The sequence below is a fragment of the Embiotoca jacksoni genome, unplaced genomic scaffold (assembly GCF_022577435.1).
Source record: "Embiotoca jacksoni isolate LCO1_2020_lvr unplaced genomic scaffold, fEmbJac1.0.p SCAF_30, whole genome shotgun sequence".
Taxonomy (NCBI): Eukaryota; Metazoa; Chordata; class Actinopteri; family Embiotocidae; genus Embiotoca; species Embiotoca jacksoni.
The window spans coordinates 3853597-4133407 of NW_027185382.1; the positions used below are offsets into that span (position 1 = coordinate 3853597).

Sequence of the window (279811 nt, forward strand, 5' to 3'; positions counted from 1 at the left end):
CCTCTCCTGCACCACTGTGACTGTTAGCGCTTGTGTTTTTCACATCCAATCACATTTTTTATTAACCCTGGGGGAATCATCCCCCTCACACACACACACACACACACACACACATACCCACACATACGCAAACACTCATACACACTTTTTGACGATGATAAACATGTTGGAAGTGATTTTTCCATCTGCCTTTCATTCCTTCTGCCATCTGCCATCGCCAGCAACTCAGAGAGCTGCAGCTCTGTTTGTGCTAGAAGAATAGCGCCCTCCTCCTCTTCGTCTTCCTCCTCGTTCTTCTCTGAGCTGAAGAGAAACCTCTTCTTGCGTCCCTTAGAGTCGCGCCAGGTCTCCCCACTGACCCCTCACTGACCTCTCAGTCCTGCTGCTCTCTGTGCAGTGGGGTTGTGATGATCATCAACTGCAACCGTAAAGTTATTAAAAACCCCTGATGAGACAATTCGGCACAAACATTCACTAAGACTCGAGGATGAGCTGATAAGAGATTGTATGGCCAAAGGTCAAAGGTCAAGGTCAACTATTGCTACCAGTCATTGGACACATGTTTTAAACTGGCATATGGTTTTACAGTTTGGTTTCCTTTAGTAATATTGCACCGTGTCAGGATATCAGTATTTGATTTTTCAGTTTGTAATCTTACAAACCAAGTAACATACTCTACAGCTAAAGCCTTGTTTAGCTGTTTGTCTCCGTTTGTCAATCAGCTGAATGCAGCAATGCAAAAGTGTCGTGGACTCGCGGGATGCGATTAAATATAGTCTGTAAAAAAAAAAAAAAAAAAAGCCTTTTATGTGATGTTTTGGTTTTCCTCAGGAGGGATGCCCGTTTGTGTTTGGTTTCTGATTGACAGTGTGGCTTCTTGAAATTTCAAGTCAGTATTTCACCACAAAAAAAAATGGTCTATTAATATTTGATGAGTAAAGAAAAGAGCCTTGCCTCTCTTTCTTAGTCTTTTTGAAGAGAGGTTTTGAGCCTGAACTGAAGTGGGAAAAACTGCGACCCAAGATGAAGAATTCACAGATCCGATTTTGGTCTAAATCGGCACATGTGTTCTAATCCATCTCCTGTCCGAAGATATAATGTGAAATAACACTGTAGGATTGTTCTGGTATAACAGCAAGTGATGTAAAACTGTTCCAAATGAGGCAGCAGAGAAACGCCAGAAAACAGGCCAGAGGCAGTGGTGCTGTTTATTCAGTGCATGAGTGGCGCCATCTACAGTCTAAGATGTAAAACAGCACACACAACCACAGAAAAACAGACTTTCTCTCCCACATAGTCAGGGGAGTGGAAAATGACATTAAAAAGCAGCATAAAATGTGTTTGTGAGATGTTGTTCCAACACAGAGCCTCCAGAAGTTTCTTTTTTCTTTTGCTGGAGGAACATTCAGAAGATGCTGGGACACCTCATGGATCATTAGTTGTGCCTCGGTTCCTCCTGGTGTGACAAGTCTGCAGTGGATCCGGTCTCTATCAGGCAGTGTTGTTTTTTTTTAGTTTTTTAAAAGTCTATTTATGTGCAGTGATGACTTTAATGGCTGCCCAAAGACACATACTGAAGTCTGGAGCTGGAACACCCGGGTTTGTGTAAAGAGGACATTGTTGGAACTGAATGGACTTTTAGCCTCAACGTGGATGTCCTCATCCAGTGGGAGATTATAAAATGTGTTTTTTGAACACTGTGTCACCATGAAGGACTTCCTGTGGCCTTGAAGTACCGTTCAAGTGAGTCAAACTCACCCCTAATCTCTCTCCACCTGCAGCTGTTTTTCATTGTTAAATCACAACACACAATGTGCCTCGTTTGCTTGAATGTGTGTTTGTGTTGCATCAGAGGATCTGGGTTTGTTTGTGGTACATGCAGACAGCCTAAATTAATTACTCACTGAGGATTACTACTATATGTATGGGGACGTTTTGTGCACGAATGGCATGTATTTTGTATTTGAGAATGAATTGATACCAGTTGTGTCTTGTACCAAAGTCGTATGAAAGATTAGACTTTAACATGAATTAAAACAAATTAAAAGAATGAAATAGTAGCTGTCCTTTAATTAAAACTTCTCAAACCTTTTTTTGTTTATATATTATATAGCTACAGTCTATATTTAACAGAATTTTTTAAAGCATTGTGTGCCGGATTCAGAGGAAGTGACACTTGTGTCTTTCCACAGTGTTATTATTCAGATTCGGAGGTCATTGTGTTAATTGCAAGAATATGACTTCTAAATAAAGTCATGATGTTACACACTTCGGTACAGTAGAGGGTGGCATGTACCTTCAACATTGGTTATGAAGAAGAAGGAGAAGAAGAACAAGAAGAAATCAGAAGCTGCTGACCGCACAACTCAATTTGTTTACAAACACGGTGTTTGCACGTAAATATCATAAATTGTGCTGAAGTGTATTGGAGTAACAGCACAAAGATCAAGAAGTGAACGTGCTCTTGCAATACTTCCACAGTACTGAAAGAACTGTCCTCCACTGACTAAAACAAACAACAGGACCAATCAGACCTTTCAGACAGACATCTGCAAGGCTTTTATTGTAAAATAGTTGCAGCAACACCTTGTGGATAAAATCTGAGAATAACACTTTAGGTAATTACTTCCGAACAACTCTGTTTTTACTTTTATATACATTTGTATGGTTTGTAACCAGCTCCTGGCAGTAATGCGTTGCTACGGCCAGAGGTGGCGGTAGTGCTCCTAAAAGCTGTTTGCCAACCACCAATTTACACAACACAAGAAGAAGAAGTCGTTACTCCCAGGTGTGGTGATAAACACCAGAGACTGTATATAAACAATTTCCAAAGACTATTAAATATGTGTGGAGCTCGTTAAAAGAAACACACAACATGGGGTGCAGTGACAACTCCTCCAGGTAAAGTTACCACCATAGACTGTGTATAAAGTATATGAACACGTTATATTATTTGACATATTATCCCATTATAGGGCGTCGTCCTCTGAGGTGAACTGGGGTTGTGTCTCAATGTGTGCTTCCTGTTTATTGTACACAATAAACATACTGTTAGCTTCAATCCGTCAATAGTGTAGTGGTACTCTGTGAAAGATAAACAGTTTATTTTTAGTTTGTGTAAAAACGACATTAATGGAACTGAATGGACTTTCAGCCTCAATGTGGATGACCTCGTCCAGTGGGAGATTATAAGATGTGGTTTTTGAACAGTGTCTAATTCATCCTCTTTGAATGTTTTCCTCGATTTGTCAGCCAGAGTAATGTTGACTTCTACACAAGACAGTTTAAAGTAAAAAGTCATTTTAATGTCCCATGTAATAATTTGAGCTTCTTGTTCCCTAGATGGCACTATTCCCCCACTGATACCTCTGCTCTCCTGCATCTCAATGTTTGGGAACAAAATAGCATTACAGTGTGGTCATGGTTTATTCTTGCAACATCATGACCAAAGTGCAAGAATCCATTTTTGTCACCACCACCAGAGTCCTCCTCTCTCCATCTTGCGTCTGCACATTTGATTGACAGCGTCTTGTCTTGTCTTTTGACTGTGGGAGAAAACGGAGCAACCTCAGGAAATCCACAGGAAGACAACACGCACACCTACTGTATAAAATATATGGTTTGATATGCATGACGTATAAAAGGCTGAAAACAGTTCACTTATTTATTAAATGTGAAAAATTCGCATATGCATGGTCACATTTGATTGTTGTGTATTTTGGCCAAACATTGTATTGTAGCCTATATATGAAATATGAAATCCATCACATTATTCATCGTAGGGATGTTTTTATCCACCCTGAATATGTATTTTGAAGGAGTGACAATTTTTGCAGCTTCAAGTGTGAACCATTTCAGACAATATTTAATTCAATTATACCACAAATAAGGACAGTATGGCACTTTCATTCACCTCCTTTATCAGAGCATCAAAGGATGAGAGGTGAAGAGAGACTGATGGAATTTCAAAGAGGTGGACAGAGGGGAGGGGGAGCACTGACGGAGAAAATGAAAGAGTGAATGAAAAGCTTGTTTAGCTGCACTGCTGAAGTGCACGGGAGAATGTTTGGAGAGAACAAAGTGTAAGAGAGGAAAGAGCGAAAGAAGGGGAGGAGGAGAAGGAGAAGGAGAAGGATTGCATTGCAGCACATCCGTGCGTAAATGTGACCATCCTCGCCGTGATCCTTCCATCCCTCCGTCCTCACCCGTTTGGCCTCCAGCGGCTCCTCTCTCCTCCTCGAAGCCGGGATCACCTGCTTGGTGGTCAGTTTCAGGACCGTGGAGTCCCGGGTGTCTCGGCTCGGCGCCCTCCTCCAGGGTTTAGGAGGAGCGCCGGGGACATCGTCCAGGTTTCTGCCGGGATTCGTGGCCACCCCCGGCGACAGCCATGGCTCGGAGCGCCGGGAGAGACGCGGCTCGACCCGCTCCAGGATGCCGGTGATGCGGGGTCTGATTGCGCCACAGAACACCTTCCTGGATACCATTGCCACGCGTTTCGATGGGACCCGTGAGTACATTGCTTGTCTCCCCATATCCGTTGGATTTTATTGTGCGCAATAGATGTTTCAAGCACTTTATTTACTCTCAGTTGTTTACTCACCCAAATCTGTTTATTTGGCTAATGTCCGGAACAAAATTGAAACTCCAAAATCCAAAGTGCGTAATGAGGATTGGGAATAGGTGAAGACGCAAACAGGCCATGAGCTCACTGATACTTTGACTGCTGAATGAATTATGATGAAGGAAAGCGCAGATTTCTGTTTAACATATTAAGATTTCATGAGGCACCTACTTGAACACATAATTTCAACATGAACAGTCCAGTGGTCCACAGAGTCTGATGCAGAAATACATGACATGATGTTGTCCCTGTATGCACAAAAGATGCTGACTTGGTTAAGGTGCTTATTAGATTTACATTTTTATTTACCCATGGCCAAAACATCCTAACTTACAGTGCAAAAACACTAAAAGCATGGCCGTTATTTTATATTTACATGAAAATAAAAAGCGTAATATTGTTAAGAAAAAGTAGGGTCATCACATTTCCTATGCAGATGTGTGATTTCCTGACTGCATCTTTGGTGCTAATATGTACTGAGTTACTGTATAGTGTTAATTAATGCAATGAGTCGGTGTATTAATAATTCACTGGTATTGCTCTTAGTTGCCAGCTTGCAACAGACGACTGTCAATCAGTTCAGGAATTTGCATTTCAATACGCTGCAGCCTTTACCCTCGATTCAATCATGTCGGAGCGGGAACGCAGCTCTGATCTGCAGCGCGGTGATTTGTTCAAACATGTTATTTTATGATCACAAAACTTGAAGGTCCTGAAATTAGATTTTGACAGAGTTGCCCCTCTTATAGAAACCTTAAGGTCCATAAGTTGTCTCTGAATTACACGGCTGAGTGTTTTCCTAAACAAATTTTCAATCAAATCGGAACAAAGACTTGGACATTGAGGGCACTTAGTGTTCTGGGGTCTTGCAGAAATTAGTCTTCATCGTTTAGCTCTGTGAACAAACCATTTCAAACTGTTACCTCAGCTACTAAAGACAACATAGATCCATTCGTGAAGGAAACGTGGCACCTGGACTCCTTTTAAATGCTTTGATATTCAGGTTTTCTTTTTCACTATCACAAGTAACATACAATTCTTAGAAGAAATAGAGTCAGACAGAGCCGGAGCCTCTTTATGGCGTCCAACACAAGTTGTAACCAAACCTTTAATTATCATTCACATGTTTTCAGTCTGTACATTGAGCCCACGTAAACCCGCAGAGAGATTGCTGTCAGTCAGGATGCAAACTGTAGTTATTATATCTTAAGAGCGTTACATAACACAGCCCTGGAGGCGCAAATTAACAGGCATTACTGAGCATGGATGCACTGTACGAGGAATCAGTGCAGGAGCTGTCTATTTTCTGAAACAGAGCTCTAAATTATAGAAAACTACATAAAATAAATGTAATTTGTGCGGATTAGTCCTGCTGATCGTACTCAGTGGCAGCCGTAGGTATGTGATGTTCCCTGTGTGTCCCCGGGAGACAAAGGTCCATGAGACAACATTGATTCTATTGGAGGTTTTCATTTTGTGTCAACAGCAATCAGTCCTATTCTTATCTGGGAAAGGAGCAGACTGCACTCCTCTGTGTCTGATCACGTCTTGCCTGGTGGCTGCGGTTGCACAGGTCGGCAGGAGGAGATCCATTAGACACAGGATTATGAGAGGAAGCAGGGATTTCACCTGCTTTACCACGACTTGAGTGGTTGTCCACGTGCTTGTCCAAAGATACAGTAAACCTATGAGTAGTCCCCCCAGATTCTACTAAATAACATAGATAACACAAGAAGGTGTACAAAGAAGTTCGTTTAAAGTTATTTCCACAGTAAATACACTGTTTTTGTGGTAATCTCCCTGCTCCAAGAGGAGTCCAATCACAGCAGCTCACACCTGGAGATTATCAACGAGCCCTGATTGCCTCAGATCGGTTCCATGTGTGTCTGCTGCTATAAAATATTCTCACAATCTGAATTAGCTCCACTGAATGAGTGCATAAAGGGATGAATGGTGACTTGTGATAAGCAGCAGCTCCTCAGCCTTGTGTGGGAACCTGAAGTCTGCACTGATGGTCATTCATTAGTTGCTCAGTAATGTCTGGCAGGCCTGTGGTCAAAACACAGAGGGGGGATTTTTAATGAGGGCATCTCCAACCAAAGCTGTCGTTGCAGTGCTGTCAAGACGATGGCTCATAACAACACCAGGAAAGAACAGGTTGAGAAATAGATCATCTAAGGTGCCACTTCAGATCCCACTGTGACCAAGGATTTGTGCTCCAAATACTGTGCTGTATTTATTTGTCACTTCCTACACCCAACAACAGAAAACAGGACCTGTTCTTTGTGAATGATAGAGAGTTGTCACCGATTATTTCCAGCCGAGCGAAACGGTATTTTCAGGTCGGAAGCGGAGATCTTCCATCTTTGCCATGCAACATTAATGCAGCAATATAACTAGGGAGACTCCTGGGAATTTCTTCAGTTTTTTCCCGCTGTGGAGTAGAGAGCATTCGTTAGACCTCTTTTAACTCGGAGATATCTCAATCTGCTACGACCATATTTATAAATACAAGCGGTACAGATTTCTGTGAATTTTTGCAAGCATTTTGTTATTTGTTCATACTCACTAGTGGTCATACAGTAGTTTTGAGTCAGCTTGGACACATCTTGTCGTAAGGAAAAGAAGCAGGCTTAGGCAGAGGAGTTTTGTCAGTTTTGGTCAGGGGAGTTCTGGCAGAAAGCCGTGGGCTCTAAAGTTTTGAAGCTGATGCACACTGAAAAGTGTGTTTTCACTGAAAGTCTAGAAAAGACACCGCAGAGCTGGTTTAACAAATAGGACGACATCATTAAGCTGTCAGCGCTCATGCCTTTATTGTTTGCCAGCTGTCTCTTTCTTTGCTGTTGCAGACTCTCACGTTGTCAATGGTTACTGTTAGAAATGGATGATGGATGACTTCTATTAAATATATACTAATATTTTATCTTAAAAAAGAAATGTAGATTTTCTGCAAAGATGTAGTTGAGATAAAATTCAAAAACTCATTGATAAATTCCCTGATTCATGATTGGCTGAGAGCAAGCTGCACAAAAAAGCTTGTTGCACAATTAACTTAAGACGCACACAATAATTATGAGCGGCACTTTTTGAGCTTCCAGTTATAAATCATGTAACAAAAGAGTAATATTTATATATCTTGCAAAAATGAAAGGGAGTTATGTGCATGTATGTAAACAATGATTATTACAACTATATTAATGAGGGCTCTGTAGGAGTTATAAACCTCCAAGATGAGTGTCAAATGCAGTGTTTGTAAAAAATGCTATGACCAAACTGTGTGTGTGTGTGTGTGTGTGTGTGTGTGTCTTTGGCTTACAATGTGCGTGGTGGTGAATGTATTGTGGCGGGCTGTCACTGTAATCAGTTGCAGGGTTTATCGGGGTTCCCTAAGCTGCTCAGGGGCTGAATCTGAGTGGCTTTGTAGTTCGGCTCACACGTTATTACACCTGGATTGTGCTGCGGATGTGACAGGCCTGCGTAGCGCCGGGGGAGTGTACAGAGACCGAATCCAACAGAGGAAAATATGATCACAGCACAAGGCCAGCAGGGAAATGATGTAGATATTAAGCCGACCATAGTGAGCACTGTTATCGCGTACAGGCTGTAGAGGCAGAAGAGATCACACGGTGCAAGGATGTGATTTAGCCTCTGTAGGACTCTCTTAATGCCCCATTCCTCCTATTTTCTTGATATTAAAAGTGCAAAATGACTCGGGAAGAATTTAGTTTTGTTCAGCCGTCAGATAGTAGTCGCACTATTTAATGTGTAAGCTCGGTATGTGGTGAAGCTGTGCACACACTTATTCTGGTTTGATCTGGTTTTTATGGTTTGGAAAAACCTGTTTTCTTTGGTGTAAAAACCTCCCAGTTAATCAGAGCTTTGATGATGGTGGGCTCCATCTCTACATCCATAAAAGCATAGCAAAGTAAAAAATGTCCACTAAAGCATTGAAAAATCATGGAAGAGGCTGATGCAGGTGGACGCACAGAAATTACCTTGAATTTGACATATAATTTTGTCTGTTTTGAAAAATACTGAAGTTACCCTGTGGAATATTTTGACTACTCGTAGCACTATGGATCAGTGATTTTCTGTGTCCCTTTTTTGTTTGCATGAGCACACACCCGGCTTTCTACCAAGGGCAGCCCACTTTCACATCACTGATTGGTTTGTGAAGAGGCTTGGAAGCTGCCATTTTGGGCATCACTGTCTTGTTTTTTTGGAGCCACAAGTTGATCTGCTCTTTGCAATTTGTACTGCAGCTTGTGATTGTTTGGTCCTCTGATTTACTGGAGCCAAACAAAACAGAAGAACATGCTGAACCGTGAAGCGAAGGAAGCTGGTCATTTTCTGTTCTAACGTGACAAAGATCCCGGACACAAAGCCAGATCTAGACAGAAATGTTTTTTAGATAAATCTTAAGTGATCTGCTTATTGGTCTTTTTTTAATGTAACATTTTTATGAGAAAGATTAAATGTGCTCAATGACTTCTATTTTTGCCACTACCATTGTTGTTTTGCAAAATGGGCTTACAGTTCTGCTCTTAAATATTAATACATTCCTCCATTCTACCAGTTAATCATCTCAAAAGTGCACGGCTATTTTTTTTTTTCTGGGCGAAGTGATTCATCAAATCCCATTATATTCTGTCACACTGTTCAACATCGCCGGCTGCATCAGTCCTGTGTTCAGAATCATGGATGGCCTCCTTCCCCTGCTGCTGCTCTGAGCAGCTTGAACCATCGCATGTTATTACAGCCGTCTCCACATCTACTTGGCACACCTGGTAAAAAGTGACAGCGAGGAGACGACACCGCTGTCGCTCTTGTCAGTACACATCCATCTGATTTTGCACATGTTGCATCTCAACTTCCTTCTGAGGCCTGTTGTTCTGATAGATGTCTTTTTTTTTTTTTTTTTTACAAGCTGAGCAGTAAAAAGTAGCTAAAGGCATGTTGGCCTTTACTGTGAACATATGCTTCAATAGAGCTACAGTGGAACCTCAAATAGCTATTTTTATGCAGTGAAAACAGCCTGTCAGGCCTGTAGCCCCTCTGCAGTCAACGGCACCACATAGTTCCTCAGAAACATCAGGACAAGTCGCGTTTAGTTGTCGCTGAGTAGAGAATCTTAAGACTGCAGGGCAAGTCATTTAAAAGAAATGACTGTATGACTGTATCATTCTCATTCTTTTAGTCAGTGCAGATTGACATGTAAATCTAGCACTTTGCCTTCAGGTTGATTCATTAGTGAGCTCATGTTGGTCATATTTCATGTCCAAAGTTGAACAGGGGGGAATTGGCTGGTCTTGTGCTGTCAATCCACCTATCAGCAAAGCTGTAACTCGTATATCAACACATTATTTTTCCTGTATTAAATCAGTTTTAAAAAACAAGTTGTAAAACAACTCTTCTTGGACCATTTCTTGGGATACACACTTGTTATTATCATATTATTACCCATTTTTATGATCTAAATTTAAAAAAAAAAGGTACATTTCTTAACTCCTTTCATTTAAAAATAAAATGTGTGTTATAAGCTCAACCCCTGTATATAAATGTGAAATGTCTTCTTGAATGAGCAGTGCATGATTTAACCTGAACCACAACATGTTGTTAATTATTCTGATTCACAATTTCTAAAACGCGTGACCTCCCATGAGCCTCCAGCACTGAAGTGTACTTTCATCTGGGTGTCACTTCGATGAGGTTTGGCGAGAGCGTTTACACTGGACATGCTTTATTAATGCATGAATTATTAAATTTCATTGCCCCTAGTTCATCTTAATGCTCTCTGTCTCTCTCACTCCATCTATGCCTCTCATTCAATCATGTGCTCGCCTGCTCTCGATTGCTGCCATTCCTCAAAGTGAGTGCTCAAGTCCTGCAGCTTCATTTATGTATGGACTTTAATGATCTCAGCGGAGTAAATGTTGTGGCTGCGTGAGTCACCTATTATACCTAACTCTGTTTCAGAATGAATTATTCAGGATTGTCCCCAAAGGCTGTCAAACCATCTGTCAGCTTATATTACGTTCTAATAACATATGCTTACATGCATGTTTTCAATTGGATTTGATTGAATGTGTCGCTCAGTTTGTTTCTAACCAACTACCAGATGAGAAACATCTTTTTTTTTTTTATAAAACATTATAAATTCTTTGGCCATTACGACACAAAATGTGTCAAAACAAGTGTTTTTCAGGTGGGTTACAACTTAAGGTCCAGTACTAAAATCCAGGAATGTTCACTGTAATTATTAGGAGGAGAAACTGAAGATGAAAAGGAAAAGTATCGGCCAAACTTTCCGTTTTAACCTTCAAATAAAGTAGTTTAGATAAGGTGGATTTAACGGCCGGCTGATGATGTGATCGTCTGGCTGCTAATGTTTCTTCCACCACCTGAATGTACTTTGTTCTCAGGTTTTAGTAATAACCTTCAGTACAGTGTTATCATAACTGATAGATACTATGGACCAAATACTTCACTCCTAGTGACTGCAGAAAAAAGATGCATAATTAGGCACTGAGTGCTTTAAAGACTCAGAAAAACTGGAAAGATGCTGTAGAAGTGACACTTTACATGAAAAGCTACAGCAGCACACGAGGCAATAAAAAGGCTGCGATAGGGAAGACCCCAAATTCCCAAACTGATAAAAACAACATGCTAGAGCTTTCATTTGTTTCTATTGTACACAGAAGAGATCCGTTGAACTATTTCCCAAGGCTGCGAACATGCAGAAATTACTTTTGCAATCTCAATCTGACGGATCCAGGCTCAACAGAAAAGTGAAGTCAAGTTTATTTGCGTTGCCCAAAATTAAACACAAAAAAAATGATATTGAGGATGAAAATAATATTGAGGGTATGGGAAGAACAAAGATTAAAAAAAAAGATTACTTAAAGAGGACAATAAAAGGAAAAAGGAAGACAATATGAGGCTCATTTGAAAAGCAGCAGGCATGTTAAATTCTCCCAGAGGACGGCGGCTCTTCAAAGGGAGAATTCCTCCGAAGCCCTAAAGAGCACAGAGCCGAACATGTGGAAAAACAAAAGAGTGAGCCATGCAGGAAATTTTAATTACGTGTTAGTATAAATCTTGGTAAAACTGGAGGTCATGACCCCCTGGTTGAATAACGCATGTTGCATGAATGTGATCACATGGATTACAAAACTCATCCTTAAAGGCAGAGCTCACTAATTGATAGTGAATCTTTATTTTGAAGGATTAAACATGCTTGGAGACCCTGGTATCTCTTTAGCTTGTGCTCTCCTGGCTCCTCATCGTCTTTCTATTATCTTTCTCTGTTTTTCCTTCATGTCTCTTGCCTTCCCTTCTTCCCTCCACTCAGACAGTAACTTTGTCCTGGGGAACGCTCAGGTCCAGTCTCTCTACCCCATCGTCTACTGCTCCGATGGCTTCTGCGAACTGACCGGCTTCGCCCGCGGGGAGCTGATGCAGAAGAGCTCCATGTGTCACTTCCTGTACGGCGGCGAGACCAGCGACCGCCTCACCTCGCAGATGCAGAAGGCTCTGGATGAACGTCGGGAGTTCAAGACCGAGATCGTTCTGTACAAGAAGGGCGGTGAGACTGGTTTGCCGGAGGACACGTTTGATCACGTTTAATGTGTAAATCGTCTTTTAGGGATGTTTGACACGTTACTCTACTTTCTTTTCTTTTGAAAAGGCTCCAAGTTCTGGTGTCTGCTGGACATCGTTCCCATCAAGAACGAGAAGAGCGAGGTGGTGCTGTTCCTCGTCTCCCATAAGGACATCACAGAAAATAAGGACCTGGACCATGGCAATGAATCTGACACTGGTGAGAGAAGGCATGAAAAAGCAAAGTGAGGCATCGTCCAGTTCCACCGTAATTAACATGAAATGATCCAATAGAGGCTCTGCAGCTGAGGCACAAATTGAGCTGCCGACATGAGCTCACAGCAGTCACTCAAAAAAAAACTAATATACTTTCTTAGCACCTTTTGTCAGTTCTATTGTGCACAGTAACAGTAAAGACCTGATCAAATTAAATGCAATAAAGGTCAGGTCAAAGACATTTCCATCATCCCACAATACTAATTCCGTTCAAAGACAGAGAATATGGTAATAAAAACATAAAAAAAAGTTCTTGGGTTTACAAATGTAGAGTAGAAGGGAAGGAAATTGATCAAATTCCCAGGAGGTTTAGTAATGGACTGATTTCCCATCAATGTTGGCACTTACATATTTGAACGATGGCCACTTTTCTGCATTTGTCTAACGTGTCCTTGTTTTCAGATGAAGAAACTGGTTTGGAAATCCGGCAGGTCAGCCGCCCTCCGGGCTTCAGCATGGAGCGCCGTCGCAGTCGGGCCGTCCTCTACCAGCTGTCTGGACACCTACAGAAGCAGGACAAGACCAAGAGCAAGCTGAAGATCAACAATGTGAGACACGTTGTGTTGGAGAGTAAAACTGATGCCGATATATTTTTGGATTCAAATTTTGTTGACCGTAGTACGACTCTACGAATAACAACATCATCCACATGTTGTTTGCTCTGTTTGGCACGTCCTGTACTGTGGGGGCAATAAACACTGCAGCCTCTAGGGGGTGCTAGCAAGGCTTTGGACTTTTAGTTTAAAGGGGGACTAGAAGGTGTCGGGAGATTCTTGGCATTTGCTGTTTATTTTCTCAAGCTTTGCTTGCACTTTAACTTGATTTCCATTCTTAGACAATGAGATTAAAATTCATAAATTCAAGCAAGTTGGAGGAGACAAAGCTGTCCTTGCAGTGTAGTCTCAACGATTCACGACCTCGGAGGAGATACATATGCATAAAGGTCTATTCATTTAAATTAATGAGGAAAATACAGCCGATCAGGAGGCACAAAAGGTTTCCTCCTTTTGGGAGCACATTGTATTTCATCATCACTTTGCACATATAGCATTTGTATTATGTCTTTTATGTCTATACTTATTGTGTATGAGGTGAACTACTGAATGGACCAATCAGTGTTGGAGTGAAGCTGCAAACAGCGAGTGTTTTCATTTGTTTCCATCATTTTAAACTAGCCTCTGAAATATGTCTCATTCACACCACCAGTGGAACCATAAATAATACTGCACTACAAGTGCTGCTGATGAAATATTAATGCTGACTAGTGGAGATCCTGACAAGATAAGAGCTCCCTATTTTTAATTGAGCAGATATATAATCCTAATATGATTAATGTGTCTTTACTATTAATGCCTGTGTGTTTCCAGAGTGTTCTGGGAGCCAATGCGAACCCGGTCCCAGAGTACAAGGTGGCCGACATCCAGAAGTCCCGTTTCATCCTCCTTCACTATGGTGCGTTCAAGGCCGGCTGGGATTGGCTGATCTTGCTGGCCACCTTCTACGTAGCCGTCACCGTTCCCTACAACGTGTGCTTCACCGCCGTGGAGATACGAGAGGACGGCGGCTCGGCAGCTCGAAACCCTCCAAGTGTGAGTGATATCCTGGTGGAGATACTTTTCATCATCGGTAAGGCTGCTGTTTTCTTCACGTTGTGTTTTTCTTTTAACTGGCGCTTTACCATTAATGTCAATCAAATCAAAGACTTCATTCCCAATTGTATCTCTTACCTTTATTTTCTTCCTGCTTCCTCCTGATATCCTGTCAGTTTACGAGACAACTCCCTCCTGGTCTACATATTCCAATCAAGTCGGTTTAGAAACTACGACTCCTTCGCTCTTAATTGGCTCATTCAGCTGTGCTGTGCTCCACGTTGCCCTCCAGCTTCTCCTGACACTTCTGAGCTATAGGCCAATTGAATGAGTCTCCACTTTTTCCTCTATCTAAACCTGCAGTCTCCTCTCTGGCAACCAAGTCTACTAATCCCACTTAAGTAGGGCTTATTGAAGAAAATATCTGAACAGAATCTTAACGGGACAAATAAAATGAGCCTGATAACTGTTCCTCCAATTATTCACAGATCTCTGTACCAATAATAAGACCATTCTCTGTATAAAGTACCTGGTGTCCTTAAAAAGGCCCTTCAGTCAAAAGAGGCTAAAAGACTGTCCCTGTGCTCTTTTGTCTGAACAGTTGCACAAAACAGGTAAAGTCCACATCCCATCTGAAAAAGAGTGGAGGCCCGCATGAAGGTTATTTGTCCTCGTACCTGCAGGGAAGTAATCAGGGTCAACCTGGAAGTGGAACATGTCAGAATCAGACTGGTTTAGGAGACACGAGGAGCTCCTATTGGTCACCCATGTTTTGCATTTCGCTAAATTCATGTCATTCATCTGATGTCTTTAATAGGATTTTGTTTTTTTTAAAGATAGTAAAACTTCAATGAGCTTTAAAGGAGCTGGTTGGTGATTTTGTTGCCTTCAGGCAGAACTAAGTTCGGCTGTAAAGAGATCCCAGTTAGACTTTAACAATCTCCACTGACGCTGTCCTCTCCTTGCGTTGCATTTGCGTGCCAGACATCGTGTTGAACTTCCGAACGACGTACGTGAGCACATCCGGTCAGGTGGTGTACGACGCCCGCTCCATCTGCATTCACTACGTCACATCCTGGCTGTTTGTGGATCTGATCGCCGCGTTGCCCTTCGACCTGCTCTACGCCTTCAACATCAGTGTGGTGAGTGTGTCCACAGCTGCAGTACCCAGCTCCACACTGTAGTCAATTACATGCTGTAATGTGCAGACATTTGTTGTCTGTACGAGTGTTGGGGGGGTGTTTGATTATGTTTGTGCTTCGAAGTGTCTTTAGGTGTTATTTATGTGTTTGTGTGAGTGGCATGTACAGATAGAGGCTCTGTGGGCCTTATTGCTGCTAATAGCTGTCATTCTTTTATCAATAGCACCCTCCTGCTGTTCGACTTTCATTCAGCATTGATTTATAATAATAATAATAACTTTATTTATATAGCACCTTTAAAAACAGAGTTTACAAAGTGCTCTACAGAGAAGCAAAACTTAGTCATACATAACGTCAATACCGGTAAACATTTAAGAAAACAGGAGGCAAAAAGGACCATATCATAACGGTAATGAATACAAGAAAACCAAACAAATAACCAAAACGAGCAAATGGAATAGAAAACAAACAAATCAATAAATGAATAAAATAAACAAACAAAAACAGGGGAACAAAAGAACTGCTTAAAAGGACATAAAAGGACGACATCACTTAAAAGCAATTCTCTAAAAATGTGCACGCCTTATCTCCTCAGGTAGGTTGTTCCAAAGTCCATGAAAGAGCCTGAAAGAGCCTGAAAGAGCCTGAAAGAGCCTGCGAATGTGCAGTAAACACCGAAGCAGCAACACACTCACGTATACACACAACATCTGTTATGCTACAAACACACTTGGAAGGAAACAAAGAGCTAACAAAGCTTTGTTTTTATCTGAAGAAGGAAAAACAACGACGGTATTCTAAGTTTTTTTTGTTCCATATTGTTTCCTTCCTCTGCAAAATATTAGCAGGAGCTTCAAGGGAGGAAAAGTGAGAGTGCGAGCTTCACCGAGACACTCATTATTAGGTACCTGCTAATTAAGTTGATAAATGGGTGCGCTGAAGACAAATTACAGTTTGAGACAAGCAGATTAGCCAGATGATGTTGAGTGCAGAACCTGCAAGCTGTTGAAGAAGATGCGTTAGATACGGGATCATGATGGGCCACAAAGATAATTAAATTCTGACCAATGAGGACACTTTTTTCTTTCATGGAGAACCGTGCTTCTTCTCACGTGAAATATTAAATATGTTTAGCTACTTAGGCTCACATAGATCCTGTCAAAGCAACTCTTTAGGTAAAGTGCTCACAACTCACTCTTTGTCCACTCGACAAATGTTGATATCCGTGTAATTTACCAGAAAGCAGAAGTCTACAGTGAATGTGCACAGAAACAGAAACAGTAGGTATCCGAGTCTGTGGTTAAGACAGGGATGAGGCAGAGAAATGGTACATGTGTGTATTCTGTAGTGAATACGAATCATATCCAGAGTTAAATCTGTCCTCAGCGTGGTGTAATTCCTCTCCAGCTGTGTTGAAACCAGAGCTGTTTGAGTTAACAGACCACTTACCAGGCAGTGAAATGAGCGGTGCGTTGCAGAGAAAGAGAAAATCGATAAGAAGACGTTGGATGAGGTCATTTTTACATCAGGACCACAGACATCGAGAGGATGATGATAGCAGTGTTTTTCTCTGGATAGCTTCTCTGATGCACCTGAAACTGAACTCAATCTTTTTTAAATAAAATGTATTTTCATCTTGTGTGTTTATCTCATGGTTTAGGAGGCTCTGACAAAATGACTGATTAAAACTGTGCATGGGTAATTCTAATTACAAACCCTTCCTGACTACAGATGTGAAAAGATTAAGCCTGACAATTACTAATCTCAGTCACAGGAAAGAGTCTACTCCACCCATCCAAGAGCAACTAATCCCATCCTAACGAGCTAAACTTTCCATATTTCATGTTTGAAGCATTGATACCTTCCTTCCTCTCTCTGTCTCCCAGAACTTCGGGGTCCACTTGCTGAAGACGGTGCGCCTCCTGCGGCTCTTGCGCCTCCTGCAGAAGCTGGATCGTTACTCGCAGTACAGCGCAGTGGTCCTCACGCTGCTCATGTCCACGTTCGCCCTGCTGGCCCACTGGATGGCCTGCGTCTGGTACTTCATCGGACGCAGCGAGATTGAAAGTAACAGCCCCTCCTCCTGGGATATAGGTTGGTGTCAGCGTGCGTGCACTACAAATTAATTCAAACATTCAAGCGGATGGAAAAAGCAGAGAAACCTTTTTAACCACTCCTGCAGCATAAATCCTCTTCCTCACCTGTTTCATGAGAGATGCATGACAAATCTATACTGTGCTTTTTCTCACAATGCCTTTCAATCCAATTCATCAAGAATATGTAAAGTCATGTTGCACTGTGTGTGTGCGTGTGTCCTTTTACTGAGAAAACACTTCTAATTATGGTGATCCGTTTCCCCCTCCTACTGTGCTCACACTGTGAGGTGCACGTGTTGCTGGTGTTTGTCGCGTTCGAGTGATTTAAACCTGAACGACACAAGCAGAGAGTAGAGAGCGAGATTGTAGGTTAGAAACGGTCAGAAATGTCCAGAAAAGGTCTCCACTGATGCGTGGATGCATATGGCTGCACACATGGGACGGCTGTGGCTCAGGTGGAGAAGCGGGTCGGCCATTAATCATAGGGTTGGTAATTGAGCAATGGCAAATTGCTTCCAATGAGCAGGGCACTGCTCCACCATTCTTGCTTAATGATTGTGTGTGGATGGCTTTTAACTACTCTCTCAAAGTCAGCTTGAAAAGCTTGGTACAAGTGCTGCATATTTACCATTACACACTACAAGTCAGCTCCAGGGTTGTTGCTCCTTAGATGGAAAGAAAACCGTGACTGCTGCATTAGTAGACACTGAAAATGTTGTCCTGACGGTGACAAGAGAGGAAATCAGGAGTCCCAAAACCAATCATCAGTCATCCAACCAACCAGTCATCCTCTGGACACCATGGATGTGAGTTCAGAAATTTAAAATTTGCCTAAATTTTAGCTGGCTCCAATGTCCTTTACTGTGGGTGCCTGATCTGTAAGGGTTTCACAGTCTACTGAGAAAAAAGTATTTTAAAAAAAAGTGCTGAAACAGGATACTTTGACTTCTCAGATCCAAAACTTCAACCATATCCAGCATTAAACTGTTGCCAAAATATGAGAAAAAAAAGTTGACAAGTTAGTAAATGAGACAAATTATTTGCACGGTGCATAAATGCAAATATAAGCTGACATCATTTGAAATGTTAGCGTGCAGTGTCTGGCCTCCCAAAAACCCAAACACCAAACTGAAGTAATTACTCTGCCCTTCCAGCCTTGTTGCCACTGCTAATGAAACCGTCTGCTAAAGGTCATTTCACAAACATGGATGAATTCTCATTAGTCTGACGAACTGTTGTGGACACTCCTTCTCCCCCCTCTCCCTACCTCCCCCCACCAGGCTGGCTCCACGAACTGGCCAAACGCTTGGGAACGCCATACTTCTTGGCACCGCTGACCTCCCTGCTGGGTGTCTCAGATTTGCCTCAAGGCACCATGACAGCAATGCTGACCAATTACAGCCAGTGGAACGGCTCGGGGTTGGAGCTGCTGAACGGGGCGGGGCTGCTGGGCTCGGGCCAGGGGAATGGCAGCCGGACAAGAGCGAGGACGGCGAGCAGCTCGGGCACGACATTGAGCGGCGGCCCGTCTGTCAGGAGCTCCTACGTCACGTCGCTGTACTTCGCTCTGAGCAGTCTGACCAGCGTGGGCTTCGGCAACGTCTCAGCCAACACGGACTCCGAGAAGATCTTCTCCATCTGCACCATGCTGATCGGAGGTGGGAAGGTCTTGGACAGCAAACCAGAAAAAAGAATTCCTCAATATCATGTCATCATTAGGATTGTATACATACTTGTGAAAAATGTCACCACACCACAAATCGTCAATCTCAACAGTAGCTTCTAGTGAGCATGCCATTTGGCATTTCTTACTTTTAGCCAGACATGGTACTTATCCTTGTAAAGTTGTTTAGAAAAATCCCTCACTGAGAAAGGCTTCTCGCATGTCGTCCTCTCTTTGTCCGTCTCCTCTGTAGCATTAATGCACGCTGTGGTGTTTGGTAACGTGACTGCCATCATCCAGAGGATGTACTCCCGCCGATCGCTCTACCAAACCCGCACCAAGGACCTGAAGGACTTCATCCGTGTGCACCGGCTACCCAAAGTTCTGGAGCAGCGTATGATGGAGTGTTTCCAGACGACCTGGTCTGTCAACAACGGTATCGACGTCAGCGAGGTAGGAGAGACTGGCTGCATGAAGTATGTCTTGTAATTTACATCAACAATGTCAATGTTACTTGAATGGTCTTCGCTTCAGTATCTCTAAAGCAACAACTTCCATCAGCCTCTGAGCATCAATTTTAAGATCTCGAAGAAAATCTAGAATATTTCTGAAAATGTGAGACTGTTCCTTTAACTTTCTGAAATGAGCACATGACATCTGTAGCTTGGATTGACCTTGTCAGTTACAATGGGATGAACTCGATTGACAGTGCAAATCCGGTGACTCGCCCTTCAGGCAGGCTAAAGAAACGGCTCAAAATCGTTGAGAGGATTTGGGTTTTGTTTTGGGTTTCTAGCAGCGATCTTAATTTAATGGATTAATGGCCCTCGGAGACGATCAGCTCACTCTTGGTGTTTTTTACCATGGCTTCACATCTGGATAATCCTTTTTAAAAGAATAACCTGATGGTGGACAGACAGTAATACTTTGAGGTAAAAACCCACAACTTTCCCTGTCAAAGTCTCTCTTTCCATTACAGAAGTAAATAACCCGAATCTGGTTATGAATGTATCAGTTGGTTGTATGTGGGAAGGTGAAAGGTTTTATTCGGCTTGTTACCTTCACCTTCCCACACACTCACATTCAGACACTGACACAGAGAGGAGAGAAGCTTTAAAAAGCCACTGAAGCTAACACGGAGATTAAGCCATAGTTCATCATTGCATTTGTCCTCCTGATTCCCGCTTCAGCTGCTGAAGGACTTCCCGGATGAGCTGAGAGCCGACATCGCTATGCACCTGAACAAAGAGCTGCTGCAGCTGCCGCTTTTTGAGTCGGCCAGCAGGGGGTGTCTGCGCTCGCTCTCCCTCATCATCAGGACCTCCTTCTGCGCTCCAGGGGAGTTCCTCATTCGCCAGGGAGACGCACTCCAGGCTATCTACTTTGTGTGCTCGGGCTCCATGGAAGTCCTGAAGGACAGCACGGTGCTGGCCATTCTGGGTAAAGAAAATACATTCAGCTGACACCCCTATTTTAATGTTCACTTGAGGGTCATCAAAAGCTAATAATTGTTCAATCTTAACGAAGGATTAAAAACTAAAGTGGATAGAACACATACAAAAGATGTTACGTATAATTTTAGAATTTTATCAATATCAATAGTTTAACTTCTGCTGATACATCGCCACTTATGTATATACTAACTTATTGAATAAATTATAAAGTATAATGCAACGCACACAAACACACCACAGGTCATGGAGACAACACCACTGCGCTTCAGCACCATGGACAGCACCTATTCCCACACTTCAATACTATGCGAGGGTTGTTTCCATCCATCTCTCCATCCATTAATCCATCCATTCTTCCCTCTATCCATCCCTCATCCAGCCATCCCTCCCTACCAATTCATTCCCGCTTTTAAGTGTGTTGCCCAGACCCAGATTAAAGCATTAGGTCAGTACATCATTGACCCGGCTCCCAAGGGATGTAAGTCTGTGTCTTTGTGGGTTTGGATCAAGCCTCCTGTCGGGCCTCCAGTCTGAGCGAGTCACATTTCTACCTGAATCCTGAAGGGCTTCTCTGTCTTGGACTCCAAACCATAGAAGCCCTCCTAGATTCCGGCACCAAAGTGACTCAAAATCCAGCGTCTGTGTCCAAAGTGCAAGAGGATGAAGCCGGAGAGGGGCGACCTATGCCGTGATGACTGCTCTTGGAATGAGTAATGTGAGTTCAGCAAGCCGAAGGAAAAAAGAAAAGAGCACTGTCATCATTGTGTTGAGTGCTGGATAGCCCTCCTGGGAGGCTACCATTGGAGCCCAGTCATCAAAACCTCCTTCTACTGCTCAGTCATGGACATAGTGTGGCCTCTGTTTAAGTGCACCCACTGCTATAATCCCCATCCAAGTATTGCTGCTTCTTTTTTAAGTTCAATTCCAGAACAGAAACTTAAGACACACGCACATCTGTTCAAGAATAAATAAGGCACCCATAAGGAAAAATTGGAAATCCATTTAAAGATTTTTAAGAAGAAATAATAATAACCTGCCCGGTAAATTTCTTAAAGGAAGCTCTGCTGCAATCTCCTTGTAGACGTTTTTTGGGGGGGTATATAAGATTAAGTTTGTTTACAGGGGATAAAATTCTCAAAATATGCTGGCGGCAGACCATGCAGTGCTTTTTAAGTCAGACATAAAAACATAAATTCTTAAAAACATGTGGGAAATAAATGAGGAACCAAAGTAAATAAGAGACTGGAGGTTGCCAGATCTGTTCTCTCCGGTCTGTTGCAGCACTGTGAGCAGAAGATAACAAAGAGCAGAGGAAGTTATTAGACATCCAATATTTAATAGCCAGCCACATTGCTTATATTAATAAGAAGAAGATAATGAAGGAGAGTTGCCCCGGTGCTGAAAAAAACTGCTATCATCCCCATATTAACCTGCCCCTGTGGGCCAACAATTCACACCCCATCAGGTGGAAGATGGAGTGCGATGCAGAGATTGATGAGACCGTTTGGGGAGCACCCAGAAGTCCTAAAGGAAACCCACAAACAGCATTAATGCTCAAATTAATGACTTTTTTGTTTCATTTTTCCACTGAGCAGTAGCTGAGCAAGATGTAAACATTTTGACGAATTTACTTTAAATTGATGTTACTCTCCATAAAACCAAAACAAAGAGTTAAAAGAGGCTAAAAAGCTCAGGCAAACTGAAGAGTAAGGAGGCAATTATGTGTAGGTTTGGCACATCGAGCAGCATATTTCAGATTACGCATATTCATTTGATCCACTGCGGAATTTATGTTGCTTCAGGCCAGTAATGAAAAATATGTTTGAGCTGATAAACAAATAAGGAAAATAAACAACAAAGCATCTCAACATGAATTATCTAAGGCAGATAGCGGCAAACGATTACACATTATTGCGAACAAATAACGAGAATCCACCCGTGAAAATAAATGAAAAAGTCCAGAAAACTTCCATCAATCCAGAGCATGAAATCAATATCAACCAAAACCCAGCAGCCCCACGTCACCACCAGCAAAACTGCAGCGAACTTGAAGTTGTGCATTAACAATGCATGTCTCCAATCAGCAGGCTGAGTAAACGGTGAGAACCACAAACCTGCGTCGGTGTTACAGAAAAAGAGCCTCTCCAGAGTCTTGTCCTACAACACCAACGCTGACGCCGCTTCCATTCTGCGTAACACGGATAAAACAGAATATAAAAACACAAACAGACTCACAAACAGCTCTGGAATCGGTTCAGGTCCACATAAAGCGGCGGGAGCAAATTAGCAACACTGGTTTTCATATTAATGAGCTGCCTGCTGTAAATTATGAAATGATTGCTGACTACAGAGGGAAGACACTAAACTCATTAGCATGTTGGACCCGCACACGCATGTGGATCTCAAAGGACACGTGAATAAATGCCTTCTCACACTGCTCCTCTCCCAACAAAAAAACCTACACACACACACACACACACACACACACACACACACACACACACACACACACACACACACACACACACATGCACATATGCACACATATAAACAGTTTTCTCATAAGCCTCCAAACACTCAGTACTTCTCTATGCACGAGAGAGAAAGCAGAGTGCACATGTTTTCTCCAGTTTTCCTGCCTGCTCTCTCTTTCTCTCTCAAACAAACACACACACACACACACACACACACATACACACACACACACACACACACACACACACACACACACACACACACACACACACACACACACACAAATTGTTTTATCATTGCCACTTTGGATTTACAGCTCTGGAGAAGGCAGCGAGGTGGAGAGAGGAAGCAGAAAAAATAAAATACAGATTCTCTATTCCAATTTGCAGCTGTACCACACGGTGTACCGCACGGTGTACCACACGGTGTCTGCTATAAAATATTCAATATTAAAAAAAAAAAAAATAGTCGAACCATCATTACTTTCCTCTTGCCTCTAAAAGTGTGTTATTTCAGGTGAGCTGAGTCATGGTCGCTCACTCCTGCTCAAAGTATTGCATGGTAATATTTTGGGGAATTGTCCACTTAAAATGTGCTTAACATGTCAAAGTAAAACGGAGAGTGGTGGCCTCACATACATTATTCACTCTCACCTTCAACTACCTGTGCTTTCCAGGTCGGGGTGATCTGATTGGCTCTGACTGCCTGACGCAGGAGGAAGTGATAAAGACCAACGCCTGTGTGAAAGCGCTGACTTACTGTGACCTGCAGTACATCAGCCTCAAAGGGCTCCGCGAGGTGCTCTGCCTCTACCCCGACTACGCCCAGAAGTTCATCACTGAGATCCAGCACGACCTGACGTACAACCTGCGAGAGGGACACAGCACCGAGGTACACAGACGGATGAAACTTTACAGAGTCCAGTGAAACTGCGGGGTGGATATCAAGCAGAGGGGCCACTTTACATGGTGGTTTTTATCATTTTAAGGGGCCGCTGCAGTCCTGAGGTTAGTTGTAATTTCTGAAGCAAACCAAGTCTACACGCTTGAAAAATTGTGATTGAAATAATATTTATTTTCCAATAATCTTTAGTAGGTTAGAAGTTAAGGATACATAAAGCCAAATAAGGTGTCATTTGTGGATGCAGCAGTGGGGGAGAAGTGGAAGGAGGCTAAGCAACATCCTCCATCCTGCAGCTCCTTCAGGCGAACACCAACATGTTCCCATCTGGCTGGGAACATGTTGGACATGAAGTCCCTCCAGCATGTTCTGGGTCTGCTCAGGGATCCTTTTCCAGTTGAACATACACTAAAAGATCAGATGCTCTCACAAACTTCAGTTGGCGCCGTGTCTGCATAGAAAATAACGGCTTCACTGTGGAGAACACTGATGTGTCTTCACCAGCACTTTAAATCCTGAAAAGTTCGGTTGCTGCCAATAACAGTCACCCCCTGTAAACTCTTTTTTTTTTTTTTTCCATTTCTTAATGTATTATAATAACTGTCTTTATTGATATTACCATAATCCCAGGCTTTAAAGTGCACTGCACATGAATAATATCATGGCCTGAATGCCTTAAAGGTAGTTTCAGGGTAGTAAGCGCGAAAAAGGGTTGTTGTGTGTTTTCGATAAGTCTCAGCTGTGCGCTGACCCCCCCTCCGCCCAAAATCTTACGCACTGCAAGCCAAAGAGATGCACTTGAAAAAGATTAGCCATCTGGACGGCGAGTGAGGAGGAATCCAGTGCTTCTGCTTGAGATGCAGCCAGCAGATAAAGACATGAGCTAAACACGGGCGATTCAGTTGCCAGGGATTTACAGATGGATCTCGGCTGCGGTGCACACATGAATAACTAGCTTGTACTGGAAATCACTAAGTCACATTTTCTCTGTGAGTAAGCTCGGTAATTAGAACAGAGATCCAAGAGAAAACGTCAAGGGACAAGATGGTATATCAGGAAGGATGAAAGAATATTTACATAAAACTTGACTGACTTGAGTACATTGGTGTCTATGGGACCAAAATATTAATTACTGATTGTTGGAAATCTTGCTTTATTTCTTTTAGAGACATTTAGACATTCTCAAAGAACATTTTCAGCTTCCCATTTCTAGTATTATATTATATTACTATATATAGTAGTAAAGTTTGGGTGCATTTCAGACCATCGATATGCAGCATCGCAACTAAATGAATCTTCTTCACTGCTTTTGTTTTTAAACTCCTGAAGCATACAACCTGCCTTTACATCTTACAAATATAAGAGAAACTACTCTGGAACAGAAAGTTAAAGTCTCCTCCTTTACCATGCAACCTGGAAGTAGGTGAAGTTGTGTCTTACATCCCTGCTGTGTATCTCAAACAATAGAGAAAAAACGATTTACTCAACAAAAAAAAAAGCTTAAAAACCGTACACACACTCCTTGGGAGTATATATGCACGTACAGCGACAGCAGGGCACATCCTCAACTGAACACGGCATGGGACTAAAAATAGAGCTGTCAGATGGGTGGGGGCGAGGTGGAGGGGGGCGGGGCCATCCCTGCCTGGATAAATATAGAGCAACAACCAGATGGAGACGAGACGAGAAAACATCAGGATGAAGGGGAGCTGCAGGGGAAGGAAGAGGAGGGAGCTGATGATATTTGCATTCACGTGCCCACACACACACACACACACACACACACACACACACACACACACACTTGCATCACTTCAGAAGACATTAATGACTTAACATTCCTGCACACTTTACCCCCTAATATGTAAGGATTTACTCCATGTCTGAACGGTCACCACACTGACTGTGGAAACACATTTCTGTCCTCACAACATGAGCAACACCAGCACACTGCAGACACTCACACATTCAGTGTTCCACTCTCACAAACCAACATTACATTTCACAGCATGTTTGTCCTTGCTCAGAGATATAGAGGCGTATTCAGGCCACACACACACACACACACACACACACACACACACACACACACACACACACACACACACACACACACACACACACACACACACACATGTCCACACCATACTGCTGCTGGCCATGTTCCAGCTCATGCATGACAAACATGTACAGTATCCACATCTGAACATGCATCATTTCTTCTTCCACATACCTCCACACATATCTGGCTTGATGACCTCATTGTGACAAGCTGCATATCAAGACAGCACGTGCTGCTCACACACACACAACATAGAAATTCCAAACAGTCCCCTCTCCGCTCACTTCCCTCCAGGCAAACCTCTGCTAAAATTAAACCTCTGTGATCTAAAAATACCAGCCGGGCACGTGAGCCGAAGACTGGATGGAGAAGACAACAAATAGAGGGGAGAGAGAAGGAAGGGGTGGTGGTGGTGGTGGTGACAAGGGAAAAGAGAAAATGGGGTTGCTTGCCAGCGTTTTAATCAGCCTTAAATTGCACCCTAAAGAAATGATAAAAGGAAATGCAACTAACAAGCTTTCATAAAGTCCACATCATCTACCGCTGACAACAGGCTGACTGCAGGAGTTTCATTTTGAAAGGTAAATCATAAACATGGTTAAAAGATAATCCATATTTTTTCATCTGGAGTCAAAGAAGACCCTCAGAGTGAGTGACTGTCAGTGATTTCTATGCTCCCTTGGTTTTGAATAAGAACTCTCTTTCGCAGCGCTGCCGACAACATGAATGGATGTCGGCGCCATTGCAGCTATTGTGAACGACTCAGCAGCTCCCCCATCTGATCCAACAGCAGAGCGACAGCATGCCTGGCCTCGCATGACTTCCTGAGCTGTCTCCCACCTCTATGCCACATCTTATTTCTGAGACAGTTTAAAAAAAAAAAAACAACTTTGTATGACATTGTCTTGCTTTACGCCCCTCAGGCTGACTGCGAGAGTAACGGAGGGATCCTAAAGAAGCTTCCTTCCATCAAGGAAGACGAGGAGGGGTCAGGGTCCGAGGGGGAGCACTCCCCTCTCCCCAAGATGCCGTCCCTCGGCAGGCTGGGCCGAGGTCTGCGATCACCCCTTCGCTCCCCTCTGCGTTCCCCTCTGGTGCCGCCGAGACCCTTCCGGCCGGTCAGCGATCACGCCCGGCCCGCCAGCCTGCAGATCCCCGTAGTGAGCTTCAGCTGCCTGCAGCCGGACCTCAGCCCTCGGTACGGAGCCATTCATTGATTTAATTGAATGGGTTACTTAGGTAAGCGTCGCCTGCAGGAGGTCATCCAGCGGCGAGTAATCCAGGGAGGATTTGACTTGGGTGCCTTGTCACTTGAAGCATTTTTCTACAGGTTCATTTGCAGGGAGTCCCTGGAGAGGTGGCAGCAGACGCTCAGCTTGTGGAGTCAATTTATTCTGGTGCAGCTGTGTGAGGGTGAACACCAGCATAAATTGTGTCACTGTATTCAGCTTAGAGAGCATGGGGTTCGGTAAATTATTCTTAATGTCCTGAGTTGTGGGTTTCCCATAAAGGATGCAACTACAAATCTTTAAATATATGTCATGATTTCATTTATATTGTTTGGTTACAGACATGAACCCTGTCCATCTGTCTGTCCATCCAGCTTCCCACCACTTCATCAGATTCCTGATGAAAAGTTGTGCTGGATTCAGTGAAAGACTGAGTTCTCTTTTTGGTGCTTTGGTGATTTAAACCATGTCCGGTTTGTGTTTATGAATAATGTAACATCACATGGGATATGTGGGATCGTGTATGTTTTCTTAAACAAGGAAAAGCCATTTGTACTCGCCTGGATGTATTTCTGTTGGTGTGCTGAAGTTTACTTAGATATACTTTGCACTACGATGTGGAAATATGTCATGCTTATAGAGTGAAGGGTTTTGCAGTGTAGATGTTTTTAATAGTCTGCTGCCACCATGTGGAACTTTTGTCTCATCATCTCACACTGTGAACCTGCAGGCCTTGATGGGTACTGACTGGGATAGATCTGAGATTTGGAGATCCCTCGGAGATCATCTTTACGGAGTTTATTTCTGAATCATAATTTACTGCATTATCTTTTTGTCTTGTGTGAGGTTCATCCTCTCCCTCCTCCTGTTCGTCTCCAGGTTTGTGGACGGGATCGAGACAGAAAATCTCAGCGGTTCAGCAGCAAAGTTTGATTTTTCCCTCGGTGCCACTCAGAGATTTCTATCCAGTCCTGATGCAGCCACTCCAGGTGAACACACACACACACACACACACACACACACACACACACACACACACACACACACACACACACACACACACACACACAGGTACACCTGAAAACCTTGAATAGATACAGCCTTTTTGTTGCTGTCATATTGTGACGGGTGTTTCTATTATTTTGTCCACTCTACTATATCAATGAGGGATGTCAATATGTGCCTGGACCCCAGAGCACATCTTTAACTGACTCACTGATCTATTGTTAAAGGATGTAACAGTCCTTATTCACTCATCCTGAGTGTGCGTATGTGTATTGTCTCCACAGGAGCCCGCAATGGAGACGACACCATGCAGACTATTGCAAAGCTAAAACACGAGGTAAGCCTCATATCAGGAAGTTCATTCATTAGTCTTGCTGTCTTGGAAATTGTAGATATTTCAGTAGCTGTTCCTAATGGTATGATTGTTCCTAAATTTGGGGAATAAAATGATGTTTTCCACTCGTCCTTTCATCTTCATCTCCAGATGTGTGTCCTCTCTCGTCAAGTAACCGCTGTAAGTCAGGAGCTGCAGGAAATGACACGTCTTCTCAAACCCCTCTTCCACACCCCCTCCGCGTTGCTGATACACAGCGCTGTGACTCTGCCTCCCAGTGCTGTGACTCCGCCTCCCAGCGCTGTGACTCCGCCTCCCAGCGCTGTGACTCCGCCTCCCAGCGTGTCCTCATACAGCTCCTCCCCGGCACCACCCCTTCATACCCAACATGCACTTGCTGGCGGCTCAGAATATCCTAATCCTCCATCCGTCCTGGTGCCCGGACCGTCTTCTCCTCAGTCGTTTCGAGGACAGTTTGATTCACTTCAGTGTGCACCTTCTCGATCCATCACCACCCATAATCCTGCAGTCTCTCATTGCTCAGCTCCTCCTTCACTCAACAGCTCTCCTCATGAGCACACAGTTGTGCCACATCCCTACTCATCCTCCTCCATCCCTTCTCTTTCTTCAGCCATCCCTCCTCTTCTGGTCGACCTATCAGAACCCGGCAGCGAGCCACAAACACAGCCTCAGTCCCGCCCCCCACCCCTGTCCCAGTCCGAATCCCAGCTCCAGTTCATAGTCCAGTCTTACCCTCATTCCCTCTCCCCTCCTCACATCCACCCCAACCCCCTCCTCCAGACCTCCAGCATGGCATCACCGCCCCGAGAGCCCCTCCTCCACCTGCAGGAGGCGGAGTGGGCGGAGCACCCCGCCCAGCTCAGCTTCATCGATGAAGGACAGCCCTCGGTGTGAAGATCTGTACACTGGCACAGGACTGACCGACAAGACCAGCATGCCGCACAACTTACTGCATGACAGACGTTTGCCCGGTTTGGCATGTGAGTTATTATGTAAATAAGTCGATTTTAAACTATTATAAACTATTATCATGAGCACCGCCGAGAAGATCTGATAATAAAAGTATGTTTTACAGTTTCATCTGATTTGTTTACTCTTACGCTGAATTGTCTGAAGAGCCACACGTATGCTTTGCTCACTATAAATTATAAATTGGCATCTTTATGTATTTTTTTACAGTTCAAGCTGATTTGTGACATCCATTAATTTCAGTGCCTGGCAAGGTGGAGTAAACACACAAAAAAACACATGGCTGTACTGTCAAACTCCTCGTGATTCAGTTTTATTGTAGCTCCATTTGCAGCTGCATCTCAATCTATCAATCTGTCAGGGACAGTAGCTACTCGGTCAGCCGTCTGAAGGACTGCACGGTGGGGCACACGGCACCCCAGTCCACAGGCTTGCGGTACTCGCCCTTCTCCAGCAGGTACTGGCGGCCCTTGTAGTTGGGATGCTCGTAGAAAACCCACCAGCCTCCCAGCACCCTGCAGGAGTGCACCTCTCTCCAGTGGAACTTCTCCAGCACAGAGGGACAGTCCTCGCTCGACTCAAACACCTGGCCGGAAAAATTCCCTTTACCGTACAGCTGGATCTTGTAAGGATCTCCAGGAGCCTGACAGGAGAGGACATGAGGAGGAGGAGGAGGAGGGGAGAAAAGAGCACGAAGGATGAGTTTGGACGAGCAGCTGGATGATGTGGTGCAAAATATGAATGTGAAGACGAGGTGTACTGAGAGGGATCCAGAATTTGGCTGTAAAGAGTGAAGAAATGGCAGAAGAATTACACAGCAAGTGGCACAACTGAAAAGTTTCTGGGTAAGTAAGTAAGACTCGTTGGTGGACAAAATGATGCTGCAGTCATGTTTGTAGAAGGATTTTTGGTGGCAATAATAATTTCGGAAATTATTCTCACTCTTGCCTTAAAAATCCCTAAATTTCCCTTTAAATGTATAAAAATGGAGGAACCCAAAGCGGATCGTCACAGCAGCTAAATGTATTTACTAACCACTATCGTGTACATTTGACCTCTGACCTCTACCGATGTTGTGCGTTTGACTGCTTACAAAGTAAATCATCTTGCAGGAGCTGACTCTGTCGTTGAGGCCGACCCAGCTCTGGTAGTCGGGGTACTCGCCACGGGTCAGGACGTACTGGGAACCCAAGTAGTTGGGCCTCTCGTAGATCACCCAGGTGCCGCTCTCCACGCGGGCCGAGTTGCAGCAGCTCAGGTAGGAATGGAAGTCACTGCAGTCGCTGTCGCACTCGTACCTGCGACCCTGGTAGTGCTTGTCCTCGTAGAAGATGATCTGTTGGTGAGTGAAAACACTGGCGTCACTGGAAAAGGTTTCATGCTTGAAAAGATTTAACCTTGTGCAGGGGCTCTTAAAATCTGGTGCATTAGTGATCCGTCCAAAGTGGGAAGATGTATTCAAAGCTGCCATTTTTGCATGTTATATTTTGCCTAATGAATAAGTTTAGAAATACAAAGTTCGGAGCGGTTTCTTGGTTCAGCAGCGAGCTAACACGACACAAAATGCAAACTATGAAAAGACTCAGAAGCCTCTTTAAATTCCTTCTTGTGCTGCTTTTGTGTTGTTGTTTTTATCACAATTGGATCCAGCTGCAAAAATTATTGTGATTACATCACAGGTTTATTTCATTAGACATCAAATTAGCCTTTAATTCATTGTGAACACATGTTGAAAGCTGCTATCCCTGAAGATGAACACAAGAAAGAAACTATCAGTAGCTTTACTCACCCTGCCCATCTTCACACTGGCTCCTCTCCACCGTTTGGTCTCCCTTGAAATATCTGTGTGTTATGGTAAGTAAATACTACGTGTGTGTGCGTGTTTATGTGTGTGTGTGTGTGTGTGTGTGTGTGTGTTTGCGCGCTCATATTGCCCTCTTTTATAGCGGCCGAGCCCTCTATAATCGAGACAATTGCTTTGTCATGAGAATGAGATCCAAAATTTGAGTCAGTGGTTCCATTGCTACTCATGTTTTCCAGAAAGAGGCTGTGGGATTACGCCACATAAAGACCTCAGCCACTGACCAACTCTTTACAGAAAACGGTAAACACTGTTCACAAACCACACACACACGCACGCACAGATATAAATACAAATATAATATGCAAAACTTCTCATGCACTGACGCAGTAAAAAAGCCCCGTCAGCACTCTGTGTGCACCAGCAACCTTTGATCATCAGTAGCAGCACTGAGCTAAACATAAACACACACATAACTGAAATACAGATGTGTGTGACAGAAATAGAAACCAATCAGTGCAGCAGATATTTCCCTTGGAAGGACAGTAAAGCTGCAGTTTAGTTCAGCACCTGAAAACACCTGAGAAACTTCTGAACTGCATCCAAGCAGGAAGATGCTGAACTCGACAGTAGAGACTTTGTTGAAAGTAACATAGAACCTCTCATCTAGTTTGTGTCTTGGTCCAGAAATGAGAGCAGCTTCTTTATACAAATTTATTTACAAGATTGAGATTTTTTTGCTGACACTGTTTTTTGGTGCACGTGTCACTACCACAGTAGCACCACAGTGAGGCAGCATTTCCACAGTGACGAGACAAGAACAAACCTCTCAGCTCCGCAAAGGTTTCCTGTTTTATATGAGAAAGGCATGCAGGCTCTCATTGCTGAGTGGGATGAACTTTGTGTGACTTCACCAGTGACAAATATTGCTTACAACACATAAAAGCTACAACAAATGACAGAATCAATCATTAAGGGTCATTTTCATCCAAAAAAAAAAAAATTGATGGTTTTGATTGTCTCAAATGTCAAAGTTTGCTTAATTTCTTTGTTTTAACATCATAATAAATTGAATATTGGGGGGGGGGGGGGGGGGGGGTTAGATTATTGATCCAACCAAACAAGAAAAACTTGAAGTCTTCATCAAGCAAAGACTGGGATATATAAAAACCCTGAAAATTACACAATAAATACAAATATTACATGAAATAAAACAGCCAATTTAACTGTAATCTACCTCGACACACGGCAGTCCCGATTCTGCTTTAAAACCGGTTTTGGTAATTGGTGTTTTTTATTTTGAAGGCACACACCTCTTCTCAGGAGGCTTTATATAGCTCCACATGGTAGTTTTAGGCCATAAAAGAATGCAGAACATCAATATTTGCTGTTACAGGTAATAGGAGCCGGTTTGTTTTCACTGGAGCGTCGTGAAAGCAGTCTTTAATTGCTACACATACCGACACACACACACACACACACACATACATACACACACACACATACATACACACCTTGTGCTCATGGTGAGCGACTTGCGGTGAGCTGTCAAAGATACTTAGGCTGATGTAGGACAGACAAGTGTTGGCAGACACACACACACACATACACACACACACACACACACACACACACACACATGCACACACACACACACACACACGCACAGAAAAACCACAGAGGAGGAGCGACAGGAAGGCAGACAGGCTGAGTAGTAATGATAGGTGACTATTTCTCCATCCAGAATAAATCAAGGAATGCTGACCACACAGTCAGTGAGAAACTCACACACAAACAAACATGTGAGTGATGGATGGTCATAATATATGAAATAAATTCTCAGGAAAGTCCTGGTTTTTATTGCTTTCTTTAGAAGCAAGGAGATGATATCTTCCATGTCATTAGTCCTGCTCATAAGCACTGTAAAAGCACGGTCGGCTATAATGAAACATCACAATCAAACTGTGCATGAGGATTACTTAAAGGGTCTTCAGTTACCTTTTTGTAAATCAGTCTTTGTTGAATAACAATAAACTAAAAAAGCCAGATTTTTCAGTTTAATCAGAATTCAGTTTATAATTATAAATCAATATTATGAGAGAAAACTTGAATTACTGAGATTAAAAGCGGAACTGTAAATTCTGAAATTATTGAGATTTTTCCGTCATCTTTAAGCAATATAAACAAAGTAAGTGAACAAAAAGCCGTCAGCCAGCAATTACTTTTATTAAGTAAGTTTGCACGAAGTATTTGACTGATTATTGTTTCATCTGTGACCAGTTGTGTTCTCATTGTAGTCCCAGTCCTGTCCCGCTGAGCTGGTCTCGCCAGACTTTCTGCAGACAAGTAAGCGCACCCTATATTGCTGTGAATTTACAGCATAAAGCTTTCAAAAACTACCCTAATATGGCTTCACTTAAGATTTTTTTTTTTTTTTTTCAATCCAAGGAGGAGTATTTGTTCAGGTTTGTTTTGGTTCAGTTTCTGCAGAGCTGTTCAACCTCCTCATGATATTATACCTACCAATGATCAGCTTCTCTTCTCTGTCCTTCTCTGACGATCATTTTCTGTCCATGTGCAACCTTTAAAATGTTCTGTTTTTCTGTGTAGTGCAGCGTCTTTAATTCACAGATCAGATGCATCTCTTTATACAAGAATTCTGACACGGCTGCCGTGATGACATTTTTCTAACCTCACACTGTTTCCACTTTTGTCCTCCTCCTGTTCTCTGATATCACAGCATCTGGGAAATTAATTAACCTTTCTAAATCTGTAATCACATTATTCATTTATATGTATGGCTTTAAAGAATAAAGAGGTGGCTCACTCCATCCACTCACAACTTCTACCAAATACTTCAACAGATATGAAACATTCACTTCACATGAAGATTATTTGAAAGCAGGAATAAATGTACACTGTATGTTTCTATGCATGTGAGTCTGTCTCTGGGTTTCCCTCCCTAACAGCTACCTCCCTCTCTCCCTGTCTCCCTCCCTCTCTCCTCTGCATGTGTCATTTCACTGCTCTTTCCTCAGCCGGCAGCAGCAGTCCGTCCTCATCACTCCTTGTCTTTACATCTCCTTGCTCGGGTTTGGTCAGGACGGGACACGTTGGGAAATTCATTACTCTCTCAGGCTGGATTCACTCGTTTTCACCAATGGATGGAGTTTATTCCCCGGTGACTTCTTGAAAAGTAAGTGAGCATTTTATACTGATAAGTTCTTCACTTCCAGGTATGTGAATAAAACTTAGCGAACTTTAATAAATTGACACGGTAAAGGAGTTATAAAGTAAAACAAAATGATAGATAATGATTAAAACCTCCAGACAGGCCTGAAAGGTGAGCAGTTTATTACACATTAGTGACCGAGAGCTTCTAATGCAGCTTAGACCTACAGTTAGGGGAATAGAAAACTAATGTCATAGGAGACAACATGCATATTTGTGTGTACGATATCATACTTTTCACACAATATATACAAATAATAGTTGAACTTTGGGTGTAAAATCAACAGTTTTATGACAGTAAAGTAAATGAAAACCAGCCCCAAACCTTAACCAAATTCCTCACGATAATTACAAAAATAGAGAGGTTTACAGCTTTTTATATGAACATTTTCATTTCATTAAAAGTTGTAGTATGATGCAGTATCTCGACTCCAGCACCCGAAAGTAAAGTTTTTAAATTGAGATTTATTTAATGCTATTTAATACTTCTGACAGACGCACAAACTGCAGTAAAAACACCACCTTTTCGGCGGAGGTAATAACCCGAGCCACGTTTGATTTACTGTGTAACAGAGCATTAACAATAGAGGCTGTTTTATCAGTGCCGTTTGACTTGTATTAGCGGCTCATTTAGCACACCTGAGTGTACCGGAGCTCATTAATCGGTGACTGTTATTAGCTGCAGCTGCGTCTGTCCTGCTCCGACTCGGCAGGTGCGACGTAAGCGCGGCCTTTAAAGCTGTCAAGGCTGACCCTTGAGATGACGATACAGAAAGTAATTACTTGTTTATGTGTGCTGAATTTACCAGTGTTTCCAGATTTAGCCGGTATTTAAAACATGATGCATTTGCAGGTAACTATTAATAATTAATGAGCATTTAATTGATTTTGGAGGTATGTGATTGAAATGCGTCACAGGGAAGGAGGGCTTCTGTTGGAACAAGTTGGGAAGTAGCTGCCTCAGCATCAGTTTAGCCATTGAGTAAAATATGAAAACAAAGTATAACAACATAAGGATTAAAAAAAACAATTAAATAATAATAACTTCATGTTATGTGATAGTCTTCATGACATGTTTGAAAACTGATAATTGATATAGGCTAAAATGTTGGCTACTTCTCCTACTGTACATAAACAGGGAAAAAAGTATGACACTAAAGACTTTAAGAGGGATTTTATGTTTACCATGTGCAGGGAATTTCACTTGACATTTTGATATTAATTACAAAAGGAAAGAAGGAAAAGGTTTGTCACTTTGAAAGTAAACACTTGGCTGTTGTGGAGTGACACCAACGCTTTAGATTCCCGCCTGAATCAGAAAAATGTGCTTTCGTAAAAGCCTCTCATCCCTTTTTGAAGACAAAATAAAGAGTGCACTCTGAGGCATTACGAGCACAATGTGTTGTTATTTTGTAAGTGAACAACTGATCCTTGTAGTCTTGTTTTTATTTAAGGAAATACATAATTATTGGAGGCTTTTATTTCACACATGAAAGTGTTTTTTTGGTGAGATGTGAAATGAGTTTTCTTTCTATAAAGAATTTAGGATGACATGTACTGATGCTGTTTTCTTTATTTGTGAAATTGTGAGCACAACCTGATTTATTTTAACTCTGAAAACTGAAGTGGTGGTTTTTTTTTATTCTTTTTTTTTTATTATTTAATCAAAACTGAGAGATGTGAATGAGGATACACTCGTGTGTAATATGTTGTATTTACTGCATGATTCTCTAAGCAGAGCAGATCCTGGTGAAACACAAGTTGTTGTTGATATCCTGTAAAAATCTCACGTTTGACATTTTGAGCGAGCTTTGTGCGCTCGTGTTGGATTGCGATGCATCTGTAGTGAAGTGGTTTTCTTGTTTGTTTGTTTTTTCTATTCTTTGGTTAAGAGCTCACCACCTTTTAAATGAGGCAACAGAGTAAAAGCATGGAGTTGCTTTATGGATGATAATCAGGCCGGACGCATAGATTTCATTTGATCAGTTATGTTGTCTGTCTACATGTTTTCTGTGTTGCCCTTGAACGCCTCTTAAAAAGTTTGTGTGTCACCACATCTCCCTCATTTCTGCTGAATTAAATTATAGTAAAACTAGAATTCTTTGGAACTCAAAGACCCAATGAACAACCATCATATTCCACTTCAGTACCTTCTGAAAACTCACTATTCATTTAAACCCTGAAAGTTCATTACAGGCCCCTTTACGTGTTCTTATAGACACAGCAGAGCCTCTAAATTAGACCCTGCCTTAATGAATCCTATTATTTTGCAGCCAGTTTTCTATGCGATTTGTCTATCGGAGGCTACTGAGTGTACATTTGGCCTCCATGTGCGCTAGTAAAGTGCACCGAGTCTGTGCTGGGAGTGTGTGGTCTCTTGGCTGCTCACCCACCGAATGTGCTGCTTGAAGTGGTTTTATGTGTGTGTGAGTGAGTGAGACACTTTTCAAAAACAGAAATGTGTACTGAAGTCTTACTCCTTTTACTGTATTGATATGAAGGTTGTATATTAGTGCAGTAAATCACTATTTCAGTCACAGTTCCTAAAAAAAAAAAAAAAAAGGTGTAAAGTCAAACAAAATGAAGAATCGCCTTGCGTGAAACAGACGGGAATAAAAGCTAAAGTAGATACCAAAATAACTTCAAAATAAGAGCGTGAAGGGAAAGTGCTGAGTGTTTACATCCACGCTGGAGGAAGAGTTTAGGTAATGTTGCTCTTTTGTCCCAACTTTTCAGGGAACAAATGTTTTCAGGAGTTGTTATATTAAATATAGATAACGCAACTTCTCTGGGGGTGCAGCCGTCGTCTTGCTTTCTTGTCTCCGGTCTGGTCTCCGTCAGTGAGACACATGATCACTTGGTTTGAGGTCAGTGGGCTGACTCGGAGCTCTCCACTGTTTGACCCTGAAAGAAACCCGTTCTGGTTTTTCCGTCGCCGTATGGCTAAGATCTTTGTCCTCATATCGGAGCAGTTAAAGGGCTGAAAATCCTTCATCTCAACCTGGACCTCGCAGGAAGTCGTTTTGGACACAGGACTCCAAAATAACTTGAATAAAACAGGAGAAAAAAGTCTCTGTTTGGTTGCCCTGTTTATAACACAAAGTGGATCAACAGAAAATGTATCCGCTGCCATTTTTGATTATTTGTCTCACATTTAAGCTATATTCTGACATTTTATAATTCATTAGTTGATTTAAAAAATACAATATTTGTTAGATATTGATTTATTATTATTTATTTTTTTTTAATTATTTTTTTTTAAGTGTCACAAGCCAAAAAGTGTTGAGGAGCTCCTGTCCTGGTCTCAATATGAATCCAAATCCTCCAGAATACTTTTAATCTGATTCTTTTCACATCCAGTGTGCTTCACCATGATGTCTGTATGTGCACATTGCTAAACACCACAACCATCTACTTTTTTTTCTCCCCCTTCCACATTTTATGTCTCCTCATTAATGACTTAAATATTGCTCTGGTTAGTGGAAAAAATATGAAGGAGGCTGATTATCATCCATCACCCCCAAATATTCCAAAAATTTGTTTATTAAAAGCAGACCAAACACAAATTGAGAGAACGAGAGGAGAGTGCTTCATGTTGAGCAAGTTTACATGCAGTTTTATCAGGATGCACTTTGATTTTTACCACTGATTTATCACAAATTGTTGATTCAGCACTTTGTCAGCTGAATTCGACCAAACCCGACTGTATTTCTTTGTCATTGTGCTCTTGTTTGGTATGTGGTGAAGGGAAATAAAACATTCAGATGTCTTTCTCCCAGAGTGAAAGGAGAAACAACTTTTTCCAGAAAATGTTCAAGATGTGTTTTTGGTCTTCTTGGCCTGGTTGACGCTCAGTTGTCATTAAATCGGTTTTATGATAAAGGATTGATGGGTAAATTAGCGAAAGCAGCGTGGGATGGACAGCTGCACCCAAAGGGACGATGATGGGAGGCTATTAGCAGTGTAATCTACATGGTGGTCCCTTATCTTCTATCTTCTTGCTGCGAAAGACGAAGAGTTGCCTTTTGCTCTCCAACACTGTAGTGCTGCGGACAAATCGACAGCGAAAACACACAGGAAGGCCTCAGTGGAAGAGGAAAGCAGGATAAAGCTTGCGATGATAGTGGTGTCTCACACTTTCCTGCTTGCTTTGCTGTGTGTTTCTGGAAGAAAGGGAACGTGACTGTGTCAACGGGCAAGTACTCAACAAGAAGCAGCGGTTACAAGACCTGCTTCTCCTGCTCGTAGTGTTCGTGTGAACGTTGCTTCATGCAACTCGTTTCACAAGCAGTGCTGCTGTGTGCTCATGTAAATGGACTTGCATGTGTGAAGTTGATGGAGTTCCCCTTTAACAGGACAGTTGTATGACAGCCCTCCATACTTGATGCCTATTGCATCAAATACAGTAGAAAGAGGCAGACTGAGATGCTTATTCTTCCTCTCTTCATTAGCAGGAGCGCCTCGTAGTTTTTTCTTTTTTTTTTCTTGTTTGTGTTGGACGGGCTTTTTTAACAACAGCTATTAATTTTGCATGGGAGTTTTATTATAATCATGTGTCGCTTTTGGGCTCTGCTTCATGTGTCGCTGCCGGCTTTACGGTCATACCACTGGAAACCGCACAGAGCTGAGAGTGGACGGCCTTCCCAAGGACACAGCGCAGCGTGCAGTTTGATGCAGCTATTGACTTTATTTCTCACGTTTGTTTGTTTTTTAAGCTTCATTTAATTATACATTTAAAAGAAATGTTTTAAGCTCTGGCAGTGCAAAGAAACCTTTTTACCTGTATGTTGAAACACCTGTAAACAGGATGTTTCATTTTTCTTCTGTGTGAAGGAAATGCTCGTTACCATACGTGGTAAACAGAACCTCCAAAGCTCAAGTTATGACAGGTTATCTCTTGTTTGTCTTATCTGAAAACATGTAAAAAATGTTGTTTGTATATGAGGGTTGTGTTCTGGGGCCAGTGACAACAGACTCGTCCTTCTGCGTTATGTCATGAACTACTATATGATGTAGTGTCTTGTGACGTCATGCTATGATGCACCACCTCCCCTGTCAGATCTCTTCATTTTGCGTCACATCCTCTTCTGTTATGTCAACTTTTACAGCAAAAAGAAAAAAAAAATCCTACTTTGCAGTCAAAGTCTTCATCTCGCCTTCGAGCATTATTATTCATCATGGTAGCTGAGTGGCAGGAACATACTTACACCGCAGGCTCTCCATATAAATGTGCTGATCTGATTATATATTGGAGCAACTCGCTGCATATATTATCATATTAATGAAGGAACAACTGATTTTCTCCTCTAATATCTTCATGTTATAAGATGCATACTTAATCACATATATCACAAAAAGACCAACATAGAAATAATAGTAAACAAATTCTGCTGCTTTTAATTGTTGTAAGTCGTGATCCCACTGGTATACAATGATGACTAAAGCTTGACAGTTGAAGTTCTTCTTCTTCTTTTCTACCATTTGTACAGAGTACAGTTTTAAATGTATCCTCAGTTTACACAGTGCATTGTCACACTGCTCCATACACGCCTTAAACACCTTTCTTCTTTCATCATGACCTGTTGTGTACTCCCATGTGTCCACGCAGAAGATAATAAACGGGTCTGTATTTAGTCTGCTGTGGTCGTCCACGCCTCTTGGGAACGAACAAAGTCACGGTTGTTGATGGAACAGCCTGTAATGACTATACACTGTCAACAACAGCAAAGAAAGAAAGATGATACACTTGATGCACTGTGCAGATAAACTGGAGGAGCATTTTTATTCTCAGGTTGTTGGTGCTGAAGAAAATGTTTTCATATCTACACTTTGCTGTCCTGATGTCACTAAAACAAGTTCTTGTGTTTCTACCAGCTTCACATACCCTGCTGGGTACTCCTCCCGGACTGTGTGGGGGGATGGAGCAGCGTGGAGGGGCAGGAGGAGGGACGGAGAGCCCCAGTCTCCGGGAAAGTGCCAGCCCAGAGGAGAGAGCTGAGAAAGGGGAAAGCCCGGCCGCCGCCGGCCCCCCACAGTGCAAGCTGAGCCGCATGGAGGTCAACGGCAGCCCGGCAAACCCACGAACCCGACAAAACGGCACACCGCTGAGACCACTAGGAGGTGGGTTGATTTGAATGAGAGACACATGTTAACTTTAATATCAAAGCTATTTATAGTGGTAAAACTGAAGCTGCAGACAGCCAGAGACAGCAAGTCTTTAATAGTTATAATTACTATGTTTGATCTGTAATTTTAGTGGCTCCAACTCTGCATTGTGTTGTTGACTGTTTTTACCTTTAAATTTACTGAGAAAAACACAGTATTTATTGGTCCTCCCTGAATTCTCTCAGTGCCTCTGACACGATGAACAAAGCTCCACATAAGCAGGGTCATATTACATGTTACATGGTCTGAACAATCACTGAGCTCTGCAAGCTACACGGCAGTCCATGAAGTTTAATAAAAAAAAACTCTGACATGTATAAAAATATCACATTTTGTTAAACATGACATACTCAAACTCACAAATGCCCAAAATCTAGTTTTATGCATGCAAGTTCAATATTATTCATTTATTTCTGTCATGTTGGAAAATATAACAATTGTTTTTATACCCTAGAGTCTGAGGTGAGTTTACAAATGTCTTATTTAACTGACAGAAAATCAATTTACAGTGAGATAACCCTTAATTTTAAGAACCCAGAATCAAAGAATCTGGCCTTTTTGTTTGATCAAGTCATTCATTTTCTTTTTAACAATTTTCCAGCTGTAATTTCAGTTTGAATTATAATGATTTGATCTGTATTAGATCATTTAAACCTTTTGGCTTTTAGACTGACACTCAGCAAATTGAGGGAGTTCACCTTGAACTCAGGGAAACTGATGTAAAACTTTACAGTCCAAACGAATAACTACCCAGAAACAAGGCAGATTCATTGATAATGAACTTCAGCTGCAGCTCTGATATCTCTTGCACTCCAAGTTTAGTATAACTTCCTGAAAGGATGTGACCTTCACACCTGCGTCATGCAGCTACTGCCTCAATGAGGCGTGCATTGCCTTTTCCCCTCACCTCCGTGTGTGGCCGTTCTCAACACTTATTAACACTTTTCCCTTCCTTTGTGGTCAGATGATACTCTGTACGGACTATTTTAGGAGCCAATGATCTCCTTCTGTGCAGTAAAGACTTTACAGAGCGCTCTGTTGCCACAAAATGGGCTCTAATGGCAGCTTTTAGTAGCATAAAGACCCGTGATAGATACTAAAGCGTTAGCGCAGGGCACCATCTTACAGTCTGCCAGGGACATGTGGATGACAATGGTGCCTGCCGTCTCTGGGTGAGGTCGCCACACACACACACACACACACACACACACACACACACACACACTCACAACAGTTAATATTACAAAGCAGCATGCACACTCAAAAATACACAGCAAACACTCACGCACAGATGCCCATTATTCTCTCATGCAGTTGAAAACATCATCATGCATCATCACACAAACATTGTAACAGTACACACACACACACACACACACACACACACACACACCCAGACATTCTGCTGCGCCGCCTCCCTCCGCCCTTCCACTGGGTGGTTGGGTTATTGGCCGATAGCGTGCCTGATGCTGCTGCGGTTTGGCTCCGGCTGATCCGTCACTGACTCGTCAGGAGCAGGATTGATAGCTCGTTAATTAGCAGGTCCTGTGGGACCGAGCAGTGGACTGGATGGGTGTGAATAGTTCCAGGCTCCGAGGAGCTCCCAGCACTCGCCCAATAACACTAACACTCCAGACCAATGTAGGAACCAGCTTCACCGCTGGAGTCGTGGCACCGCTCGTGAGTGCGAGATGCAGCACTTTAATGGCGGTTCTGGAAACAAGTCTTATCCCTTGTGGCTTTTAATATGTGGTTCAAACACAAATACAGTTGTTCAATCTTACACTGACTTACATGCACACTGGCAGCTGGCCAGTTTAACCAGAGTCATACTATGAGACCACCAAGCAGCTTTGCTGCTGCAACGCTGACGCACGACGTCCTGAGCACACAGAAATGTGCTGAAACATGTTGCTGTCAGACTTCGTTTCAGGAGGAAGTCCTTTCACTTTTGTTCTGTTTACAGCACCGAAACATGGCTGACAAAAAAGAAGCTCAGAAATCCTCTAAAAGAGTTCTTCTCTGCCAGATTTGTGCACATTATGGATCTCCTCATTGCCAAAAAAAAAAAAAAAAAGACCAGGCACCTTAACAGTTGCTAAAATAGTAAACAGGAATCCCACACGTATTATTTCACCCCCAGATCGGGGGTCACTTATGAGATCTGGATATTCAAAACCTTCAGAAAAGGAGCGGGAAAAACTGGACAACGTGGACATGAGAGAACAATAAGCAGCTTCCAGGTGCTGCTGACTCTGGTATGATCAGAGCTACATGATCTGAACGTGTACGCGAGAGGCTGAAACTGTCTCCCTCTCTGTCTGGTCCTGCCAGGGCTGATGATCCCGGTGTACTGTGTGGTGGAGCACGCAGACGTGGGGAGGGCCGGCGACTTCGAGGGCCGCGGCAACCGCCACGCCGAGTTCGTGTTGGTTCGGAAGGACGTCCTCTTCACACAGCTGGTAGAGACGGCGCTGGCTGCTCTCGGATACTCCCACAGCTCAGCTGTACAGGCGCGTGGTAAGTAGTGAGTGGATGGGACTGTGAAGGTAAACATTTGTTGTGTCAATTCAATGCGAGCGTCTTTAGTACGAACATATATGAGAAATCCCACAGAAGCATGTGATCAAACTGCAGTCCTTTGGTCATCTGGATACACAACTTTTAATACAGCTTCGTCGCGACCTTGAGAATCATTGCTCCTATAAGATGTGTTTTGAGGCACGTTTACTTGGGGTGGTTTCAACTTCCTCCCTTACTCCACCCGGGTTTCCTCCACTTTTACAAAACTTGTGTTTTTTTGGCACCAAATGGGAGCAGGAAGTCCAAGCCTCTGTGATGTCACTTGCTTTTCTAAAGGTCATATGAAACATTTGTTGACGAGAATTTTCTCAGCCTCTTCGCCTCTTCAAATCTCATCTGAAACAAGCAGTTATCTAAACTTTTCCATTCTTACACGCTAATGGAAAACATCTCTTGATTCAGTCTCTCTTACCACTTTGTTTAGTAATTGATGAGTAATTAATGATTTCCAGCAGCAGCTCAATAGAGTATCACTGGTTTCCAGATGGGTGTGGTCTGCCACACGATGAGTGCTCAAAACTTTAGGCAATCTCAGAAAAAGTATTTACCAAGAAGGTATTTTTAAAGATAAATCCGTGTTTTCGCTGACTCATATCTCCTCGTATGATTCAGTCCTCCCGAGTTGGCAGCATGAAGGTTAAACCGAACAATAAGTTCATATCTGAACATCTTAGACCTGCACTCAAGCTTTTCTTCTCATCACTGTGAGATCAAAACAGGAGGGCATATAACATCCAGTCAACCGTGAAACAACAGCCTACACACACACACACACACACACACACACACACACACACACACACACACACACACACACACACCGAGTCGGGCAGTTTGACATTCCTGGTGTGTCCCGTAAACACAGGGCACTCTAACCAAGTGGCCGACGCCCTGCGACCCCCCTCGCCTCTCCCAAATAGCTAGGTTTTGTTCTGGGAAAATAGCCTTTTCTTTTCAAATAAATAATTTTTGGCTGGAGTCATGCATTTTTTTCCCCTCAGTGTGGTCACAACCAAAATTACACAGAGTCTCTTCTATTTTCTTCTGCGATGGAATTGCGTCTTGCATAACTTTGAGTGGATAAGTATTTTTAAACTCTTGACTGAGTGGCACAGAGATTTTTCTTTAACTTGCACATTATGGCTAATTAAAAAGCGGCTATTTCTTATTTTTACTGTCTGGTTACTTGTTTGGTTTTAACATGGGCTTAGGTGAACTGCTGAGCAAAATAATCAAACTAAATGTATTTTTATGCCACTTAAGGTTTTGGAAGCATTCACTGATATTACTGTCTTCAAAATAAGCATTTACTGTTTTGTAAGGCTCGCAAACCTTTAATAGTTTTAAGAACAATTAAGAGGAATTATATTGAAACCAACATTTTTTAAATATACTTCATGAGTTTTTACAGCACCTTCAAATCCCTCACAACTGTTGAAAAAACTTCGCAACTGAGGTCCCATCAGTAGTTGCATGCTTTAGCTTCCTGTAACTCTGACGGGCAGGTTCTTCCAAAGCACGGTAGGAGACAGAGGGAAAAGTTTGTTAGCTGATCTCGGAGAAAAACTTTGTCTTAATACATTTCTGCCATGTTTCTGTGGTGAGTAGCTTCATAATGAGACTGAATTTCCTTTTTGTTTCACCTCATTATTCAGTCTGACATCTTGTTTATGTTTGCTGATTTCTGTTTCATCCATGTTTGTTGTCATTTTCGTTGCTGCCCTTCTTTTGCTGGCGTGGCAATAATGTCAGAGTCTGATCCCTCCCACAAAGCTCTGATTGGTTTGCATGTTTGGGAAGCTGTGATGAGGGAGCACAATGAGAGTGACGTGCAACTGTGAGCGAGTACCTCAAACAATTATTTGGCATTTTTATGCTGCAAAAATCCTATTTAGTGGCCGACATGTCGACAGATGCTAATAGATTATTTTGGCTCTTGGCTGAAGGTTTGTTGGTCAAATGAGCTCAAACAAAAGCCTAAAATAATTCATTTAATTTACCTTATTCAAAAAATTATACCAGTAACCAGCTGATGACATGTAAAAGTATTAACATTAATTTCTAAACCACTTAGTTGCAGGAGGCAGAAGAAGTATTCTGCTGTCAGACAGAAGAATGATGACCTCACCGTGTTTATTCAGTACATCAACATCAAAACACGGCTCGCATTCGCGGCCTGCTTCAGTCTTTAAAGCTGATTTTACATTTCTCCTCTGGTTAATCAACTGCGGAGTCCAAAGAGAACCGCCTTTGTTCTTTTGCCCCTATCACCACCAGCCTCATGCAACCAAGACGCACACACACAACTGAGGCTGGCAGGCCAAGGCTGGATGGGGTCTGTGTTTGATTTAGAAGATCCTAATGTGATTAGGCCTGTTTAGATTTGCACTTCCAGTCACGGTCGTACGAAGGCCTGGGGAATGTTCAGCCCAGGGTGATGGGCAGAGTTTAACAGGTCAAAAAGCACATACAGGTTTATATTGATTAGAAAATATAGGAACATGAGAACAGTACAAAAGTAACCTTTACTTGTGTGTGTGTGTGTGTGTGTGTGTGTGTGTGTGTGTGTGTGTGTGTGTGTGTGTGTGTGTGTGTGTGTGTGTGTGTGTGTGTGTTTTTTCCAGGCATCATTAAAGTGGGCCGGTGGAAGCCGATGCCCATCCATTACCTAACAGATGCTCCCGAGGCAACGGTGGCCGACATGCTGCTGGATGTTTACCACATGGTCACGCTGCGCATCCTGCTGCACAGGTCAGCTGCGTGTCTGTTAGAAATGACTTGAGCTGTTCAGTTAGAAGCCTTCAATAAACTAACTGAAGATCATTTCATAGCTTTGTTTGATGGTGACTCGGTGCTCCTTTTAATTAAAAGTGTGTCTGAATTATTAAAGCAGATTCTTAGTCGGTTGAGATTTTTGCTGTCAGCTGTACTTGTGGAGGAGTATGACAGTGAAAATTGGTGTCGTTTCCTTGTAGCTTTGCCCGACTGGAGGAGCTGCCGTCGGAGCAGTGGACCCACGCCACCGTGAGAAACGCCCTCAAAGAGCTGCTCAGAGAGACCAACCAGAGCGCTCTGGCCAAGGAGTGTCCGCTCTCCCAGGTACCTGCTAAAAACGTAAAATCATTGAGAGATCTTGTCCATGAAGAGAGCAGGTTCATCAGAGGTCATGTGCCTACACGTTTCCACTTGAGGAAGAGGATGATGAAGCTGCCTCACTGAGAGTGCACCTCTTGCTGCAACTCTGAAGTATCTGCTGATTGTTTTGGGGGAATTAAATGCCAAGGGATATGAAAAATGCTAATTAGATATTCCTTTTATTTGATGTTTCTTTTAGTCTTTACAAAACCCCAAAGCGCCACATGAGCTTTTTTAAGACATAATCAGCACATTTTTCCTCCACGTGTCAAAAAAAATCACTCATCAAAATCATTTTTTCAGATAAAGTCTCCTGATGAACTGAATCTGATTTTTATTTGTGCATTTTAAAAGAAAGTGATTTGAAATGTTTTTCTCGGTTTGATTCTGTTTCTGTCACACACACTCATACAAACTCACAGATAGCCGAGATGCTGCTAAGTATTTTCTCTAAACACATGGTTTCATCATCAGCTCACCACACACTTAGCGCAGTGTGTAATCTGACTCGCTCTCACACACACACACACACACACACACACACACACACACACACACACACACACAGAGACAAATATTGATACCATCCCATGGGAAAGGATGCAAACACGCACACCTCAATTATCCTGCTCACACACACCCTGCAGTCATTAGACTCGAGAGTGTGTCATTTTGACTTGTGATTTATACACACGACTTAGTCATGATGTAATTAGTGATTAGGGGAAGTGTGTAGGTGGTGTGCATTTGCAGCCTGACTCATGTGAGTTTTAATCCCCAGCGTTTCCCATGCAGAGCTTTCACTGGAGTCTGTGCATCTCCTGCTCCACACAAGGAGCCACAGTGCATATTAGGAAAGGGTGGGAGCGTGATGAGCTTTAATAAATCAGCGGTGATTTAGTCGGCTGTTGAGATTTCTTCGTTTCTGTAACAGAAACTCATCACTCGGTCTCAAGACGCTGCCACTCCCAGGACAAAGACTTCTGGTCAGATTGTTTGAAAGACAGGTTTCAAGTTTCAGCTAATTTTTTACTCAATTTTTGGTCATGTGGTCCTAATCGTCCTCCAAAGAATATCAATATGAATGATGTAATATGTATTAGTGTTGGTCTTTGCTTTTTTTAATATGTCAAACTGTCTCTCTGTTTGATTAGAGTATGATCTCAGCGATCGTGAACAGTTCCTACTACGCCAACGTCTCCACCTCTAAGTGCCAGGAGTTTGGACGCTGGTACAAGAGGTACAAACGCATCAAAGGTAACTCCCGAACCCTCCACTCACATTATCGAGCAGCACAGTTCAGCTCAGTTATATTCTCAGAACCAGATGTCGGGTGTATTTCACTAATTAAATCAGTTTGGTGTCCAGAACTTTCCGTTGAGGATGGCACTGACACCATAAAGCATTAAAGTGAAGCTGCTCAGTGAGAAACAAGTCAGTATTTTTCTGATTATGAGACAGAGTTGCAGATATTTGCTGGCTGTTGGAGACAGCAGCAGGCAACCTTTAATCAGACCACCGTGTTGGTAATTGGCTGCAGGCTGAGCTCTTACACAAATTATGACGTTGAAAGTCCTGCTTGAGTGACAGTGAGAAGCAGCTCTCACTTTAATCTGATTCATGAGATAATGCCGATAATTTTCGAGCTAAATGAGCTTTAATCATTTTTGGTTAAAGCAGGAAGAAAATTTGTCACCAATTATCTCTTATTAAAGACAGCAAATATTGGTATTGCTGTCGTAAATTCTAATAAATCCCCTAACATTGTGTTTAGTTGGAGCCATGGTTTCAATATTCGTTACAAAAGTATTTGTAATAATAAATATTAAACTATCAAATCACAGGTGAGTCTTATTTACTTTATTAAGTCCATCAAAGACGGATTTGAGAGAGTTTAGAGAAGCGTTAGCTGTTAGATTCTCTGCTTTTCTTACCAAATCAAACTGAGGATGTGAAGCTGACGGGATAAACAGACCTTAAATGACTTTACTGACAGACTGTTGTTAATTGTTGGAACAGACATGTTGTTGATGCTGTCAGTTCCACGTACGTATTTCTTACAAGGACAGCGAAAAAGTCTGCGGAAAACATCAAGAATATAAAGGACTCCTCTAATGCTCAAGATTCACATGAGCAAATCAGAAGAGAAAACAGTGGCTGAAAAGTCATTATTCACAAATGCATTATTTTCCACAGTAATCTGTGAGCATCTTGTGTGGGTTTTTTTTCAGCCTGTGGTGCTCAGTCACCCCCCAGTTAAGTGTCCCTCTCCTGCCTTGTTAAAAACTTTTACAGTTGCTGCGACCGACTCGGCTGCACCTCACCCACCAACCGCTCAGCTGTTTATACTTTATTTGCCTTATGTTGCTGTGAAAACTCATAAAGGTGAAGACTGTCAGACTGACACTCACCTCCGGCTAATACGACTCACCTGCCTCCACCGCGGCGCTTTTTAATGACGCCTTTCCATTCTTCTGTCCACCCCCTGTCTGAGTGTGAGCACGTGTGTCAGCCTTCATGTGTCTAATCTGCTGCATGAGACGTCTGTCACTGACAGCGCTCGGTAGGAAGGAACTGTCACACATGGTTCACATTAATGTCACCCTTAATACACATGACAAAACTAAATGCTCTTAACTCCTAATGGAAAACAGCAGTCACCCCCCCAACACACACACACAAACACACACACAGCAGCAAAACCCGGGAATAAGAGCTCTTCTTACATTTACTCCACACACACACACACAATCACACACACACACACACACACACAATCACACACACACACACACACACACACACACTGGGAAGGTAAAAATCTGATGCCCTGCCAAACCTCACTCCAACTTGTATCCCCTAATAACCGAAAATGTGACTCCCAACCAAACCCAGTAGAAGCATAACAAGAAGCAGATTTCTGCGGAGACGAGCGGAGAGGCCGTTAAAATCTAGGAGAGCAGAAAAGACGGCGTTTCGGTGCCGCGATAAAGAGGAAACATTCCTCACTTCTTTAAAAATCTTATCTGGGGAATGCGGAGACATGAAGTGAAAATGTGACTTCGGTCCCGTGCAAAGAGAGCTGTGGTTTCCTTCTCCTAAAAGATCACAACACGGTGAAGAGTCCTCCATGAAAAGGTCGCCTGGAGCTCCACTCTGAAGCTCCTCTGAAGACCGTCTGGGATTTTTAGGGTACATTTTAATTACTGTAGAAGCTTCAATATTATTCGAGCAATTCGATTTTTACTCACGTCGGATGCTGTGAGATTTGGAAAGTGAAATAATACCTGATTTAAATTAAGGATTAATGGACGAGATATAATACTGTTGAAAGAATATGTATGCACAAAGCAGACGGGTATTTAACTGACAGACTTACTGTTGTTTTCCTTTCAGGTGAATACATTGACAAGATGTGGACATCTCAGGAGAAATCGGATATAAAAGGTATGTTTGTCAGTACGATGATGTACCTTGTGGTGAACATGTTGGAGAATTTGGGTTTCAGTGACCAAATGGATGGAAAATAAATTGGCAATTTGGGTGTTGCTGACAGGAAACTGCTCATTTTTCCACTACAAGTATGACGTCTGCAAAAAAATCTCACAAGACTCTGAGCGGTGGCTTGTAGCTGTTGAATGTTCAAAATGTCACTTAAATTGTGTTTATATGGTGTAATTTTTAAGCAAATCAACTTGTAATGACTGTACGTTCAACTCAACACCGGCAGTTTAAGGAAGTTTGATTGTAATTAATGAAAGATGCTTCTAAATATATTGACCCAAACCTGTGTGTGACAGTGGAGAGGGATTTGGACCTCAGCATCATCACCCATCGCCCTCCCTCCCTCTTACCCTCTCCGACGCATCTGGGCACCCTGGGCGGCCCTGGAGCTCTTCCCATCAAGAGTGGCCTCGGGGAGGCTCCCGCCCAGCCTCACGGTCTGCCTCACTCTGTCGGCCAGAGCCACCCCAGTCCTCCACTGCGTCCACAGGCTCCGCCCCTCCTGGGCCACGGCGGACTCCTGTCTCCCCAGCTCTCCCCTCAGCTCGTACGCCAGCAGCTCGCCATGGCCCACCTCATCAACCAGCAGCTGGCCGTCAACCGCCTACTCGCCCATCAGCACCCGCAGGGAGTCAACCAGCAGTTCCTCAACCATCCCCCCATCTCACGGACCTGTAAGGTCCCCGGGGCCGCGACGGAGCCCGGCCTCAGCTGCTCAGGGGTCGACGTGTCCCCCGACATCTACCAACAAGTCAGGAACGAACTGAAGAGGGCCAGCGTTTCCCAGGCCGTGTTTGCCCGAGTGGCTTTTAACCGCACGCAGGTGAACTGACTCATAATGGACATCTAGAGACTATTAGATAAGATGAATGTCTCGATAAGTAACTTTATGCCCGTGCGTCCTGCAGGGTCTGCTGTCAGAGATCCTTCGTAAGGAGGAGGACCCTCGCTCGGCCTCTCAGTCGCTGCTGGTCAACCTGAAGGCCATGCAAAACTTCCTCAATCTGCCAGAGGGCGAGCGAGACCGCATCTACCAGGAGGAGAGAGAGAGGAGCACCAGTACCAACCACAACCACTCCACCAACCACATCTCCAGCTCCAGCTCCAACACACACAGACACACAGGGGTGCACATGCAGGTACACACACAGGTACACACACAGGTACACACACATTCACAGACTGCACAGACCTTTATGGAAACCTAGAAAGCCTCATTGCGATCTACTTGTGCGTCTCGCTTTGTGCAGACAAAATGCAGCATGTCTGGTCCTGAGCTGCAGCTGAAGCTCGACTCGCTGGTGAACATCACGTCGGGGATGTATGAGGAGATCCAGCAGGAGATGAAGAGGGCGAAGGTCTCCCAGGCTCTGTTCGCTAAGGTGGCTGCCAACAAGAGTCAGGTCAGTCCCGAACTGTCCTCACAGCTCTGTTGATACTGTTGCCTAGACGTCCACCGAGCTGCAAAACAACACTCAAGCCTGAACTTGTATTTAGATGCATGTTTGATATACAAATGTTTTAACATGAGCACAAAAATTCAGAACTGATAACTCATTTGGGTTATCAGTGAAATAACTCAAAACGACTTTTTGAATGACACATTAACCCAATGCTAAACAATCGTTGTACACACTTACACTATTTTTTTAGCTGAGTCGATAATGTTTGAAGGAGCTGAGTAGCGGGGAAGTGTGTGACTGTGTGTGTGTGACTGTGTGACTGTGTGTGTGTGTGTGTGTGTGTGTGTGTGTGTGGCGTGTTGGGTATCTGATTACCCGCTGCGGCATGCCATCGTGGCTCCATCCTACGATAAACAATGCGGGTGATCGAGGGCGAGATCAAAGGGAGAGCGAGGGGGACACGGAGAGAGGGCGAGACGGTTTTAAAGTTAGTCGGTTGCATTGAGTCTGTATAAAGAAGTCAGAAGATGTTGAAACTGTTTCCAGACAGAGTCAGAGAGGAACGTGAGAGAGACACGGAGAGAAAAGTCTGACATAATAAAGGAAAAAGGATGAGGACAGAGAAGACAGACAAGTAGACGGAGGGATGATCACATTATTACCATTAATTTCCAGGCTGAAGGCTGTGTATAAACAACAGCTGGTTGCAGATCCCAGGTCAGCCTAGCAGAGATAATGCAATCTTCACACAGACACACACTCGCAGACACTCACTGCTCTTCTCCCATTTTTCTTGTTTTTTCTTTCACCTCTCAGGGAATAACTTTCACTGTGTTGTGCTCAAAGATAACATATCAATAAATTGTGGGTTTGTTTTAAAAATTAGAGTACAAGACATAGTACACTATATTTCCTGATGTTTTTAATCATTTGCTCAGAAGTCCTCATCAGAAATGTAATAAAATGAAGCCTTAAATCATGAAACGAGTTTCATCTTAAACTCTTTTCTCTTTAAGGAAACTATTAAACCTTCCTGTTTCTATAGCTAACAGTATGTACCTCTATAATGCCGTGCTCACATACATTTACAAGTCTATACCAAAGCTGTATCATCATCTATGCTACCATGCTGTAACACTGGTGGCCAAAACTGTTGCAAACTAATGAAATGAAAGAAGCGAGTGAATTAGCGTGCTTTACTTCCTCCTACATGTAATTTATTGATTTCAGTAGGATGTAGATGCTGGAACTCGGGTAATAAACTGTCTTCGTCCGTGCGTACTCCAGGGCTGGCTGTGTGAGCTGCTGAGGTGGAAGGAGAGCCCGAGCCCGGAGAACCGCACGCTGTGGGAGAACCTGTGCACCATCAGAAGGTTCCTGTCGTTACCTCAGGCCGAGCGGGACCAGATCTACGAAGAAGAGTCGAGGCAGCAGCACAGTGAACGGCTCCACACCGTCCTGCACATCCCGGACCAGCAGGTAACAAACACGCAGCCGGTAACAAACACGCAGCCGGTAACAAACACGCAGCCGGTAGCCAGGGGTACTCGTTTGTTTTGTGGTTCACTACAGCGGTAAAGAATGGATTCATTTTTTTTAAAACACAACCACTCTGAACCACAGTGCAGCCATCTGCACACAAAAGACACAAATCAAAGTGTTTTTACGAGTGAGAAAATGGAAAAAGCAGCATGTGAGTGCAGAAAAGTTTCCTCCGTCTCTCTCCGTCTGTCTGATCCCACCACCTGCTGCTCTCAGCAGCCCTCCTCTTTGTCATGTTTGTGTCCCATAAGTCATTGAAAATAGAAGTGGTAAATGACCAGCCCACACATTTCCTGCTAAACACTCCTCCATCCCACCCTCTCCCCAAAACCAAAATGCTCTCCAGTCTGGCCCTAACCTCAATATTATTCAGAACATAGCCTGTAATTATTGAAGCAGAGAAAAAGGAATTGCCATTATCTTTATTTAGGTCCTTTAATTTTGATGGACCACAGATTTATGGTGTTGGATTCCTGTGTTTGGGTGTGCAGGCCACCCCACCCTGTTAATAAGCTCAAGTCGTGCGGTTGTTTGTGTGATGAATTTGGGAGTTTAGCGTGCATGTCGGCGGCTGATGGAAGCCGGTCAATCACACTTCCGCTTGTAGTACATGTTCTTTGATGACAAGTTAAGGTCCACTTATGAGCAGATCTTTCAGCTTTGAATGGAGGTGGCTCAGTTGAACTGTCTGGAATCTGGCTCGTGTAAACCAGTGTTTGCACTTGGGGGGGGGGTAACCTCAGACACACACCAGCAAAGACCCTGAGATTTGTGTTAAAGGTAGTTGAGCTTGTTTTTTGTTTTTTTTATCTCCTTCCAGGTCTTGAATGAACTTTTACACGCTTTTATAAAATGCTAAAATTATATAAATGTTTTATTTTCTGAACAGACCCTCCACAGACAGCCGCTACCACCTCTGACATCTCCATCCCCGATTCATGAGGATCCCCAGCCCATCACCCTGCCCATGTTGCAGTGTTCAGAGAACGGGCCTCAGCGTGGGATGAGCCCCGGCCTCGGAGGTGGCGGAACAAAGAAGGCCCGATCACGGACTCGGATTTCCCTGGAGGCCCTGGGAATCCTGCAGAGCTTCATTGGGGACGTTGGACTCTACCCCGACCAGGAGGCCATCCACACCCTGTCAGCACAGCTGGACCTGCCCAAACACACCATCGTCAAGTTCTTCCAGAACCAGCGCTACAACGTGAAGCACCACAGCCAGGCCAGAGAGTCCGTCCCCGGGGAGGACGACCGCGAGAGCTTGAGTCCCAGTGAGGGAGGCGTCTGCACAATGGAGAGCAGAGGGGAGGAGGGTCTCTCTGCATCTGAGGAGTCCAGTGAGGACGGGAGAGGATCAGTGGAGGTGTTCAGAACAGAAGGAGGAGACGGAGGAGAAGAGAGAGACGTGGAAATGGAGGTGGAGAAGGAAGAAGGGGATGATGGGAAAGCCTCAGGGCCTGCGACGTCCTCTCTGTCCCCATACAGCAGTGTGGACAGCCCTCACTCTGCAGAGCAACAGAGATAACAGCAGAGGACACCAACAAACTGTGAAGACCACTCACAGACAACCTGTGAATAAACACACACATTTTCATTATTGTCGTCATCACCTTTACCAGAGCTGATGATCAGAGCTCGTTAATATCTGAACATCTGTGGAGAAATATTTATGTGTGGCTTGACTGAAAAAAGATCTGAAGGTTTCACCTCTACCTTCAGATCTAACCAGTATTTGTTTTTGTTTGATTCTGCCTGAAGACAGTATTTGTCACCATATTCAATACCAATTGTAGAAATATCATGTTTCAGACTAAATTGTTCAGTTCTTGACCTTGCTGTGGTTCTGGGGTCGATTCAAAATCATTACAAACTGCATTAGATCACCACAGGACACCAATTCACCAATTCTTTGAGTTGGGTACCTACTTCTTTGAAGTGGGATACGCCCATCAAAATCTAGAAGACACACGAAGCAAAATCTTATTTGCTGTCCAAATGTGCTTTCCTCATTTTAAAATGCAATAATGCAACATGGGAGCTTTTTATTGCTGTAGCTATGCAGTATTCTGACAAAAATGGTGCTTTTACAGTTATTATAAATGCATGTTTCCCCCCCTCCCCCATGTAATCCTCCCATGCCAATCAGAAAGGATATTTCTTGTCAGAGGTGGAAACACTCATTTGCCTTCTTGTTCAGGTGAGATGACGTTATACTCTGGGCCAAGGATAAACAGCACTGACATCATCAGCTCATGAGACATTCACCTTTTAAAATCACAGACATGCAGGAAATAAAACGAGAACGTCTGTCCAAGCTGAAGCCCAGGTTATTTTTCTTTTAATATTTCATTTGTTATCTCGGTGTTCTTCCCATGATGCTTCAGGAGGTCCCTGCAAAGACTGATCTGTATGTGAAATTGTCACTCAACTAAACATTTCCACACGACCTTCCATTCATATTTATTAGCTTTATATTTACTGACATTCTAAGTATCATTGTTGTAATTATACTTTTATTATTATTTTCTTTGCTATGACAACAAATATCTACGTAAATGTGACTAAAAACAGGACGAGAAAAGTTTGAGCAGTGTAAAACACTTTTTAAAGTATGAACTTTTATTTTACTATTTCTAAAAGAGACTAAAAGGACAATGCACATTTAAAACAGTTTTTAGAGGACATTTTATATGTACATTATGATGTAAATGATGACAATCCACCTGCAAAAGGGACTCTGTCTTTATATCCAGGATGCAACCACTGTCACTTAACACTGTGTTGTGTAATTTGTGCCACAAAGGAAGAGGGAATGACAAACAAATCATGTGCATTTATTTCATCTCTCTCCTGGATGGAGCGCACAAACTTTCTAATTTGTTCCACTTTGCCGTTTAATCTTTATTCTTTCTGTTGTGGGCAGGACATGAAAATCTGATAAAAGTTTTCCAAAGTATTCTCTGTGTGGGACGTTTGCCCTCTTTGCCTCGTAAAAACTTCTAAAAGTTGCACAGGTGCACAGTTGCAAAATCCTCTATGTGAAAAGTGGTACTTGGGATATTTGGTTTGGTGCAGGATTTGAAAAGTTTGGGAACCTTTGAGCGAGATAATAGAAAAATTTGCATTTTTAAAAGGAAAATCATGCAAAAGTTGGCAACAAAACAGTTGTCATTCCACTGCTGATCCGAAGCTCTCGCATACCACGACTGGAACCACAAACATTATAAAAAGAACAGCTGTCAAATGCAAATGCAAAATGCACAGTCCTTAACAACCTAACCACAGACATATGAATGTAACAGCAGTGGCTGTAAACGGCAAAATATAAAGTGTACAATGCAATTAGATGGGAGGGGGGCACAGAGTCTCTTTAAATCTCCTTTACAACACGTATTTAAACTCCTGATCACTGTGGAATAAAGTATCAGACACAAAAGAAGAAACGCTGTCTGGGCTGGAAGAAGCAAATGTTTAGTGAAACTATACGAGTGGACGATCCTTCAGAGCTGCTGTTAGGAGGAAGATGAAGCTGATGAAGCACATAATAGCGTAGTTTTGTTTAACTATGTGTAAAATTCAGGATTTGAGAACAGTATTACAATCAATTGTAGTTCTGTGTTTCCAGTTTTTGATAAATATGTAATCAATCAAATTATAACTCGTATCTGTTACACACTACCTATCTGCTGCTAAGTGTGCAGATATCAGTGCAGTTATTGGCTCTGGGAATCATTAGAAACAGATTAATTTATGAGTCCTGCTGACTGTGCAGCTTCACGTCTTCTTTATGTGCCAGAACACCTGATAACAATTTGAATTAATTGAGCCAACGCTGTGTGCGAAAGGTTCTTGTTCATATCTCCATCTGTCAACCTCTCAGCTGTTACATGTTTGGCTTTCAGGGAACTCTTGGTGATGTTCTGTGGAAAAAGAATTGAGATGCAACTCTGCGGTAAGCATCTGTACACTGAAGGCGTGTGTATTAGGTCATTTTTATGTGTAAAATGTCTGCTGTTTTATAGACCAGCTAAATGACTACAAATGACTTCTCCCAGTGGCCCTGTTGTCACACACTTTGGGGATTTTGAGGAAGACCTGTATATTGTAACGAGGAAGAAGCAGGAGGTGTCATGCAAACAAAAAGCTGGTAATCCAATAACAAAGTGAATCCGCTGCGGCTGAATCCAAAAAGAACTAAAAATGCAAAATCCCAGAGAAGACACTAAAGCAATGAATAACTGACAGGAACACAACGTAATTAGCATGAAAAAAACAAAAGAGAAGAAGAGAACCAATACAGGAGGGAGAGGAAGACCACAAGGGACAGCTGAAACTAATCAGGGCGAGTCTGACAACCAAACAAGGGAAGGTAGCAAAGGAGAGCAAGATGCAGCGGGTGAGTGACAACAAGGTAAAAAAAAAGTCAACCCAAATCATAACGTATCTCTTTATTTACCTGTTTGTTTCTCACAGTCCTCGTTTCATTAGAGTAAGAAGCAGACAACTCAGTCATGGAAAAATCTGTGGAAAAGTTTAACAAAAATTGAAGCTAAAGTGTCAAATCTAATTTGGGTACGTGTGTTTTATGGATTTTTTTCCTGTGTTCATTGTTGGTTTGAAGTGCGATGAAAACTAATTGGAGATCACAGTTAACTCGCATTTAATTTTACAACTGCATCAGTGAGTGTCAGCACGGTCCACCGGCTTTCTGCTCACACAGCTGGCTATTAGAGCCGTATGGCAGGCTGATACGGGGCCATTAGAGGTGTGTGAGTGTGTGTCTGTCTGAGTGCTGTGGGACGGGGACGCAGGTGCTCAGTGGGCTGATATTACCCAGGATGCTCGAGGTGGGGGGAGTAGGGGTTATAGAAGGAAGGAGGCTCTCTGTGGAGCTTGCAAACACACCTGTGATCCCCTACTAGCACGCTCACACACACACACACACATACACACACACACACACACACTGTGCCCCCTCAGCCTGCTGCACTGCAGCATGTTAATACACACTCTGATAAACAGGCTAATACTCACAGCGGCCACATTTCACACACCATTGACCGCAACACACGGTAATCAGTGAAGCCAACACGTGGCTCTGTGTGTGTGTGTGTGTGTGTGTGTGTGTGTGTGTGTGTGTGTGTGTGATGATTTGGAGACTTCTGTGGACTTCTGTGTGTTGCATACGTGCAACAAACACAGTGAGCACAGTGAGGCATGAGGCAAAGTTATGTGTGAACAGAAAGGGCAAAGCTAAGCATTTTAAAAATCCTTGAGGACAAATAAGAAATCTGACATGTCTGAAACATTTTACTCGTACAGATAAGTCAATAGATTTGAAATAAACTAAAACCTCGTTGCATACAGCGGGTAACCTTCTGGTTTGACCCCATGATAAGTTGAATGGGGATAATGTCGTTTTTGAACAAGAGAAGAAAAGTCATCAAAACAGATTTTGTTTCTGCTCCTTAAAAAAATTGAAAACTCCACCTGAGAATGTGTCATTGAATGTGTTGGTAGGGTGTCATGCTAAGATGTGTTCAGGGTGTCACGTATCATCTTCAACTATACATGGTATAACTAAACATTTTTGGTTCACGATACACACACACACACACACAGATGGTGAAAACTCCACTAAAACACCCAAAGATGAAACGAGTCAGAATACGACCACATCACATCTCCTTCAAAAACAAACATTTAATTATGGCAGCTCTGCTGCATTAGTGGCGGACCAGCGGGTTTTGATGTGCGCCTCTAAATAGCGTTACATTGAGCCAGTAACATTTTTACGCCCACAAACAGACATTCAAAGCAAATCACTTCAAGAGGAAAATGAAAAACAATTTAAGACTAATAGGGCTTTAACTTCTAAAAGTCTGGAATCTGATAATTTAATGTTCCGTTTCAGTAAAAAGCAACATTTGTTGTAAATACAAAAAAATAAAAACTTGCCAACAAATACGTTGAAAGCTAAATTAGAGTGCTCATTTTGTTTTGGAACAACTTTAAGAATGAGGATCCTATTTTTGGGTTGCTCATTGATGTATGTGGTTTTCTATATTTGTTTCTCTACAGCTGATCAACATTTTGTTGAGCTCGATTTCCAGAGAGAAGCTATCCATCGTATCTGCAGTTTCCCTGGAAATCAAATCCATCGTACTTCTATCTGCCGCGGAGACTATATCGTAAATGTTGAATGACATGACGAAAAGACACTGTTGGCCGCAATCTTCAGAAGCTGACAGTAATGGGTTTGTGCACATCAGCACGGAGCTGGTTTACTACCTATTTAACCCACATATGTCAGAGTTGAGGTTCCAAGTACTTTATCTTTTAACACATGGAGTCCCACAGGGGAAGGTCCCCTATTGCTTCTATTAAGAGTGAATGATGTGGAATCCGCTCGTGACTCATTGAACCATTTAGGTTTCATCGTGCGGAACAAGAAAGGTGAATATGCACTCTGTACATATCAATTTGAGTAAAGGGGCTTTGTGACGCGCCTGCTTCCAGCACATCATCTTGTGTGATGTGGTTTGAATCAGGACAGATAAAACAACATAAAAGAAAAAGAGAAGGGGGACATGTCCTCATTTCAGCTTCTATAGTGATCTCTGATGAGGGACAGAATATACTTTAATCCCAGTATACACAAAACTGTGTTTACTAAATGATAATGTAGTTGTCGTACTCTGGTATAACAGCAATAAGTAAAAGATGCAGCTCAGTGCTGAACCTTTTGTTGCGGTCAGTCTATTGATCAATACGTACAGCAGCATTAGTGCATCCCTGAGCTTTGACCACAGCACCATCCTGAAAGCAAAAGCAATGATCGATTAAGTCATCGTGTAGTTAGGTAAGGCAGCAGTGGCTTAATTCACGCTTTGTAAATAATTGTGTCATTGCACAGTGAGCTCGCTTCACCACCCTGGATTTCACACCATATCCACCTCTTCCAGCTTTGGGGACTTTCAAAACCAAAAAAAAAACAACCAATACTAATCAGCTACTTTCCTCTAGAATAGTTTAAAGGACTCTAAAATTGGAAATGACTTCTTAAAAGATCTGCAGTAACATTGGCTAAATTGCGAGCCAGCAGCATGTAGTGCTGTCGGTTTAATTACGCCAGATATCACAACGCTTTGTTAACGTGAATGTCCAAGAACATGAGGATTCTCAGAGTAGCATGATCGGACAGTAACTTTATTTATACTTTACATAACTGTGATGAGCAGTGCAACACAAGGATTTTTAATTACTGAAACATAATTTCCTGTCAAGAGATTACTTTTGCTTTTATCCTGTTTCCTTTTTAAATATTTATCTTGCGTAAGAGCAGATTCACTTCTTTATAATGTATGTAACTACACTTTTTCTAATTTATCTACCATGCATGAACTGATTCCTTCATTTTGTAAAGGTTGTATGGTGAGTACTTTACTTTATATGGAGGAAATGACCTTGAACTTACTTTTTGCTAAATGGCAAAACTAAATGGTTAATTTAGCAATTTACCAAACTAGCAGTTTTCAGTACTTGATTTACGACTGAAGTCCGCCAAACACATAAAAATCAATAATCATGGAAGAGATCCTTTCTGCAACGTGTATATAGACATGTAAAGTAGAAGGATGCCTTGACTGGACCACAGCTGAGTCCTTTAACCCTTTAAGCAGACAGACATGTATCAGTCTGACCTCAGTGTGAGCCACTGGAGCCGTGGAGGAAGCACAGCTGGCCGGGTGGCTGCGGGCTCTCGACACCAGCTGCAGACTCTTGTGCAGAAAGAGCCACCAGGTGTCTGGGATTTCACGCTCCTTCCTTCCTCCACTGGTTCCCACTGCAGCCTGCTGAACCGTTGTTGGGTTGGATTAGCACCGGCTGTTCCTCCACTGCGCCTCCACGGGCCCACAGCTCAGCACGCTTTGTTGCCCGCCTCCCCTCACACAACACAGAACAAAGTATGTTTGGATTTATGCTCAAGTTTACTGTGAGACGCTGTTTTGTGACCGTTATCTGGTGAAGGCTGAGAGCTGTTTGCAGCTTGTATCCTGTCATCTGACTCAGCAAGAAAGCTAATATGCATATTTCTCAAAAACTACAGCTCTAGCTTTATGTTCTCACAAACAATGTTCCATTCCCCCCATTGTTTAGTGGTGGTGACCCTTCCTTCCTTCCTTCCTTCCTTCCTTCCTGTCCTTCCTTCCTTCCTGTCCTTCCTGTCCTTCTACTTCTCCTTTATCCAATCAGTGTTTGAATCCTAACCGGGAGTTCAACAGAGAAAGGAAGTCGCACACACGAGTGCACGCACACATAGTGTAGGTGTATACCACGTTCAAAGAAACATATAAAACTATATAAATATGCACAAATAGTCCTGAGCATGTTCATATACAGAAATCCACACAGAGTATTCAGACCAGGCAACTAAAACAACTGCTAACAATTACAACAATTAGTGGTTCAGCATTGCCAGCCAGCCACACTGCCTGTTTATACTGCGATGGAGTACAAATGTCATAACAGAGAAGTTTTGAGACAAACAAGATGCAGCATGCATCTATCAGCATGAGGCCTGAAAGTCCATTCTGACCTAAACTGCAGGAAAGAGGGGAAGTCTTAATCTTCTGCATGTCGAGAGAACTCGTATGTGTTTCTTTGTCTCTGTCTCTGTCCTCGGTGTGACGGATACTCGCTCCGGGACTCTAGTTTTCAGTAATTGTAGTATAGCAGCTCCACAGGTTGGAATCTAACCTCCAGATTAAAAAAGTGAGAGTAAAAGGAAATAAAATCACGCAACTAAACCTGATTTCAGATTTCAAACACTCAGATATACTCAAGATTTTGGAAAATACTCTTTATTCCCCCAGCTTGTTAGCTTAGCTCAGCATAAAGACTGAAAACAAAGCCTGGCTCTGTCCACAGGTACCAAAATAACACCTACAGCTCACTAATCAACACGTCACGTCTAATTGGTTTTGATTAATACACAGTAGATTTCATGGAAACTTCACATTGTGGAGCTAAAAAGCACGGTAAAGGCGAGCTCAGCTCACGATGTGGCTGCAGTCTCACTTCAAGTGGATTGAAGGTTTCGGCTGCATCAGGGCGCAGCAGGAGAGCTTTCACGGCAGCTGCTGGATTGAGCAGCTCTAACTGAATTAAGAGGAGGAAGAGAGTTTGAAAGTGACTGAAATAAGGTTAGTGGGCACGGATAGGAGTGTAGGGACATAAATGTGTTTACAGGGTCACATTGTGGGGTCCCAACACCATAAATCATTAAATCTTAGGGTGAAGACATGTTTTGAGGTTCGGGGTAAGCCTCCCAGGGGATAAATACACGTTAAAGTAAGGTGGTCTGAAGTGATGAAAACCTGATTGTGTGTTTCACGACCAGATCTCTGTCACTTTTAATCCTGCAGAACAAACAAAGAGGTCCCGGACCTCCATTGGGACACTTGAATACGATGAAGCCATCGTTAATGTTATTGGTTATCTGCTGTGAAAAAGTCTCTCCTTTTATCAGTATTAGTTGTGTCACATCTTCTGTGTTCAGGTTGCCACTTTTTTTTACAGTTGGTCTCAGGGTTCTTTATTATTGTCATGTAATTTGCGCCGAACGATGTTAAATATTTAATCCAAGAAGTATCAAATTATTAATCCAAGTATACATATTTAATATGCATCTGCATTTGTATAACATGACTTTTTAATTGAATCTAGCAGTCCACGGGGCTTTCCTGTGTTCCTTCTGGTACAACTGTAGTTTGTTGTTCTGCTTTAGTTTTAAAACCTGAAGGTAACACTTGTAGTTTTACAGACTTTCTTCAGGGATACAGTATGACGGGATGAAATGTTCTCATCAATATGTTTTGTTTTTGTTTTTTTTCCAGTGAGGATGGAACATCTGCACGGGTCATTATTTCAACATACCTGCAGAGATCCACACCCCAACAATTCGAAACTGTAATTGTGCCGACTGCACATGGGCCGCACATGTAAACTGCACACTCGTGTTCAACCTCGTTCTGGCTGCCGAGGGGTCACTATCAAGTTTCCTACTGTGCATGCGTACAGTTTGTCTGCATCTCCCTGATTGTTATAGAAATGCAGTGGGTTTGGATTTAACTAATCCATTTGAGGTTGAGTGCTAACGTGCTGCCAGCTGGCTGGTGTGTTAAGGGGATCTCCCTCTCTCCCTCCGGAGGCCTTTGCAGCAGTGAAGTGGCTAGCATTAGGCTAGCACCGCTGTCACCACTGGACCAGATCCCACTTCTGAAAGAGGACAAACTGATGAGATCCTGAATAGTTCAGGAAACCGCCCTGGCCTTGGAGTAGATTGTCAGTGATCCAGCTCCTATCCGTCTCTTTCTGTCTGTCCTCTCGGATCTCTCCAGTCGTCTGTCTTCCTGGCAGGCAGCAGTCTATCCTACGCTGGGACCGAAGCCTCCTCGGCAGACAGCAGCCCCTAATTTCATTAATTATAAACCAATATGCTGCTGGCAGTCCCTCCGGAGAGGACTTTACCCAGCACTGGCATCTGTTCAGCACAAACACAGTGAGGGATGAAGAGATGGAGGGAGGAGAAAACAAGGACATCTCTGACTCCCACCATAGGTGAAGCCTGGTGCTGTGCAGGGGAAGGCATGGAGGGTGAAGGAGGTGGTGGGTGAGGTTTTATAACCATGTTAATATGGCAGCAAAGCCAAGACAGTTTGGTTTGGATGGAGAGATTATGTGGTAGCTGCAGTATTTACTGTGGACAGCTCTTTAATATAGGAATCAGGAATGATCTTAGACAGATCTTAGACAGATCCCAAATTGGGATGTATTACAGGATTAAGTTAACTGGGATTTGCACAGGAACATGCATTGCTCTCTGCTTCTGTTTTTCACAGCTGATTCTCCTGCCTTGAAGGAAATCTTCTACTAACTACTTGTGTTTGTTAAAGAGGAGCAAAACGACTTAGAAAATGGCTGTTAGTGTTTTATGTTAGTTGTCAAAGCGGTGATGTAGAAGTGCTAGAAAGTTCCTGCACACACGTTCGGGACTTCACCTCTGGAGCAAAGCTGAAAGTTCCATTTAAACATCATCTAAATAAACTCGAATGAAACATGAATGAAAATACTGGAAGAATAATGGTGACGCAAACTCAATATATTGTAATTACGGTGACCTCTGACCTTTGCGCTAATAGCATCAACCAACCAACCAAAAAAAGACAAAGACAACAGACAGTTCAAGAAAGATACACAATGCAAATAAACAGGTTGTTAATCCCTTCACACCACAACCTTATACACATGCATTCAAAGTGCAAAAGCATGTTGCCAAAGAGGAAGCTGTTTACGCCCTCATCATTCATAAATTATACATGTAAACACACACACACACGCACACACACGCGCGCTCGCGCAGAATCACCGACAGGAGTGCTACAGTTTTATTTTTATGTTGCGTTGCTGCCAAATATTAGAACAAAAAAGGATTTATTGGTGTTGTGAGAATAAATATTAAGCACCAACTGTAGGATTTGGATGCAGAAAACGGGTATAACAAATACCAAAACAGGAATTATGTAGGCAAGTAAACTAACGTTTGATAGATACAATAATAATAACGTTCTTAATATTAACTGTATGATGGCAGAATAAGGTAGTATGCACATGCTGTGATATTTCTTTGTTGTGTTCAACCGGTTTACTGTGTATTAAAAAGAACCTGACTATTTTCAGCGAGTTAGATAGTTATGTGCTCGGTTCTGTGGATATAAGGAACCCGTGCATTTCATTCCCAAAGAAGTGATGGGAAAAGGTGAGTTACTTCCTGTATCAGAGCAGCTTTAATGTGATTTTCAGCTCTAATTAGAGTTAAGTCACTTAGTGTGTTGTAACGATGTTTGGCTCACAGAGCAGCAGACGCCGTCCATCAGCCAAATGAAATATTAAACTGACCTACCGTGTGTGTGTGTGTGTGTGTGTGTGTGTATGTGTGTGTGTGTGTTCATATTTGTAGTTGTGTCAGGAGACCTCTGTAGCACACTGTGTGTCCATTGCGACTGCATACAGTAAACACACACGCAGGCAAACACACACGCGTACACAAATTTCTGACCTACATTCACGATACACAAACAACGGGGTGTCAAGAGGGGCAGGGCAACGAATACGTGTGTGTGTGTTGGAGGTGAAAATCTGCAGGTGCACTGGGCCGTAAATCTAATGCAAAATTAGTGTTATCTTGCCGCCAAATAATTCATGATTCCGCATCCGAAATGATCGCAGAATGACTCGACTTGTCATCCGCTCCGTCTTTGTCACTCTCCCCCATGAAGGATGTTTTATTCAAAATGTCACATGGAGCAGAAACTAGTAAATAAGTACAGCTTCAATTGGCAATTCTCTGCTTTGATCCCAAATGGCTTTTAGGCCTGATTCGAGCCAGTCAGTAAATGAATGGAATAATTTATAGACACAAAATGGGAACAAAGAATATTCACAGAAAACAGACTGATGATGCACAACTAATCTTGAAAAGTGAACAGTTGTTAAGGATGCACAAGTGTGCTGCAGGCTGTGTCACTACACGGGTATCACTGCTAGGTGGGATAAACAAAGCACACCTTTGACTGCAGCCAGCCACACCCATCAGAGGTGCAACACGTCTGAAACATGGACTTCATCTGCGCCTACGTGCAACTTTCATTCGGAAGCGGACAGCGAGGCACCGTGCCACCCAGAATGACAGTGATTGTGTTTGTGAGTAAATAAGTCTGCTGGACAATAGAGGAGTAACATAACCGAGACAGAACATCTTGATCACTTAGGAGGGGAAGATCGGGCGCCACACCCCTGGAAATAACCAGCCACACTCCCAGATCAAATAATCTGATGAGAATTGGAGCAGTGGGAGCTGAGAGTTACTTTAAAATGCAGCTCGAGTGACTCTCTCGTTGTTTCTTTCCCCAGAATTGTATTTTCTTTCACCTGCAACCTCAAATAAAGCAATTAAGAGAGGGGAAACAGTGAGGAGACTCGGCTTCACTTTTAGTTCACTGGCCGGAGCCCAGTTGACTGTGTTTACTTTATTATAGGTCAGTGTGTGCACACCCACTAACTATAGCCAGGGCCCCAGCATATAAAACCCTAAATAATATGTCTACATTTAGAGAAATCATCGGGTGTTGCTGTGGAATGCAATACCATTGTGGTGAGGCATTTTCACAAAGGAGAAAACAACTGCCGAAGAAAGCCAGAAAAGGGACGATGAATTTGTGTCGATATAATACAATGCGATTGTTTTATAGACGGCCTGGGATGTTTCCACTGTGGGTTCAAATGTTTTAGAAGTCTCTATTTCTTTCTGAGAACTATGAAAGAAACGCGTCATTAATAAAATGACTCATTATGAGGTTATCGGTAACTCGTATGCTTGTTCTGCTGTGATGAGTCAAAATGTCTGCAATGCCTATTATAAGATCACAGCTCTCTTTCCTCTTGTTATTGTGTGCCCTGAAGTCCCTCAGAGACATGAACCCTGGAGCATGTGTGAGCTGTATATCATGAGGCACCGAGCGGGGTTTCCATACATACTGGGGAAACTGCTGAGGTCACAGAAAATGTGCCACCAAAGGAAGCAGAAACTTTTTGTTTAGTTTTTATTCTGAAGATTATAGAATAGACCGTGTCAGGATTCCTGTTCAAACACCGGACGTCGCTGCCTGTGAGTGAACCGCATTTTAGTTGCAGACATGCACACTGGCTTTCAAAAGAGCCCGACAAGTTGTCCTCTGCAACACATTAGCCTCAGATCTCAGTGCATGCTGGGATTTGTAGCCTGGATGACCATAAATGAAGAATCACATGGTTTTATATTAACATTTGTATTCAGTCAGTTTGATAATTCAAGATATCCATAATTACGCAAAAAAAAACTTGCTGATACGCAGATCCAAAGTTTCAAGGAGCGCTATTCCTTTTCCCTGTTGAGCATGGTTTAAATACTGGTGGGAATAAATAACGAGTGGATGTTAAGCAGGCATCATATGATCTTTGTTTTCTCCTGATAAACAAGATTCTGACAAGAAACACAGGCGATAAACTGATAACCTAAACACAAAGACGCACACACACACACACACACACGATTGCCTATATTCAAACACAAAGCCACATGTCTTAGCTGATCATATTTGCCAGGGAAGCTGTATGATTGTAACGTAAACAGAGTGCGGCGCAGAGAGGGAGGTCTGAGCCCGGCAGTCACCTGAGTCTTCGCAGACATGAAGGTGTGTGTTTGTGAGTGTGTGTTTTCGTTTGCCCCGCTCCCCCCCTCACGATGTGAGAAAGTGATTTCATCCTGGTTCATACAAACTCTTTTGTTGAACCATCACATCTTTTGCTGCCGCCCCCCCCCCCCACCCCCACCCCCCCACACACACAGCACCCCACCCCCCACCCCCACGCTTACCCAGCGAACCCACTGCCATTTAGAATAACAGATGAATAAATGGACGAGGGGGAAAAAACAGTAGACTGAAACCACAGTGGAACTCAGCGATGGTCAGCCAGGCCCACCACGCCTCAGCAAATGTTTGTCCAAACCTGTTATTTCTGGCATTGTACTGTCTCAAAGAGATCATTTTATTCTCCGAGAGGAATGCAGTAGCTATAAATAGTCTGTAGATGAAGGAGGGGAAATCAGAGATTTGTAGAGTAATTACAGAGCCAGAGTCAAACCCTTCTGTTATGGCTCATTTTTCATCAACCTCTGTCTCCACGACTGTCTGACTGACTGACCGACTGAGGTAAAATGGACATTTTCTCTTTGGGACATGCGTGTCTGACCTGATATTTGACCTCCATTTCTTCTATAGCTGTTATTTACTCTCTGAGACGGAAAGTATACATGCCTGTTTGTCATAAACCACAGAGTTGAACGGGAGGATGCTGCAGCTTCATTTCATTACAGAGCTTTATATCAGTAAAACAAATGACATATACATCTGTTGGACATTTTCGTGTCTTTATTTCTAGATGTTTTGATGACAAATTTGATATTTTGTCATTTACTTTGGAGGCCATGTTTGCAACGACGACACAGAAGAAGGGGATGAAAAAGGGAAATGATGACAACAAAGAAGAAGAAAAAGGAAATGACAATGACAACAAGGATGAAGAAGAAGAAGCAGGAGATACATTATTCCTGTTAACATTAATATTAATAGAAAACCACAGAGCAAAGGTAAAAAAAAAAGCCAAAGAATAAAAACTTCCCACTCTGCTCTTTTGTTTTCAGTGAACTCCAACAGCCAGCCAAGTTGCCCTGACAGCACTTGTGTCTTTAATGATCTTTGTGGAGTATAAAAGGACTTTTTAGCTGGTAAATTGCTGTAATTATCAAACATGCCCTTCTCATTTTGCACAGTCAGACCTCGTTGGCAAATTCACCCGGCAATTAAGAAAAGCTGGAGATGAGTGACAAGTAACAGTGTGGCCCGCATTACTCAGATGAGGACCAGAGAGAGAGAGAAAAGGTTGTGCTGGTGGGAAATAAAAGAATTACACACAGACAGTGTGAGAAGGTTTTTGTTGAGAGGAATCGGATTAAAAACTATGTTTGTAGTTTGTAGAGTATTCACGGCAGTATAAATGTTTTCTAAAGAACGTTTTAGTCCTTTTCATTGTGTTCTGTGTTGTTCATTAATTTCTGTGGTATTACCAATCTTTTTCTTTCTCTTCTGTGGGCCGTTACTTTGTTGTGGTCTGAGAAACGCGGAGGAGGACGACGAGGTGGGGGACATAAGAGCCAAATGACAGTGCTTCAGAACACTTTGTCGCCAATCATAGATTAATCATAGCTCCGCGGAGCTTTTGCACAGCATCAAAAGTGGCTCCTTAAGGATCAAGAGTGGAAAATTTCCCTCCATTCATTTATTAAAAGCCCTTTCAATTAATCACTAGAGTGAGCATTTCTGAAGGTGGAACGGAAGAGCTCGCAACTGTGAGGAAAAAGAATATTTCTAAAATGAAAATAAGCATAATTTAGTCAAAATATGAGCAAAAGAAAGGTCAGTCGGTCAATGAGAAATTGTAGAAAGGGTTGTAGATCGAATTTTCTTTTAAGAAACTGATGAAAACCAGGTTGGTCATTCTTGAGTTACATTTGGAAGAAAAGTTTTGGGTCTCTGCCTCAGTTTATTCCCAGTGTCACTCCCTCCACCCACCAGAGGTCCCTAGTCTCTCTCCTTATGCCTCGCCTCCTTCCTGCTATGCCCACCTCACCTGCTCAATCTGCAACCACTCTGCCAATCAGCCTACTCAGTACTGAAACTCTGCCAGCACTCTCCTGGAGCTGAAGCCTTATTTTCCCTGGAGCTCTGGTTCCTGGGCCCTGTATTCACCTCTGTATTACAATCTGCTGCCTGGGATGTGTAATTTTGACAGTTCTTTGCAGGTAAAATTTACTGCTTGCTTTCACAACCTGCCTCAGTCTTGAAACTGTGACACTTGACATAATCCGTAGATTATGAGAAGTATTTAAAAAAAGAAGGAAATAAGGCCAACAAAACCCTTTTTTTTTTTCTTAAACTTAATACTTCCAAGCTCTTTATTTTCAGTACTAGTTTGGTTTAAATACAATGGGCAAGCAGCATAAGGTCTGTGCTTGTGCCATTTTTATTTAGAGAAATGGCGCCCCTGTGTGGGCACAATGTGGTACTGCACCAATTTGGCTTGGGCCGTTCGAGATTTGATTTCGCTCTTTTGAGTTTAAAGCATTTTCCTTCCCCTTCAGTGTTGGATTTATTTGTTTTACCTGTTTACCACACTTTAATTTAACATCAAACACCAAAAAAAAAATGGAGCTCCCCCGTCTATTTCAGAAATTGGGACTTCTTGGATAGAAATAGTATTTAAAAAAAAAAGAATAAAATTTGTTTTCACAATTAGAAATAAGATGTATGTTTTAAAGAAAAAATACTTTCGAGGACAAAACCGGGTGAAAACATATCAACGAGCCGTTTTGAACTTCCGGTCGGGTTTCTGTTGGTCCGAACGTCAACGTGATGAGGTCATATGTTTGGTCTGCGGCAGCCGGGACGGTTGGAGGGTAACCAATGAAGCAAAGCAACAACAACAACAACAACAACAACAACATCTGCAAGATCTGAACAGGCCGAGATTTAACCTTGAATTCATAACCTGCAAAAACAACAACTTTTAGCAGCAGAGGTTGACGTCGCGATGGAAGTGGAGACCCCAAACACGGTGAGTCGGCGGCCGTTAGCGGACCGTTCAACCGGCCCGGTGACAAGACGTTTTTAAGGGGCTGAATCCGGCCCGGTGTTGGCGTTACCGAACGTGACGTGCTTCCGTGATGCGTTACGAGCCCGTTTCACTTCCAGCTCCTGCGATCGGTTCACTAAAAACAAACAAACAAACAAACAAACAAAAAAAAACCCTCAAGGCGACGCTAGCATGGCGGCGCTGCGCGGCGGTTTGAAGACGGTTAATGGGGGGAGGGGGGGAGGGGGGGGTCATTTAGTAAATAAAAACTTATAATTCATTTCAGTTTTTGCAGAAGTCCCGTCAGTGCACTTAATATAGAGAAATAGTTTTGTTTTTTTTACAACGTTAAATTCAAGTACAACGTCCTTGTTGGAAATGGTGTTCAACACTTTGTATGTTGTTGTTGTTGTTTACTGTCAGTTTGATTTTCTTTTTCTTTTTTAAAGTTCACTTCCTGTTCGTCCCAGAACGGCAGCAGCTCCTCCTCCTCCACCTCCGGTGTGTCACCTCCGGTAAACCCCGCCGACGGCAGCTCCTCCAACACCGTCATCGCCAACCGGATTTTTGTCGGGGGGATTGACTACAAGGTGAGAGCTGCACGTTTTACATCAACAGAGGAGCTGCACACACACAAAAAGAAAAAGCATGGAGATAAGACCAAGTGAGGTTGTAAGAGAACATAATTCATTAGTAGTATCTCCGGGTGTCTTCAGAAATAACTTCTTAAATCAGAAGTGAAACTATCAACTCTCCCATCACGTTGAGATTCAACCAACTTGCTTCCAGATGTTTCACAGATGCCACCTGGTGGTTGTTGGTGTGCACAACTGCTCCTGACCTGAACCCAGTCAGCAACCTTTTACAGCTGTCAAATATAAATATATATATGTGTGTGTGTGTGTGTGTGTGTGTGTGTTTTAAGGTTAGTGAGGGCGACCTGCGACGCATCTTCTCGCCACACGGTACAATCAGAGAGGTGAAGATTGTGAGGGATCGCTCGGGGGTGGTGAAGGGGTGAGTTAGCCGCACGATTCCTCTCGGATACAGACTTCAAGCTTTTTTATTTTATTTTATTTTATTTTTTTGCAGATTTACTGTTAAAACTGTCTCTTTTGAACAGGTATGGATTTGTTACATTTGACAGCCAGGAAGATGCACTGAAAATCCTTGAAAATGTGAGTACAACACCTCATTAAAGGATCTTGAAACTAAACTTGAAGATACACATCGTAATGCATTTATTTTCCTGAACTTAATTGCAGTATGTGATATGTGTTCTCCTAACCACTGTCCTAAAGGCCAATGAAATCTGTTTGAAAGATAAGAAGCTCAGCATTGGTCAGGCTTTCCGAAGGTATCAAACTCCAGAACAAAGTAAGTCTAAAACTAAATGTGCCTTTGCATATATGTCTTATTTGTTTTAATCCCTCTTTGAGGCTTCAGTATTTCACCCCCTGTACTTTACCAGTTTGTTTACAGATTTCATTAATTGTGATGTTTCAAAAAGGATTTTGCCGCACATTCAAAATACCAAAGTAAAGGCCGAGCTGTTACGAGCCCACGAGGAGTCTCGATGCTTCTGAAATAAGCAGCACACGACCCGGGTTTATTTGTTTTGTTTTGTGGTTCCCCTCTTCTCCCAGCTCAGTATGCCCCGGTGGTCAGCCCTGAACCGGCCCTCCTTCAGCAGGTGTCCTGTGGGACCTCGTACCTGACCACGTCCACAGGCTACCCCTACACCTACCACAACGGAGTGGCCTACTTCCACTGTCCCAACATGAACCCCTCTGTCCACCACTGGCCTGTAAGGACGAACCAATATCAAATAACATTTCACGGAGGATCATTAAACAAATCATTCAAGTAATAATGTGCTGTACAATGAATATGTCATTTGCTCGGCTGTCACACACTGTTGAAAAGGGGCAATGTTCATTTCTGTATCTGTATACGCTTTAATGACTAACGTGAAGTTTGTTAATGATTGCACTAGTTGATCTGAAGTATTCAGATGTTTTTATGGAGCAAGACATATGGTATTCATTTCCAGCGCATCTTTTAAAGTCCGGCATTTCCTTGCAGGCTGCAGCTCCCCTGATGTCCCCTCAGTCCCATCAGCCTCATCAGCCTGTCTACCAGCAACCAGCATATCAGTACCACCAGGTCAGCAGTAGTTTCTCAGCATTTAATCAGTGCAGCAGTGGTTTTTACTTCATTTAACTGTTTGATTTCTTCCTGCCTCCCCAGTGTGTCCCAAACCAGCATCAGTGGAACGCCGTCCAGGTAAATGAAATGAAGTCGTACTTGATTTTTGAATGAATGAGAATTTGCTCAGTCGTTGACAGGTTTTCGTCGTCTCTCTTCCAGCTGCCGACACCCTCCAGTTCTGTTGTGTACTCCCAGCAGTCAGAATATCTGTACCAGCCGGCTGATGGAGGCTCTCTGCAGCTTCCTGTGCCTGTCATGGAGGACACCCCACCAGAGGTACCCACCCACCAGGTAAAAACAAAATGACAATAAAATGTCGTTTGTAGTATTTATATGATTTAAGAGCTAGAAAATATTTCTACTGGCTTTTTGCATTTCGAGTGCAGCATCCTGTTGTTCTGTTACGTTGTGCGTCTGCAACAAACTTTGGCCTTTTCTCCTACTTTTGCAGTTTGTAGATCTGACGATGCAGCATGTTTACCCAGTGTATCCTCAGAGAGCAGAAGCAATGGTTCCCATGGTTCTGCAACACGACATTCGCAAGGTAAACAGGCCTTTTTTTAAATATCCAAACAGCTCACTACGGTGATATACTGTGAAACCAGACCGCAGGAAAGATTCTTTTCCACTGTTAATGAAGCACGTTTTCATGACGACCGTAAACAGTGGAAGTTTCTGATGTTTTATGGTCCACGGTCTCGGTGCTCTGTCTGGTTCGGTGTCTTCATCTTCACTGAACTGTACTGTATTCTCTCCAGAACCTGATGTTTCATCCCTCACGGGTCCATCTGAAGCCAAAGTACCGGCGCTACATCCACCACAAGGACTTCCACCATCTGCCAGACTCGGCAGAACCACCAGACAGCTCAGTGTTTCACACTTTCTAACCTCTGGTAGGATAAACTCAGACAGCTTCTCCAGGGAAACGTAGGGTGAGTCACTTCCTCATCCTCCTCTGTGGCTTTCATTTCATACTTTACATTATAGTTACTGTGGTTGATATCCATTTTTCTACATTAAGTCATAAAATCCTCGCAAATTTTTCCAGAAAATCCAACATTAACTGTAGTGTGATGACACTACAAAACTCAGATTTACAGGTTTCATATTTTAGGAGCAAAATAAATGTCTAAGTTCTTCAGATCAGATCTAACGGTCTGTTATTTTTGATCAAACTTTATTTCGCTCTAAAACTTGGTTGAAAACAAAGTCAGTGCATACATTTAAAAGCTAATATATCATTTCTTATAGTAAAACAAAAACTTGGGTAATAATTTACTTTCAAGTTCAAATTTTACTTGAACGTAACTTTAACTGGTCTCTTGTGCGTCAGTAATATATTTTGATGTTTTGCCTTATTAATGTTGCATTTTTGGAGGAGCACCTACAGACACACACGCGCCACAGTATATTACAGCTGATATTATCATACTTGTTTGCATTTCTTACCATGTCAGCGCTTTCTTTTTATATCACCACACAAAGGAGCAAAGCTGAACATGTTCTGTGGATCAGTGATCACATTTATTTGGAAGGATATGAAAAAAGCTGCACTGTTTATTTAACATTACAGTACAGTTATTGTTTGACAAGTCATTGCTAACAGTATCAGGATGCTTTGAATATGCAGCATCTTGTCAGGTCTCGTCTTCTTGGCTTCATCAGCCGTGGGACCTTTCAGGATCCATTTTGATTGGTTCTGACACTTCATTGTAAAGCAGTGCTTAAAAACATTTTTTTACCATTTTTCAAGATGACGATGAGAAACAATTTGATTGGTTTCATAATAATAATTCAAAACCAGTGATAGGTTGGTGTGTCATTGAAACGGTTTAGACGTAGCGGCTACGTGATAATTTTATATATTTTATATAAAGTAGGCTGATAAGTGTATGCTTAAATGCATATTGAGACGTGAGGTGCACTGGTAGCTCAGCAGATTTGCAGGAATTTCCTGTATTCAAATGTTATGCTTGGAAATAATAAATGTGTCCGTCAGGGCTTTGAGGCATGCAAGCACAAATGTGTAACCACTGGACATGTTTAGATCAAGTGTGCCTTTAGTGGAGTTGTTTTAAAGCAGCTCAACCAGGTTTGGTTTTATTTCTTTTTTCTTTTTTTTTTTATCTTAAATTAAATGACCTGACCTGAAAGTGAACTGCAGTCCTGTTAAGCTGCCTTCTAAGTTACATGAAAGGTGGAAAAGAGAGAAGTAGTTTGTGTAAAAGTCTGATGATCTGAAGAGTGACTTAAGCTTCATTTCTTCACTCAGGTAATACTTGAAGTATGTAGTTGAGTAATTGTATTTTTCTTGTTTTTTTGTTTTATATTTTGCTTGGTGTTAAACTCTGGGTTTTTTCTGCTGTTGAAGCAGAAAGCTAATTGTATACCCCCTGAAAAATGACCTATTCTAAACTGTTTTGTTGATTGTTTACATTTTGTTTGAGAGATGTACTTCATATGTGCAGTACTCTTTAATACTGCACATCACGAATGTCAATAACTTGTTTGGTTTTAACCTTAGTTTTAGTTCAGTGCGTTCATAGTTCTTCAGTGGAAATAAATGTTTCCCTTTAAGTAGTGGCTGTGATTTGAATTCATATGCAGCAATTCTGAATCAGTGACTGATGTCTTTAGTTAGTGAATGAAACTGTACACATTTCTAGTTAAATGATGTGAAGCACTAAACCAACATAACGTATGTGGACATCCTACGGTGGAGCGTGAGTGGGGGTGAATCATGTGCCGGTCGAGGCCAGTGGCGGCGATGAATCAGGGTTTTTATCTGCCTGAATGGGATAAAGACCTCGACAGGGTGGCAAAAGCACCAAATGCTGCTCATTAGAATAACAAAAGGTCGAGTCCCATGACTTTGGATTGAGGTTTATAAAGCTGCCGTGTCGCTCTGTCTGATCTGTGTTTGATGAGCTCTGTACTGTTCATACTTTGTTTCCAAAACCTACTTTACAGAAGAGTTAAACAAAACAAAACAAAAAGTCCTGCAAATGAAAAATACTTACACTCAACATTTGACTTAAAATGGTTCATTAAAACTTTGATTTGCTTTCAATCCAAATCCAACTGACATTAGCAAATACACTGTTTTATATTGTGAACTTCCTGAATACACATATGTGACATTGATTTTGTCAACAGTCATTAATTAAATGAGGAAAGTTGCTACCCACAACTAAAATTGAACAATTAAACTGGTTTAGAGTTTTTGGAAATGATCCATAGATTTTTGTACATTTCTAAATCTCTTGTCAGGAAATAATCCTGTCTAATGTTATGAATGTTAGTATTTCATTTTTCCAAAGCGGCCTCGTCATAACATTTTTAATGGATGCAGTGTGAGGTACATGATGTTCTCCATTATAACTGGGATAAATACGACTGATGAGTTGTTTTTAGTAGTTCTGGTGTCTGAACTCAATGGTTGCGGTTTCCATCCCTCCATTGAAATACGTTTTACCATCTTTAAAGCAAAACGCCAAAGTCCAAACGCTCACAATCGCCGTTCTGATGTTGATGCAGACATATTGTTAATCTCCGTTTACCTTTATTAGTGTATTCATATTTGATATTTAGCAGTAAATACATGTGAGGGTGATGGTAATGTTATAAGATTTGGTCCTAAATTGAAATATTGAACAAACTGAAGTTTGACCTGATGATGGTGCTCCATGAACAACCAGAGAATCGGTGTGTCCGCTAATGTTTGATTGGACCACTGCTATCATGACTGTCGTTGCCAAGATTACAACACATGACTTTTCTCAGTTCACTGTAGAAAATACTGAAAGCAAAAGAACGACCAACCTGGTGTATAAACAATTTTAGTTGTTGCCCCCCTGACCACCGGGGGATATGGAGCTAATATCCCAACAAACAAAACATGGTTTACACACACCCCGAGGTTTGCTAACAGACACAGTTTGGTTTGCGAGTACAAAACCTGATTAATAAACTAATACATTTTGTTTTGAAAATACAAATTTGCATTTAAATGGACTCATAGCGCCACCTGCCACTGTGGAGGGCAAATTAGGATATTTGTGAGAAAAGTTTAAGCCGACTGACGGCCGAGAGATTTTATGATTCTTTTTGTGGTATCATTTTTGTTTGTACGTGAACAGTAAGACATCCTATGTTTTGTTTTATTCTGAAGCATGGGGTATTAAAAATATGTTGTGTATTAATTTGATATATACGTTTTGTAATTGCAGAACGAAGTGCTTTACTTTGTTAATGGTCTTTTGGATTTGTGTTCGTTTGCGACTCGTAGGACATTTTCGGAAACATATTTGTTTTGGCAGGAAATTGGCTCCATACTGTGGTCACTAGATGAGCAAATTACACAAGTTCCATGACATTTCTTTTGTCATATTTGATTAATTCTACGAGTACGTGTCTGAAAAGGACTTGTCTTGGCCTGGCATATAGCGTTCGGGATGTTCTTGAATGAAAAGGAAACAAATAACGGCGGTTGTTTTGCTGCTACTGTAAGCACTGACCTCCAGGTCACGAGCACACACTGCGCTGTTTTGATCAATAGTGATGAACATGTGAAAACTGGACAACAATAACTCATGATCACACTGCGGTGCGTCGCTATACATAACCAGATTTGTTATAAAACCTATTTGGATGACAATACTTTATGCTGTGCCATCACACAGCTACTTTATATAAAAGGACTGCGGCACCGAGAGCGTCTATTGAGTGTCTGTGTGGCCCCCACTAATATAACAATGGGAAAGGTAAGGATACTATGTGTTATACGTGCAAATACTTTATACATTTTTTTTTTTTAACTTTATAGATAATTAAACATAATGGGACTCAATAATGAATCAATGCTGGGACAAATCTTTGTAGATCATATTCTACGAGGACAGAAATTTCCAGGGTCGGCACCATGAGTGCATGAGCGACTGTGCTGACCTGCACACCTACTTCAACCGCTGCAACTCCATCCGGGTGGAGAGCGGCTGTTTCATGGTGTACGAGAGACCTCACTACCTGGGCCACCAGTACTTCCTGCGCAGGGGGGAGTACTCCGACAACCAGCGCATGATCGGCATCAATGACTGCATTCGCTCCTGCCGCATGATCCCCATGGTAAGCATAAAATATGTAATATGATATTAATTAGGGTGACATTATCCATCCATTTTATATAGATACAAATGATCATAACATTTGCATTCAATAAAGTAAAATTGATGTGTGAAACAAAAGTAAAATAAGAGCAAGAAAACAGAATCTGGTCATTTTCATGCTTTGGTGTAGAAAGAGTAACAATCCACAGCTAAAAACATGAATCGTTCCCGTTTGATTTAAAAACTCCACCAAACAAAGTTCATCCGAGCTGTCGAAGATATCGTAGGTTTGTTAAACCCCCTGCATAAACATTCAGTTGAGGAAGATCGTTTTGTTAACGGCTGCTTTTGCAAACCGTTCTGGGTGAAACCTTCAAATAGCATTACCTACATAAGACCGATGCTGACTCCTGTTTGTTGTTCTTTCTGCAGCACCGCGGCTCCTACAAAATAAGACTGTATGAGCGCCCAGACATGAGCGGACAAATGCAGGAGGTGAGCGACGATTGCCCCAACGTCCAGGACCGCCTGCGTATGTCTGACATTAACTCGAGCAACGTGGTCGACGGCCACTGGCTGATGTACGACCAGCCCAACTACAGGGGCAGATCCTACTACCTGAGACCCGGCGAGTACCGCAGGTACAGCGACTGGGGCAGCGCCAGCCCGAAGATCGGCTCGTTCAGGCGAATCACCGACTTCAACTAAGTCGTCTATCTCTTGTCAATAAACATGCTGGGCTTAAACTGTGTGTGTGTGTGTCTGAATCCAAAAGACATGAAGGTCGAATGTTTCCATCATGTTTTTGTTTCCACCTCTTGGTCTCGTCCCTTTGCGTAACATTTGATCCACTCATGGAAGAATATCTGACCCAATCTTTCACCATTGGTCTCAACTCTTGCATTGTGCTTTCTCCACTAGTAATAAGACTCAGTTTGCTTCCAAACATGGTTTAAACTATTTTATAACAATAAATAAATCATAAATTAAAAAAAAAAAAAAAAAAAGCACTTGACCATACAGTGTTGTTGGGATAGATTTATTGACGGTACTTTATCAATAGTACTTCATGTAAATCGTGTCCGGACATCAGGTTTGTCACATAGTGATGCGTTTGATGGAGCCCACCCTGGGACTCGTGCTTCCCCACTCGTTGAACCTCCTGTATTCACCGGGGCGCATCAGGTACTGGCGCCCCCTGTAATGGGGATGCTCGTAGAACATCCAGAATCCGTCCGCCACATTGCAGGAGTTGATGTCGTTCGAATGGAAGCGTTCATGCAGGGAGGGGCAGTCGTCGGTCAGCTCCATCGTTTGGCCTCCGAACTCCGGGCGCTCGTAGATCTTCATTTTGTGAGCGCCTTGGTGCTGCAAAGTAGACGAGTTGATTTACCAAGACTCAAGAGCAGTGAAATATGCAAACTTTAAACCTGTCCGATCGAAGGCTTACCATCGGGATCATACGGCAGGATCGCACGCAGTCGTTGAACCCCATCCAGCGCTGGTAGTCTGGGTAGTCGCCCTTCCTCAGGAAGTACTGGTACCCCACATAGCTGGGTCTCTCGTACACCATCCAGTCTCCGCTGTCCACTCTGATGGAGTTGCAGCGGCTGAAGTGCGAGTGCAGGTCGGAGCACTCGCTGCTGCACTCATAGGAGCGGCCCTGGAAGTTCCTGTCCTCGTAGAAAATGATCTGCAGGAAATATAATCAAAGGGATTTTTCACATTTTTCATAAGCATTGGCCGAGATGCAGAAAGATGTGCCTACTGTACCACATGAAATATCCTTCAGCTTCAAGGGTTTTGGCGGATTAATGTCCGCGGGTATGCAGAAGCACAAAAGAGGCACAGCAATGCCAGCAGCCTTACCTTACCCATTGTGTCGACTAACTTTTTGTCAGGCTGTAGCGGCAGCCTGTGGGCTCCCCGCTGCCTTTATAAACCACCGATGACATGCGGCTTTTGTCATTCCCAACAATGGCTTGGCTCATCAGCATTTTCACACAAACCAATATTTCGGTTTGTTTTGTGCGGTCAACAAAGCATATCGGCTGTTTTCCTTTCGGCTGCAATTCAACCCCTTTGCAGTTTCCAAACAGAGAAATTCAAGTGATGCATGAAATGATGAAGAGACTTATTTCTTAATGCTCATATTTATTTAGAAGTTTATTTTTCAGACATCAATTTACATACATCTTTACCTTCGTAAAACAACACTTATTACATCATGTAAAATTGACTTTATTCACATTAATGCAGATATTTGTTGCTGTACATACAGTATGGCCAAGTCTCAAGCACTTCTACAGAAATACTACAAGATACTACATTTTAAAAACGGGTTTATGATGCAACGTGGTAAAAGCTGCAGTGAGTGTAACTTTCCAGCCGCTCTCTTGCCCGAGTGCACAGCGGCAGCCAGCTTTTTATAAGATGAACAATTCAGAGGCTATTGTTTACCTCACGTCAGCACAACAACTTGTTCTAGATAGCGTCCGGTTGATTTTTATTCTGCCTTTTGTTTGGTTTATACCCCCCGTATTGTAATATTCTATGTACTAAGCTCCAGAGTATCATTTCAATACAGTCTGAGCGTGACAGATTTAATACAGTGGAGAGAACAGTACGGCGTCAAGCACAAACTGCTGATAAACACACTTGTGTGTTTAAATCTGAGTGTGTTATAAGTATTTGAATTGTGTGCATGTTAAATACAGTAAATGGAGCACTTTCAGAAGCCGGTGGAAACATTCAAACACCAATCAGTGTTGTATTTGTTCTGCAGCATTTACAAGCACGCACATGTTGAGTCATCCATGTCTGCTGTACACCTGAACTTTAACTGCCTAATGTTTCATGTGATTTTTTTTTTGTATTCTTTATATCTCATTAATGTTGTGTTGCACAAACATTACATACATATATGGCACAAGATGAAAAAATACAAAAATTGGTCTATTTCTTTCATTTTAGGGGATGGCGTTTAAAATAACATCCACAGTTTGAGTCAGTTTTCTGACATATCTCCAAAAGATTTGTTTTTGAAATGACTGTATTTGATTGGTCTTCTAGGTTTTTGTCACTTATTAGATTTCCTACCTTGTTTCAAAAAAAGAAGCACAATCAAATCAAGCATGTGACTTCACTAAAAGAGGGATTTTATTGCAAGTATCCACTGCTGTGGAAAAGGAAAAGTAGATGGAGGTGTTTTTGTTGTGTAGGTCATAAAAATTGGGAGGTCTGTCACTGGTCTTCCAGTATAAATGTGATATTATTGCGTGCATATAAACTTTTGACTGAATGCAGTAGTCTTATCAGCTTTTACAAAACTTCCAAATAGACTTTTGGCATTTGGCCAGTGATCATTCATTGCCATAGACTACATTTGAGACTGTAAAGACTATATTTTATACACAAAGCAGTGATTTTAGTGGTGTTTAAAATCATAATCTCTCCTTGATGATATGTAATAATTACCATATTTAAAAAAAAATATGCTTTCACCTTAGGTTTTCCGTTGTATTTAGGTTTTAGTCAGGTTTTAAGAAAATACATATCTTTGTAGTATTTTTTTTTTCACATTCAGACATTTGGACTCAACTTCATACAGTTTTGCACCAGTGATTGCAAGTCATTCATCAAAATGTGTAAAAAATATATAATTGAGACAAATACAGTATGCAGCCAGTTTATTTATTGTGTGCATCACACAGTAAAAGAGGTAAATTCACAGTGAGTTGTACAGTAAAACTGGAACTACATGCAGACGATGTACAAATCACAGCTTCAGAATATAAACAAGGCTCCTCCTCTTTGCCTTCCATTTTGACTTGTTAATATCAATAAAAACAAATCATCTGCCAAATCTTTCGCTAAATAAAAGTCACTTGACAGTTAAGATTCTGTGATGCGCCTGATAGAACCGAATCTCGTGTCATTGTTGCTCATATCTTTGAGGTTCCTGTACTCTCCTGGCTTCAGATAAAACATCTTGCCCTCATAATTTGGCTGCTCAAACATCAGCCAGTAGCCCTCCATCACGTTGCAGGACTGCATGTCCGACATGTGGTAGTTTTCCTTGATGGAGTTGCAGTCGTCAGTCAGTTCGTGCATCTGGCCTTCAAAGTTGGCTCTCTCGTAGATCCTCATCTTATAGGATCCCTTGTGCTGTAACAGTGCAGAAGGGAAAGAGTCACGGTGCTGCTTGAAGTTCCAATCAGTAGCTGCTTGGTTATAAAAGGCCTTCCAAGGAAATATACTAGCTAACTAATGAGAAATCTGCTTGGTTGTCATGTCAAAAGTACGAAGTTTACAGTACATCTAGAAAATCTGCAATGCTTGGAAATGTAAAAATAAAAAGGCAGCAGCCGGAGATAATGGTAGTTGGCTTGCTAGCTTACAAGATGTACACATAAGACACCTTTAGGGTTGAACAAAAGGTTATTGTTGGCCTTAATAACTGTAGTTTCACCACAAAGAAATCCACGTTGTTTCTTTCAAGTTATTCAATTTCGCTGTGATTCAAATGTCTCCGTTACGCCCGACCAAACACACGATGGAGCGGTGGAAGTGACCCTCATCTAAAAGGTAAGACATCAGCCGTCAGACTAATCCTCCACATCACTGACTGCTCTTAGTAATCAATTGTATACTTATATTTACCACAGGGACCTTGCGGCAGGACTGAATGCAGTCATTGAAGCCGATGGTGTTCTGAGACTCGGGGTACTCTCCCCTGGTCAGGAGGAACTGCTGGCCCGTGAAGTTGGGCTGATCATAGACCATGAACTTGCCGCTCTCCACCCTGCAGGAGTTGCAGCGGCTCAGGTAAGAGGCGATCTCGGAGCAGTCGCTGCTGCACTCATACGAGCGGCCCTGGAAGTTTCTGTCCTCGTAGAAGATGATCTGGAGAGAAAGACACAGATTTATGTTTGGGTGCAACATTAGAACATTTCCAGAGCTAAAACCTCTCTGATCATCACGAGTCACACAAATCACAGTTTCATGGCAGAAGTTACATGCAATAGTATATTTGGTAAATATACGTTCTACAATTATAATTATTGAGCTTAACACAGTATATGCATCAGTTAGCCTCCTGCACTGGCTGCTGCATAGATCTACCTTTCCGCTCATGGTCACACTACTTGATTCGTCCCACTGGGTCGCTGCCTTTTATGCATCATGTGACATCAAAAGAATCTGCCTCTCAATTGTATGAAATGACTGAGTCAGCTCATCAGCAGGGAAATCCCTACTGTACACTCCGCATCAAAGCTGTGAACACTGCAATCACTCGGGATGTGGTGCAGATTTTCACAACGTTGCACCATCAATTTCATTATAGGACACATTTATGTTTGCAGAGCATATAACAGAAATACAGTTTCAGTTTTAATGTTGAAATATGCATGCTTTAAACAACGACGTGACACAATCCTCCTGCAAATTACAACTTTTCCCCTCATCACGAGGTATTTACTGGTAAATATTTGCAAGTAAATACCTCACTACTGGGCATATTTGTTGCATTATCCTTTAGCCTTTTCCTCGTGTTTTAGCCTTTTCCTCGTGTTTGTTATACTGTTTTGTATCTGTGCTGTTTGTGTCACTGTGTGGACTATGCTGACAGGTCATCATTGTAAATGAGAATTGGTTCTCAATTGATTTTACCTGGTTAAATAAAGGTCAAAAAAAAAAAAAAAAATTAAAAAAAAAAAATTAAAATCTAGCCTTGTTTTCCGACTACACTCAAACATCAATCTTCTCGTTGTCCCATCTGGGATTCTGCAAAACAAACGTTTGTGCCTGTTTGCCTTCTCATTTTGCTCAATACGTTGCCATAAAACAACACAAATGTTTGTGAACCTTTTGTCTTGTGTCGCCATCATGAAGCGTTTAATGTGACCAGAATCTAATGCACACAGCGCTATAGATTATTTTTATGAGCACATTCATTCTCCTCTGAGGATCTTCCCTCTGGACTTTGCACACAAGATGTCTGGTAATTCAACATGAAAAATATTTTGAATTTGCTGAGTGCGTCACGCTCTGATGGAGATCGAAGTCTTTCTTTTCATGCCATCGTCGGGACAAACTTCATGTTCTTTATCTCCACTACAGGTAAGAGTCCAAAAGTAGAAACCTTTATCACTATGTTGTTATTATACTTGCTTGTGCTTACTTGATGTTACCCAACAAAAGGAATTTATGATTTGTTCTTGACTTTTTTTATTTTGGCGATGCTAAAATACAAAACTGTCCAGTCTAATTACATAATGATTAATATGTTGTATTTTATATCACCCCCTGCAAAATTATGTATGCTAAATGACAGTAAGTACTGCGGTCATAGTTAAACTATGAAGAAGCACTGCTGCATCAGAAGGCCATTTAAGGGGGGATGCCAGTACAGGGATAGAGGGATATGTTATGTTAATACCAGTAGCATGAACAGTGAGCTGTAAGGTTATAGATGGGGCTGGCTTAAGTGACCTCCAACCATTCATTAGTTATGTTGTTAAGGCTGCTGAGGGATCTCCCATAATGCACTGAGCACCTGTCACTGCTCACTGTAACTAAGTTCACATCAGCGAGCTACAAGTGAAATATCAATTTGATTAAAAATAAAAAGCTTTTCTTGAAGAAGTTTTATTAATAGTAAATGTTTATTGTATTTTTGTGAATCACTAAGACTGTTTACCACCATATGTAGCATTTATCGAATGCTGGAGCATACTAGGCCAGGTCATATTTGTCTTATGGGAAAATAAATTGTGACTTCTGCTCATTAGACACAAAGAAAGCATAAGAGATACTTTAAAATATGTTGTTTATTTTTGACCCACAGCTTCTTGTGAAACGAACAACAATCAACACATATCCATGATGCGTCTGATGGAGCTGATCTTCATCATGTTGCTCATTCCCATGTCTCGGAGGTTCCTGTACTCTCCTTGTCTGACGTACATCATCCTGCCTCTGAAGTTGGGCTGCTCGAACATCAGCCACTGGCCGTCCATCACGTTGCAGGACTGGCAGTCAGACATAGAATAGCGATCCTGGAGGGACTCGCAGTCGTCCATCAGCTCGTGCATCTGGCCTCCGAAGTTCTCCTTCTCGTAGATCTTCATCCTGAACTGTCCCCTGTGCTGTTGGATGAAGAAAAGACGTGGAATTTAAGGGCTCTGGGGAAAATTGATCTAACAGGCATGTCTTCGAGGATCCCACACAAAACGACAAAAAGCGTTGATAGCGTACCATGGGGATCATGCGACAGGAGCGAATGGTGTCCATCATGGCCATGCCCATCATGCCCGTCATGCTGCCCATGCGCTGGAAATCAGAGTACTCTCCTCTCCTCAAGAAGATCTGGTTGCCCATGAAGTTGGGGTGGTCGTACACCACGAAGCAGCCATTGTCCACCCTGCAGGAGTTGCAACGGTTCAGGTGCATGTGGATGTCGGAGCAGTCACTGCTGCAGTCATAGGAGCGACCCTGGAAGTTCCTCTCCTCGTAGAAAATGATCTGCAACAAACAAAACAGAAATCAGTACAAAAAACAAGACTGCCAGATAATTTATTATTTCGATGGACTTTCTTTTTAATTTCTAAAATATCATATGTATGAAATATTGATTTTTAACCACTTCTATAGCACCAGATTCTTTAGCTTTGTACAAACATATGACGGATATTACCCTGCCCATGATTGACGGTTTAAGTTTTACTAAACGTCGTCCGTCCCGCACCACTTTTATACAGGTGATCAGCCACAGACCACCTTGCACACCTTTGTGTGAAACATCATGACTCATCATGAAGCTCACGTGGAAATGCATTCATTTTTTTCACTGTACACCTGAATAGTTATTATTGTATGTTGAATGTAGATCAATGAGGTCACGGCAGGTTAGAACAGAAGTGAAATATTCCTCTAATAACTAATTATTTACTCCATTTCTTTATTTTCAAATGATACAAGGCCAAAACATTGCTGCTCTATTGAGTCCAGTGTTTCTTTGTTTGTTTAATGCGGTTAGTGTTACCACTTTGTCTTTTTTAGATAGATTTTTACAGAAAGCGATATGAATTAAATTGTTGAAGTTGCTGGAAACTAGACTAAAACCCAATAATGAATGCACAATAACCACTGCAAATTCTGACATACAGTGAAGCAGCCTTCCTATAGTGCTGCTCTGTGCCACAATATAGAATGATGACTCAAAGCTTTCAGCACAAGCCATGTGGAAATTACTACGGCTGTGCCATGTATAAAAAGGGAAAAGGGTCGATGTTGATGGTGTACATCTGAAATTAACCCACAACCATCATGACTATGGGCAGGGTAAGAGAAACTTTCAAAATAAAACTATAAAAAAAGATTTAAAAACTTAATATTTTTAAATATCAAAAGTATTCTTTGAGGTTTAATTCCAATTCTTTTCTGCAGATCATCTTCTATGAGGACCGCAACTTCCAGGGTCGCTCCTATGAGACCGGCAACGACTGTCCGGAGCTCACCTCCTACCTGAGCAGGTGCAACTCCTGCCGGGTGGAGAGCGGCCTGTTCATGGTTTACGAGAAGCCCAACTTCATGGGCCACCAGATGCTGGTGAGAAGGGGCGAGTATCCAGACAACCAGCGCCTGATGGGAATGAGTATGAGCGACTGCATCAGATCCAGTCGCATGATCCCCATGGTAGGTGGACGAGTTTAAGTTTAGGGCCTAGTCACGAGACGTACCTTTACATTGCTGCAATTTGTTAATTGAAATAATTGAATGTTTTAATCTTGGACAGAGCATCTTCTTAAAATTGTCTTACCTTTTAAGAGAAAAAAAAGGCTCCTAAATGAACAGCTGTTCATTTAATGTTAACATTTTTAACAGCACAAATTTGTAAGGGAAATACAAAAAGCTTGAGTGAATTTATGACAAATATGTCAATAGAAAATAAATTGTCACTCGTAACTGTGGAAACACATCTGCAATATTCTCAACGCAATCTCCACTTACTAGAATTCAACCATATTTTCCAGCCTTTCTCAACAAATTTGATCACGTAAACTAAATAGCAAGCTTCACGTGTGTGAAACTGCTGTGCTGGTCACATTTGCTGAGGAAGGCTGGAAGATACAGCTGAAAAACCTTGAAAAACATAGTAAGTTGACCTCGAGTTTAGAATATTTTGTTTTCAGATCCCAATGATGGAGTGAATATTATTCTCAGATAGTATTTGAGCTGGGTTTTTCTTGCCAGTGCTAAATATCAGTGAGAAACATAGTGTAAGATTATTTCTTTGCCACAGCATTTTAGTGATTGGATGCTTAAAGGATAAGATGGGAGTATAAATACGTAGCTGTAATTTCTAAACTTGGTCCGGTATTCCAAAATTAACAGCAACAGCTTTTAAGGTCACTGTGGTTGCAATTATTTTTCTAATCTCAAGGTGTAGTATGATCAACCAATAGTCAACCTTGACCATCTTGTCTTCCATAGACCAGAGGAATATATTGTAAAACTGCAAATATAATTTGTAAATCTAAAAGTGGGGCTACATTTTTATTTTCAGTTCAGAAGTTCGTAGTCATTTTCCGATGTTTTTTCATGCCCAGCACCGTGGACCTTTCCGCACAAAGCTCTACGAGAGAGAGAACTTTGGAGGCCAGATGCACGAGCTGAGCGACGACTGCGACAACATGATGGATCGCCTCCGCATGTCCGACTGCCAGTCCTGCAACGTGGTGGAAGGCCACTGGATGATGTTCGAGCAGCCCAACTTCAGAGGCAAGATGCTGTACCTCAGCCCAGGAGAGCACAGGAACCTCAGGGAGATGGGGATGAACGACATGACGAGGTTCAGCTCCATCAGGCGCATCATGGACTCCTGTTAACTCAAACTCTGAATAAAACAAGCTGAAATGCAATGTTTCTGAGAGTGTTTTGAAGATTCTTCCTTGCTCGTGTTTATGGAAGCTCTGTTTTTGCGAGTGAGGCACAAAAAGCCCACAAGAGAAACAATAAAAAAAAAAACAGGAAGGCTGTGAGAATCAAATCATAGCTCAGTTCTTTTAACAAAAGGTTTAACAGCAGACTCTCGGAGCAAATGAGTTTCCCACAAGCACTTGAACACCAATAAGTTGTCATAAGAGTCAGTGATGGCAAATCCATGACTTATTCTGTGAAGGGAAATCAAATGAAACGCAGCCGCAGGGTTCGGTTCATTGCTTTTAAACCTCTCATGTTCTGGACAGTAGAAAAGACAATTAACGCCAGTCGTTCCAAAACTTCTCAAACCCTCTTTAATTTAATATGTGATCCACAAGCTGTGCGCACTTGTGTTTAAAACAACTGAATCATTTATGGTCGATGGAAAGTGGCAAAGATGTGAAGCAGTCCAAAGATATATTACACAATCCAATACAGCCAAACTATTTGCTCACAACTTCTACTCTTAATTACAATACTGTAATATTTGCATGAGCCTTGTTTGACACCTATGAAGTGCTCATTGTTAGACATTCCAGTGTACTCTTTTTTTTGTGTACTTTCTGAAGTATTTTGGGTTCATTCCTTATATGTGTAGGCGAGAAGAGACAAATGAAGCCTCCAGGGAATGAGATACTTATTTCTGCGCATCTTTCTGCATGTGTTATTCATCTGAAAGCTCCCCACTCACCTACTGCTTTAAAATGGTCATATATACAGTATTAATGTTCACAAAGGACGTGTGTATCAGCTGAATAGTTATGACCGACATGTACATGTAGCATCTCCCATAACATGAGTTCCTTTTCTTGAATTGACCCGCATGAACACAGAAACGATGAAGGAATGAACATAGAAAGACATCTAAAACACAAAAGTCCTGCTTTGGGTAAATTCAGTGTGTTGTCCATTTCTGACCATCATACATGGTCTGTGAACCATGCGTGAACTACCCTCCCTATGCTCGACAATAAAGTCTCTTTTCTTAAATAAAAAAACTGAGATGAATGTTTCTACTTACTAGAAAGTTAATTTACTTTACCAACTATTTTTTTCTGAGTCTAGTTAATAGAAACATTTAAAACTGCAAAAAAAACTCAGATGTAAAGACTTTTACATCATATATTTGCAGCACTAGACCAAAATGCGATAGGTGCATCCAAAGCAGAACAAAGCCTGAAGCTGAATCTCAGTGTTGTATACAAATTACATTTAGAAACAATGAAAGATTAAAAATAATAAAAATGCTTAAATGTTATTTCCGTTGGATAGTTGTTGTTTGAAAATACAGGTGTTATTTTACGGTGCTATTTCTGTCCAACTCTGGTCCTCTGCCTTCACTGTTCCAGCATGTGTTTGATACAGAGTCATCATCAGGCACCAAGCCATTTTGCTGATATGTAAATCGACCTCATTTGGGTATCAAAGACTTGCCCCACTCTGCACATTTTGTTTATCGATAAATACGTTGATGGGGCTGCAGCAAAGAATGAGGACTACAGTGCACCAAAATGGGGAAGGTAAGATGCAACCTATTACAAGCAGTGTGCTGTTAAAGACTCTTCTTCCTTTAAAGATATTCAGTGTTAATTAATCGCTCCCTTGATTTTTCCACAGATCACATTTTTCGAGGAGAAGAAATTCCAGGGTCGCTGCTACAACTGCAGCAGCGACTGCTCCGACCTGCACACATATTTCAGCCGCTGCAACTCCATCCGGGCGGAGAGCGGTGTGTGGGTGATCTACGAGAGACCCAACTACAAGGGATTCCAGTACATCCTTAGCCCTGGAGAGTACGGCGACAACCAGCAATGGATGGCCTTCAGCGACAGCGTCAAATCCTGCCGCGCCATAAAGAATGTAAGATTCCTGAGGTTGGACGTTGAACGCTTCTCGTGGTTGTAGGAAGAGTTTCAGAACATGTGTTTTGGGTCGCAACAGCAGTTCACTACGGCGCCGGACCAAGCTGAGTGCACACTGTAAAGCCAACAGACTGAACAAGCAGACATTTGGCAGCAGCTATTTCCAATAAAAGTTTGCCAACAAATGTGAAAGGGGAATATCCCAGCTCAAAATCATGCCAAAATGGTGGAGCTCGTCATTTCGATCACACATTGTTAGCCAACGCTGTAACGTCAATTTAACATCTTTTAGCGCATTGTTTTGATTTTAGTGCACACGAGTTTATTGTTTCCTTTCAGGGTCACTGGTTTCACCAACGTACAGATTAGCACTGTACATACACGTTAGCCATAAAGCTTTATTATAACTACATGCTTGACTATGTTCTCAAGAATGTGAGGCAGCAGCATCTTCGTGAACTTCCCAACTACAATAATTCTGTAACGAAAAATGTTGTTAAATGAAACACTGCTTGCGCTAGCAGCTGTGACAGCTTTACCAAACCCCTTTTTAAAATATTTGCAGGTCTACGGTAACGCATGGAAGATGAGGCTGTACGAGAGGCCAGAATTCGGAGGCCAGATGGTGGAGTTCTCCGACGACTGCGCCTCGGTGTACGACACCTTCAAGTTTCGCGAGGCATACTCCTGCGTGGTGGCCGACGGCGCCTGGGTGTTCTACGACCTCCCCAACTACAGGGGGCACCAGTACCTCCTGGAGCGAGGCGAATACCGGCAGCACAGCGACTGGGGCGCGTCCTCGCCTGGTGTCGGCTCCTTCCGAAGAATCACAGAGTTTTAATTCTTAATCAGAAAATGATGCTGCAACTATCAATCAATAAATGATCAACAAACTATGACTTGTGTTCTGAAGGGTTTTCTGAAATACGTTTCATGCCAGACTACTGATTTGCACCATAAATATGGAACTCCTCACAATTGTCTTACAATCTAAAAATTGTATTCATTAAAAAAAATTGATTATTAACAACATAATTCCCTTATGTTATTTTGAGGTATATATGCCAACGTTTTATGCAAGTGAATATTGTTCAAAGCACCTTATAAGTGACAAAGCACACCAAGAAACAAGTAAAACACCTCAGATAAAGGTTGACTTTTGTAAATATAATATAGTATGTAAATATAAAATGTAAATAACATATCATTATATTGGAAAGAAAAGGTTTAATAACACCTATTTGAGAGCATTTGATTGAATAAGACAAGAGAAAAAGATAAGTACAAGTATCTAGATATTAAACACCAAGACATTGTATTGGTGTTGCAATCGCACAAAGTTTGAGAACTTGCAAGAGTTGCTCAGTTGCCTTTTTCATTCATCCTTTTAAAAGGTAGTAACTTTTTAAAAGGTAAAGTGTGACATTAAATACACATGATCGTTGGAGAGCACCAGTGACGAGCGTACCACGCTGTTGTCGTTTGGTTCGGTTTATGTTCGGATTCCTGTCTGATCCCAGTGTGTTTTCCTGTTTTACCCCCGATCACCTCTCCTCCTGTGTCCTGTCATCCCCCTGTCTGTTTGTTATGGTCTCTCCTGCAGTACCCTCCTCCGACTTCCGTCATCTGCTACGCCCACCTCCGTAGATCCAGCTGGATCGCATTCCACTAATCACCTCCAGCTGGATTAAATATCCCGGTCTCCCGTCAACCCTCCGTCAGTCCGTCCGCCCGCCTACCCGGCATCACGTCCCGTAAGTCTGTCCATCTCCTTGCCTGAGATTCCGGTTCTGACTCCTGAAAGAAGAAGATTACAGATCGTTCCATGGAGATTATCTGCTGCAATCTTGGCAATCCTGTGTCGAGCTTCGAGCGTCACACAGTCGACCCTGCCTTGCCGTCCAGTGTCGCGCCTCGGGTGTCACCTGCACGAAGAAGCCTTCCAGTTCGTTCCTCGGAGATCAGCTGTCGAAGGTTTGGTCATCCTGTGTAGATCCTCGGGTGTCACGCAGTCGATCCTGCCAATCAGCTGCGCTGGTGGAGAACCGCGGGATACCCCAGCTTTTGGTGTGTTTTCCTGTTTGCTCTCAATACCTGGGTGAAATAAATACCTGGTTCCAAAGAGACTTTTCTGTGTGTCTGCATTTGGGTCCGTTTATCTACACACCCCATAGCAGTTTAGGCACCAAAACTATTTGTTCAGGTTCTGGACAAGATCAGAATCCACATTACATATGTTAGGTTGACTTGTGTACCTTCAATAAGTTGACTTTGACTTGTGGAAGTCCTGTGTGTAATCCATCTAAAGACCCCTGACCTCTGGCCTTTGTGGACTTTGTCCTTCATCACATGACTTCCTGCTTTGCTCCTGCCATAATTACCTCAACCACTAGAGGTCGCATATCAGGCGGGAAAACGTACTTAATGATTTCATTGTTCTTGCAGCCCGGTCTTACCAGTCACTGAATAAAATCTTGAATTTGCCCCTCGAGTGGCTCGAAATGAAAGCGGTCAAAGAAGAAAGGATTTATCGTCTAGGGAGCATAAATGTTCTCTAAACAATGTGTCGATCTGTTTGGTAGATTTGGATATTAATTTCAATTGGAAATCTTGTTTCAAGGATTCGTTGTCTGCGGACAATGAATGGTATATCTCTGGATGATCATTTTCAATGGAAAATTATCAGAAGTTCTCCTCAATCATCACTTCAGTAGACGCTCAAAAATAACATTAGATTTGGTGCAAATGACAGGGTCTTTATTAGGACTATGTTTCCATCCTTTTTTCTGTTTAACAGTTAGTATTTGTTTCTTTTAACCTTGACCAGGATCATTCCCGAAACAGAATCAAAACTTAACTATAGAGGCCATCACAGAAAACCCTCATGTCGTCGTGTGGTTCTCTACGATGGTATTTTCTCGTTTCATTTCAAGGACTTGTTGCTTTTTCTGGAGCGTTCAGCTGCATCTCAGTCTTCACCACTGAGTGGAATCAGCCCAATTTTAACAGCATCTCCATTGGTAAGTGATCTTTAAAACTACCAATTCCAATGTCAAGAATGCAGCTTATTTAATGTGAATAGCCATGCAGTGTGTAAAATCCTGATGCAGTGTCTCCTGTAAAGTCTCTGGTGCCTTCCTACCTTCCTGCTGTGTCACTGACTCAGCTCAAAGCGTTTCATATCAAACTAAATGTCCTGCTGTGCCCTTGTTTTTGTCAGCACGCTCTGCTGCATCCAGTGGCTTTGGGACGCTTTGTATTTGCATTGTTTAGGGAAACAGGATTGACTGCTTCAGAACAATGTGATAAGCCTGGATAAATATTTGAATCGCTGATTGAATAATCCAGTTCACACAAAGCAAACCATGTGCTTAGTTTTATTGTTCTTGTTCTGTATAAAGAGAATATTGGGGGTGGCTGCTTTAATGTTTTATGTCTCACTCCGATCTGATTGACTTAAACCATGGAGAAGGTAGTTTATCTTTCACACAGACACGTATTCAGAGCTGTATGTTTAACATTTAGTAAAACCTACCTCACAGCCGGGATTAATTTTCCAACTTTGCTTTCTGTTTCCAGATCATCTTCTACGAGGACAGAAACTTCCAGGGCCGCCACCACGAGTGCGACAATGACTCCAGCGACCTGCACTCGTACTTCGGCCGCTGCAACTCCATCAAAGTGGAGGGAGGATTCTGGGTCGTCTACGAGAGACCAAACTACATGGGCAACCAGTATGTGCTGTGCCCAGGGGAGTATCCGGACTACCAGCACTGGCTGGGTATCAACGACGCTGTCAGGTCCTGTCGCGTTATCAGGAATGTAAGTTAAGAGATGATGATAATAATCCCAAATCAGACCAGTGTTTAGCCTATTTTCTATAAATCTTCTATACTTTACATTACTGTTTACTAATTTCCAAAGCAGACCACAGGACTTTAATCGATGAAAGTGTCTGAAACTTTGTCCACTTTTTCCAGCTGTCACGAGATGTCAGACCCTCATGTTTAAATTTTCTGTCTCCCTTAAAATAATCTATTTAAACCAACAATACACAATTTGTTTCTTCTACAGCCTGTAGTTGTAGCAGAGTTTCAGTGTCTTTCACATCTTTCTTCTAGGTGGGGACCTCGTGGAGGATGAAGGTTTGGGAGAGGCCAAACTTCGAGGGCCATACGATGGAGGTGGTCGACAACATGCCCGCCTTCCACGAACGCTGGCACAGCCACGATGTCCACTCTTGCAAGGTGTTCGAAGGGGCCTTTGTCTTCTATGAGCAGCCCAACTTCAGGGGGCACCAGTACCTGCTGGAGAGGGGCGAGTACAGACGGTTCTCTGAGTGGGGGGGCATGCAGCCCAGTGTGGGATCCATCCGCCGGGTGAAGGAGGACTAACCGCGTCATTTAAAACAGAAAGTTAAATATGAATCTTGAAAAATAAAGTCAATCAGCAAAGTGAGCCACTGTTGTTTAGTATTTATTTCTCATAATCCTTTTCACTCAGTATTTGTACCGTTTTGATGTAACATCACCTCAGTCTGGTAAAGATTGAAGTCTACACAAGCATTTATTTACACTCAAAAATGGTTCAAAACACGTCAAAATTATAAAATCTATTTCGAATGAATAAATAAAATAACTGACCAATGTAAAAGGGTTGAAAGTGTAAAAAAAAAAACACCGAAATTAGCAGATGAACACTCTAAATTGAAAAAACAAATGAACAATTATTGCATAAGGGATCATTTGATGGTGTATATGTATGTTTAAGTTTCACGGTTCTGTTTATTTGTATCTGCAAGACCAAATTAAACAAAAACTTTGCTGCCGTTGAGGGGAAATATAGTCATTGCATCAGCAAAAGTGTGAGGTAAGACATCATTTATACTGTTGATATAAAACCATTGATTGTGCAGGAAAACTTGTTTATTACTGTGCATATGACTATAAACACCTTGGCTTAATTAAATATGAGGAAAGACATCATTTATACTGTTGCTATAAACGCTGATTGTACAGGAAATATTTGTTTAACTGTGTATATGACAATAAGCACTTTGACCTAATTAAGTATGAGAAAAGAAATACAAATACAAACAGTAAGGGCCACTAATAAAAACGTCATCATGTGCATCTCCATAAAATAAAGAGTAAAAAGAAAAGCTGCCTTAAAGCATGTTATAATAATAAACTTAATTTTTTTTTGTAGAGCACCTTTCATACAAGAAATGCATGCTGTTAAGTAAAGTAACATAATAAAAACACATGTATTAAATAGCAAAAAAACAATAATACAGGATTCTGTTGTATTTCCACTAACGCGTAAGCAATGAAATGGAAGTTATTTTCATCAACAGCTGATAATATTGCTCCGTGCATTTTAACTGAATCCATTTTTAGAATTAAACGGCATCCAGTCCAAATTTCTGCATCAACACGTGAAGGCCACGAGCTGCAAACATTGGAGAATCAATCAGCTAACGTGACAACATTAATGGAGAGCTCATTTGAATAACAATATTTCTACCGGCAATGCATTTCATGAGCCTTCGTATAAAGGTGGAGCGCTGTGGGTGCAGTGTGAATGAGGGGTTTTAATTTGATTGGGTGAGGAGGAACATAAGGTGATTATGGAGCGCACAGGGAAGGTAAGCACTGCAGCTCTACGACATAATCATGCTGTAAATTACCTCATACTGAGTGGGGGATTGATTGTGACTAAAAGTCCCTTCAGAGTTGCTTTAATGTTGGTTAACTGGCAGAAATGTCAGTGAAACCTGACAGAAACCTTAAAGCATACTCGTAGGATTAGTAATACTTGTAGTAGAAGTAGGATTTATTTTCTTTTTTTTTCTACTATACCTCTTTTAATTCTAACTCCTGCTTACAGATCTATTTTTACGAGGACAAGAACTTCCAGGGTCGTTACTATGAATGTAGCAGCGACTGTCCTGACCTCAGCTCCCACTTCAACCGCTGTAACTCCATCCGGGTGGAGGGCGGGGCCTGGGTCATCTACGAGAGAGCTCAGTACATGGGTTACCAGTACATCCTCCTGAGAGGCGAGTACCCCAGCTTCCAGAACTGGAACGGCTTCAATGACACCATCCGCTCCTGTCGCCTCATCAGATATGTAAGTCCTGGAAACATCCACTGAGACAATGAGCGTCCACCCAAGCAGTTATGTGTTTGTCTGTTAAGTATGAAGCCAAATACAGAAATTGGTTTGTTCAAAATCTGCCTACCAGCACCCGTGAAGCTCGTTTTTAATGTGTCTTTACTGTTGAATGTTGAAGCCATCCAGCAGGCACAGGATCCGCATCTACGAACGTCCAGACTTCAGTGGCCAGATGATGGAGTTCAGCGATGACCTGCCCAACCTGCAGGACCGTTGGCGCTACCGGGACGTCCACTCGGCCCACGTCCAGGAGGGCTTCTGGGTCTTCTACGAGCATCCCAACTACAGGGGGCGCCAGTACCTGCTGGAGAAGGGCGAGTACAAGCGTCACTCAGAGTGGGGGGCCCTTCATCCGTCTGTAGGCTCCATGAGACGTGTTGTGGAGTTTTAGACATAACTAAGAGCACATGTTAAACCACATCACTTCCTGTGTCTCACCTTCCTTCTCTCACTCTCCTTCACCGACCTCTCCTGCAAATAAATCCACGACTGCAGCTGCACCTGGGAGTGATTTGATTACTTGTAGTTGCACATCTAAATGAAAAAGTAAAACTACGATCAGATATACATTATTATTCAAGTTTTATTGTGGAAAAATCTTTCTTCGGTTGCAGTGCACTATAGACGGATGGCTGCTGGCTGAGCGTTGGGTGCGAACGTCTGGTGGCTCGTGGTAAAGCCGAGAAACAAAAAGGCTGGAAAAAAAAAAAAGAAGCTCACTGATGATTCAGGAGGATTCGCCAGCAAGGTATGCCAGCAGCCTTTTGTTGTCGGATGGTGGCCTGTGCCTGAGACGGCAGAAAAAAAAATACAGCAGGTTCAACAATATCCACGACCCAGCTGGTGCACAAACACAATAACAACAGAAACCACTGGGCTGGACGAGCTGAGGGAGTCTGCTCATCATTTATATGGATCATTATATAGATCATTTATAAGCCATTAATAGGAACAACTTTAGGGTTGCCAGTTGTTTATCCTCCAGCAGGTCTCTTACAATTGACTCTTTGATTATCAGGAAAAGTGAGACTTTGTACCAAAATCTATTTGTTAACATGTCATAAAAATCCTACAATTGGACTGTTGCTTTAAAAAGGGAAAAAAAAAAAACTTGCATTATTTCGCTGCTAATAATAAATTACAGGAGCAGAAATCTTTGGAGCAAAAGCTTTGGGGAAAATAAGTAAATAAATAAAAGAAAATAATGTTTCCATGAAGTCATTTAGCTCTGAGGATTTAAAGCCTGTGGGCACGAGAGCCGCCTAGTGGTTTGAAAGTTGCATTACAGATGACAGGAAACAAGAGCTTTTATGTAATGATTCAACTCTGTGGGAACATCCGTAAATAAATTAAAAGTTAGGAAGGAAGCCAAAAACATATCACAAAATGTTATCCTGATTTAATACTGAACATCCATCTCTTCCCTTTATGAGTCAAACCATGTACTGGTGTCTATTAATTATGGTATTTAATTTTAATGTACAGTAAAATGTACATTGTTACTCAGCATCACCACTAAACAGTGATTTATTAATATTTAGAACAAATCCAAACATACTTTTTAGATACTCAAAACTATAAGATAATTTATCATGAATCATTATTTCCTCCTCTTAGATATAAAGATAGAGAGATAAAGTTAGTTTAGGAGCAGGACTAACTATCAACACTACCTGCAGTCACATTTGATAAGAAGCTGTAAGATTGCAGTGTCTAATTTCCTGTCACAGGATATGTTCCATTGTATCATGCTCGTTGATCTGCCAGCACGGAAGAATAAAAATATCCCATAATACACAGTGTAGTAGACGTGTGATGGCCGAGTAAACAGGAGATGCTGCCAATCAGTAACAGAGCTGCTGAGCTCAGCTGCTGTTTGAGCTGGAACTTTTTTTTTTTTTTTTTTTTTTTATCACACAGATCCGTTCTGGCATCTCCCGACGCTGATCGAGCAGTTTCTAAGTAGAACACAAACAATGCAGAAAACGGCCACCTGAACAGGTCACTCAGTGTGAAGTCATAAGACAGCACTTCTACTTTGAAAAGTAAGAACTAACAATGCTCATATGTCAACTTTTTAACCTTTTCTGCATCTTATCAGACAGACTTTCCTTCCTGTTTTCCAGCTGCTTTTCTCTTCAATGATCCTGCAAAAATAGATTTAATGCAAAAGACCCCACAGTTACAAAGTCATACATTTAGTGCTTCAGATCGTTGCAGTTTGCGAGGCCAATGTGTCTTTGCAGGGTTGTCTTTAAAAAAAAAAAAAAAAAAGTTGGCAGAAATGTGTATAATTTGGAGTGCAAAGACTTAAATAAATCCGTGTTCCAATTTATAAAACTTTCTCAAACCGGCACACAGAAACAACAACTGCTCTGATTCAGTGATTATATGCTCTAATATTATTTGTCAATAAGGAGGATTGCATTGTGGTTTTTTTTTTTATCAGAGCTGCTGCTGAACTCTAATCCTCTTATGGCCGTTTTGGAGCAAAGCGTTGAAAACTGCAGTGTTTGCATAGCCGTAGATTTCCATCCATAGCGGAGAGCCATCAGTTATGTTGAGGAGGTGCGGTATGAGATTTATCCCATGATCACGTGGAGCGCTTGGTGATCTCCCTGCAGCTGCCGGTAATGAATCGGAAAGAGATCAAAGTGGAATTAAAAGTGAGAACGTGTGGAGCCACCCACTGAGATGAATTGACTTTAAACAGTCATGTGTGACGGAGGATTAAACCTCAAATTTAACAGTTACACAAATGCACAAGAAAAATCCCCCTGCGGGCCCCCCAGGTATCATCAGGTCCAGGGAGTGTGTGAGATTAGAGTAAAACGATCCCACCACAACTTCCCAGAGACATCACTCACGTCTTCATATGTCTTGTTTTGTCCAACTAACAATCTTAAACCTAATGCTTTTTAGGAAGTAAGGAAAAATGTCTTCCATTAATCTGCTCAGTGGTTCAAGTTTTATTTATTATTTTTTTGATCAGGTAACCTACAGCAGGAAAGATGATTACCATTATCAAATGTGTAACCTTTTTGTTAATTGTACTCCGTATATGAGCTAAACTACATTCTCAAACAAATTAATTTAATTAATGTATTAATTATATGATAATTAATTAGCCAAAAACATCTACATGTAGAACTAAGAAGTACATTTGTATTTATTTATGAATCTGTTTACTCATTTAATAATTGACTGGCAGCTCTGGCACTTTAAGAGAGCTGAGGATCCATGAATGAAACGCAGCCATTCATAAAAAACATAAGCCACCGACGTCAGAGCAGTCTCGAAGATGATTGGCTCGCCCTTTGACTGGCTTTGCTTTCTAGCCAATAGCAGAGCAGCACAGTGCCCTGGTCGGATGCAGTTATTAGAGCTCTTCATTGAGAAAAATCCTGAGCCGAGTGTTTATTCGAGGAGCTGCAGGGGATGTAGGCGAGGAAAACTGCGTCGAAGTCGTTTTTCACTCTTGCCAACAAACTTCACTCATCACGTGAGTTTTGCATTATTGTTATTCTATCGTTTCACACGCGCGGGCTCGCGTTGCTTTGATTACATCAACGCTGAACGCATCGGTTTGTTTGCTGGCTGCGAGGAGAGCAGATACGGGCTCGGAGGCGATCGCCATTTTCTGCAAATCAAAGGCAGCGCCGCGTCCATTTCGGTGCCTCCGTCGGCTCCGTGTTCCGGTGTGCATCTCCTGCCTGCTGGCATCGGGAATCTTTCTCTGTTCTCCGGGGCAAATTTATCAATGGTGAGCTGGTGCCCCCTCCACCCCCCACCTCCACCCCCTCCTCCACCCCCCTCCTGAGAGGATCAGGTTTCATTTCATTGAGAAAAACAAGGACGTCCCACGAGCCGTGTTGTTCGCTCCCGTGCGTCACACCAAAGTCCATTCACAAATCTTCCAATTTAAAGTTATGTTTATTTGCAGTAAACACAAAAAAACCCACAAAAAAACATAAAGGAATTCTAACATATTGGTGTTGTAGCAGTAAATAAAGTTAACTTTCGTAACTTCTAGTTGTTTCCTTAAACAAACTGTGGGAGTGAAACGTGTTTACCTCCGGCAGCTCCTCCAAGGACAAAGAGACACTTTATGTAATTGTAACCTTGCTGCGTTATAATTACGACTAAGCTGTAAAAGTGGACCTATATCTTATTAAATGGTTTATTCTTGGTGTAATTTTACTCTCACACTGCAAGAGCTTCAAAATGACCTTTTTACAAATGTGTTTTAATGAATTTTAATAAGAGAGAGTCTTAATAGGTATTTTAATTACAATAATTTATATATGTTAAAAAAAAAAGTAGAATAACAAAAGGAGCAGGACAGTCGTAAAAATATTATAAATAAAAGTCTTGCAGGCAAAATCTGCTTTACGTTAGTGAAAGTACCGTACATAGCTATTAATAGTAAAATTTAATTAAAGTATTAAGGTAAAAATACTGGTTTTGAATCTTCTGACTGATATCTTATAATATATGACATCATTTGATTATTAATAGTGAAGTATTACTGTTGTAGCTGCTGCAGGCGGAGCTGGTTTGAGCTACTTCATATTCAGGGATTTATATACAAGTACAGCAGTTAAATATGAGGAAGGCGTCAAATGGTGACAGATGAAAGAAGTAAAAATACAAACTTTCTTATACACAAATTTGTTTTCAGTTTTGGACTTTTTCTTAAACCATTTTTGGTGGCATAATAAATTTACAACTTTGAAACTAATGTTAATACAAAACACTGGAAAAACTATAGTGTAACATGGAAGTTCATGCTAAAAATACATTATTATAAAGATGATAGTTTATATATTTTAACTGACTACTAAAATGTGTGTTCACTCATAAAGTGTACTCCTTGTGCTCGATGTGTGGTTGCACCAGTTTAAAGATGAATCTCCTCTACAGCCCAGTCATGTTTCTACTAAATAAAGTCTGCAGGCTTTACTCAACTTTTATATTTTAAAGAAGTAGTTAGACTTGTATCTTTCGTTTTTGCGACATTAAAACAAGTATTTCCTCCAAAGACATCAATGATTAGCTTTATCCCACTGATGAAGAGCTCTGGAGTCCATCACGACGCAGCTAAAGGAAAAGACGTCACGTTTAATTGAGCTGTACAGCTGCAGTCTCTTTATGGCCTCGAAAACTGGCATCGTGTACTCTTCTGAAGAGCGGCGACTCCTTCAGCTCGTACTCACGTCACATCTCGCGTACTGGGGATTGCGTAACGCTTTCATTGACAGCAGGGCTTTTACAGCCACTGTAAAGCCTCCAGTGGGGGGTCATGGAGGTTAGAAAAACAATAGCGTGCAGTCACATGAAAGGGATGATGCTTATATGGATGGAGGGGTTGTCTTGGTGGAAAATGGAGACTAATTAGGCCAATGCTTCAGGCTGATGGAGAAATTATTCTACCGCGAGCTTCCAGAGGAGTTTCAAACGATATACAATAATTTCTCCTACTCCTCTTTCTTTATCCCAGAGTGAGGACTCCTACAACATGGACGGCTTTTATGACCAGCAGGTCCCTTTTATGGTCCCTGAGAGTGTGAGTTTAAAACATGGCTTTTACACATCATACATTTATTGTTACTTTGATAATAAACCTGTTCATTTAAAAAAAAAAAAAAAAAATTACAAAAGTCTATTTTCCCCTGTTGTTCTAGAAATGTCACGCAGAGGAAGCAGAGAGATGTCTCAGCGACAGGAAGAGGAAGTTCATGGACACAGAGCTGGCTCAGGACACAGAAGGTACGTAAGCATCAAACTGGATGTGAAACTGTTTATCACGTTGTCAGAAAAGTTACTCGGAGGCTCGGTTCAAAATCAAACACATCGGACATTTATTCTTGCAAGAAGGAACATACATGCACCCTCAAAGAGAGGTGTCCAGAAGAGAAGGGGGCCTTCCCTCCTCCGTAGGGCAGCTTTTGTACAGTGAGACAAACAGTCGACCATCACCCCCGTTCCCTTTGTACCTGCTTTTGTATGGTAATGCAGAGTTGGTTGTAGGTCACAAGATAAGGACACAGGGGAGTCGTCAATTAGATGCGGAAAGAATCACTTGCAAATAAGACAGAAAACAAAGGAAAGTTTTCGGAGCCTGCTTGACAAGAGACTTTCCGGATCCACAATGCAAACAAGAGGAAGAGACAAATCTTTTCTTTCCATCACATGTCAATATGCAGCTGAAAGAAATTTAGGGTTTTTTTTTTTCAAATAATTTTGCTAAATGGGAATTTCTGCAGTTAGGAAATGACATTTTTTGTAACTGGCAGTAGCATGAAGTAACCCATCATATTTAGTTTGAGTCCACACATACACAATAGTTACAGTGACTTAAATTGCTCTTACAGACATATGAGATACTTTGACAAGTAAACATGAATGCATTTTTAAATGACTGATAATGAAAAAGAAAATGCAATAATATTACTGGTAGTAAAATGCTATTTTAGCAAGTTGTTACCTTTCATTTTAACATAATCTTTATGACTGTCTTGCAGATCTTTTTCAGGATCTAATCCAGCTCCAAGAAATATGGATCGCAGAAGGTGAGACTTTTTGCTTCCATGTGACCGAACACGCTTCCTCTTCAGGAGTGTTCAAGAGTAACTAACTACCTGAATTGTAAAATATCGTAGGCTGAATATTTGATGTGAGTTAACTTCCTGCCTTTTCCTCCCACAGCTCAGGTTCCTGACGACGAGCAGTTTGTCCCAGATTTCCAGTCGAATAACTGTGAGTAGCTGCTTCTCCTCTAACGTTTATAGAGAGCTCTCCGACTCGTGCAGCAGGGAGCGAATATTTTGGAGACTAACACACATTATTTATGCATCGATGTCCCGATGACATGGGCGGGGCGGGGTATAAAAACAGACTTTCAGGGACTGCACCTGTACTTTAAAAATATCACCGATAAGATAAGATGTGAGGAAATAGTACATTGAGCACTGCTGTTTTTTATGACTGTTGTAATGATAGCTGCTCCAACAGAAGGAGTCCAGGTTGAGACAATAAAGCTGACGGAGGAAGGAAACATTAGCGATGTCGTCACTGCAGATTCCAGGAAGGCTGAAATCAGATAGGAGGTTTTCTCCCTGGCGTTGTCAAGAGAAAAGATGTTTGCATCATGGGAGCTGTAGGATGAAGGGCTTGACCCACTCCAAGGAGTACTGGATGTTTCAGCTGCTTCACTTTTGACAATTAATTTAATGTCTCCTGTGAGACCTGCTGCACAAACATGCAACCAATAAACCCCACAATGGAAAGGGGCGCTCCAGACTTTCAGTTTTTTAATTCTTTTTGAGACTCAATTTGTTAAAACTTCACCACCATGTTTCTACTTTTGCAACAATATGGAAAATTACGACTTTTGTTATGTGTAGCATCTTCAAATTGCCAGATTTTTCTGCTGTCTGGTGTCACAGTGGCGAGCAGAGATGCACATGACTACAACGTCCCTACGGCATCAGAAAACACTCATTTGTGTGCAGTCTAATTTGAGTTCCTCTTCTGAAGACAATGGTTGTTATTTGTGTGTTTGCAGTGATGTTTCATGGACCGCCTGCCAGCAAAGTGAAGCGAGAGCCCAGTCCGTCCAAAGACTTGTCTCCCTGCAGATCGCCTCAGGCTGACATGTGCCTTTACAGTTACAGGTACCTGATCACAATGACGCTAATATCACACAGATGGAGTAAGCGTTTGTATGAAACCCTGGCTGACTTCAGGGCTGCTTCCTGTCCTCTCCTCAGTGCCTGTGACAACCACAAGCCATCTCTGACTCCAGCCTCCTCGCCTGCGGTGCAGTGTGGCTCCATTCATCCTGCTGGACCTCCACCCTTACAGAGGCAGCTACAGCCATCAAGCCCTCAGCTGACCAATAATTGTTCCCCGAGCCACGTTGCTACCCTCAGCCCCTCCCACCACCACCACCACCACCACCACCACCACAACCTCCCACAGGCCAACCGAAACGGGCAGTTTGCTCTGCCGCGCCCCCCCATCAGCTGCTCCGGTGCTTCTTTCAACACAGAACAAAGGTGAGCTCCTAACTACTACTTTTATACGCTTTAAGCTGGAAACAGAATCCACTCGAATCCCTCAAACCTCCACTTGTGTTCTCCCACACTTCAGGTTTCAGAGGCAGCTGTCGGATCCCTGCTTGTCCTTCCTCCCGCAGGAGAAGACGGCCAACACACCGTACCACCCCTCGAGCCGCGATGGCCGGCCGCTGTACCAACGCAACCTGTCAGAGCCCCTGGTTCCCCTCGGCCCCCGGGCTTTCAAACAGGAACTGGTGGACCCACGGTATCCAGAGCCAGGGCCTCCTGGTTCAGGTCTGGCCCGGTCCCAGACCACTTTCAACCACATCACAATTAAACAAGAACCAAGAGACTTTGGCTTCGACTCAGGTGTGTGTGTGTGTGTGTGTGTGTGTGTGTGTGTGTGTGTGTGTGTGTGTGTGTGTGTGTGTGTGTGTGTGTGTGTGTGTGTGTGTGTGTGTTAGGATTCTGCTTCATCCATCCGTGTCATCCGTCATGTGCTCACATTTATTCTTCTTTACTTTTGTGTCTTCCAGAGGTTCAAACTTGCCAGTCGTCATCATTCGGGAAGTCTTCAGTTTTGTTCCAGAGTAACACTGCTGGTGAGTTTGATTGTCTTGGGTTTAAAATATTGTGTCTGAGCCGCCACAACTTTTCTAAATATTCATGATTTCAACCCGCAGGATTTAGTCACGACAGAGAGCCACGTTTGTACTACGACGACACCTGTGTTGTGCCAGAGAGACTGGAAGGTAAGACACGAGCGTTATCCAGTGTTGGTGTTACTTCTGCTGGGAGGCAACGACCTAAACATGACTGTTCTGTAACCAGGTAAAGTGAAGCAGGAGGGTTTGCCGTACCAGCGCCGCGGCTCCCTGCAGCTCTGGCAGTTCCTGCTCACGCTGCTGGACAACCCGGCAAACGGACACCTGATCGTGTGGACGGGACGCAACATGGAGTTTAAACTGATCGATCCTGAAGAGGTCAGCCGCTGCCAAAACCTCTTGTGGGACTTATTGTGAAAAAAAAAAAGACTGAAAGAGGCTGAAAATGAAATAGAAAATACATATTCTAAATTATTATAATAATAATCAAACCCCCACATAACAGGATGTTTTAATGGAGTCTTTTTTTCTTTTGTTCTGTCCAGGTGGCTCGACTGTGGGGGATGCAGAAGAACCGGCCGGCCATGAACTACGACAAGCTGAGCCGCTCACTGCGGTACTACTACGAGAAGGGCATCATGCAGAAGGTAAAGGCAGGTTTCACTTCTGTCTTCCACTAATCTTATCTGTGGTTACACATTCATCATAAAAGATCAAATATCTTTATATGTGATCAACTTTTGATTGCTTTAATTATTTTGCTGACTTCCCTCTCCTCTGATTGGTTGCTCGTGCAGGTGGCTGGGGAAAGGTATGTTTACAAGTTTGTGTGCAACCCCGAGGCGCTTTTCTCCATGGCTTTCCCCGACAACCAGAGGCCGAGTCTGAAGGCCGACCCGGACGCCATCCTCCCTCCCAGCGAGGAGGACGGCCTCGCCCCGCCCAGCTACGAGGACGAGGGGCCTTACCTGGTGGACGGAGGGGAACAATGCATCCAGGGACTGACTTTCCCCGACAGCTACCCGTATTAGACTCTGGCAGCTGGAGGAGAACGGAGTTATTTTTCAAAAGGTGGAACCTAAAATTACTGAGCAGTGTTCGAGGTTGTCAGTATGTATTCCTACTTTAAAATTTAGTGTCTCTTTTGCCACAAGTTTTATTTGTAAAATTATGATTTAAGCGGAGGCTGAAAAATCACTGAATCCTTGAGACTGTTAAACTTCCCCCTCCGAAAGAATACATCTCCTTGTCCCAAACTTTTGTAGTACTCATCTGGAATAAAGTGTTACGATGCATTCAGGGCCGCTGCTGCAAAAAGACAAAAGATTTCAAGAATAATAGTTTCATATTTTGAGAAAAAAGTAAGAACACTACAAATAGTTCAGAAAATTATGATGAACTTGTCAATATTGAACAGTTATAATTTTATAAAAGAAGGCTATAAAGTCATGATACAGTACAAGTACAAGATTAAAGCTGTAATTTGGCACACAAGCCTCCAGATATTAAATTGTGAAATATTTCAGCTTTTTCTTGCCCAAATATAATAAGACGTTTTTGAGCTTCATGCTCACAACAAAACTTTTTACTCAAAATGTGTCATTTAATCCTTGAATTTTTTTGACAGTCCTGCTAGTCGTTATGTGAGCGGTCATTTTTCAGCATGGCTGTCGCTGTCGTCCTCGCGTATGTCAACTCTGGGATCTGTATTTCAACCAAAAAGTATCTTGAAGCCATGACACTCCTTTACTAATTTACTTCTCAATATTTTTGGTTAGAAACTCGTACTGCTTGAAAGGGACACACTTGTATTTTCCAGACCTTATAATCCTCCTATATTCATGAATAGTGAAATGTCTTTTGTGTACTTTTTCTTGTTTTCAAAGCTAATATTTTTGGCATTATATGAACTTGTAAGTTTTTCCTATAACTGTTTTATGACAAAGGTACTGCTTCTATTTTTGATTCTGTAATACTGCCACTCTGATGCTAATAATCAGCATGGACTTTCTTACAAACGGCTCACCGGTTAATGTACTGAGATAGTTTTCTGCATTTTGTATAGTTGATTTGCTTCGATGTGTAGAGAAAAATGTATAATTATATATGAATATATTTTTGCAAACGGCTGCATTTGCTTGCTAATGTATTGTATGAGCTCTCCGAGGTGGAACGACGAGTCCTGCAGATAGAAATGTAATGGTATATTTTGCTATATGATCACTTGGTTTTATGGGATACTGACACTGGCGTGACTTCTACCCTCAGATTCTGTATGTGTGCCTTCTGTTGATCTATACTGATACAATAAACTATTTTACTCTTTTCTTTAGCCTCACTGTGACTCCACTTTGAAACACAACCTGCCCACTTTTTCAGTGTTCACCCGTATTATGTCATTTCTTCTGTGAAGTAGTACAAACGTAAATGTCTGATTTCCATGTGCAACTGAATTTCCTGCGACTTATATTTCCATATCATGTCATTTTCCCATGTGGGTTTTTTTTTTTAAAGGCAGATTTCTGCATGTTTCTCGGCGGCAGGTGGAGTCCTTGTTGCTGGAGTCCCATCTGTTGCAGCATCAACAGCTAAACTGATGAAACTCTTAATAGTCCAGATTTTGAATAAACAGACTTTGACCTGCACAATTGATGGATTTCCAACTTCAAGGCACCTTTTGATTCTCGTACAACTAAACATCTGGTGATGTTTTAGGACATTAAAGATCTTCTGGCAGCAGGGGGCAGTGTTGTTTTGCATCCCTCGCGGACTTTCTTTGCACGTGGACTTGTTGCTCCTCAGTCAGCTGAGCGGAGCAGCACGGGGAAGAAGCACCTGATACCTGCTGCCTTCATTCTTCTGTTTTCACAGGTTTGTGATGTTTAAAATATGTAGAACTATGTGCAGATGTTGCTTAACATTTAAATGACTTGCTAAATTGATTTTGTAAAAGTGAATATCGCGTTTATATGGTTTTCGGGTGACCTAAAAATGGGCTTTTCATAGAGATTGAATGGTTTTGGCTGCAGTACATTTAATTGTTGGTTAAATACTGTTTTCTTGGCATAAGGGTTTTAAGTTGAAGTCTTTAAGTTTGTCACTTTGAATGAGTTTTAAAAAAGGACATTTCAGGGTTTCCGTGAAAGAACATGTGCTTTGATAAAATCAGAGGCCTCGAGCCTCCACAGAAACAAGAGGAGGACAGATGGCCGTCACTTTCTCTGCATTTTATTGAGAGATTTCCACAGATGTTTGTGTCTTTATTTTATTTCATCACTTCAAAAAGTCTGAAAGAAAGTAAAAGACGGCCGCTGTGCGCCTGCTTCAACTCCGTGATCAGGAACCGAGGGAGGTGTGTGTGTGTGTGTGTGTGTGTGTGTGTGTGTGTGTGTGAGACAAACATCCATCGTTACAAGATCACACACGGACGTGATTTAAGCCTCAAAGCCCCGGCGGTCGTAGACATCTGAGAAAGGAGCCGAGTCTGGGTTGACTCTGCCTGAGGCGTGACCCGGTGACCCTCTGACCCGGTGACCCGGTGACCCTCTGACCCGGTGACCCGTCGGCGCTCCACCTCTCCCCCACTGGACTCAACGTCGCCCGATGACGTCGCAGCGAGAGACTGGGAGAGGACAGATGGCGTCACCTGGAAGTTAAAGAGCACATTTCAACTGCTTGTGAAAAGAATGAACCTCCCGAGTTGGTACGACACGTGTTTGTGTTTTTATTCTGTGAAGTACCAGGATGTGCCGGAGGCGGTTTACCTGCGTTGGCGCCGGTGGAAGCGCAGCACAGACAACCTTTCGTTTCCAGCTCTCGTGGACGCGCGCGACTCTCCCTTCAGGCCGCACCGACCCAGCGAGCTGACGATCTCCTCTGGCGAGAAAGACACGGGTAAACAAACTTCTTCACGCGGGTGATTTCCTCAAACCGGAGATGTCGTTGAAGGGAAGTCGGCAAACGAACCCGGATCGTTCTCGGCGACGGTAACGAGGTAAAACAAGCCTTTGCTGGACAGCAGCTGCGTCACCAGGGGAAGAAACCTGTCGGTCACCGCTCGGCCTCGCTCCCCACCGGCCCAGGCAGCTTCGACGCCTCTGCTGCCCACCTGAGAGAGAAGAACAAACCAGTTGACGACAGGCGGACACGTCCGGACTTCAGAGAGCCCGGGCCGGGCCGGGTCGGGTCGGGCCGGGCCGAGTCACCTCCTCCGGAGGCGTCACGACGTAGGGAGGGTTGAAGAGGAGGACGTCCACTTCGCCGCGCAGCCGAGGCAGGAGACACTCCACCTGAGGGACGAGGGTGGAGAAGGCACCGGATGAGCCGTCATTCACAAAACAATAACACCGGGCTGATGATGATGATGATGATGATGACGTCTCACCAGGTCTGTGATGACCGGCTGCAGGGACACGTTGTTACCGGTAGAGGTCGCTGCGGTGCATCGAGCTGCTGCAGGATTCACGTCAGTGCAGCTGAAACACACACACACACACACACACACACACACACACACACACACACATCTGCATTTAGAAACGTTTAATAGCCTGAAATTTCTGACAAAACATCAGAATAACTCACATATAAAGAGCTGAAGGTCCGACGACGGACGCCAGAAAGGCGGACATCACCCCGGAGCCGCTGCCCACCTCCACGCACACATCCGGGCTGGAAGCAGCGAAGAGGCGCATTTAAATTCAAGAAGACATGACTGAGTTTGGAGGAGCTTCGTCTGTACCTCAGCAGCTGCAGCCGCTCCGCGTCTTTCTCCAGCGCGTCCATCAGAAGGAACGAGTCCTCCGCCGGCTCGTAAACATCCCGGAAGTCTCCCCGTCCCGCGTGGGAGTAAACCGGCGTGGGGTAAGCGGCGCACATGTTCACTTCAAACCCACAACAGTCAACATTTAGCAAAAGAAAGTCACGTCAGAAGCGTGCTCGGGCTTTTTTTTTTTTATTTTTTATTTTTTTTTTAAAGCGATGTTTTGGTTACCCATTTCCTGTGTTACTGTCGCGGTGCTGTGACGTCATTTCCGGTCATATTCAAATTAATTGTTTGACTTCTTTTTTCTTTTTCTTTGTGTGTGACAGGTTGGAAATATTTAAACAGTATTACAGTGATTGTGTTTCAGTGTATAATAGTCAAACAAATTTGAAATATAGCTCCTGAAATGTTTGTGTGTTCTTTGAAATGTTTTTTTTTGTTTTTTTAAAGTTTAACCCTCATATAAAGTACTGAAATGTGTGAAGTCTTTCAGTAGTCCACGATATGTTCCTCTAATCTGTCTCAATGTCATATGTTCTTTATGATATAACTTCCCTGCGTTGCATAAAAATTATAATTTATTGCCACAGGGCAAAGAAATGTCCAGAAAGTCGTCTGCAGAGGAGAAAACACACACATGCTCAACACAGCAATCTCTTCTGGTCCTCAGTTCAGGTGCTGAGTTGTAGAAAAAGTTATGCAGTGAAGTTGACCTCAGTGTGAAAGTCTGCTATGTTTATCTTATCAATTCTCGAGTTATGAGAAAGTGTCTGCGACTCCACCTCAGACTCACCAGAAGAACAAAACCACCGACGTGCGCTCTGAAACCGGACGGCCGGAGAACTTTCCATCAGCACCTCGCTGAGTCAGTGTGATGCATAAAACAAGCTTTTAATGAAGGAACACGCATATAATTATCGATTTCTACAGTTTGGCTGTAATTTCTCACTTTGTACTCGGAGTTCTTTTAAAATGCTGCTTTTTTTTTTAAAGAGTCAGTAACTCTCATAAATGTCGGTTTTCACCTGTTGCTGTTTAACGTCTAGAAGAGGAAGTGACTAGTTCAAGAAGTGGCATGTGGTGCGATGCTGGCTTGTGCCATTGCATGTGAGATTGGGGGAGGGGGGAGGGAGGGGAGAGGGGAGGCGGCGGTTTCATCAGTCCTCTCAGTTTTTCTGTAGCTGCTCTTCAACTTCCTTATTTGCCCCGTCAGTCGCGTTTCCTCTTTCGTTAAGACCCGACATGATTCCTCTTCAGCGCACGGCTTCGGATGCGTCCGCTCTGTTAGTCTGACAAAGAGGACAAACGAAAGAAATCTGCACTTCGTAAAGTAATGGGAAGACGGTCCGTCTCTGTCTCTGGGTCGTGTACAGGTTCGGAGACCGGCGGTGCGGTTCTTGTGCCGAGTCGTGGAGCTTGTGCAAGACTGGTGAGTACAGAAGGATCGGCAGCGGGAGTCGAATCGTTTCACCGACGTGAATGTCCTCTTTAATTTGTGTTGTCCATTGTTGCGTCCAACTGGTTTCGTCTCCAGCTTTGATGTGCACCTCCGTGGACGTGTGGCACGGTCGAGGATGAAGGACGCAACAGAGTGACAACGGAGACGGACATGGACGTGCAGTAGCGTACACGCCTGTGTGTGTGTGTGTGTGTGTGTGTGTGTGTGTGTGTGTGTGTGTGTGTGTGTGTGTGTGTGTGCGTGTGTGTGTGTGCGCGTGTGTGCGTTTGCTGCGCGTGTGATGTCAGGAGACACCAGCACCCTGTCCTGGAGGAGCATGTCTCCCACCAGTCAGTCAGATACCTCGGACACGTCGCCCACGGCAACTGTCGCCAAGGAAAGCATCTTCCCGCTGAAGATCATCAAAGTGTGTTTCCTGAGCAACAGCTCCAACATGGGCAAGAACTTCAAACTGGTCCGCTGCGAGGAGGGGTGGACTGTGAAGGTATACTCTACTGGACTCTACTGGACTCTACTGATATCTACTGGACTCTTCCCCAGTCTCACCACTATTGACTCTACTTTATTCTACTTCTGTCACATCAGCACCTCGCTGACCATATTTCCCGTTTTTTTTCCTTATTTCATAAGTGTCATGTCTTTCTGCCCTGCGTGTTTCTGTCAGTCATTGTTGTCCATCTATCAAGATCTTCTTACTTATTCATACTCTACTCAAATATACTGTACTCTACTGACATATATCAAGCTGTTGTTTCCTGTTGTGTACTGTGTCTGACTATACTCAGCTCTCCTGTGCACGTCTGTAATGTTTTCCATTGTACTTTACTTTACTTGCTCTAGTGTGCAGCTGACTATACTGATCTGTACTTTTCTATACGGTTCTGTTGGGGGTTCCTCTCCAGCTGCACTCTACTATGTTCTACTATGCATGACTGCAGTCTTATTATACTATCAACTATATTCTACTCTACTCTCCAGTGTTGGACTCTACTGTGGTCCACTGCAGTGCCCAGTGTAGCTGAACGTTCTCGACTTTACTTCACTGTTACTTCTATACTCAGGTGTCTTTTCTGATGTTCCTTCTTACACTGCACTTTCTAGGAAAAAATAAATAAATAAGGAAGTGAGATTTTTTTTTTCCTTTTCACAAAGCAGATATGTTAATGCTGATGAGGATAACCCTCATCATTGAGATTGTATCAGCAGGATTTTTGTTCATGTGTTGCTACACACTTGGAAGTGACTGATCACATTTTAAAAGGTCAAAAAAAAAAACAGAGACTCTGCTCTACAATTATTTGTGTCCCAGACGGTCATCAGCACGGTGCTGTCCAGCGGCTGCGTGGGTCCAGAGATAAAACACCACCTCTGCTACGGCCTCCTCCTCAAACACCTCAAGTCCTCAGAGATCCACTGGCTGCACCCGGACCTGACCGTGTCTGAACTCACGCAGCGCTACGAGCAGCAGCACCTCGAGGCTGAGTGGAGGTCAGGAGCTCCATCACATCCGTGTTTTTAATATGAAGATATGTGCAACGATAGTAATAGAATAACATGATGTGTGTTTGGCCAGATATGACCTGAGGATCAGAAACATCCCGTCAGACTTCATGGAGAAGTTCCAAGAAGACAAAACCACAATGCTCTACTTTTACCTGCAGGTCAGTGATGTGTCACTCTGAGAATACTATACAATTAATTATATTATATTATATTATATTATATTATATTATATTATATTATATTATATTATATTATATTATATTCTTTATAGAGTTTCATATGCTTGGAATCTATTTTAGAATCAGGATTAGGTTTATTTAGCTGTAATCAACACAAAGTCTGTTTCTCCTCAGGTACGAAGTGATTATATGCAGCGGTATGCCTCAAAAGTCAGCGATGGCATGTCTCTACAGCTCGGCTGTCTGGAAATTAGGTAACGAACGACTCCTGCATCACAGAGCGTAAAACAGGACATCAGTTTGTACAAGTTTTCAACGGCTGTTTCTGTGCTTGCAGGAGATTCTACAAAGACATGAACCCAAACGGGCTGGAGAAGAAGTCCAACTTTGAACTCCTGGAGTAAGTCGAGTGTTATTGCCGTGTGGTCTCACCCATTTTTTTGTTGTTGCCATACATGGTTTTAGTGGTATTTAATTTCGGAAGAGTAACGCAAACTCTGCAGTTCACACAGTTTTAGTCAGCCGTCTAACCGAAGTGCACCAGTTCCAAGAATACAAATTTCATGTGGTATCTGTGACCTGATATGAAGGTGAAGAGGAACAATAAAATGCCATAGTAGTTCTGTGGTTGGCATTGAAAGAGACGAAGGCGAGCGCTCTCGCGCTTTTGAAGAGAAAATTGAACAACGGAAGTGTTGCTTTGTGTTTGCGTTGTTCTGGTGATCTGAGTCTCCTCCGTTCCTCCATAAGGAAGGACGTTGGACTGGACCTGTTCTTTCCCAGAGAGCTCATCGACAGCATGAAGGTAGCGAGCCAAAAGAAACGCTTTCTAACTAAACCTGCGTAAAAAAAAAAAAAAAAAAAGACATTTATTTTCAGGTGATTACTTTTTCTTTTGTTTTGTCTGTGTTTGTGTGCATCTGTGTGTGTTTCAGCCCAAGCAGTTGCGCCGGCTGATCCAGCAGACGTTTCAGGGCTACTCGACTCTGAACCAGGACCAGTGTATGGTGAAGTTCTTCACCACTCTGGCTCAGTGCTACAGCTACACACACGAGACCTTCGCCTGCCAGCTGGTGGTGAGCTCTGCAGACCCTGATGTGTGCAAAGGTTTTCACAAATCAAATGCATCTCAACTGCACCGTGCTTCCAACTAAATTTGTAAAGTGGAAAATGGGCGTGATGCTGGTTTCACTGCAGAATATCCTGTTTCGTAAAATGTCTCCGCTTACACATCTTATGTAGTTTTACTGTATTTATTTTGTTAATTTGTTCATGTCGTTGGAGCCCTGTGCATATGCACCTGATCCTTTATATGTGTGTTTCCTGTTACTTTAGCACAGCTGGAGTGTGACAATAGACCTGGTCATCAGCTCTGAAGGGATCAGTCAACAAACTGACAACTCAACAGTGAGCTTAAAGTCTCTCTTCACCTTTTCATCAAGTGTCACAGGAAGTCTTTGTCTTGTTTATTCCCTCTTCATGTATATGTCTTTTGTCTCTTTTGCAGCCCGTCTGTCTGGCCAAGTTCTCTCAGGTCCGCAGCATCTCCTGCTCTGCGGAGAGCGACGGCCGGGCTCTGCTCACTGTGCACATAGAAGGAACCAAACAGGTGACACTAGACCTCCTGATAAGACACGTGCTCATTTACTTTCTTACTCAGGGTTTGATGAGAAGATCAACACTTTTTTCTTTTTTATTTGAATTTTATGTGAAAAACACCCCGAAACAAAGTCCGAAATGAAAATATGTGTCCTCGTGAGTGTGGAAAGTATCTGGGGGAAGAGTTGAGTCGAGGACTACTTCCTGACTCTTGTGCAAGATTTGTTTCATCTTGTTTCAGCTTCGCTTTTAACACGCGGTAATCGTGATCTGGATTGTTGAGTTGTACTTTAAGGACGAGTCAAATGAGGTTACTGTATGAAAATGTTTTATCACAAATATGTTCGTATCTTTGCTTCTTCAACCTCAAAAGCCGTTCTCAGTGAACACTTCTTCCCTGGCCGTTGCGGAAAATATGGCTGACCTGATTGATGGCTATTGTCGACTGGAAAGCAGCACCGAGAGGTCGCTAATTATCAGGCCCAGCAAAGGTACAGAAACAATCATCTATTGCTCACCAACCCGGTTTACTTTTGTACATTTGGCTTTCATTAAAAATGGCTTACGATGAACTTAAACACCAAATTCACTGATGCATTCACTTTCTTCTCATCTTAAATAATAGAATTAAACCAAGTCTAAAAACATGAAATGGTCCCTTTTTATTTTTAGGCCTAACTCCAAGTAAAAAAAAAAATATTTTTTTTTAGGGAGAGACCCAAGACTGAAACTCCCTGACATCCCAAACTGGTGAGTGTGATGAGTTGTGTGTTTTTTTTTAAAATGTTGTTAAATGTTTTTTCCACTGTGGTGGTAAACTGGTGGAAGCTGAGGGTAAAAAGTGTGGGTGAAGCGAAATGACTATTTTCTGTTTTCACACCCTGCTCTTCCTTTTTCTGCATTCATTTTCTTCAGATGTTTTTTTTTCTGCTTTACCAAAGTGTCACAGATGTTAAAGCACAGCTGGAAACAGGCTGATTGACTGCTAGCTTTAAAAAATTAAAAATTAAAAAAAAAAAAAAATCCAACTTTCATGTTCTCTGTTTATCTTTCAGTGGTGCTCAAAGAGGTCCTGGTAAAGGTATAAGTACATCTGGTTTCTTTCTGCCTCCTGAATGTTTAATTTTTCACTTTGAACACAATAATTTATCATTTTTCAAGCAGAAGAGCAATTTGCTAAGTAATCCCCTACAAGTTGGACATTTTTCTTGAAATTCAGGTTCTGATATTTATGCTGAAATCCCAGAAGGCAACACAGAGTGTGGTGGTGAGTAGTGTTTAAGATTTTGTTCTAGTTAAATTATTTGGCTTTATAATATATTAGTCACATGCACATCTTTGTTTTCAGGGATACAAATTTAATTTCATGTTGTTGTTTTGCTTGGATAGTCTCGAGATTTATTACATTTCTTTCAGTTTGTTCCTTAATGTTTTTGTGTTCAGAGAAGCACAGGATCTCCAGAGAGGAAGTTGTTGTGGGTCGGATCCTGGGTGAAGGATTCTTTGGAGAGGTTCATGATGGAGTTTATAAAAGCCATGTGAGTTCATCTGTTGCCCACAAAGCATCACTCTAAGTCTCTAAATGAACTGTATTGTTCTCCTTCTGCTGTAAATGTACCACAAACGTCTATTTTTCTGTACAGTAAATTGTTTGTGCTCAAGCTTTTTTGTTTTTCCCCCCCAAACTTGATACCTTACTACAACACGTATGTGTATGTGCAGACAGGGGAGAGGATCCATGTGGCAATCAAAACGTGTAAGGACTGCTCAGGTGATGTAAAGGAGAAGTTCCTCAGTGAAGCTGGTGAGTTTGTGGCCGCTGCACTGATTGTTTCCTTTTTAAGATTTTTTTTTTCGGTGCACGTTCTCTTCCGTTATTAGACATTCTGTTGTAAAACTTGAACTGTCTCAGACGTAAAACAGAAACAAGCATCTTAGTTCAGAATATTTAAAGGTTTCAACAGCCTGAACACTGCTGTAGTCGACTTCCTGTTGCCTGCATGTGGCTTTGTGCAACAGCTTAAGCTGTGGTGGACTGGAAACCACAGTGTTCATCACGTGCAGCAGCGTCAACGAGCGAGACACACATGACAAACTAACACTGATGATTTAGTTTTGAAAGTCAAAATCTGTCCTGAGTTTGGTTTAGGTAAAGCCTCGGGGTGATTCATATTCAAAGATTTTCCTTGAAAAATGTCATTTTCTCTCTCTGCTATGAAATCAGTATAAAATGTGATATTTTAGAGATCCGATGCATATCGCTCTGTCTGTTGCAGGTTTGATGAAAAATCTTGATCATCCTCACATCGTGCGTCTCATCGGAGTCATCGAGGTCGATCCTGTCTGGATTATCATGGAGCTCTACGAACATGGAGAGGTGTGTTTTTGTGTTTGTGCTGCTCGTTATCCGGCTGACGATCCACTGCATTCATTCAGAAATAAACAAAACAAAAAAACAACACTGTCGTCTTGTAAAAAGTAGATGTGTTTATTTCCCTGACAGCTGGGGAACTATCTGGTGGAGCAGCAGTACAGCCTGACAACAGCAACATTAATCCTGTACTGTCTGCAAATCTGCAAAGCCTTGGCTTACCTGGAGGGACTGAATATGGTGCACAGGTAACATAAATATTTATAACACATTTTCTACAAACAGGCAGGATGGAGTGAAAACAAATATCAAGTCTCTCCAATGAGTTACTGAAAAAAAGAAATTTTGACCTGAAGATTTATTTTTGGTGTGAACTGTTCCTTTAATGTTCGTCTTGTCTTTTCTTTGCTGTGTTGTTTCTGCTCTGTGTGTGTGTGTGTGTGTGTGCGTGTGTGTGTGTGTGTGTGTGTGTGTGTGCTGCAGAGATATAGCAGTGAGAAATGTCTTGGTGGCGTCTCCTGAATGCGTTAAGCTCGGAGACTTCGGCCTGTCTCGCTATGTTGAAGATCAAGAGTATTATAAAGGTACACACACACACACACACACACATTTTAAACTGAAGGTAAAAATACACATCAAGTCTCTGTTTCTGTTCTTTTTCTTGTGAAACACCTCTTTTCTTCTGTTTGCAGCTTCAGTCAGTCGGTTACCGATCAAATGGATGGCGCCTGAATCCATCAACTTCCGACGCTTCACCGCAGCCAGTGACGTCTGGATGTTTGGTGAGAAGAACACACCTCTCTGAACACACACATGCAAACTTCTCTGAACACAAATAGAAGCATTTAGTCAACCAGAAAGGTGTCAAATGTCTTTAAATTAGTCTTCCCGCTGTGCAACGTGAGAACTTCACCGAGACAGGAGTTGAATCTCAATTCTTGAGGCTGCAGGTTGTGTTGAGGTTTCTAATATTTTTTGCAGAATTACCACAGACCGAAGAGCTTGCTAGGACTTTTTTTTTTTTTTTTTTTAGTGCTTAGCTTAAATAATGCATTTTAAAAAGCATGTCCAAAGAGATATGTTATTCACACTAACAGAGAGATGATCAAACTTGTTATTTCATGATATTTCTTTTTAAAAGAAAGAATTACAATCTTAAAGGGGAATCTCAACTTTTGTGAGATTTCATTTTTTTTTTTTTTTAAATTTGGAACTGATCGTGTGTGTGTGTGTGTGTGTGTGTGTGTGTGTGTTTGAGCAGCTGTGTGTGTGTGGGAGATCTTCTCGTTGGCCCAGCAGCCGTTCTCCTGGCTGGAGAACGGGCAGGTGATCCACCAGCTGGAGTCGGGAGTTCGACTCCACAAACCGCAGTTCTGCCCGCCCGCCGTCTACGCCCAGCTCACCCGCTGCTGGGCCTACGAGCCGCACGGCCGGCCCACCTTCAGCCAGCTCGTCTGCTCCATCAGGTGCTCCGACGCTCACACACCTGCACACGTTATTACTGCACCTAATTTAATGTGCTGGTTTGTTGTGCGCACACACTCTAAATGACGTCCGTGTGTGTTTGATAGCGAGATCCACAGGATAGAGGTGAAGGAGGAGACCGAGCACAGGCGAGACAGATCACGCTCCATCCCAGCAATATTTGATCCCAACCACACAGAGGCTCCTCCCAAGGTACCTCACACACACACACACACACACACACACACCATGTCAATATGAAGAAGAGCTGAGTTCACAGTGTGTAAACAGTTTGTAGAAGCTGCAGTCAGACAGAGTTCCTGCTCAGTATGCAGAACTTCATGGTGAAATATCAGATTTTTTTTTTGTTGAGTCATAGCACATTTTGAAAGTTTAATACCACGAGGCTCTGACTCAGCAGCTGCATTGCTCATTTTCTTCAGTGACGCTGCGCCTGACAAACTTTAAATAAATTACATGTGCTCTCTTTTTTCTTTGTCTCTCACCAGCCGTCCCGGATACAAGGCTGCACGCTTCCTCGGGCCACACACAGACAGGTGTCCAAACTCACACAGATACACTACACATGTCCACAAATACGGATTGAACTGACCTATTTCAATTGGCCTGCTTCAACTCCCCTCGAAGAAAGAGAGAAAATACTCTATAAATGCTCTAAGTTTGTAAATATTTGAATTGGCAATCCTGGCATGAAATTGCTTTATGTCAGCGTCAGTAGATTGTCGGTAAAAGGCCATTAGGGAACCTCTCAAGTTACGTCACATCACGACAGGGAAGTTTGTCACTGAGTCATGTTCTGTGGTGTCAACTTTGGGACGGCTTTTCAGGCCAGAGTGTAAAAAGCCACAACATGGATGAAAGCAAACTGAACCATGTGACTAAAGGTTTTAGGGGAAATAGGTCAGTTTTAATATGACACTGATGTGAAGTTTCACAACAAGTTCTAATGTTATATACATACATAGACATTTAAAGGTTGTGTGTGTGTGTTTGTGTGTTTGTGTTTGTGTGTAGGCACCAGACAGGGACAGCAGGTCAATGTGGGAGAAAGAGAGAGTGGAGGACACTTTACAAAGACAAAGAAGAGAGATGCAGATGGACAAACAGTGGCTGGAGAAGGAGGAGCGACAACTGGTGAGAGATCGCACACAAACACACACACACACAACACACACACACACACACACACACACACACACACACACACACACACACACACACACACACACACACACACACATGAAACAAAGTTAGCTGTTTGTGTTTTTTTGAGTGTGACGAAATGATATTAGTCAGAGTGTCCAGCAGAAGATCTTTGGAAACCTTAAGTAACTGGATGTCCATGATGCAAACACACCAAATGATCGTCTCCGCACTGAAGCCTGTTTTAAATGTCTTCCACGTTGTGTGTCTGTGTAGGATCCTGTTGTGCGACTGGACTCACAAATCAAGGTACACTGACTATTTCCTCTTTTGCTAATTTTACTGCTATATTTAGCTTTTGTGGTCCAACCATAAATAAGTGGTTTGATTGATCAGCCATGAGGAATTAGGTTAAATGTACTTCCTCTGGGTCCTTCAGCTCCTTCACCTCAGAAAAGACTCTTTTCCCGTCCTTCTACCCGACCAAAGCATTTAAAACTGCTCAAAGCGGTTCAAATAATAGTTTTCTTCCTTCTCTGTTTTTTGCAGCCTCCTGAAAACAGTCCAGAAAATGGTAGGTCCAAGCTGTTTGCCTTCTTAGACCAGCAGCATGGTGCAGAAAAGGACAAAGAAAAAGCATAGAAATAAAAAAAAATACACTGTAATTGACAAGCATATAGAGAATATAAATACACAGCATGAACGGTTTTAAAATGTTCATCACAGCATTTAGGAAACATGTCGAAAAACATCTAAACGTTAGTAATCATACTGTAAAGAGGAAATTATACATATTTTGACAATATTCTGCTAACTATTACGCAAAATGTATCTTTCCTCACATTGTACATATATATATGTACAGAAAATGTGTGTACAAAATGTACTTATGTGCATTACTTGTGTGTTTCAGGTCCTCCAGTGAAACCCCCAGCGCCTCCTGCAGTCTTACAGGTAAAACTCCTCTACAATTATATATATAAAAAAAAAAAAAATACTGTATTTAATTATTCGCATCAGAAAACACCAACAAAGCTGATGTTGATATTAAAAACTAATAAATACGTCCCGTTGCAGTCTCGGCCCACAGCTGAGCTGGACCGATCAGATGATCAGGTTTACACCAACGTCATGGCGATGGTGAAGCAGGTGGTCCAGCTGAAGAACGACGTCAACACCCTGCCCGCCTCCGAGTATCCCAAAGCCGTCAAGGTGGGCTCATTATTGTTTTCTGTATCAGACGTAAAGAGCGTCTGAACAGGAGAGGGCGCCGCTGAGTCACTGCAAGATTTCAGACTCTTTTATCAGCTGATGGAGTAACAATGCGAGTTTCCAGTTTACGTTCTCTATCTCCCACCTTGTCTCCTCCTACCGTCTTCTCCTGTCCTGTCCTGTCCTCCCCGTCTCACCCCTCCACCTCCTCCGTCCACCTTCAGGCAGTGGGCATCACCCTCCGCAGCCTGATTCAGAGCGTCGACGAGATCCTGCCCTCCCTGCACTGCTCCATCACCACAGAGGTCGGTGTGTGACTGTGTGTGCAGGCCGTCGATAGATCGGTTCTGGTGCCGTCGTTTTGTTGAAAATAACCTATTTTACTGGTGATCATTTATTCATCAAGATTTAGGAGCTTGTAGAACATAAAATACGAGAGAAATCAGTTTCAACCAAAGTATTTATTGATGAAAAATAATACCTACGATCCTTATTCGTGCAGTATTTATGCTATAAAACATACTGCAGCGTTAGTGACATCGAGTTCGTGTGACCTTCTCTCCTCTGCGTCTCAGATCGAGGGCACGAAGAAGCTGCTGAACAAGGACTTGGAACATCTGATCAACAAGATGCGACTGGCCCAGCAGAACTCCATAACCTCGCTGAAGGAGGAGTGTCAGCTCCAGATGCTGGCGGCCGCTCACACTCTGGCTCTGGACTCCAAAAACCTGCTGGATGCTGTGGACCAGGCTCGAGTCAGGGCCAACCTGGCCAAGCCCAGACCTCAGTCACAAGATGAAGAAGACGAATGAAGAGGAGAGCCCACTGGTAATCGCATGGACAGTAAATATAGGATGGATGAGGAGGGGGGCAGGGGGGGGGATGGGGGTGGTCTTTCCTGTGTGAACTCGGGGGGGGGGGGGGGGGGGGGGAAGCTGCTGTAACTGCTACTGAAAAATGTTTAAATAAACTAAACAGAATATGGACAAACTACCGCAAAACATTCAAGCAATAATGTTTGTATTTTTTAATCTTTTATTTTTTTATTATTAAAGGCATGATATTCTGCAACATGTTTGGTTTTTTTCTCCTTTTGTACTGCAAAGACATTTTTATGTTAAAACAAATTATGAGTTTTTTTTCCTGCAGGTGGAGGCAGATGAAGAAAAAAATAAGTAAGCCTGATATCGAGTAAGATTTAACCACTATGTAATACTAATGAGATTGTTTTTTTTTTTTTAAAGCTCTTTGATCTCCAGCTGCCTCAGCCTGAATTTGCACAGTAATATGAACCAGGAGCATCAATGTTCGACCCGGTGATGCTCCAGCTTTAAAAGAGAAACTGTGCAGCAGTTGGGAGAAGTAACAGCAAAACATGGTTCTGATTTCTTTGTCCACACATTAAAACCAAAGCAACTAAAGTTAATAAAACCTTTTATTGAAAGTGCTCTGGAATGTACACTTTAAGAAAGAAAAGAAAGAAAAAACAGAAACTTTCCTTTTTTCCTCTTCAATAACCAGGATTTAGTCTTTTTTTTTAAGAAAAAAATCAAAAGAAGCAAACTTCCTCCTCAGAAACAATCCTTTGTGTGTATATTACAATCTGCCACAGTACTTATTTACAAATCATACAAAAGGAGCAACGTCAAAAGATGCGTCTTATCCGTCCCCCTGCTTCTGCTACGAGTCCAAACACATCACTGATTACTGACTTAGGAGCTCGACAAAAGAGCCAAACAGAAAATCAAGTGAGAGCCGAGTGGGAGTGAAGCAGCTCAATCAACCCCGAGTCCCAGGTCACTGAGAGTCAACCAGATGTTGACTGACAGCAGCTGGAAGTGGATTCATTGTCACTTGAATGCGAGTTGAAAAAACACGACTGTCGAGTCGGCCCGGAGCCGGCGAGTGTCCAAAACCGGTTCTACTGGACTCTGTACTTGTAAAACCAGCAGAGACCCTGAGTGAAGTTCCAGCCCAGCGAGACGGAGAGGACGTAGATGAGGCCGATCAGGGCGAACGGGTAGAGCAGCACCACGGTGTTCTTCAGGAAGGGGAGAGCTGTGAGGAGTGAAAGACGAGACGGCGTTACAGATCAATAAGAGTCCAACAGAAATGTGAGCTTTCCTCTTAATTAACCTGAAATCTTCTCACGCGAATCTATTGACTGCAGAGATCTTCAGAGCGGTCGAACGCTGTATTTAGACTCACCGTTGTACCCCAAGAAGGTGATGTAGACATAATAACTAATGGCGATCAGCCACATGCTGTTCCCCACAAAGTATCCCAGGAACCAGTCTGAATTTATCACCACCACATCTTGAAACACACAAAACAGGAGCATCAGTTATTTGTCAAATTAACATGATAATCAGATGTACTGCATTTATTTTACTTATAAAGTGGAAATATGATCAATTATGAATGGCACAAAAAAAAAAAGAGAAAAAGTACAACAAATGTAGTTGAGCTCCAGAAACATTATTCAGACTCGGAAATCAGTTTTTTTAGCCGAATAAAAATACAGATTAAACAGAAGCCTTGAATTTGATGATGTCACTGCAGATACGCTGATGGACTCACGGTTGATGAAGAAAAGCTGCAGGAAGTGCAGGATGACGAGCAGCGGGTAGAAAGCGTTGAGGTGAACGTCAAACGCGTAGCCCCACTCCACGTCGAAGTTCCTGCCGGGTTGTTTGAGCAGGTACTTGTTGGTGATCACCCTGGAAACGACAACGAATCACAACGTCACGTGCAGCGGGAGGCTTTTACGGAGTAGATGTCGGTCATTATATCTTATGAAACCAGCCAAACCGACTACTCGCCACATAAACGTCGATATGAGCAGACCGACTCCGACGCAGTCGACGATGACGACCCACAGCAGCAGTTTCAGAGTCTCCAGGACTCCCATGTCCAACACCAGCCCGAAGCCCATCGTTGACACTGCACAATAATAAAGTGTTCGGTAGTGCAGCAACATCAGGACGGGAAAACAAACATCATCATCACATTTGGTTTTTTGTTTTTTACCGCAAAGCCAGATGCTGAGCAGGACTAGAAAAGCGGGATCGTCCCGGGCCCACTGGTCCTTGGTCTGTTTCCTGTAGTGGAAGTTGCGGTAGACCCTCTGCGGCGACGTGAACAAGTAGAGCATCTGCCACATGGCGAAGTCAAAGTCCATCTGTTTGAAGTAGAGCAGCCGCCGCAGGTACTTGTAGCGCTTGGCGCCCGCCGTGTGGCGCGCGGCGTCCCTGGAGCTCAGCTCGCCGTTACTGTTGGGCGAGGTGGTCGGCAACATGGTGCTGAAAGGAACAACAAAGACACCATGAGACAACAACAACAACAACAACAACAACAAAATAGTCCACTCAAGAAAACCTCACAGGATATATATATTTATATATATATATATATATAATCCACACTGTAGTGTGTATATATAGTAGTATATATAATATATATACATATATATATGTATGTGTATGTACATATGTATATATATATATATATATATATATAATAGTCCACTCAAGAAAACCTCACAAGATATATGTATATATATATATAATCCACACTGTAGTGTGTATATAGTAGTATATATATACTACTATATATACACACTACAGTGTATTTTATATATATATATAGATATATAAAATATATATACATATATATATATAATAGTCCATTCAAGAAAACCTCACAAGATATATCTATAAATATAAATATAATCCACACTCTCCACCAATGAATCAAACCACATAAATACATAAAATATAGAATAAACTAACATGTTTTTAACCAGCTTAACTCCAGATTAGTTATATAGTTATAACATGTTGACAACGTGTGTCCTAATTTAATAATCCACCTTTTAATTTCGTAAGTGATGATTTAAATTTAAAAACACTTGAAGAGGGCAAGAGGCTGATGTCTGATGCTCCTTATTGACATCTAACACCCGGAGAAGCTGCAGTATTTTTGGGGGGGGGAACATGCACCACCAGGTAACCTACTTCACGATATTTATATTACGAATATATAATTAAAATATAGATTTGTGAGTAAACGCTGTGTTTGCTAGCCGATACCAGCTAGCTTGTTGCTAACCGGTTTCCACAGATTCACGTTTTATCTGCTCCGGACGTGACGTCATCGACGAGGTGACAAGTTTATAAATCGGTAACGACTGTGTTGTTTTTAATCGTAAGGAAACATGTACCTGTTTTCGTGGTCCTCCTTCAGAGGAGAGAGCACCAACTCTTGCTCGTTTCAACAGCCGCTCGCTTCCTGAACTGTCGCGAATGTGCACACGTTGTTATTTCCGGTTGCGCGCCCGGTGCATTGTGGGAAACGTAGTCGAAGGTGAAAACCGAGCTGTAGTGCAGTGACGTAGGGTCCGCGTGCGTTCATGTTGGTTTAAAACTAATAACAACAGCATTACATCTGGGTTTTTTGTTTTTGTTTTTGTTTTTGGCTGTTTTGCACGTGACAAATCAAAAAGAAGAAAAAAAACTTGCGCTGCTTTTATTCTGAAATCCGACACTTCCTTTCAAACCGGAAGCTCGACGTCGTGCCATTTCCGCTAACGCTGTTTGGCCGGTAGCGTAACTCAGATCACAGCTGTTCTGGTCCAGAAGGCCAAATAGCGAAAGGTAAGAGCCACGAAATATATAACGCGCTTATGAAAGCACAAAACTCTGCACGTGATGTGATGAAAACCGAAGTATTTGACCGTTTATCTCCAGTTAACCTCTAACGTGACGTCACGCCCGTGTCCTTGAGTGGTGCTCGGAGCTAACGCTGTTAGCCTGCAAGTGCAGCTTTATGCAGAATAAGAATTAAAATTAATTTAATGTGACTTTTGCGCAGTTTATTGAAAGAAAATTCAAGTTAAAGCGCTCCAGATGTGTAAAATGTGATGTTGGTCATTAATACAACTTTAAAACGTGAGAATTCATGTTGTGTGTTTGTAAATAACACAATTAGTGCTTCGGATGTGCAGCATTACACATTAATTGACAACATTTAATTTTATTTTGTGACGTCTTATAGACCAAAAAAAATACATCAATTAATTAATAAAAAAGAAGGGAAAATTAAGTTTTTTTAAAAGTATTTTTTTAATTGCTTTTATGTGGAATTAGATTTCAGTTTTTTGTTTGTTTTTGTTTTGTTTTTTATTTTATGACGTCTTATAGACCAAAAAAAAAAAAAAATCCATCAATTCATCAATAAAAAAGAAGGGAAAATAAAAAAAAAAATTTAAAAGTATTTTTTTAATTGCTTTTATGTGGAATTAGATTTCAATTTTTTTAATTTTTTTTTTATTTTTTTATTTTATGACGTCTTATAGACAAAAAAAAAAAAATCCATCAATTAATCAATAAAAAAGAAGGGAAAATTTAAAAAATTTAAAAGTATTTTTTTATTGCTTTTATATGGAATTGGATTTCAATTATTTATTTATTTATTTATTTATTTATTTTTTTTATGGAAGTTGTTATGTAGGTGAGCTCATGTTTGTTTTCTCTCTCAGAGTCATGTTGCGACTGCCAAACGTTGGCCGAGCTCTCGCCGGAGCCGCCAAGGGCAACCTGGCTTCCTCCACCCCTGGTAAGACCTGAGTGTGTGTGTGTGTGTGTGTGTGTGTGTATAATGACTCAAATCATTATTATTATTTTCCTTTTTGGCAACATTCAGTTGTAAAATGTTAAACATAACAAGACAGGACATTGTCCTTTTTTTTTTTTTAATGTTTGTGGAAAAAAAAGATATTGTAACATTTATTTTATTGGTTGAGTTTGTTTTATTTGAATAAAGTTGTCCTTCTTGTGTAAAGTTTCGGTGCGTACTCCGGTGCGCGCCGCCAGCAACATGGTGGAAGTGTTTATTGACGGGAAACCAGTGGAGGTGGAGCCTGGGACGACTGTGCTGCAGGTAAGACGCGGGTGGATCTGAGCCTGTGTGCTATTTTCAGGGACTTCTCGTGATTTAATTTGAGTTTTTTTGTTGTGATTTCCGACTTTGTGGTCTTGTTTTCTTGCCCCCATCAGGCCTGTGAGAAGGTGGGAGTTCAGATCCCCAGGTTCTGTTACCACGAGCGCCTCTCGGTGGCGGGAAACTGCCGCATGTGTCTGGTGGAGATAGAGAAAGCTCCAAAGGTAAAAAAAAAAAAAAAAAGATCAGCGCTTTAGGACCGATGTGGCTGTTAATTCTTGAATATTAATGTCTGATTTGTGCGTCATCAGCCGGTAGCAGCCTGCGCCATGCCCGTCATGAAGGGTTGGAACATCCTCACCAACTCAGAGAAGACGCGCAAAGCCAGGTACGAACTCCAGCGGTCGCTACGTGGTTGTGTTCAAATACGAGTCACGCTCAAGGCAGCAGGCTTTTTAAAATATCAAGTTAAAACTATAGTTACCAGGATTTTTGAACGTGTGTGTCATCAGAGAGGGAGTGATGGAGTTCCTGTTGGCCAACCACCCGCTGGACTGTCCTATTTGTGATCAGGGAGGAGAGTGTGACCTGCAGGTACGCTGGGGTTAAGATACTCTAATCACGAAGCATAAAAAAAAATCACATAAAAGGCTTCGAGATGCTTTAATCGATGCTGCCACACGAGCGTCACGTGGTTCAATTGAGAAATCTAACAGGAAACTGTGTTCTCAGGATCAGTCCATGCAGTTCGGTTCAGACCGCAGCCGCTTCACAGAAGGAAAGAGAGCAGTGGAGGACAAAAACATCGGTCCTCTGATCAAGACCATCATGACCCGCTGCATCCAGTGCACACGCTGCGTCCGGTGAGCGCAGCACGAACCTCCGTGTTTGTGTCACTTATCAAGAATGTGATCATCTTACTTAATGAGCACATTCATGCCGTGTGTTTTTTTTTTTACAGCTTTGCCAGCGAGATTGCCGGAGTCGAAGACCTGGGAACGACAGGAAGGGGAAACAACCTGCAGATCGGGACGTACGTGGAGAAGATGTTCATGTCGGAGCTGTCGGGCAACGTGATCGACGTGTGTCCCGTCGGAGCGCTCACCTCCAAACCTTACGCTTTCACCGCACGGCCGTGGGAGACCAGGTGGGAATGGGTCGGGTCAGCACGCAGAACCGCAGCCAACGGCGACGGAGCTTTCTGAACTTCATCTAAGTTGTTAGTTTTGTGTTTCTTTAGCTTCGTCCTCTGATGTTTTTGCAGGAAAACTGAGTCGATCGACGTGCTGGACGCCGTCGGCAGCAACATCGTGGTGAGCACGAGGGGAGGGGAGGTGATGAGGGTGATGCCCAGGCTGAACGAAGACGTCAACGAGGAGTGGATCTCTGATAAAACCAGGTCACCCACAAATAAATACATCTGATTTATTTGACTCAGAATTACAATTACTAATTGTTTTACATAAATAGTTTTCTGTGCTGCGACTACAATGTGCAGGTTTGCATATGATGGTCTGAAGAGGCAGAGGTTGACTCAGCCGATGGTGAAGGACGAGTCAGGTCAGCTGACCCCGACCACCTGGGAGGACGCTCTCACTCGTGTTGCTGGAGCAGTAAGCGTGTTATTTATTTTTAATATAGCCTAACGTGTTTATGTCCATTTTGCAGAAGTTATTTAGTCCTGAGGTTAACATAAATCTGTGTGTGTGTGTGTGTAGCTGCAGAGTGTGCAGGGGAATGAGGTGGCAGCCATTGCAGGAGGGATGGCAGACGCCGAAACTCTGGTCGCCCTCAAAGACGTCCTCAACAGACTGAACTCTGAGAACCTCTGCACCGAGGAGCTCTTCCCGATGGCGGGAGCAGGGTGAGGACGGCGACGGGCCTCGCATCGTTCCTCAGGTGTGAAGCGTGTCGTTCCCGTGACTTTATCAGCTGATGTCGTGTCGTTCTCCAGCTCTGACCTGCGCTCCAACTACCTCCTGAACTCCCGCATCGCCGGCATCGAGGAATGCGATGTGCTGCTGCTCGTAGGAACAAACCCGCGCTACGAAGCCCCGCTGTTCAACGCCAGGATCCGCAAGAGGTAAAGCTCAAAACAAAATAGGTTTCATGACGAGATTCAACACGGGACAAAAAAACAAGTTCTGACTGGTGTTTAATGTTTTTCCCAGCTGGCTCCACAATGAGCTGCACGTTGCCGTGGTGGGTCACAATGTTGACCTGAGCTACACCTACGACCACCTGGGAGAGGAGACGGCCGTACTGAAGGAGCTGGCTGATGGCACACACCCCTTCTGCCAGGTGATGGACAATCTCACACACACACACACACACACACACACACACACACACACACACACACACACACACACACACACACACACACACAGAGTCTGAGATGAATTTCTACCATCTGCTCCTTTTCGTAATTCCCTTTCCTTCCCCGGCGTGCAGGTGCTTGCGGCTGCTAAGCGCCCGGTGGTGGTCGTGGGCAGCAGCGCTCTGCAGAGAGAAGACGGAGCTGCTATTCTGAGCGCCGTCTCCACCGTCGCTCAGAACGCCAGAACCAGCAGCGGCGTGGAGGAGGGCTGGAAAGTCCTCAACGTCCTGCACAGGTACAACTCCACGATGCTCTCGACAAATCAGCTGACGTTTTCTGCACCTTTTGAGTTGCCTGTGATCTGCTGTTTTTTTCCTCCCAACACAAATAGAGAGAGTGAGATTTGATACATATTTTTCCTGTGTGTGTGTGTGTGTGTGTGTGTGTGTGTGTGTGTGTGTGTGTGCGCGCGTGTGCGCAGAGTGGCCAGTCAGGTGGCTGCGTTGGATCTGGGCTACAAGGCCGGCGTGGAAGCCATCAGGAACAATCCCCCCAAAGTCCTGCTCCTGCTGGGAGCTGACGCCGGCTGCATCACCAGAGCCGACCTGCCAAAAGAAAGCCTCATCATCTACCAGGGTACACACACACACACACACACACACACACACACACACACACACACACACACACACACACACACACACACGCATATAAAGACACAGGAGCAGCGTGCACACACTCCGTGGATGCCCAGTATTCCTAATTTGTGGAAATGCCATACATTTTTTTCACCCCTCCAGGTCATCATGGAGACGTAGGAGCACCGATGGCCGACATCATCCTCCCCAGTGCTGCGTACACGGAGAAAAATGCCACTTATGTCAACACTGAAGGGCGGAGCCAACACACCAAGGTAGCTGTCACTGCTCCTGGGATGGCCAGAGAGGACTGGAAGATCATCAGAGCCATATCTGAAGTAAGGAGGACGTCACTGACGGCGTGTGCACTGACCTTCACACTGGTACTGAACATTGAGGTCAATGAAAAGTCATGTGTGTATTTGTGTTTGTGTGTGTTTGTGTTTGCAGCTGGCGGGTGTGACGCTGCCCTACGACTCCCTGGAGGAGGTCCGATCCAGACTAGCCGAGGTTTCCCCCAATCTGGTCCGCTACGACGACGTGGAGGGGGCGAACTACTTCAAACAGGCCAACGAGCTCGCTCAGGTACACACACACACACACACACACACACACACGAGTTGCTTCTTGACCAGATTTTCCTGATGATGTCTCTGTGCTCCTCTCAGGTTGTGAACCAGGAGCTCATCGCAGCTCCTCTGATCCCACCTCAACTCACAGCAAAGGACTTCTACATGACCGGTGCGTTCCTTCTTTTTTTACACAGAACAAAAAACAACAACAAAAACCCAACAATATCTAAAAATGGGAAATAATCTGCTAACACCGAGTCCCTCTGTGTTCAGACTCCATCAGCAGGGCTTCCCAGACGATGGCCAAATGCGTCAAGGCCATCACAGAAGGAGCCGACGCCGTGGACGAGCCGTCTATCTGCTGAACGCCGCCGCAGAAAGAACAATAACTCTGAAACAACTCCTCACTTCTCTGAACAAACTCAATGTCACGCCTTTATTTAAAGATGTCCTTCATGCTTGTTGTATGCACTTAAGTCGCTCTCGCTGCCGGGAACGAGCTTTGTTGAATAAAGCAGAAATATAAATAATAATTAATAAAATCTTCCAAATGTCTTTACTTCAGTTTGAAGAGGTTTTCATTTATCGTGTTGTGTTCATATAAGAGCGTTTGTATTTTATAAGCTTGCAAGTGATCCATGATGCAGACCAGAAACGGATATCCAGACTTTTACTTTTCAGATGTCACTTTTTTTGGGGGTGAAAATTGATCTCATCATTTACCAGGTAAAAACCTCTTTCTTCTACTATTTTAACTTCTAACCTAGACGGGCATACCTAATGTTAAAATGTCTGATTTATAAACTTTCCAGGCTGCTTTTTTCAAACCGTCCTGGCGGATGAGATGCAGAAGATTAAAAGAAAGAAGTTGGTCTTTGCAGAGTTCAGAGGTAAAGTCAAGGTCACTGCATGCAGAAATGAGTAAATAAACTCCCGGCTTGAAAGAAAATATTCTTTCGTGTATATTTTCTTTGTTGTCTTCAGAGAGCCGCTTCAGATCAAATCAAGTTTTAAAGCACTTAAACTGCTGCTGTGTTTTTAACTCCAAAAACCTTCAAAGGAATAGAAAAACTCATCATATCCTTCACATTTATTAGGAAAAAGTAGCTGTAACATAATGTAAAATTTCCCCTCGGGGATTAATAAAGTGTATCAAATCAAAAATCAAAAATAAAGACTCAATTACAAGTCAATGTGTTTAAATGCATTTGATGATGGCTCAATATTTACTATATTAATAAACTGCTGATGTAGTATTTTAGATGAGAGGCTGATGTCAGGTATAAAAGCACATTTTATCTGTGACATTAGAGGCTTTGACGTGACTGTAACTCGTGTCCTGAGTGGATGTAAAATGGGATTTGAGTGTAGAGTTGGACATTGTTGCTGCAGACAAATGGCTCTTGTCTTATATTGTTCCCTAAAACAGAGAGAGAGAGAGAGAGAGAGAGAGAGAGAGCTCCTCTAAGCAAACAGAAGAGGAGAGAAGACAGTCCCGTCTCTCCTTTCTCTGTCTGCTCAGTGTCTGGACAGTGAGCTCATTATTTCAATCCTCTCCATATCTGGAGTTTATTTCTACTTTAAGGTCAGTATTATTACAAGCTACGGCGCCGTGTTACTAGTAAGGTTCGTACTCGCTTATAACTCTTTGTTTGGATATAAATTTAGATTCATGAAGCTTTCATTGCTCCTTGTGCTTCTGTCTTGTGACTCGTTGCCGTCCTCCTGTCCTCTTCCCTTCAGGGTGTTCATGAAGGGACACACGCTGCACTAACAGTGGCCCCGGCGGGAAAATGGTTCCAGTTAAACTCCTCGTTCTGGGAGCTCAAAACACTGGAAAAACAGGTAAAGTAGACGATGTGACGGCAGCGTGGGTTGGAGATCCTAACGTGTTCATAAAAGAGATGTGAAGTTTAGGGTCAACCGTTGGTCGCGGTGTAGAAGCTCTTGCTAAAAATGGAAACTTTACACGGGTGGTAAGTTCACCCATCATCATGTCATGTCCAGAAATGTCTCATCATCACATCAGGGGGAGATTTTTGTCCTTTGCTTTTGTTTCCATCGTGCAGTAAGAGCATCTCTGCCTTTATGAGTGAACCTTAAAGATTATATTCACTGATTTATTGTGTCTGAAGTTCATGTGTACATAACTGAGGCTATTCCCCAGAAACACAAGACATGCTTGCTGAACTCCAGTAGTGAAAGATTCAGATTCACGACACTTGAATGAGCAACATTTTAATGTGTCCTAAAATACAGCGAGTCCTTAAAGAGCAGACAGAAGTCAAACACACTCAGAGCTTCCAGGCTTCTTCCACCCAAACACAGAGAAAGCACTTGTTCATTTGATTAAACAAGGCAGGTAAGAAGACTCTAAAAGCAGCGGTGACGCAACACATGACATGAGAGAGAGTGTTCAGTCTCCGCTGACCGTGTCTGTTTTGTGTCTTTCAGCTCTGTGTGTTCGTTTTATAACCAAACGCTTTATTGGCGAATACGACCACAAGAAGGGTAAGACTTTGTTTTGGAAAAATGATCTTCCCACTCGGCTGCATCGCTCCCCAGCCCGGATTCAAGAAGAGGGACGTGTGTTTATTTTTTTCTGCAGAGGTGACCTACAGGTGCAGCCGGCTGGTGGAGCAGGATGCCGTCGATCTGGAGATTTTGGACGTAGCTTGTAAGGTAAAACACAAAGTAAACTGTATGTCATCGGCGTTAATATATTCAACAGTGAAGAATCACAACTGTTCCTGTTTTTAATATTTCTAATTACATTAATATGAAAGCATAAAATGAAATCTTAAAAAGTAATGTGAAATTATCTAATATTCACATCCTGTGTGGACGTACATTTTATTTTGAAGGACAGTTTGTCTTGACTTCTTGACAAAGGCCGTAGCGTATTAAAGTCTTAACATTTGATAATCATTGATAACTATGAAGCCACAGGAAGCTGTGATTGACAGTCAGCTTTGTGTAAAGACTAGAAAAAGGAGGAAGTAGCTCAGCTTCAAGGCTCCAAAATACGTCCACAATCACGTCTAAATCTGACTAATAAACACATAAACAGGCAAATCTTCTAACTATGACATTGTTTTGATAATCCACATATCACTTTATTTTTAATTTTGTTTTACATTTGCTCTTCCAGGAGAGCTCTGCGGCTTCCCTGGAGTCCTCCATCCGCTGGGCTGACGGCTTCCTGCTGCTCTACTCCATCACACAGCGCCTCAGCTTCCTGGAGGTCCCGCGACTCAAAAAGCTCATCGACCAAACCAAACAGAGTCTGGGTACTTTTTATATGAGGAAAACCTCATTTTTTATTACCAGCAGCAGCTTTAAAAAGCACAAGTTATCTCAGGTTTCCTACGTGTCAAGTTTGCTTAGAGAATATAAGGACGTTATCAGCTGGAGAAATACACAAGCTGCTGAACTACTGGACCTGCACGTCTGCGCATTTCTGTTCTCACTTGACATCTGTCTATTGTCACACACTCACACACACACACACACACACACACACACACACACACACACACACACACACACGCTTGTAGTTTATTCTGCCACCTACACTGCACAGGACGCTCTACCAAACATGGAGTGTATGTCCACTGAATCTTGTGTGTGTGTGTGTGTGTGTGTGTGTGTGTGTGTGTGTGTGTGTGTGTGTGTGTGTGTGTGTGTGTGTGTGTGTGTGTGTGTGTGTGTGTGTCAGTTGTTCCCACAGTGCTCGTAGCCAATAAGGCAGATTTGGAGATCGGCAGGGAGGTGACAACAGAGGAGGGCCAGAGACTCGCCAAGGATTTAAGGTCTGTGTGCTCATGTTTGTAGTCTTTAGTTTGAACTAATCTTCTTTTCTTTACTATATTTAACTTCATAATCTATATTTTCTTCCTGTTTATTTTATTATTTTTTTATTATTTTGAATATGGATTTAGATGTCTCTCTATTGCTTCCAAGTATCTTCACAACACTGACTATTCACATGAATTAAACAGTGTTATTATTATATATTATTATTATATTGTTACTGTTATTCTGATGAAAATGATACGAGAAAAAGCAGAAATTATCCTCTGCTCAGTCTAGAGTCTTTTACATATGCTATATAAGAAGTTTGTGTGTTTGCATGTTGGCTAATTAACTGAAACATTCAGTGTGTGTGTGTGTGTGTGTGTGCGTGTGCGTGTATGCAGGTGTGGTTTCAGGGAGTTGTCCGTGGCCGAAGCAGTTTTAGCCGTGGAAGCCGCCATGTTTCAGCTCATCAGGTGTGCATCCGACACACAACACGTGACACAGGCTGCATGCTGACACCGAGCACACGACGTAAACTCACTCAAAGCATGGAAATGGAAACTGGAAATGCAACACTTATTTTGTGTAGTCAGAGCAGTGCTGGTGTTGTTGAGGGACACTGTTCTCCCATAATAAAGAAATAAAGGAACATCTCACAGCTGGAAAGAATTACGGTAAATCCTGAGGAACAAGCAAACCAAACAAAATCGGAATAAAACATTTTGTCCTTGTAAAGCTGAATTGGCAAATTTAAAGTCGTGTTCGATTGATGTCTAAAGCTTGGATGGATCACTAAACAAAGGGGGCCCCTCCACCCCTCCTACTGAGCAGTGAGACTCCCAGACACTAAACAACCACAAATCCTGGAGCTGTGTCGTTTGTTGTAATTTTGTGTCTCCAACTGTGTATCTCCCAGATGTTTTCAATCTCTTTGTGTCTTATTTCGATCTCGTTCTGTTCTTAAATTGTCTCTGCAGTCATTCTGCATTGTCAGCACTTTTTTTTTTTCCATCTCAGCCATTCAGTATCTATTTGTGGGCATTTTGAGTCTTAATTTTGTCCATTATATGACTCTTTGTGGCGTTTTTACATCTTGTTTTGGTTGTTTTGTGTCTTTTCTGAGACATTTTGCAGGAGAAAACCATCCAGGGTTTAAAAGAACATGTATTGTATGATTTCTTGTTCTTTGATTGACAGCTGGTGTTTGGTTTCATGTGTGTTTTAAAGGCTGGTGCTGGATCAGCAGCGCCCGCTGCCCGACCGCCGCTCCTACATGCTGACGGTCCGCCACGCTCTGACCCGAAAACTGACCCGATCGAAGACCATGCAGTGGTGACGGCAGCAACCAAGCAGCTCAAGTCAGGTGTAACTGCGTCTTTTGTTGGTTTTTACGACCTTTTAATCAGGAAGTGCCTTTGAAATATTAAGACCAACATATACGGAGAAAAATAGATAAAAGAAAATAGTCGAAAAATAAAAATATGTTGCATATATTAATCGGTAGTTTAATTTCATGATTGAACAGCAGCACTTGATTGCATGGATTTATTGTGCTGAACATCCTCAGGCGTTTGTGTCCTGGTTTGTTATGTGATCCGTCCTCCAGTAGGGGGCGGTACAGTCATCTGATTTGGCCACAGTCTTGCAAATGCACCGTTTGGCCAGATGAGTATGGACAACCTTGTTCACCTTAAGTGTGGAAGGAGTTGAGAGACCTGCACAAAGGCCAGTGAGATGCAAAACCTTTCTCAGAAGAGAGAGGAGGTGTTACAGCCGAAGGTTAATGCCACAGTTTTGGAAAGAGATGATCAAGAAGTACACATGTTCGGGTGTCCACATCCTTTTTCTCAGGCTGTCAACTCGATTATCTTTAGACAAGTTCATGTGTAACAGCGGACTGAATCTGGTCAGGAGAGCAGCCACTGAGGTTCATCAGTCTGAGTAAAGCAGTTGGACGTGCCCTTGTAGTTGGAGTGTGTAGATGATGTAACAGCGTGTAAAGAATGAGGCTGGCTTTCATTACGGTGTTGGCGTTACTCGACCGTGTTCCTTGCCGCGCATCTCCTCTTTTCTCTGAACTTCTGAACTCCCAACGAGAGACAGACTGTAACAGGGAGGGAAAACATCACGGCAGCTTTGGCGTCTTCATATTCTGTAAGCAAATATGAAAAAATAGGAGCTATTATGTTGCAGCAGTTTAAATTCACAGCTCTGCAGCTATTTGCGAAGACATTACGGAAAATTGGATGCACGCTCCCTCTCCATCCCTCCACTGCGTCCACCCCCATGACCATTTATTACACATCCACTACTCCACCCAGCTGCCACCAACCAACCAACCACAGAACCCCACGGCCTGTATATTTAAACACAGAGAATTACAGATTTTGGCTTTAAAGTTACAATTAGATTTTTTTTTTTTTTATATAAAAACCTAAATTTGACGTTAGAGCAACAGCCAGACAGATAATTATGATTCTGTGATTACCTGGCTATCATGTTGTTTTTTTTGTTGCTGGTAGAGTCTGGCTTTGCTGCACAGAGCAGACAAAAGCTATTGTTGGGCATTCAGGGGACAAAGTGAAGTGTTTTTTGTTTTCAAAACGGAATAAGACGAGTCCTGTTGGGCTGCACTGTAAAATGACTTGTTTTTCCTTTTCTGTTGCATTTCTGCATCTCAAGCATGAGAGATCACTCATTCCTGAGACAGTAAATCAAAGCAGAGATTTATATGCGCACCTCTGTTGTTGGGGCACTAACTTGTCTTGTTTGTGGTCGTTGAGGGAGGTTCGGCTGGTCCTGATTAATGTTAAAAGATGTCTCAGAAGTCATTAGTATAGATTTATATTCCCCAGCATGAGCAGGTGCTACAGTGAATCCCCTCAGGCCTGTTAGCAGGGTCAGCACAGGCAGTGAGGAAGAGCGATGACGTGAGGACTAATAGTAATTGTCTGGCAGCGGCAGCGTGGTGGAAACTGAACCCATCATCGACATAAAAAACTGCGTGTCCTCCACCTTCGATGTTCCCGCTCCTCTCGCCCGTGATGCCAAACAAACCTGCAGTGAGCGAGGCAGACAGAAAGAGGAGGATGGGGGGGGGGGGGGGGAGTGTTGACATCACAGCGGTCACCAAGGAGATGAAAGGTCAGGAACCCCATGTCAAACTCCACGGCTCAGAATAGAAGATGAGTCATACCTGCATCATTGCAGCAGCAGCCAATCAGAGACGGCCTGTCACAACATGCATCAACAGATGAGCAGCTAATCATGAAGCTATTACATTTAAAGAGGCAAAAACTTTGGTTTCATTTGTTGCTCTAAGAATTAATCATAAAAATCCCCTTCATGATAACCCTTTTCATTTCAAAAGAAAACATTTTTTATTCACGATTAAAAATGTCTCGGGGTGCAACCAGAAATCTCTTTCAAAGAATTTTATGAAAAACTTTAATATCTGAAATAATCACCAGTTTATTGTCTTTTTCTCCTACTTCTCCTCCAACTGTCGATACGCAGTCAAAGTGTAAAGTTTGAATTAGCATGTGAGGTTCAGGACTCACTGCAGCCAATGAAATGTCACCACAGTTATACAACACTGATGGTGTGTGAGAGAAAAACAGAGCCACCTTGTCCCCTGGGGAGGGACACCTCCGTAAACTGATCTGTGGAGGGAGAAAGAAGACACAGAGGAAGACAAGGCGCATATGATGGATAAGGAAAAGACAAATACAAACCAGGAAAAAGAATAAGTAGTCAGGTGGAAAAAGCCAGAAAAGAGTAAGAGGAGATCATTACATAACAAGCTATTGTTTGAGTCAGAACATAAAACATAAGAAACAAAAACCTGATGATAATCACTGTTGTGGTCCGTCTCCTAACCTCCACCACACCCTCTGCACTGACCTTAATACGAACAATGCAGTCAGGAGCTGCAGATCAGACAATGTGTGAGCCTCAAAACACTGATACAGTCCTGCTGCCGCTCACTCTGGAGTCATTACGAGTTTTTTTGTGTTGCTGAGTGGAAATTAAATGTTCTCATTCAGCTTTTCTCCTTCAGTTAATGTTTAGCAAGTAGAATATTTACCATGTTTCCTATCTCCGTTTAGCATGTTAACCTCTCCTAATGAGCCCTAGACACAACAGGAACACCTTTTATTTTAGTATTTTTTTTCATAAACCCCCAAAACAAAACAAAAACCAGTTCATATTGAGGGAAGACACGGCGGGTGTTCATAAAGCCAGAGCATCGTCAAAAGTCATAGGCCTCATCCTCTGGGGGCCATGAACGACAGCGCAAAAATGTTGTTAGTGATATTAAAGTCCTGAATGATCATCCTTAAATTTGTCTCCAAAGTGTCTCAAATCAAACAATGGCGTATGCAACAAATGCACTTCTGATAGTTGCAATACAGAGAACAGGGTTTCTCTCGCCCTGCTGTATTTCAATCTGTCTCCGAGGAGGAACAATCTGGGACACCAAGAAAGAAAGAAATATCTGTTTCATTCCAGCTTCGCCATGTGTAGCTGCAGGCCATAACTTGTGGTGCCAAAACAGTCTTCATCGTCCCTTGTCTTTTTCTTTCTTTCACACACACATGAACAGAGACACAGATGCTCAGACTACATTTCTAGTGGTTTATAAGTCAAACTCCACACGCTGTTTAAAAATCTTACAGTAATTGAAGTAGTCATGACTTCCGCTGATACGACAACAACCGCTGCCTTCTTTTTGACATTTATTTGGACATGTCACACAAAGGGAAGTCCTGGTGGAACTAATAACCTTTACAAGGGCTCGGTTACATTTGCATCACAGCAGCGATCCCCCAAATAAAAACCGTGAAAAAGGTTTACCGCGCAAATTAACCGAACACGACCCCTGAAGACTCCGCACAGGCCCGCAGGAGATTTCGCTTATATTGGCTGATTAGACTTCTGCTCACGTTGAAGTTTAGCAATTACACAAGTTCACAGAAGTCTTTTGTACAGAGACGCTAACAGGTGCAACCCAGCGTACAGGAGAGCGAGCGAGAACGCCAATCCACCAACCCCTACTGCAGCGCAACACACTCCTGACAGGGCAAGAAATCAGCCGTAATAATTAATATCGATTGTGCGGATGTATCACGGGTGTGAAAGGGATTAAATACAAGAATAATCCACTACTATCATAAAAGTATTCACACTGTAAAAAAAAAAAAATTACATTAAAAATAAGCAAATATTGATTCATTATGATGAGCTGAGGTTTTTATGATTTATTGTTTTATGTATATTTTTCTGTATTTTGTCAGATACCTTATTTCCATAGCAACGTGCAGTGGTGAAAGAAGTGCTCAGATCTGTTATTGAAGTAAAAGTAAAACCGTGTCAATATGCTCTTGTCTCTGTTTACTTAAGTAAAAGTGCTTTTAAGGAAATGTAGCTACTTTTGACATTATTGGCATTAATCATAAAGATGCATTAACATGACTTCCCTGATTTTGTGTGTGTGGGGGGGTAATCAAGGCCATGGGGCGGGGCTACACTAAATGTTATTTAGCATGTTAGAATTTAATGAAAGACCTCACCATAACTCAAAACTTTACTTGAAGCCACCCTATGTAAATATATTTTCTACCTCTGATCTTTTATAGTTGTATTTTGTTGCACAGACATGGTTTGACGGAAATATTGAATGTTTTGTGGGCGTGGTCAATATTTGATGAACGGGGCGGGGCTTCGCTGAATATTCATCAGCGCATGGCTGAGACAGCGCACGCCGGGAGAGAGCTGGATGGACAGCAGTGTCTCCGCCACAGGGAGCAGAGCAGGATGAGACATTTCGACATTTTTCAAGTTTGTCAGTGACGGAAAGCAGCAGCTGGACTCGGCTCGTCTCTCCGGCTTCACGCAGCCGCCTGAAAACAAACCGCCTCCTTTTAATGAGTTGTTTTACCTTCACGTCCAGTCCACAGAGCTACTGTCCATCCGTCCAGTGAGCTGGAGACCCACACAGACATCATGATGGACTCTATCTTAGACAGTTTAACAGCAGAGAAACTCTATCCGTCCGGAGGGACCAACCTGTTGGACCTGGAGGAACTCAGCGACGGAGATTTCCTCACTAATGTGGTGAGTCCTCCGTCCTCACATTTCCACATTTCCATATTTTCACGAGTAAAAAACTGTTCAGGTCGAGATGGTGTTTTATTTCTGCTTCAAGTCAGCTGTTTGCCTTTTAATCAAACGCACCTCCAGCGCCTGTTCCGCCTGGAGCCGGACCTCAGGAGGGCGGTGTAGTTATTAGATCCTGACAGACATCCGGGGCTCATACCCTGTGTGTGTGTGTGTGTGTGTGTGTGTGTGTGTGTGTGTGTGTGTGTGTGTGTGATTGTGTAAACTAAAATGTGAGACTGGGAACGCCAACACAGGCTGGCGAGTTACTATTTAACTTTGTGTGTGTGTGTGTGTGTGTGTGTGTGTGTGTGCATCACAGTATTAATTGGCTCTAACCTCCCAAACATGTTCTCAAGTTTTCCTAAATTAAAAAAAATATATCCCTTAATTAAGGCACGTTTTCCAATTCACTCCCAATCAGTATGTACTATTTGACATACTGTGATGTCTTCAACTCCAGCTGTATTTTTAATTTACTGCACTTAACTTCCTGCTGCAAAAATAATCTGAAAATCTTTGGTGCAAATCATCCCGGAGGGCCCTCAGAAACCACCTGTTTTCACCTGAGACGTCTCTTGAAGTTCAGTGCTCTGACTGTCACCGACCAACAGGACGTGATGGTGCAGCATCGTCAGAGAGGTGGTGCCACAGCCACAGGAAACGAGTACCTCTTAACCAAAAGTACAAACTACTCCATAAATAGTGAAAAGTCATCGTCACTTCCCCATAAAAAGAAACGAAGCTGTTGTTTCACGTGCAGTTTTAGGCAGCAGCGTGGATTACCGCCCCGTCCCGTTTCCAGGTCTGCTGGAGGTGTGCCGAGCTCCTCCGGCCTCAAAATCAATTAATTCACAAAAACAATCTGGACAAACTGAGAGCCGTTTCCCTGCTGCTGCACACCGAGGGGTTAAAACCACGGTATCCTGAACTGTGTCGGCAGGATCCTCTCTCTCTTTTTTTTTTTTTCCACTTTGTGTCATCCCCCCCTTCTCTTTTTTTTTTTTTTTTGGTGTGTTTTTTTTTTTTATTTTGTTTGACCGGCGCAGGTTTTTTGGGCAGACGTCTATTCTAGTCCGTGAGTCAGCCCAGTCTGCTTGTGGTTTGACTCCCCCTGTCTCTGTTCTAAATAAAGTAGTCCACTCTGCTGTGAAGCCACGAGGCTGGGCAGCACCACTGAGGACATGGGAAAGATGGCTGATGGCAGCATGGCGTGCTTCTAGTGATGAGAATCAAGCAATCTTTGTATTCTCCGTTCAGTGCTCCACAGATGTCATTGATGGACATAAAGGAGTTAACCTGTCAATTATTTGTGTTGTGGTTCGCCGCCTCTGTAACGGACATTTGCTCATGAATTAATTTGACTATTTGACAGGAGATTAAGTATTGAAATTAGTCTGCAGCTTTAATGTTGCGGCTAGAGTAGAATAGAAAACATGTCGGTGTGCATCTGGCTCCTTCAGCCTCTTTTGATAAAAGTCTTTTGTTGTGTCTTTGTGGTTAAAAAGTTGGAGGAGCCATTGATCGAACACAGAGAGACATCAGCTCAGAGCTCTTTAATCACGCGAACACACACTTCCTGCTCTGTATTTTGTTTACAGTACAGTGTGTGCCCCCTTGATCAACCAGGGGGAAGAAGAAAGACGTGACATCAGAGTTCATGATCACCTCTCTTCACACTAGAAACACGTTTTTCACCAGATAAAAGAAAACCGGATGAGGACCCGTATTAATCACAGCATCTCTTCATCTCACTCAGGAATCCGACTAAAACAAGTAAACTAAGACAATGAGTCCAGTGTCGGGACGGAGAGGACGTCCCACATGAGAGTGAATCACAATGTCAACACTAGGAACCATTTTAATGTCTGCGCATTACAGTTCCTATTAAGCGGCTTGCTTTGAATCCGATTCAGCGATGATTAGAAGCGCCGCTGACCTGTCGTACGTGGACGACGCAGCTCACCTGCAGCTCACCTGCAGCCTCACCTACAGCTCACCTGCAGCCTCACCTGCAGCCTCACCTGCAGCCTCACCTACAGCTCACCTGCAGCCTCACCTGCAGCTCACCTGCAGCCTCACCTGCAGCTCACCTGCAGCCTCACCTGCAGCTCACCTGCAGCCTCACCTGCAGCCTCACCTGCAGCCTCACCTGCAGCTCACCTACAGCCTCACCTACAGCTCACCTGCAGCCTCACCTGCAGCCTCACCTGCAGCCTCACCTGCAGCCTCACCTGCAGCCTCACCTGCAGCCTCACCTGCAGCCTCACCTGCAGCCTCACCTGCAGCCTCACCTGCAGCTCCATTAAACCCCGGAGGAAGTACGAGCAGGCCCGCAACCAACCATTTTCTCCGTGGTTGATTAATACGACGTTCATTTTGCTAACTGCTCAATTGATCTGCATGGCAGTGTCTCGTAGACCAGGGTGACGTGTGCGGGGGACGAAGCCCGTCGTAACCACGGTAACAGCGATGCCTCTTTTCTAACCGGTGCGTCTGAGGGGCAATTTTAGAGTATGAATGGAGCAGCGTACACAAACGTACAAATATTGTGACGTAGAACAACAGAATAATTTATTTATTGAAATAGTTTTATTCTAACGGCAAATAATTAAGTGTTTTTAAAAAAAATATATATTTTTTTTTTTATTTTTTTTTTTTATCAATATCGTTAAACTAATAGATTAATTGACAAATCACTGCAGCTCTCATTCCTTATGTATTTTTTTTAAATCGGTAAATGCACACATGTAAACACGCATGCACAAAGGCAGGTCAAGTGAGGACAGTGCAGGTTATTCACACTGAAGTTGTCATTGTGTTCTATTTGATTCTATTCTAGACTTTCTACTGATACACGCTTTCCTTTTCATCCCCTCATTTCACCTCCTCCTCTTCCTCCTCTCTTCTTTTACCCTCTTATTCTCCATCCACACTCTATTCTCTTCTATTTTATTCTTTTCTACTCCATTCAGACCCTGTACTCCAGCTTTAACTAGACGCACCCATCTCATTTGCATGCTCGTCGCCGATTGGCTAGTCAGCTGCGCGAAAGGAATGTTTGCAGGCATGCAGCAGTGTGTGTGTGTGTGTGTGTGTGTGTGTGTGTGTGTGTGTGTGTGTGTGTGTGTATATGTGTGTGTGTGTGTGTGTGTGAGAGAGAGAGAGAGAGTGTGAGAAGGAAAAATACTCTTCCACTGTTTTATTGGGAACTATAGCTCAGTTCATTTTTGTCTCATTGCACGCACACACACACACACACACACACACACACACACACACACACACACACACACACACACACACAGCTGCCTGCCCTCTCAAATGAAGTTCAAGTGAAGGCGAATGCAGCCAACCCACTGCAGCCACACACACACACCACATGCAGCCAGATAGAGTAGAGAGCATTGCCATTTTTTTTTTTTATGTGGCAGTCAGGATTACAGAATAATCAATGACATGATGTTTACAGGTCTCTCAGAATCACAATTTTATTTTACACTCCAAATAATCTCAACCAGTTCTGCAGTGTTTCATTTAATTTTTTTTTAAACCAAGTTTTAATATTTAATTTAGTACCTGAGGAAAAGTCTGCCTCGTGCAACGGAGGGAGATTATTTCACCTGTTTGTGATTTAATATGAAGAATGTTCCAGAATTAAAAGATTATGCTGGTGTTTTCATCACTTATATAATCAGGGGGGATTCATTTGAAGCTGATGTAATTGGACCTACATTGCCTGGCCTGCAAGTGTGCACTGTATGTATACTGCAACACCGATGAGATGGCAAAAATAGAGCGAAAATTGTGGCTAAAATCAACCGTGATGCAGCAGGATGTAATCACTGAGAAAACAGCTTCATGCAGAGCGGAAGTAGAAGGCGACGCCGTGTTTCCTGCAGCCTGGCGTCTTTAACTTCAGCTTTTGATGGGAAAGATCACAATTTATTTGTTCACGGCATCATAAACCTGCTTTCAACAGTCTTTTCATCAAATGGAAATGATTGTCGTCGAGGGTCTTGAAGTGCAAGACAACATTACTTAATTAAAGTTTTTTTTGTTCTTTCTTTTGGCCTTTACACGATGTTCTGCAGATTTTTTTACAATACTTTCCACTGCACAGTTTCCAGCCTGGTTCTCAGTAATCCGGTTTATCTCCGTGCTGTCCGGCATCACCGTGTCAGACAAAGTAAATATTCTCCCCAAACCTGGTGTAGGCGGCGGCTCCTCTTGGCCATGAGCGTCTCCCACTGACAAGAAGTTTGACTCCAACTCTGACCTGAACCAGTGAGGCAGCCAAATGAAAGGATAAGAGAGCGATGTGTTGAGACTCGACACTCCTCATTACAGCCATAACAGCGTTGCACTCTGCATTTATAATGACTCCCTGCATGTGTGTTTCCCAGCTCCCTTTGTGTGGTTTACATCTCAGCTCCGTCCCCCTAATGACACGCCAGCGACTGAAATAAGCTGTAAAAACTGTCAACTGCTTTTTAACGTGGTTTTCCTCCCTCGTGTGTCTCTTTTCCCAGCAGAGAGGGAAATGTTTCAGGTAATGACAGGTCCAGACCTAAACTCCTCTCCTCACAGCTGTTGCAGCATCAACTATCTCTCAGACATTCTGGGTCCATTAAACTTTCTGTCCTAATAACACCAGCCTTCTACTACGTCTCTGTTTATCTCTGTGATTCAGAGCACAAATGAGGCCAATAGTGAAATGCTAGAAGTCCTCCTGTGAATGTGAGGTAGTGCAGGTGTGATGCAGATTAGCATCAGCGCTGCATTCAGCAGGGAAATCAGCTGAATGTTGACCTTTTGTCTGAACAATGCCATGTTGGGACACGATTATCTTATGTTATCTGCATACATAATTTGGTATCTGCCAGGTGAATTAACCCTGCAGCTGCCACGGCAACGATTCGATTTTTATGCCTATATTTGGCAACAGCTCGCCTGCTGTTACCATTGCGACGAGTGTCGGGAGCTTCTGATCAATTTAATGATTACTTTTTGGCTGCAGTGTGGATTTATTTATTTATTTTTTTGGTTTCCCACAACGCAAGACATTGATCAGACACACTCCATCATCCACCCGTGTCCTTGCGGCTTGTTCAGGAGCCTTCATGTGAAACCCTCCTCCAGGTTTTGTGGCTTTAGGGCTCAGCCGCAGGGAGGAAACTGAGCGGAGTTTGTCCTCTCCAGCCCGGAGAGGCGAAAGGAAGCGCCGAGAATACCTGGCAGGTGACGGAGGAGGCAAAAAGTCGCCTTCGACGGGGTTGAGCCAAAAAGAGTCACAGCTGCAAATGTAGTGAAATATAAAGTGACAGGATCACTGCTGGAGCAGTAAAGTCCTGAACACTATAATAGAATAAGTAGAGCCACACGTGGTGGACTAATGCAGCTAATTTGAAGTCAAACATAATCATTTCTATTATGGACGTTTGTCTGCTTTCTCTCTCTCTCTCTGCATCTTTCCTATTATTACACCAATGAGGAAACGTCCCTCTGTTTATGTTCCAGCAGGGCAGTTTCATCGTGACCTATATTCTCCTGATGGGGCCGAGTTAAAGGGGGCACAGTCGAGGTTATTGAAATTGTTTTGACATTTAGTGCAGCAGGAGAACAAGGCTGCTCTGTCGGGATGAATGTGGGTGCGTTTGTTTATGAATGAGTGAGCGGTGGCTCGTGTGTGAAGGAGCAGGAGACTGCAGGAGGGCGTTCACACACATCATGTTGTCTCCTGCGGTGGAACTTGCAGATATCGATGTGGTTATTTGACTTGAATTGACTCATTTGCATCTCTCAGGATAGAAATGCAGAAAATAAGAAGTCGCAGTTGTGCACCTCCGGTAAATGTAGCGTATAGAGATGTCCGTTGAGCCTCCAAATCCCAAATCCTCCTCTCAACACAGTTTGCAGTCCAGTTTCAAAACATGTATTGTGCTTCTGTTTTTTTTTATTTTTTTTGCGCAGCATCTGTGTTCATTCCCTCAGTGTGCGTGTGTTTGTGTGTTCGTATGTGTGTGATCTTGCTCCACATGTTTTCATTCAGCAGCTGCATGCATCCCAGAGTTTCACAGCAGACACGCTTGACCTCTCACCCTCGCACACACACACACACGCACACACACACTCTGAGATAACTGCATGTGTGAAGTTGTGAACATGAAGTTGACATGTCTGAACAGTGTGTAAAGAATATTGCAGAACTTGATGCATTTAAAGACAAATGGTCTTTAAAAATCTTTCATATTTATTATTTTACACTTTCCACCACACGCCTTGAAGCTTTGATGTACGCATACATTAAAAAAAATAAAAATCATATACATGTAAATTCAGAGTTATATATGTAAGCTGTGTTGCTGGGTAGGTTGTGTGCTGTGGGTTTATCTGATGAGAGCAGAGGTTGTGAGATGGAAATCCAAAACAGCGAGCTAAAAGAGGCTAAAACTCCACAGAGCTTGAAGGGAACTGGAGAGTTTGGTTCTCTGTCATTGCAAGCTGCACATTTGATCTCCTGTTGCTATTGAAAATATTGAAGTTAGCCCTGCGTTTATTATCCCAGTCATGCTTTTTATTGTTGCTACTGGACTGATTTTATCTGCTGCGACATTTCTGCCAGATTTCAGAGAACAGCTTTAAGCTAATTTCCAAGAATAAAACATGTAAATCAAATTTTGTGTTTGTTGCTAATTAAATCACTCTTTGTCAGAGACATCCAACCAGATTGTGTGTGTGTGTGTGTGTGTGTGCGCGCACTTTTGTTCATCTTTTTTCATGTTTGCTCAAGACCAGGGTGACTCATATTGTGTGTGTGTGTAAAAAGCAGTGAAATCACAGCACCGTGCTGTCCCAGGCTTCCAGAACACCGACTCTCAGCTCGGTGACTCATTCATCCAGACTGAGACTTAATCTATCGATGCTGTTTCCCATCGACTGACTCGTCGTTTCATCAACACGGTCCTCGGCCGTCTCTTTTCTGACACGGAGCGATCGTCTGTAGCAGAACTGTAGGTCGAATGTTCGCTCGGTCAATCCACAGAAAACTGTTCCAGCTTTTCCAGTGTGAAGATTTGCTGCTTTTCTCTGTTTTATATCCGTATAAGCTGAATATCTTCCGGTTTTTGACAGTTGGTTCGAAAAAAATTTTTTATTTGAAGACAATATCTTGAATTTGGAAGCTGTATTTGGCCATTTACTCCCAAAACTACTCATCAATGACTTCTCAGTAGATTTATCAATATTGATATTAATAATCAATAATGTTCGCATTAATATTGTTTAAAGGTTGTATAAGACTTGATATATTCGTTGAATAACTCTTTGTCTCCTTGTTTCTATTCATGTGTTGCAGCCTTTCTCGGGTGACCAGATGGACGACTTCAGCAGTGAATTATTCAACAGTTTCTTTGATGACCATCTATTAGAGCGCCCCCTACTGGCAGACAGACCTTCACTCCTGCACCTTGACATGGACAGCAGCCCAGGTCAGCTCCGCTTTTATTATGAAAGGACAAAAATAGACACACCAAGCTCCCAGCAGCATTAAAATAATAGAACATGAATGGAAATATCACATGCAGGAAAGTTTAAATGCACTCAGGGTCATATCACAGGTTGTTCCTTCATTTAATATCCTGCTCTGAAATAATTTCAGGCCCAAGAAACTTCCAGAATATTCGCTCTGTACATCTCACAGTCCCATTTAGATGACCTTCTTGTTCCCTTGGAGAACCACCAGCAGCGCAGCAGCCAGTTGCTCCAACACAGAGCCAAGTTTTTGGGGTAGAAAAGACCCAAATCTCATTTCTTGGTTTGATTTGAAAGCCGTCTCGGTGACATCAACGTTGGCTGCTTTCCCCCCAGAGAGGTCACACATCGGGATACGAGAGCCCGTTTCTTTTGCCAAAGTTTGTGACTTCTGCAAAATCTCCAAAACACACCAGACCGACTTGTTTCTGGATCCTGGTGCTCGGAGTTAGTCCACCGCAGACTCTCTCTGTCGTCATCCCGCTGCACTGCTCGGCGAGCTCATCGCTGGAGACAAATCTGCATCCCGATCAGGCGTTGCCATGGTCACGGAGGCAACAAAAAGATCAGCAGAACGAATGAAAATAAATCGGCCCGTTATTATTATTATTATTATTATGTCTCAATAAGCGTCTGAGTCACTTTTACGCAAAAGTCTCGACAGCACTCTCGCGTCCAAATATTTCTGTAACAATGTCACGGCAGATTTGAAATGTAATACGAAGGCTGCAGCCACCAAGGCCGAATACGCACAGACAGAATTTATATGTGCATCTTTTTAACCTTGCCGACGCATTTATTTTCCGGCTGCATGGACGAACGCATGAAAAACACTTTACATACAGCGTGTTAGCCGCTGTGAGATGAGTCATTCTACGCGTGTACACTGTTAGACTTCACAAAATACGCAAGGACATTTATGAAGAGTCCTTGCTGACATGGGCGTCATTGAATAAAGCATCAATGGCAAAATATAACTTAATATGCATCGCTAATGAAGCCTGAAATAGAACTGAAAATGCTTCCTCCTTGCTCATTTCCCTGAAGGAGGATGGGGCGGTTTAAGGAGCTCAAACCCGGGTTGGGTCGGGTTATATGGATTGTGCACCTGCGTGAATATGATTGACTGTTCCCAGTGATTATATTGAGCAACCTAACGCCCAGCTTGGTCTGGATCTTCATCACTATTAGACAGGTGAACTCCATTTCCCATCCTTCTCAGAAAGCCTTTATAATCCCACAGATATCCAAGCAGAGCACAGCTACTCTTTGAGCGAAGACTCCGCCCCCCAGAGCCCGGCCCTGTCGATCAAAATGGACCAAGAGTCTGGTAACGTTCATGTTTTCATAGTTAATGCTTCCAGCTGAAACTCTGCTGCTGATGTTTCGTCTCTGTCACTCGAGCTGTCCCGGCTTATCTGCTCCGCTCAGTTTTCTGTCTCATAGCATGCAGCCTGACCCTTGTCTGTCAAATATGATCCACTGCGACTGGCTGCATCCACTGCCTGTCACGCGTACCGTGTGAGGGTCTAGTATATCGTAAGCGGCGCCTGTAGGAGCACGTCTCTACTCCCTTTCCGACTCCTCATTATCTCCTCCCGTCCTCCTCTCTGTCTCTGTCTGTACCTGTCTGTCTTCCTGTATGTCTGTCTGTCTGTCTGCGCTCCGTTTGTCCCGGGGATCCTGCTGTCTTAGCAGCAGGATCCCTTTCTGAGGCAGTTTTCCTCCAGCTAAGCCCTGCCCACCTAACACACACACACACACACACACACACACACATACACACACAGACCCACACAACACTATGACAAGCATATGGTTTTAAGTCTGCAGCGTTAGCCGAAGCCAGCGGAAACTCTCTCTCTCTCTTCGGTCAGGTTATCTCTCTCTCCTGTTTTCTATTTCTCTGCCTCTCTGTCTCTTAATCCAATTAAATCCCCTTTATTAGTATGACTATCAGATGACCAGCATTTCCAAAAGACCACATTTAACTCGCTCAAATAAAATAAAAAAAATATGTGTTCAAGTTTTCAGTACAATAGAATATTTATTTGGATTGTATTTTGCTCTTCAGAGAGATTAAAATAATGTCAGACTGTTGTGTTAGAATCACTTCAGTGAATCCAGATCCAATATAAAGTTTGGTTTTAATTCATGATGCCAAAGCAAACAGGAAGTTATAAAACGCAAAGTAACATTTTAAAGCAACTTCAACCTTATATGCTTTTGGGCAGCTTTGATTTGGAGGTCGTTTATGTTCTATAGTTTTTCTGGTTCAGTCTGCAGTTATATAACTGTCAGCTCACATATGGTACACACAAACACAAACACGCATCATATGGATTTGATATTAGATGCTTTATTGTTGTCCTATGACCTGCTTCTACATGAAGCATAAACTGTGGTATTTACAGGCACTTCCTCCGGTTTGTTTTGGTTGGTCCTTGCATAAAAGGACCATTCCTCTCTATAGTTGCAAGAACATAATGTTTATGAGCTATATTTATTTAACTTCTGAGGCAGATGATTTTAGCACGATATCACTGTTTGGATTCTAGCAGCATTGTTTTTGAATGCCTTTTCTATTCAGAGACCTGCATACAAAACAGACCCTCTAAGACGATATGAATATTTTTGTGTTTTTCTTTTCTTGTAACAACTTCTCGCTCTATTTTGCTGTTTACGTGAAGAGGTTTTAAGTTTCTAAAAGGTCTCCATTAGGGTTGGATTATTTTCCTTGACTTTTCCCAGGATTCTTAGCCAACGAATTAAATTGCATTTAAACCCAGAACTGATAATTAATCATAAAATGGTTTGATTCCCTGTTTTCCACCACATCTTTTTAACCGTGACATGGTTAGTCTGGAGAGGGAGGCCAAAGTGTTTTACTGTGTGCAGCTGCAGCATGGATAAATAAGCATGCATACATCCACTTTTGACTTGTTATGTCAGCGGTTTCATGACAGAAGCATTATTCCTGGCCGGTAGTTGGAAGATTTGGGTGTTGAAAGCAGCTCTGCGATCTGATTTGGGGATGAAGACCGGGATGCTGCCATCTTGGCATCAACAGCGTTTTGATGAGACTGCTGCAGCTGAAACAGCATCACTGTAATAAGGACATTTCAGGGTTGTACTTATGCATGCAGTTCCATACGCTTCGAGAAGGAGACTCTGTTTCAGTACAGCTACAAGAAGCACAAGCTAAAAATCCTGGAAACTTGCAGGCATTTTTCCTGAAACCGCAGAAGTATCTGGCGGGTTTTGTCCATAAATACTCGTATATCAGTTCCCAGTATTGAGCTCTAATCTCCGGTGAAGCTCCGTGCAGACTTCAGAAGAGCACTTTTGCCAAGGATCCTCGAGTACGCCGGCTTTTCCCCAAACCTTTTTAGCATCCAGTGCCGGTCAGAGCAGCTGCTCATCTGTCAGGACGAGTCAGGTTAATAAGGCACCGAGGGATGTTAGAAGGTTCTGACCTTTCAGAAGCCCAGCAGGCTCTGAATCGGAGAATTTGTGGGTGTTTTGTTGGATAACAATACTGTCAGCAACTTAGAATTACAGGTTGTGTAGAACAGTAGATGCTCCGATCGTTTATCAGATATCCACTCCATTGCGTATTTTGAATTTGAATACCAACACTCCTGCCGTGGTTCATATAGCTTATAAAAATGAACTCAAACATGAGTTTGTTGTTATGGCTTGTTTAGGGGCTTAGTTTGCCTCCATGTACTCATAATATACAAAAAACACAGCTCAATATGTTTTATATAGAAACCTGGCAGCTCGGCTTATAGTAGTTTGATCAAATATAGTTTTATTTTGGAAAGTGCACCATATAAGATCAATATAAACAAAAATAGTGAATGTGTTAGAAGTAAAAAGGGCCGCAATATTATGATAATAACATAACAATACAGTAAGTTAATAATAATAAACTTTATTTGTATAGTGCCTTCTACAAAACAGTTTGACATTAAAGCAGATATAAAGGAACATAAATACATGTCAAAATGTTATTGAAAAATAGAAAAAAAATGCATAAGAACAAATAAAAAGACATTAATAGAATACGATATATAGTTATAATATAGAATCAAGGAAGGAAGCAAGCAAGTAACCATATAAGACCCAGAGAGCCTCATATCTTCTCAATTCTCAACAAATTTGGATTAAAATGTCCAAAGATCTACGGCCACATGCAGTGGTCGTGGTGTTTGTGGCCCCCGGAGGAGTTACCTGCTTTATTGTTACTGCTGGCCTCATTCTTTATTTAGTGATGTGCCACCTCCATAGTGCTGACAGGACAACAACACAAAACGATCTCACCGTGGTCATTTTAAACACATCACATACTGTACTATCGACGCTTGCAGTGAGTTTTCGGCGTTTCTTCCCCCCTCTCAGCCTGTGGTCTGAGCTGCTCTCGTTCACTCAAAAGAGAAGCTGTGTGTTTTACTGCAGCTCCCACCGCGCTGATCCATCTCGTGTTTTTAATACTTCTGCAGCCCCACTGAGATCAAACGCAGCTGCCACCTCTCCTGCATTAACCCCCCGGGACGAGTGCCCGGATCCTCTGGTCATTAACACTCAGGATTTCTTACCTGGGCTTCCAGCAGTTTACCAACACAGCCAGGGAGACTTCGTTTTATTAACAACAGCCAGAGAAATTCAATAAAGGGGGACAGAGAGGATCAAATCAGACTTTTTATTTCTTACATTCACAGCATCTTTTATAGTTTATACGCAGTGGACAGAAATACAGAAAGGATGTCCGTTTAATAATGCAGCTATTGCAAGTAATATATTTAATTTTGAACTGTGTGGTATGTGAACTCTGTTCATTAACTCTTTGTTGTTTAGAAAATGTCCTCTTGTTGGTAAGGACAGTTCAGTATAAAGAAAATTTAAATTCTGTCATGTATATACTCGCTAATGTGCACTTTAATAGCAAATTTGACTTGCAATTATTTCTGTCCATAAAATGCTGAATGATCCTTGACTGCATGTAGCTGATACCTTTTTATTTTGAGCACCAAATGGAGTAACATTTTTGTATACATTACTGTCTTTAGAAGTACCAGACTGGCCGCACATGGACGGGACAGTTTTCCGATACGTCCGCTAACAGCTCACAGCTTCTGGTATTCATTAAATTTTGGTGTTAGAGGGCTTCCAGTCTGGCCCCGGCTTAACGAGGGCGGGAGCCTTAACGAGAATCAGGCAGCAGCGGGACCGGCCTCATTAAGAGAGGCTTCTGAGGCTCCTTCTGATAGAGACCATGCTGGGAAATAATGGAGCCACCCCAAAAAACAACATTTTTAAACTGAATCTATCTTTTCTGCACTCGCTGACTCCCCTGAGAGGTTTCAGGCTCGCCGTGCTCATCGGTGACCTTAGCGACAAGTGAGTGTGACATCAAGGCGAAGCGGGTGGAAAGATTTGAACCAAAACAAAATAGATCTGGAGTCAATGCAGCTGATGATAATTTCTGATATTGACACCGCACCTGTCGACTGGAGGTTTTCCTCAGACAGGAGCCTCAGGGATTGTCTTTCAGGACGGCCTGTGTCTGTGTCCTCCTCTGTGTCTGTCCTGATCCCTTCTGCAGTGATGGACAGGATAACGAGACAGGCGACCGGCGCGCGCACACACACACACACACACACACACACACACACACACACACACACACACACACACACACACCACTCCCCTCCGCTTCCACCCAACACACACAGCTTGTAAACTTCAGAGCGTTTTACCAGCAGCACGTTGCTAGGTAACCAGGAGGTGATTAACGTGACGTTCACAACTGACACACACACACACACACACACACACACACACATTGCAACTGCTCTCTCCCCAAGCACCATGGGAGCCTTTTGGTTGTGTTGTTGTGTGTTTGTGTGTTTGTGTTGTGACAAACATCAAAGTGTCTCATATCCATATCTTCATGCTGACTTGATGAAACTCCTCTCCCTCCTTTTACTTGCTGTTTAACCCTTTTAAATCTCATGTCATCGTTTCACTTTTAAACTCTTTTAATGTCTGACTTTTGCCTAATGAGTTTCCTTTTGAGCAGCTCACCTTTCAAAAGGGGCCTTAATTCAAAGCATATGCAGTTAACCAGCAACTCTGCTCGACCCACTGGTCCAAATAAACGGGACGTTTTGCTGTGCAGCCACAAATACATGACAGACAAAATATGAACAAAAGATGCTCTTTTATGAATTAAAAAGTCTCTCCCAGACTTATTACAGCTGTTGAAGACATTGTCCTGTATGTTTGTATTCACAGGCTGAGTAATACCTTGCATGGCAACTAAACTGGTGGAAATTCTCCTTTTTAAAGCCACCTGTGGAAAGATTGAAGTGGAGCTGCAGGGGAAAGGCCACCAAAACATTTAAATTTGAGATTATGGAAGACTATTGATTGCAGCATCTGGACGCTTAAAGGGTAAGCTGGACCGTGTTGTCGAGGAAAACCTGGAAACAACCAAATCTGGAGCATTGGGCTGATAAACAGCTGCTGCAGGTCGTACCCTGTGCAGCTCTCCAGCTAACTTTAGTAATCCAGGAGGCATGACGCCGCCCTGCCAGTGGGTTTTCCTCAGGCCTCCTTTGAGGAGCAGATTCATATCCTGTAAAGTTCCCAGTATTCAAAAATGATGGAAAAGCCCGCAGAACAGCGTCTAAATACTGAGAGTGAATGAATGGGATGAAAAGCGTCGTCCGGTTCTTTCAGCTCACTGGAGTTCCTTCTCGACTCTTCCGTGGTCCTCGTCGATTCTCGTTAGCCGGAGAGAAGTTGACGTTAGATCCACAACAAACATCCGTCCCGGCGAGCTTTGGACGTCAGAGGTCGTCTCAGGAGGTTGGCTGACTCCAGGAGTGCCCGTCTGTAGCTTCTCTGCAGCTCCGCAGTGGCACTTAAGTCCCTGAAAATACTTTCTACGGCTGGCAGTAGACTAAACAATGACGGACCTGTGAGATGCTCTCAGAAATACAGTAAATCCACTTTGTGTTTTGGTGACCCTCCTTTTGAAATTGCACTCTGAGGTGCACTCGATTATGCATATTTTCTCCCGTGTTTAAAGGCGGTGACTCTTTCTTTGCTCGGGAGGGATTTTGAAGACGAGCTGCTGGTTCAGCCCATTTTTTATTTCAGGGTTTACTGTACACACTCACTGGAGACAAATTATGCACCACAGTTGCCAGAGCAACGTTGTCCAGCAGCCTGTAATCACCAGCCTTGTCAGGAAGTGTTCAAATATTTTTGGGAAGCCCTCTTAAAGTGTGATTTGTAAGCTGCCAGTCGTTTCCCATTGGAAGACCTACAGCAGAGCTTCCCCGAAAAGAAATCCGGTTGTGGAAATCGGCTTCACTTTAGTTCTTTATAGTTTCTGTAAAGGACAGGAAGCTGTTCTCGGCTGGAATTTAGGTTTGATTATTACCATGAACGTGGTCATTTATTAAATGATATTTGTTATGAACTTGGAAATTTGACAAATAAATTACCGCTCAGTTGCAATCAAGTAGCTTTTCAGCTCTATTAGAGGATCTTGTATGCAGAAATTCCCAATTCCTATTGAATAAAAAGTGGACAAACTGTTGAGCAGAATTAACTGAAGTAACTTGACTTTATGAAATCATTTTTTTTTTTCTTTAGAGTTCGAGTGGAGCTTCAGTCAGGACCTGTCGGCCATCTTGGTGAAACAGGAGGAGCCTGATGTGGGTCAAAGGTTAGATCCTCAGCCTCTGGAAGGCCCGCCTCTAATATTAGGCCCAGCCCCTTCACACAGTGGATCACCATGGAAACACTCGGTTGGCATCCATCTGGCCTGTTTCTCAACATCCAAAAACGCTACGAATGACGTTGTCGTCGATTGTTTACGTGTTTGTTGTTGTTGTTGTTGCTGCTGCTGCAGGAGCGGAGTCCAGATGATGTGAAGCCAGTCGCCATAAAAGATGAACCCAGAGAGATTGGACAGTACCTCAGCCTGCCCAGCGGTACACACACACACACACACACACACACACACACACACACACACACACGTGTTAGCAGGGTGTCACAGTTCGGCTCAAACTAACACAAATGTATGAAATAATCAGATCAAACCTTAAGATAAAGGGGGAGCTCGTTCCCTGAACTTGTCTTGTAAGGCAGAGCTTACTCTCAGGCTGCAAAAGACTTTAAATAATGTTTTTGAGATGTCAGGATCCATCAGTCCGACCTGTTTTCATAGTTTCATGCAACAGTTTAAAGGAGAATTAACGTCTTTCCTTTTTTTTTTTTTTTTTTCTTTAAGATGACGCTCTCCAGCTCCCGCCCACCCCTCCCAGCAGTAACCACGGCGACAGTGACGGCTCTCTGCCGCCCTCCTCCCCGCACCTCCCTCTGCCACCGTCCTCGCCTCAACCACAACAGAGGCCAGGAGGTCGCGCCTCTTCCTCCTCCTCTTCCTCCACAGCCATCTCCTCCTCACCTCTCCTCACTGCACCACATGTGAGTCAAAGAGCATCTTTCTGACGATGCTGATTCTACAATACATGTGACCGATTCAATTTTCTACCAAAAGTTTTAGGTTTTATAAAATCAGAAATGAAGAAAACTGTGTCTGCAGGCAAGAAATCGTTTAAAATTAGGCTTTTTAGGCTGAAGGTTAAATTTTATAAACAAAGATCACTAAACCAAACACCATTTTATTTTTCCATAGGCGAAAATAAATTCACATATTTACTCTAAGCTGGTAAGTCATCTAATAATTTACATTTAGGCTGCATACTAGTTCTTGTTCTGTTGAAATCTAAAAGTCAAATCCATAAATCAGACACTTAATGGTAGGGTGGAAGATTTGTGCATTATATTATACATAAGAACTGATGATCGGTTAAATATAATAGTTACAGAATATGTCCTTTGGTCGTATAATTTGCTGACCAAATGGGTCAGACTCAATGAAAGTCAGAGAATTCCTCGTCTGTCTGATTCAGCAGCTCCTTGTCTGAACAAATGATTCACATTCGTGCTCGGAGCATAATTTAATTTCTTATGACCAGATGTTTGTACAGAACTGCTCGATGTCAGCAAAATGTTTAATTTGGTAATGACACAACTGGACAGCCGTCAAATCACAGCAGGAACCTGAGAGTATTGTTTTTGTACCAGGATGTAACATGACCCTGTTTTGACATCATCAATAAATGAAGGTATGACGAAGTTTGAGAATTCACCAGTATTTCCACCGTGATCTCTTCTCCCAGATGAGTGTTGTGGTTAAGATGCTTTATGATTCACTGATGGTGCTTGATTGTGCAGAAGCTGCAGGGTTCAGGACCCCTGATGCTGACAGAAGAAGAGAAGAGGACCCTGGTTGCCGAGGGTTACCCGGTACCTCACAAACTCCCTCTCACGAAGAGCGAAGAGAAGGCACTGAAGAGAGTCCGACGGAAGATCAAAAACAAGGTAAACACTCACAAACATCAGCTCTTTACACCGTCAGAGACAGAAACACGATCGTTTTTCCTCCTCTTGTATTTTGGTTCCTGACTCAGAAAGATCAAAATGTTTGTGTGTTTGTCGACTCAAGATTTCAGCTCAGGAGAGTCGGAGGAAGAAGAAAGAATATGTGGAATGTCTGGAGAAAAAGTAAGACTTGGAAACAAGCTTTGTCTTTATTTTTCCACTGCTTCTGTTTGTCTCTGTCACTTTATAATCTCCAAACCATTAAAGTTCCTTTTGATTATATTACTAGTATATCAGCAGTCATTATTGTTTAGCAGAGTCCGATAAACGGCTAAATACTAAGAGTCGGTGCTGAAAATGCTTCTACAGCTGGCGACATGCTGCATCTTCATCCATGAAATGAATGAATGACTTTTCTTCCTCTTCTCTGAGCTAGCGATGTATTTAAGGGCGTTTTGGCTTCGCTCCAGAAGGCCGCCATGTCGGCCACTGAGGTGACTCTGACCACAGGCATTTTATGCACAAACCTGTTTGACCTTAACGTGCATTGTCAGTACAGGAAAAAAAACAACCCAAAGAGATAAAAGATTGAGCTTTGTAATGCTGAAGTGAGCTTGGCAGTTGCAGTTTAGTTGAGAGCCAGAGTGTTTTTCTTTTTTTATTTAGAGGTTTTTCCAACAGACACACAGGCTGTGCAGGGGATTAAAAGTGGAGGCATGTCTTTGTGGGGTCAGGTACAAATGCCCGACGGACGTATAATACCTCCAGGATGTATTTCATAAGCATTTGGATTCATTAAAGACCAGCAAAAGTTGACAGAAACTTCTTCTCCTCTCTTTCCTGTGTTATTCTGGCCGTTCCTTGCTGTGGCAGGACTCCAATAACCTGCTGAACACATGGGCCAAACTCACTGACTCCCCTGACGGGGACAGTGAAAGTGAAAATATCTGATTCACTGCTTCCATCGTCCCGAGTTATGAGAATAGAGGTTACGAAATAGGCCATTATTAATCCCATTAGAGAAGGGGTGAGAGTTGTGTCTGAGCGCAGCGTCTTTTAACGAACTAAGGAGGTGTGTGAAAACAGAAATCCATCTTTCTATATCCTCTTTGTATTTTTTTTTTTTTTTTCAATCATGGACATAAAGACGGGATTATTGAACGATCCCCGAGAGAGAAAACAGCAGGACGACTCTCTGAAAGGAACGCAGACCATTGAGCCGCATTCAAACCAAACATACAAGCAGATCAGGAAGATTATGACGAAAAGAGGACGAGATTAGCAAGATGTTAAATTCACAATGGGGATCAACAGGATTAGAGGGAGATGACAGAGGGAGGAAGAGAGAAAGAGAGCCAAGCATCGCTCATTTTCCCTCTTCTATCATCCATCATCTTTTTTTTTCTTCTCTCTCTTCCAACTGTGGATCCATCTGGATATATCTTCTCTAAAATTTGATCTGTAGTGGATCTAAATTTCAAGTTAACCGTTTTAATTTGCTCGTAGGCGTGCAGTTAACCCCCTAAAGGTTTTGGGGTCCTTAGAGGCGCTGCCATGATCCTCCAGCGTCTTTGTTTCTGATGAGAGTAACAGTAAATAAACGTATTGTGTGTGTGCAGAAATGAGACCAAAATCTATATCTGTGTTTGCATCAGGGTGGAGAGTTACACATCAGAAAACAGTGACCTGTGGAGGAAAGTAGAAAACCTGGAGACTGCCAACAGGTGAGGTTTACACACACACACACACACACACACACACACACACACACACACACACTACTATTAGTCCCGATGTTTGGATGATCATCACTGAAAGCAGTCAGCAAAAAAAGAAAAAAATGCAGCCTGATAAACCAAAAGCTGAAAATGTGTGTTGCATCAGAGTTGGAGGAACTGGGTCTTATTTTTTTTTCTCCACTCTGTCCTGGAGAAAAAAGGATTATTATAACTAAAAGCTGCAAAACTGTGACCAAGCTGAAGTTGTGTAGTCTTAAAAAGCCACATAGGTTATGACTGCAGGTTACACACATTATACTCCGTGTTTAAAACCTCTCAGAGTGTCAGACTGAGAGAATTATAGGAGCCTAAATTTGATCTGCTCCATGAGCAACGTGAGGGCTCACCAAGCTGCCTTTGTCTCCTCTGTTATTATAACAATATGAAACCAATCTGCTATTATCCTGGGGTGGGTGGTTAGATGGGTGGGTGGGTGTGGAGGGCCTAAAGAGGGAGGGTGGGTGGGTAAAGAGGGGAGGGAGGGGGCTGTCTCTGTCTGTCTGTGGCAGCTTCAGCCTGTCATTAAAGTGGCAAGTTAACAGTAGCTTTCATCATGGAAGGCAGCCCCCTCCCTACCCGCAGCACACACACACACACACACACACACACACACACACACACACACACACACACACACACACACACACACACACACACACACACACACACACACACAGCGATGAATATGTTAAACCACCACATGAAGGAACAATGAGTTGGCACCAAGCGGGGAACATGAGTCAGCACTCAGCACGTTCACTCTCGTAAAGTTCAGAGATTATATACGGGTCAAAAAAAGGTTTAAAAGAATGGACTAAATTTAAACTCCTGGTTTCTAAAAATTACCCAAATGCAGTTATTAGTGGTCATTTTCTTCTGCGTGCAGAGTTTTTTCTTCATATCTGGGTTTAGCGCTACGAGTTTATTAGTGCTACAAGAATAACTCTTGTATAATGTAAAAGGTTTGAGTTGTATTTTTTTTTTTAAAAAGTCTCAAATATGGCTCAGGATATGTTTAGTTTAGCACAAAGACTGGAAGCAGAGGGAAACGCTTAGACTCCCTTTGGCAAAAGTAAATACCTCTCAATTTCATGTTTTCTTTTGATGCAATGATTGAAATTCTCCATCGTGGTGAATATTTACAAACAAATACACACACATTCAGGGACATTTTGTAAATTCTGTGTATTTTAAGCAGCAATAACTTCAGCTGTAAGTCATTGTGGTTTCCCTTCAAAGAGCCGCTGAGTGATGCTGGTCAGTATCATCCCATAAGAGTTTATTACAGCTGGCAAGTTACAATTTCTGTGCCACATTCTGGGTCATGTCGCCGACTCCGGCACGTAAATATAAAACATTACATGTGGCAACAGGCCGACTGACAGGTTTAGTATCTGACTGACAGGTTGAAAAGCTCATTGTCCGCTTGACTTTCAAACTTTTGAAAGTCTTCACTGACGTTCTCGGGGCTGTTTCACGGCGCGTTGGTCAGACTCTGGTTCTTTGTCTCCACTTAGTGGTCGCAGTCTGTCCTCACAGCCGCCGACAGCTCATACCATCATCACCCTGCTCCCCAGATCCCACCGATCCACCGTTTTCTAGTGGTTTCACTGGTGCGCTGCGTCCAACTCTGCAGCACTCTTTACTTTCTTTGGCCGGCCGACAAAACAACCGTGAGTCGGGTGGTCGAAATTCACTTTGACGCACAATAAAACCAATAAGTGGAACCGCGTTCTGGTGGGACACGGTCCATCTTCGGTGAAATGAAATACGTCTGAGTGTGTGTGTGTGTGTGTGTGCGAGTTAAGCTGTGTGTTTGAACTGTGGGCACAAACGCCCCGAGGTTTCTCTTCCACTAATAATCACACGTTAAGCTCCAAAACCATCTTTAACTTCACCGTCCGTGAGATTATATTGAAATACAGGAATTTAACCGGTTGCTCTCACGACCAAAAATAACACTGAATTGTACTCGTCATCCTCTTCTCTCCACCTGTGAGACGACTCTCTGCCCTTCATCCCCTTTAATGTGTCTTTAATGTCCCCGTTTCTGTCTCCAGGTCTCTCCTACAGCAGCTCCAGAAGCTGCAGTCGCTGATTTCAGGGAAGGTCGTCCCTCGTTCATGTAAAATGGCCTCAACTCAAACAGGAACATGCCTCATGGTGAAATATTACTCTTGTTGTTCAGCATACATGTGAATATTGTTGTTGTTATTACAGAGGACTGTATTTACCTCTGGCCAGCGTTTCACCACATTCTCCAATGTCTTATTAAAATGAGTGTTTGGTTGCTCCCTGTGTGCAGATGATGGCCGTGTGTTTCGTCCTGGTGTTGGGCTCCTTCTCGCCCTGCCTCTCTCCCCTCTCCTTGCTCAGCCACACCTCCTCTTCCTCTCACTCCTCCCCTTCCTCTCATCCTTCTCCGTCAGCGGACCTCTACACCACCAGTCAGGGTAGGTCCACAGGAATGTTCAGTACGCGGCAACTTCTTCAGCGGCATTTCTCCTTATCGTTAGTTATCGCATTTACTATTTATAATTACGTAAATAATGTATTAATTCATAGTTAAAGCGCTCATGCGTCCCGTTACATCGGCCTTCAAAATAAAAGTACACGATGAGTGCATTTTGCCAGCTCGTAGCTCATCTCAAAGTTATTCCTGGACTTAAAGTTTTGACTTTCATTCCTCGCTGCATTCCGCTTCCCTATAAATTCATTCCTTTAACCGCTCACCCCTGGGAAACCCGGGCCCAAACCAGAGGTTAGGCTAAGTACCACTCCCTCCTGCCAGCAACCATCCTCTGAGCAGTGAGGGGAGAGCTTTGATAGACTGCAACCATCTAAAATTGACTGTATTGCCCTGCAACTGTCTGGGGAGGAAAAAGCAAGAGTAGAAGTTGTTATCGTTTAAAGCTCAACTGGTGGCGCCAACAGGCTACAGTGCTTATTACTACCAACAGTAACAAAGGCTAAATGAGGCACACACACAAAAAAAAAGGCTGATATTCATGATTTTTCATGTCTAAAAGTGAATTATAATGAGTGTATTACAAATATTCAATGTATCGGGCCATAAAATATCACCTTTGCAGGTGATATTTTAGATTTTAATTTTGAAAGCTCTTTATCGTGACAGAAAAGGATGATCGCTGATAAGAGGTCGGGAAACGTTATCATTCGGACTAACAGTCCTAAATACAGAGTATAACAATATGAAACAAAGAATAATAGAAAATCCTGACGGCAAAGAAGCTTGAAATGGAAAATAATTGTGAATTAGGTCTGACAGGAAAGGCACACGCCTACTCTTACATTTCTAGAAAACATTACGCGTTCAGCACAGTGAATATTACAATTTACACGAGAATGAGAACCTGTGTGTTTGTGTTGTAGTCCGTTCCCGCAGCCTGCTCTTCTACAATGAAGGGTCTCCTCTGGAGGACAGCTTAGTGCCGTCAGAGGGGGAGAGGCTACAGGCAGAAGGCCGATCCCACATCCAGCCGGGCCGATACGCGGCTGACGCCAACAGCAACCAGACGACCGGGCCCGAGTTAGACCGGAGGTACGGACAAACCGGTGCTGCGATGTTCACACGCTGCGTGTCACGCGTTGATTAACCGGCTGCCTCTCTCCTCTCCTCTCCTCAGAGAAACAAAGCCAGACGGAGGTGCTGAGTTTTTCTGACACAGCCTGACTCCCCCTCACATGACTTCTCACCTCGGACCCCTGAAAAAAAACAAAAACGCTCCAGATCGCTGAAATCAAGTCATACCAGCATCCAGCTGGACTCGAACCTGCCTGTGTGTACGCCACTCTTGTTGTCGTCATCGTCATCATCATCATCATCATCATGCTCTTCATCACCCTCCACAGCTGCTATCCTGCCTGTACGTACTGCTTCACCCCTCTGCTTTAAAACACTCTCTTATACTTGAATATTCTTGGTTTTAAATGGACCTTCTTGGTGGACTTTCCATTCTTCTGCACTAAAAATTTAAGTTTGATTTAGAATCTGTTCATATTCAGATCAAACAAACTGGATGGGCATTTAGTTTAAAGTTTCCCTGCAAACACATGGTAGCGCTAATGAAACCTAAATTAAAAGAAGCTCCTGAAGACTTACGGATTCGACAGACATATGAGCCACTAAAGTTGTGATTAGAGACAAAGCATATTGTCTCATCGTGTTATGACGGACCTTAAACGGATATTAGCGAACACAAATGCTTCTGTTTTCAGAATCATCTTCTTTTTGTCCCCACAAGTGCAGTGTAGTGTTGTTGTTGAGAGGGAAAACAGTGTAACTTAAGAGCATTATGGGTAATGTAGTTCAAAGAATAAGACACCTTTTACCTTTTGAGAACAGAAATACATATTTATGAAACCTTATAGACCTCCACTGTGCAAATCTAGTTTTTGTATTTTACTTACAAGACACTTTCGATGCACCACATCGGATCAATCACATATATGAATAATAAAGGGCTGCAACCAACCTATCTTGGTTATCAATATATTTATCATTTGTTATTTTTTTGGTTGATCGATTAATCACAAAGCCTGGAAAAGGCTTCAAATATTAAAAATTATCCAACATTTAGATAAAGATAATCAATTTGAATGATCATAAAAATGTTTTTATAAAATACCTTAACGAATCTGGACCCTGAAAGAATTTGGCATTTTCATAACTGACTTGCATGCTGGAGTTTAAAAGTTAACACAAGCTGTGCCATTTTAAAAGTGCCTTTGAACATGACGCCTAATGCCCACGGATGTTAACATTAGTCTCACCAGATTACAGTTTGTTTAACTTCTCCGGGTTTTTAAGTGATATTCTATCATCGTAAAAACAGATTAATGGACAAGATTTATTTGGGCGAAACCTTTCCTTTCACATGTTATTGCCGTGTTGTGGCACAGCAGTAAAAGTTTTGCTGCAAAGTTGTCGATGCCTGACGAAGATCAAAACGTTGCAGATAAATGAAATTATCTCGTAGCTGTCGGTGCAGTATGCAGATTTCTGTCTGACTTCCACAACAACACATGTAACGCCAGCTGTTTTTCAAAAACAAATTTAATTCTGACCAAAATTCTGCTTCGTTTTCACATTTTCATACCAAGGGACCATAAAGAGGTTGGGAAACGTGACATAAAAGTATTTTTATGGAGTTATAAATTGTATATGTAATATATTTGCAGCATCAAAAAAAAGAGCATATTTAATTTATGCACAAAAAAAAAAAATACCGAATTTGTTTTTAAAGTAAGTTTTATCTTACGGTCTGTTTTTTTTTTTTTTTTTTTTAAATAATGTTAAAAAAAATATACAAAAATACAACTTATAATATATTCTGAGCATCAAAAAAGAGCATATTTATTTTATGCAAAAAAAAAAAAAGAATTGTGTGTTGTGTTTTGGCATTTAGGATGATGTGGAGTTTTACATGACAGCTTACATGCTGATTGGTGGAGTGTAAAGCTTTGACATGATCTGTTTATGTGTCTTTTAACTGTAATACAGTGTTTATGTTTCACTGCTGTCGCATGAAAGTCTCTGAGGGTCTTATTCTGCTCCAACGTGGTTTTAACATCATGAAACCGTAAAAAAACAAACTATTTTTTTTTACCGCAAAGTCTCAAGACCTAAAAACCCAAATAAATTGATTTTAAATAAAACAAAAAAGTTAAATGTTTTCTGTAATGAATCCAGAATGTAACTTAGCAACCTGATACTAAATGTGCTCATGCGACAGCAGTGTGTGTGTTGTATTTATTCCTGTTTGTAGAAAGTGTGTATATATTGATGAAGCCAATCAGGGGACTAATTACATTCCAGGAAGTAAAATACCACTAATTTTGATTACTCTATAATTTGATTGAACACTATGAAATGTTTTTTTTTTTTCACGTTTTTATGTCACCACTTTTCTGACATGAGAAAAACAATAATTGTCCCTCAGAAACAACAACAACAACAACAACAACAACAACAATTAAATACCATGGTATTCCTTCAAAATAAAAGCAGATGTTTCAGTGTTCCACTCCAAAAGCCTTTAAGGAAGAGTTCAGGCTTATAAAACACAGCAATTTGATGTGCAAAGCTTTACAGTTAATCACAGGTTTTCTGCTTTTTCTTACTCATGTCCGTTTCATTTCGTCATGCCAAGTGTGCACAAAAACTTCATGTGACTGCAGCCACACACCCCGTCATCCTCACCCGTAAGTCTTAATGCACCAGTGTACATAAATAATGACAACTTCATGTGCAGTTGTTGTAAATAAGGGCCTTGTTTTTGTATTGTGACATAGTCCAAGATTTTAACCTGTGGAGATCTAATAGAGAAGAAGGGGGGGGAAATCAGTGGATCTTTTTTTTTTTTTTTTTTTTTTGAGGGGGGGGGGGGATTTTTCCATTTGTAAAGAAACCTGGACGACGCAGCAGCTGCACACAGTTCAAACTGCAGTAAAACACCAGGAGGTGCTTGATTATTCCAACCTCTCCATGAATATTTGGAAAATATTTGAATGTCCCGGGGGAATAATCCAGCGCCTCACAGGGAGTTATTTTGAAATGTGTTTGGATCCATCGTTGTTTTGGTTTGTTGTATAGCGCCTTGCATGTTCCTCCATATATACCGATGTTATCTTAGTATAGTCAGTAGAGTAGAAACAAGCAAAATATTAAAAAACTGCATCAGCAACACGCGTGTCAGTGGACTTTTTTTGTTTTGCCTTGAATGCGTGTTTTGATTTCTCAGTCCTTGACCTCGATTATGAAGTTGCTTTAGCTGAAGTGTTTGAGTATGAGCTGTTTCCGGAGGTCCTCTGCCTGGGTGTCCCGGTCCTCCGGTCTCTGTTTGAGGCCCCCGGGCTGCTCCAGAGGCTCCGTCCTCTCCAGAGTCCAGGCGTCGAGTCCGGACTGCAGCGAGGCGTTGTGGAGGACGCAGCAGGCCAACAGGATGGACGAGCTCCTCTCTGGAGAATACTGCACACGGGAGACGACGGACAACGTCAGCGAGCCTGCAGCTGTTCAGTTTACGTTTCTGAATTCTTGATTTGACAAACAAAAACGGTCAAATTTCGAGTAGACTGGAATACCTGTAAGTATCCTTTGGTGCCATCCAAACACCTGAATCTGGTCTGGATGGCTCTGAAGGTTCGGTCCACAATCTCGTGCGTCTCCGTGTGGGCCAGATTGTATCGAAACTCCGCGGGGGATTCGGGGCAGTCCACCGGGGTCATCAACCACTTCCTTATAGGGTAACGACCGTCGCCTAGGAAACGGAAACCCCTTTTTTAACATCGGCCCTCCAAAAACCACGAGCAAAACGGGCCAACTCTGAAATGCCATCATCTCACCGAGCAGCCAGCCGTCCTCGGTGTCCTGCAGCTGCTTGCGGAGACCGGACCTCTCCAGGACGACCGTGTCCCGGAGTCCGCCGGGCCAGTGCGTCTCCGCGCTGAGCAACAACCCTCGGGCGTCGCACACCAGCTGACAGGCCACCGAGTGAAAGCCCTTCTTGTTCACGTACGACGAGTCTTCACTGTTCGGAGCTTTGATGGCGACCTGGAGGAGAAGAAAAAGAGGGATCAGGTTCCTTCCTCCCGAAGAAGAAGACGTACTGAGGACGCGGTCATGCAAAAGAACCTGAACGCAGTCCAGCACCCCCAGGACTCCTGGAAACCCGGCAACCCTCTGAAACTCCTGGAAGGACTGCTCCCGACTGGACGGATCTCTGCTGGGAAAAACGGCAATAACGCTCTGATGACACACTGACAGTGGAGGTGTTGGTCGTAGCCGCAGAGCATGCTGGGAACTTCCCAAACGCACTTGTTGAAGGTGATAAACTGGGCGGCTTTCTCCACCAGGGCTCTGGTCACATTGGACACGCATCTGGACATGGACGCCTGGCTGATCCCGATCGTGTCCCCCATGGAGGTCTGGAAGGAGCCGGACGTGTAGAAACCCAACGCGGCCAGCACCTGGACCTCGGGGCTGATGGCTCTGGACCGCTGAGTCCGTCTGCACAGAGCCTGGTGCACACACACACACACACACACACACACACACACAGTAAATAACAAAGACATGAAACCGAGTCATTCACTGGATTTGAGTCTGAGGATCAGGACACCTCTCTGAGTAACTCCACCAGGTACAAGATGAAGTCTCTGGGGAAGCCGAACTGCGTGAGGAGGAAGTTGTCTGGTACCGAGTCCAGGTCGAAGCGGTCCAGGGTCTTGTGTCCTCGGCCGTGCAGGAGAAGATCACAGTCCAAGATGGCTATAGAGATGGCCATGCTGCGGGACAGACGACATTCATATCTAACTATCAGCTCTGCTTTCCTTCCTTCTGCACAACAATGCAGATGCGTGAAGCTGCAAATCAAACTGCACGAACGACTCGTTTCTTTTACATAATAAAAGACTCCACTCTTACCTTCCTGCAGCATTTGTTCACGACAACAAGCCGCCGGAAGGTCTCGCGTTAACCCGCAGCTTATATCCGCAGATTCGACAGAGCGAATTTTGTATTATGTATGAAAATAAAAACAATATATGCTGTTTTCTTTTCTTCTTTCTTTTAAACATTTGTGAGTATTTACGTGTTCATGTGTTTTCTGGTCTCTTTCTTTTTTTTTTTAAACAGATCTTTACAAACACGGCGAAAGTGCCGTTGTGAAAGTGCTGCTACCCAAACACGTCGACATGGAGAAGATAAACAGAAAAGCAGCTCAGACGTTGTGGACATCTCGATCGGGCTTTTAAACACGACGCCGGAAGCCATCTTCATTAAACCGATTTAAATGTCACCGAAGCTCACTTCTTAAGTGAACATCTAATGTAAGTTGTGCGTTTTTTTTATTATTTATTATTTGTTTGTGCGGCGAAGTTCAAAGTGCGCGTTATTTAGCCAGCTGGCTAATATTAGCTGCACGCTAACGCTGGTTTGGCCGGTGAGTAACGTGGAGTAACGTGGGAGTAACGTGGGAGTAACTACCGAAGAAAACACGGTGTCCTATCTTGTTTGAAAGGCTTTAATGAACCCTTTGACGTGGCTGTCACTACCCTGATATTTAAAAAGCATCTCCAGGTCTTAATTTCATGTCAACGTGGAGGCCCAACCTGCTGCAACATGGAGGCTCGTTAACAGCTGTGATAAACACACCGAGTTCATCTTCATGCTCGAGAAATTATTCTTATTATATTGTCTATTACCTCCTTTTAGAAACTGGTGCATTGCCACGTAGCAGAGCTCCATACATGATCAAAAACTGGCTTTGTTTTGGAGCATGCTTTCTTAGTACTGTTGTACACATTGGAGTAAATTTAGATGATATTTGGATGATATTTGGAGGACATCAGTTATATATTTGATTATTCACTGTGTACGGGTTGTGTTTGTGTGACTACAGGGTCCTGACAACATGGACGGTGACCTGAGTCCCCAGGATAAAAAAGACTTGGACAAGTTCATCAAGTTTTTTGCCTTGAAGGTAAGAAACTACTGTAATGCTCTTTTTTTTTTAATTTATTTTTTATGTAAGTGATGTTGCAGCATGTTTTTAAAGATGTGGTATCTGTTGTTGATACGTTTAACTTTGTGCCGCTCAAAGCGTCGGAACAAACTATTTTACTGTGAATCTGGATAATCGTGTCGGTGGTTTTCACGTGGATTGTTTCTATGTCTTAATTGTCTTTGTTGTTGTTTTTTTTGGGCCTGTTTGTATATTTGTAGACTGTCCAGGTAATAGTCCAAGCTCGCCTTGGAGAGAAGATCTGCACCCGCTCGTCCTCGTCGCCGACCGGCTCCGACTGGGTAAAATAAATTGCTCGTTCTTCTGGTCCGAATTGTTGGTCGTCTTCTGTAAAACGTGATTGTTAATATTCCTTCTAGTTTAATTTGGCCATCAAAGACATCCCAGAAGTTACTCATGAAGCCAAGAAGGCACTGGCTGGCCAACTTCCAGGCATCGGACGCTCCATGTGTGTCGAGATCTCCTTGAAGACATCAGAGGTACAAACCAATCAACAGGGAAACCAGAGATCACACACTGATGTCCTTTTTCTCTGCATTGATCTTCCTTCCTCTGTCTTCCTCCTTCAGGGGGACTCGATGGAGTTAGAGACGTGGTGCCTGGAGATGAATGAAAAGTGAGTGGATAAATAGTTCAATAAAATAAGAAGTTTTGTCAGTGTGTCTGTGAAGCTGTAGAGGAGAAGTCTGGAGAATCACACATCTTTTTATCTGCTAAACGAACGAGTTGCGTCATTATATGATGACGAAGGCTTCATCATGTGCAGCACTTATGATCGCAGCTTCTCTCTGCCAATACTGGGCTGTCTGCCACGTGATGTTGTTTGATCATGAGCGTGTCCACATCCTGTTACAACCAACAGATCCACGCCTTGAATCCGGGTCAGTACACGTAACATTATTAAACTACAGTGCTGTTAATGGAGCCACAGATCTACTGCAAGTTTGACTCAGGTTTTTCTTCCATAAAATATGAGTGATGGTTTTAATTTCCTCAAAGCTGACCTCCTTTACAGCCACCATGTCCATAAAATGTACTAAACTGCAGTTATATTTTTGGTATTTAACTGGCCTTCTGTTTGAAGTCCCACCAATCTCCTTCTCCGTCTCTGCTGCAGGTGCGATAAGGACATCAAGGTGTCGTACACGGTCTATAATCGTCTGTCTGTCCTTCTGAAGTCTCTGCTGGCCATCACCAGAGTGACGCCTGCCTATAAACTGTCCAGGAAACAGGGACACGACTATGTCATATTATACAGGTGAGCGATGCCCCGAAGGCAACGCCTCTCGTATATCTCCATGTCATCTGAACCCAAATTTTTGTTCTGTTTCTGCCTCTCTTCTGTCCAGGATCTACTTTGGGGAAGTCCAGCTGAGTGGATTAGGAGAAGGTGACTGAAACTCTGCCCTCTGACCGACATGTCTTAAATCACTGATGGTTCACAGGCACACACAGTTACCACATAAGGGCTTTAAAATAAGTACTTTAGATGTTGTTGTTGTTGTTTCTTTTGCCGTCTTGTACCTGCCACATCAAACTTTTCTGAGATAGATCGGAAGTAAATAAACAATGAATTACCGTGTCTAAAAAGAAGTTTTAGAATCAGTCAAACCGAAATTAAAGCATCAAAGTTGTAGTTGATTGTAACGAAAGACCGAAAACAGTATTTGTGAAAAAATCTTCTTGTCAACTGAAGCGTGTTGTGTTTTTTTTTTTTAAGGTTTCCAGACCGTGCGTGTCGGTGTCGTCGGCACGCCCGTCGGCACCGTCACGCTCTCATGTGCCTACCGCACCAACCTGGCGTTCATGTCCAACAGGTAACCAACGCGCTTCATCCAGACCAAAAACAAAACGTCTCACAAAGGGAGTTAGTATGTAAACGCTGTTATTTACTTCTGTATTTGAAGACGTGAACATTTTGCTTCAGTGCTGATCAGCTGTTGAAATGTCATCATCCTCTACAGGCAGTTTGAGAGGTCAGCGCCCATCATGGGAATCATTGTGGATCACTTTGTGGATCCTCCCTGCAGCAGCCAGCGTCCAGCCACCATGGGACATCCCTGCAACTACAGGTCGCTGTTTTAGGCCCAATAATCATCTGTTGGAGGTCACACATCGGCTCCTGCTCATTTATGTCTGTGAGGTCACTTCCTGCCTCCAACCCTAGGATGGAGTTTTATGAGTGTAATTGTCTCGCGTGCAGAGCTCCAGATGAGGAGGACGGAGGACCGTTCGCAGGAGTTCAGGACTCACAGGAGGTCTGCACCACCTCCTTCTCCACCTCCCCTCCCTCGCAGGTAAGAGCTCGCTCCTTCGCTCTCCCGCCTCTTTCTTGATCCTGTGACTTCTTCTCTCCATTTTCACACCTGTTTTTCATTTCACTTTCTCTTTTCTCTCTTTGTCTTTTGTCTTATTTCTTGTATGTTTATCTCTGCGTGTGTGTGTGTGCGCACGGACTCAGTGTGTGTGCACACTGAGTCCGTCTCCCTCTAAACTGTCCAAGCCCCTCCCCCTGGACAGTCTGCAGCTTCCATTGGCTCCTGGACTTGTCACTCACACTGTGAGTTTCTGCTGACCACTGAGCGAGTGTGACTGTGAGACACCCTGAAGCCCCGTTGGTCCCTCACACCTAACATTTGTCTTGTGTCTTCATCCGCTTTGTTTCCCGTTAACGTTTGTAGTTCAGTGCAGAGCTTCACGTGCTGTAGCTTCAGTGTGCCACTGATCACTCGACCTGTTTCGGTGTTTGATCATCGCCATCACACGAGCCACCGTAGTAAACCCTGTTCATGTTTGACCCATCTAAAGAACACACACACACGGCACAGTGTGTGATTACGCCTGAAATCCTCCACGTTTTGTGATGAAGATCTCTTCCTGTGTCTCTCCGGCTCTTCAGCTGTACGCCTCCAGGTTATCCTACCAGCCTGCGGCTCTAATAGGAGCTGCAGAGCTTTGTCACGCAGCTGCCAACACAAACCAGGTGATCCACACAGTTAAAATGCCGGATGGCTTTTACTGTCGATCGATTAGTGGATGAATTGACTGTTTCAGCTGTAACCCTCCGTTGTTCTTCGTCTTCAGGTGCTGCATGCTGGGAAAGAAGGCGGGGTCGTGTTGATTCCTGCTCAGCCCCCTCACGGAGCTGAGGCCCACCTGACGGTAGACCACGCCCCCAACACACCGAGCAGCAGGTGGTTCTCCCCCGACGTGACTTCAGCTCGGCGTCTCCACATCCGGCAAAATCTGAGCTGGTGTTTTTTCCTTCGCTGACTTCCCGTAACTGTCTCGTGATCTCTCACCTCAGCGGCGACGATGACGGCCTGTCGCAGAGCGGAGAAGGACGCAGGGATGAAGGGCGGAGGAGCGTTTCTCCATCTGACCCGGTGGAGTTTCTCAGTGCGTTCACGAGGAAGGTCGGAGCCTTCGTTAATAAACCCAGCACGCAGGTAGAGAACGGGACTCAGGAGCCGGTGGCGCCTTTTATCACCTTTTTGTTATTTACCCAGTACACTGAATCCAGGTGTGTGTGTGTGTGTGTGTGTGTGTGTGTGTGTGTGTGTGTGTGTGTGTGTGTGTGTGTGTGTAGATAACAGCAGCCAGTCTGGATCTGCCATTCGCTGCATTTGCTCCTCGAGGCCTGGACTTAGAGGAGAATGATCCCATGGTAACGGATGAAACGAGTGGACAGATACAGCCGAGTCGTACTCTTACTTTTCTGCAGAGGAGGTCATTTTCCGTGTGTGTGTGTGTGTGTGTGTGTGTTCAGGTGCAGCCTCCAGACTCTCCCCCCTGCCCGTCCCCCCTGCAGGCCAGCCTTCACTCTCAGGGCTCGGAGGGATCTGGGCAGCAGGACGACTTCGTCATGGTCGACTTTGTACGTCCTCACGCTTTGTGTTCAGACCGCTGGCGAATCAGATTTTTGTTTCTCAAATCAGATCTTTGGGCCTCCGAGTCCTGACTCGTGCGTAAATACTTCTTCTCTGCGCGCAGCGTCCGGCCTTCTCTAAAGACGACCTGCTGCCGATGGATCTGGGGACCTTCTACAGGGAGTTTCAGAACCCTCCACAGCTCGCCAGCCTCTCGCTTCACATCAGCTCTCAGTCGATGGCCGACGACTTGGTAGACACTTTTAAAAAAATGTTTTATTCTCTTGATAAAACTTCTCAGTCCCGTAGAGTTTTGTTGGAACAGTGAATGAACGCTATTGATACCAGTGATTTGTGTTGCCCTCCCTCTTCCTCCCACCTCCTCCTCCTCCTACCTCCTCCAGGACTCACTGCCAGAGAAGCTGCGCGTCTACGAGAAAAACATAGACGAGTTTGACGCCTTCGTGGACATGCTTCAGTAGACAGGAGGACAAGAGTAGAGACGGACTACCTGTGAGACAACACAACAAGTGGAAGAAAAAAAAAAAAAAGAACGAAAGGAAGAAGGAAGAAGCAGACCAGAGGCTCTCTGGCTGTTTATCCCGTGAGATGAACTCAGACTGAATCACCGTGCTTTAGCGTGAAGCTCCTCGTGTCCTCCCCGTTCACCTGACTGCACAGCTCGTCCTCCACGATGTAAATACTGACATCTGACACCGGCACACACACACACACACACACACACACACACACACACACACACACACACACACAACCTCCGGTCTGCTCGCGTTCAGGTTTTTCTTTTTTCTGTGTAGCACAAACCTGCTGCGTGTAATCAGATGATCGTTGGGGTCTTCTGTCACTTTCAGGCAGCCGTGTAAACCCAAGGACGAGACCGTTTCAACCGTAGCTCCCCGTTATCTCTCCACCCTCTCTCTCCCTCCCAGATCGGTGACGGCGCTACTGAAGTTACACCAATGTGATTTGGGACATCCTTTTAAAATTGAAATCTTATGAAGCTGGTCTTGGCAAAGAAATTGGCTCACTTCCGTGTTGTAGTTCAGAAAAGTCTTTCTGGTGCAGCAGCAGTAAAGAGCCTCTCAACACCGTCCCAGCTGGTCTGGGAATCTAAACTTCAATGTTAGCAAATGGCCCCCAGAGGAATTCAAAGTGAATTAACTGCAGTCCTTTATAATGTACAGAAACCTCACACGTCCACACTGCACTCCGTTGTCTGCTCATGAAGCCCACCTTGCTTAAACTAATACAACATCCCGACAATAAAACAGGCCTTGACGCTAGTTGTGTTTCAGTTTTTGTTGACACTGTAATTTGTCCTTTATAAACTACACAGACAATAACAATAAAATGTAACCCCAGCACAAATTGCAGCCTCAGAAACAACCACGACTAAAACATCTGGGTTGGATTTATTGCATTGCAGGACTTCAGGTGTGATGGCTGAGGATGCTCACTGTGTGCTCCTCATCATGCTTGTGTGTATTTGGGGATTTTGTAAAAGTGGGTTGAACATTTCCATCAGAAAAATAATAATCCTCGACTGTTCTTCAAGTTTGGTTGAAAGCTTTAATTCTTCTGTTGGTGTACATGTCCTAATAAAAAAGCATGGCTGCTCTGTTCAAACATCTGATTTCTGACAATGGATCCCGACATCACGTACAGCTCCCGTTTACTTCCGGGTGTGACGCGGATCTGTTTGTCTCGTGCACCGGCAGCACCACGGACAGACCTGCTGCAGTGAAGCAGATAAATAATGATGTTAAACTTTACTGAAAGTTTGGAAGGCTTTACAAAAGCTTGAGGAAGGAGTCGCTGTCCACGCACGTGCTGCAAAGTTGAAGGAAAGACGACGTGTTTTGGTGAGTAAAATTTAACGTTTTGAGTAACAGTTCTGCAAAGAAAATACGCTTTTTTAAAAAATTTGTATTTAATCGCTTTGCATAGACGAGGCAAAACCAATGTGCTAAAGTCTCTATTTTATTTGTCAAAGCAGACATTTTGACCACAGGTTGATTGAAAAGCTCGTGACGCTCGTCAACGAGCGTTTCCTTTTAAAACCGTCACGCTTATTTCCTTTAGCTCTATAACTTACAATGAAAAAGTCATTTGTCAGAATTCTCAAATGTAGTTTTATTGTTGGTAGTTTCTGGAATTCCATCACATACCTGCAAGGACTGCAAAGGGTCAAAATAATAAAGTTGACAGTAAGGTAGCACTCCTTTAACAAATACTCTACAAGTCATTTTCCTCCAACTCGTCAAAACGCTTTTCTGGCCGTTGACCAAACTACATATTATTGCGCAACATTTCCAGGGAGCCCCTTGTCGTTACGTTGCTACCTAAAGAGGCCGTGAACAGTTCAAGCAAACACGTCATTTCCTGTGAACAGCTGTCTGGAAGGCTATGAAGGATAGACAGCGATGATGGAAATTCCCTAACTATATTTTTTTTTCTCTAGGGTTAGCCACTTAACAAACATGCCGTTACTTGTTGAAACGTACCCTCTGAGCTGTGGCAGACAAGACAGAGGCCGTCCTCCCCCCCCCCCACCCCCTCCCAGGTACCACTGGGAACACCGAACAAAAATAAAATTTTAAAAAATGAACAAAATAAAAAATACAAAAAAAATAATAACAAATTCACAGGAGACAGGCAGTGATCGCCCAGTGTGCATTTCCACTTCGTTCAATTGCTCAGTCCACTCGAATGTCCTGTCCCCACGTCCCCCCCCCCTCCCACTGCAGCCCCTCTTGAGCCTGACTGTCCAATGAGTCGGAGTTGGGCGACTTGGTAAATGAGTCTCTGCGGGCACAGCGGGAAACAAAATGTCCAGATAGAAGACAGGTAAAGGGCGAGAAGAGGGGAGGTGGGACAGCGAGGGGGGAGGAGGGGTGACTGTTGGACACTTAGACTCTTATTCCCACTTCCTTGGATACAGGGTGAAAGTCTGAGGTGGATGGCCAATGTCCTCCATTGTCATTAATATCCAACCTGCTCCCCCAGGCGGCTGAATGTAGGTGGAGTTATATTATAGAAGGGTGGAGGTGGTGGTGGTGGTGATCGGGGAGGGGGTGAAGCCGGCGTCCATACACACACACACACACACACACACTACATATCAGAGCAGGAGGAAGAAGAGGGAGTGTATGGAGGAGATCCAGGAGCTCAACTTTTCTTCGTGGGCTTTTATTTTATTTTTTTTTAAGAGCGGGGAAGGTGGCCGAGGGTTCAGGCGGTGTTCAGGAGGTCCTGTATGGCTTTCTGCTGCGTCTCGTTCAGGGTTGATACACACTGTGTCCATAATCCTGCAGATACCTGGAGGACAACACAAACACACAATTGACTTTAAGGGCCGCAACTAAATCGATCGTTCCTTTCTTAACGCGACCGTTTGACCTCGATGTCTCACCTGCACTTGACGGATGACGTTCGCGAGCCGTTTGCTGCACGCGTCTTCGCTCTTGACCGATTCGTTCGCCACCCCGTCGGCGATGATGAGGAAAATTTTAGGAAGGCTGGAGTTGTCCGGCCCGAGGACGATGGGGTTGTTGCTGCGGAGAGGAGACGGTCAGGAGACGGGTTTTTTTCTCTCTTTCTTCTAAATATCACAGGGACACGCCCACATCAACAATCAAAGCAGTTTGTAGATCAGACGTCGGGCGTCCTACCTCTCTATGAGGTCGCACAGGAAGTCGAACGTGTGGACGGCCTCCTCCTTGTCCTCGTTGAGCGGTAGCCAGCTGAGCCAGTGAGGCAGGATCTCGTTGACGTTGACGCACTCCGGCCGGAACCTCATGACCTTCCCGACGGCGGAGATGCAGTTCTCCGTCGCGTTGACGTTCTCCTTCGAGCGCGAGTCGGCCGCCTGGATGACTCTGACCAGCAGGGGGAGGGCCTCTGCAACGACGACGCAGACACAGGACATCGTGTCGCCTTCAAAACACAAACACCGATAAACCGCTGACTAGTAAAAAGGCGGAGCGGGCCGTACCTGTGCAGAACGGGCGGTAGCTCTCGCCTCCGAACTGAGCCATGACGCCGACGCCGTAGGCGGCCGCCTGCCGAACCTCGGGGCTCGTGTCACACAGTGACTGCACCATGGGCCGCAGGAAGTACTCTGCGTATTTAAAGGAGGCGGGGCTGCAGTGCTCCACCACGTCGTCGAAGATGCACAGACCCCACTGTCTGTCCGCCCACGGCCGGTTGGGACACTGAAGACGAGCAGGACGGCGTCGTTACAGTCGAGACTCACTCACAGGATACGGCTGGTCCGAAAACGAGGAAGTACTTACGATAAGCTGCACGATGAGCTGCAGCAGCTGCTCGAACCAAGGCAGCACCTTCTCCTTGTAGCTGCTGAACACCGAGTGCAGGATGTCGGACACTTTGGTCAGGATGTACACGTCGTTCTCATCCTGAGCAAAACAAAGAAGGAGGAACACGATGAAGGCCGGTTCGGTCCCGTCGTCGTTTTGCCACCACGATCATCTCCTTCACCTGAAGGTATTTACCTCGTCTTGTAATGTCTCCTCCACCTGCTCATCATAGTCTTCATCCTGTCTCTTGGCTGGAAGCACAGGGAAGTGTTTGTTAGGATTATGTCACGTCACATAAGCACTGAGAAATCATGTGAGGAGTTAGAGATGTGGACGTGTTGACGCCTCACCCTGTCTGAGCTCCTGGTTCTTAAAATGCTCCTCCAGCTTCCCTTTAAGGATGCCGCCCAGCTCCTCGAAGTGCTCGTTGTTCAGGCAGCCGTCTCCCATCAACTCGATGCACTGAAACAGAAACGCACTTCAGTCGCGGCACAAATCCAACCGAGTTCCCAAAAGCTGCATTAAGTTTTCGACCACTTATAATCAAAACGCTGTTTTTTTCCCCCCGAATTCTGTCGCAGGGAAGCTGAATTTATTCACCTTGGCAAAAGAATGCATGATTTCCGACAGGACGTCCGAGTCGGGCTCCGTGCCGATGGCCTTGATGAGGGCGTCGCACATGAAGTGCCACATCTGGGTGAGGTACTCGGGTCCTCGAACCCGAGCGCACTCCAGCAGCAGCGGCATCGACTCGGCAGCCGCCACCCGCACACGTCGCACAGTCAAGGTAAAAAAAACAACTCGGATTTTTCACATAATCATTTGACATATTTAGCTGCTTTATTTTCATAGTCGTCAGTTTTGCTGCAGGTTAAAAGTCACAACTAAAAAAAAAAAAAAGGATATCATCGTGGAAGTAGAACTTGAGCAGAGGAACCATCAGCTTCACCACCTGCTCCGTGTATTCAACAAAACCCTCCTTCAGCTCTTTGGCATAACACACCTGGGAGAAAATACACAGGACACGGGATGTCTCGGCTCAGAGCACCAACGACATGTAGATTTTATTCAAATGTACCATTTACATGTCTCGGGACTTTTCTACTCACCAGCATCTGGCAGGCGGTGGCCTTCTCCTCGAGTCCAGCCGTCTTGATGCCGAAACTCTGCTGGTCTCCCAGGTTGACAAACTCCCAGCCGTCGTCCTCCGATATGTTCTCCATGTCCTGGGCTGCAGGAGAGACATTTTCAATCCTCTCTCTTTTAAAGATTTGGAGCACGGCAGCGCGTTTAAACTACGTGCAGACGGGTGTTACTTACTGTCCAGGAGGGCCACCTCAGGCTTGATGGAGGCGGTCTTCATCAGCGGACCCATCACCACAGGCAGGTACTGCTGGAACTCCTTCCCCAGGATCTTACACATCCTGGCCCAGGCCGAGATCATGTACGAGATCTAAAGCACACAAAACACCAGCGGTTAACCGAGAACATCGTGTCGTGAAGCGGACGGTTCGAAGTCGTGTTCAAGTCTTCCCACCTGAGGATCGTCGTCCTCCAGGTCATTGAAGTCCGTCTGGGTCTTGAGGAGCAGCTGCATGACGGCAGAGGCGTCGGGCATGAACTGTTGACGAGAGGGAAAGACGCGCGTGAGTACGTGAAGTGAAACATCTTCCCAGCTTCATTTAAGACCTCAGTGAAAAGTTGAACGGCATCACCTTGTCCTTTCCGACAGCCAGGCCGATGAGGCTGATGCACTCGATGGTCTTCCCCCGGAGCAGCCGCAGCTCCTTCTGCACGGCGTTTTCCACGATGTGTTTGAGCGAGGGCATGAACAGGTCGTAATATGGCACAAACTTCTCCTCGGCGGTGTCGGCCACGGAGGCGATGGACGTCACCACCTGCTCCAGGACCAGCTTGGTGCCCTTCTGGATCAGCTGGGTAACAACGAAGGGAAACTCGACTTAAAAAGACTCCTCGCAGCGGCATACGGTGGAAAGCCAGTTCAGTCTGCGTGAACTTTTATTTGTACCTCCTGCAGCTTGGCAACCATGATGACGTGAAGGTGCTGCACCAAGCTGTCCAGATACGGGATGAGCAGCGACTTGGGACAGTCCTCTGTGAAGTTGATGAGGGCGGCGGCGGCATGCGCCTGCACCCGAGGGTTACTCTGGTCCTCCATGGTCTGAAGCAGGGCTGAGATCACCTGATGGAAATAACGCACGGTCAGCACTAAACCATTACTTTCCATCACGTTTCCTTTTTGATCTACTGACACATTATTAGATACCTTATCGTGGAATTTCTTTTGAAAGGTCGGCGCGAAGTCTGTGGCCATCTGTCCAATAGCGTTGCAGGCAGCGTAGCGCACCCTCGGGTGCTGAGGAGGGAAAACATCAGAGACAACATCAGTGACCAAACACAGAAATACGACGATATCAATCATCCGTCCCCGACATGATTATTTCTGATGTCATCGTTAGTGTAACAAGATAAAAGTTATCAGTTTATCACGTGCTGCATATTTCTATAACAGCTGTTTGGTTTCTTACAGGGTCGGAGCAGAACAGGAGGACAAAGCTGACGATCTCTTGAAGGATGGCCTCCATCTGCTGGTGGCAGCCCTCGCCGATGGCAGACAGCGCCATCAGCCCGGCGTGACGGTACTTCCAGTCAGCTATCACACACACACACACACACACACACACACACACACACACACACACACATTTGAGTGCTTGATAACTCAAACAGCCAGAGAAGCTATTTTTAAATCGAATATAAAAAAGGTAGACATAATATTCACAAGTATATGGAGAGCATCCCCCCCCCCCCCCAAAACACAACTGGAGTTATGAGTAGGTTAACTTACGGTTCTGCAGCATCGTCATGATGTGCTGTTTGATCATGGGCAAAATGATCTTCCCTCCCAGACCGCAGGCGATTCTGTCCAGAGCGCTCTCCCCGGCCACAGCGTTACTGGTGAGGCACAAGAAACGCAACTCAAACAAGGGAATGAACATGTCCTTTATTGAAACTCCTGCAGTGCAGCATTACAGCCAAGCGGCCCCATGTCTTCATACTAACCATCATCAGCTGGTTTTACGGAAACTTTAAAAAAATATTTTTTTTTAACAAAGAACTGAATCATTTTTGGTGGGAATGAAATCCTGCGTCTTCCTAACTGGACATTTCTGCAGCGATGGATCTTTTGACTTTGAAATGAAAAGGTGGTGAAGGACCAGGCCGTACCTGTCGAAGTCGTCGTCCTCCAGCTCGTCAGCCATGGCCCACTCGTCATCGTCCTCCAGGTCCACCATCATAGCGAGCATCTGGGGCACTGAGAAACACCACACAGAACACCGATGTCTCAACTGTTCGAGGGGCCGAGAACAAGATGATGATGATGATGATGATGATCCTCACCACTCTGAGCTACAATAGCCGTGTGTTTCCTCAGCATGGCGGCTGCCGTCTCCGATAAGGTGACAATGACTTCCAAAGCCAACTGCCTCTGCATGTTCGTCAGGTTGGTGTCGGCACACAGCTGAAGAAAAAGGAGCGTTATGGGTTTTACACTCAACAAGCACACGTCATGAAGACTTCAGGCATCATTTAGTGCTCAATATCAAAAGAATACCTTCAGACAGAGCTGCAGCGTTGCCTCCAGGTTGGGTCTCAGGTATTTGGGGGCCGTGTCTGCAATTTCCACTAAAGACTTGAGCACAGAGTCGTCTGCCTGGTAACACGACTCATTCACCGCCTGATCAAAAGCACACGAGTTACAGCTGCGAGTTAACACCACGGCAACAACCGGATCTCCTCTTCCACCTTCACAAAGCAAACACCAAAACATTGCTCACACTGTTGCAACAGAAGATTCGGGAGGTCAAAGAGTCGTCTAGAGTGATGTCTCGCTATCAAGTGAGAAACACGTTCACACTTTTCCGTTTTCGGTGCGAAGACTGTCATCACTACGGAGCCTTCAGAGGAAGGATGACGCATACCGTGCCTCTCCGAGAAGAAAAATAAACTGCAAGTCAGCGCCAGAGCTTTTATTCTGAGGCGCCATCCTCCACCTGCACATTTACTTTTCGATTGGGTTCATGAGGGGGAAATCTAGGCCAACGCAGAGGAGTTCTGCAAGTCCAAGGAACTCAGCAGGAAGTGATTTTCACCTGGACTCATGACTGTACGAGCATTAACCGACACATCTGAAATGCAACATTAAACGTGCATTAATGGGACTCAAATGACTCCTGGAGAAACTTTCAACGACTGCTGGAAAGCCGTTACTGGTGCCAAGAAAGTGGTGGGAATCAGTCGATCCCAACAACGTCAACTAATGTACCAGATGACTTGATGTTCAGAGCCAGTTCATATGATTTAGACGAAGACACGACGGTGCTGGTGTGTTACCTGCAGGATGCCTGGCAGCAGGTCAGAGAAGTGCTTCAGCAGAGCTGTGTTGCTTTCGTTGGACAGAACAAAGGATGCCGCAGCCCGAGCTGCCAGGGTGCGAATCTGGAAGAACGAAAAAACCCATTTCAGGTGTAGCTGGGAAGAAAAGCAGGGGACCCAACCCGGATCAAAACCGTCCCCATCCTGAAGTCCTACCTGTGGGTTTGCCTGGTCCTGCATGCACTGAACAAGCATGCGCTTGATAACCTCCATGTAATGCTGCTGCTGGTTGCCAAAGATTCCCGGGAAGTTCCTAGAAAACAGACCCACAGTCGGCCGTCAGTACGTCTGCCAGAGTACGAGTAGTTTCTCCTCGACGGTGTAACTGCAGCTCACCAGAATATGTGCAGGGCGGCTTCTCGCAGACCGACATTGTCCGAGTTCACCGAGTCAAACAGAAACTTCAGCAATTCTGGCCACTGGTTATTCCCATCGTCATCTAGAAGACAAGACATTAACAAACAGCTTTGAGCGTCACTAAATTACCATATACATTATTTTAAACTCCTAAAAGCGTTGAGAGGTTGCGAAGAACCTGAGGAGGATCGTTACCGATGAGGTTGCGGGAGAGTTCAGCCGCGATGTCGCACACCTTCTTGCGGATGTTTGGCGAGGTCTCGTGTTGGATGCTGGTCAGCAGCTCTGTCTTGATGACCGTCTGCATCTCCAGGGTCAGACCCGGATAGATCTCCTCGAAGGACGATGACAGCAGCCGCCGCAGCAGCACCGCCGCCATCTGTTTGACCTGAGGGGACGAAAGCGCCTCAGTTCAGCGAGACGTCACGTTTCTCACCGCGGCCTTAACGTCAATATCCACGACTCGGCAAAACAACTGTTCATTTCTCGTTTGGTCAGCCAAGAAGGTCTTTCAGCTGTTTTGATTGGATGCAGCCATTACTGGAACTTTTATCGTGAATCTTTTTTTGACATTTTACAATCTACGTGGGGGGAAAAAAAACCAAATCATGTACGGGACATTTGACCTGTCGACGGTCACTCTGAAACCAAAACCACAAACAGAACCGGCAGCATCTCAGGACAGCGGAGTCACTCTCTCTGGGCCGAGCACCTCTCTGCCTGCTCCCATTTCAAGACTCTAAAAATATCGGCCTTGAGGTAAAGAAAAGGAGAGGAAGCATGAGGGACCCGGCAGCTGGTGGATTCAGAGTTAACATACATAACTCCCCAAATGCCAAAAGTATGACTCACAGCAAAGCACTTTTCTGTCATGCCGTGGTGAGCGGCTCACGTGTGATTTTTTTTAAATCACATAACCTCTGCTTGACTTTTGACCCGAGATGCCCTTCCTTTCTGGTCCTACGACGCTTTAGGATGTTTCTGATTGGCTGGTTCGAGCTGTGGATGGAGACTTTCTTTTTTTTTTTGTGTGTGTGTTCAGTACAGCTGATCAGATGTCTGACACGGTCTCTAAATTGACAGAGTCGTGAGGGTTTTCCTCTGCTGCAGACTGACAGAATTAAACGCGCCACTCCACAGATATGTCAGCGTTCGGTTCACGAACCTCCTCAGCAGCAGACGCATCTCTGACGGCCTGCAGCAAGAATGTGATCTTCGTCTGGCCCGGTATCGTATCATAGGTCTCCTGCAAAGAAAGAAACATGAATGCACAGTGGTCCGAGGGCGAGACACGCCGTTGACAGTGTCACGTTCCTTTTATTGCACTCGAAAGAAATGGCATTTTAAAACATTTTCTGTTCTGATGTTTAAGGATTTTTCTGTCGAATAAGTCAAACAAGAAATGCACACAGACTTTTGCACAACAAAAAACAAGACGGGGACGAGTATCACTTTGGTAACAACATGATGGGCAGAAACCAGATTATCAACCAAGTTAAATAGGATTAGGGCGGCCGACTGTTACGACTAAGCAACTATTGCAGTGTATGTAAACAACACCTGATTTCTTTCTCAACATCAAGTAATCAATCTGGATGCCGTCCTCGGCTTTAAAACTCAACTACGTGTCCACTGAACTTCGGCACGAGTTCACTCACCGTCACTTAACAGACTAGAGATCAGTAGTCTGTCGCTGTTAAATTTGGGTTTAGGTCCCAAACCCAGATGGATCAGTTCCTATTATGTGCGCAAGACGGAAAGGGAGAGTTTCTATAAAAGGATGGATTCCTATGAGCTTAGCATCGAGGCAGACAGTCTGTGTTTTATAAAAGAGAACCGCTGACTGCTAGTGAGAGGGAGGGAGGGGAGTGTGATAAGATTCAACCACCTCATCCAAAAGAGGGAGACCGTGATAACAATGCTCTGCCGCCACAAGAGGCTGATCACAGTGAATAGCCCAACTAGATGCAGCACAAACAAAATCCTGTGTGAGAAACTAATCCAGTCAGAGGGCGGATGACCTGAGACCTGAGTGACGTGTCTGGAACAGATAACATTTCACCCAAACTGTTTAAAATGACTTAAGATTTGTTGTTGTTGTTTCCAGGGGAAACTCCCATAACTTGCAGGGCCCACCTTTATTTGATAGGACAATCATGAGACACAGTGTGTGTATATATATATATATATATATATATATTTATTTATGTTTTATATGTCTATTTATATGTCTGTCTCGTTTTTGTTTTGTTTTTGAAGCTACAACCGGAGTCAGATCACTTGTCCGTGTAAACACACCTGGCCAATAAAAGCCGATTCAGATCCTGAACCCGGTTCAAACGGCGTGTGCGCAGTAGCTCACTGCGCAGCATTCAGTGGCTGGGCTCTGAACTTTGTGTCCGGATCGATGCACGTGATCATGAGTGAATCACAGATCACAGGCTTTGATCTTTTAATGTGTGTGAATGGTGATCTTGTCACGATAACGTAAAGATTTTTTTTAAAAACACGTGCGTGTGGTGGCAGGTACGCCAGGTAACCCCGGCACGTGCGTGTTCCGTTTCTGTGTTAAGCGCTAGCGACACCAGCTAACGAAACTAGCGCCACTTAGCCCCGTTGCTACTTCCTGTCCCCCGGGGAGACGAGCTCCACAGTCAGCTGGAGCTCCCGGTCCCCCCCCCCCCCCCGACAAACCGAAATCCGTTCACTTCCACTAAAAGGCGACCCGCGGTCACGTGTGTGTGTGTGGGGGGGGGGGGGGTGGTGGTGTCAACACGCGCGCGCTATCTGGTAACGGCTACATTATGTCCACGTAACTACGCAACACGGGTCGGTTAGCGTTAGCCGACTGGTACTCGCACGTGGGCTGCGGAGCGCTTGTGACGTGACAGCTTCCCGTCTCCGCGCGCGGCCAAGGCTGGACAGCTAAGCGGCTAACGGCTCGGTGCTAACCCCGATCGCTCAGTTGGGTACGTCAGCCACGGAGGAGGAGGAGGAGGAGGAGGAGAGGAGGAAGAGGAGGAAGAGGAGGAGGAGGAGGGGGAGAGAAGCGAAGCGGCGGCGTCCTCCCGGTCTCTTACCTCCGCTTGTTTCCTGACGCTGTTGTCGGGGCTCATCAGGTTGCCCAGCAAGAGGTAGAACTGCTGCTGTTCCGCCATTGCAGTGAGATCCAAAAAGACCAGCCGGGTGGAGGAGCGGCGAAATGAACCCGGCAGACCCTGCTTCGGTCACACAAAGATACCGACGCGCTATTGGTCCGTTATCTCAAGTGTGCTCGTCGGCCATTGGCCCGCGAGCCCGCAGCGGGCACCGGCGATTGGCTGACGTGTATCCTCGGCGCCTATTGGATGACAACGGCGCACCGAGGTGAACGCGTCACTCCCATTAGTTCATAGTGAATTACTAAAGCGCGGGAGTTTATTACACGGTTGCGAAGAAAATACATATCCGGATTATTTTAGGTGTGTGATGGATGAAGGAAGAAATACTCAAATCCAGATGAAAAGCCCAAAGTTATACATGAATATTAAAATATTAAATAGACAGAAAAGGTCATATAATATAATATGAAGTACACCAGACTGAGTTGGGACTTTTTTTCTGCAGCAGGATGTTGAAGGATGTTTTCCCACTAGATGGCAGCCAAAGATTGTCCAATGATTTTCTTGAATTTATTATTTTTTTTTAATCAACGAAACTTAAAGAAGAGTGTTTGCAGGTCAGAAATACCAGAAGCAGCTGAAGATTTGTGATTTAACAAGTGGCCTTTTATTTATGAATGTATTTCCTTATTGTCCCTACAGTCAGTTCAGACAACATCCGTCTCCCACTTAATTGCATTGATTGTAGTATTGGAGAAATAAACAACATAAATAGGACAGAACTTAATTAAATACATTTAAAAAAAATAAAAATAAAAGCGTATTTATTATTCATGCACAGAGACTCATGTCAAATCCTGGACTGTTCATTATGACTCACACAGGTGTCACTTCGTCACAAAAGCTATTTATTACCAGAGTTTATTACACATGTGGTCCTCTGTGTGTTGACAGCACCCCTACCGGTCTGAGTCCACCGTGCTCCGGTTCACGGGGGCTGCAGAAGAGTCCACAGCTGTGGGGAGCGGGCTGCTGCGCGTCGGATCCAGCTGCTCCGCACAACTTGCATCTGCGGAGATGTCCTGAAGTAAAGAAAGGTAGGCTCGAGGTCCACTTTCAGCTTCCTCACGACAGATGTATTAACTTTATTTCATGGGCGAGCTAATGAGATTAATTTGCACACTCATCGGGGGTTTCTTCCATTTAGCCGCGGCGCTGAAAGAATTATTTGCGCCGAACTCCGTTCAAAAATTTAAGTTATTGTTGGTGAGCTTTTTAGAAAACACATTTCGACTTAAAACGTTCAAGAACCTTTTATTTAGGGTTCATCCTCTAATTCGGCGCTGCAGTTGTATTATAGTAAACATGTATTTGTTGAAAATCTAATGCTTGAAGCAAGACAGACTAATTATTTAAGCTGACGGTATATTAAAATAAAACGCATTGTTATAATTGTTTTTAAAAAGGCTGAGCTGCTCTTTTACTAAAAGAATTGCACTTTAAACCGGCACGTTGGTCAGGAGCACCTTTTCATATCCTATAACACTGACATTTTTTTGTGTGTGTCCAACAGAGTATAGGTTTTATGGCTGATGCTCATTAATCTTTCTATCCTCCTATTGTGTGGTCAGGTGTTAAAGATTTTATTATTTTAACTTGAGAGCTTTAACTGTCGGACACGGGATGTCTTATATTTTACTGTGAAGTCCACTGTCAGTGTTTGTGCACTGGAAGCTTCCAGTTTCCTCATCACTCTTGTACAAGTTGATTATTGGACCATCTTCCAGACTAGTTGTGACATCACAAATCATGCTCTTTAGGCCTCCCGCTTAAATTCAGCTATTCGGTGAGCTGTGAGAAAGTTTTGCTTTCAGCATATGATTGTGAAAACGGCCTTCTAACGGCAAAAGACGCGCAGGAGTCGGTCGGGAACTTTGACCTGCCCGTAGACGTGATGGAGAGTGAATGGTTGCCTGTGTAAGCGTTTGGCCTTCGACACATGGGTGCTGGTCTGGGGTGCAACCTGCCTCGCACCCAGTGTGAACCGAGAAACCCCCAACAACAGCTGAACGTGTTTCCACCATCATTATTACCAGTGGTATCATTATAGGGTGAATTCATCACATGGATTTTTGTCAGTTCTGTCAGAGGCAGGATATTTAGCAAATAACAGAAGTTGTTGTTTTGTTTTCTACCAACTTTTAAACGGGCAGCTTAAAATCCACCTCAGAGCCAAATGGTAACAGAGCTGCCTCGAGCCCCTCACTGCACATCAACGCTGCTGCTGCTAATGTATAACTCCCCTTAAATGGAAGTGGCATTAAATCATTAAACTGGATGCCTGAACGTGTTACCCACAGACCTCCACAGTCTCACGAGGTCAGGCTGAAGTGGAAAAGAAGAAAAAGAGCGAGTTTAGTGTCGAGGCTCTGATGGACAGGCAGCTGAAACAGACCGGGACTCAGAGGAGACTCTGTGAGTGAGCTTAACCTTTATTTATTCAGGGAAATTTCTTCATACTTTACTTTTTTTTTTTTCCTCCGTAGAGCTGTTTAGAAAAAACACGGTGTTCCAGTCTCGACACTTGCATGCAGGACCATCGTTTGTGGGGATGAGCAGAGCGGAAAACACATTTTAAGAAACAATTTCTGAGCACGTTCAGGGAGGTAAACCTGCAACCTTTCAACCGTAGAAGTGCAGAGACGCTAAATGAGATGAAGAAGAAACAGCTCGGGGCTACCAACTCCTCAAACCACAATCTCTCAGTTTTACATTTCTATTTCTGCACAAGTAAATAAACAAGTTATGAAGAGTAAATAAGACATTTTGGAGCTGTCAGACGCAGAATTCACTTTTTTTTCTTTCTATTTGGAGCAAAACCAGCTTCACGCGAAGGTAGATTGACTATGTGTGATTGATTTCTCATTTTAGCATATTTTTTTTAATTACTTTTCATATCAAAATCCCAGAATGTGATGAAATTTAGTTTAAATGATTCTCCATTGGTGTCCCTGGGCTGCTTCTCTACCTCTTAACTGCACCAACCTCCTCCCCCCCGCCCCACACCATCCACCGCCTGTTCCTACTTGTGTGTGTGTGTGTGTGTGTGTGTGTGTGTGTGTGTGTGTGTGTGTGTGTGTGTGTGTGTGTGTGTGTGTGAGAGAGTCCTGGAAGCAGGGTTTTATTGCTCCAGTAGGAAGGTGAACCTCGGTGACTGCAGGGTTTTTCAGAAAATCCACACAGTCTGTCTTTAAAAGCGGAGCAAGTCGAATGTTTGAAGTATTAAAAGTCAATATTTCTTTGTGACACAGTGGAGCTCTATGCGCTGCATAAGGCATCCATTGAGGGTGGTGGGGTGGGGTGGGGTGGGGAGGTGCTGGTTTTGGGAGGTTAATAGTTGTTGGGTTACCACTGTAGGCCTCCTGGTCATGGATTAATGGAAACCACTGAAGATGAACTGATGACATGTTTAACTCAACAGCAGATATTCCTCATTACATTTTTTTTTTAGCTTAAAATCGGTTAAGAGGAAATTAACTTCAGACTCTTTCAAAATATATAACAAAAGGCAGTCAGACATGTTTAATACAGCGGGTGCAAAACAATTCCCAAAGAGCTTGTTGATTTGAACTTGACGTGCTCAGAAATGAACACACTAAAAATAAAAGACTCTTTCAACACCGAGAGGAACTCACAGGTGACTGAAAGAGTTTGAAACCAGATCCATTTCCAGAATCACAAGGTGATATAGAAGTTACTATCATATTCACTTGTTTGGATGACAGCTTGTTGGCCGTCTTTGAGCCCCCCTGAAGTCCTCCGCCCTCTGTAGCGTTCGCTCTGTGGCCATTTTTCACTGGTCCTGGTTCGCTCTTGCTCCCGCTCCCCTCTGCGTCTGCACTGTGCCGTCTAATCTTTCAGCCTCAGCGGTGACGGGAGGGCTGTAAAAACAGAGCCGGAGGAGGTCATACCCAAGTTTGCACAGGAGCGAGCCATTCATCCTCTCGGAGGGGTTTTGGTAGTGTGCTGTGGTGAGAGCGAGGCCGAGAAAGATAAATCTCCTGTTCTGTAAAAGTTGGGGATGAGGCCGGGAAGTGTTATTTGTCTCTTATTGTCTGCCGGGAAGCTGAACGAGCCTGTCGTTTTTCTGTTTATGATTTATTGGTGCCATTAATGTCTGAATAAGAGGTCACCCATTCGCCTTATCACATTAGCAGCCACTTCTACAGCCGTCAACAGGGAGAGGACCTGTCGTATTTCCTGCTCGTTGACACCCACAGGAAGTGGCTTGATAGAGTACGTCCACAAAAAGGAGGGAAACACTGTTTATGTGCAAAAAAAAAAGGTCTTTTTAATCTCAATGTCAAACAGCCAACTGGTGGAGGTCATCATTACCAAAAGCTGAATTCTGATCTTGATAACACGCTCTGTATATATACGATAAAATACTTCAAGGTTTACTCACAACTTGAGTGAAGACAGTGAATTCAGGCTTTACCTTTTAAGATGCAACTTAAATTCTAGGATGTCGTACATCTTGAAAAGCCAGTATTTTTTACTCCATTTGTTTCAGCCATCCTAGAAATCACCAGTACTCGGTATCCACAGTGTTCAGAGACGATCAGCGTGTCAGCAGTTGTGTTGACTCGCCAAAGCAAATATCACAAATGTATGAAAACCTTTCAGGAATGAGGGAGAGAACGCGTTCGTGCAATCGTGCAGTAGAATTTTAATAAAACTAAGTCAACACGTTGAGCAGGAGAGTGCAAAAATCACAAAAATATAAAATGCCAACTAAAACTAGTTTTATTCAGGGAAAAAACAACGGCAGCATCCGGAGTAATTTGAAAGGTGCTGTAATCACGTAAACCTCTTCAAACAGTGGCTTGATTGAGCTTTACTGTTTGTAGTATTTTGTTGAAAATCTGGTTGCAGTTGCTTTCAGGATTTTATTATTTCCGTGTGTTTACTTGTACAAATTGTCACCGATGAGTCGCAGTCAGTCAAACCTATCGGCGAATGATCTGACCTTCTTCTTTTTTGCCTGCCAGCTGTCGCAGGTGTCTCCGGAGGAAAGTCTGGATTTATTAGTTCAGACAAACAGTTTGTTTGTCTGAACTAATGGAGTTTGCTATTGACTCTGTCCCCTGATTCATTTACACGCTGATGATACTGCAGCTGTGTTCAACCAACAACCAGCCTCATTTTGTATCCAAATCATTTAAAATCAACCGGGGGACACTTCCCGTCTCATCTGACTTTATCTCCATTGATTGAAATGCCGAGAGTCAGTTTGGAGAAGTTAACCAACAATCCTCTGCAGCTCAGCAAACCGCCACTTTCTACGCTTGACTTTTACAAAGAAAACAGTGTGCTTTATACTTCATAGGATACGAGGAACATACAAATCCTAATTCAACCTAAATGTGAAAATATCTGCATATAAATATCTGTTGTTTTCATCCATTATTTATCTATAGATTACTTTTCCAATTGATTAATTCATTGTTTTGGTTTATAACTTGTAGAAAACACATTTTTATATCAAAGAATCTAAAGCACCAAATACACTGATAAATATAAAGATTTAATAATTATGCGTCACGTCAAATGAGGGCAGTAAATCCCACGCTAACTCTTCTTATGTATGAAAATATACAGATAGAAACTGATTATATGTTGTTTTGTATACACAAGAAAATGTTGCAAGTGGCCTTCAGTAAAATGAATGAAAAAAAGTAATTCGTCATTTAAGAGTACTGTTACCGTTACCGTTGGTTACTGATGGAAACCATTTCAAATACCCACAAACAACACGACACCAACACATTTCCAGCCTTGTTGAATTCAGGGAAAATGTTTCATCAGCGTTTTTTCCCTTTTTGCATCCTGTCTGCGTTATCCACCAAAACACGTCCTTGAAGTCTCATAAATGTGCTGAGTGCATTTCCGTCCTTCGCAAAGTGGATTTTTTTAAAAACGCATTTAAAGCCGTTTCTTCACTTCTACACTCGACAGCCACCGGTCTTCTTCTTCCTCGCTTCGGCTGGTGTACATTACTTTGCATGTTCCTGCTCACACCTGTTGGTCAGCGGGTTAAACCTACTGCAGGAATGTGCCTCGTGTGCAGGAGACAAACGATCTCGTGCTCTACTTGGAAACTCAGCGGGGCACCTTTAAGTAGCGTCGGCGTGGGGAGGACGTGTGCGTGCGTTCACCAGGCGGTAGCAGTGTGCAGTTCATTTGCTTGGCGATCAGCTGACCGCTCTCGATCGGTGCATCCGTCCGAAAGTTGTAACAGGAAGTTGGTAAGTGATTGATAGTAAGTGCAATAATGAGCCTGTAATCAAATATGAAGACAAAACGCAACTAATTCAAACCCTTGAGCTGATTACATCTTTAATGTGACCTCGTTTTGAACAAACTTAACCCCTCTCTCTTCGAGGAGATTTAACAGTTTGCTCTGCACAAACAGAAATGCCCCCCCCCCTTCCTCCCACCATCTCAGACACACACACACACACACACACACACACACACACACACACACACACACACACACACACACTCTCCCCCCACCTCCCTGCACTCTCTCTGGTCAGCGTGCTCCTGTGTGTCGATGTGCAACAACTTCTCTCTCGTCCGTGTTTCACACCTCTCTCTCTCTCTCTTCCACCATGTGAAGGATCCCGTTTGTCTACGAGTCCGTTTGGCGGCGATGCTGAAGCAGTAAGTTCATTTTGTGTGTGTGTGTGTGTGTGTGTGTGTGTGTGCGTGTGCGTGTGCACGTATCCCCCTGCAGAGGTCGGCTGTTTCAGTGCAATTACTTCTTCTTTAGTTGCCGTCCTTTCTGTCTCCGTGTCGACTTTTTGCGTCAGGCGGCCCGTGTCTTCTCTGCCCGCCTCATTTCTTCCTCTAATCATCTCTAAAACGACCCTTCACCTCTCCCTCCTCCCCCTCATCCTCAGCACCAGATCACTCTTGTCTCTGACTTCAGAGACTACATGTAGCGTTGGAAAGCTCTCGGCTGATGTCTGGTGGATTTTCTCTTTGTTCTGTCTGCGGCACAAGTGCTGAAACTGGCATGAGAGTGGTGCAGAGGCGAGACGGGAGGACTCCCGACCCCGGATCAATAGTTTCAGTCTGGGTTGTGTAATTACGTCTGAATGTGTGTGTCTTTTATTTTTATTTTTTTGCCTGACCGTTTAATTGATGAACCTTTTTTCAAGCTTTCAGCCACACGTTGCATGTTTAAAATTCCCTTTTGCACCGAGAGTTTGTGGGATGTTCATTTTCCGTGACCATAAAGAGCAGATACCTGAAAATTTGGATGTAAAAAGTCTCTTTTTACGCCCCAAATAATTGCTGCCACTCTCCGTCTCCACTTTTAATTCATTACAGGACTAATAGTTGATTTTATGGTGTTTTCATGAAATTTATGAGCATCATTAATAGAAATTATGCTTTGGTCAGCATTAAGGACCAAATTTGATATGACAGCAGCCTCAGTGGATTAGAAATGTTGAGACCGTTAGTCACAAAAGAGGTTTAAAGCCAATAAAATGCTCAGACAATAAGTCTCGAGGACTTATCCTTGTCCTTGTGCAGTAGATCCGTGTTCACTTAAATATCCATTTAATAACAGTAGCGAGCGCTGCTTTGGTTCACAAGCGGAAACAAACTATTTAAAATGCTGAAATGCTTAAATCTTTAATCATCCTGAAACACAAATGCTGACTGAGCAAGTCTATTCATTCCTGACCTCGAGATCAATTTCACACTGGTTGCTGGTTTTGTCCGCGGCTTTCAATTGCAACTCGTGGTCTTCCTCGATGGATGGAGTTTGCCGAGTTGTCATAGAGACAGTTCAGTCGTCATCACGTGACCTAAACAGAGAAAACCAGCCGTGTGATGGCAGGTCGTTTGATAGTATTCGGCTATAAGTTGTCTCAGTTGAATTTGTCTACAGCTGTCCCTCCACTTCAAGAGGGTTTGTTGCCTCTGCTTCCTTATTTATTGATTATCGCTTTTGAAAGTGTCTTTAAAAATGTTGGATGAATACAAACATCAGACTGGAGCTTTGTCTTTGTACAGTTTGCTTACACACACACACAGAAAAACACAGGCATTCAGTTGGAGGTGTGTTTCTGGCCTCCTGATGGATGCAGGAAGTCCACGATTCCCTTTTCTTCTTGTTCTCTTTTGGTCCACCAACTTTCGTCCGGCTCTTTGGCTGTTAAATGCTCTTGTCATGTCGACCGGCTTGTCGGTAACTTTGTCTGTGCTGGAAAAGTAGACGATTAAAGATGCTGAAGTCCTCCGTAGAGAGGAGACGGCCTGTAGGGTTGACGTTATATCATAAAACAAGGGAGTGGCCGTCCTTGGGATGGCTTCATCACCACCTTATCGTTCACATTATGCATATATAACCCATCACTTTAATCAGTTAGCTACTTTGCTGAATGGGTGAAAGAAATCTGCTAAAGTCAAGATAATGATCTGAAATGTTCAGACAAGACAGGAAGTCTTTGTTTTTGTGTTAGCTGCCGCGTTCCTCCCTCTTTTCCATCACCTTTCCTTTGCATTGATATTGTTTCGAAAGGACCAGCAGGCCAATAACCTTCAATCACACCCCACTGACGAGAGACGTCAGGTGTGACAGCGGTGTCGAGAGAACCTGCAGCTGAGTGGTTATTCTCCCAGAAAGCAGGAGAAACGGAGTCGGTGATGCGAGGGCGGAGGGAGACGGAGAGGAGTGATGGGAAGAGAGGGATCAGTGCAGCTGTGTGCCTCTTTAGGATTCCTGCTCTCTACCTCCTCTCGCCGGGGCCAAACCGGCATCATTAGGTTTGGCAAATTACCCGAGCGGCCATTGTGGCGCAGCCATGGCACGTTAGTGTGTCTTTTTAACTGTGGCTAAACTCAGTCTATTCACTTGTAAAAGAGAGCAGCCATTGGCAGATAGTTGGCAGGTCGCACAGAGAGGCCATTCACCCCGGTAGGAAGGAGCTGAGAACACTGCCTCGGAAATGGTCCTCCCTGAATATTTTGACGGAGAGACGTTGGGTGCCCTCTCAGTCAGTGTCCATTTGCTCCGACTAACAAATCTCCATGAACTGACTTCATTTGTAAATAATATGACTGCTCTGTCTTTAGGGCTTGGTCGCTGTGAAGTAGTCCGAGAGAGAGTTCTTAAGGATCTGCTTTCGTTGTTGTTTTGTGAGACTTTTTTTTTTTCTTTTTTTTTTTCTTCTTACTTAAGGAGGAATTTGGAGTTTGGAATCGCAGGTTTTTGGGGTGGAGGGAAGAGGAGGGGATCCACTGTTCCTTTTCATGGTATTTGGATGCAGTCCAAGCACTCGGGTGGAGAGAGTTTAGGCAAGAGGCTGATATACACGGGGTCAGATGCTGTACTGATTTCTTTTATTCCTGATGCCACTGAGGAAAAAATTACAGGCCTCCCGCGTGAAGAAATAATTACTTGTAATTAATTTCCCCGTCATATATCGCCTCGGTGAAGAGGATTTGTCTGGATTTTAATGAAGCACACTTAACATGTGCACCTGATGTCCCAGCATGCTTATTTGTTAGCCTGTGGTGGAAAACGCTCTGAAGCATTTTCAAGGCCTTCTGCGGTGCAGTTTTTGTAGTCGGGTCACGATATATATAATTACCTATAATAGCTGTTTCTGCAAGCAACGAGGGGAGATGTTTTATTCGTGGTGATGGAAGAAGAAATAGCACCCTCACAGTGTCACTGTGGCTCCCCAGCTGATGTATTCAAGCTGAGTAACCTGCTTGTCATTTGGGCACAAAGGAGGTTCATCCTTGCATTACTCTCCCTCTACATATACAAGCGGCGGACTGAAGGTATCCAAGTGAAACACACCATGGGAGGGCCGTCCGTTTGGCTTCTGAAAAGACTCAAATGCTTTCGTTTTTTTTTTTTCTTGGAGACAAAGCCAAGAGTGCTTGAATAGAAAGTTCTTGAAATAAAGAGGAGTGGGTTCTCTGAAAACACACAACTTCCATGTTTCTTAAATATTGTATGAACGCTCTAAAACACTGAGATTTACAGAAAAGATTCCCGTTTTTAAGGTTTAAGCTGTAACAATCTGCTTCCGCTATACTCAATATGCAAATTGGTTTGATTCATTGGTCAAAAAAATATATAGGATCTTTAAGAAAGCGGCAAACAGAGCATCCAGGATGTTAAATCTGTTCCTCTTAAACTTCAGAGTCCAGCAACTTGCTGTCTCCTGAAGGAATAAATCTCGTGCGCTGTGTAAAGTTTTTGCAAATGTGACTAAGTGCTGCAGAGGCACTAATACTCTGTCCAAACTCTTGTTAATGTGTCACAACATTTCCACTGAAACGTTGAGAACAACTCTGCAGGCTGGAGCTAGTTCGTCTGGTTGTCGTAGAGTTTGTGTGAAATGATTAACAAGGTAGGGGAGCAAAATAAGGTTTATTTTTTCCACTATTTTTTAAATCTCTACAGGATAATTTGACTTCATCTGCCTCCTAAGTAGTGTGTCAAAGAAACAGCCTGAGAGAAGACAAACTGTCCTCTATGTGTAACTGTAAGTCTCTATGAAATTATGCATGAATTATTTCTGCAGAATAATTCATTTCCTCAAAAATGTCATTGCTTACAGGTTTAACTCTAAAATAACACATTGTTGTAACAATTACTTAATGACCTTATTAAATGTGAAATAAAGAATATATCCTTATTAGATTAGAAAAACGCAAATAGGGAATAGTTTAACCTTTTACCTTTTTTAGCTTAAGAAACTTCAATAAATCAAGAGTGGCAGTAATACATGTCTAAATAAAATGAAATGGCAGGTATATGTCCATATATGGGCATAGGATTTAAAGAAGAAGTGAGCAGAGAGCTGTTTCTGTTGCAGAGTTAGTTTACATCTCAGGAGGTGATGGGCAACAGACCCTTCTCCCACAGTAGTGATACTTTCTCATGACTTAAAGGCCTCTTAAAATGATCAGCAGGACTTATTTTCAGAAAAAGGCAGTGTTTGGCTTTCATCTTCATACCGCTAACTAGATTCATCTATTTATCCTGTAAACATCCAACAGATAAATGTGTTTAATTCAGCCATGTTGCAGTGTTTTGGTGTCTAATCTTGCAAACGTCTACAAAGAAAGTCTACGTAAATTTAGTTTAAGTACTTTTAGTGACGTCCCGTTTGGAAGCTCATATGTGGGAATTAGGCCACTATCTGTCACCATGCAACAAGAAATCTATCTAGAAAATTAAAAACAAGCAGAAAAAAAATATCAAGACACCACTGTAGACTTCAAATATGCCTTTTAAACGCTGCTACTACATAATCCATACTTTAGCACGATACAACCTCTTACATGTGAACCTCTGTGCTCCATGTTGAGAAATGAGGAAAATGAAGTGATCAACGTCTTTGTGAGCGCTGAATCTCTGACTGCCCTTCAGCAGACACAGTAGTGATGCAGAGTCTGTGTTTTCTCAGCTTCACAGGCGCAGAGGGAGAGAGACGTGTCCAGAGAGAAAAACACCCGGCGAGCAGAGCTGTAATTCATCTTAAAAGATAGCCATACTTTGGCGTGTCAATACAGCGAGGCCAGGTTTAAATTGTATGCGCCGCACAGCGACACAGGTCCTGCAGGTCACATGTTCACTTGCTGTTCCTGCGGTTTTTCTCCCGCAGTCCAAACACATGCAGGTCACATGAATCGGAGACTCTGTATTTCTTATCTCCCCGCAGGTTATTCAGGCTTTATGGTGTTTTTCCAACACAAGCAGCCACATGAATGAAGGAATGAATGTTCTGACACGCTCACAGCTGCAGGCTTCAATGTTCGCTGCTTTTTTACTTCCTACTTTTCACACGACGCTGGTTTCCAACCAAATCTTTAAGCAGCTCAGGTTCAGTTTACACTTGGCAGAAAAAAATGTGTTGCGGCACATTTAAATGCACACAATAAGTACGTCTGAGCTCTCAAGCCGCATTAGAAGCACTGAAGGATCATTGTTTCAGAGAATTCAGAGTTTTACTGATTTATTTTTCATTTATAGTTTGAAAAATTCAAATTGAAAACGAGTCTGCAGCCATGTTTGCAGCTTTGTGAGGTCGTACTTGTGGACCGTGGCGCTTGGAGTGAGCTCTCATTGTCACATTAACATGAACCGTCCTGCACCGGGCGGCTGTTAAAAGCCCAGTGGAAGCTGTACAGGAGGAGGTCAGGGTGGATGTTTGGGCACACAGTGTGCCTCGTTTTCCATCACTAAACTTTATCAAACGGAGGTGGCCGACCTGAAAATACTATTCTGTCACGTCGGCATGCCATCATTGTCTTTAGCTAATCACAGAGGGAGAGTCTGCGTCCTTACATTTCCCCTGAAGAATCTGACTGACGTCTGCTGCTGCTCCCCCCCCCCCCCCCGGTCGCACTGAATAGACCGATCCCAGAACATTAGGCCTCTCACTGGCCGGCCTTTGCACGGCGAGAGGAGCGCTGCCCCGCAACAAAAGCGAGGGCCAGCGGTGGAGGCTCTGCTCCTGTCGCTTCATTAAGCAGCAATGTGAGACCCAGCAGGTTGAAAAACCTCTGCCATCCTCACACATTCAGCCCTCGCGGTGAGCAGCAGACAGACAGACATTCATTCTTTACAGCGAGCAGCAGCTGCAGGGAAACCGGTGGAAGGGTTAAAGGAGCAGACGGTCAGAGTAGAAGAGGCCACTTTGAGATAGTAACAAGACTGAGGACCTTTTAAACCAGTTTATCCTTCAAGTTCAGACAATTTTATAATCTAACGTATCCTCTAGTCTCCCGTACTCTTTTCTCTACGGACCTCAGGTGACTGTGTTTCCTTTCAGCCCTGATAAAACTTAAATTTCATAAGCTGGTTTCAAGTCTTTTATGTAAACTGACACTTTCACAGCTTCAAAGGATGTTTGAAATGTTGCTTCCAGGTTGATTTTCTCCTGTTTTCAAGCAACATAAAAACTCGAGACTTATTCTGACTTCCAGCTCCTGTCATCAGTCCAAGAAGAACATTGTCTTATTTATGTCTTATGTCCATGTAAACTTTGTCTAAGGGCCTTTGCTGTGACCCTTGTGCCCAAAGTCATCATCAGATCATCATCTGTGAGCAGATTTGATGTCTGTAACTGGATTTTGACGCTGACACAAAGACCCCTCATCTGGCTCCCAGTTCAAAGTTCACGCCCCGTGTTTTTGGCCCCGGGCCCGGGCTGGTCTCTGAATGGGCCTCCTCAGTCAGAAAGACCTCCATTGATGGCACCCTCGGTTGGAGAGTCGGCATTAGAGGGATCGGCGGCTCTGGCCTTTTGAGGTGAATTAGCCATGACTGAGTCCTGCTGACAGTGAGGGGCCGGACACCCGGAGCAGACAGACCGAGGCGGCGGAGGGACCAGTGGGGTGGTGGACCGGCAAAACTAATCGAGATGGACAGAGAGAAGGGAGGGTGTGTGCTAGTGTGAGCTACTGTTCAATAGATATTTTCAAAGTCTAACCGATATATGCGGCATTAAAGATGGATGACGTACAATTTTCTCCTACTAATTCTGTACGAGCAGAAGTTTATAATTACGAGCGAAAAGACTTGACTTGTTTTTTTAATGAGCCTGACCGATTTCTCTTGTGCTCCGACAGGTGATTCCCGAGGACCCGATAGAGGACTGGATGCGGTTGTAGCTATGGTTACGTGGGCCCTCTCCCCCTGTGGCCTTGTGCTGGTCATCTGCTCGTCTCTTTGTGTGTCCCAGCAGCCGCACATCAAACCTGCAGAGTGCAGCAGAAAGGAGCATCCCGTCGCCTCCTACCAAGGTGAGAGCTTCAGTGTTCTTTAGTGTTCGCTAAAATGCAGGTACTTGGTGGTGACGCGCTGCAGATGTCAACATCAACAACCGATGGTACACACAGGAAGTAAAGCATCTGAAATATGAAGTTAATGAAACACTTATGTCATGTGTTTCCTGTACGAAAGCAATTTTTTTGTGGACTCTCTTCACGTGTTTGCATATCTGTGTTTGTTCCCAAAATCGGAGTCTCGATTTGTAATTCCTGCGTAGTTAACTTGAGAGGTCAAAGTATTATTACAAGACGGCTGCTGGAAGTGGTTTCTCCTTCGGAGCGGTGGGATTAGTGTTTTGAACGTGAGCGTGTGCACGGGCCGTCTGCGTCGCCGCAGGTCATTATGTACACAGGCAAGTGCACAAAAGCAATTTGGATTCAACAGCTCTCTGAAAATCATTGCTTTTGCAGCGATGGTTGGTATTCAGGTTGTATTGTTGGCTTCTTTCACAGCGACTCAAAGTGGAACTGAGAGCAGGCGACAGCGATGTTCAGCTTTGTTCCTAAAAGGCATCTTGACACAGCGGTTGCACAAAAAAACCTCCCAAACCTGTTGATGCACATTTTACGGGCGATTAATAAAGAATAGCTGTTATAAAGCACCAGGCTTGAGGTTAATATAAGATGATGAAAGTCTGGCAGAGTTCAGAGCTCTCAGGTGGCATTAATCTGAATTAATGAGGATTTGCTGGAGTTGTTTTTATCTTGTGCATCAAGGCTTGCGATGGGACACATTAAAAGTGTGTGTTAACGCTGTGGAATTATTCGCTAGTACACCGGGATGTAAGAATTTATATGAAATTAATAAGTGTTTTGATGTTGTGTCTGCGGCGCGGCCTCATTAAATGTTCTTCTTCTGTGAAAGGGCCTTTGATGGTCTTATTTTGACAGGACGTCAGTTTACATTCGGCTCAAAGGGCTCGCCTGGCAAACCATGCTGTTATTGTTTTGGATACATTCGCAGCAGCAGTAATTTGCTCTCAAACACTGTGGGAAAGATTAATTTATTGCACGTCTGTATGTGGTGTGTTCACCCTGCCCAGAGCTCATGTAAAACAGGATTTTAATCAAAACCGTGTAATGTAATCCCTAATAAACTTCATTTGTACTGCACCTCTCACAAAGAAAGTAATTTATAAAGTAAAAGATTCAATATTTTAGCAGAAGAATTAGATTTATGCAAATAGAAGCACAGCGAACAAAATCAAAGAGCAAAGTAAGATGAACGAGTCAAACTAAGAACACTGGAATTTTCTTTTTGTCTCCCCCGACTCATTTCATTATGGATTTAGCATGAAATCTAAATGAAATCTCTCCACAGTACCACGACCTGTGAGAGAGCAGTGTGAGGTGATGGTGTGGGTTAGCCAGCAGCTTCAAATCCTAAATGTACATTAAGTTCAAGATCAATCATCAGAAATATTTTACAGCAAGACAAAAGAGAGGGTTTGGATATGAACTCTTTTAGAAATGTTTTTTAAACATATATTGGAGGATTATAACTTGTATTCTTACTGCAGACTGCTTTACTCTATTTATGTCCTGCCCCTCAGTTTTAGAAACTAAATCTAGATCTCTGTTTCGTCCCTGGACTGAGCCTCCACTCTGGCGTCAGGTTCAGAGGTCACTGGGAGGTTGTTAAGCTGTCAGACTGTGGGATCAGGTGGTCAGCTGAGTTACTGGAGAAAAATGTGACACAGCAGTTAAAACACTCGGGTGGAGCTGCGAGCCAGGTACCATTTGGTAGAAAACGCTTCCCAGGAATCATGTTTTTTCTCTTCATTCTCTCCTCCATCTATTTCTGAACTCCTCCTCCTCATCCCTCCTTCTTTATTTCCCTCCTCATCCTTTTGTTTCCCTCGTTCAGCTCTGAGGTCTTGGGTGTGGGAGTTCTCCCATCCCGGAGTGAAGGATTTCTCCCAGCTCGCGATGGACCTGAGCAGAAACCAGCTCCTTGTCGGAGCAAGGTGACAAATAGCAGCACAGAAAGCAGACAACACTCAAACAGCATCCAGTCAGCACAAAGCGTGGTGCCAGTATACAATGTTGTAAAGTAAACGTATGCAATCAAAATGTTAAGGGGAGAAAGTGGAAAAAATATACAGGAAAATAGAGACAAAACAACATCACATTTACATGGAAGATGATTAACATATAAAATGTCTTTTACAGAAACTTCCTCTTCAGACTGAGTTTGAGTAACGCCTCCCTCATTCAGGTAAGATTTGTCAAATTGCATGTTGAGTTGAGCATAAGTCCTCTAAATCCTTGTTCTGTTAATATTCATGAAACAAACCAAATTCTTTCTTTCTTTTTATTTTTTTTCTTCAGGCGACAGAATGGGCACCCGATGAAGACACGAAGCGTTCATGTCAGAGCAAAGGCAAATCTGAGGTAGTGTGTTGAGTCACTCTACTCAGAAACGTATTGCATGAAACGGTCAAACTGAAGCTGTGGTGGATTTTGTCTGCAGGACGAATGTCAAAACTACATCCGGGTCCTGTTGATAAGCGGCAGGACGCTGTTCACGTGCGGGACCAACGCTTTCACCCCCGTCTGCATAACCAGGCAGGTTGGTACAGCGTTAGTATTTTCATCTTAAATTAATGCTCCAAATATTTTTAATACCAATGCCATGTAGTTGTTTTCATGTAAAGCAAAGGAAAGCTACAGATTCTCACATAAACAAAACAAAAAAAAGAGAGAGAACCAAAAAAGCTGATGTATTGTTCTCTGGAAGAATAATTCATATTGCACAGATTAACTGACTAAAAAGGAAAAGAGTTTTCTGACCAAATAATTGATGAACTGCCTTATCATTTCAGCCCTGATAAAGAATAAATAATTTTGGTGGCTTTATTTTCCACAAGAGTCCTAAGTGGTTTTGTGCATTTGGGAGGTGGTAGCCCGAGATTGCATCACTCTGTCCTGTAGTTAATTAAAAGTTTTAAAATAAAATGAATGAGAGGAGAGAAATATAATTTTTCCACCCACTAACACAGTTTCCCTCCTTTCTGTCAGGTTGCTAACATCAGTCAGGTGCTGGACACGGTGAACGGCGTCGCCCGATGCCCCTACGACCCGCGGCACAACTCCACCGCCATGGTAACGGAGAAGGGCGAGCTGTACGCTGCCACGGTGATTGACTTCTCGGGACGTGACCCGGTCATCTACAGGAGCCTGGGGAACATGCCGCCGCTGCGCACCGCCCAGTACAACTCCAAATGGCTCAACGGTGAACAAAGCAACGATCTGTTTTCTTCTGCCTCGTGTTCCCCTTTGTCTCTGACCGACATGTTTTATTTTCTTCTCGCCGCCTTCAGAGCCTCACTTTGTGTCCGTTTACGAGATCGGTCGGTTCGCCTACTTCTTCCTGCGAGAAACCGCCGTTGAAAACGACTGCGGGAAGATGGTGTTCTCTCGAGTGGCTCGGGTCTGCAAGAACGACATGGGAGGACGTTTTCTTCTGGAGGACACCTGGACCACCTTCATGAAGGCCCGCCTCAACTGCTCACGCTCAGGAGAAATCCCTTTCTACTACAACGAGCTGCAGAGCACCTTCTACCTACCAGAGCAGGACCTCATTTACGGCATCTTTACCACTAATGTGTGCGTGTCGTTCATTTAAGGAGCTTTTCGACTCATCCTCTGTTAAATCTGCGATCTCACCATGATGACGTCCTCCCTTCCTGCAGGAACAGCATCTCAGCCTCGGCTGTCTGCGCCTTCAACCTGAGCTCCGTCACCCAGGCCTTCAACGGACCCTTTCGCTACCAGGAGAACCCCCGCACCGCTTGGCTCTCCACCCCAAACCCCATCCCCAATTTTCAGGTAACTCACAATATATCATTTCAAACTGGATCCACGATGCTCACGACACAGCAGACAGCTTTATCCCACCACAATTGTCGAGCAATTCCTCAGAGGCTTGTAAATACGTTTTTTCCAGAAGACATCCATTTAATTTCTGTATGGTGAGCACACGTATCTACTTGCAGAGAATTGTTGTCCAATGTGGTCACAATAAGAACCGAAAACATCTTTGAAATGCTGTCCCAACGCCAGCTGCAGGGACATTGTAGTGTTTGTATTTCACATGCATTACTTTGCATTCACCCTGCTGCAACTCATACCGATCTCAGTCAGTAACCTAGCATGCATAAAAAGTCTCTTTTGAGTTCATCTTTCCAGTTTGAAGGCATATTAATCAGTAAAATTACCTCTCGGGGGATAAAGAAAACAAACTCGGAGAGTCTGAGTCTTCAACCTGAACACCCGACTGCTTCCTTCTTCCTGCCTGCTCAGTGTGGCACGTTAGAGGAGGGCGGCCCCGGGGGGAACCTGACGGAGCGCAGCCTCCAGGACGCCCAGCGGCTCTTCCTCATGAACGACGTGGTGCAGCCGCTCACCGTCAACCCGCTGCTCACCCAGGACAACCTGCGCTTCTCCAAGCTGGCGGTGGACATCGTGCAGGGCCGAGACACTCTCTACCACGTCATGTACATCGGCACCGGTAAGCAAGACCCGACGGAGCAATTTCATTTTTGTCTCTGGCTAAACATAAAAAAAACATTCCTGGATAAAATGTGCTTCTTTCCTGTTTGTCTTGTCCAATCAGAATACGGCACCATCCTGAAGGCCCTCGCCACGACCAATAAAAGCCTTCATGGCTGCTACCTGGAGGAGCTCAGGATCCTCCCCGAAGGGAAGACGGGACCAATAAAGAGTCTGCAGATCCTCCACAACGACAGGTCACTGTTTGTGGGCCTCGAGGACCGACTGGTGAAGATCCCATTGGAGCGCTGCTCCAACTATCCAACAGAACGGTACGATCCTTCAGTCCTATACACTCCCCATCTTTGAGTGAATATGATTCAGTATATATATTTAGTATAAAGCAAACTCAAAAAGTGGGGTTTCTGCTGCTTTAAACTACTTTGACTGATTTATTTACTTTAACCAGACAAACACGTGTGAGTGATCGAGTCAGAAAGGCAACAAACGCTGACAAAGATGATTATGTTAAGAGCTCAGTTTGTTTTCCCTGTAAAGAGGCTGCTTTTGAAATGTCAGTCTATATTTTGGCAAGACTCACAGCAGACATTACATAAGCAGGCTATTAATGAATTTGTTGACAACCTTTCAGAAATATCGCACGATGTACTGTACATTAGTTTCTCAGCGTTATCCCCTCAGGCAGACAAAAACACAATGCTGTCTTGTAGACACTCCTGTGTAAAGACTGTTAGACGAACAAAGCTGCGTCACAGAAAGACCGTCACCGACTACCTGAACTTACAGTTACTGCATGGACGCCCGCGACCCTTACTGTGGCTGGGACCGCAAACAGAAGCGCTGCACCACCATCGAGGAGAGCACCAACATGAACCAGTGGACCCAAAATGTCACTGAATGCCCAGTAAGACACAGTTTGATAGTCATCAGTCTTTCACAAGTGATTCAATTTGTTTTTTGTTTTTTGTTTTTTTAATCACATTAAGGAGAAAAACATCTATTTTAGTCATATTTTGCTGATAGAGCAGTTTCCAGGACGTGGAGCTGCATCGTTTAAACTAATATTTAATATAACATGTAAATCCTCTCTGGAGATGAGGAACCTGACGCAGGATGGCGGTTTTGGTCCCTGGGCACCGTGGCAACCCTGTAACCACGACGGCGGCGAGGGCTCCGTCAGCAGCTGCACGTGTCGGTCCCGCTCGTGCGACGGGCCGACAGCCAGATGCGGAGGGTTCGAATGCAAGGGCCCGACCATCCAGGTGGCAAACTGTTCCAGGTGTGTTTGTTTTTCCTGCAGACATTCAGGATGTCAGTCCGAACACTTTAAAATCAACCAACTGAACTGAATTATGAATTATCTCTCTGGCTGAATATGTGCTGTGAAAACAACAATCCTCATTCCTTCAGAGATCAATTACACTATCTCGTTATGTCTCAGGAATGGCGGCTGGACTCCCTGGTCGTCATGGGGCCAGTGCAGCAGCAGTTGTGGTATCGGATTTGAGGTGAGGCAGCGGTCCTGCAACAACCCCGCCCCCCGCCACGGCGGTCGAATCTGTGTCGGCCAGGGTCGAGAGGAGAGGTGAGGAGGAAACGTAGTTGTCGTCGAGGACAGAAACATCCTCACCATCGCTACAAATATCATGACCGCAGTCTTTCTGTGTGTTTGTGCCTCCAGGTTGTGCAATGAGAAAAAGCCGTGTCCCCTGCCAGTGGTGTGGACCCCGTGGGGCCCCTGGGCTCACTGCAGTGCTGAATGTGGAGGAGGTGTCCACTCCAGGACCAGAACCTGTGAGAATGGAAACAGCTGTCCTGGATGTGCAACGGTACTGCAGTGTTTAAAAAAAAAAAGAAATAAAAAAAGAGTTTAACTCAGGTCATTTTTCAGCTTATTTTAAATATTTAGAAGTGAGGAAATCTCCAAAACAGAAAGAGTTTGTGTCTTCACTGTAACCAGAAAATCTTTAATTAGTCCCACAAAACGCAGTTAATGGATGCATCATAATCCCCTCTCGAAAAACAGTTGTCTGTGTTGTCTGTGTTGTCTGGTTGCAGTCTGCGTCTCTCTCTGCAAGCTGTTCATGATGAATGTGGAAGATGGAGCAGCAGTAGAAGAGACAACAGCCTGTGACGTCATTAGTTTCCATAATCGTTCCTCTGTCCTGTTTTAAAGGAATATAAAGCCTGTAATCTGGAGGCTTGCCCTGAAGTCCGCCGCAACACCCCATGGACCCCTTGGATGCCAGTCAACGTCAGTCAGGACGGGTCCCGCCAGGAGCAGCGGTTCAGGTACACCTGCCGGGCGCTGCTGCCCGACGCCCAGCAGCTCCAGCTGGGCAAGAAGAAGCTGGAGACGCGCTTCTGCCCCAACGACGGGTCCGGATCCTGCCAGACCGACTGTGAGTACCGGGCAAACCACTCTGCAGCGTTGTTTGCGAAATTACAAATGAAGCCGCCCTCTCTCTGTTTGTCGGTTGCCAGCAGGTGTCCTTGATTGTAACCATGGAAACACAGCAGGTGTGGTGATTACCTGCGAGAGTGCAGGTGTATCCAGATTCCACTTTGACTGCAGGAGGGCTGTACATTTTTAGGTTTAAATCTGTCAGTCATTTTTATAAAGCTGCTTAACTTGTCCCAACTCTAAAGACCAGTGTACTACAGTGTGTCTGTGCAGGCTGCTGATGGCAGAGCTCCCAGTCCGCCACAATAAACACAGCTGGCTTCACGTCTGTGGACATCAAGCAGCACTTTGATTAAACATCATTGAGCCGTTGTGGGGAAGCAGGTGTCCACTTCTTCTATCCCTTTAGACACATCCCGCCTTTTATTTTTCTCTTTGTGGAATCCAGATTGTATGACTGAAAATATAAATAGGATTTTTGATTTAGAAATCCTGTATTTACTCCAAGATAAGTAAAGCTTACAGGGTGAGAATGTCGTCTTATTGTTCGTCTTTAATTACGCTCTCATCTACAGAGGAGAGGATCTGAATGAAATCTATCTGCTGACCTCATTTGAAGGCCTCAGGAAGCGCTCCTAATTCATATTTAAATAATTAGTGTTTGTGTGTGCCGATGTGTGTGTGGGCGACATACAGGGAAATCTAGTTTGCTTCGACCCACATTGCACTTCACTAATTAATGTTTCATAACAGGCTGCTTGCTGAGTTTGGTAAAAAGAAGATGCATTTCTGTGGCTCGTATTTGAACTCACAGAGCATTCAGAGTTCCTGAGCAGAGTTCACTCATTCGGCAGGATGTTTTCACTTCTTCTGTTCGGTGCTCATCATATGAAGAAAGACAATGCTTGCTTTGTTTATGGCGCTTTAGGATTTTCACTTTTCTCGTGTGTTTCCAGCTCTGGTTGAAGACTTGGTGAAGACGAGTGGCCGAACTCTGGCCCCGCCTCAAGGTGCCCGATGGGGATCCTGGGAAACGTGGTCCGGCTGTTCCCAGCAGTGCTCCAGAGGCTTCCGAACCCGTAAACGTAGCTGCTCCACGGCAGAAGGCAGAACCAACCCCGGCGCCTGTGTAGGATCCCCGGTGGAGTATCAGGACTGCAACACTCAACCCTGCCCAGGTAACAGGCAGCCTCTGACTGTCGGTGCAGCTGCAATACAGAATACATTACATGAATCGTTTGTGTGTGCGTTGCAGTCAGCGGAGCCTGGTCCTGCTGGTCCTCCTGGTCCCAGTGCTCATCCAGCTGTGGAGGCGGGCACTACCAGCGGACTCGGACGTGCAGCAGCCCGCCTCCTGCCAACGGAGGAGACATCTGCATCGGCCTGCATACTGAAGAGGCCCTCTGTAATACACATGGGTGTGAAGGTATGGAAGCTGATGGAAAGCATATATATATATATATATATATATATAGATAATCAGTCAGTCTTTCTGGCTGTTTTCATTTTCTTTGACTTTTCTGTGATAAATAGTCCTTTAGATTCAGCTGTGATATAATTAATGAAGTAATAATTTTGTGATAACAACAGCTGGCTGCCACCGCTGTATTTTTTGCAAGTGTGGGACGCCAAGCTCCATTTTTCATGGAGTTACTTATTTGATATATGATGACGCAGAATGTTCATCTGCTCTTTCTTGTAAATTACCTTCTTCTTTTTTTAATTTTTTTTTTTTATACTTAATCACATCATTTTACATGAAGATTTTTTAAAACAGTTTTTTTGTTGTTGTCATATGCGCCAAAACTTTACCTCAAAAGTGCTCGACTTCCAGACTATAATCAAAGCAAAGAAAACTGCATCTGTTAGCGACAGTCTGCTGGAGCTGAACTATTTCTTTCCTCATCTATCATAACTGTTGCATCATAAACACCCTCCATGGATTCACCCTGTCTACCCAGATTAAATAATGGGGCTTACACGGACAGTGACGGGAAATCTCCTTCACACAGCTAGTGACGAATCAATATTTGTGTTGAGAAGGCAAACAGCGTGGCTGTCGGAGACTAATCCCACATGCAGTAGCTGAAAGTCAGAAACTAAATAAAATAAATGATGATAAAAAAAAGCATCAAATGTTACAACTGATCTGCATTCAGATTGAAGAAACTCTTTTGTGCTTTTACTTTCACATAAAAGCAGAGACACGAAGAAGGAAATTGCTGTAATCATCTCCTGATCTATTTTCTGCTTTTGTGCAGTGAACAAAGTAGCAGGAAAACAAGGAGGCTGCTGACTGATGATAATGACCACGGTCTCTCCACGGTTTCTCTCCGCACTCACACAGGGGGTGAAAATAATTGTTTGATGGCTCTTTAAATGCACAGGAAGAAGAATGACATTTTTAATATATCTTATCACAGGAGAAATAAGTAGTTAATTCCTTTTTGGAGCAGCCAACCATCGACCACTTTTTTTGGAAGTTCAAAGAACAACCCACTCGATTGGGTCCGGTTACATAAACCAATTAAAACATATGCCTTTTTATGTTTTATTTCTGGGGGATTTCTTTTGAAGTGGGGGTATTTAATGTTGCTGTGAGGGAAGTGCTGACGCTGCACCTTTAACACAGAAATAAAACAAGGAGATAAGCACACTGGAGCAGATGTCAACTTCTCTACCTCTGCCAAAAAGGTGGTGGTTTTTTTCTGTTTTTGCACACTAAAAAAAAACATTAAAGCAGGAGGATGGCAGCATTTATTGACTCTGAATCAAATTTGTGTCCACGGTTTCAGTGAAGGAGAAAAAAATACACGGATGAAGAATCAGCACATAAAAAAACACTGTTTTTTTTTGTTGTTTTTTTTAAACCGTCTCCATCTGCTCTCTCCTCCGTCAGCGGGTTGGGGGGATTGGACCGAGTGGGGGGATTGTGATGAGGAGGGTCTACAGCATCGCACCCGTCGCTGCGGTGACGACCAGGAGGCCGAGGTCAGTCTCTGCCAGGGCAACGTCACCCAGTCCAGGCCGTGCCAGCCTCACGAGGTGCCAGGTACGCACGCGCTTCCACCGGCAAATTGCCGGAACAGCTTTGCTCCGTGTTGTAATTTTTTTTGCAGCCTGCTGCTGATATAAGCTGGAAAAAGAATTCACACAAAAGTTGAATCAAACACAATAAATGCTGACTTGTTCACTCTGCATCCGTAGAAATTAAAAAAGATGAATTAACGGAGACGTCAGCAGTGTCCCTGCCTTCGAGAACAGAACAGAACCTTTGAGAGAAATTAACAGCTCTTGTCGTTTTTGTTGTTTGATGTTTTGGAGCCGTGGTAATTTTCCTTCACGACATTGATGTTTTTCTTCTTCTTTTATTTCTGTCTGTCTGTCTGTCTGTCTGTCTGTCTGTCTGTCTGTCTGTCTGTCTCCAGTCATTCTACCCGGACAGGAGGACCAGAGCTGTGGAAGTGAGTGAAAACAAATGATGTCTTTTAATTTGTTCTGCCCCAAATATTTCCAGCTCACACACACACACACACACACACACACACACACACACACACACACACACACACACACACACACACACACACACATCACCTGATTTTCTTCAATTCCCACCAGAAAATCTGCAGAGTTTTATGTCCTCCCTATCATGCTACATCCAAACCAAGCCTCGGTGTGATTGCCGTCTCTGAACGCAGCACCTTGTTATTGTTGCCAGGTTACAGAGTTATTGGCTTTTTCCCCTCTCCTGATGTGCGCCACACAGCTGGTACCACATTGACTTTCATTTGTGGCCGGGGTCCCCGTGTGGCGCGAGATTGTCCAAAATGTGGAATCGATATTGGTCCTTTTGATAAAGTTTGATTGCAGCCAGATAGTGACATCAACTTTCATTTTGATGGAAGTTGCTTCTGTGCTGCTCCTCTCGCAGCAGAGTTTCAGGATGGCGGTAACAGTCAGCGACCTTGGATCCCTTCACGAATTGTTTTCCAGTTCCATCATGACAAATTGCTGTGAAATTAATTGTGAATATTCACGGTGCTCAGAGGATGGACTCTGTTCTCCTTTTGCACCACCTTTAAAGCAAAGCTTGCCCTTGCACACAACGTGTGATATATCTAATCTTTGCCATTTGGCTTTCCACGCATTTTGTTTTTCTATTTGTAAAACAGCAGCCAATCAGAGTACCACCTGTTTGGATCAATGAAAAAAATCAAAAGTTTTGGCCTTGATTCAGAGGTCTGGGACCAGGCCAGGTAATCCTATTAAAGTTGCTGATTGCCCGATTTGTGAAGGGTAGTTTCTGTGTGTTTGTCGGGTGTAATGAACATTGCATTACTGGCCTCTAAAGCCCTCTCTGGAGACATCAGACCTGCCTCATTACCGCTCCAAGTTTCACACCGGCTGCCTGATCAGACTCCTTTCTTCCTCAGGGTTACGCAACATCCTTTAATTTCCCTAACTGCAAATGTTTATCGTCTCAGTTAATCATGACCCTGACAAACAACATTTAGCCTACATCTCTCAGTCTCACTGGTTCATAATGCCTCTCTTTCCGCCTCCTCGTCTTCTCTGTTTTTAGCCTTCACCTTGTTCCAGTTGGTCGTTGTGGGCTTGGCCAGTTTCTTTGCTGCAGCCCTCCTCTCAGCTCTGGCCTACACCTACTGCCACCACCTGAACCGAGCATCGGCGGAGTCGGCGGTCATCCACCCCAGCACGCCCAACCACCTCACCTACAACAAGCAGGGCAACGCCACGCCAAAGAATGAGAAGTACATCCCCATGGAGTTCAAGGTGGGCTGGACTTTCACTGCGACTCTCAACTTTGTTAGTCAGTTTAAGAAGACTAACACGAGAGTAAAACCTTTTCTATTTCTCCGTCCCGCAGACGCTCAACAAGAACAACTTCCACGTGAACGACGAGACGTGCAACCACTTCCCCTCCCCGCTGCCCTCCAGCAACATGTTCACCACCACCTACTACCCTCCCAGTCTGAGCAAGTACGACTTCCACCAGGACTCGCCCTGCAGGAGCTACATGCACAGCTGAGAGGCAGCCGGGCCCCGACAACCAACCAGCCCTCTTTGACACCTCGGTGAAGGGTTCGCTCGTTCCAAAAAAGTCTAAAAAAGGATTGAAAAATCTAAAAGTAATCACCAAAATCATTCTCGTGCTCAGATTTTAAATGCTCAGTTCACATAAATGACGTCTTCTATCTGGTGTTTGTTTATGTTGCCTACAAAAACTAAAATGTACATTTAAAAAAAAAAAATGTCAGCAATAGACCTCACTATAAACAGTTTAAAAGAGTCTACTTCTTCAGTAGAAAGTTGTTCCAGTAGCAACTCCAAGCATAATTATTGGCTCGTACTTACAATATTTGTATTTTATCTAAGATTGAGTTGCTGCATTATACAAACAAGTTCAAGTTTTGTAGTCTGCAGCCCTGGCATGTGAAACTGCTGTCAAAATTTGCAGCCATCGTTGCAGTCTGACGTTTAATCTGGTGCTGAGGAGAAAGGGTTTGTTCTTCAAATCCCCCTATTCACTAAACTCAGACTGTACAGAGCAAATTCTACAACAATGTGATAAAACATAGTGTAAATGTACAGCTTTTTATTTGAGGCAGAAAAAGAAGAAGAAGAAGTGACCGGTTCGCCGGTTGCAGACGATGAGCCAATCATCAACGAGGATCTGCGCGTCTTCAGGTCGACCGCTGTCCTCGCTGTTTTAGACTGTGCGAGGCACGATGGCGCGATTACAGAGGCTCACACGGACCAACACAAGAGTGCAGGAGGAAGACTCCTTTGTTTTTCCTCTAAATGAAAGCACTAACTCTGACTTCACGCAGCCTGAGGTGCTCCGCAGTGTGAAATCAATCTTGAAGTAGACTGCAGACATTGTACGTACCTGGATCCACTGGACCAAGAAGAGACTCGTCCGCTGGTGAAAAGGACTTCAGAGGCCAGTAGAGCTCAGAGGACTCGGAGACTGTTCTTACGTGAGGACTGATATCTCTGATTACAACCCCACAAATGAAGTAACAGTGCATGGAGTAACAGAGACTTGCAGATTTCTGGCTTATTTGCTTTAATTTTCATGCTTAGCAGAGTCCACAATGAAAAAAACCAACACTGGAGATCATTTTTGACACACCTCACTATGTACTGTACATTTTTAAAGTTTATATGACTTCTTTTAGGCGTGTTCACAGATGTCACTGTCTTGATATCTCTATCTCTAGAAGTGTGGAAACACCATCCATATTTTCAGATGTTAATGCTTCAAGGTTATTGTTCTAAAATCACCAAATATGACGCAGCTATAACTGAATATTTCAACACAACGTGAACGGTCCGTTATGAATCCGCAACACAAAAGTAACTCGACTTTAAACCGGAGTTCAAATATTTACCGTCTTGTTTATTTTCCAGGACGGTGTTCTTCATATTTAAGTTAGTCTGTGCACTCAAATGTAAATGTCATATCACGTGTTTTTAAATTGTAAATACCAGGAAATTAATTCAGGTGTGTCTGCATTTTTCTCTAGCATGAAAACAAACTGCCCCGACACCACTACACCGTATGTGTGTTTACGTCTGGGGGGACTGCACGCTGTCACGAATATACACTCCGTGTTTGTGTAAACTGTACAAATGTGTTTGTATGTGTGCGGCCAGGAGAATGGAAGTATTCACTCGGATGTGTTTTGCATTTAAAGGCATCACATACACTTACAGTTTGATGGAGGATCCTTGAATCAATTTGTTTTGCTCTTAAAAAAAAAAAAAAAAAAGCTCCTCTGCTAAATATGATTGATGTGAATTTGACTTATCACTGCCTTTTTGGACACTGTGAACTTTTGGTACTCTATATTTTTGTATAATGTACACTGTAAAAAAAAAAAAAAGAAAAAAAAGAAATCCAGATAATAAATCAATTTTGGTTTATCCATCCTAAATGCTTAAAAATATCACTGTTTTTTTGTTTTTCACAAATTTCACTTCTATTTTGATTTATGTTTTGGCATTTTTATTCCCTAATATTTGAATTCTCAAAAAACACTGGACACCTGCACAACAGATTGTTGTATTTTGATATTTGTATGACTATTTATCATGTGTAAAATGAACAAATGCTAAAAACTGTCGCTGATTCACTTTCTGTTTCTGTTTCAGCTCCAATTGATCCATCAGTTCATCCTTTCAGTTTACTTTGAGAGCTCAGCAGCAACTCATCGTCGTCATCCTCCTCCCCTCGGGTGCGCCGCATCAGTTTCACATAATAAGTCCGATGCTGTCCACTTACATCTTCTGTCACACTGAACAAAAGTTATTGATGAATCTGAAGTGCTGCAGTCGAGGCTCGAGGCCAAAAGCGGAGAAAGTGTAGCCAGACGGTTGTGTTATTGCTCTGTGTAGCACTTCCTCTGTATTTTTGGCAGAATATCAGTGTGTTGTTGCTGCACTCATCTTGCTGACACATTACGCCTAAATAGAGGCACACAGTCTGTTTGTTTTGTTTTTTCCTGAGAGAATAGAGATGCATTCCTGCACAATTAGAGCGATCGGTAGCTGATGAGGAAACAAAAGTCCATTCAACAGCTCCAGTAAAAGCTGTTGCAGCAGCAGCAAATCATAAAATCGAACAAACCAGAACTGACATAAAGACGGTGCCATTTACTGCAAAGATTGCTGAAGGTCTTTTATTCTGAAAGGACTCCAGACAAACATGACAAAACTATCCAGCTCCTGAAAATACACACCGAACAACACAATGAGCACAAATGTTATTTAATGTGTCTTTATTTCTTTTAAGAGGTTTGACTGATGCGGGAGGAGGAAGACGAGGGTCACACGATGCTCTTCTTCCAGTGACTTCGCTCCCTCCTCTTCCTCCATGTCTTTAATAATTGACTGGGGAGAATGTGGGTATGCAGGTAAGTGATCAAGACTGGTGATTAAGTTTCTATTTTTTGTGTCTGTAGGTCAAGAGAGTGTCGCCGATGAATAATAGAAGCACCTTGTGAACGAAAAGAATATTTCGCAGATGAAATGTAACCTGAAAAACATGTTTCCAGAGTTTGACGATAAGGACTTTTAACTTTTGCCAGATTCATGATGGGCAGTCAAATCCAAGTGATCCTTCAGAGCTTCACTCAGGTCTGCTGCCTGTCCACTGTTGATTTACTGCACTCTCTTATAGCCCGGGGGATTATTGCCTGCGTGTGATAAAAGGCGCCGCTATAGGCCGAGTTCTTGGAAATCCTGTTTCCCGTGGTCGAAGCTGTAATCCTATTTGTGTTTCCCACTGACGCCGAGTTGAGCAGTGCAGCAACAGCCAGTCCCTGCTGGGAGAGCCACACCTCACTGCCCACAGTGTACACAACACCTACTGCTATGATTAAAAGTATAAAACACACGGATGACGTGTCCAGGATGTGTTTCTGCGTTGGGCACAACGCAGGCTGGAATCGACTCCAATCTTTTAAGACAAGAATCGGCACATAAATCAACTCGATGGATTGTTTTTAATAACGTATTTTAATAGAGATTTTGAGGAAGTTAGACTGCACTGCACAGATTACGTCCTGTTTTAATAAAAAAAAATACATTGTCATCTTGTCCCAAATCCCAAATGTTTTATCTCACATCACTGCCCTGAACAGACGGCACCGCAGTGTTTATTGTTCACAGCCCAGCAAGCAGCGCTGCTCTGCTGTCTGAGGGTTTAATCTGCTGGTAAAAACCGCCGGGTCACCAAAATAGACGACCCTCGTGCACCATATTAAGTTATTTATTCATGCGAGTTTCCCTTTTTTTTTTTCTTCCATTTAGGAACTGGAACACTGAAGCATATAGTCCATAAATTTTAGAGGATGCACTACATTCAGGAAGGTGGGTTCATTCATTGTCTGCCTGCACACTTCCTTATTCTCTGCCTTATTTCATGCTCTTTAATATTTTAATCCATAAGAAACTCTCTGCCCTCTTTTGCTTTGACTTCATGGGGAGTTTGTTGAGGTACTCTTCTAAAGCTTTCACAACACATATTTAAAGGTCAGATTCAGGGCTAGAAAATCAGTTTTTGATGGGGTTTTTTAACCCGAGATAACGATTCCTGACCTCTAAACGCACCACGGCACTAAAACACATAACCATCTCGTTAAAACTAATTATAAATAATACTTTATCCTCTTTGATTGCACTAAATCAGGTCAGTAGATTGTCCTTTTTTCTTCTTATCAGACTGTTAACATCTCACAATCTCACTGACCAGTCCAACTCAGAGCAAACACATCTTAATCCTCCCACTTTAAAGTTGGTTAATCCGCCACATTGGCCTGTTAGAAGATTTCTCTGATCAAAGTGTGTCCAAACATGTGAAGACATAAGTCTGTGCAGCAAAGTGGGTTCTGTTAATGTGTTCGGTGGATGATAAAAGTGCTCAACACACAGGGAGCCATTACTGTGACATCGGTTGCCTCTGGGATGCCGTACATCACATGCTTCCTCCGCACGGTCCAAAAATAAAGTTTTGGCACCACCGTGCCATGTGTACGTTTTCATCCATGAGGTGTTCTTAATGGACTGATGTCAAAGTGGTTTGTATGTTTCTTCTTGTGCGCAGGTTCAACTGATTGCATGAAGGAGGAGAGTGCTATTTAAAGCGGGGAGATATTTTGAGGCCTCCCAAAGTGTTATTGGCCAGGTGAGCGTGGAGACACTCAGGTACTCTGCAGGAAAAGAAATCCCACATCAGGAGCACTCTCAGACGTCTGACTGATGGAGGAGCTTGTGATCATCTAAATGTTCTGTTATTTTTATCCATCAGAAGAAAAGCCACCATGGCTACAAGTTGTCCCAGTTATTACCGAAGCTTTGAAAGTGGGCACACTTAAAACCAGACTGTCAGAAAATAGAGATAAACGATCATCACATGACAGAGTTGTTTTAATTAAAATTCATGGATGGTATGAACAAAACCTGAGAGAGATGCTTAATAACAGCTGAAAACAATCATGTTTGACACTTTTACTTGAAGATCGCCAGTGATCAGGCATTATAATAGTGGATAATTATCTTTCTGAGATTATTGATTATGTTAATTATTGCAGCTCCACTCAGAGATTCTACTGAGCAACATTTCCAGATTACATCAGCCACAGCAGCTGCAGTGGTACAAACTCACATAAAAGCACATGATGTCTGATCGTAAACATTTTATGTCTCCGAGGGGCATCATAGACACACTGCTGACAAGAGAAAGGTTTTCAACGTTATGACACATGATACTTAAAAAAATCAAGAAGAGCGCTCCTTTAATCAAACATGCACAGGATGTGGTGTTTCATGTATGTGTAGTACAGTGGAAGGTACATATGCAGCAGTGTATAATCCCAATACGTCCATGAAATCCTGTTTCCTGAAATCCTTGCTGCTTTTATTTTGATAACACACCACCATCTGCTGGGCAAACGGAGAGGCGACATGGAGACTAAAATCGAAATAATGATAATCATTTCCTCTAAAAAATGCATAGAAGTGCATTGCTGTGAGATTTTGGTAAACAAAACCTGCAAAACTAAAAGACCATAAAGAAGACAGACTTTGTTAGAGGACGGATCCAAATTCTATTCAACGATGTCTCCGATCATAAAGACAGCTACTTACATTTTTAAGGAAAAAGTGTCTGAAATACTCCCAGTTTGGTTTTGCAGAAACAATCCAGAGAAATAGAAACTTTACCTGTGAGCTCAGCACAAAATAAAAATGTCACAACGCTCACAGTAAAAAGGCCTGGAGCTTGTTGGAAGTGTTGTGGACAGATGAAACAACACAGGAGTCTTTGGCTAGTCTGGGGTGGAAATGGGATTTAAAAAGGCTTCTAAATAAAAGAACCTCTTGGCAGCCATGAAGCATCGGGTGGATCTGCGGTGTTATGCTTTACATGTGCAGCCAATGGCACAGGAAGAAGCGTGCAGGTAAACAGGAATGGCATCTGATGAATATCCTGCTGAGGGTAAAACAGCAGGTTCTTGACCAACATCCAAATGTAAAAGTCAGTCATGGATTACATAAAGACATGAAAAAAAAAAGTGGGATTTGTCCCATCTTTTGCTAAAAGTTTTACCAGGTGTGACCTACTTCTGCATTCAGAGCAGAAGAGACACATGATGCAATGCCATGAAGAAACTCTGCAGGTTTTCCCAACATCATGTCACTAATTAACTAACTAACTGGTTTTTTTTTTTGGGGGGGGGGGGGGGGGGGCGTATTTCCTGGTGGACTTCTGCAGTGTCTCTGTAATGTTCTGTTAAATTCGACACTTGTTTCCTGCAGGAGTTATATTTGTACTTGGACTTGTAGCTCCCAACCTGAATGCCATGGCCCGCCAAGGGGCAGCAGGACAAGAGGGCCGCAGACACAACTTGTAGATATGCAGCCAATCTTTGTTTTTCTGTTTATTCTGCATTAGTTTTACTTGTCAGTACTGCACATTTAGCTACAGGACCTCTCTTCTCTTTCTCTATGATTGTTCTTTTTGTACATATTCCCTGATAAATAAATGTAATAAACTAAACGTGTTAAGATTGATTGTCTCCAACGCTACCCTTGTGGACATGGTGGACATCATTTGCCTCATCATGTTGTGACCTTGGTCATTGTGGCATTCATTTCTTTCTGACGCTGCTTTGAGGCTTGAAATAGCTCCTTGTCGTGTTTAAATGAGTCTCTGAAGGTAACACCCCCCTCCTCTGTTTCCAAAATAGTTCCGTCCATCACTCGGACGCAGATGGCTGAGTGGCTCGAGCTGCAGCAGTGTCTGACGTACCTCCCGGCGCGCGCAGCAGGACGGAGCGGACACACCTGTGCGTCTGGCGCACACTTGAGAAAAGCAGCGGCTCGTGAGCGCCCATGTTCACCTGCGTGGCGTGAAGCTGGAGCACGCATCCCGGAACCCGCCGCCCCTCCGCTGGGCTGGACCGGAGCAGCCAGCCATCTGGACCGATGTTCTGGCCGAAATGTCCCGACACATCTACATACGGAACAAGATTGGCGAGGGCATCCAAGCGCCCATTTTTCAAGTGAGTTTTGTTTTGGAGATATGATGCGCAGCAGATGCACCCGAGAACATGACTTTCTGCAACATTTAAAAGGGCAGTGGGGCCGTTTGGCACATTTGAATTACCAGGAACACCAAGTCTGTTGTTGAAACCTTTTTGAAATGCCTGTAGACTCCATTTACTGCAAAGTTACTCCTCATTATAAAGACGCAACAACTCTGCAAGTTGCTCTGACTATGTGTATGTGTGGATTTATCTATGGACAGGTGGGGAAGACTTGGTTTGTTTCTTTATTTGTACTTTACCTTTGGACACTTTTTAGTATAGTGTGAAAGTTGACATGCACATCAGCGGTGATACTGTTCCATTCATGTTTAGAGGTGTAAATATGATCTTATAAAGCAGTGATAGTAACTTAACATGGTCTGTATCACAATGACTTCAGTCTCCTCTGATCTGCTAATTCCAGGTAATTTTATTTACATCAACATTTATTCACTTTTTATGGAGTTTATTTAAGTACAATTAATGGTCTCGATGTATAAAGTTACTATAAATTATTTTATTGTCTCTTTTACGCAATGAATCCCTTCAAATTTGGATCGTTTTGACCCTCTAACGCTTGAGAGAAGAGAGTCCAAAGTATGTCATCATATTGGAGGCTATAATGCTTGTTAATTCAATACGTGGTATCGTGTTATTGATTAAATGAAAGGAAATGCTCAGATTGAACATCGAAGATATTGCTTGAAATATAACATTATTTCCACTTGATGTTTTAAAAGTAAAGTAATCCTCATGATTTTTTCTGCTGATTATCTTTAATTATATCTCATTTCATCTAAATGAGGAGTATATAAGACTCTTCACCTCCTCGAGTCAACCAGCCTTTATGTTACATGTATGTTAAATTCAGTAGATTTTTAATGGATGTTCTGTATCTAAAGTGAAGTGAATTTATCAAGTGCTGACAACTTATTTCTCTTCTGCTCGATTGATCACTCCTCGTGACTATAAATAGCGGGATATTCATAGACTTCGTTATCTTCATCCTTCTCATCACTTCTTGGCTTTTGGCTGCTGGCTCGAATTGAGAGGCAGAAGAAGAGCGATGGTGACCCAGATTAATGTCCCTGTTTTATGAATTCAGGGAAGTAGGTTCTGACTTTTTAACGGTGACATTGTCATTAACTCTGGAGATTTGAACAGAAATGGGGCAAATCACTGGCAGATAATTAATTTAGTTCCCTGGAGATGGACTCTGCTGGTATATTTGGATTTTGTGGAAGAGAGAAAAGAAAGAAAGTCCGCAGGGCAGGAGAAAAGTAAGTGGGAAAGACAAACATGTAATGCAGAAACAAACAGGAGAAGTTATATTTGTGTCATGTGGGTGCTGATACTTCCACGTGAAGTTGACCTTATTATTTTTGCTCTGGAAAAAAGCAGCCGTCTGAACCGGATGTGCACAGATGGCACCTGGCACCATGTATTCGCCTGATGTGGCCAGAAAACTGAATGTAGATGCTGGATAAGATTTTGTTTTTTCGTACAGGTGAACCGAGGGACTTATTCCAGGAGGAGCCGCCTCAAGAGGTCCGATGGCAGCACCACCTCCACCAGCTTCATCCTCAGACAGGTACTGAGCTGCAGGGGAGGGCCCGGGATGGAAAATAGGAAACACTGGTTGGGGATTTTATGTTTTTTTTATGTGGCCTAAATGTGTTCCAGTAATCACTCCCTGTGGCCTTTATCTGCCTGAAATAGTTACCTGATGTCTCTCATGGATTCACTTCAGCATTATTATGTTACTAAAACAGCAAAGAGGTTCTTCAGGCTTTAAGACAAAAGTCCCTTACGACTTTTCTTGAACAGGAGGCACCTCGTGGAGCTCGTTTCTACTCCCGGTGATATAGTTTGGATTTAATGTCCAAGGTTTGCGGTTGTTTTGTGCCACATTGTCCGCCAGCACATCGCTGATTCTCGGAGCTGTCGACTGCAGGGGGCAGCAGTTTGCTGCATGTAGAGGGTTGCAGTGCACCAATAACAAAGTAAAGGAAACACAGCGTGACTAATGCCCTAAAAAGTAAGCTTCACTCTGCAATAGTGGAGAATATGTATTTAGTACATTACTTTTTCTAATTTGTTAAATACAAACTGTATGTTGCATTAGGAGACGTATACTCCTTGAAACACTGTGGATTTGGCCTGAGAAAACTAACAGTGATGCAGCTGTCAGAGGGACAGTTGTGGCCTTTTATTATTTCCTTTTCATATTCAAATACAGAAGATACTTTAGCTGTCATCATGTGTATGACTTTAGACTGAGTTGTGCCGTGCTTGTGCAGTTTTTAAATCTTTATTGGTCTGAGTAGTTTATTTTAGACTCTGCCCTCATCGCTCCGCAGGCAGACGCCGCTCACTGGTAAAGTGAAGGGTGTAAATAGTTTCATTAGGTTTGTACTTGTTTTGCAGCAGGTTGTATTTGGTCTGTGAAAGTGAAGCTCTGTGATGGATGCTGTTTTTTTGACCTGTGATTTTGAAGACACTTGAAAGTGGCTTTAACAGACGGTGTCAGGTTTGAACAGATGTGAGTGGTGATTGTGACTGCCTGTTTGATGTTGCTCTATATTGACACACACAATTATCCATTAATTGGAAAGTAAAATTTGTGATATTATGGCGCTAAAGGGAAAGTAGCCACCAGTCATGCACAAGTTAAGTTGTGTTCATCACTATGAGGAAATTCGTCCTCCATATTTCAGATGTGACCAACTTCATATTTGAGATCGCAAGCAACATTAGTCCTGATAATATGTAAACTAAAACCAGACAATGTTGAGTTTTGCTTTAAAATGTGACTCAAACAACCAAACAGTTCTAAATAAAGTGGCTGATTAATTCCTTTCAATAATTGAACCACCAGATTTGATTTAAATTTTAAAAGCATAGATATTTTTCTCTCAGTTAGATTCTAAAGAGGAAATAAAATGCCATTCTTTTAAATACTTGGATCAAATACACATTAATTCGACCTCTATTTGTTATTTAATAAACAATGTAATGTATTTTTCTGCTTTCTCTGGAGAGTAAATAAGCAGCATGAGGATGAGAGGTGACGGGGAAATGGAGGATGCTGCTCCCCTCTTTTACTCCTCCATCCCCCTCCCCCCATCTCTGCTACCTCCTCGCACTGAAAAAAAGAAAAGAAAAAAAAAGAAAATCAAGGAGAGCGCTCATCCAAGCTGAGTGGACAGCCAGCCAGCCAATCAGCTCCGTGCACATTGGCTCTGTCATCAGGCTTGGATATTGCTCTGCTGCTGCTGCTGCTGCTGCCTCTGCTGCTCTCTCGCCTTGTATATGTATATGTGTGTGTCTGTGTGTGCGCGTGGAAGCCTGATGAAATGAAATGCCAGGATTGGGCTACCTCCAGGGAGAGCCTCTCCATCCTATAATGTGAGCCAGCCAGCAGCACTCTGGGATCAGGGAGAAGCTGCATCCATCAAGCGACGGGCCTCTGGAGGACCAGGCGTGATCCAACGGGAGGGGAGATATTTAAAGAAAAAATTATTCTTCTCTGCTGTGGAGAGAAGGGATTGTCGTCATCCCCCCATCCATCCTTTTTTTTTTCTCTGGTGCCCCCTCCTTCCTCCTCCGCCTCCACTCTCATTTTTTCCCCCTCGTTCTTCTAGACGCGCTCGTTGGAATATCAAACCTCCATGTATGACAATTTGTACCTGCATGGATTTGAAGACTCGGAGGCGGTGAGTGTTTGGATGTGTGTGTGTGTGTGTGTGTGTGTGTGTGTGTGTGTGTGTGTGTGTGTGTGTGTGAATCTTCTTTTGTGTGTTTATTGATGGAGGTATCTCAGTGCACACACACACACACACACACACACACACACATATAGGAGGCCTTTGATGGGTTAGCCAGCGGTACAGTGCAGCGTGATCGTGGGCTCTGCTTGGCTGGAAGGGGGTTGGGTGGGTGTCGGTGTTCGAACGGGGGTGCACATTAGGCAGATGGCCTCCGACGTGTGACAGTCACGCCGTTCGGTATGATGTTTGTCCGTGCGTGCGTGCGACGGGTGGCTGCCGTCCATCTGCGAGGCTGTAAGGACGGACGTCAGGAGACCACCAGAGCCAGGAGGAGCCATTCAGCCCGATTCAAAGAGGAAGATGGAAAGATGTTCATTTCCCTTTCACCGCACCCCCCTCCTCCACTCCCCCGCCTCCCCTCCTCCACCACCCCCCCCCACCTCCCCTAAAGCAACACGCTGACATGATAAATCCTCACATGTCACATTTCTCCTTTTATCCCTTTCCTTAAAAATGTCTTCTGTGACCCTGCGATGTACGGGCTCTGACGAGGTTCGCAGAAAACATGCATCGTGATGTCATTTAGTGGATTCTGATGTTGATGAGTCACATGCTGAAGCTACTCCATTGGATAATAGCTCGGATGCTACGGTGCACCTTCAAATCGTCCGCACAGATTCATGAGATGAGGGTGGATCGAAGGATTTGGGGAAATGGAGAAAAATACATTGACCAGGATACACTATTAATGCTTCCGTATCAGTAGTAAAGACAAAGCTGGGATATTTGTGTGGACGTGTGAAAGAGAGATTATGAGACAAATGGTCAAAGACTTCGTGACTTTGTATGGTAAAATCTCTAAAACACTGAATCCTCACGATGCAATTCGTCTTTCATCAGACCCTCCCCATCTGTGTCTTTTAAACTCTCAATTTAAAGCTTCCTGCTCTTACGCAAACCGAGATAACGCTGATGACATCATTATGACATCAATATGACATCAATGCAGCTCCGTCACTTATATATAGATATACAAGTGTTCTCAGTGGCTGAGTTGTGTTCATGATGAGTCAAATTGGCAGACTAGCCCTTTAAAGGAGCTGAAGGAATCAGCAGGACCATTTTCTGTTCTTCTTGATGGAGCGAGGTATTTGATTCTGTTAATTCTTAGAAAGCCCACAAAGATCCAGTGAGTGTTTGGGATGCGGTGCACACGCTGAAGACGGTCAGTGTGCTGAAGTCAGGCCTTGCTACTGCTGGCTTGTAGAAAGAAAAAAAAAAGTGCTTAGCTGTGATGACGAACTTGATTGATCCTCTCGGGACTTAATGGTCTCCCTTAATTGAATCATCATTAGAGGCTGATTGTTTTAGATTAACACAGCAGAAGAAAGCTCCGGGTCCAGTTGTGGATTCCTTACCGGGTGGCGGGATGAGCTGCTGCAAGCAGAGCATGACAAAAAAAACACCTGACAAAACAACAAATAAACAAAACACGAGACCGGTAAACGTCTGTTAGTGAAAGGAAATGCAAACAAACCCTTCAGTGTTTTAATATAAAGGAGATGGAGGAAGTTTCGATTAATTGCAAAGTTATGATCAAATATGCCGATTAAACATCTTCAGTCGATACCAGATGTCTGGCATGTAAAATGTTTTATCTCAGAAGACAAACACAAAATAAGTGAACAGATTACCCGCTATGTCTTTTACCGTCTCATAACTTTGACTCACTGTTTTTATACGTTTGACTTGCTGTCTTATAATTCTGATTCAGCATCCTCTAATTTGGACTTTTTTTTAACACCTTAATTTGCTTTTTCTGTTTTAGCATTATAAACCAGGACCTCCCACACACTTTAATCTGTGATCATGTTCGGGGTAATTTCTAGTGGCGTACACAGACGGTTAATGTTTCATGACCGTCTGCTTTAAACGAGCCGCAAGAAAAATGAAAGCCGAAGCAGCAGAAATCCATCTTCCTCTTTCTGGGAACCGAGATCATATTTGTCGCCATTCAGCCCGGTTATTGAACGTGGACGGTTGGACGAACTGCTGACACCACAGGAATGGAAATTTCACTTTGTCTGAGACGCTGCTGGCAGTCTGCTCTTTTCTGTATCATCCATTTCACCTGTTCTGCATTCAGAGTGCCAAACCGCCACTCTGGACTTGGCTCCCCGTTTGCTGTAAAACCCAAAAACCTCAGTAAGCGATCCCATAAAGAATCTTTTAACCTTATTACGCTCAGCAGTTGGAAAGCTTCGGGTTAAAGCTGCAGCACGTCCTTGTTTTAAGTCAGTGTGACTGTACGAACCTCAGAGCCTTTGTGCTTTTTTGTCTTTCCAGAGAGACAATGTAGGCCATCCGTCCTCCCTCTTTTCTAACTTCCTCTAACTTTTTTTTGCCCTTGATATCGGGACAGTGTGTCGGTGTGTGGAGAGTTTTTTTGTTTAGAGGTCTTGAGCGCTCTCTTTTCCCTTTAAGCGGTTTTTAAACAGCAAATCGAGCCTATTAGGAGCAGAGTGCTAATGTTCATCTGCATTAGCCATGTCTTTACAGCACTGTGGCTCTTTCCTGTTTGTCTAAATGGCGCTTTGACTACTTGAGTGGCTCGGCAGGAAAAAAAATGTACAACAAATCTGGCTTAAATGAGAGCTAAGGCTATTTTAAGTTTTCTTATAAAGGGCTTTTCCCATTGTCTCCCAACACGTCTCCAGATTGAGTAACCTATGGTGTGACCTCTGTTTGCAGGGCTCAGCTGATTCGTACACTAGCAGACCATCAGACTCAGATGTCTCTCTGGAGGAGGAGCGGGAGGTGCAGGCCCAGGTCCAGAGCCAGAGCCAGAGCCCCAGCCAGAGCCAAGGACCGGGACAGAGCCGTCAGGAGAGGGAGCAGCAGGCCACCACTCAACTGGAAAGAGCCAAGGTAGCCCATCAGTGGCGCTGCTTACATATATTCATCTACACATGTGCTTAAGTACACAGAAGAAGCTTACAGTGTCTGTTCTGCAGGGCAATAAAAAGTCTGTAATAGCAGGAAGAACTTGCCAAAAAATATTCTCAATGCTCATGTTGTTTGTGTGCTTTTATTTTGTTGCGTTTCCATCTTTCAGACTAAACCTGTGGCATTTGCTGTGAGGACCAACGTCAGCTACTGTGGTGCATTGGATGAGGATGTTCCAGTACCGGCCACAGCCATCTCCTTTGACGGCAAGGACTTCCTCCACATAAAAGAGGTACATGTGTCCAATGAACATGTAACACAAAATTCAGCCTCATTTGTATTTTTTTTTTTTTAGTCGATTACTCATATTAGTGTTTGTGTTTGCATCCCCAGAAGTTCAACAATGACTGGTGGATCGGTCGGTTAGTGAAGGAGGGCTGTGAGATCGGCTTCATCCCCAGCCCTCTGAAGCTCGAGAACATCCGGCTCCAGCAGGAGCAAAAGAGAGGACGAGTCCAAGGGTAAGTCAACAAATGAATACTAGGGGCACTTATAGATTATTAATATGTGCTGACTAACATCATATGAACAACAAATCAGTGAAAGAAAGGATATTTACTGTATCTACTATAATATAGTTATATTTCAGCTTTACATTTTTGCCGTGAACAGAGGGTTGTAGTTGGTGAAAAAGGTCATAATCAATCCTTTCATTGCCTTTATTTCCATCCTCCTGCTTTTCACTGCAGCTTTTCAGAAACGAACTTCAAACACCACTTCATGTCTTTACTTTTAGTTATAAGGAATTTCTTTCAGACCCAATAAAATGATTCCTTTTTCCAGCTTCACATTTTGACAAAAAACTGTATGGAGATACAGCTCCTGACAATAAAATGATCATATCTGATAGGTCTATTCTGTCCATTAACTCCTCCATTAAAGGTTTAGGATCTCCTCGGTTATGTCAGCGCTTTATTTTGAAGTCTACTCTGACCCAGGTCTGCCTGTGACTCATATTTACTCCATCCCTTCTACTCACGCTGCCTGCACCAGTCAAACGGTCTCAATGGCTGTAATTAGCACACCTATCAGCCCTCCCGTTTCCCCGTGTGTGTGTAATGTGTCTTGAATGTTCTGTCATCCAGAGTTTGTACAGTAACTCGCATGCACTTTCTCAAGCCTTGCTGCTGAGTTTAATACTAATCTCACTAGACTGGAGGGTTCCAGCGCTTCACTTACTGGGGTGGCTCTTTGTCACCGAGCCTCGCAGACAGGGAGAGACACGTGAAGCCCATTAACCGCTGTAAGTGGAAAACGGCAGCGCGATGAGAGACATGCTGACCACCAAAGATGCTGAGAAGTCCGAAATTCAAAGGAGATCATAATAATATTTTACTCTCTTTGAATATTTCCATTTTGTTCTCTACTTTTCTTTCTGTGTAAAATGATCCTGTATTGTTTTATGACTATAAATGTCAGTTGAAAACATAAAATAAGTCTAAAAATATTAATTCTACTTATATTTCTGAGTGAAGATGATTAAAGTGCAGCTGAAAAGACTTTTAAATACAATATTTAGGTTTTAAGAGCATTTTAATCACAACACAATTGACTGCATGTTGGCAAATAGCCATTAAATGCTTTTTCAACTACCAATCAACAAAACTACCACTAGGTTGAGATTACAATCACAGGTCTATAAATAAAAATATGTCTCATATGTTTGATCTACATTTTCGTCCTCTGATGCCACCACTTTGTCTGTCAGTTTGCAGCTCAGTAAAAATATTTAAATATAAGTATATATGTAAGTATGAACACGTAAGACGGCTAAATAATAAAGTCCAATAGCGTGAACTCTTTTCTCCGGTCCAACTCTTTCACTGCTGCTGCTGTGCTTTTTAAAGAAAAATGTGCATTGTGACAGATTAAAATGGAGGCTCTACTCTTTATTTCCCCCCGTTGTCATGGTGAATCATAGTATCAGAGCTCCACGGATGACTTTTCTTTTCATTGCCTGAGTCAACTCATCTCAGAGTTCAGGGTTAGTTCAGTCTGCTCTCTGTGATGGTTACGTCGATCAAGAGTCTTCAAATATGCGATGTGGGATGCAAAAATATTTTTGCTTTGCGTCAATAAAATCACAACGAGCTCAGAAAGGAATGACTATGAATGCCCTCATATAATATGTTATCTGTAATTATGACTGAAAATCTGTACTTATTTGGACATAGACTTGTGACGTCACTAGATCAGCCGCCCGTGTGCAATTTTTAATGTCGAGTAAAAGATATAATCGCAAAAAAAAAATAACAATTAAAATGAGTTACACGTTTTGATTTTAAAGTCAATAGCTCATCTTTATTGAATGCACCATAAGTTTTTCAGCTTCTTGTGATCCTTTCAAAACAACATGTTGTTCCTCTGCAGTCTGAGTCTGTTTTTCTGCATTAATACCACGCTGTTTTTCTGTCTTTCTTTATCCCCTCTTGTCTTTTCCAGTAAGTCTGGAGGGAACTCTTCTTCCAGTGTAGAGGATGAGGTATCAGCCTCTATCCGCCCGCTCATATCCTCGGCAGGTGAGAACATCAGACAGGGGGAGAGGGCCGTTACTAGCCAGCCGCCAGCTTAGAGCTGAGCCTCCTGAGCTACAACAACATAGAGAGAATAAAACTCTAAAGCCTTCCCATGTCTCTGCATAGAGCATAAGTTCACTGCGTAGAGTTGTTGGTACATTTTCCCATGATCCTCCTCTTCCTCCAGTTGAGGACTGCAGGCGCTCTGAGACTGGGGCTTACCACAGTGTGAACCCAACGACAAGGCTATGACCCCCCCTCTGAACTGCACTCATGTGACTTTGTGAATATAACCTTAGGACAATAGAGATGCTTTCTATGTGTTTTTATATCGTGCTACTTATCCTTGATAGGTTTCATTTCTTGTAAAATTACGATGACAAGTTTCTTCACGTGAAGCGTGTTTGAGTTGTGAATTGCGGCGACGCCTCCCGTCGCAGCAGCTACTGACGGCGCTGTCACTGTCTTCTCTCCCCTCCTACAGGAAAGCAGAAACAGAAAGTGGTAAGTTTGGTGACGGTAAAATAAACCCACTCATTTACCCCATCCACTCGACAGGAGCCTGTAGCGCTGAAGTTACACTCTCATGCCATACAATACTTCAGCCCTACTGAAGTATACAGCGCCAGATCATCACTGTTCCTGTGATGCCAAAGTACTGCACACACCATAGTTTTGAGACCGTTTCAGGGATTGTACACGTGATTTTATACATTTATTTCATTAAATGAATTAAAGTGCACATTTCGTTACCTGTCGCTATTCTTTGAGCCAGAAACTGGGCTAAAAATGTGTTCAGATCGAGGCGTGAGAAGAAAAGCTCAAAGAAAGGTTCAAATCTCAACTATTTAAACTTTATGGGCGGGAGAACAATTCACTTCTATGAAATTACAGTATATTAATTTCAAAATGTGCAGTTTTAAGACCTATATGAATGCAAAAACAAAATTCACCTGTCAAATGTCAAAAACATGTAACGTAATGTCGTCATGACAATCAGGATTTCAGGAAATCAAGCGTTTGTGCAGCTGGAATATATAGATATATATTTTCCAGAGCTTTAAGCTGTATCTCACAGTCTTCCTCGGTCTTGGTTGACAGGATCTATGTGCAGTAGAGATCTCATATCCATCCATCTGTGCAGCAAATGATAAAATGTTAGTTGGTCAAAATGCAATGAATGGAAGTCACTCGTCAAAAGACGTGTTAACTGTTCAAGACAGTTGTAATGTGTAATTATGTTTTAGGGAAGGTGAAACAATCTCAGTCAAAATTGTCTTCTTCTTACATTTTGACAAATGAACTTATCGTTTGCTACGTGCTTCAACATGGCAAAACACCAACCTCCCATTTAACACATCTGATCGTGAGTTCAGCGGACTGTCCGGTCCACTACGGCTGTCAGCTCCGTTTTATGTTGAACTGTGATGTTATTTGGTTTCTGTTTCCTTGTTTGTGATGAGTCTGCTGCTGCTGCTTTGTGTCAACAGATGGAGCACATCCCCCCGTATGATGTGGTTCCCTCCATGAGGCCCGTCGTGCTGGTGGGACCCTCGCTCAAGGGTTACGAGGTGAATCGAGACATTTCCACTCTTATCTTCTCGCGTTCGTCAGTATGTGAATTTGAGCAGTGCAAAAGGATTACAGAAAGGAGAAGAGTCCTGTACGTCTTTCCCCGAGCCCCCCAAAATAGCTCTCGGTTAATTATGAGTGTGTCATCGCCCACGTAACATCCAGATTGCAGCCAAACTAATGAGGAGACGAAGAGGTCAGATGAAAATATGTTGAATAATTGGCAGACTTTCCTGTAAAGAGCCCTGATTGTTCCCATCGCTGTCTATAAATGAACTGTGGACAAGGAGGATTGTCTGGAAGTACGCAGGAATCTTCTTGAAACACATCTTCTCACAGGAGATACATGGGAAAAAAAAGAGTCATCAAAAATGCATGGACAACAGTAAATGTCATCACCACAGCCGGTCACATGGGAACGATCTGAGTTGATGATGTCATATCCATCCTGCTCATTCAGACGAGGCAGCAGGCATCATTATGGTTTTTTTAGCAGCAGAAGAAAAACCATCTGTCTTGTTTTCCTGGATTTGCCTGATGGATGGTGGCTTATTTATATTGACTATCCTGATGGTGGGGTGTGTGGGGGGGAGGGGGGGGGGCCTTTCCCAGCATGCACTGGGCAGGAGGCAGGGAAAACACTGTGGGCAGATTATTATTACAGTCCAAACACATGTACACACCATCATTCCCTCCTATTCTGATTATGAACCTTCAATCCAACGTCTTTTCTTTTTCACGCAGGTCACAGACATGATGCAGAAAGCTCTATTCGACTTCCTCAAGCACAGATTTGATGGCAGGTAAGACAAAAATGGCAGTTCATTAAACCAGTGTCATCTCACCACTGCTTTTTCAGTATGTTTGTTACCCAGTAAAGTGTTAGTTGTCATCTTGGATTAGAAAATTCCCCAAATCATGGTTTTAATTAAGAAAAACGTGCAAATTGATTTTACAATAGGACAGGACATGAAAATTATGCAGACATTTTATTTTTATTTTACTCCAATTATTTCAATAAATGTAAAGAAATAGTCACGTGCTTGCGTTGCTGCTTTTTCATATCAAGGATAAAATAACACTCTGCACCAAAGTGGACCTTTTTCTGTCTTCTTTTTTTCAGGATATCTATTACACGAGTCACAGCAGATATTTCACTGGCCAAGAGGTCTGTTCTCAACAACCCCAGTAAGAGGGCCATAATAGAAAGATCCAACACTCGCTCCAGTTTAGGTGAGAAAACCTGCGGCCCATATTTCACATGTGGATCAAACCAACTGCTGTCAACCAACAGAATATATGAAGAAATATGCATCGTACTGGACCTGTGTTTTGTCCCATCAGCTGAGGTGCAAAGCGAGATCGAGAGGATCTTCGAGCTGGCCCGCTCCCTGCAGCTGGTGGTGCTGGACGCCGACACCATCAACCACCCGGCCCAGCTGCTCAAGACCTCGCTGGCTCCCATTATAGTCCACGTTAAAGTCTCCTCGCCAAAGGTACTCGCAACATAAAGTCACGGCAGTAAGATCGGGTTGAACTCTCTGTTGTGGGTTTACATGGACTAATGAGCCGAATCATCAATGGACAAAACGGCAAAAGAAAACACAATATATAATTTAACATGATCTCCACAGCTACTGTCCAACAGAGTCATTCAGTTGGGGACAAACATCAAGACATTTTAAAGGTAATTAAAAGGTAACAGACTGTGTGTCAGGTTGATATTTTCCCTCCACGGGTGTAGCAGTTCTTCACAAGCACAATGTTCCCTTAAAACCGGCATGAAATACTGAACTTTAAAGAGTCTTTAAAGGCTTTGTGGAGTCAAATCTGCACAAAGTCATCTGCACCGCGGCACCTTTGCATGCAGGAGTACGTCTGCTGCACTTCTTCCCTCAGCACTCGGGCGACAACTCAGATCAGTTGTCTGTGCCTGGGAGGGTTAATGAAATCTTCCAGAGCATCCACAGTTTAGTCTTCAGTTCCCTCTTTTAATAATGGTCACACGCTACTCGGGTGGGATTTGCACGTGTTTTATACACCCAACCTGCTGGCATGCGAAATGATTGATTTTCTGCAGCTGACCTTAAACAAATGAGGACGCATAAATATCAGGATATTAGAAATACTACAGATTTGTATTTTATTCATTAAGCTGTTTATTGTTTGTGGTTATTTCTATTCCGTAGCATATTGATCATTAAAGACCAAAACAAAACCACTGAGCATTTTGTTTTCTTGTTTTATTCTGAAAATCTTTTAAAAAATCACAAAAGGGAAGCTTTTTTTTTATTATTATTATTTTTATTTCCTCTCAAAAGCAATATGAACTTTCACCACGTCTGTAATATAAGTAGACAATCACGACTAGGAAGTAAATCTCTGCATACTTAAGCAGAGTCACCCAAACATCTCTCCTTCTCAGGTTCTGCAGAGGCTCGTGAAGTCCAGAGGGAAGTCCCAGAGCAAACACCTGAATGTCCAGCTTGTGGCCGCCGACAAATTGGCCCAGTGTCCACCGGTAAGAGGCCGTCCTCACGCACCTGTCAAACAGTTAAAAATAAATCTTATATTTACTGGGTTTTTTTGTTTTTTTTTAGCCTTTCTGTGTTGATATCATGTATTTATGTACACAACAGAGTGGATATAGTTCACGTTTCATCACGTTTCCATCACGAGCTTCTTATTTCCATTCCTCCCTCCGACCATCTGCTGCTCACAGGAAATGTTTGACATCATCCTGGACGAGAACCAGCTGGAGGACGCCTGCGAGCATCTCGCCGAATACCTCGAGGCCTACTGGAAAGCGACCCACACCTCGATGGCGACGCCCCTGAACCCCCTGTTGGGACGCAACCTGGGCCCCACCACGCTCACCCCCTACCCCACCAGCATCTCTGGACTGCAGGTACACCAGAGCTCCTGTATGGGTTGATTTACTGTTTATTTGTGGAGCTGTCTGCATACTATGTTGAGAGATAAAAAAAATTAAAAAAGGCAGGAGGAAAATGTTCCTGTTCACGTGTTCCTGAAGGAACACCTCAAATTGTCAAAAAGTCAGTCTCTGTGTTTCAATCGCTTCGTGCACAGCAAAGTTGCAAAGTTTCTTAAATCAATGAAGTTTGAATGTCTGGTCACTTTGGCAAATATTCACTTCTTCTCTCAGCCAGAGGGTAAACAAGCGTGTTTCTCAGGATGTGCAACTATTCCTTTAACGCTAAAGTCCTGCGAGTCCGGTTGTGATTTTATTCTGACTGTCATTGTCACAGTAATCCTTCCTCTTCTTCCTGCATCTTCAGCAACGCAGCTTAATCCCACCGCAAGACAGAAGATAAATCTCAGTCCCATGCTGCATATTCAGCATTGTCTTTTTTCACATGGATAATTCTCTGTTAGATTTTGTGTGTTGCATTATTAGACAGTTCCTGGCTTTGTTTTAATGTTGGCAAATAAATGTGACTCTGTTGCTGCTGTTAAAATTTTTCACCCTGAAAATACAATAATGTATTCTGGGCAAATATAATAGATTTCCTGGATACCTCGGTTAGCGCTGTGTACTGATGTCCTGTCGTCCACTGCTCTGTTCGTGTGATCAGCAGAGCCAAAGAATGCGACAGAGCAACCACACGGGAGACCACTCCACCCCCAACGAACGCCGCAACCTGATGACATCGGACGAAAATTACCACAACGAGCGGGCGCACAAGGGACGCAACCGCATGTCTTCTGGCTCGCAGCACAGCCGAGAGCAGCAGGACCCCTACCAGGACTACCAGGACCCCTATCAGGATGCATACAAGCCACATCGCAATCGCAGTTCACCGGGCAGCTACAGCCATGACTCCCGGCACCGGCTCTGAGCCCACTCCCGTCTCCACCCGGGCCCTAACGGCCCAGATTCCACCCGAGATAAACGCTGCAATAGAGCCAAGACGGTCCCAAATTGTACCTTTTTTAATTTATTTTTTTTGGCTTTTGTTCTCTCTACCTGGCTATTTTTCTCTTTCAAAGTCAAAAGCGAGTTCAGGTATTTTGTTTTTAAATCGATCTGTCAGGGCGACCCCGTCAATCAGTGAGCAGTCAGGAGGTTTCAGGATGCCAACATTAACTAATACTGTAAATTTATGTTCCTGGGACCTTTTGGGATTGTACTAACGCAAAGCTCAGCAGATGTGCAGCGCAGATTGTGCTCGTTGCCCGTGTCAACGGGCTAATTAGTGGTCGGAGGGTGACGATGTGATGATGTACGGGCTTCTGGGCGCCTGGAGCATCGCACCAGGTCGGAGGGACGTCCCCCTGCACACAGACTGCTGAAGGCTGCTGCCCCCCCCTATCCCGGGCCGTGTATAAATCTTCTCACCATTTAGCTTATTGCATGCTGATAGATGATCCACTTCACTGATATTTTGTACTTAGCATTCTGGATTCCTCCCAGGTGTAGATACGGAGGTCCAATTTTGTAAACCACCTAGTTGCGGAGAAGGCGGGCGGTTGTTGGTTCGCGGCTCGGCGCAGACGATCTCTGGCTGCTGGTTTTTGAAAAAACTGGTGCTTCACATTCCCAAACTATTTTGCTATTCGAGAGTCACTATGAGCAAGGCCAGCTTTTTCCGTAGCATAGCTTTAGGATTTCATTTGGGTGAAGACCCTCACCGTCGTAAGCGGAGCAGATTCGGATGGCGCTGGGGTCGGATCTCAGTGACGACAATACCGCTTCTGTTGTGAACAGCGAGCACTTAGAGAGTTAGAGAAGGCAATAGCTGTGACAGTCTGTCTGATAGTGTAGTGAAATACGATAGCAAAATACTACTCGAGATGCATTTGATGTTGTTGAGATGTGGCATAAAGACCAATGTTGCGAGAACCTACTGAGCAGGTTGGGACGTTCTGTGTGGTATTTCTGCCCCGGCCAGGGTGCATGATGGGATTGCTTGTTTGTTTTTGTTTTTTCCTTGTTTGTTTTTTTTCTCGATAGACCTAAAAGAGCTGCTACTGAAGCTACAGGTTGTTTTGCATTTATTAGCATTGAAATCAAAAGTCGTAAAAGAAAAAAAAAGAAAAACAAACAGTCGTGTCATCGGTTAATCACTCTCAAAGTTCCTTTAGTTGGTTTTAGGGGATTGAAACGGTAGAAACGTGACACGGCGGGATCGGTTGCATCATGTTCATTCTCTGTGTAGCTGGCATGTTGTCCTGACTGCAGAGCATGTTCCCTCCAAACGTAAAATAGAACCCTGCTGTAATCAACTTGATGTTTGTAGAAGTACGGGGGCACCGTTCTCCCCCTCCCACCCCACCCAAAAAAAAAAAAAGAAGTAAAAAAAAAAGAAAAGAAAAAGAAAACGATGTCCCAAATTACAGATCTTGAGGTTTCAACCAACACAATGAAAAATATTCAAGTTTCAGTGGATTGCATGATATAAAAGTGGAGCCATCCTAACGATGAAGAGTTTCTATTCATTCAGAATATTATTGTAGTGTGGTCAGTGCACTGAAACAGCTGATACAGCCGGAGCCCTCACATAAAGGGTCTGTTTATCTAACCTACATGGTGCTTTGTGTGGAAACTGACAGCCTTGTTGTCATACTTTACTGTACATATCTCATCCTTTAACGATATGGATTTATCATCTTGTGATTATGACTTAATTATCTTATCATCTCCAGATAACAAACCCGAGCAGAGACCCAATTCAAGGCCTGAAAAGGTAAAAAATGTTAAAGTAATTCAGCAAAGTAGAACATTAAATAGATATATATCTATAATAATATATATATACATTATAGTTTGTCTGATGGAGTCCTTCCTCTGACTTTAGAGAGATGGAGGCGACAGGAAAAAGTAAGCTGTCTTGTTATCTTGGAATAAGGAGATAAGTAAGTCGTTATATTTGCGAGACAAAAATGTAGTAAATACGACAACTGCTCCTTTATTATCTGAAGTCTTCAATCATTTTGACTGCTCTTGGCTTCCTTAGGTTTGACGGTACGAAGGTAACCGAGACGTGTCTGATTCTTCAGTTTGTCCTCGCTATGTGTTGGTATGCTGCGAATGAACTTTACCAGTGAATGACAGGTTAACATAAAGCCTCACAACTTCCTGTATGACATGATACACGATACAGTACAATTACAAACAGGGTTCCCTCTCCGTCCAGGCAGTGAGTTTGTTTGATTTGATGTGGCTGTTACAAACCACAAAGACTATTTTCTGTTGGGGGACCAAACCTGACATTTACATGACAACAAAATGACCTAATTTTTGATTGATGAATAAATTAAGATGAACCTCATTTGAAAATCCATCGATTAAATGCACAAATTGGGAAATAACGATGCACTATAAACATGCTACATCCACAATTTTTTTTTTTGACCTTGTATTTTCAACTCATTTGAACATTTATTAATTCGCTTAAACGATCAATTTATTTTCTAGTGAGGCAAGTTTGGTCCTTCCACTCACGGCGGTAATCTAAAAAGACACACAGCAGGATAAATATCACATATAAGGGGGGAAAAAACGAGCAGATGTTTTCCTGATGTGCTCTGATATGAAACAGAATGTTTGTCAAACACAGTTTTTCTTTGGCATGTTTAGAGAAATGTTAAAGCTACTCCGAACATTTAGACTTCTTCCCTTCTGACAGGAATGATGTACACTAGTTTCTGCTGCAGCACCAGATTAGCTTGGTGCCTCACAAATAGTGAATTACTGATTTTTATTTCCTCCGAGATCTATACAGGGTGTTATCTAATTAGCTTGAAAAGATCTGAATGAAAAAAGCAAAAACAATAAATTGAGAGCTGCTGCTTTTAGAGCAATCTGATTTTTATTTTTTTTTATTTAATTGAACTGTTGAAACAAAGCAAAATGTTGTCTTTAGGTTTGTGACAGGTGCAAAATCTTCCAGTCTGAATGTAAGTCAGGTTGATCACAAGGCTTCCGATCGTGACAAGTAGTGAGGAGGATCTTTTATTATCACTCCGAGTCACAAAGACTTCACTTGAATCTGCAGAAAGTAGGCATGAACTCTGTCCTATATAAGAGACGTCTGTCTGACACAGTTTTGAGACGTCTTGCTAATTTTAAAGGCCTAATTAGAGAAACTTTGAAAGGAGAACATGGCCGAATGCCCCACTCCTGACAAGCCTGACCTGACACTAAATACTGTAGTTTTCATTGGTTTAAAGCAGCTCTCGGTTTATTTAAATACAGAATAGATTATCTCTTTGTATAGAACTGGATAAAAGTGGAAAAAAAAAAAGAAAAAAAAAGACAAATATAGCACAAAAGAGTAAAGCAAAAAACTACGGTGTTTTCTGAGTAATTATTCCTACAATGTGAATCTGGTAAAAGGGCACAGATTATTGCTCATTTCCTGTTTCTTTCCATGTTGTTCACTATTTGTTAATGGAAGGAAACTCCAAGACTCTAAATGAAAGTAGAAAATGCATACTGTTTACAAGCAGCTTTTCTGTCTCACTATGCCCCACAGCATCAAAAATCCCATTGGTTGATTGAACAGGGAGCCATTTTCCATTCAAAATCCCACCAACCAATGTTGAGCTGGGCTGCTTGAGACAATCAGAAGGGATTTCCAGACCAGCGTGCCACCATCCCTCTTTTTGTGAACGCCCTAAATAATGAGAAATGTTTGCCTGTTTGGAGTCATGGAATTAGACCGGAGCAAAGTAACGCATCATTCACTCACTCACAGCTAAAAAAAAAAAAAAACCCGAAAAAAAACCTGTCTGTATTTGCTTTCTTTTACTTTTATTTTAGCTTTACCTGTGTGGCCAAAATTTTGTCTCAAAACGAAGCTTATTACTACTTTTATTTTTATTTAAGTCTAAAGGTGACCACAAAATACAGAACTTATAGGGAGGATTTTCTTTGGTAAAATGTAAAAAAAAAAGAAAAAAAAAAAGATCAAAAGAATCAAAAGAACAAACATTTATTCCAGTAGAAAAATAATAGATGAATATTTGCTGGCGATTATTTTTATAACAAATAAATGTACATAATGTCTTTGAGAGATGCTATTTGCTGTATACATGTGCTGAAAATGAGACGACGACGATCCATGCGGGACACTCGGGACGACAGCAAGGTCCAGTATACAAAGTTTTCAGTAATGTGCAATACAAAACGGCATGCTGTTTTAAAATGAGGAACTTCATGTACTGTACTATGCAACCGCAAACTGTGTACATCGCTTCATGCTGTGGCTTCTCCAACCATCCTTTTCCAAGCAGCTTCATCTGGACGTTTAAGGGATTTTTGTGTTGATCTTTTTATTTTTCTGTGGAAGATGAAACCCTAAGCAGCTAATGCGGTATTGCATGCATAATATACCATTCTAATTTATAAAAAGGAATTAAAGAAAATGACATGAAATTGGAGGTGATTGTGTTTCAGGCAAAGCTACAAGTGACTTAAAAAAGTTCTTTTTCAAAATAAAAGAGTCGTTCTAAAGTTGTCTTACCGTATTTTTTTTTTTATTTTTTTTTTAAACTGTCATGTTTAAAGCGAGATTTTAAAGGTTTTCTTTCATATTCCAGATTGGTTGTGAGTTTGTTTTTGTTTTTTTGAAACGCTGTGGTTCTCCCTGGTGTCACCTGACATCTAGTGTTCATAAGGAGGAACTTCTACCTGAGTCGGTGAGAGAGCAGCAGACTCCAACTTGGTCCTTGCTGTTTTTTAAGCCTCCGTTTGTTGACATTTTGTCAAACTATCACCATTGATTGCAGGCGGAATGATGTATGAGCAGTTCTTGTTTACACTGCATCCATAGATGTGCAGGGAATTACTTTAATACTGAAGAAAACACGTGCAGCTTCTACGGGTTGGCCACGAGGGGGCGTCTTTTTTTCTGTTGCACTTGAAAGCGGATTGTGGAAGGTTTGTCTGCGATGGACAATGTGGACAATGATGTCCTCGGACAGGCTGAGTGTGTATCATGTCTGTGCGTTAACATTTGACTGATTTCGACTCAGGCAGGTGTTCTCCGAGGCAGGTGTCGATGTTGTTTCCTATGAAGGTATGTTTGTTTTTATTATGCATGCAAATCAGAGCAAATTCCTCACACTGCAATCAAAAATCAAGTTTGTAAGTAAAAAGATGTATACTGAGAATAAATTATTGGCATTGCAAACACAGCAGTGTAGTATCGGTGTAAACTTTCGTGTTTTCCACTAATGTGATCCTGTCTTTTTGTTTACAGCTTTCTCGGTGATTCAACTTTTGCTCTCGTGCCCAGCTTCCTGTTTGTGCTTTACTTTGGACGTTTTGTTGTTTTGTTTTGTCAAGTGTGAAGGAAGGCAAGTTCGCTTTCATCGTGCACGACTCCTAAACCTGACTGTTCACTATTGGACTTAATGTAAGTGCAGGCTTGAGCAACAATTCAAGAAACAAAGAGGCCTTTTACAGATGCAAAGACATGCAGAATAGTCCAAGTTAATTAATAATAATAATAATAATAATAATAATAATAATAATATGATGATGAAGCCAAGTAAATTACCTTTATTTTACAATTATAGTGAAGTTTATTGAATTAAATGTGTGTTTCTGGATGTTATTTTGGCATACGGTTATTTTTAAATTAAAAAATAACTTGGGTATCTGCAAAACCAAGAACCTAACCAGTCCAACAGGGGGTGATAGAGTCTCGTTTAACACACTGGCTGGTGATAAAAGGTTTTTCCTGTCAATGAATGAATAATGTTTTGGCCCCTGTATCACAGAAAGGAATCGACTTCACACGGAGTTACAGTTCACTGAATAAAGTCGTACATGAGCAGAAGTGAGATCCATTTTCTGAACAATAAAATATATATCTATTTTTAGTCCTTTACCGTGTAGATAAATTTGCCGTATGTTTTAAATGTGCAGATTTGTGACAGAATATCTGTCCAATATTGTTTGAAATGGGATCGGCGCTGTTTAATTAGCCTGTCAGCCTGTCGGACGGTCCTGCGACGGTCAGCGATCAAAGTCATCGAAAACAACGGAAGTAAAGTGGCTTTGCCTTCAGAGTAAAAGTGCAAAATTACTGACGTTACTTTCAGTATGATAACGCTTAAGCGTAATACTGTATTTGCAGAGTCGTGTCAGTTGGTTATATATTTTATTTTATTCAAATTGAGTTTGATTTGATGTAACATTCCTTTTTTTTTTTTTTGTCAATAAACTCGCCTCAGTCATGCTTTTACTTTGAAGGGTCACAGGAAGTTGTGTCTTACAGCACCTGTCTTGACGCACGAGCAAAGGTGATGCCAGAGAGAGGGAGAGAGAGAGAGAGAGAGAGAGAGGGAGAACAGTGCGGGACAATGCAAAGCTGTTAAAGGAAGGAACAAGCTTATGTCCCACTTCCACCTTTATTTATTTGTTGTATGTCCGTCAGGAGGATCCAGCCAGCGCGCGGTGATTGTTGAAATAAGGCGGGGCTGTGCGTCTCTGGCTCACCTCCCCAAGTGGGACAGCGCAGAGAGAGAGTGCTGCTGCTGCTGCTGCTGCTGCTGCTTCATGACATCTGAGACACAAACATGAATTCGGCCGAGCAGACGGTAACGTGGCTCATAACGCTGGGGGTCCTGGACTCTCCCAAGAAAAGCATCTCGGATCCAGAGGCTTTCCTCCAGACGTCCCTGCAGGATGGAGCCGTGCTGTGCCGGCTGCTGGAACGACTCCGACCCGGGACGGTGGACAAAGTAAGTGGACGCAGAGGACAGAGGACGCAGGCAGCAGCAACAACCACAATAGTGAATATGTCACAACGTGGAGGATCTCACAAAATACAAATCATTTAGAAATGTTCTTCGGATTTTATGCTTCTTGCATAAAAAGTCAGATTTGTCTCATTGATCTAAATGAATATATCCGAACTGCTAATTTGGAGATTTACGCTCACTTTGGCATTAAAGTGTCTTTTTCTGTTGATTTGTCGAAAATCTGCAATCAAAAAGGTTCTTTGTAGGTACTTATTTAGTATTAATGGAAACAGACAACTGGAGTCTGCTCAGATTGAATGATGTACATTGATTTTTCCATTTTCCTTTATTATTTTCATGTTATCCAATTAAAAAACAGCATATTTATTTATTTTTATTTGTGAAGAGGAGGGGGGGCGGCGGGGGGGGCGGGGGGGGGGGTCTAAATAGGAGGAAAAACGTTAATTTGGTCCACTAGTCACCAGAAGCAGTACTAGTGCAAGTGTTTGTTTTTTACATGCCATTAATTTGAATTTTTAAAATTTTAATATGACACTGTGTGCACACACGCGCGCGCACACACACACACACACACACACACACACACACACACACACACACACACACACACACACACACACACACACAATGGACCATGAACTTGACGACGTCATATCCTCCTTGGGCTTATCCAGCCTCCCGGGGAGATTGTCGACCTGTTTCAAAGTAGCTTCTGTCAAAACAACACAACACAAGTCCTCCTTTCAAAATAATGGCACAAACACGTCACCAGGTGTGGATCACCTCCTTTATTATTTATTTAAAATTCTCTTGGAGCAGATATGCCACAACTAGTTAACTTTTAAGGCTTTCGATTTCTTTACACGTTGTGTAATCTGTGTTTTTATCCAGTTTCTCGTAATGTGCTTGAGATATTGTGAAAACTAACACAGGCTTGGAGGACAATATAAAAACTCCAACAAGTAGCCATCAAATAAAGATCGACTGTTCTACAACAATTACATCCTCAACGACTTACTGCAGTAAAATGATGGTAAAAGTTGTTTTTCAACAAAAGTCCAAATTTAAACACATGCAAAGAAAAACACGTCAGTTCAAACTTTAGTTTGAAAGTTGTAACCGGAAGTTGCGCTGCTGACCAGCTCGGTCCTGGAAAGCAGCGAGTAACAAGTGCACCGGCAACAGCTGAGATGAATCACCTGAAACAAGCACATGCACACTTTGTTTACACTTGGAGTGAAGGTTTGGGGCTAACGTGGGGATTTCTGTTTGTGTAGTTTTTGCAGGAACCGAGAGGTGAAAGCGAGTTTCAGAGGAACATCTCCGAGTTCATTAAAGGCTGCGGGGCTTTCGGTGTGGAGGTGAGCTCACAAACAAACAAACAAATCAACAGTGTTTATCCTCAGCCTTTAAATCAGGCTGCCTCACAACTCCACAAACACATCTATCGATTCAACGTCTTCACTCCTGTTTGTTAGAGCCACAATCAAAAGTAAATAAGAAAGAAATTCACCAGCAAGCTCCTGAAGTCTGCGGCCACGACATGAAATGACATTTTTGATTTTGTGTGAGTTGATTAAAAGAATCAATAAACAGCTGTTTGGCACAGATATGGGCAAATATGAAGTTGGAAATAATTGATATGTTGTTGGCCTGTTGTCGACATGACGAGGGTGCGTGCACATGGTCACGCCAGGTTATATCCTGAGTGAATAAAGGGCACATATATAAGGGCATATACATATATATATATATATATATGTGTATGTGTATATATATATATATGTGTGTGTATGTGTATATATATACACATATATATGTAATAGTCTTAGATAAGACGTGGACAAAAAAAAACCACGGAGTCATAAAGGAAAAGAGCAGATTATTCAACAGGAGCTGCAGATGTGAAATGAGGAGAAGAGTGGGCTGATGCTGATGCAATGCAGCTCGCTGGGCAGCCAGTGGGTTTTTCCAATCAGGTTGATTAGAGGCATGTCAGCCATGTTGCTGGAAGCCAAGGTCTCCATTACCAGCAGTCTCAGTGACATCAGCGTAGTAATTCTTTTAGACATTCGTCAGGACAAACAGATCGAGGAGGATTAGAGAGCGCAGCGGCAGCATGAGTGTGGACCAACTCTGATTAACAGGAGCTGCACAATTCAGACCTTTTTTTTTTTGCTCATGCCGTTAATTAAACTTATATTTTGGCTCGGTGCAACGTTCAATCAAGCGCTCCCTGCATATGTGCTCTCTGCTTTACACAGCTGCAGGCGAGAGTGTTATAAAAAAAAAAGAAAAGAAAAAGGATTTGATAGATTTTTAAAGAAATTTTGATGCCAATTTAAAAATAAACATTTTGGGATATGTGGATATTATGATAAAAAAAAAAATATTCGTCAGCCCCTGTAATTGAAATTCATGGAGTGCACTTGAAACATGTCCTCTGTGTTACAGCATCTGTTTTGGCTTCATACATACTTCAACCATATCAATCATGTGAAATTTGGGGGATCAATAAACCGTCATGTTATTTTAATATCAAACGCAGTTGTGCTCATTAGTAAGAAATAAGATCTTTGTGCAAGTGCTTCTTCTTTGTTGCTGATGTGGTTCATAGTGTCAGATTCCACTATTGATCAAGTGCATTGACTCGTTGTTGTTCTGTGGAACCTAAAAGGAGCTCCGGCTACAGGAAATGCCCAAAACGTGTGTATCTGGTGCCTCATGTTGTCTCTTGGGCCGGCGCCAGTCGGAGAGGCGAAAGTGTGTATTAACGGCCGGCTCCATACTTTCTCTGACTACCGATCATTTATGCTCGTGTGCATAAATCAAACCTTAAATCTTAAAAGAACGACGACGTAAAAAAGAGCAGAGAGTCGAATCTCAGATTCTAGGCTGGAAATATTTCATTTGAAATGTTTATTATTTAGTAAATCTGACTTCAAGTCGCTCCACCTGCACGCCTTGGGAATGCAGAAGTCAGTCCGTGTGTGTGGTACACACAAGATTAGAAGCTTCAGACGTATTTTCATTGTGTGTGTGTGTGTGTGTGTGTGTGTGTGTGTGTGTGTGTGTGTGTGAGATGGTGAGATTACAGGGGGGAGCTCAGACTTTGAGTAATCCTGATCCAGTTGGAGCAGAGATGCAAACCCCCACTAAACTTCTTCATTTTCAGGCTGATGTATGTCTAATGTAAATGAGTGGTTACTTCAGCTATAAACTCATTTCAAATAGTTGTATTTGTTTTTTTGTGTGTTTTTTTTAAGTACGAAAATGATTTCATATTCCTTATTTGTTTTTGTCTCCTTTTAAGCCTTTTGAGGTCAACGACCTGCTGCAGGGACTGAACTTCTCCAAGGTGTTAAACTCCTTGGTTGCCCTGAACAAAGCTACTGAAGGTAAGATTCTTCCGTGGGTCTTTTTTATTTTGCACTTTCCAGTTGGTGTTAGTTTCTCAGTAAATATTTAGTGGGATTTCTAATGAGTTTTTTTTTTTTTAATTGTTTCACAATTATTAACTGAAGCATTGTTTACTTTCAGATTTGGGTGTTCCCGGAGACGGTGTGCGCGAGCCGCACTCCTCAACTTTGAGGATCAAGTCATTTGACTCTCTGAACACCCAAAGTCACTCCTCCAAACTGCAGCCTCAGTACCGCAGCCTGGTGAGTTACCATGACAACAGCACGAGTAACGACAGCAGCGTCTGAAAAGGCCGGATATCGATCCTCCGTCCATCTGCGTGTTTTTCGTGTTGTCTTCGTACCCAGGACATGTCAGAGGGCAGCGGGTGTGGCCACATCCTAGTCAAGGCGCGCTTCGCCTTCCAGCAGACCAACGAGGACGAACTCTCCTTCTCCAAGGGCGACATCATCGGCGTGAGCAGGCAGGAGGACGGGGGCTGGTGGGAAGGCTCGCTGAACGGCAAGAGCGGGTGGTTTCCCAGTAACTACGTGCGGGAGCTGAAAGGAAGCGGTGGGTGGCAGCTCCTTCACGTGTTGTGCGTCCTTCAGGATATTTTTGTTTTTGGCGTTGTGCGCGTGCTCTTTATTGTTTTGGTCCCGGTTTATGGTTCGGTACTTTTTCACGTGTTCACATCTGTAACTTTGAGAACAGCGTTTCTATCACATATTTGTCATACGCGTCCACCAGGTCTACAAGATACGAATATAATATAGCAGTTTTACTTTCAAAATGCAGCACACTTGACATTTTAGTGAAGAATAACAGACGATAATAACAGACTGTCCCATTTAAAGTGATCTTTTCTCCAGGCAGGGAAAGAAATTGATCCTACACAGAGATGCACACAAACAAACAGACTTCCTGCATGCCTGTTCTTACAGATAATAAGTTCCCGACCTCCTTTAGATGCGGTACGATTTGTTTCAGACTGGACGAGTTATCCTTGAAATGTCCCGGGAGGGACCGAGTGCTAATTTGTGTGTATCTTTTATTTTGGTTTGTTTATTGAGATCCTAAATCTCCCTTGTTTACAACTTTGTTTCCGTTGTAAATGTGAGGTAATTGGCTTGTTTGAACTGTAGTAACATATTTAGTGGACCTGCAGGGTGTTTGTCTGAGCGGGTTTTCCATAAATATATGATTTCTGAACTGGAACTGAAACATGTAGGTATCTGGAGGCTGTCAGCTGCTGTCAGCTGCTGCCCACTCTGAGAGAGAGAGAGAGAGAGAGCCACATCCTCACGAATCATCTGATTGTGTCGGTCGGTTGCGTTGCTTTCGGAGGAGGAAAGGCAGGAGAGGAAATCTTCACTAGCGCACAAACAAAGACAGGAAGTTCCAGAGCCGCTGTATAAAAAAGGAGCTTCCTGACTGAAAGCTCACAGCAGAAAACAACGACCACGATAACAGCGCTCTGAGACACGGCAGTAAATTCATACGGTTTGATAGCCGTGCTTGTAAACAGCAATGAATTGGAGGTGCGGTGTGTCTGTTATCTCTCTTCCTGACATAAAGTGTTGTGATTAAGATTGGGCCTTTCTTTGTGTCATGAAGAAGAACTGAAGGTCAAACATAGGTCCACGTTTTATTGCTCTCCACATGAAGCTCTCCATGATCGAGACTCGGTACTCTTTTGACTTTACATTCCCATGTCCACAAACAAGGCCAACGGTGACCTGAAGGATGTGGCTATTATTGGCCATACAGTTAACAATAACCAGGACAGGACACTGAAATGAGTCAGTGATACTGTACCATTACAGTATCACTGACTCATTTCACAACCTTTCCCTGATGTTTCTTGCATAAAATGGCATTTTTGTGTCCTTTTGATGCGACTCCGTTCCTTTATAGTAGATGATAATAACGCAACTGTCCCTGTTTCTCTGTTTTCAGACAAAACATTAGAGAAGTCTGGGACGTTGAAAAGTCCGCCGAGAGGTTTTGACACCGCGATCATCAGCAAGACGTATTACAACGTGGTGAGCGTCGATCTTAAAAAATACTCTGGGTTGTGTGTGTGTGCAAAATATGTTGAAACTTAGTTTAGTTTAGTGTTTCGTTGAAATAATCAAATTTAAATACGCCGTTAGCCAACTGTCACCTTTATATATCGGTCAGTGCAGCTTTAACTGTTTGACTGAGTTCATGTGACATGTCTCTGCTTTTGTTTGCTGTCACAATCAATTATGTTTCTAATGAATGATTGTGTAGCTGTGTGTGTGTGGTATCATTTGTGTAGCCTGCATTGCACCCCTACATGTGTCATCTGCGCGTGAGAGAGTGCAGCGAGTGTAATGTAGGTTATCTCTTCCGTCCCAGTGGTTTCTGGGGCAGCCGTGCCCCAGGGTTGGCTCCCACCGCCGTGTGTGTGTGTGTGTGTGTGTTTAATAATACAACAAGCTCCAGACAGCCCATCTTTGGTTGGACTACCTGACACACACACACACACACACACACACACACACACACACACACACACACACACCCTGCCTGAAGTGAGTGCTGTTCCCACTGAGAAATACAAAAGCAGAACGAAGATACAGATAAAAGTTGTTCTTCTTGTAAGTGCCCCCCGGAGCGTCAGGACGAAGCTTGTATAAAGTAGAAGAGGCTTCGGGGACAATTCATTACTACAAACCTCGTCTGGTGTTGTAGATTTACCAATTCGCCCGTGGAGTCAGAAAGCCAGTTGCCCGTCTTCCAGCTTTCTCCATCAGGTCATTAACAAATACACGTCCCACCGAAAAGCCAAGTCCTTAAAGACTCGTTTCAACCTGTTACGATGTTTGATCAGTGATCCTTGCTCTGGGAATAGGATCTTATGGGCAAAAAGCATGTAGCACTGCGGCGTTAAGACCGCTCACTTATCTTTTCCCATTGCTTCATAATGATATCGCTCACTGTGAATAATAGAGAAGCGCGTGTCTCTGTCAGGTCCTGCAGAACATCCTGGAAGCAGAGAGCGAATATTCGAGGGAGCTGCAGAGTCTGTTGGGTTCATATCTTCGCTCGCTTCACCCCACAGACAGGTGGAGTTATTTTTACACGTTCTTTCATTCAACCGAGTCAGATTTTAGAGGAGGTGGAACACATCTGTTGCACTGACAACCTGTCACATTTCCACTCAATATGTAAATATAAACGGTATTATACGGCCTATCCTACCAGCTATGACAAAATACACTCCTCTCCTCTCCTTTGCAGACTCACCAGCGTTGACATCAGTCACATTCAGGGAAACCTTGAGGAGATTTCAACCTTTCAGCAGATGTTGGTTCAGTCCTTGGAGGATCATACCAAGTCAGTATATGATGACGATGCTTCTTCATCACTGGCTAAAATAAGGCTTTTTCTTAATGCATGGCATTCACGTAGGCCGTTATTAGACCAGCAGAGACATCTAGCGGTCAGGCGAAGTAACACGGCCGATATCAAAATATTCAAATCAGATGAAGAAAACAAAGCAATTGACTCAATGTGGTTTGGTTTGTATATCTGTAGATATATCCTAAAGGATCACTTTTTCAGAAGTGGAACCTTTTACGGTCTTAAAATCTGTGTCGTAGTTGTAGCTACAACACAATTGTATTAATTATTAATTATTAATTAATCCACAATTTGTGGACTGTGCTGACAGGTCATCATTGTAAATGAGAATTGGTTCTCAATTGATTTTACCTGGTTAAATAAAGGTCATATATTAAATGTTTCTTCTGTATGAAATGTGTAATCTCAGTCTGTTTTTATCCAGTCTGATATTGTCATGTCATTTGTGTGTGCGTAGACTCACGGAGAGCCAGCAGAGGATCGGGGGCTTCTTCCTGAGCCTCATACCCCAGCTGAAGATCATCTACGTGGCCTACTGCTCCAATCACCCGTCCGCTGTCAATGTCCTCACACAACACAGGTACAGTCTGACAAATACTGCGTTGTACTGTCGCTAAGGAGAAAGCGAGCAGCTCATGTCCCGTGTGTGGTTTGGCGTCTGACAGCGAGGAGTTGGGGGAGTACATGGAGTCAAAAGGGGCATCCATTCCTGGGATCTTAACCCTGACCACTAGTCTGAGTAAACCCTTCACTAGACTGGAGAGATACCCGACGCTGCTCAAAGAACTGGACCGACACATGGAGGTACGTCTTCGTATCTCTAACGAACTGCACAGCAACGAGCTCTTTTTCTCGCGTTCTCACGTTTTGATATTTTCAAACAGGACCAACACCCGGACAGAGCCGACCTCCACGCTTCCATGGCGGCCTTTAAAAACCTCGGAGTAAGACATCTGTCAGATTCATCTTGTTATTCACATTTAGGTTTAAATAGTCTTTATTGAAACTTAAAGCAAGTCATTGGGAGGAGGGCACTTATCAAACTTCAGAGCGTACTCTTAAAACAGCCCAAAACCAGAAATATTGCCGGTATCAACTAACGTTGTCTTGAAATTAGGGATATAAAGTGTATTAAACAGCTCAATGACTGTCAGATAGTGACTTTCTCTATCATTTTTTGATTGAATGAGTTTTGTGATTTTGGACTGTGTCTGTGCTTCGTGCGTGTCCAGGCTCAGTGTCAGGAGGTGAGGAAGAAGAAGGACCTGGAGCTGCAGATTCTAACGGAGCCAATCAGAAACTGGGAGGGAGATGACATCAGAACCCTCGGCCCGGTTCTCCACATGTCGCAGGCCACAGTTCACACGGAGAACTGTCAGGTACTCATCAAAACCCGCAAGCTGAAACGTCATATTGATGTCGGGTGTCTTTTGAAAGAGCGTTATGTCTTTTTAGGAGTCAAATGAGCGCTACCTCGTCCTCTTCCCTCACACTCTGCTCGTGCTCTCTGCCAGCCTGAGGATGAGCGGATTCATCTACCAGGTGTGTTTACGGTCTGTGTGATTAAACCGATGTCTGTGCATCACGCGTTATTCGAGCTATTACTCTCCAGATTTTCTGTTTGTAGGGGAGGATGCCGTTATCAGGAATGCTCATCTCCAGAATAGAAGATGGAGAGAACTTGAAGAATGCTTTTGAAATATCCGGTCAGCCCTGTTTCCTATTTAACTAGACGCCTCCATGATTTTAGGCTCTTTGCATACACTGAGATCAGTAAATTGGCATAAATATTATTTAAACATTAATCATTCAAAGATTTGTTTTTACGAAAATTGAAGAAAAAAAAAGTCAGAAATTGTGTGAAATCTGGGAAATAATCATTATGAAATCACTTCAACCCCAGTTTAAGGTGTTTTTGTCCACTTGTGTTGTTGTGTGTTGTCGTGCAGGTGGTCAGTGTGACCGGATGCAGGTGGCGTGTAACAGTCAGCACGATCTACAAGACTGGCTGGACCTCCTCACCAAACACACACTCTCACACAAGCCTCAGTCCGTCTGTCACACAGTAAGTCTCCGTGTTTTCGGAAATCTATTTAATCAGCCAGTCGGCGAGTCGACGTTCGTCCCTTTGACCGTGTCCCCTCGTCCCCTCCCAGCTGCCCTCTCGCCCCGTCACTCCCTCCAGACACTCGGAGTCTCGCGGCGGGAGCACCGGCAGTATTTACCACACCCTTCCTCATCCCTCCTCGTTCGGGACGGGCCACAGTAGCTGCCCCACGCGGGGACCCCCGGAGCCACCGAGCACCCCTCAACCCTGGAGCCTGAGCTGCCTTCGCCCCGCGCCTCCTCTCCGGCCTTCTGTCGCTATCTGCTGCAAGGAGGTGCAGTTCTCCACCTCCGAACTGTGGAGCTCATATTTAAAGTTAATGGTGTACTACAGTATGTGTGTAGATCAGAGAGAGATCAGTTCAGTTTTATTGTGCTCTTTGTTTAAAGGACATGAGTAAGAGTCCAAAGAACGTGAAGAAGCTGCTGCCGAAGAGGAAGCCGGAGAGGAAACCTTCAGAGGAGGACTTCGCTGTCAGAAAGAGTAAGGACATCACGGCAACTGATATACAACCACCGTCACGACCCTTTTCCACGTCCTCCGCTCAGTGTCCCGTCCCGTCCCGGTCTTTCAGGTACAGCGGCTCTGGAGGAGGACGCTCAGATACTGAAAGTCATCGAGGCCTATTGTACCAGCGCCAAGACGCGACAGACTCTGAACTCGAGTGAGTGTACACAGATCGTTCATACACGAACACGCATAGCTACCGTACGTCTTATTGCTAACCATCGTTTGTTCTCTTTGGCTCTAACAATATTTTTCTCTCTCTCCTCTTTTTTTTTTTCTATGTCTTACCTCGATTCCTTTGCTTTCCTCATCCTTCAATTATTGTTTTATTCATTAACCGCTTCGTTCTTGTGGTCTTGTTTGCTTTTATCACCGTTATCCCTCTTTTTCCACTTGTTTCTTTGAATGTGTTGATTTCTTCCACGTATATTTATTTTGTTTTTATTTTTGGTTGCCTTCGGGTCGTATGCCATGTTTTTTTTGTTTGATGACCGCCCAAACCTGACCGCGGTTTCTCCTACACCCTCATCCTTTATTCAATACGGTTTGTACTCATCCTCCCTTCGTGGTTCTGTAAAGCCTGGCAAGGAACTGACCTCATGCACAACCACGTGCTCGCTGACTCCAGCCTCACCGTGGCCGGTTTCCCTGGCAACCTGCCATGTTCTGACCAATCGGAGGACTCGGATTACGACAGTATCTGGACCGCCCATAGTCACAGGACAGCCTCATTTTCTCGTAAGATATCGGTGTTGCAAACCGCCGGAGAACCGGCTAGTTTATTATTAGATGTATTAGACGTACGTGTCGCTATATCGACCCCGACCTTTCCCTCGGTGCGTGTGTGTCTATATTTTGCATACTTAGTAGTTGTCTCAGTAAGCATACGTCCCATAGCGCAGTACTTTTAATGGCTGACTGAATGCATGCAAACAAAACAAGTAAGTGGACAGGATGCTTCCCAAAATGTCACATTCAAAGTATCATCTGGTGTTTGCGCGGTTCTCATATGTTGTGTTTTGTACTGTTGTCGTTATTCGATCAGGCTCCAGTAGGAAGGATGTCCAAATGTTGTTCCCAGAAGAGGAGAAGATTATTGTGGAGGAAACCCGGAGCAACGGACAAACTGTAGTGGAGGAGAGGTGAGAGATGAAAATGCATCCACATATATAATAAAATATAATTGCGGTTTGTCACATGTCAAATGAAAAGGTGTTAAAGTTGTGCTGTTTTGTCCCTGCAGGAGTCTGGTGGACACCGTGTACAGTCTCAAAGACGAGGTCCACGAACTCAAACAGGCGAGTCGTCGATTTCAGGGATCAAAATTAATGTGTATTTTAGGGGATGTCACAGGTTGCGGAGTACTCACAGTTGCAGCAGTTAATTGCACTCATTTTTTTCTGTTGTCCTTCCTCTTCCTCTTCCTCCAGGACAACAAGAGGATGAAGAGGACGCTGGAGGAGGAACAGCGAGCGAGGAAAGAGCTGGAGAGGGTCGTCAGGAGAGTTCTGAAGAACACGAACGACCCGACCCGGGACGAGACGAACCTCTGAGATCAGATCCGGACATCAAGAGACCAGTTTCTTATTTTTCTTATTTATTGTCAATGACCAAATGACCAGAAGTGTCGTCCAACCTGCCAAATACTTCACACTCGTCTCCATTTCCACTCGCTTTGACCTTCACGGTGACCTGCGTGCCAAACTGCGGACCGAGAGGAAACGCCTACCGGCCATCGGCGAAGCCACGACAACATCTCTTTCTGTCACGCGTCTTTATTTTCTTTGGACAAAAGACTCCCATTTACTCGCTCATTCAGTACGAAACGTCACCTTTGCCAGGTCCATATATTTCAGAGATATGGAAGCAGCGCCTGAGTGAAATGACTCAGTGAAAAGCTTTGGGTTTTTTTTTCCCACCGTCAGAAATTTTGTCATCTCTTTTTCAAATGTTAAATCATCACAAAACGTGGGATCATTTGTTACGTCAAACAACCTCATGAGTTTTACAGGATCAGGTTAAAGGTGTCGGTGCCGTGTGAGAAAATGTTGCACTGTTGTTTAGTTAGTTGTAATTTAAGTATTCTATTTTATTTCTTTCCTGTATCTATAGATGCCGCTGTAGCGGGAAACAAATTCCCCGAGGGGATTAATAAAGTAATAATAGCCACCAAGGAAGTGTCTTTGTCGCCCTGAAGTGATGTAGCTTTGCTGCAATATTGGACCTTGTGAAGTGTTGTGTCCATGTTTATTATGAATGAAATGACACGAGCACAAAAGTCAGTTCGCAGCTTTGATGTTTATATATAGATCTAGAGAGGAGGGGGAGAGGAGGGGAGAGGAGGGGGAGAGAGGAGGGGAGAGAGGAGGGGGAGAGGAGGAGAGAGGAGGGGAGAGGAGGGGGAGAGGAGGGGAGAGGAGGGGGAGAGGAGGGAGAGAGGAGGGGGAGAGGAGGGGAGAGGAGAGAGAGAGGAGGGGGGAGAGGAGGGGAGAGGAGGGAGAGAGGAGGAGAGAGGAGGGAGAGAGGAGGGGGAGAGGAGGGGAGAGGAGGGAGAGAGGAGGGGGAGAGGAGGGAGAGAGGAGGGAGAGAGGAGGGGGAGAGGAGGGGAGAGGAGGAGAGAGGAGGGGGAGAGGAGGGAGAGAGGAGGGGGAGAGGAGGGGGAGAGGAGGGGAGAGAGCAGCACAAAGAAACAAACGCGTCTGTTAAAATGACCAGTAGGGGGCAGTAGTAAAAATTCGCTGCAACAAGTCGGCTCCGGTTTATTTTGATTTAGTTCAATATTAAGAAACTCTTGAACGAACGGAAATATGCAGAAAGAACTCGTGCGAAACCGTAATTGTCATCGAGGGACCGGAAATGTGGAGTTTTGGAAGAAGACGTTTCCCCGGAGATGAGGACTCCCGGTTGTCTCCCGGTGAACGTGTCCCAAATGTTTGCTCCGCGTGCCGACGGAGACCGACCGACCTGCGGAACTCAGTCCTCCGGTGAGTCAAAACAACTCCAATTTATTGACCTTAGATTAAAAAAATAAAAAAAAATAAAAAAACAGGGAAATGGGGTCTTGTAAGAAATGCACTTTATAATTTGAAGTTGTATAAAAACCCATATTTAATTAAATACAAATATAATAATGCAAAAATCCCATATTATTATATTATTGCAGCATATTATTATATTATTGCAGCATATTATGATATTATTGCAGCATATTATTATATTATTGCAGCATATTATGATATTATTGCAGCAGCAACCTTCGTCCAGGCTGATTTGTATTAAAAATACAGGAACGTGCAGTTTTTAGGGAGCTGGACTGAAAACAAGCTGAATTTATGACAACAAACCAGGAAGCAATAAATGAAAGTTTCACTGTAGTTTTTTAAAACGAGACGCAAAAAATAAAGTATTACAGGAGGAGAAAAAAAAATGTGGCTTTACTTTGAGGTTGTTGGGATTAAATATAATAAAAGATAAAAGATTACAGGACATTCAGGGAGGAAGTACAATGCAGCTAAATTGTCTTTATTGTGTGTTTCTGTCTTATAACAAATATTAGTGGTAAAATGTTTGAGACACGTCGCATCATCCATTTTGTCTCGTCTCTCAGGAAAGCGGGACGCCGGCCGAGACGGACACAGCAGCAGCAGAGGAGGACGGGACGGTTTTGAATAACGGACCGGTGCAGTGGGTCGGTCCTCTTCTTGTGGACAAATGACCACAATCACACAGAATCTGCAACACCGAGACAACACAGACAATCAATCACTGTCAAACCTATTTCCAAAGACACAACTCACCTCAAGTACACCTTCTCCAGCAAACGACCCGTCCGTTAACAGTCACTCCTGATTCCTTTGTATCTGCTTCCGTACAGTAAACCTGATTAGATGTGGAGGTCACAAGATCCTTTGTGTCAGGGGAGTCGTCCATTAGATGTAGAAAGTCAAATATATATATATATATATTAGTGATGGTGAGATGAAGCCTCATGAGGCATCGAGGTTCATTTCTCGGAGCTTCATGTGAACACGAAACCACCTGCTGGCCAAGTGTATAATGACAGGCAGCTGTATCTGAACCACATGTGATGCATTGAATGTTTGTGTCTGTTATGGCTGTTGGGAATGACTATGAATTACAAAAATGTATGACCAAATAATTTCTGTACATAAATGATCACATATGTGCATAATAAAATATTTTTTGAATGTATTCTGTGTGTGTAAATTTTCCCAAAATGGTCGTATCATGTGATATGACAGGTTGTGTAATCATGTTTTTCTGTCACTTTAGGAAAATGGCATGGGCTTAAGCAGGCAGAGGACAGTGAAAGTGCTTGTGTAACTTGGACAATGATGTACAGGACAGGGGACATTTTATTCATTTTTATTCAGAAATAACAGTTTCTCAACAGTTTTTGGTTTTGTGGATGTCCACATGTCAGAAGTAAGGCTAACAGCAGCCACCTTTTCCACTTTAGCCTTCTCCTTCTCCTTAGCTGACTCATACTTGGCCTCCACCATGGCCTTCAGAGCCTTAAGGAAAAAATACATAGTGCTGAACTGTGAGACACAATAAAGTACTCATTTGTTTCATGCATGCACCCATACATACCTGCCTTGTAGGGAGGACATAATTAGGATCCAGTTTGGACACAAATGCCCTGAATCCAACATTATCCACAATACTGAAGGGCTGTGTGTCCTTCACTATCATGGAGACGAGGGCTTCATCCAGCTCTTGTTTTCTGGTGGCTGGTTGAAAGAGAATAAATACAGTGTCTGTTACCTGTCTTTATTTGCACAATAAACAAAAGTGAACAGGGAAAAATAGTGATGGTGCATTTGTAATATTGTAATGACTTACCTTGGCTGGGTGAAGCTCCAGTTTCCTCCTTATTCTCATGCAAGGCACGGTAACACCTCAGCATGGATGAGGTGTTGTTATTGTACCCCAACTCACCTTTGAATAAAATAAGAAACTGTGAAAAATACAGTTCTTGATAAGCAAACCTAATGTGTCTGAAATAGAGTTAGATTTAGCTTATTAGGAGTTATCAAATCAAAGTGTTCCCACACAGGGGAAATCCTCCTCTTCCCAGCTGGCTCCATCTTATCACCTCCTTCTCTCCTACATCTCCAAACTCTCCAAACTCTCCACCAACAACCCACATTTTGAATGGAGCCTGAGGGGTTTATATTGCTGTCAAACCTCCAGGGAAAATCTCGTGAGTCGGCACATCTCGTGACATCACTAATATATATATATATATATATATAAATATATATAAACAGGAGCAGCAGGAGCAGCACAAGTCTTTTGTAGACGATAGAAACACAGTACAGTATATATATATATATATATATATAATTTTTTTAAACTGTTTTTACTCACGTAAGTTCACAATAACTCATGTTTATCAGGGTTTTTTATTGGACTAATTTCTAACTTAGACTAAGCAGAATCACTATGAAAGTCTGACATCTGAGTTTTGCTTTTTCAAGAAAAATATGTCTTTAAATAATTGTCTTTATTATGTAAACTAGTTAATTCTGGAGATATAGTGGGCCTCTAGTTTGTAAATGTTAATTGTTGGAGCACTCCGAAGGATAGGAACCAAAATCGTCGATGCTTCGTTTCAGGGTGGAATTATTTTCATTCATTCGTCCATCCTCTGTTTCCTGGAGACGCTTTTCGGCGGGTTCTGTTGAAACACAAGAGTGAAGGTTACCATAGTAATAACAACCTTTTCCGGTTCAGGCCTTCAGAATAAAAGTCTTACGTTTTCGAAGCGCAGAATAAAACTGACTGAAGCTTGCTTTGTTGGGTTTGTTTTTAGTCCACATTTATCTTCAACCGTTTTTCTTTGTGATTTAGTTAATCTCAGTTCGTCTATTGTGACAGTGCCTCTTGTTCAGCTTGTAAAAACTTCATTTTTACGTGATAAATTCGGTGCTCGTATTTTGAATGGACGACGTTTCCGGTTGTCGTTCCTCCTTCGTCCTGCCAGCTTGACTCAGCGTGTCAAAATGGCGTCGATCGAAGTGGGAGACTGGAGTTAGTTGATATTATTCGGTCGCATTTCATCATTTCCCGGGAAATACACGAAACGTTAGCCGCGGACAGCATGGCCACTCTGGATCAGAAATCACCCAACGTCCTTCTCCAAAGCCTCTGCTGCAGAATAACCGGGAAAAGCGAAGGTACGCCGGTTGAACGCCAGCTCATACGGTCCTCTCGTCAAAGCTAAGCTCGCTCACGGATTACACTCGTTCTCGTCGACGAAACGTTTCACACACGACGTGAAGACATCGGCTGGATCTTCGACGTGTCCCGGAAAATTCGGCTCACATATTAAACACCGGACAGACGTGATTTCATAAATAAGAGCGGTTTCCGACACCGTGCGCCGACTCGCCCCGGTGTGTTTGAGTGACGGGATGTCGGAGAAAACGCTTGAAGTCTCACTGGAAGTCTTTCGGATATTCACCGACCTGAATTACAACATAATTCATGTCTTAACGGCTTTTCTAGTTAAATATCAGATTTAACGCTTTCTATTAAAGCCGATTTATTTCTGCGTAGACGCTGCTCATCCCGGTACCTCCGGTTGGCACCGGGATGCACCGTTATCTTCCGTCTGATGACGTGTTCTGCTGTATTTCCATGCTGTTATTTTGATTTGTTTGAACATGGCTATTGGATGCACTCGTGTATTGCTGGCAGCAGACCTGCTTAGATGCGAGGCGTCTTTGATGGAAGACAGCAGCAAAGCTCTCCACAAATATCGCATGATTACGAGTCATTGACGTGATTTACTCTTCGGGCTTTGTTGACAGACAAGTTTTGCTCCACCTGTTAATTCACAATCCTTTTATTAAACACCAGCATCCTGCGAAGTTAAAAGTGTCACACTTTGCTTTCACAACTGTTTGAAAACATCAGGAAAATGTTCATTATTGTTGGTTTGCATGGCATGATGACCTTTATTTGATGTTTGTTTTCCCAGCTGAAGTTGCCCACCAGTTCCAGTATGCTGTGCGAGTCATTGGCAGCAACTATGCTCCCACTATTGAACGAGACGAGTTCCTGGTGTCGGAAAAGATCAAGAAAGAATGTAAGTCGACTAAAGCTGCACAGAGAGTTGATCACTAACGAGTTTAATAATCAATTCATCATCTTGAGTCCTTTTTTTAATTAAAATAATGCAAAAAACCCGTCAGATTCCATCTTGTAAAATGTTAATAATTTCTGGTTCCTTAAGTCCTCCGGGATAATAAACTAAATATCGTCTGGTTCTGGACTCTTTGATCGGGACAGAACAAAACATTTCTGGGTCCTTTGTCTGTGGTTGATCCACCCGGTAAATGCGATCGCCTCGGTTGCTGTCAGATGTTTTTTTTTTTTATGTATCCCTATCGGCATTTGCTGTTTAATGCTGGAGTCCCAATTTACTTTTATAGCAGCCAAGGTTGCACCATTAGTGGGAAAACAATTGATCCAAGCTTCGATGCTGAAAATAGCACACTTACTGTATTCTGTATTTTGTGGGGTTGTGTGAAAAATGTGAAAGCGATGTCTGGATTTCTGTTGTTAACGTGATAAAGTCAGAACAAGTTTAACTTGAATCACAGGATTTCAAGCAATGTAGAGTAGGTTTCATGTAGTTCTTAAAATAAGTTAACACATTCAAGTTATGAAGTTCAATACTGTAGAAGTACAGAAAGATATTATGCTTTCCTGTTTTTTTTTTTTTTTTTTTTCCACTCTGCAGATTTTAATCCCAAATACATAATAATGTTTGTGGAGAGGTTTCTTTTCATTATTCAGTCTGAGAACTTTTCCAGCTTTGATGTTTGCTTGTATGTAAACGAGTCAGGAGTGCCGGAGACACTCGGCTAACCTCCTTCATGCTGTTTCAGTGCTGAAGCAAAGGAGAGAAGCGGACGCTGCTCTGTTCTCAGAGTTGCATAGAAAACTTCAGACACAGGTTGGTGTTTGTGTTTCTTTCAGATCTGAACTGTTAACTTCTGAACCAGAAGTAAAACTGATGAAACAGTTTTCCACTTGACTCAGGACAGAGCATATTTATATGATACATATGCCTCAATTATACTTAGATCAAGCATTTTAATAGTTATATTTAATTACACAGGAATAGTGAATTTGTTCATATATTAATTGACTATATTTGTCTTCAGTGTAAGTTTCCATACGGATGATAATCGTGTTTCTTTGCTCTTATTTTAACGGTTTGCCAGGGTGTTCTCAAGCATCGCTGGTCCGTCCTCTACCTGCTGCTCAGCCTCTCTGAAGACCCCCGCAAACCATCCAGCAGGGTGAGGGACACACACACACACACACACACACACACACACACACACACACACACACACACACACACACACACACACACACACACACACACACACAGAATCTTAAAATATTTTTTAGATTACATATTTAAGAAATTGTTGAACTACCTGTCTGTCCCTCTCAGGTTGGAAACTATGGGGCACTGTTTGCTCAAGCCCTCCCCAGGGACGCCCACTCCACCCCGTTCTACTGCACCCGTCCCCAGAGCCTGGCCTTGGGCTACGGCGACAGGAGCGCGGGCCTGTCAGCCAGCCTTGGAACCAGCGGGATCGCCAGTCTCGGAGTCTACACGCTGAACGGACCCACTCCGACACCACAGTCGCTGCTGGCTGGGTGAGCATTTTCATAGGAACTTGTATAAATTTCTACTCCGTTGGGATTTTGTCGGTCACGATATAATCCTCGCACGTTGCAGGCAGTTTTAATGGCTCCTAATGGATAAACTTCATTAAGTGCACTCAGGGAAACTCTGCTGTGAACTTCAGCCGAACCGACACTAAATGAATCAACATCTGTAATAATGTAATAACATCTGACGGTCTGAAGATTTTCCATCTTCATACCTGATCCTCACTTTTCAGCTTGTGTTTAAGCCGGTTCAATCGAAAGGCTCAGGGGAATGCAGGGATACTATTATGGGATGTTCATCCAGAGACAAGAAGCATCAATTAGCACCAGAAAACGAACTCGCCTCTCAGTCAGACCTCTTGTAACAGTTTTTATGAGGCATCATTAATAATGGAGGAGTCCTTCACTTACGAATGAGCAGTGAGCTGTCTGGCCTCACCTTTGGGTCGTAAAAGGGCAGGTACTCACTTCAAGACATCAAAAAAGCTCCCATTGCTTTGCATACTGTGTGGGTGAAGTCACTTTGAAATGCCACACATTCTTGGTAGCATTTCATCTGATTGAGATGCTTTTATTTTGTACATTGGCCCCTCCACGTTTTCTTTGAATAATAACATATCACATGTGACCAGCAGCCATACAAATGAACAAAGACGAGACAAAAACAAGTAGTCAGACCCTCATGAGAACAATGAATGTGTGTGTTTCAGTCAACCTCCTCAATCTGCAGCTGGAGGCGGTCAGTCTCTGGGCTCTCGGTTAGCCTGGACTCTTCCTGTAAGCTCCTCCCCTTCCTCAGTTCTGGCCCCGCCCACTACCCGGCTACCCTTCGGGCCTCCACTTCCCTCCACAAGAGTTGTCCGTCCTCGCCGAGACGGCGACCCAGCCGGTGAGTGACAGTGCCGGCACGTAGTGCATCACATTGGACAAGTTGTGTGTATATATTTTGATTGAGGTCCCCAATCAGTTTCCATTGTGTTGACTTCTTAATCTCTTCTGTCCAGTTGTCTTAAAAAGCTTATTTAATTTATATGTTTGTCCCAGAAATGCAGAGAGCATGAAATCATGAAGTTTATGTGACTCTTAGTTACCTCAAACTAATAACACAATCTGTGTCTGCTCTACACACTGAATTCTCCGTCCTCTCGTCCTCTGCTGGTGCAGGAGAGGTGAGCGAGGCGGCGCTGGTGCGGGACATCCTCTACGTCTTCCAGGGAATCGATGGCAAGTTCATCAAGATGAACGCCCAGGATAGCTGCTACAAAATAGACTGCAAGGTACATGCACCTGCATCGAGCCTGCATCCTCTCATGACTTCAAGGACAAACACAAGATGAAGAGACGGACGTTTTCAGGAGGACCTTTAACCACTCAAAGATCACTCAAAGATCACTTTTTCTTATTAGGCAGATTTGAAGTAATATCCAGAGTAGATGATATGATATGAAGGCAATTGTCGCTGATTGGATGTTAAAAGAAAGATCCAACAGATCAATATGAAGCTCTTTGGCTCTCAGCCACTTCGACCTCGGCTTTCTATTCTTTTGTCTGTCCGGTCAATTTCTTGTATTCCCCCACTCCTCCACTTTGTCATATTATCAATAGGAAGGCCAGAGATGGAACTAGTCCCATAGTCCCGTATTCACTGTTGTACTAAACATAGATTGGTGGTCAATCTGCTGCAGACACCGTCCTGATGGAGAAGGAGCCACTCCGATAAATTAGCCAAGGACGGAGATATTTTTATTTTTGCTTTGGCCACTTAACCTTTCTGTAAAGCTCCCTGGGCAAAAGGTTTCGTTAGGCGGTTGAAGATTGAATCCATCATTAAATGAAAACTCTTCCCAGCCTGTTGCTGCGAGAAAGCCATTCCAGTTAGAGTCGGCGAATTACGTGACCTCCGGTAATCTCTCTGACTTAACTCTGTCGTGGCTTTCGGGAGGAAATTTGTGATGCGTGATACTTGCTAAAAGAGTGGTTCAGATTTTTATATAACTATAATCATGCCTCCAAAATCTGTGGAAGATGACTTACTGAAAACATAAAACATCCCTGTGGGTCTATGTGTTGTAATGTTTGCTGTTCCCCAACAGGTGGTGCTGTGCAAGTCCCTCAGGGACACCAGCAGTAGACTGGCTGAACTCGGCTGGCTCCACAACAAAGTCAGGAAGTACACCGACGCCAGGAGTCTGGACCGGGCCTTTGGACTGGTTGGACAGGTGTGTCTCCGTTTGTATTAACTGTGTTTTTGTACCTGAACCTCCACTAACGCTCCGTCCTCTCTCCTCAGAGCTTCTGTGCCTCGCTCCACCAGGAGCTGAAGGAGTACTACAGGCTCCTCTCTGTCCTCCACTCACAGGTACACGGGTCAGATTCATGTGGTTTAATTCCCCCCTCTGCTTCTGATCACTGGTTCTTGAACTGTGTGCGTGCTGTAGTTGCAGGTGGAGGATGATCAGGGTGTGACCGTGTTCACGGAGAGCAGTTTGACTCTCAGGAGGCTGCTGGTGTGGATGTACGACCCCAAACTCAGACTCAAAATGCTGGCTGCCCTCGTCGACTTCTGCCAAGGTGTGTGTGTGTGTGTGTGTGTGTGTGTTCCATTTAAGAGGTGGGTTCAACAGACTAAATGGAGTTATCAGGTGAACGAGATTGTACCTGCTCTTGTGTGTCATGCAGGTCGTAAAGGAGGCGAGCTGGCTTCAGCCGTCCACGCCTACGGGAAAACGGGGGACCCTCAGATGAGAGCGCTGGTTCAGCACATCCTCAGCCTGGTGTCTCACCCCATCCTCAACTTCCTGTACAGGTGGATATATGACGGAGAGCTGGAGGACACCTACCACGAGGTACACACTCCTCTCTTTTCTCACACACTATAATCACCTGCACACTGAAAAACTGGCGTTGTAATCAGCCCAAATGGAGTTGAACGCTGGCCTCTCTGAGGTCCTTTCACAGAGCAGCCAAGAATTTAATGCTCATTTCTGGAACATTGTTCTCTTCAACTGCTCTGACGTTTGACCCCAATGAGAAGGAACATTACTGAGAGGAGGAGGAGGAATAAAGGAAGAGAGGAGAGGCAGGACAGGCTCTTAAATGAGAACTGATGAGAGGAGTGTAATGGAGACCACGGTGATGGATGTGTCTCCTTTATCTTCTCCCTGCCCTTTCTCTCTTTCTGTTTCTCTTTCCTTCACATTATTTATGTGTCCAGCATTAGCCATTACTTAGCAGTGGACTTTGGCTTTAAGTGCTGTGTTTAGGTGAAGTTACTGGACCGTCCAGGAGCGAAATGAACCAGGAGATCGCACCCAAAAACAGTATGTTAAAACACACGTAATAAACAACAGCTGTATCTATGACTAAAAAAAACTAAAAACCCACGTAGTCCAGCAGAGATCTGATAAAACGTCCCATTTGTGTATTAATTTGAAACAGACATTTAAAACACATCCTTGAGATAGTGAAATCCCTCGTGAACTCTTATTTGAGCTAATTAGTCTGCTTCATGGAGATGGCTAGAAAGTGACCCTGACAGTTGGAAGCAGCACTCGCAAAGAGCACCGAGCCTTCGGCACTCCCGCCAGTTGAAGCTACTGCACCCTGTGAAGTAAATCCACAATATAAGTGAACGTGACAATGATGAAAACCTCTATCGTTACTGTACAGTGTGTCCTCGGACCTTATTTGTTCAGCGTTTGACCCGTTTAACTTTATTCTTCAACAAGTTACATTTGATTTTATACACAATTTAAGGCTCTCTATTATGTATTAATCTCTGAGTGTGTGTGCGTGTGCGTGTGTGTGTGTGTGTGCTTAGTTCTTTGTAGCGTCGGATCCCAACGTGAAGACGGATCGTCTGTGGCATGACAAGTACTCTCTCAGGAAGTCAATGATCCCCACGTTCATCACCATGGATCAGGCCCGCAAGGTCCACCCACACTCATCATTACGGATGTCTTTATTCATCGCCGTGGACACAGCCAAGATAAAACTAAAACATCTCCCTGTTATCTTCTCCCCGTGTCCCTCCAGGTGCTGCTGATCGGTAAATCCATTAACTTCCTGCATCAGGTTTGTCACGATAGAACGTCGCCGGGCAAAATCACGTCGGCGTCCAAGTCTGCAGACACTCCGAAAGATGGTAAAGATCCCCGTTTGTGTCTCGTATTATCTCACACACTTATTAATCACTGGGAAACCATTTAACTGCACCTTCAAATCTGCATTTAATGTCACAACACCTCATTATAGATAAGTAGGAAGAACATCAAGAAGAGAAGGACATTACTGGCTTTTTTTACTGATGACATCATTGACCGATAAGACGCCTCTTTTTTGTGTGTTTCGTCCTCGTTGTATTGATATTATTATATTGACATATGCTGGTGGACTGGTGGTGATCGATGCTCTTACCGCTCACCGGCCTTGTCCTTCTCTGAAGAGCAGAGAGGTATACTTAGCCATATTCTATTGATTCAGGTTGCAGGACTTCATCTGACCACTTTGATTTGTAGCTTTTACTGTTGGAGCTGAAGGGCGTCACGCTCTCTTCTGTCTCCACGTCCAGCAGGACAGGTTGAGTTGACCCTGAGTTCAGCCAAATATTAAGTGCTTTCTTGCTGCTTAAATATGAAATACATAAATGTACTTGTTTAGTTTTTGAACTAAGAAAAACTAAAGGGAAAGAAAGACAAACACGTAATTACTTGAATGTAGAAAGAAAATAATCATGACAGTTTTACATTAGAATTACAATCATCAACAGACTTTTATCAGTTTTACATTGATGTCTTCATTCGTCTCCACGCTGTCGTAGCTGCAGAGCTGCTGTCGGACCTGGAGGGGGCGTTCCAGGAGAAGATTGACGCGGCCTACTTCGAGACCAGCAAATACCTGCTGGACGTTCTCAACCGCAACTACCTGCTGCTGGAGCACCTGCAGGCCATGAGGAGATACCTGCTGCTGGGACAGGGGGACTTCATCAGACACCTCATGGACCTGCTGAAGTGAGACACACACACGCTGGATCTTTGCCTTTAGAGCCTGTCTGAGTGTCGTGGATCGCTGTGCACATTAACACCAAGCTGTACACTTTCATGTGATTGTTTCCTAATTGTTTTGCCCCAGACCGGAGCTGGCCCGTCCTGCCACCACTTTATACCAACACAACCTGACGGGCATCTTGGAGACGGCAGTCAGAGCCACCAACGCCCAGTTTGACAATGCAGAGATCCTCAAGAGGCTGGACGTGCGTCTGCTCGAGGTAATGTCAAAGCATAATTGTTTTACTGTTTAAATTGTAATGAGCTTGAAGTCTGGAGTCTGTGAGCTGACCTACATATCTCTGGCTTGTCTCGTGTTGCCGGCAGGTGTCTCCTGGTGACACCGGCTGGGATGTTTTCAGTCTGGACTACCACGTTGAAGGACCCATTGCAACAGTAACACACTTTCCAATATATTGTGTTTGTGTTTGGCCCCGCATAACCTTTATGTGCATATGGAAATGCCCATTCATCACTGTTATGTGTGTGTTTTTGTGTGCGTGTCAGGTGTTTACACGAGAGTGTATGGGCCACTACCTCCGTGTGTTTAATTTCCTGTGGAGGGCCAAGAGGATGGAGTACACCCTGACTGACATCTGGAAGGGACAGATGTGCAACGCCAAGCTGCTCAAAACCATGCCTGGTACATAAACACACTCACACGGCCAACTTTTGGAAAGGTTTCCTAAACATCTGTAATCTGCAGTCCTGTAGTGATGTCGGCCGTCTCTGTGCGTCTCACCCTCCAGAGTTGTCCGGCGTGCTGCATCAGTGTCACATCCTGGCCTCCGAGATGGTCCACTTCATCCACCAAATGCAGTACTACATCACCTTTGAGGTGAGTCCGTTAGCAGCGCTGCTCCCATCACCGGCTGTAAAAGTCCAGTAAAGAGTTGCAATTATAGAAGGAGGGCGACATGCTGCGTCTGTTTAATTTAACACTGCAGGACTGCATGGTTTATGACATCATCAAATATCTTAAAGTTAGTGAGATTAACTCTGTTTTAGGAGGTTGTAAAACAATGCAGTGCAGTTTTTATTACCAGTTTTAGGTCGTTCAGTGTTCCAAACAAAGTGAGACAGTTCTTACAAGAAAAACATTCACCGTGGACAAAAAGGCGCCACTATTATGTCTGAAGTGGACAACGCTGACTGTATAATATCTGATTTTTAATTAAAGAGCATAATCATAAACCCATAAACTCCTGCTGAACTGTGTGTAGGTGCTGGAGTGCTCCTGGGACGAGCTGTGGAACAAAGTGCAGCAGGCTCAGGACCTCGATCACATCATTGCTGCCCACGACGTCTTCCTGGACAGCATCATCTCCAGATGCCTGCTGGACAATAACAGCAGGGTAACACACACGGGATTGGATTCGTTTTGCAAGTGACTTCACTGTCACACACACACGCACTTCATAAACTTCTGTCTGTCCAGTCTCTTTTGAACCAGCTGAGGGCCATATTTGACCAGATTATCGAGTTCCAGAGCGCCCAGGACTCCCTCTACCGCTCAGCGCTGGAGGAACTCACCCTGCGGCTGCAGTACGAAGAGAAGAAGCAGCAGAGAGAGGAGGAGGTGAGAAGTTGGTCGAGCTAAACCGAGAGAGAAAAAACAAAGAACGATGTGAAATGTCTGAGTACGTGTCTTTGTGGTGTTTTAGGGTCAGTGGGGAGTGACGGCCGAGCAGGAAGCCGAGGAGAAGAAGAGGATTCAGGAGTTCCAGGAAACCATACCAAAGATGCGCTCCCAGTTCCGCATCCTCACCCACTTCTACCAGGTACCGGCCCGAGACACCTCTCGGAGCACACGTCAATCATTCTGTGCATCCTGTAGTGAAATCAGCTGTCACAGAGTTTCCTCTTCATCTGTCTTCCCTCTCTGTCCCTCAGAGCATCGTCCAGCAGTTCCTGGTGTTGCTGATGACCAGTACAGATGAGAGTTTGCGCTTCCTCAGCTTCAGACTGGACTTCAATGAGCACTACAGGTTTGCCTTTCAAAATTTCAAAACCAAAACATCCTAAAAAGTCTCTCGGTACCAGTAGATCCGACCAGGTTAGCTTCTTTTAGCTCAAGAGGAACTGCTGACACAGTTATGATTCTCAACGTCACGTTGTAACTGACTCCTGCAGGGCCAGAGAGCCGAGACTGCGAGCCTCACTCGGCACCACCAGAGGGCGACGACTGTCTAATATCTGACGTGGCGACTGACACAACAATGCTTCCCACATTGGAGCATGCGGGTGTGATACAGCGGGCGATTGTGGCATCACAGATGAGGCCGAGCAGCAGACATTTAAGCGCTTAATGTCAAGAGGATGTCATGCCTTGGAGGAGCGATCCAGCGCTGTTCTGGTCTCGCAGCAGCAGCAACAGCGGTGGTCGCCAAGAGATGACATCACAGCCCACAGCTCCGGGGAAGAGTCACGGAGGGCCGGTAAATCGAGCTCGGCATGACATGCAGCTCGACATTCAGCGAGAATTCTGCACAATAGGAAAACATTTTGGGAAAAACAATCCATCCGAAGGGGGTGAGGAGACGACGGACGCTGCTGTCAGACGGAGCTCCCCGAGTCACACCGGGCCACCGAACATGGCATGCCTTATGAAGGAGAAAAAAAAAAACTTCTTTTTTTTTCTCAGTGTGGTTGCCAAATCTCCTCCCAACACACATAATGTATGTACATAAGGTTTATGCAAAAATGTATGTATGTATGTGCATATGCATCTTTACACAACAACACCTGTGGCTTTTCCATCCTCTCACTAGGGTTCGACCGATATGAGCTGATACTGATATTTTTTCAATTTTGTATTTGTAGCCGGTATTAAAATGTAATAATTTTCAGTATGGTTATTCAATAAGTGTTTCTGCTGGAGGTTTGTTCTCACTAAAGTGGGAGGAAACATAATTTGAGCACTAAATCTGTGCAGAGAAATGAAAGTCTTCAGTGTATTGAATATTTAATATTTATGATCAGTATTGGTTGAACGGTATATCAGTCTAACCCTAGTTCTCCTCTTTCTCCCTCTTAAAATCCAGGTTTTTTTTCATGTGTCAGGTCGCCTTGATCACAATCACACAGAGGATGTGGAGTCAGACACGGCAGATAAAAAGCCTTCATTAACACCCAGTATTCATCATTTTGACCAAATGGTTTGATAACTGCTGGAAGGAAATCTGACACCAGACGAACTCCCTCACAGAATCAACCGATGTGAAGAATGTTATTAAGGGTTAACGTAGTTTTATTTCCCTAATTAGTTTACAATTTTATGTCTGAATGAAAATCATGTTTAAGAATACAATCCTCACAACAACCACGACAACCTCACTTCTTCTCACTGCATAAGACACAGGAACTTTAAATGCTCAGATGAAAAAAAGTGTAAATATTTCTAAATGAAAGTCCATGTTTTAATATTTATTTGTTATAAATGTTAACTTGGGCGGTTTATTTTCTGAAACGACTCTAGTCCTGACATTGTAAAGAAGAAAGGTGTTAATGGTGTATTTAAGGGAACTCTGCAACATGTGCATACGAGATATTCAAGGTGACTTTGTTCAGAATTGTAGCATCATTTCAGGATGGAAATATAACCTTCATTAGTTTTAAAAGCTCAGACAGCAAAGTTTTCTTCTTCTGTTTATGTTTAAGACTGTTTTTACCTTTGAGTTTGTTCATAAATTGTGAGGAGTCAGTAAAAACAGATTAAAACATGTCAAAATGACTCGAATCTCCTCAGTGAAAGCATCAAATATTTTAAGACACAGAACATTAACATTAAATTAGCATCTTTGAATCTAGTTATGATCCAAACCTGAGCAGTGAGTCAGGGAGCAGATTTCCATTATTACTTGTGCCATTTTAAAAGTAACATTTAGTAGATTCACCGGCTAAAGATAAAGCCGTTAAACGGCAACCAAATCTAATGAAGACTTTCAGAGTCTATTAAAAAACACCAAATTCCCATTAACTACCATTAACAATGTAAAAGTAAATTCTAGGAGTAAAGTTTTGTGAGATTCTTTTTGAATTACAGGTTGAGTTTGACATTTCTGAAGCAGTTGCTGTTGACAAATGGTTCATGGGAAATATGTTTGCTTCTGCAGATTAACAAGCTGTTTCAGTCTCGATTACTTTTCCTCCAACAGCAGCCCTGGAGTCTCTGCGCAGACTGACTCCACGTAAACGCTCCAGGTTTGACTTTTATTTTATTGTAAAGAAATCGGTGCTGCTTCTGGTCTGTAGACCTCTACTGCTTTCTGACAATGAACTCCTTCATATACACGTGGGATGAATTGAATCTGAGTGAAATGTAACTGAACCTGGGTGTGTTTCTCTCTGTCCTCTCCATTGTATACTACATAATGTATAGAAAATGGGGATTGAAATCTTCTTTAATAAAATGTTTTTCTTTCTTTTTTATGTGTTCGAGTTGTTTGACCTTTTACTTCCGTCCGCTGTGTGTTGTGCAGCTCAGCTGGACTGACTTCAATTTGCTTGAACTCACTGCCACCTCGTGGCAAAGACTCACAGACAATGAGGTAAACTTTCCAGAAGAATTTCTCCTTGATGAAATTGTTGTGACATACTTTTTTTTTTAATCTAAGGGAAATAAATGATTTTGTGTAAAGTTCCAAAGGAAAACAGCTAAAAGACGTGCACGTGTGCACGTAAGGTCAATTTTGACTGCATAAAAGCATGTCAACAAAATAATCAGCACTACAGAGTCCGCTTAGTGTTTGGAGCTTTTTAATGTATCCCATGTTATTGTCCAGCAAATGGAGCTGGCTCACAGGACATGACAAACAGTTACTCCTTTTCTATTTTGCAGTTGAACTAAAGAGTATAACAAATTTCCAGGATATGTAAGATATCTCTACCATATGCATGACCTTGTGTGAGCACGTGTTGTGTCTGGTTCAGTTCAGCACCACGGACAGCACCACGGTGCTGCTGCATATATAACTACACGTCTGCTCATTTCTGCTCAAGCAAATGCAATGAAAAGGATTTTGGCTGTTGCAGCAATATAATCAGCTTATTTGATGTATTTCAGACTGAACTGTGCAAAAGGTGAACCACTAGAGGGGGGAGCAGCTCCTCTTTTCCAGCATCCACTCTCCACCATCAGACTTCCTCTCTCCTCATCCCGGCTCTGTATGTAGAACCTACAAGTGAATCGAACCTTATAATTTCAGTGCTCTTTGTACTGACATGATGTGGGACTCTGTAGTTCAGATGAATAACTCCTTGTCGACACTCACAGTATCCACATGGCCTCTTTGTAGCGGAGGTATTACATCTGTCTGCTCTCATTTCTCTCTCAGAAAGCCGTCCTATCAACGAGTCACTCAGACAATCGCTGGATTCTCTTCTGTTTGTGCAAATGTGCAAATGTCTGTGCGTAAATACTTGTTTACTTGTCCAGAGAGCCGCCTCTCCAGGCCTATATGAAACAACCTCTCATCTTTTCGGATAACACTTTGAGAAAATTGTCAATTTGGGAAGGCGGAGTAGCGAGAGGCTGAGAGGCTTGACTGCTGAGCTGGAACAGACAGACGGCCTGGATCTTCATTTTCCTTTCTGTCTCTTCCTTTTATCTATCGTCTTTTCTTCCTATATGTCTCTGATATATCTGAGTGTATAGAGGTGTTTGTCAGTACGTTGGTCTTTGACATCAAAATGGTTTTGGATCGCTCAAGACATTTCTCACAGTAATCCCAACGCCCCTCATGTCAGTTTTCTCTCAGTAGAAATAGCTTTGCACTGCTGACCTTTATATTGAGCAAGACCTCCCCGACTAACTGACCCAGTATCAGTTCATTCTGAGTGTCAGTGGGCTTTTTGACAGCCGTGGACATGTTCGCGTGCCGTTACTGCCGGCTCCACCAGCAGCAAAATGATTTCTCTTTTTGATCTAGCAGAACGAATGACTCTGATCCTGTCATTATTTTACTGATCAGTGCTGCCTTAAATCTGTTCAACCTGCTGGGATATGACTTTCTATTACTGCTTAAATTAAATAGATAGTCCAAAAACAGTCACAATTCATTTCTTTTTTTTTTTACGTCTTTGCATGTTCTCCTCTGTGCCTGTGTGGCCAAACACATGCATGGTCGGTGAATTAGTCCAGGGTGTCCCCCCACCTTTCGCCCAATATTTGTCCCTGTATAAGACAAAGCAGGTAGAGATGATGGACGGATGGATGGATTTCAAGCGTGTGTGGCACCACTGCCCTCCGTCTCAGAGCCCTGCAGTGTGGTGAACCCTGTCTGATACCTGGCAAACGGATGCAGCTGCCCACGAACAACCACATGTGCACTTTGACTAGCCACGGGGCTCGCGGTCACTCAGAGGTGACGGAGAGATCTTCCTGCCAGGGTGGAGCAGTTGCTTTGGAAATGCTGGGATTTTAGTATGCTTATTGAACATTGTAATGTGCATGTATTTTTTTTTTTTATTAATACATTTCTCCACAATGCAAAGCAGCTGCAGTTTGCATTGTTCTAAAATGTTATGTTCAGCTTTTTTAACTGCTAATTATTGATATATTTAAAGGACATTTTCCGCCTCACCACCCTGTTGTTTCCTTATTGTGAGCCGTATCAATCTTCCGATCTAATGTTAAAGATGTTACCAAATGCACTCTGAAATTATCATCACAGTTGTTAAGTACAAGCAGGACAGCTGGTTGAATATGAAGTCTAGTTTTCACACAACAACAGACCCAACATCCAGCAGCAGCCTTTACACATCCCTGTTTGACCCACTGAGACAAAGCAACAACACCAACTGTCACATTGTCATATCCCATCATGCATCAGCCTTCCCTCAAATGCATGAATGCAAGCAGGAGAATAGGCCCCCGTCCTTTCTGTCATCTCTCTGTTCCCCCATTATATTCTCTGTGAATGCCACTGAAGGACAGGTTCATTTCCCTGCGACTAACTCAGGCCCTGATCTGCTGTTTTTCGACCTCCTAATGTTGCTTTAAGGTGTGTGTGTGTGTGTGTGTGTGTGTGTGTGTGTGTGTGTGTGTGTGTGTGTGTGTGTGTGTGTGTGTGTGTGTGTGTGTGTGTGTTGTCAAGCCAGCAACAGACAGCTGACATTTAGTGGTATTTCCGGGCAGCAGGTGTATTGAAGAGAATCTTATCAAAAAGAGGAAATTCTCCTCACTCCTTTTCATCCCTGTCGTCTCTGATGACTGCCAGCTGGACCCACAGTTCAGCGTAAGTCCATCGCCATGCAGGAAGCTCCGAGAAACACTTCAGAGCAGCGAAGCAGCTCCACCTTTCTGCACCTCGTAAGGCCACAGTTTGAAAAATCCTCTCATTGTGTCCGAGACATCCACCTCCATTGTTCACATCTTGCTTTAACAAGAGTCTTGAGGATAGACGTGCAGAATTTAATTGGACATTTGCATTTATTCGGGTTTTAATGAGGCTAATTAGGCCATAAGATCATACTTAAAGTCTTGGTAGTTTTTCCTGGATACAGAACAAGGTGTGAGACCTACTCGCAGCTGTGGATTCAGTAATTGTCCCCTCAAATTTTCACCTTTTGAAGTGGGTTTCTCAGGTTGGAATTTCACTAATTGCGGCCTCATAATTAACCGTGAGATGAATATTTGTGTTACCATTGTTCCTCTGATTATGTCTCGTTTCCTGTTACAAAATTAGACCAAGTAAGATGTACAAAGCAGATCGCTGTGGCCATTATTTGTAAGATTTGAAGATATCACACACGCGTCATTCAAGTCCATTGATCCGAGGTTTAAAGTGGATCGCCAACAATTGTGATGGTAATTATCCACAGTTCCAGATCGATGTCAGATTGCAGCAACGGCTGCAATATGCAGAGTCATATAAGTATACAGCTATTCCCTCTTTTTCTCCCAGCTCACTAGAAGTATGCACACAATCCTCAAGTTCTTCTGAAGCCACACAAAATGCCGAGCATTATGACAGCCAGCACTAGAAAGGGAGACATTTCATCTCCATAAACTCTTTCAGTTGTTGACAACTAGATATGAAGCATATCCGAGAACACACGGAGATTCAAAAACAAAATATGAAAGGCTGACACGAGAAAACAAAAATACAGGCTGGAGAGATAACGCCTAACGAAGGCCCCCCACCGGCACACGTTAATCTATGTTTGCTCCTTATTCTGTGTTCCTGCCTTCACAAACCTGGGCAGGTGAGCTCACTTCAGCTCAGCTGGATTTCTTGACATTACAGCAGGGTTACTTTATTTTCTGGCTCGTCTCCGCTCACTCTCTCTCTCTCTCTCTCTCTCTCTCTCCCTCGCATTACCTGACTCCTCCGCACATCTGCTCCTTGACAGCTTTGCTCTGTAGTTCCCTATTTTGAATTTTAAGCAGGTCTCCCACCCCGACCATCCACTCGGCACTCCCGGCTTCTTCGTCTCTCGGCTGTCTCAGCCACTTCTCTGTCACCCGGCTGAAGCAGTCAAACCTCGTTTGCTTCTTGATGTACTTCCCTGAAATGTGCTCATTTGGATTTGGTAGATTTGGGTGAAGAGCTGAAGAGCAGAAAAGAGGAAAATCTGATGTTTTCTACCTCTAAAATTCAAACCACAGCATCATCTTCCGCATATCACAGCAAGAACCCTTTAGAGATTTCATTTTTGATGGCGTCTGCTTCGTCAAATTCTGTGTTATGTTACTTGGGAGAGGATCAGGCCGTCGCTGTAGGCAGCCAGCCATGCAGACAGAGGGGGGAGCATTCAACACGTGGGACAGACAACATGTCGACAGTTCCAGCTGAGTTGCCATCACTCTCTGATCAAATGGTTTTCAGTTGCGGATGATGCTGCAGCTCCTCAGCGTCCTCAGGACAGCAGAGCTGCCCGTCAACACGCTGCAGAGAGACATGACGGTGCAGTCTTGGCTGGATGCTGTCGAGTTGTGTTGGTGGTGTACTGTATCTGTGAGGTGAGTTCGGGGCCTTACAGTCAAAAGGAGTTACACTGTGAGCACGTGGCTGTATTTAAAGGCTGGTTTTTGAGCATGAGATATCTTCCTCCGGGTGGGTGCGTGTAATGAACCCCACATTGTGACATCACAGGTTCAGATCTGACCCGAGTTATTTGTCAAATCCGAGTTATTTCTTATCTTTTCTCTGATTAAAACGAGCTACAATATCAAAAACATGTTTTGTTGTGCTGTGCAGAGCTTTGACAGATTCCTCTCACTGTCCCACTGATGAAAGCACTCTTTAAAGCCGCACTTGTTAAAGGCTTCTGTCGTCCTTCTGTTCCTGTTAAGAAGCAAAGATACAACGAATATGAAAACAAGATGCAGGATATCAACATGTTGCTGTCGGTTTGCGTCTGACTTCAGGACGTTTATAGATTCACCTTTCATGTTTCAAGTCTTTGTCTGGCATTTAAATGTGCCATATAAACAAGATTGATTTGGCAAGGTCAGTTATGGGGTCATAATAATGTTTAATTGTTACTATAAATCAATGAATTAATGAAATACTAGTTGCATACATGGCAAATATATAAAAAAAAAGAAAGAGGTTTAGCGAATCTTATTGCGTGAGTGTACACTCCAAACCAGCAGGTGGCGGTGTCACCTATAAGGCAGAAGAAGTTGGTAGACAAAGAGAAGAAGACACGCCCACGCCCCGCCCCCCTCATCCGGGTTTTGAATCTTGGCGGGGACGTCATCAAACATTTCACCCACAAGTTCCCCAATAATAATAACAGCTATTTTTTTATTGTGTTTTCAGCGGGCGGCTCGTCTTTATGACGTAACGTTGTTTACTTCTATCAGCACAAAATTATAAAAAAAAAAAAAAAAGTTTCATATTTAAGTGCTGTGTCGAGCTGCAGTGCGCACGCAGTGAAGCTATTTCCCGTTGCCATGGTGAGTTATTGATTTTGCCGGTTGCGTAACTTCTGTGAGCCCAAAGAGCTGCTGTATGACCTCATTTCATGTTTAGGTGGAATACTACAGGATGTAATAATATACAAATAAGAGACAATATTAATGTAAATTGACTTAAGTAATTAAAGAAATGGGAACTAAATGTTTCTACAGAGAACAAGTTAACTTGAGCAGCGACATGATGCACACAACGAAAAGTACAAGGACATTTAATGACTTATTTGCAAACATGATAACTTTTATTTTGTAATTTAAAGGGTAAGCAATATATTTAATCAACCAATTTGTGAAAGTTGTTCAGATTGATATATTTATTATTAAAAAAAAAAAAAAAAAAAAAAAAAGCTAGAATTATTTGCCACACAACATGTTTTGAAAAATGTTCCGGTGAATGTGAGTTATTGTTCTCCAGTCCTCTTCCATCACTGTACTTGTGCTATTGAATCCTATAGAAGGAGAGCTATGTGACATTTTCACTGCCGTTTCCTGCCTCCTGGTTTATCTGTAATTGGCTGTATCTGTACCAATGTTCATGACATCTAGCAAAATGTTTTTTTTTATTTTATTTTTTATTTATTGCGGTGGACTAAAGTGTTGGATGAGCAAACGGCTGGTCGACATCACCGCCCGTAGACACGCCGGTAAGCCGTGGTGATTTCAGTTATTGAGTGTGACATTTGTGCAGCACAAGCTGTGGCTGCTTTAAAGATATTTATTCAGCTTAGACGGTCAAATGGATTGATGGACACATTAAAGGACGAGCAAAGAATCCTTTATTAGCGCACTCGTATTCATAAGCATGCGCGAGAGTCCCACCGTCAGTCATGAGGCCTGATGGGAGAAGCTGTCTGCAGACTGGAAATGCCAAAGTTTCCGCTATTGACAGACAGCAAAAACAGAGGGAGAGCCGGATGGACGGACGGAGAGGGATGTGGGAGGAAACGGGAGGCTCTGTTTGTTTGTGTTGTTCAAGTTTGATGGAAGTAGTGCAGAATCTTCATATTTTAAGTGATGAAACAGAGACAGTTTGTCATCATAGTCTGTATATAGATGATACATTTTTAGGTCATTTTAAGAAATAAGCAGCATGGCATTCAGGGAATAAACTCATGAATTAATTTGGTTTCTGATTAGTTCCCTGAGAAAGATATTTAACCTGCGTATAGTTTTGTACAGCAGCTGCTAATTATCATAAAGTAGAAAAATGAAGGACAACGTTATTCTGTAGAGACAATAAATTAAAGCGTTCGTCTCCTTTGCAAACACATTGTTGTCTGAGCTTTCAGTCAAACAGACCGTGGTTAGATTAGAGATGTAAAACAGTCGCCTGCAAGGAGGTGATGGGGCTGGCTTTGGTTTATTACCAAACACACATACATCATCAAATTTTGACCTGAGTGACCTGAGAAATGTTGTTTATTTTCAACAGGGTTGCAGCTTGAAACTCATCATAAGGGCATCAGAGGGCTTGTTAAGAGTCCAGCGTATTAACTCCAGGGAGGACATTACATTGTGAAATTAATTACGTGGACTCGTCTGTTTTCCCCAGAGCGATATGATTACAGTAGTACGTCACATAACAACACAACCCAGCTCATATTCCTTCAAAATCGGACCCGGCTGCTCAAACTGTGACAGTAAAGAGCAGTTCACTGTTAACGAGCCGGAGATTTATCGACTGCTGGCAGTTTAAAGACAGAAGGTGATAAATACACTTGTGAATATATTACCTCCTATTTGGTAGTAGACTGACACACACTGAAGCCCTGAAGCATCGTAACGAAGTTTATTTATTTATTAGAATTTTTTTCCTTTTACAATTTAGAGTAATTACCGTAACAGCTGCCGACACACACACACCTGAACAATTACCTGCCACGAATGGCTGAGTGGCGGCTGCACCCACGGGTGAAATTGCTGGAAGGCCAGACGTGTCTTACACTATGATCAACTGACAAAACTGTCTGACTCATCAGGCTAAAAAGCTTTTCCTAACAAAAATGTAAAAAAAAACAAAAAACAAAAAAAACTCTTATTGTGTGAATGAAGCACAAAGCAGCTTTTATTTTTGAAAAAAAAACAATCCCATCTTTTCTAGATGTGCACCTGTAAGTAAAGAATGTATTGATTTTCCATTTGAACATCTTGACCTCCCCTGCTTGTGACACATGCACACACACCCCGATCAAATGTTCTGCTCCATTGCCAGTTGCCAAGGTCACCAAACCTGCAAAGAAAAACACCTTATTTTTCCTTGTTGTTTGTGCTGCAGTCGGGCATTGATCTCTCCGTCTGGCTCAGTCTCTCTTCTCTCTCCGCTCTAGTCCATTTTTTTTCCCCCCCCTTCCCGCACCCGCAAAAAGGTAGACAGAAATAAAGCGGCCTCTTCTCAGAAATCTCCAAAGGAAGTGCTCGCTCTCTCTTTCCCTCGCTATCAAACCACAGAGCTGAGACTTCAAAGCCACTCTCTAAAAATGGGGGCGGGGGGATAAAAAGTGCTCGATATGGCTCCTACCCGCCACGGCGGACTTGTTTTGTGAATGAACCAACATGCTGAGTTACCTGTTGGTTCTTTTGACCCAGCTCTATCTTGTTCCCCTATTTTCCATTCACACGCTGAATGGTCCTCTATTTAAAGAGTTTCCAGATGTTTCTCTGGTCATTTCAACTCTTCAAAACAGAGGGCAACAGGGAGATTTCTTTTCTTCTGTTATTTCAGCCTTCAGAAACTTGCTGTGCTCATTAAGCAGCTGTAGTTGTGACAGCACTGTTAAAAGTGCTCTGAATTTCAGTGGACCACGGTGCTAATTTATGTCTGTGTCTCCTTCTGCAGTGGGTTCTTCAAACCGGGCAGATTACACAGACAGATAATAGAATTCATTTTATGTAAATTAAACAGCTAAAAATTCAAACAGTTTTAACTCCACAGCTTCAAAGCCTCCAAATTTCACACTTTACGTGTGTTTTATTTGTAACTGTAAGAAAATAATAATTTTAGTACCAAAAACCATCTCAATATAGTTTTACATCTCTCTTGTTCTTACAGTACTTATTGTTCGCTAAATGATTATGAACATAAGCTGTTGCGGTTCTGTTAGCTCTCCCTGATTGGAAAACACCATCTGCCCACAGATACAGTCAATACATTTCCCTCTTAAATTAATTAAAAGAGATAAATAAACAACAATTACCTTAAAAAAAAAAAAAAAAAGCAGAACTGTTGGTGTTTCCACCACGCTGGTGACATTTAACTGGCGAAGGTCTCGAACTTGTGGAAAATGATGATTGTTAAAAACAGAAATATTAAATGAGGACATTTAATTTTCACCACGCTTATCTGGGCACGTAGAGGGAACCTGCTGTTGGCTGTATATTTTTTGTAATTTACATTATTATAGATGTCAGTTATGGGTTATAATGAGGTTTTCTGACTTTGCTCTGTTTTCCCTTCAGCTTTCTATCGCTGCATTACAGTACTGAGAATTCATTTGGCTGTATAATATGTTGGAATATTCATAGACTCCAGGAAAGACATGCTAATGTAAGCAGTGCATCACTTATAAGCATGAATATACACGTTTCAGAAATGCAGAAGCTGTAAGCAGAAACACAGAAGACTTTACAAACATGCAGCACTTCGACTAGAATCTGTTTGAGCTTCTTGTTAGTGAGTTAGGAGATGATGAGGCAGCTCAATAATGGAAGATCTGAATATCCCAAATTATAATAGGCTATCGGTGCGTGTTTGTCAAATGAGAGCCAGCTGGGGAAATCACATTCAGATGAAATGCAGTATTTATGAATGAAGGCTTCTTTCTGACTTCAATATTAAAGCTGCTGAGGTGCCCTTCAAAACCTTATAATAATCTCACTCCTCCTTTTCTCTGTTCTCCCCATCTGTCTGTCTAATGATATTAGACGGGCAGACACAAAGCTGCTGCATGCATTTAGTATTTCCTCCGTTTTTGGACTGTTGATCTGTTGTTGTGGCACATGCCAGGCAGACTGTTGGATAGACGCCATCAGTAGGTTTATTGTGTGCGGCAGATATGTTGGCAGGTGATAATTTTCAATAAGTAGTGGACGGCAGTGTGCAGTTTGTAACACTACGTCGATGTGCAACTCCATGCCGTGGCTACTGGTCCTCTTGTAGTGTTAGAACCTGAGATTTGGTTCGATTCAGGCACAAAAAGCAGCTCGAAGGAAGATTTTGTAGACATTTGAACAAATGTGAGTCCGACACAGGCTTTCTTGCTAATCCAAAAGGTTTACGGAAACACTTCTGAAATGTTAACCCAGGTTTAATCCTGTGAGAACTCTTCCCGTTTTTGCTGTAGTACTCGATAATCCCTCAAATTTCCACCTGGCTTTGTAGTTGATGCTTTGAACGTTTGCACATTTCACTAGTAAGCTGATCCCGATTAAGAACTGGGTGAATAATACCAAAGCTAAAAACATCCTCTGCTGTGTGAAAGGTAGTTTTGCCGAAGTCTCGTCAGCTTAAAAAAAACTAAACAAGAAAAAAAAAAAACAGTTGAGGGCATTTAGAGGTTTGAGATTTTCTGTGTATTATTAGCTGGTGACTCCAATTGTACAGTAGGTTAGTCTAAATCTGCCTTTATAAATCTGTGCGGCGGTCAAGCCGAACACGACGCAGCTCAACAGAGAAGATAAGTGACGCAACAGCTTGAAGTGGACGTGATTGCTGTGAAAACCTCCCCGTGACTCATTGCTTTGTGAGCGTGTGTTGGTGCCAGCGACAGCACGGTTGGAGTGTGTGGAGGAATCTGAATCTCGGGGATTGGGTTGGTAAATACAACTTGTTTGTGCGCTGACAAGAAGCAGTTCTGTGCTATAATACACTCTGCATGTGCAAAATGCTGCTTGTTAATGAAGAGAAAAAATGTCCCGTTTTTAATTCCCTGCAGAAGTGTCATGTAAAATAGCATCATAGTGGAGGGTACACTGTCGATGCATGTTACCCAATTCAGAATTACCTTTTCAAAGTTGATATTTAAATGTGCACAAAGAGACTCTCCTTGCTCTTGGCTCCATATGGAATAATAATTTCCATTGACTATCTCTTTCCGTTCTGCCCGTTTCTCTGTGTTTTCCTCAGTCCGCTGCTCCTCATTTGCATGACAGTTGAGAACAATATTGCCGAAGCAGCGAGACAAAGGCGCTCTGTCTTTTAATTTTGTTCTCTTTTCTCTCTTTCAGAGCCTCTCAGATAATGAAATGTGTCACAGTCAGTGTTTCACAACCTCTGTCCAGAATAAATCCAGCAACAGGTTTGATCACATGCACTAAGCAACACAGGGCAGTGATGTCATGTGAAAATATACATCTTAATTAAAAGTTGTATTAATCAAATTTTCCTTTATTAAAATCGTGATCACCCAGCTGTGCAGCTCTGATAAGAATCATGTTAACTTATTTTAGCTCATTTGGTTGTTTTGGCTTAGAGCACATTTGCTGCACAGCTAGTGAATATTGGACATTCATATTGCCACCCTCTAAAGTTATAATAACAAACTGCGAAGACATTTCCATAGCAACCAAAGTTTAGATTTAGTTCTGTGATTTTCCTCTCTCAAGTCTTGAGGAGAGATTTTTTTTCTTCTTCCTCCTCTCAGACCAACATCAGTAAAGAGGCTCTTCCTCCTTCTCCTTTCGGCTATGATGCTTTCTTGGTTGCCATGGCAGCCAACGAGTATCTCTGGTGCCGGGCAGAAATGGGCTCTGATTGGTTAATCAGTATTCAGACTGCGCGCTTGCTCGGCTGGATGCTACTCTGCCCTACTCTCCTTCTCTCTCTCTTTTTTTTCTGTGTGTATGTATGTGTGTGTGTGTGTGTGTGTGTGTGTGTGTGTGTGTGTGTGTGTGTGTGTGTGTGTGTGTGTGTGTGTGTCCGTCCATCAAATGTCAGTTATCACCTGAGAGGAAAATTATTCCTTCCTCTCCTCCTGCCAGCATGTTTCACTTCCTTTCCTCGCCAGCCTTTCCCTTCTTGGCTTGAGGAAGAAACGATGAATGAATGACGGAGGAGGAGGAGAAAAATGGGAGGAGACGGGGAGAAGAAAAGGAAAACAATCTGAGGAGAGGGGTTTAAACGGGAAGAGACCAAAAGAATGAGTGACAGCAGCTTTACCGTGACGACTCTGACCTCTGACCTTCATCTATATTTTTTTAAGTCAGAGGAGGTTTAGTTTGTCAATTGGAGCCTAATTATGATTCATCAGGATAGAATCCATCAATAATGATGTATTCCATCGTCCTGGGCTTCAGTGGGGACTTTTTGTGTCCCGTGATAATCTGGATATTGTTTCAGAGCCTGTGAGGAAAAAAGAAAAATCCCCTTTTATTTTCATTGTCAGTCAAAAGGCGATAAAAAGAAAGAGTCGGGGGTTTGATCTTAACCTTTCAGCATGACTGACAGCAGCCTGGTTGCCATGGGGATATAAAATTAAAAGAAACCCGCTGTCAGGCTACCTTATATAACGCTTTTGTCTGGTGAGAACCTCACAGTGTTGCTAATTAAGTTTCCGCCACATGTGAGGCCATTGGAAAACATCTGGATAGGCGGAAATGACACCGGGAGGTCAAAGCTGCGAGCTGCTCTTCTTCTTCTTCTTCCTTTCTGCTCTGGAGATACGAGGTTTCTCACGTGGCAGCAGCTGCGAGGGATATTGCGGCTTGAAGTGTCCGCGATTACTATGAAAACCATCTCTGGTGTGTGTGTGTGTGTGTGTGTGTGTGTGTGTGTGTGTGTGTGTGTGTGTGTGTGTGTGTGTGTGTGTGTGTGTGCGCCAGCGCCTGTTGTCTTTGATGATAATGAGGCAGACAGAAACAGTCTCTCAAGTGAGCTCTCAATGCCGCCTCAAACACATTGCTTCAGCATGGGCATACTGTGTGTGTGTGTGTGTGTGTGTGTGTGTGTGTGTGTGTGTGTGTGCATTTGTGGCAGATAAGACACCGAAAATCCCTACTCGATACTGTTTTAATGAAATTAATCAAACAGACGGGAAATCGAAACATTTTGTGCTGCGTGATAACCGAATGCCGTTTTTTTTCCTTTCTGTCTATAATTGGCTGCTTTTTAATAAGAGATTACTGTTCAGCCATTTTGCTTTGAGAATAATGGAGTTTTCATTTAGCTGCCGGCCACGGGGATCTCGTGGGTTCAGTGAAGTTACACTTAGGTGAAGCTAAGATCACAAAACGGTGAGTACATTTTGCAGAATTCAGTTTTAATATGGTTCCAAATCTCTTTTCTTCGCTGTGAGTGAGGTCATGCTAAACCTCTCCGTTTGTCTTCTGCTGAAATTAAATGAGACTTTATGTGAAGTCATCTGTAGAACTGTCACAGACCAGAAGTATTGAAAATTGCCTTTGGGGTAATAATTTGTATGTAGAATATAACGTGCAAGAAGCTCCGTACAATTTATAGTAAGATACATGAACATGAACATTGCAGAAAAACAAACGAGCCGCTGAATCTATTCTTAACGTCACTTTGCTCGTATTCGGTCGGTCTAATTGAATTTACCTGCAGAGCGATGAATCACACGCAGCGGTACGATGACAAAGTACGGAGGTTAAAAATCGAGATTTATGCAGGAGGCTTCTGATCTCGCCATGAAAGATGTCGAGATGTCGCTGTGCGCATGATAACGTGAGAAATGGTGAAACACCATCATAAAGAGTCGCAGGGGAAATAAGTAAGGAGGGATGAAAGAGCTCCAGTTTCTCACCGGCTATAGTTCCAGTTCTATATAACCTGCCTCCTCGCTCATTAAACACTGCTGCTCTTCAGAGTGCACTTCATTTACATTAAATCTACATATGCTAATTTGTTAATTACATCCACCTCATTACTGTATTTGCTGGTTCATCTGTCTCTCCAGCCGTTTAATAGTTCTTCCATCAAACTCTGTCTCTTTCTCGATTAACTATAGATTTTGATAGATGTCCTTTTCTCTATTCTTTTGCCTCTTGCACAGCAGAGATGTGATTTCATGTGAAAGGAAGAAAAAAGAAGAAGAATCGAGTTGTTTCTTCAGCTATTTTGCAGGCGGTGGTGACTATTTTGATCCGTCAAATCCGTTTCAGTTTTCATGAAATTTCAAGATCAAGGATCAAACTCGCGGAATCGAGGCGATAGCAGGTGTTTGGCGGCGAATATGAGTCACCGTCACAGACTGACGTCTAGACCGGCTCCACACCTCGGAGTCGCTGCCCACATTTCTAACATGTCCAACAATTCGCATCAACAAGTCCTCAAATTAAATGATAAAATGTTTGTCTGCTGTTTTTTTGAAGCACCTTGTGATCTGATTTGCTGACACCGATGCTCTCTGTATTCTTGGGAGAACGTTGTCCATCAATTTGACGAGTGAATAAAGTCCCAATCAGGCTCAGCTGAGTATTTAAAGGCAACAGGATACAAACCGTACACAACAGACTGGGAATGTGGGGGTCAGTTTAGGCCCACAGCT

General features: G+C 43.2%; 25 protein-coding genes and 1 pseudogene across 39 annotated transcripts; 18 read left to right on the plus strand and 8 right to left on the minus strand.

The window, feature by feature from the left end:
• The first annotated feature begins 4010 nt into the window (after positions 1-4010).
• On the plus strand, positions 4011-29544 carry LOC138206917 (voltage-gated delayed rectifier potassium channel KCNH8-like). Its single transcript, XM_069163774.1, has 15 exons — positions 4011-4507; positions 11973-12206; positions 12309-12440; positions 12899-13044; positions 13864-14122; positions 15070-15227; positions 17114-17321; positions 18604-18981; positions 19240-19439; positions 20177-20426; positions 23592-23806; positions 26801-27075; positions 27986-28095; positions 28396-28448; positions 28596-29544. Exons 1-15 carry the CDS (start codon positions 4432-4434, stop codon positions 29358-29360), a joined length of 3459 nt encoding a protein of 1152 aa, XP_069019875.1. The 5' UTR covers positions 4011-4431; the 3' UTR covers positions 29361-29544.
• Positions 29545-29805: 261 nt separating this feature from the next.
• On the minus strand, positions 29806-31233 carry LOC138206898 (gamma-crystallin S-like). The gene is made up of 3 exons (XM_069163737.1): positions 31225-31233; positions 30529-30771; positions 29806-30078 (listed from the first exon to the last, which is right to left on the minus strand). Exons 1-3 carry the CDS (start codon positions 31231-31233, stop codon positions 29806-29808), a joined length of 525 nt encoding a protein of 174 aa, XP_069019838.1.
• A 9152-nt stretch (positions 31234-40385) lies between these two features.
• On the plus strand, positions 40386-55749 carry LOC138206921 (DNA-binding protein SATB2-like; annotated as a pseudogene).
• A 14739-nt stretch (positions 55750-70488) lies between these two features.
• Positions 70489-78115, plus strand: LOC138206920 (gamma-crystallin M2-like). Of its 3 annotated transcripts, none has more exons than XM_069163776.1 (3): positions 70489-70509; positions 77184-77426; positions 77840-78115. In XM_069163776.1, exons 1-3 carry the CDS (start codon positions 70489-70491, stop codon positions 78113-78115), a joined length of 540 nt encoding a protein of 179 aa, XP_069019877.1. The 3 variants fall into 3 exon arrangements, with proteins under 3 accessions (XP_069019877.1, XP_069019878.1, XP_069019879.1); XM_069163777.1 differs by lacking the exon at positions 70489-70509 and adding an exon at positions 76767-76787; XM_069163778.1 differs by lacking the exon at positions 70489-70509 and adding an exon at positions 77042-77065.
• On the plus strand, positions 70550-73189 carry LOC138207083 (protein boule-like; the record flags this gene model as incomplete). Its single annotated transcript, XM_069164098.1, has 11 exons — positions 70550-70681; positions 71017-71108; positions 71215-71269; positions 71393-71468; positions 71738-71957; positions 72018-72024; positions 72177-72257; positions 72342-72377; positions 72462-72593; positions 72754-72846; positions 73061-73189. Coding segments are annotated over 11 exons (1053 nt in total), but the record flags the coding sequence as incomplete, so codon positions are not given.
• Positions 78116-78505: 390 nt separating the features above from the next.
• Positions 78506-79285, minus strand: LOC138206919 (gamma-crystallin M2-like). The gene is made up of 3 exons (XM_069163775.1): positions 79277-79285; positions 78858-79100; positions 78506-78775 (listed from the first exon to the last, which is right to left on the minus strand). Exons 1-3 carry the CDS (start codon positions 79283-79285, stop codon positions 78506-78508), a joined length of 522 nt encoding a protein of 173 aa, XP_069019876.1.
• A 2016-nt stretch (positions 79286-81301) lies between these two features.
• Positions 81302-82543, minus strand: LOC138207094 (gamma-crystallin M3-like). Its single transcript, XM_069164115.1, has 3 exons — positions 82532-82543; positions 82070-82312; positions 81302-81574 (listed from the first exon to the last, which is right to left on the minus strand). The coding sequence occupies exons 1-3, from the start codon at positions 82541-82543 to the stop codon at positions 81302-81304; spliced, it is 528 nt and encodes a 175-aa protein (XP_069020216.1).
• A 1736-nt stretch (positions 82544-84279) lies between these two features.
• Positions 84280-85115, minus strand: LOC138207093 (gamma-crystallin M3-like). Its single transcript, XM_069164114.1, has 3 exons — positions 85107-85115; positions 84668-84934; positions 84280-84558 (listed from the first exon to the last, which is right to left on the minus strand). The coding sequence occupies exons 1-3, from the start codon at positions 85113-85115 to the stop codon at positions 84280-84282; spliced, it is 555 nt and encodes a 184-aa protein (XP_069020215.1).
• Positions 85116-85738: 623 nt separating this feature from the next.
• Positions 85739-87300, plus strand: LOC138207133 (gamma-crystallin M3-like). Its single transcript, XM_069164168.1, has 3 exons — positions 85739-85753; positions 85859-86107; positions 87022-87300. Exons 1-3 carry the CDS (start codon positions 85739-85741, stop codon positions 87298-87300), a joined length of 543 nt encoding a protein of 180 aa, XP_069020269.1.
• A 1605-nt stretch (positions 87301-88905) lies between these two features.
• Positions 88906-90097, plus strand: LOC138207134 (gamma-crystallin M2-like). Its single transcript, XM_069164169.1, has 3 exons — positions 88906-88914; positions 89012-89254; positions 89822-90097. The coding sequence occupies exons 1-3, from the start codon at positions 88906-88908 to the stop codon at positions 90095-90097; spliced, it is 528 nt and encodes a 175-aa protein (XP_069020270.1).
• Positions 90098-92719: 2622 nt separating this feature from the next.
• On the plus strand, positions 92720-93690 carry LOC138206983 (gamma-crystallin S-1-like). Its single transcript, XM_069163935.1, has 3 exons — positions 92720-92728; positions 92836-93078; positions 93378-93690. Exons 1-3 carry the CDS (start codon positions 92720-92722, stop codon positions 93648-93650), a joined length of 525 nt encoding a protein of 174 aa, XP_069020036.1. The 3' UTR covers positions 93651-93690.
• Positions 93691-94885: 1195 nt separating this feature from the next.
• Positions 94886-95824, plus strand: LOC138206984 (gamma-crystallin M2-like). The gene is made up of 3 exons (XM_069163936.1): positions 94886-94903; positions 95146-95388; positions 95552-95824. The coding sequence occupies exons 1-3, from the start codon at positions 94886-94888 to the stop codon at positions 95822-95824; spliced, it is 534 nt and encodes a 177-aa protein (XP_069020037.1).
• Positions 95825-98852: 3028 nt separating this feature from the next.
• LOC138207225 (ETS translocation variant 5-like) lies at positions 98853-106428 on the plus strand. 2 transcript variants are annotated; one of them, XM_069164319.1, is made up of 13 exons: positions 98853-98935; positions 100934-100999; positions 101118-101202; positions 101958-102005; positions 102142-102192; positions 103001-103109; positions 103206-103493; positions 103588-103865; positions 104033-104098; positions 104180-104248; positions 104328-104479; positions 104647-104748; positions 104899-106428. In XM_069164319.1, exons 2-13 carry the CDS (start codon positions 100952-100954, stop codon positions 105130-105132), a joined length of 1530 nt encoding a protein of 509 aa, XP_069020420.1. In that variant the 5' UTR covers positions 98853-98935; positions 100934-100951; the 3' UTR covers positions 105133-106428. The 2 variants fall into 2 exon arrangements, with proteins under 2 accessions (XP_069020420.1, XP_069020421.1); XM_069164320.1 differs by having other exon boundaries at positions 98855-98935; positions 104647-104754.
• Positions 106429-107115: 687 nt separating this feature from the next.
• On the minus strand, positions 107116-109109 carry n6amt1 (N-6 adenine-specific DNA methyltransferase 1). Its single transcript, XM_069164323.1, has 7 exons — positions 108843-109109; positions 108686-108772; positions 108486-108576; positions 108307-108390; positions 108068-108209; positions 107866-107977; positions 107116-107747 (listed from the first exon to the last, which is right to left on the minus strand). The coding sequence occupies exons 1-7, from the start codon at positions 108977-108979 to the stop codon at positions 107744-107746; spliced, it is 657 nt and encodes a 218-aa protein (XP_069020424.1). The 5' UTR covers positions 108980-109109; the 3' UTR covers positions 107116-107743.
• On the plus strand, positions 108876-120683 carry LOC138207224 (protein-tyrosine kinase 2-beta-like). The gene is made up of 31 exons (XM_069164317.1): positions 108876-108964; positions 110240-110295; positions 110401-110809; positions 111635-111813; positions 111899-111986; positions 112182-112261; positions 112345-112407; positions 112758-112812; positions 112943-113083; positions 113343-113414; positions 113515-113616; positions 113980-114097; positions 114317-114356; positions 114662-114687; positions 114826-114873; positions 115050-115144; positions 115329-115410; positions 115883-115983; positions 116110-116225; positions 116461-116561; positions 116670-116759; positions 117239-117443; positions 117549-117654; positions 117951-117998; positions 118477-118596; positions 118882-118914; positions 119155-119179; positions 119519-119559; positions 119683-119817; positions 120042-120122; positions 120393-120683. The coding sequence occupies exons 3-31, from the start codon at positions 110606-110608 to the stop codon at positions 120627-120629; spliced, it is 2832 nt and encodes a 943-aa protein (XP_069020418.1). The 5' UTR covers positions 108876-108964; positions 110240-110295; positions 110401-110605; the 3' UTR covers positions 120630-120683.
• Positions 120684-121234: 551 nt separating this feature from the next.
• unc50 (unc-50 homolog (C. elegans)) lies at positions 121235-124128 on the minus strand. Of its 2 annotated transcripts, XM_069164322.1 has the most exons (6): positions 124040-124128; positions 122848-123119; positions 122640-122760; positions 122398-122537; positions 122026-122133; positions 121235-121875 (listed from the first exon to the last, which is right to left on the minus strand). In XM_069164322.1, exons 2-6 carry the CDS (start codon positions 123113-123115, stop codon positions 121739-121741), a joined length of 774 nt encoding a protein of 257 aa, XP_069020423.1. In that variant the 5' UTR covers positions 123116-123119; positions 124040-124128; the 3' UTR covers positions 121235-121738. The 2 variants fall into 2 exon arrangements, with proteins under 2 accessions (XP_069020423.1, XP_069020422.1); XM_069164321.1 differs by having other exon boundaries at positions 122640-123119.
• A 255-nt stretch (positions 124129-124383) lies between these two features.
• LOC138207077 (NADH-ubiquinone oxidoreductase 75 kDa subunit, mitochondrial-like) lies at positions 124384-129846 on the plus strand. Its single transcript, XM_069164093.1, has 19 exons — positions 124384-124472; positions 125357-125433; positions 125660-125757; positions 125874-125981; positions 126069-126145; positions 126270-126351; positions 126490-126620; positions 126719-126904; positions 127022-127156; positions 127256-127370; positions 127476-127621; positions 127712-127840; positions 127929-128058; positions 128212-128372; positions 128559-128713; positions 128878-129053; positions 129166-129300; positions 129384-129456; positions 129561-129846. The coding sequence occupies exons 2-19, from the start codon at positions 125361-125363 to the stop codon at positions 129650-129652; spliced, it is 2202 nt and encodes a 733-aa protein (XP_069020194.1). The 5' UTR covers positions 124384-124472; positions 125357-125360; the 3' UTR covers positions 129653-129846.
• Positions 129847-130790: 944 nt separating this feature from the next.
• Positions 130791-138555, plus strand: LOC138206954 (ras-related and estrogen-regulated growth inhibitor). 2 transcript variants are annotated; one of them, XM_069163865.1, is made up of 8 exons: positions 130791-130872; positions 131031-131132; positions 131742-131798; positions 131896-131969; positions 132439-132577; positions 133006-133099; positions 133487-133558; positions 134313-138555. In XM_069163865.1, the coding sequence occupies exons 2-8, from the start codon at positions 131081-131083 to the stop codon at positions 134419-134421; spliced, it is 597 nt and encodes a 198-aa protein (XP_069019966.1). In that variant the 5' UTR covers positions 130791-130872; positions 131031-131080; the 3' UTR covers positions 134422-138555. The 2 variants fall into 2 exon arrangements, with proteins under 2 accessions (XP_069019966.1, XP_069019964.1); XM_069163863.1 differs by having other exon boundaries at positions 130819-130913.
• A 310-nt stretch (positions 138556-138865) lies between these two features.
• On the plus strand, positions 138866-164733 carry creb3l1 (cAMP responsive element binding protein 3-like 1). 2 transcript variants are annotated; one of them, XM_069163856.1, is made up of 13 exons: positions 138866-139202; positions 146602-146734; positions 148021-148107; positions 154449-154603; positions 154708-154789; positions 155092-155288; positions 156102-156248; positions 156373-156431; positions 157904-157972; positions 160087-160189; positions 160332-160479; positions 161420-161588; positions 161674-164733. In XM_069163856.1, exons 1-13 carry the CDS (start codon positions 139092-139094, stop codon positions 161708-161710), a joined length of 1497 nt encoding a protein of 498 aa, XP_069019957.1. In that variant the 5' UTR covers positions 138866-139091; the 3' UTR covers positions 161711-164733. The 2 variants fall into 2 exon arrangements, with proteins under 2 accessions (XP_069019957.1, XP_069019958.1); XM_069163857.1 differs by lacking the exon at positions 138866-139202 and adding an exon at positions 146181-146257.
• harbi1 (harbinger transposase derived 1) lies at positions 163086-166531 on the minus strand. Of its 5 annotated transcripts, none has more exons than XM_069163862.1 (7): positions 166473-166531; positions 166168-166333; positions 165864-166066; positions 165681-165768; positions 165392-165599; positions 165131-165306; positions 163086-165017 (listed from the first exon to the last, which is right to left on the minus strand). In XM_069163862.1, the coding sequence occupies exons 2-7, from the start codon at positions 166330-166332 to the stop codon at positions 164817-164819; spliced, it is 1041 nt and encodes a 346-aa protein (XP_069019963.1). In that variant the 5' UTR covers position 166333; positions 166473-166531; the 3' UTR covers positions 163086-164816. The 5 variants fall into 5 exon arrangements, with proteins under 5 accessions (XP_069019963.1, XP_069019962.1, XP_069019961.1 ...); XM_069163861.1 differs by having other exon boundaries at positions 165681-165771; XM_069163860.1 differs by having other exon boundaries at positions 165392-165768.
• Positions 166532-166730: 199 nt separating this feature from the next.
• On the plus strand, positions 166731-172788 carry atg13 (ATG13 autophagy related 13 homolog (S. cerevisiae)). Of its 2 annotated transcripts, XM_069163868.1 has the most exons (18): positions 166731-166876; positions 167449-167529; positions 167772-167852; positions 167931-168050; positions 168141-168187; positions 168689-168829; positions 168921-168961; positions 169292-169388; positions 169536-169643; positions 169775-169868; positions 170033-170131; positions 170471-170554; positions 170656-170765; positions 170879-171020; positions 171161-171238; positions 171341-171448; positions 171565-171693; positions 171845-172788. In XM_069163868.1, exons 2-18 carry the CDS (start codon positions 167461-167463, stop codon positions 171920-171922), a joined length of 1626 nt encoding a protein of 541 aa, XP_069019969.1. In that variant the 5' UTR covers positions 166731-166876; positions 167449-167460; the 3' UTR covers positions 171923-172788. The 2 variants fall into 2 exon arrangements, with proteins under 2 accessions (XP_069019969.1, XP_069019971.1); XM_069163870.1 differs by lacking the exon at positions 170033-170131.
• A 791-nt stretch (positions 172789-173579) lies between these two features.
• kpnb3 (karyopherin (importin) beta 3) lies at positions 173580-183761 on the minus strand. The gene is made up of 26 exons (XM_069163867.1): positions 183676-183761; positions 181761-181841; positions 180791-180983; positions 180575-180677; positions 180395-180491; positions 180197-180301; positions 179418-179540; positions 179204-179324; positions 179030-179117; positions 178650-178756; positions 178330-178454; positions 178068-178157; positions 177810-177983; positions 177496-177714; positions 177318-177401; positions 177101-177233; positions 176890-177011; positions 176687-176783; positions 176381-176553; positions 176131-176242; positions 175976-176031; positions 175757-175879; positions 175456-175675; positions 175133-175361; positions 174874-175015; positions 173580-174779 (listed from the first exon to the last, which is right to left on the minus strand). The coding sequence occupies exons 1-26, from the start codon at positions 183751-183753 to the stop codon at positions 174693-174695; spliced, it is 3282 nt and encodes a 1093-aa protein (XP_069019968.1). The 5' UTR covers positions 183754-183761; the 3' UTR covers positions 173580-174692.
• A 36-nt stretch (positions 183762-183797) lies between these two features.
• LOC138206955 (semaphorin-5B-like) lies at positions 183798-211658 on the plus strand. The gene is made up of 23 exons (XM_069163866.1): positions 183798-183961; positions 184651-184793; positions 197374-197547; positions 199442-199541; positions 199747-199792; positions 199906-199968; positions 200048-200146; positions 200596-200809; positions 200898-201183; positions 201270-201405; positions 201880-202087; positions 202193-202400; positions 202876-202993; positions 203184-203368; positions 203531-203674; positions 203771-203918; positions 204266-204491; positions 205450-205671; positions 205749-205919; positions 207393-207545; positions 207922-207957; positions 209079-209290; positions 209385-211658. Exons 1-23 carry the CDS (start codon positions 183798-183800, stop codon positions 209544-209546), a joined length of 3618 nt encoding a protein of 1205 aa, XP_069019967.1. The 3' UTR covers positions 209547-211658.
• Positions 211659-216333: 4675 nt separating this feature from the next.
• Positions 216334-235952, plus strand: LOC138207164 (voltage-dependent L-type calcium channel subunit beta-4-like). 2 transcript variants are annotated; one of them, XM_069164208.1, is made up of 14 exons: positions 216334-216585; positions 218117-218200; positions 223131-223307; positions 223495-223617; positions 223719-223846; positions 225828-225904; positions 226386-226405; positions 227392-227472; positions 228218-228276; positions 228597-228706; positions 228818-228969; positions 229899-229994; positions 230196-230381; positions 231070-235952. In XM_069164208.1, the coding sequence occupies exons 1-14, from the start codon at positions 216523-216525 to the stop codon at positions 231331-231333; spliced, it is 1620 nt and encodes a 539-aa protein (XP_069020309.1). In that variant the 5' UTR covers positions 216334-216522; the 3' UTR covers positions 231334-235952. The 2 variants fall into 2 exon arrangements, with proteins under 2 accessions (XP_069020309.1, XP_069020310.1); XM_069164209.1 differs by lacking the exons at positions 216334-216585; positions 218117-218200 and adding an exon at positions 219867-220325.
• Positions 235953-237783: 1831 nt separating this feature from the next.
• arhgef7b (Rho guanine nucleotide exchange factor (GEF) 7b) lies at positions 237784-249807 on the plus strand. 2 transcript variants are annotated; one of them, XM_069164210.1, is made up of 22 exons: positions 237784-238189; positions 239488-239571; positions 241524-241608; positions 241751-241872; positions 241978-242182; positions 243569-243654; positions 244610-244704; positions 244880-244975; positions 245460-245582; positions 245668-245806; positions 245887-245946; positions 246235-246381; positions 246458-246544; positions 246630-246708; positions 246952-247067; positions 247159-247383; positions 247499-247592; positions 247684-247773; positions 248196-248354; positions 248662-248758; positions 248860-248914; positions 249047-249807. In XM_069164210.1, exons 1-22 carry the CDS (start codon positions 238025-238027, stop codon positions 249167-249169), a joined length of 2532 nt encoding a protein of 843 aa, XP_069020311.1. In that variant the 5' UTR covers positions 237784-238024; the 3' UTR covers positions 249170-249807. The 2 variants fall into 2 exon arrangements, with proteins under 2 accessions (XP_069020311.1, XP_069020312.1); XM_069164211.1 differs by lacking the exon at positions 248196-248354.
• A 3830-nt stretch (positions 249808-253637) lies between these two features.
• On the plus strand, positions 253638-265816 carry LOC138207055 (gamma-tubulin complex component 3 homolog). Of its 2 annotated transcripts, none has more exons than XM_069164051.1 (23): positions 253638-253819; positions 254626-254733; positions 255539-255606; positions 255878-255955; positions 256117-256325; positions 257051-257229; positions 257505-257617; positions 258434-258559; positions 258631-258699; positions 258779-258911; positions 259020-259186; positions 260161-260271; positions 260376-260484; positions 261160-261349; positions 261471-261606; positions 261713-261781; positions 261893-262028; positions 262135-262223; positions 262609-262740; positions 262824-262964; positions 263050-263166; positions 263279-263373; positions 263519-265816. In XM_069164051.1, the coding sequence occupies exons 1-23, from the start codon at positions 253744-253746 to the stop codon at positions 263583-263585; spliced, it is 2718 nt and encodes a 905-aa protein (XP_069020152.1). In that variant the 5' UTR covers positions 253638-253743; the 3' UTR covers positions 263586-265816. The 2 variants fall into 2 exon arrangements, with proteins under 2 accessions (XP_069020152.1, XP_069020151.1); XM_069164050.1 differs by having other exon boundaries at positions 253648-253819; positions 258785-258911.
• Positions 265817-279811: the final 13995 nt, after the last annotated feature.

What these genes read in the sequence shown, in the direction of transcription:
- atg13 (XM_069163868.1), top strand. Translation starts at nt 167,461, where the DNA reads ATGGACGGTGACCTGAGTCCCCAGGATAAAAAAGACTTGGACAAGTTC. An exon ending in CCCAACACACCGAGCAGCAG is followed by an intron (nt 170,766 to 170,878) that starts GTGGTTCTCCCC and finishes CTCTCACCTCAG; the next exon opens with CGGCGACGATGACGGCCTGT. An exon ending in ACTTCGTCATGGTCGACTTT is followed by an intron (nt 171,449 to 171,564) that starts GTACGTCCTCAC and finishes CTCTGCGCGCAG; the next exon opens with CGTCCGGCCTTCTCTAAAGA.
- LOC138206920 (XM_069163776.1), top strand. Translation starts at nt 70,489, where the DNA reads ATGTTGTTGTTGTTGTTTACT. An exon ending in TGTTGTTGTTGTTGTTTACT is followed by an intron (nt 70,510 to 77,183) that starts GTCAGTTTGATT and finishes AAATCTTTGTAG; the next exon opens with ATCATATTCTACGAGGACAG. An exon ending in CCTGCCGCATGATCCCCATG is followed by an intron (nt 77,427 to 77,839) that starts GTAAGCATAAAA and finishes TTCTTTCTGCAG; the next exon opens with CACCGCGGCTCCTACAAAAT.
- LOC138207225 (XM_069164320.1), top strand. Translation starts at nt 100,952, where the DNA reads ATGGACGGCTTTTATGACCAGCAGGTCCCTTTTATGGTCCCTGAGAGT. An exon ending in AGATTTCCAGTCGAATAACT is followed by an intron (nt 102,193 to 103,000) that starts GTGAGTAGCTGC and finishes GTGTGTTTGCAG; the next exon opens with TGATGTTTCATGGACCGCCT. An exon ending in AGACTTTGGCTTCGACTCAG is followed by an intron (nt 103,866 to 104,032) that starts GTGTGTGTGTGT and finishes TGTGTCTTCCAG; the next exon opens with AGGTTCAAACTTGCCAGTCG.
- LOC138207133 (XM_069164168.1), top strand. An exon ending in CCAGTCGCATGATCCCCATG is followed by an intron (nt 86,108 to 87,021) that starts GTAGGTGGACGA and finishes TTTCATGCCCAG; the next exon opens with CACCGTGGACCTTTCCGCAC.
- harbi1 (XM_069163858.1), bottom strand. Translation starts at nt 166,332, where the DNA reads ATGGCCATCTCTATAGCCATCTTGGACTGTGATCTTCTCCTGCACGGC. An exon ending in TGGTGGAGTTACTCAGAGAG is followed by an intron (nt 166,067 to 166,167) that starts GTGTCCTGATCC and finishes TGTGTGCACCAG; the next exon opens with GCTCTGTGCAGACGGACTCA. An exon ending in GCACCAAAGGATACTTACAG is followed by an intron (nt 165,018 to 165,130) that starts GTATTCCAGTCT and finishes TCCCGTGTGCAG; the next exon opens with TATTCTCCAGAGAGGAGCTC.
- LOC138207077 (XM_069164093.1), top strand. Translation starts at nt 125,361, where the DNA reads ATGTTGCGACTGCCAAACGTTGGCCGAGCTCTCGCCGGAGCCGCCAAG. An exon ending in GAGGAGAGTGTGACCTGCAG is followed by an intron (nt 126,352 to 126,489) that starts GTACGCTGGGGT and finishes CTGTGTTCTCAG; the next exon opens with GATCAGTCCATGCAGTTCGG. An exon ending in CAGTGCACACGCTGCGTCCG is followed by an intron (nt 126,621 to 126,718) that starts GTGAGCGCAGCA and finishes TTTTTTTTACAG; the next exon opens with CTTTGCCAGCGAGATTGCCG.
- kpnb3 (XM_069163867.1), bottom strand. Translation starts at nt 183,753, where the DNA reads ATGGCGGAACAGCAGCAGTTCTACCTCTTGCTGGGCAACCTGATGAGC. An exon ending in ACTCTCCCGCAACCTCATCG is followed by an intron (nt 180,678 to 180,790) that starts GTAACGATCCTC and finishes CTTGTCTTCTAG; the next exon opens with ATGACGATGGGAATAACCAG. An exon ending in TGCTGCCAGGCATCCTGCAG is followed by an intron (nt 179,541 to 180,196) that starts GTAACACACCAG and finishes GCTTTTGATCAG; the next exon opens with GCGGTGAATGAGTCGTGTTA.
- creb3l1 (XM_069163856.1), top strand. Translation starts at nt 139,092, where the DNA reads ATGATGGACTCTATCTTAGACAGTTTAACAGCAGAGAAACTCTATCCG. An exon ending in CAAAATGGACCAAGAGTCTG is followed by an intron (nt 148,108 to 154,448) that starts GTAACGTTCATG and finishes TTTTTTCTTTAG; the next exon opens with AGTTCGAGTGGAGCTTCAGT. An exon ending in GTGGAATGTCTGGAGAAAAA is followed by an intron (nt 156,432 to 157,903) that starts GTAAGACTTGGA and finishes TGTTTGCATCAG; the next exon opens with GGTGGAGAGTTACACATCAG.
- LOC138207055 (XM_069164051.1), top strand. Translation starts at nt 253,744, where the DNA reads ATGGCCACTCTGGATCAGAAATCACCCAACGTCCTTCTCCAAAGCCTC. An exon ending in CCGAGACGGCGACCCAGCCG is followed by an intron (nt 257,230 to 257,504) that starts GTGAGTGACAGT and finishes CTGCTGGTGCAG; the next exon opens with GAGAGGTGAGCGAGGCGGCG. An exon ending in TCCTCACCCACTTCTACCAG is followed by an intron (nt 263,167 to 263,278) that starts GTACCGGCCCGA and finishes TCTGTCCCTCAG; the next exon opens with AGCATCGTCCAGCAGTTCCT.
- unc50 (XM_069164321.1), bottom strand. Translation starts at nt 123,115, where the DNA reads ATGTTGCCGACCACCTCGCCCAACAGTAACGGCGAGCTGAGCTCCAGG. An exon ending in GCAGCTTTTCTTCATCAACC is followed by an intron (nt 122,134 to 122,397) that starts GTGAGTCCATCA and finishes GTGTGTTTCAAG; the next exon opens with ATGTGGTGGTGATAAATTCA. An exon ending in CACCTTCTTGGGGTACAACG is followed by an intron (nt 121,876 to 122,025) that starts GTGAGTCTAAAT and finishes CACTCCTCACAG; the next exon opens with CTCTCCCCTTCCTGAAGAAC.
- arhgef7b (XM_069164210.1), top strand. Translation starts at nt 238,025, where the DNA reads ATGAATTCGGCCGAGCAGACGGTAACGTGGCTCATAACGCTGGGGGTC. An exon ending in GAATGCTTTTGAAATATCCG is followed by an intron (nt 246,709 to 246,951) that starts GTCAGCCCTGTT and finishes GTTGTCGTGCAG; the next exon opens with GTGGTCAGTGTGACCGGATG. An exon ending in AGGTCCACGAACTCAAACAG is followed by an intron (nt 248,915 to 249,046) that starts GCGAGTCGTCGA and finishes CTCTTCCTCCAG; the next exon opens with GACAACAAGAGGATGAAGAG.
- LOC138207094 (XM_069164115.1), bottom strand. An exon ending in CCTGCCGCAAGGTCCCTGTG is followed by an intron (nt 81,575 to 82,069) that starts GTAAATATAAGT and finishes GCACTGTTACAG; the next exon opens with CACAAGGGATCCTATAAGAT.
- LOC138206984 (XM_069163936.1), top strand. An exon ending in CCTGTCGCCTCATCAGATAT is followed by an intron (nt 95,389 to 95,551) that starts GTAAGTCCTGGA and finishes TGAATGTTGAAG; the next exon opens with CCATCCAGCAGGCACAGGAT.
- LOC138207224 (XM_069164317.1), top strand. Translation starts at nt 110,606, where the DNA reads ATGTCAGGAGACACCAGCACCCTGTCCTGGAGGAGCATGTCTCCCACC. An exon ending in CCTTCGCCTGCCAGCTGGTG is followed by an intron (nt 113,084 to 113,342) that starts GTGAGCTCTGCA and finishes CTGTTACTTTAG; the next exon opens with CACAGCTGGAGTGTGACAAT. An exon ending in AGATCAAGAGTATTATAAAG is followed by an intron (nt 116,562 to 116,669) that starts GTACACACACAC and finishes TTCTGTTTGCAG; the next exon opens with CTTCAGTCAGTCGGTTACCG.
- LOC138206954 (XM_069163865.1), top strand. Translation starts at nt 131,081, where the DNA reads ATGGTTCCAGTTAAACTCCTCGTTCTGGGAGCTCAAAACACTGGAAAA. An exon ending in CGAATACGACCACAAGAAGG is followed by an intron (nt 131,799 to 131,895) that starts GTAAGACTTTGT and finishes TTTTTTCTGCAG; the next exon opens with AGGTGACCTACAGGTGCAGC. An exon ending in TTTTGGACGTAGCTTGTAAG is followed by an intron (nt 131,970 to 132,438) that starts GTAAAACACAAA and finishes TTGCTCTTCCAG; the next exon opens with GAGAGCTCTGCGGCTTCCCT.
- LOC138206917 (XM_069163774.1), top strand. Translation starts at nt 4,432, where the DNA reads ATGCCGGTGATGCGGGGTCTGATTGCGCCACAGAACACCTTCCTGGAT. An exon ending in CAGCCGGACCTCAGCCCTCG is followed by an intron (nt 27,076 to 27,985) that starts GTACGGAGCCAT and finishes GTTCGTCTCCAG; the next exon opens with GTTTGTGGACGGGATCGAGA. An exon ending in TCCTGATGCAGCCACTCCAG is followed by an intron (nt 28,096 to 28,395) that starts GTGAACACACAC and finishes TTGTCTCCACAG; the next exon opens with GAGCCCGCAATGGAGACGAC.
- n6amt1 (XM_069164323.1), bottom strand. Translation starts at nt 108,979, where the DNA reads ATGTGCGCCGCTTACCCCACGCCGGTTTACTCCCACGCGGGACGGGGA. An exon ending in AGCCGGTCATCACAGACCTG is followed by an intron (nt 108,391 to 108,485) that starts GTGAGACGTCAT and finishes CTCGTCCCTCAG; the next exon opens with GTGGAGTGTCTCCTGCCTCG. An exon ending in CGTCGCCGAGAACGATCCGG is followed by an intron (nt 107,978 to 108,067) that starts GTTCGTTTGCCG and finishes CTTTCTCGCCAG; the next exon opens with AGGAGATCGTCAGCTCGCTG.
- LOC138206983 (XM_069163935.1), top strand. An exon ending in CCTGTCGCGTTATCAGGAAT is followed by an intron (nt 93,079 to 93,377) that starts GTAAGTTAAGAG and finishes TCTTTCTTCTAG; the next exon opens with GTGGGGACCTCGTGGAGGAT.
- LOC138207093 (XM_069164114.1), bottom strand. An exon ending in CCTGTCGCATGATCCCCATG is followed by an intron (nt 84,559 to 84,667) that starts GTACGCTATCAA and finishes TTCATCCAACAG; the next exon opens with CACAGGGGACAGTTCAGGAT.
- LOC138207134 (XM_069164169.1), top strand. An exon ending in CCTGCCGCGCCATAAAGAAT is followed by an intron (nt 89,255 to 89,821) that starts GTAAGATTCCTG and finishes AAATATTTGCAG; the next exon opens with GTCTACGGTAACGCATGGAA.
- LOC138206955 (XM_069163866.1), top strand. Translation starts at nt 183,798, where the DNA reads ATGAACCCGGCAGACCCTGCTTCGGTCACACAAAGATACCGACGCGCT. An exon ending in CAGGTGGCAAACTGTTCCAG is followed by an intron (nt 203,369 to 203,530) that starts GTGTGTTTGTTT and finishes GTTATGTCTCAG; the next exon opens with GAATGGCGGCTGGACTCCCT. An exon ending in GCTGTCCTGGATGTGCAACG is followed by an intron (nt 203,919 to 204,265) that starts GTACTGCAGTGT and finishes CCTGTTTTAAAG; the next exon opens with GAATATAAAGCCTGTAATCT.
- LOC138206919 (XM_069163775.1), bottom strand. An exon ending in CCTGCCGTATGATCCCGATG is followed by an intron (nt 78,776 to 78,857) that starts GTAAGCCTTCGA and finishes TCTACTTTGCAG; the next exon opens with CACCAAGGCGCTCACAAAAT.
- LOC138206898 (XM_069163737.1), bottom strand. An exon ending in CCTGCAAGATGATTTACTTT is followed by an intron (nt 30,079 to 30,528) that starts GTAAGCAGTCAA and finishes CTCTCCTGTCAG; the next exon opens with GCTCCTGGAGATCCTTACAA.
- LOC138207164 (XM_069164208.1), top strand. Translation starts at nt 216,523, where the DNA reads ATGTCCCGACACATCTACATACGGAACAAGATTGGCGAGGGCATCCAA. An exon ending in CCCGCTCATATCCTCGGCAG is followed by an intron (nt 225,905 to 226,385) that starts GTGAGAACATCA and finishes CCCCTCCTACAG; the next exon opens with GAAAGCAGAAACAGAAAGTG. An exon ending in CAACACTCGCTCCAGTTTAG is followed by an intron (nt 228,707 to 228,817) that starts GTGAGAAAACCT and finishes TTGTCCCATCAG; the next exon opens with CTGAGGTGCAAAGCGAGATC.